The sequence below is a fragment of the Monomorium pharaonis genome, chromosome 1, assembly GCF_013373865.1.
Source record: "Monomorium pharaonis isolate MP-MQ-018 chromosome 1, ASM1337386v2, whole genome shotgun sequence".
Classification (NCBI taxonomy): Eukaryota; Metazoa; Arthropoda; class Insecta; order Hymenoptera; family Formicidae; genus Monomorium; species Monomorium pharaonis.
The window spans coordinates 11,836,519-12,124,876 of NC_050467.1; the positions used below are offsets into that span (position 1 = coordinate 11,836,519).

A 288,358-nucleotide genomic window follows, 5' to 3' on the forward strand; every position below is an offset into this window, starting at 1 on the left:
CTTGATGAAAAACATCTCGGCGATCTCTCTCTTTCTTTTATGCTTTTCTTTGTGTAAAATATTAGGTTTAGACCAGTCAAATTCATGTTGCATGCATAGTCGGTGGTCAGTGACCACAGTATGTTGCGCTGTCAGACTTTTTATGTTATTTGTATGTTCTCTAATTCTCGTCTTTAAGTTTCGTTTTGTTTGTCTTATGTATGCTAAATTACAATCCTGATAATTAATTTTATAAACAAGCTCGGTTGTCGAGGTATCGTTAATTCTATCTTTCCACCTTTTTATTAGAATATCTAACTTTTTGGGTATAGTGTAGCGGACATCCACAGCTTTATATAATATGCATCTCGCTAAGCCGATTTACATAAGGTAGTACAATTATTTTCTTATTGTCTGGTTTATTATCAATTAAATTGTTATCACTCTTATCTATATTTTTGTTTTCTTAAAAGATCTAGTCGTCTTTTGATATGTTTGTTGATAAAAACTACTGAATAACAGTTATTCAGTAACAGTTTTTTTACAATTTCAATATTCTGTTTATGGAAACGTTCGTCAGATAATAAAATCGCTTGATCGACTAGGTTTGTTATGGTGTTAATCTTATAACAATTCGGGTGTGACGAGAAATAATTAATGTACCTTCCCGAAAACGTAGGTTTCTTATACCAGTTGCTTAGTAAATTTAGACCATCTCTAATTACTGATGTTTAAAAAATTTAAAGAATTATTATTTTTGATTTCATATGTAAATTTCAGTCTAGGGTGGTACTTGATGAACGTGTCTAACACATGTTCTATCTAATTCAGTTTCTGGGATTATAGCAAAAATATCATCCACATAACTGTTGTGTATCGGGAGAGGGAGATTGAGTAGGATGAGTAAAAAGCAATCTCTGATCCCTTACGAAAAAGTAGTACTAGCACTCAGTATTCAGTACTGAGTGATTAGTATTGAGAGTATTAGGATTAGTACTTAGAGTATTAGTATATTAACACTCATGAATATTGCAGAATGGTCAGTACTGTGTCTATTAGTACTTACAGTACTGGCAGTACTAGAAGCAATAATATTCATTAGTACTTCAAAGTATTGAAGTGGTATCGGTACTTTAACGGATTAATACTCGGAGTACTATCAGCGCGGGAAACGATATATAACACTCGTCAGTACTCTAAAATTTTTAACATTAATTTCATAAATACTTAAGGCAATCTACATTCTTATGATATATTACTTATGCCATCTGATTCTTTTCAAATATTTGTTTATATAATTTAATCTTATATAATTAAAAAGCAATACCAAAATTTTAATAAACTAAATAATTAACTTTAAGATATATTTAGTATATTTTGTGTAATAAATTAAAAACATTTGTGAAGTCTAAATATAAAAAAATTGTACACGTACGTTGTTTTACAACACTGTATAAAAACTTATAAGCAAAATTATAATGCAAATATAAAATTATAGTACAAATTCGGATTAACTCCCAGACAGCACACAATATTTATCAAATATTTACAAAATATTTATAATAATTGTTTGAATATTTTATAAATATTAACCAAAATATTTCATAAATATTTTTGTAATCTTAGATTAAACAAATAAATCATAAATATTTATTGTAAATATTATAAAAATACTTATGTATGTTTACGATATTTATGTAAATATTTGCGAGTGCTATGTCAGAGTAATTTAATTATATGATTAGTTATTGCTACACGAATACTACGCTACCCAAGTAAAACAAATAATCATATAAAAGATGTCAAAATGACATCATTATGGTATTATCTCCTTTTGTTCTACTTGGGTAGTACTACACTAGTGCTGCGCCTATACTACGTTAATATTCAATGTAAATACTACAAGAGTACTGGATGAGTATTGGAAGGAGTACTAGACGAGTATTAGGATGAGTATTAGAGAGAGTACTTAATGAGTGGTAAATGAGTATTAGATGAGTACTGAGGAGTACTGACAAAGTACGAGCTACGTTAGTACTTCGAAGATCAGTATGGTCGAATTTAGTAGTACTTTGAGTATTTATGTCTCCAGTATATATACTTCACCAATACTTTTTCCAGTATTAAAACCAGTATTACTTTTTCATAAGGAATACTTGTAGAAATCAGTCTAATATTTCTCTGTTGAACCGTACAATGCCGGACACGTGCGTATACCCACGCTCCTCTTTATTTTCTCACTCACCCATGCCCTCCTTTTTATGCCCGCGCCCCCTAGCCTTAAGCTCTCCACACATATCCTTCTGATCCCTTTTTATGCTGCACTTTTCTCCCTAAAATTATTTTGGGAAACACGTTTTCCTAATGTCGTATATTTAATGGCTGGCTATATGCTATGCTACTTATTTATTCTCACAAATCTAAACGCTTTGGTTTTTTATTATTCTTTGGGATTTACGAATCACAGCACTAGTCTGTCCGTTGGTGTTCGTTGGTACCAAAGGTGCTGATTGGTCAGTTTCTTTATTTCCCTGCTCCAGGTTGACGTTATCGGAATATGGGCTTCTTCTTCATTGGACTTGGTCGAGAACCGCCTCGTATTCTTGACTACTAGGGTTACTTAACAATGCTTCTGTAAATGATGGCTTACTTTCCGACCGCTTAGATTTATTCGGTGCTCTGTTTTATTTACTTTGATGTTGCTCGCATGATACAATTTTGTCTTATTATTTGTATGTACTAAACATGTTGCATATTTTCAAAACTTTTTTGTTCTATAATTTTAACTGGCCATTTAACTTTCTTGTCGCCAATTGCTTTAACGAAAACTAATTGTCCCGCGAAAAAACAAGGCATGACACTTTCCATGCTATGTTTTTGCGTGCGATTGAAATCCGGTTTTAACATTGTTAATTTTGTTCGTGGCAATTGTCTTAAAACTACTTCCGCTGGAGCGACTCCAGTTTTTGTACAAAGAGTATTTTGAGAATACAATAAATACTAGGATATTTTACGATCAATACTTGAATTTTTTGTACATTCTAGCAATTTTTTAAAATTAAGTTTAATAAGTTAAATTTGTAGATTGCACTGCTTTTTCCGCCATACTATTACTCTACGGGTGATATGGGGGGCTATGAGTTAATTTTATTGCATTCTCGAGACAAAATTGCTCAAATTCTCTTGCGTTAAAAGCAGGCCCGTTATCGGAAGCTAACTCTTGTGGGACTCCTAATGTGCTAAACGTGCGTAATAGCTTATCGATAGTCTTTTGGGTATCGGAACATAATATGGGCGTCCACCCATTTGGAATATCCGTCCACACATATCAAAATCTTTTGACCTTGAAAATCTAAAAAATCGATGTGTGCGCGCTGACCTATGGGTTGTGTAAATTCCCAGCTTACTAAATGTTTTGTGTTTGTTACATTTTGCGTGATTTGACACCCCGCAACACGTTACTTTTTTCTCAATTTCGTCGTTAATTTTCGGCCAATAAACATAAGAACGCGCCAATAACTTCATTTTTACCATAATCGGGTGGTCTTCATGCAATAACTCCAACACCTGTTCTCTCAAACGTTGGGGTATCACAACCCTATTTCCTAAGCATAAAATCCCGTCAGATACCGAAAGTTCCGTTCTCACATTGAAATACGGTTTTATATTTTCGTTCCCCATGTAATCTGGCCATCCTCTCTTTGATAGGTCCACAGCTTTACTTAAAACAGGATCTTTTGCAGTCTCTCTTTCGATATCCGCGTTACACAACGGTTTCTCTACTATGACTTGCAAGACTTCGTCTTCCGTGCCTTCCTTTACTGGTAGGCGTGACAGCATATCCGCACATTTTAAGTCACGTTTAAAAACTAACTCATAATCATAATTACTCAGAATGACTGCCCAGCAGCCTACACGCGGCCAATGGAGATATTCCTGTTTTTGGTCCTAAAATTCGATTTAATGGTTGATTATCCGTGATTTAAAAAAATTTTCGGCCATAAATATATTTATGAAAGCGTTTCACGGCAAACACTAAGCCCAATGCTTCTCGGTCTAGTTGACTGTAACCTTGTTCTGCTTTAAATAATGTAGCTGATGCGAACATTAGAGTGAGTCCCAGATGCGCACAGTAATAAACGGACACAGCAAACTGAGTGAAACGGACACAGTAACAAACGGACACAGACCAAACGGACACAGTAATAAACGGACACAGTGCGAAACGGACACAGTGCGAAACGGACACAGTGCGAAACGGACACAGTAACAAACGGACACAGACCAAATGCGCACAGAGCGAAACGGACACAGACCAAATGCGCACAGAGCGAAACGGACACAGACCAAATGCGCACAGAGCGAAACGGACACAGTGCGAAACGGACACAGACCAAATGCGCACACTGCACATGCGCACGGACCAAATGCATACACGAAAAGTCGCAAACGTGATGCAATGAATGCTTTGCACGCACACACACACACGGGGGGTGCAAGGGGGATCTTCGGCCCCCCTCCCGCACCCACCCCGTCCAAGTCGCTAACCTATGTGAATTTTACTCTGCTTGCAATGTACATGGATTGCATTTGGTCCGTGCGCACGTGCAGTGTGGGCATGTGCAGTATGCGCATTTGGTCCGTGTGCATTTGGTCCGTGCGCATTTGGTCTGTGTCCGTTTCGCACTGTGTCCGTTTCGCTCTGTGCGCATTTGGTCTGTGTCCGTTTGTTACTGTGTCCGTTTCGCACTGTGTCCGTTTTGCACTGTGTCCGTTTCGCTCTGTGCGCATTTGGTCTGTGTCCGTTTGTTACTGTGTCCGTTTGTTACTGTGTCCGTTTATTACTGTGTCCGTTTGGTCTGTGTCCGTTTGTTACTGTGTCCGTTTCACTCAGCCTGCTGTGTCCGTTTGTTACTGTGCGCATCTGGGACGCTCCCGAACATTATAGGTTTTTTCACCCCATTAATAATGTGACATAGTACTGCGCCAACTCCATCTGGACTAGCGTCTGACATTACATAGATAGGCTTTACCACATCATAATGAGTTAGAATATTGTTTTGTTGTAACAATCTTTTACCGAGTTCGAACGCTTTTCGACAACACGAACCCCAAATAAACTTTGTATCTGCTTGAAGCAACCGATGTAAAGGATATAGATGCGAACTTAGATTTGGGATAAATTTCCCATAAAAGTTTATTATTCCTAAGTATAATTTTAGTTGGGTTACATTTTTTGGTTCTGGGCAATTTAATATAGCTGACATTTTTTATGTTAGTTTAACGCCTCCATGATCTATAATATGTCCTATCTATAATATATCCTAAGTCAACAGATTTCTCAAAGAACCGACATTTTTCGAGGTTTACCCGAACATTAAAATCTTCCAACCTTTGTAAAACTTTCATTAAATTTTGCTTGCATTGATTTTCGTCTACTCCCGTAATAACTACATCATCCAAATAACAGCAAACTTTTAGAATGCTCTTAAGTATACTATCCATCACAGACTGGAAAATTCCCGGTGCACTACTGATACCAAAAGGTAAACGATTTACAGCGTATAACCCGCGGTGCGTATTTATTGTTAAGATTTTTTTACTTGTTTCAGATACTTTTAGCTGCGTGTAAGCTGCTGACAGGTCTAGTGTACAGAAAACCTTACCACCTGATAATGAATTTAAATCGTCCAACCGTGGTAGAGAATATCTATTTCGTATTATACTCTTATTGACTGTGCATTTGTAGTCCACGCATAATCTGATGGAATCCTCTCCCGAACCCTTTTTTGGTACTATCACCAGAGAAGATGCCCAGTCACTAGATCTTAGTTCCGTCCATAGACCATTTTTCACAAATTCGTCAATTTTTTTGTTGATTCTCTCGACTATGCCGTAGGGTATACTATATGGTTTTTTAAAAACGGATATTGTTCCTTCCTGTAAAATAATATGAGCTGTGAATTTCCTAATATAAGAGCTCGAATCGTTCGAAAAGACTGCCGGAAACCTTTCTTTTAACAAGTTAACTATAGAATGCTCCTGCTTAATTTGGTTAATTAAAAGTAGATTGTTCTTCCATTTTGGGTATAACGCATTCAACCAGTTTCGATCCAATAATGGAACGCTTATCTGGTTTTCAACTATTACGATAAGTAATAACAATGTGCTACTAAATTTATCTACCGCTACGTTAACCACCGCTTCTCTCACAATTAAAAAAAAATGGCTTGTTCGGGATTTGATTTTTCCCTTCAAATTTTCCGTCCCTCGAATTCGTCGCGCTTGCTGACGGCGTGTTCACAGCATGTCAACCAGATTTAGCAGCGAACGATCGGGGGCACAATAATATCACGCCGGCCGTCTCGAACCGCAGTTTCTGAGCGTCATGCTCCTCGGTGGAGGACCGCGTGATTCTCTCGATGGAGGATCGCATGGTCCTCCGCAGATCAGCTGCGTGGTGAGTGATCGCCACGCACTGTAAGCGTTTGATCGGATGGTGTGGAGGCGCCCGACTTCCCGGAGCATTCCTCCGCAGCCAGTCTTGTGCCTGCTACCGCCCGCCAAGATCATTCTTCGCGCTTCGCGCAATTCAATAAAAGTTCAAGTATTCACGATCCCGCGCTATTTCTCTCTATCTCGGGATCGCGAGTGCGTCAAAGTACGTCGAAGTTCGCTTTGTTTCTTAATTAACTGTTCATTGAGTGTTATATTTTGCGCGCAATCGCGGATTGAGAGATAACGCAGAGATATCGACAGTACGACCATCTCATTAACCGGTTGACGACGTCGCGTTCGTGATTGCACGGCTGCTGCGCGACAAGATCTCCATCGATCGCGATCACAAGATTTCCGTCGCGAAAGCGTGCATCCCACGCTTTACAAGATTTCCGACGCGCTTTTCTCTTCGGCAGCCTATCATCGTGCTAGGAAGATTTCCGATCGCTCAAATCTCGTCGTCATCGCGTACGTCCGAATCTCGTTCTCAATTCCGCGCGAGCGTGCACTCTGTGTATTGGTTCAGTGAGAGGTGATACATTTAATAAAATTTGTTAAGTTGACCTATCAGTTTCATTTACGATCCACCTCATCCAGTTTCATCCTCGAGTGACTTTCCGAAATCACACGACACGCACTCCGCGCTCAGCGCTGGGCGGTTCCGGCATAAACGGCGCTTTCGCATTCATGGCTCGACGCTGCTTTCAATAAAATTCGACATTTTTTGACTTGTACCGAATTTTTCAAGTATTTTATAAAATCTTGTTTACTAAAAATTGAAACCGCCGCACCTGTGTCTATTTCAAAATCGATATTCTGATTCTCCACGATAAGACTTCGTTAATCTTGGCGTTGCTAGATTTACAGCTTCTATGATGTTGATCTCGTTTACACACAAGCTGCATTCACAGTCCTTTTTTGCCTCTTCTTTTGTAGATGGTACCTCATGTAGTTGGTGCACCTTCTGTTCTTTTTTTTGCACATTTTGCCAAAATGTCCTTTAGCCCCCACAGAAATGACAGCTGGCGTTTCTTGCTTTGCATATAGTGAAATGTTCTTTGTCCCAAGAACTTCCGCAATAGCATACATTTTTAGGCTTCCCATCTTCACTATTTGACTTCTTCCGGTTCTTGTACGTACTGTTTTGCGATATTTTTGATATGTTGAGTGTCCCTTCACTCGTGAGTGATTTCGTCTGAGCTGCTGCCAATTCCATTGCGACCGCAGTTTTAACAGCTGTTGTAAATCAAGTCCGTTTTTATTAATAACTTGCACCGTATGTCTTCACTAGCGATCCCACAAACCAACTGGTCCCTAATTGCGTCATCCAAGAAATTTCCAAAATTGCAGTGTTGTGCTAGCCTTTTCAATTCCACACAGAACTACGTAATTGATTCATCCGCTTTCTGAATACGTTTGTGAAATCGATATCTCTCTGCAATTATGCATTTTTCGGGCGTATAATAATCCAATAGTACCTTTTTTAGTTGGCTATAAGTCTTTGTACTTGGTTTGTCTGGTGCTACGTTATTGTGTAGTAACTCGTAACACTTAGCTCCTATGACGGTCAAAAATAGTGGTACCCTCTTAGAGTCGGGATTGTCATTTTAACTTCCACAAATTGTTCGAATCTTTCTACATATGATTCGAACATTTCCTCACTAAAATATTCGGACAAGAATCCGATATAACCTGTTATGTTTCCACCGACGGCCATGTTCACTTTTGTTCACTGTTAATCACGTTATTCACGTGTTATTCACGTTACCTCGTCGCCAGATGTTGTGTATCGGGAGAGAGAGACTGATAGAATAAGTAAAAAGCAGTCTCTGATACTTGTAGAAATCAGTCTAATATTTCTCTGTTGAATCGTACAATGCCAGAAACGCGCGCATAACCACGCTCCTCTTTATTTTCTCGCTCACGCAAGCCCTCCTTTTTACGCCCGCGCCCCCTAGCCTTAAACTCTCTACATATGTCCTTCTGATCCCTTCTTACGTTGCAATAACGATAGTAGACGTGTGGTTTAAAATTCAGCTTTTCTATACAACTTATTTCTAGATCTTCTATCACTATATCCGCTAAAATAGGGGAAAGGGGGGAGCCCATCGGACTGCCAAAGATTTGTTCATAAAATTTCCCACTGAAAGAAAAGCTGGTAGAATTTAAAATGACATCGATCGCAGATAAAAATTGTGCTAGGCTTAATTTAGTGACCTTAGATATTTTGTTCCATCTTTTTTCAATGCCAGATGGAACAAGTTCACGTGGAATGTTAGTGAATAAGGCACTAACATCCAAAGAAACCAATCTTTCGTGTGGTTCGATAGTTTTACCATTAATTACTTTTGCGAACGACCAACCATCCTTAATATGGGATACAGGCTTATCCAAACTTTCGTTAAGAATATCGTGTAAGTATCTAGCTATGCTATACATAGGACTGCCTACCGATGAAACAATAACGCGTAAAGGGAAACCCGCTTTGTGGATCTTTGGCAGTCCATAGCATCTTGGTAGATTATAGTGTGCAATTCAACAACTTGTATGTGTATTTATCTATGACACCATTAGTGCGCCAAGATTTAATTAAATTATTAGCCTTGGTGGAAATGTTGTTAATCGGATCTTTTTTTAATTGTTTGTGAGTGTCTTTATCATTAAGTACTTCCAGCATTTGGTTCTTGTAAGTATTAGTGTCCATAACAACCGTTGCATGTCCTTTGTCTGCCTTAGTAATAAACAAATCATCATTATTTTTTTAAAAACTTTTGCATTTTTCAAACTCTTTTAGAATGTGCTTGTCTAAGTAATTATAATGTGGGCTGGTATCTAAAAATCTGTTAAGAGAATTAACTATTAATTCCTCGGGCGTAAACTGTTAGCGTTTTTTTCGGTTAATTTGTAACAAGTAGATTCAAAGTTTTTAATTACACCAAGAGTAAGCTCCAATCTGTCTTATCGTTCTGGTTAATCGGTAAACCGAACTTGTCACTCAAACTCAATATCTTGCTTACAAAATCAGGTATTGGTTTTTTACTAATATTGACAATCTATTTTGTGGTGTCGTTATTGAAAAACATATCATATGTCTTATTCTGCTGTGTACACAAATTATTAAATTTGTAACGAGCCGTTCCTCCGCTGCCGCTAGAACGGAGGTAAGGCCGTTACCCCTACCTCGCTCGCTCCCTCCGCTTTTCTCTATTTCCCTCACCACCGAGTGGAAAGTATATAAGCCCTCCACTCGCGACAGAAGGCAGAGCTTCCCCGGCCTGCGAAGAGAGCAGATCGAACCTCCTGGTGAAGTGAGCCAGGCTTCCTAGCGCGCACATTGAGTGCCGTAACCTGAAACTCGATCCTTCCCGGCACGCAGTGAGTGCCTTCCTGACCGCGTATCGAGCGGTAAATCACCGACACGATCCATACCCGAGCTCTCGGCCGCGCATTGAGCGGTCGCCGTCGTTCCGACCCGGGGACTCCGCAGTGAGGAGGAACCGGCTCCGCGACTTGTCACCATACGTGGTGACAACAACGCCGACGATCGATCAGCTGATGCGCCGAGCAGCTGACACCGGGCACCGTGCCGACGACCGCGCCGTTTCACAGCGCCGCTAGCGTTAGGCCTTAAGGCCACAGCGTACCACCGCACCGCTGTCACCGATACCGCTCCCGCCGCCAATCGCCGCGCCGACCGACCGGCGCGCACGCCGCCATAGCCAACCGAGGCATTACGCCGACATCGATCACACGCACCGCCGCCGTAGCCAATCAGGGCACCGCACCGATTGCGCGCGCAGACACACCGCGACATAGTCGCCAGCATATCACACACGCCTCGCATTTCGAGGACCACACTGTATATATTAGCGTAGGGAATTGTACATATTAGTATAGGCTTATTATTACTGAATAAACCATAGTATTACCGAACACACCGTCTTCTCACACCGTCTTATTCGAGCCCGCCGCCCGGACCCTGAATCCCGCGGCTATCCGCAGCCAATAGGCACACAGGATTCACGGTTACAAATTTAACTAAAAGGAAAACATTAAGCACTTTACTCTATTAGACTAAAAGTAACGAGCTACGATTAAGGTGGTTCTCCGCTTATAATAACATTCGAAAGTATAGCGGACTTTAGCATGCATTTTCGTGCAGGCGTTTCTCTCTCTGAAGAAATTTTTTATAGCGATTATCAACATAAACATAACATTAGCGTGTATATACATATATACAAATACTACAGGCCTGTTGCCAAATCTTTGCAATGCACATGTTTCTCGCGCTCGCGAGCATGAGGATTTCATTATATCGCAAACTCTTATCTGTTATAAGCTAAAAACGGCATCGTTAAGAGTCCTTTTTTGTGTATAAGGTTTCTATTATAGTTTTCAATTATAATTGTTTTTAAAAAAAATTTTTAGAAGCGTTACAACTAACAAATAAGATCACGTTGCGAAAGGCACCGCTTTTTAAAAGACGTTGCAAAAAGCACTGTAAGATTCTTTCCTTTCAAACCGATCCCTGCGTACTCCGATATTCTGAATTTATGATTTCAGTGATTCGCGCACCACGCGGCCTGGCCACTGCCACGGATACTCTACACTTGATTACCCGACGAGGGATACGGAAGCAAGTGCGTAAGTAAAACGATTATATACAGACACTTGAACGATATTTTATTATCTCATGGTCCACAATTACACGGTCTCTCTCTGACCGTATTCTAACTTAGCTAACCGAGTGATTCCCACAGCTAGTCGTCCGTCATCTAGCTGTTCCGAGAAGAGAATGCCCGCCGGTTTCCCTCGCACGGATACCCGGACCGGAGCGCGTGCTCCAAAAGTTCTACGGCGCATCGTTTCCGCTGGCGGCTGCGCTTGACAGTTTAACGTGCGACGCTTCGCTGAGCGATCTAGTGGGGCCATCTATTGGCTCCGACGGTAATTAGTTTACAGCTCGGCCATTCTAGCGCTAACTTTGTCCCGAAGTTACTGACTCATTGAATATGTAGTCCAACGCAACGTACATACATTATTATTGCATATAAATGTAACAACAACACAGAGAGAGATCGAGTAAGTACATTGTTGTAATTTGCAATGAGAAACAACGTTTGGAATCAATAATATTTAATTAAAAGCTTCTCAATTGATATAAAAGATACATTAAAGAACAGTAGAAGTAAGTCACTATGGTGATAAACATTATGAAGTATGCCCGAGTCGCATATACTTTGCAAATATAAATGACAAACTTCTATTAATATTTAAATGTTTAAACTGTAGTATTAAATGCAATTCTCAATACTTCCACTCATTTAATATATTATTATAATTATGCATTCCCATACACTCACATAGTTTTACAAACTGTATCTTTGGAATCGCTTTTGTAAACACATCTGCTATCTGTTCTTCAGATGCGACATATTTAACATCAATTTCTTTATTAATATATTTTTCTCGAATAAAATGATATCATATATCAATGTGTTTACTCTTTTATGAAATTTTTAATTAGTCGAATTGCACTTTGATTATCAATGTTTAAGACTATCCTATTTTCACTTTAATAACCGATATCATTTAACAAAGAATTCAACCAAATTATTTCTTTCATTGCATTACTCGCTGCTACATATTCAGCCTCTGTCGTACTCAAAGTCACCATAAGTTGTCTCTGTGATCCCCATGTAATCGCACCGTTAGCAAACATTACAAATCCAGACGTCGACCTACGAGTTTTTAAGTCGCCTACAAAATCGGAGTCCGAATAGGCTAAAGGCACAGCTAGATAATTATCGTTTGTGTATTTTATCCCTTTATTCATCGTACCCTTCAGATAACGAAAAATTCGCTTTACTGCAATCCAATGATTATCATTAAAATTATTCAAATATCTGCTCACGACATTTACAGCAAAAACAATATCTGGCCTACTGACTACTGCCAGAAAATTTAAACATCCGACCGCTTCTCTGTAGGGTAGATTTTGCTTCAAATCGCATTTTTCATCTATTGCTTTAAAGTTTACATGAGGATCAACTGGTGTACTAACAGGCTTTGCATCACTCATACCAAAACGTTTTAAAATTCTCTCTATATATGAACGTTGATGAATTATCATTGTTTTATTTTCTCGATTTTGTTCCATTTGCATTCCAACAAAAAGATTTGATTGACAAAGAACAATTTCAAAAGTTTTTCTTAATGCTTCAATTACTGAATTAATTGCGTTAATTGATTTCGAGAAAATATGTAAGTTTATTGGGGTTTTTTGTTAAACCCCATCATCCACATATAAAGCAAGAAACACTTCACAATTACAAAAAAAAACCTTTGTATAAACTTTTATCCGCGTTGCAAACAGAGAAATTAAAATATTTCAGAAAAGAAACAAATTTCTGATTCCAACAACGCGACGACTGTTTGAGACCGTATAATACCTTAACTAACTTGCATACCATATTATTACCAACATTCTTATCAACGTTGACGCCATCTGGAATCTTCAGATACACTTCCTCGTCTAGATGTCCATAGAGAAAGGCAGTTTTGACATCAAATTGTCGTATCTCTATGTCCAATTGTGTGGCCATTGCAAGTAGGACTCTTAATGTGTCGTATCTTACTACTGGAGAGAAAGTTTCACTGTAGTCGATTCCGGGTTGTTGAGTAAAACCTCTAGCACACAGCCGAGCTTTGTAACGATCCACTTCTCCAGAAAGTGTCCTTTTGATTTTGAAAACCCATTTAGAATCCACTGTTCTTCTTCCTTCAGGTAACGTTGTTAATTCCCATGTTCCATTCTTCTCATGTGCCTGGAGTTCTTCTTGTATCGCACGCTTCCACTGTTCCGCATTCGGACTATTGATTGCTTCAGAGTAGAAGACTGGCTCGTCACATTCAACAAAGAAAACGTCATAACTTGCCGGATATCTTGTCGATCGTTTGAGAGTATGACGATCTCGTAAATTATAAGTTGTATCCACTGGAGGAGCATTTACTGAAGAAGAATCTCTTATATTGTCGCCCATCTCCTCATTTTCAAAAGATTGATTAAAATCTTCCACTGCATCTCGAAAATCATCTTCTTCCTCCATTTGAACTTCTTCTTATGGAATTAAATTGTCTTTGGTTGTTGTTCTGCTTGGTACTTCGATGTCAACAGTGTTTTGAACTGGAATTATGACACTCGATGTCTCATTCGATGTCTCGTTGAAAACAACGTTCCTGCTTACCACCTTTTTTGTTGCTGGATTATACAACCTGTAGTTGCTCGATTCACCTTGATATCCAACCAATATCATTTTAGTTGCTTTAGAATCGAATTTTGTTCGTTGGATTTTTGGAACATGCACATATGCATTACTGCTGAAAATCTTCGTGTAAGACAAGTCAGGCTTCTTGTCAAACCAAACTTCATATAGTGTTTTGTTGTCAACTTGCGTGGTTGCTGTGCGATTTAAAATATACACAGCTGTGTTGACCGCTTCAGCCCAAAATGATCGTGGAAGATTTCTTGCCTGTAACATAATTAATGCTGATTCTACAATTGTTCTGTTATCACGTTCTGAACGCCCGTTTTGTTCAGGGGTATACGGAGCAGTCGTTTGCAATTGAATACCCATCTTTGTGAGATATTGCTTCATATGTGCATTTATGTATTCCTTACCGTTATCGATGCGTAAATACTTCATCGGACGATTAAACTTGTTTCGCACTAGTTTTTCAAATTCCATGAACCGTTCTATAACATCCGATTTGTGCTTCATGAAGTAAACATGCCTGAATGTCGAAGCGTCGTCCTTGAATGTCACATAAAATCTTGCACCACCGATAGACTCTGTTGACATTGGTCCTCCTACGTCACTGTAAAAGAACTCACCTGAACCTGATTTTTCATGCGACTCCTTCTTTTTGAAAGGAAGCCGATGAGATTTCCCATATTGACAGGATTCACAAAAGAAATCATCTACGTCCGAAAGTGTAGCTCCATGTACCATTCCCTTTTTATATTGTATCTTTGAGCGCTTGTTTATTAATGTGCCCAAGACGCTCGTGCCAGATACGTAGACTGCTGCTGCCATTATTGAATGTCGTTGCGTGTGCTTCATCAGCAATTGCAGATTTAAGAAAAAGTCGATATATTTGGTTTAATTGTTTTCGTCCTTTAATTATTACCTTTTCATTCCTTTTAAACTCTATCATGTCCTTTGTCAGCTGTACATTTAAATTCTTCTCCGTAGCCGAGCCAATAGAGAATAAATTCTTTCGAAAGGTAGGGATATACAAAACATTCTCAATATCAAAATTTAACCATTTACCATTTACTAGACTTTTAACAGGTACAGTTCCAACACCCTTTATAGCGCACACACCGAGAATGATGGAGTCCGTGCTCGCTGACAATTTCGAAAATCATTCACGTTTGTAAGTTATGTAGCGCGAACATCCAGAATCACCGATCCAGATTTCACTCGTGTCCTTGTTCATAAACTCTTTTTCTTCATCCGCGACAGCTGTTACAACAGGAATATTCACATCAGGTGCATTTACAACAAAAGAATTTACAACAAGAGCATCTATTTTATTATCTTCTTTCTTGTCACCACTCTTCTCGTCTTTCGCTTTCTTCCGACACACTCTTATCGAATGTCCCTTTTTATGACAATAGAAACATTTAAAATTGCTTTTCTTTGTTTCGTTAACACTTTCACTTTTCTTTTCTTTCCCTGAGGTCTTCTTGCTCAGCGTCGTGGTTGCTAATGCAGTAGCTATGTCGTCGGCACACGTCATTCGATTTTCTTCTTTCAAGAGACGTTCACGTAACTTTTCAATCGTTTGCTCCTGAACTGACACTGTCCCACGCTGTAATTAATCCATTAAACTTTGAAGGAAGGCTGCCAAGAATTTTCGCCATAATTGCTGTATCCGATATCTGTTCACCAAGATCTTTTAGCTGCCTTGCCATATTTTCGACTTTTGACATATGTTGAGATACTGAATCACTTGAATTCATTCGATATTCATGAAATCTTTGATTCAAATGTAATAGATTTGAAGCAGATTGCTGTTCATGAATCGTACCTAGTTTGGTCCACATCTCTGCTGCTGTTGTGCAAGTTATAAGACATTCCAGTTGAGGATACTCCATTGTTGAAGATATAGTGCACATGGCTAATGCGTTATTCTTCTCCCATTCTGCACGTGAAGCAGCTTCCTGAGGTTTAACCTTCGTTCCATCGACATATCCCATGATGCCTTGAGCAATTAATAATGCTCTTACTTGAAATTTCCACAGCATAAAGTTCGTTCCATCGAACTTCATAATAAGCTTCGAATTGAAATCCGCCATGATTTGCGTCTATACGACACACGTACGTTTAATATCGTCTGGGCCACTCGATACTTTGCAAACCGAACTTCCGCGTTTCCACGTTTATCTTTTGAGAAGTATTAATCTTCAAACAAATTGTTTCTCACAATTAGTATGCGCAGTACAAAGGTTTCTGGGCCCATAACCTGTTGTAATTTGCAATGAGAAACAACGTTTGGAATCAATAATATTTAATTAAAAGCTTCTCAAGATATCATAAAAGATACATTAAAGAACAGTAGAAGTAAGTCACTATGGTGATAAACATTATGAAGTATGCCCGAGTCGCATATACTTTGCAAATATAAATGACAAACTTCTATTAATATTTAAATATTTAAACTTTAGTATTTAATGCAATTCTCAATATACATCATTATACAGTAATTGTTTCAGTCTTTCCTAAGTAATCATCACAGTCATGATTATCGAAGACAGAATATAATATAATTCGAGTTCGTTATCTTAATATAATGCTATCGCGTTATCGGGTTGAAGTCGAGCCAATTGACATTAATACGTGATTTCTTTTGACTTAATACATTATTCTTTTTCAGGTACACCAAATTGCACCCATGGCTTGAGTTTATTTGAGGACAACACGGTATCCAGAGGCTTTGGCGTATGATTGAAAGCAGGTATGTCTTTTATTACATATCTATTATGGCCCAAACATTTGTGCACTATATAAGGGTCCTTGTATTTTCCCTTCAACTTTGAGCTTTCACAAACCTTATGTCGTAAGTCTCGTATCATAACGTACTGTCCTTCCTTATAAACTGAGGGTTTCTTGTGATGCTTATCACGGTATTCTTTATTATATTTTCTGACTGCTTTAGTCGCTTCTTCCGCTACAGTTCGCTTATTCTCTCTTTCTAATTCCAGGTCGACGCCCGCGAGAATCTTGGTAAACTACGCGAAGGGATAGTCTACGTGATTCCTCTGAGCATAGCCCAACATAAGCTGCGAAGGCATAGAGCGCACAACAGAGTGGTAAATGTTATTCAATATATATTGCACGTGACTTAATTGGTTTTTCCATTCGCTGGGAGCATCGAGGAGTTTTGTTAAGGTACTTTTCAAAAATCTGTTTACCCTTTCTACAAGGCCATTGGCTCACGGGGCCGCTACTGCCACCATCCTATGTTTAATATTCAATTTTTGCATATATATACTAAAGTCTTTTGAAGAAAACGCGGTGCCTCTATCTGACACAAATTCTTTAGGCCTTCCAAACGTATTAAAAACTAAATCTAGACTTTGAATCACCTCAATACTTCCAGTGCTCTTAGCTAGGAATAACCACGTGAACCGAGTATACGCTTCAACTAAAACTAATACATATTTACATTTATCTACAAATTCGGAAAGCGGCCCGAAATGATCCGCGTACAGGATCTCCATCACGGACTTTGCCGCCGGAAACTCGCTTGTTTCCTCTTCAAATCGATTAGCTGCATTATTCGCCATCACGTAAGACAATTTTCAATGTATGCATGCACCTTCTTACGCATTGACGTAAACCAATAATTTTCTTGCAAACCTTGCAGGGTTTTTTTCAAAACCGCAATAGCCCATCTCATCGTAGTGAGCCCGAAGCACGCTGACTACCATGAAATCAGGTACTAAAAATTTCAATCCGTTACCAACCTTGCGGTAAACCAATCCATCCACTAATTCAAATTTATCATCTGTTTCTAATTCGAGTTTTCTATTAATTTCTGCGATTTGCGGGTCACTAAGCTGACGGAATTCAAATTCTCTTTCCAAGGGAAGCGCGTTCACGAATACCACGCTGCAACTGAGCGCATCGACGTGCTGTATCTTCCCATCCGGACGATGTCGAACTTGGAAGCGGTATTCCTGAATGATAAGAATCCACCGTGCAATTCGCGGATTCAAGCTTGCCTTATTAACCGCGTAAACGAGCGCGTTGCAATCAGTAATTACCGTGAACTCTATTCCGTACAGGTAAGTGCCATCGTTCGATAGCTCTAACTATCGCGAGCATCTTCAGCTCGAGGTTGTGATAGTTTTTCTCCGCTCCGTTAGTTGCCTGCGAGAAATATGCAACCGGCTGCCACGAGGTATTTTTAGTTCGCTGCAATAGCATTGCTCCAAGTCCTTGCTGACTTGCGTCCGTATGGATTTCCGTCTCCGCTGTCGGGTTATATAAAGCGAGAACGGGCGCGGACGTAAGCTCCGCTTTGAGTGATTCAAACGCGTTTTTCTGATTATTTTCGAATTTAAATTCGATCCCTTTTCTTAGCAAGATGTGTAATAGAGTGGCTTTACGCGCAAAGTCTTTAATAAACTTTCTAAAGTAATTTACTAACCCGAGAAATCTCTGTACCTCATGTACATTTTTAGGCTCTTTAAAGCCTTGTATCGCTTGAATGTGTCTTTCACTGATCTGAAGACCCTTATCTGATATCACGTACTCGAGAATTTCTATTTGTTTTCTAAAAAATTGACACTTCGTGTAATTTAATTCGAAATTATATTGTTTCAATTTCGTCAATACTTCTTCCAAAATATTTAAATTTTTAGCCACCGTTCCGGTTGCCACAAGGATATCGTCCATGTAGACAATGACCCTGTCCTCGCGCACCAGTGGACCGAGAATCTGGAGTAAGCGCTTCTGGAACTCTGCGGGAGAATCAGCGTATCCGAACGATAAGCATGTATATTCGAATTGCCCATCGGGCGTCGCGAATGCAAAATATTTCATCGAGTCCGGATGTACCCTGATCTGATGAAAACTGTCTTTCAGATCCAGAAGCAAGAACACCGTTTTTCCACTGAGGCGCGAGAGGCTGTCTTCGATCACAAGAAACGGGTATTTTTGTTTTTCTACACAACTGTTTAATAGTCTCAGATCAATGCATATTCTTAATTTCCCATTTTTCTTCCTAACAGGAACGATTCGTGCGCAATACGGCGAAACGCTGGGCCGTATTATCCCGCGCTTAAGGAGATCGTCGGTGATCTCCCGTAATTGCATGTGCTCCGCGTGCGCGAATCTACGCGGGGCGTACGCGTACACTGCGGGGTCCCTCAGCCAGACCTGCACACAGTGCTCATCTCTTTCTAATGGTAGGTTACTATTTTCTATATCTAAAATAATTTTACATAGCTTAGTTTTCTCTTCGCCAGAGAAATCGATCTCAATCTCCGCAACTTTGTTTTTCAGGACATCACGTTCGTCCTCTACCACACCGACAGGCAGGTTGTGTAGCAGTTCAACGACATCACGACCTTTTTCCTTTGTTCTGAGCCTCGGTACACAAGGGTAAGCTTATTTACTTCCATGAATTCCTGACCGAGTATAAGATGTACTTGACTAGAATCTGTTTCCAAAATATACAAGTCCGCTGAGCACTCGAGCTCTCCTAACGGCTTTATTTTCAATTTGGTTTTTGCTAACCTTGAAACCTGAAGTTTGTTATCACCGAGCCCACGCATATTTTTGCTTGTCGGAATTACTTCTATCTTACTTTTTAACAAATCTTAGCTATCATAAAATCTACTATTTACGAACAAGACCGGGCTTCCCGTATCGAGTAACGCCAAACACTTAACATCCCCGATGCATGTTACCTCTACGACCGGTTCACTAATCTCTAGCCATCTCTCTTGCTCCTCTAGGACGGCTGCTACCACTGTCGAGTCCGCGCTGTCCTCCGTCTCGCTTGCCACCGCCGCCGCCGTCGGAGGATTGCCGGTTGAAAAATCCTTCCCGTCCTTCTTCTTCTTGGGGCAGTCGAACTGCCTGTGCCCCTTGCTCTTGCAGAAGAAGCACGTAAGCTCGCCTCTGCATTCTTTGTGGCCGTGCCCCTTTTTTCCGCAGTTGCGGTATGCGTTATCTCTCCGTTTATATATTTCTGTCCACGTTCACCCCCGACTTCTTTTCCGTTTCAAAAATTTCCGGGGTGAGACGTCTCATCTTCCGCAGGAAGCTGTCCAGGGAGTCGTCATCTGTCGCCAGAAATTGTGCCGTGGTCCTCAGCGACGACAGCTGAATGCTCCCAATCAACAGATCGATTACATCTCCCATCGGTATGTTTAGCTGACTGATTAACGGCATCTTTGCTATAGCATAGTCGTCAAATGACTCCTTGCTCGGTACCCATTTGTACGCCTGAATTTTGAACATTACTTCCGATATCGAGACTTTTTTCTTGAAAATCTGCTGTAATTCGTGACGTAAATTCCTCCACGATTCTACGTTTGCTCCTGTTTGGTAATCATACCATTTCTTTGCAGATTTCGTGAGACGTAAAGAAGCTGCCAGTAGCGTGACTCCGTCCGACGCTCCGTGAACTTGGGCCACTTTCTCCACGCGTTGAATCCAGGTGAGCACGTTCTCCTGCTCCGTGCCCCCGAACTCCTGTGACGACAAGCTTTGAACGGCATTACTTCCGAAAAAGCCGTTCATCCTTATCTCTCTTTCGCCTCCAATTTGCGACGAGTTCGTCAAGACTCTGATTCCTCCTAGCGTCCACGGTGAATCATCTCCCGCCGCCTCCGATCCCGCCGGGGCGACGTTCGCCGAGACAGACGCTCCTTGCAGGAGAATTCTTTGCAGTTCCGCCAGCATCTGCTGCTGTTGCTGCATCATCAATTGCTGCTGCCGCAGCAAACTATTCGTGAGCAAGGTCAAACCTTGTTGGAAGGCGCCCGCCGTCAACGGGGCTTCCGTCGACGGAAGTGCCGCTCTTCCCGTTCCTCTGCACGACTTGGTGCTACCGCCGGCTGTGGCCTCGGGAGAGGATTTCTTATTTCCTCCAGCGGGTCCGTCGGTCCAAATCGCGCCAGATGGTCCAGGATACTCTCAATCATCCCTTGTCTGTCTTCCGAGACGCGCAAGTGCAAGCGCTCTGCTTCGTTCCGCACTTGCTCGATTGAAGCACCTTCGAGCCACGTTCGGTCCATTTTCCGGAGCAAGTCACTTCCGGTCGAGCACGTTTTGAGATTGTCCGAGTCCGTCCGCGTGAATCTGCCGAGACTCTAATCACTTTACTAACGCGATCCGCGATCAATTCGCCTTTAAACCGAGCCGAACTGAGTCCAATCCCACTTCTGAAGCTGTAAAATTCTTTCCTTTCAAACCGATCCCTGCGTACTCCGATATTCTAAATTTATGATTTCAGTGATTCGCGCACCACGCGGCCTGGTCACTGCCACGGATACTCTATACTTGATTACCCGATGAGGGATACGGAAGCAGGTGCGTAAGTAAAACGATTATATACAGACACTTGAACGATATTTTATTATCTCTTGGTCCACAATTACACGGTCTCTTTCTGACCGTATTCTAACTTAGCTAACCGAGTGATTCCCACAGCTAGTCGTCCGTCGTCTAGCTGTTTCGAGAAGAGAATGCCCGCCGGTTTCCCTCGCACGGACACCCGGACCGGAGCGCGTGCTCCAAAAGTTCTACGGCGCATCGTTTCCGCTGGCGGCTGCGCTTGACAATTTGACGTGCACGCGACGCTTCGCTGAGCGACCTAGTGGAGCCATCTATTGGCTCCGACGGTAACTAGTTTACAGCACTGTCTTTTGAGAACACATAGGAATTTGCCACGCTCACGGAAGTCTGAAATAATTTCCGTGAGCTTACAAAATTCCGATGCGGAACAGCCTGGAAGCAGTATCGCCCTAGAAATAAGACCGTACGATGTACAATCAACCCGCGAAACTACCGCGTTTCGAAGTCGAAACGCTTAGCCTTGCGGAATCGGCCAATATAAGCACGGATATGCCGTGACCGAGCGGAGAGTGACAATACACGCACGACTACGCTATCGTATAGAAATTATCGCGAGTGTTATCCGACATATTTATGCGCCAATAGCTGATTGTAAGCCCCGAGCAGAAGAATAAAGAAGAATTGACCAAGTAAAGAGAGACTTTCTTTCATATCCACGAGCCGAATCTTCATCCTTCGGGTTTCAATCCCTAAGGTAAACGAACCACCAAAGAACTCCGGGGAAAATTCCCCGTCCAGATCATACAGACACAACAGTTTAAAGGATATTGACAAAAATATGTCTCGCAATGGTTCGGCATAAAGATTACATGTTACAATTCACAATTTTAACTAATTATTTCAAAAACAAGACGGTAGAAGACCCTAAAAATTTATATGTACATGCATTGTAGCTTCATTAAGATGTACACTACTTGTTCGGACCCTCGGGAGGGTTCGCACGATCCCCTTATTATTAATACCTTAAGCGCTCTATCGCTCGGCCCGCGCGCGTCCCTTCCCCCGCGCTCAGGTGGATCGAGCAGCTTGGTGACGGGGTTTGGCGAGGAGGTTGGGAGCCGAGAGAGCGTTTGGACAGGCGACAAGCATTATCACGCCGAATGCTTGTTAGGTGTGAACGACCACGCTGACACACACGCGCTCTCGCTTCTTGCCAGGAGACATCGAGTCCCTTCGCGATAGCTACTCTTCGCGCGCTTGGGTGCCTCCGCGTGTGATTAAAGTCTTTTGAGTGATAATTTGTGTCATTTATGTAAGTGGACGCGTGCAATAAAAACAATGCAATAGAAGAACAGAGATCCTCATTCGAGAACCCCTCCGATCCTAGCTTCGCCTCATTGCAGTGCGCGCTTCGCGGACTCAACTTTCCGCTGCACCTCTGATCTCCCCTCCTAGCCCGGCGACCGGTCACTCCTTAATGGATCCCGTCGGCCGAACATCTTTTGATCGACACGGGTGATACACTATTCAAAAAAGAATAGAAAACACTTTTTGTATACAGAAAAATCAGGCTATTTTTAAACTGCTGAAACTCAGCAAAAAATTATCGCAGAAACAAAATCAAAAAACCATTTTAAAGCTTGAAACTTTTTCTTTTAAATGCTTTTTGACAATTTTAGTTATCTTTTTTTTACCAACATGGAACAATGATAAAACTTGATCCGTTGAAATAAAATTTTTTAATACGACTTTACTGCGCTGCATCTGGCGTGAAAAAATCATAGAAAATTTTTATTATTTGTATAGGTCTATTATTTCTATTATTTAGACCTTGTAACGAGATTTTTCTTTTTGTTATGCGTGGTCGTTCATTACTGTGCGATTTTTTTAAATCCAGTTATTGAGATTTTAAGAAAAAATGGTTATTTTGAATTTCATCGCATATTATTAGTGAACAACACGTACAGCGCTCTGCAAAAAAGCAATGGAAAGTTGAAGGTTTGCACTTTCAAATGGTATTATTGCTTTTTTCGTAGATTCAATTTTTCTAATAACAAATTGCATTCAAATAGTATGTAAAAAAATCGCATTTTATGGTTTTCATTTAATTCAACATATTATCGTGAGGAAAAATCCAATCACATCGCTAAGGCAAAGTTTTATAGTACTATTACTCCTCAATATTAAACACTAACGTTCTTTGTTCAATTATAACTGCTTGTAAACGTTCTCATATATTTATGCACCTCTTAATAATGTCCTGTGAAATTTTGTGCAAAAATTTGCCTAACAGCTTCTCCCAACTTATCAATCAGCATTGGAAAATGCAAACTTTCAGCTTTCCATTGTTTTTTTGCGGAGTTCTGTACATTGATTTATTCACCAATAATAAGCGATGAAAGTCAAAATAACCATTTTTTTCTTAAAATTTCAATAACTCGGTCAAAAAAATCGCACAGCAATGAACGACCACTCGAAATAAGGGAAAAAAATCCCGCTATAAGATCCAAATAATAGAAATTCTTTATGATTTTTTTCACGTCAGATGCAGCGCAGCAAAGTCGTATTAAAAAATTTTATTTCAATGGATCAAAATCTTTATCATTGTGCCATGTTAAAAAAAATTAGAATCGCCAAAAAGTATTTAAAGAAGTTTCAAGCTCTAAATGCTTTTTGGATTTTGTTTCTACTGATTTTTTGATGAATTTTAGCGGTTCGAAGCTAGCTTAAATTTTCAGTATACGAAAAATGTTCCCTATTCTTTTTTGAGTAATATAATTCAATTTTCAGGTAATTTTTAAAAAAATTGTTTTTTCGAAGAAACGCTTTAAACGAGAAAGAGAAAAAGAGGAGGGAAAAGAAGGAGAATAGGGGGAGAGTAAAAAATTAATTTTAATCGAATTAATTTTTAACTTCAACTAGTAATTATTGACATTACAGGAACTTTAATTTAAGTGTTTTCTCACATTAAAAATTTACTTATGTATAAAAAAAATACATTCTCATATAAAAACAGCATTTTTTTGTTATTCTACACAAACTTAATTTAAAAATAAAATATTTTTATTTAATAATTTATTACTGTAATTATTTTATTTTCCAAATAATCTAATTAAAAAAAATACATTTTAATTCAAGTAAATAATTTTCAAACTTAACGTTTAATTTAAATTAATTTAATCTTAATGTAACTTTTAACGTAATTAAATTAATTCAACATTAATTTTAAGAAATATTAAGTTATCAAATCCTGATTTTACATATATAATAATGCTTTCGTATTTTATATAAAATAAAAGTTAAGTTATTTTATACAAAAAAATATAACATGGTATATTACAACTACTTCTTACAATACTTAAAATATAATTCTTGTTCAAAAGTTTTTCGCTTTTGTTAACACATATCCACAACACCTGATAAATACCATTCTATCTTGCATATGCTAAGTATCTTACAAAGATACTTAATAGATTATAATGACAACAAAAAAAGAGAATATATGTTGCTTCGAGATATATTGGTAAAAGAAGAAAAAATAAATAAATAAGATTAAAGTATGTGGCAGATGACAATATATTAAGATAAATTTTCAATTATTTAATCACTGTTAACTACTAAAGTTTCTTTCTGTATTTTTACAAAATTTAGCTTGGTCTGCAATTCAAAGCTTGCGTTATTGGTTGATCGTGCTGATCCTCGTTGTCCTCATCGCTGAATTCATGCTGCGGAACAGGAAATCTGTATCCCATGTTCATCAGCATTAATTCAAATGGATCGCTGTTCATGCGTATTTGATTAGCCGATGCGGCATCATCTAAATTCTGAATTTCTCTTTCATTCACACTACCGTCCTGTAAAAATGTTTTAAAATTAAGATTAAAAAATGGAATTGTAACGTTTTACATATTATATCTTTTGAGTCTTTTGCCTTAATCGTCTCCACGATTAACGCAAAAGACCCCAAAGATAAACGTTTATAAATTGGACAGTTTTTATGCAATTGACGTCAAAATTTGCATACAAAGTTTTTAAAGATTGCTGATTTCAAATCTGATGAATCGAAAATGCAAAATTCAAAATGGCAGACTTAAATATCTATACAAAACGTAGAATCAAAATATACAAGTTTATACAAAAACGTTCTTCTAACGGTTTTTGAGGTTGCTGATTACGAATTTAATGTCAAAAATGAAAAATTCAGAATGACGGACCTAAAATATCCATATACACTCCTCAAAAGAATTAAGGAGACAACAGTTTTCACAAAAAAATTGTCAAAAACTTTGAAATACTGCAACTTTACAAAAAATTATCCTACTAAAACAAACAAAAAACAAATTAAAGTTTGAAATGTTTGAAATTATCTTGAAATGTTTACTTTAAAATGCTTTTATGGTCATAATAATACATTCGTTAGTTTTGAAGTTATGCGACTTTGAAGCGGAATAAGGCAAATAAAAAAATAAAAATCTCAATTTTAACTCATCGCATCGAGTAAGATAATTTTTTTTGACTTATTAAACCAAATTTAAGTGAAAGATTGTTCTTTTAACTGTAAATTCGTGTTTTACTTTTGTTTGTACAATTTTTTCTTGCTAAGTTATTTTACTTTAAACAAAAAAAGAATTCTTAAACTTTAATAGGCCATATTGGGTGAACAGATCATTGTACAGAAATGAAAAAAAAAAGCATTTTTAAGCTTCAGATATCAGCTTTTAAGTCATGAGACAAAATTTCAGATTTGATTTCTTTTTGTATGCCGTTTTGCATTTCAAGGTAAACTCTAAAATTTCAGTATGTCGACAATACACATGACTGCGCATTATGAAAAAGTCATTCTTTCGGTTGCTCTAGTTTAAGAATAAAAGTTAAAAATGTGTTCTTCAAAATTCACTTTGATTTTTTAAGATTCGACCATTTTTAACAGAGATATTTAACTTTAGACTGACTTTTCCAAAAGAATGACTTTTCCATAATGCGCAGTCATGTGTATTGTCGACCGAAATTTTAGAATTGACTTCGAAATGCAAAACGGCATACAAAAAGAAATCAAATCTGAAATTTTGTTTCACGACTTAAAAGCTGATACCTTAAGCTTCAAAATACTTTTTTTTTCATTTCTGTACAATGATCTGTTCACCCAATATGAGCTATTAAAGTTTAAGAATTTTTTTGTTTAAAGTAAAATAACTTGGCAAAAAAAATTGTACACACAAAAGTAAAACACGAATTTACAGTTAAAAAAACAATCTTTCATTTAAATTTGATTTAATAAGTCAAAAAGAATTACCTCACTCGGTGCGATGCGTTAAAATTGAAATTTTTTTTTTATTTGCCTCATTCCGCTTCAAAGTCACATAACTTCAAAACTAACAAATGTATTGTTATTACCTTAAAAGGATTTTTAAGTAAACATTTCAAACTTTAATTTGCTTTTTTGTTCGTTTCAGTAGGATAATTTTTTGTGAAGTTGCAGTGTTTCAAAGTTTTTGACAATTTTTTTGTAAAAAACTGTTGCTCCTTAATTCTTTTGAGGAGTGTATATGGATATTTTAGGTCCGCCATTTTGGATCCATCATTCTGAATTTTGCATTTTTGACATCAAATTCGTAATCAGCAACTCCAAAAACCATTAGAAGAACGTTTTTGCATAAACTTGTATATTTTAGTTCTACGTTTTATATGGATATTTTAGGTCTGCCATTTTGAAGTTCGCATTTTCGACATCAGACTTGAAATCAGCAATCTTTAAAACTCTTGTATACAAATTTTGACGTCAATTGCATAAAAACTGTCCAATTTATAGGCGTTTATCGTCGGGGTCCTCTAAGGATCCCATTCCGTCAAGTGAAGGTTAAGTATGTATCAGTGTATAGTTTTTGCAAAAAGTAAAAAATAAAAAATTGTGTTAATATTTACTTTTGTTCATTTTGTGTCAATTTTTATAAAAATACATTTTGAAAGTATTATATATTAATGTTAACTTTTATTTTGTACTCGTGGGTCATTTTCGTAAAATTTTTGTAACTTCTAAGAGTAATTCTTCAAAAACGAGTAATCAAAGAATCGCTGCGGTAAAAAATTATTGAATTGGTGGAAGTCAATTGTGAACGGCTCATCTTTTATGGCAGTCGCACACGAGACAGCGGGTAGTCAAAAATCTTTATAACAATAATAATAATAGGTTTGTAATGATACGGCACCGAAGATAATCCGTGTCATTCCTTTACGAAAGCCGCCGATTGGCAAAAAACAAAGGCGAAACGGCGCAAGCTACTGGTTTCACTATTAAACAAATCCAAACGGCCACGGTGAAGACCAAAACAAAGGCGAAACGGCGCAAGATACTGGTTTCACTATTAAACAAATCCAAACGGCCACGGTGAAGACCAAACAAACGCACTAGCGTATATGGCCGACGCACATGCACACCACTCCGCAGATAACGGAAAGAAATGATTTTGAAGCGAACATGCCGAAGACAATAATTTGTCGGCATAAAAAGGTTTGAAAAATTATTAACAGATCACTCTGTTGTCCGCCAGTATCAACTCATTTGTCTTGCGACAGATATGATGATTTGCTCCTCGATCCCGACGAGATCCGATTTGCCATGGGGTGAAGTGCAAGATGCTTCGCATTCGCTGAGCATTCGTGACCGAGCATTCGAAGCAACTTCGTAATTGCCTCACATCAAGCGCAAGTCAAGCATCTTGTCTCCGCCGAGCGTCTTTTTAGTAATCTACCTGTCTCCTTAATTTATTAATACTGTCCGCATTTTCCAATCTGTCCGTTATTCATTTTAAATTACTCTCGTTGTGATAATAAACACCTACTTAATTCAGCGCGATATTTGCATGCATAAATTATGCCATCTTCCCGCCGACAGTCTAGCCAGTCTTACATATTATTGTATTCGCGCGCCGTAACGCGCTCCACTTACCGCAATTAGGCATATTCTCGAAAATAACAGTTACTTCTACCACGACAATTTCTGCAAAATACCATGCAGCCGGTTATTGACGCCCACATATCAAATCTATATATATGCCAATCGTTTTCACATATAGCGTTCCTGCGCTTACTTCACGCGAAACAAAACTATGACAAAATATCATTGTAATAAAAGAACCTGCCATAGCAAGCGTGTTCTAATTTCTTTAGCTACGTGGGTAGTCTAAAATGTTTTGAGCCCCAACATGAAAATGTTGTTACTTGTTAAAACTATACTGATACAATTGTGCATACTTTGAAAGATACCTCTTAAAATTTCATACTACTAAAAAAAAAATATGGAACACTTTTAGTATACTGAAAATTTATATTATTTTCAAACAACTTGGAATTTAACAAAAAATCATCGCAGAAACAAAATCCAAAAAACCTTTTAAAGCTTGAAATTTTTTTTTTTTCAAATGTTTTTTGGCAATTTTAGTTATTTTTATATCAATGTAGCTTAATGATAAAACTTGATGCGTTAAAATGCAAATTTTTAATGCGACTTTGCTGCGCTGCATATTGACATGAAAAAAATAATGGAAAATTTTTGTTATTTGCATCTTTTTGCGGGATTTTTTTCCTTTTATTTTAAGTAGTCGTTCATTACTGTGTGATTTTTTTTGACCGAGTTATTGAGATTTTAAGAAGAAATGGTCATTTTGCTTTTCATCGCTTTTTATTCGTGAACAGATCAATGTAAGGCCAAAAAAGCGATGAAAACTTAAACGTTTGCACTTTCCAATGTTGATTGATAAGTTGGGAGAAACGCTTAGGCAAACGACTCCGCACCCAACCAATGGATTTTGGTTCTCGACCAAATTTGCTGTGAGTACAATATATCATTCGTTATGGCCTCTTGATCAAAAGTCTCAATGGACACAAGGTCCAAAAATTAATGGTTTTCGAGATGCTGAGCTTCGAAAGTCCAATTTTTGGAAATATAGATATGGAAATTATGAACTTTAGCATACCTTTCTAAATTAACTTTTAAAAATACTTATGCAGAGTAAACATAACAATATTGAGGATAAGTTTGTGTGCTTGTATGTGCTTTGTGCGTATGTGTGTGTACACGTGTGTGTGCGCGTGCAAAAATATACACTTTTTTAGATTATATTTTATTTTAATGTCAAAACTCGCATATGTACACCCCCCCCCCCAGCCCTCACACACACACACGCACGCACGCACGCACGCATCATAATTCAAAGATTTCACTATTCAAACTATCATTTGGAGAGTTTAGACTCAGCCCATATGGAAAGGAACTATTGAGAACTATTAAGAACTATTCAAATTTTTATGGTTACTATTCAATTTCTGTAGTAACTTGAATAGTAACTATTGGTGACTACGTGCATAAATAGTAATTGAATAGTAACTACAATTGTTGGTGAATAGTTCTGAATAGTAACTATTCGTGACTATATAACCAAAGAGTAATTGAAAAGTAACTACGATTATTGGTGAATAGTTTCAAATAGTAACTAATCGTAACTACGTAACTGAACAACAATTAAATAGTAACTACGACTACTGGCGCATAGTTCCGAATAATAACTATTTACAACTACCTAACTAAACAGTAATTGAAGAGTAACTACATGAATAGTAACTATTTATGAGTAATATTACTAATGATTTGATAATAATTGTAAATCCAAACACATAATATTTTTCTACATTTGGCTTCAAAATATTTCAAACACGACACACACGACACACGCCACACACACACGCGCGCACATATATACTCTGTAAATTATAAGATTTATTTATTCATGGTAGAATTAATAAATATTGGATAACGATTTATGTATTTTTACAATATAAAAATTTTAATTATAAAACTTGTACATTTTGCAAAACGTATATATACACATATTACATATATCTATTATAATAAATTTGTTTGGTGTGTCTGTCTGTTTGTTCGCTGTGTAACTCGAAAGCGGCACAATGACATTTACAAATTATTTTTACATCACCATCTTCACTATGAGCTAACCTCGAACTGTATTAAATTTGAACCCACTAAGACTGTGCCATCCCTTGAGATGGCTTCGCTTTTTTGTTTATAATATTTACATATTCTAATATAATATATTAATATATAATATATTATATATTATATTATTATTATTATTTAATATACAGGCTGTAACAAAAATACCTAACACAAAATACACGAGATTTTTTGTATAAAAGTGAGAAAAAAATGTTTTGTGAGTAAAAAATGAGCTATTAAGAGAACTACAAAATTTTAAGTAGTAAATTCGAACATTACTATTCATTACTATTGACATACGCCTATAGTTACTATTCACTTTAATAGTAATCTATTGACGATTTCAATAGTAATGAATAGTAAACACCTACAGTTACTATTCACACCAGTAGTAAACTATTAACGATTCCATTAGTAATAAATAGTAAATGCCTATAGTTACTATTCATTTCAATAGTAAACTATTGACGATTCCAATAGTAATGTCCGAATTTACTACTTGAAATTTCAAATAGTTCTCTCAATAGTTTTAAATAGTTATTTTTCAATAGTTTTTAATAGTTTCTTTCCGTACGGGAGGCCTGTCCATACTTAGCTTGTGAGCCAACGCGCGCGCGCACGCGTGTGTGTGTTGTGTGTATGAGGATATATATACGAGTTTTAACATTTAAAATAAAATATAATCTAAAAAAAGGAAACATTTTCGCGCGCGTACACACACATGTATACATACACAACGCACAAATCATATACAAGCACATAAACTCACTCTTAATATTGTGCTATAAATATTCTTAAGAGTTGATTTAGAAAGGTATACTAAAGTTCGCAATTCTTATATCTACATTTAAAAAAACCGGACTTTTGACACTCAACATCTCGAAAACTATTGATTTTTGGATCTTGTGCCCATTGAGACTTTTGATCAGGAAGCCATAACGAATAACATGTTGCACTCGCAGCAAAGAAGGTCTGCAAAAACTGCCCGTTTCTCGGCCCTCGATTTTAAAATTGATTTCTATGTCAAATGATAGCATATAAGACATTATTTTAAAAAAAAAGTTTTACGTTGAGCATACGTCTCGTTTTTTAGATATAAAGCGTCAAAATTGGAACCTTTCATAAAGAAAATGTGGCATTATTATCACATTGTAATGCTAAACTCTAGCTGTACAAGAAGCAATCCACCCAGGATTTCTTGAGTTACCAAAATACATACAGATTTTTTTCATGAAAGCAATATGAGTTAACCAATTATCCTCATATTTGACTTTCAAACCCAAAACCCATCCCTCATCAAAATCGGCACAAGCTTCCTAGTATTCAAGTGTCAACCCTCATAAGACTTTTTCAGAAACAAAAATGCATCTGGGGATTGTACAGAAACATTACCTAAGTTTGCTGATCACCCTCATATAGGGGATTTCCAACCCCAAAAAACCACTCCTAATCGATAAAGGCCAAGTTCCAGTTATACGAGTAGTGAGATTCTTTTGAAGATTTCTTTAAACGCAGATTTCTTTAAACGCAGATTTCTTTAAAAGATTTCTTAATTTCTGAGATTTTTTTAAACGCAAAAATGCACTCAGACATTCTTCAGGAAGGTTATTTGAATTTGTTGATTACCCTCAGTCTAGACTTCCACCCTCTAAAAACCATCCGTAATTGATAAAAGAACCTGATTTCAGTTACATATACAGGTTATAAGTAAACCAGACGTATGCTCAACGTGAAACTTTTTTTAAATAATGTCTTATCATAAGCTATCATTTGACATAAAAATCGATTCCAAAAGCAAGGGCAAAAACGGGCAAAAAATCCACTTATTTTGCAGATTCTCTTTAGCCAAAAATAAAAATCCATTGGGTGCAGGGTATTAAGAAGTGCATAAACATATAAAAACATTTACAAGCAATTTATCAAAGAACGTTAGTTTTTATTACTAAAGAGTAATCGTACTATAAAACTTTGCTTTAGCGATGTGATTAGATCTTTCTTCACGACAATATATTCAATTAAATAAAAAACCGTAAAATATGCGATTTTTTACGTAATATTTGAACGCGATTTGTTGTTTAAAAAAGTAAATCTATAAAAAAATTAATAAAAACAGTCGAAAATTCAAACTTTCGGTTTTTCAATACTTTTTACTGAGCGCTGTATATTGATCTGTTCACGAGTAATAAGCGATGAAAGTCAAAATAATCATTTTTTCTTAAAATATTAATAACTCGGTCCAAAAAAAATCGCACAGCAATGAACAACCACTCAAAATAAAGGAAAAAGATCCCTACAAGATACAAATAACAGAAATTTTCTATGATTTTTGTTTGACAGCCATTTGTATCAATCAATGTCAATACTTTTGTAAAAATGGAAAAAAAATATCAACAGTCACCATGACCAAAATTCATCCGTGGCCTGATCTGGTAAATACGGTAGATGATCAATGGTGGTCAATTAATTCAAATCACAATTCATGAACGTAATGACATAAGAAAAAAAATCGTAAATCACTTAAATTGACACGAAATAAATAAAGAAGCAGTAGGACGGACAAAGTGACAAGGATTAAATGTCATTTGGGAAAAAATGTAATATTTAGCGGTCATAAATAAGAAGGCAACCCGAATTTCGTAGAATAATGTAAAGGAATAGAAAGTGGAGTCTGAAAACGGATGACAGGCGTGGCATCATTGTAAAATGTAGAGTTAAAGTGCAGAAGGTTTTGAAGATAGAGAGGTTTCAAAATGCAAAACTTTGAAAACAAGGCAGCATAGATGAAGGATAAAACGTTGATGCATATTAAACTAGCTCGATGTGGTCGAATTTTCATGCATCACAAAAAAATTGAAAATATGAGTTTTGTACAGGGTGTTGCAAGATGATACAGAACAGTACGACGGATTGCGCGGCAAACTGTTCAGGGGCACGCGTGATCGCCCAGTGAATACATTTTATAACGGCAATATAACATGGAAGTTACATGTAATGTAACATTGTTATTCTTGTGATAAGTATGAGGTATATAACATGGAAATAATCTGTTATGCAACATTTGTTATACGCAAGTAATATAACTGTTATACATCGTTTTGGCGTTACAGTTATGTAACAAAAAATTGTATAATCGTAACATAACACGCTCGTATCAATGTTACTTACGGAACGATGCGTACGTCGTAGTTGACTCAGAAATCAGACAACACTATAACATCCTGAATGAAAGATCCTTTTGATATTTAAAAAAATTATCATAAAGATAATGTTTTTAAAAATAACGGTTTGTCTACAATTACTGCGCACAAAAAAGTGCACAAAATCTAAATTCATTATGTACTGAACAAAAACAGGATAATAAATGTACTATTTAATTTTTCTTAAAATATGATCTATATAGTTAACAATCTAATTAACCATTTAAACGCTTCAAAGTATTAGTGCTAAATAGATCGCAATTTCCATCAAATTATTAAGGTTATGGAAAAAAATTAATTTAACAATGAAATTAATAAGTAAATAAATTAATGCTATTTACTTTTAATGTTTTGCAAAATTTAATTGCTTTTATAAAAAATAATATAATTGCATCAGTTTATAACATATAGGTATATGTAGAGTTGTAGACAATAACAAGTACCCATATCGATGAGTCAAATTGGCGTAGCGGATAGAGTACTAGGTTCGTCATAGGGACCTCACTAAGGTCCCGGGTTCAAAACCTACCAGCGGCAAGTAAGAATAAAATAAAATAATAAAATTTAAATTTAATTAATTAAGAAAAATTTGTCGTAAATTTAGTACGTACTGTTGATAAAAATAATTGGTTAAAAAATGAAATTTATTTTATTTTATTTTCTCTAGTTGCAGTTTAAAGATATCCGATTTACGAAATCTTTTAGATATCAGTTCATGATATCTTTCTGTTCACAAAAAACAGCGCATTGGTTAACATTCTGACATCATTATGTTATCTTTTAGAAGTCTCTTTATGTTATCATTTTCAGAAACAGGATATGCGCATCATACGTGAAACGGAACGCAACGGTAACTGTTGTTTGACGGTTAGATAACATGTTATATAACATGTTATATTACTGAGTCGGAAATTGTAACTTAAATGTAAGTTACGTGTAACATTAGAGTAATGTAACCTGTTATATTCGGTTACATTGCTACTATATTTACTGTGTTCACTGGGCGATACAGCATACGATACTGACATTACCGACTTTTCGAGTAAATCACGCGCCTTTCCCAGTAAGCAAGAAACATTGTGTGTGTGCGCGTGTGTGTGTGTGTGTGTGCGCGTGTGTGATTAACGTTTTTAAAATGTTGATTTTAGATAAATTTTTTAAACCCCAGATAGCCACAAATGTATGTATGAGCACAAATTGTTCTCATGTTGCTAAGATATTAGCATCTTGCTACGCATTTACGTCGTCCCTTGTGCTGTTATTTGCTAGCATTCGACACTGATCTTAAGTAATGCTAGCATAATGTTTGAAACGTGCAAAGAATTTTATTTCCGACATCGAATGCTAGCAAACAAGCACAAGGGACGACATAAATGCGTAACAAGATGCTAATATCTTTATTATATTAACTGGCTATCTGGGACGTTGTGACTTAATGTTTCATAAATATTTTAAAAATATTACTTAATAATATTGCTGTCCTAATATTATTATAACATTTTTAAAACATTTATTAAATGTTTTAAAATTTTTTAAATATTATTAAATGTTATGTCATAATGATGTTGTATACAACGTTAAAAACTACATATTTAGAAACGTTACAATGTTAGTGAATAATATCAAGAGACACGGTAGTGGCTCGCGTCAAGTGAATGCGCAGCGCGAGCCCGACCGTGCTCTTTACGCGAGTACGCGACTTGCGAGCACCCGAGATTATTGGATCTCAAAAACGGCTAAACCGATCGAGTTCTAACTAGGCTCAATCGAAAGCTTGGGGTCGATTTATATTAGAAAACTACTTTTATTTTTTCTTTACATGTCTTATAAGTGGCGATATCGCGACGCAAAGTCCAAAATGCCAAAATTTCATTTAAGATACGCCATCGTCGTCATTATTATCATTATCGTCAACCTTGTAGGTATCTCTGCGGGTAATGCAGGTGCCGAAAATGAGGGACGAAATTCCATCTCACGCATCCGCTACCATGTGGCGTTCGCATCTCACTATGTGGGGATTGGCCACAAGAGAGAACCACTAGAGTAGGAAAAAAGGAACTAGTGGATGTACGTGTGGCTGCCCTGCGCGGGAAGATTCGGCGCCACAGTTCAGTTGTTGGTTAGACGCGCTAAGCGAGAGCATCTCCCTATGTTGTACTCGAGAGAGAATAAAAGTTTATTACGTTGTAATCCTTTGGTCTCATTCTCTACTTCCTCGACGAACCAGCAAGTGGGAACCGCCGGAATCACCACCTGTGAGAAGGCGGCGCCGATATCCCACAACTATAGCATCGTGTATTAAGTCACGTAGGTCGCCAGTCGCTCGCTCGCGCCACGCGTCAGCTTGCGCGTGATAGTTGAGGTTATGTTATGAATGACAGTTTCGTTAAGTAGTGTATTATTGAACCGTTTGAGTTTAAAGTGCCTTTCATTGTGTCTTTAATATTGATAATGTGTCGATGTAAAACCTCGAGGGAGAAGGAGGGGAAGAGAGAGAGAGAGAGAGAGAGAGAGAGAGAGAGAGAGAGATTGATTGATTGATCTTTTATTAGCTTTCTCAGCTATTTTCAATACATATATATACAATTTTATGCTACATCATTAAAAACAAACTCTTTTAGCATTCGTTTAAACATTTCTAAATGATTACAATGTTTAACTTCGGGTGGTAATGCGTTATACATTAACACACCCTCATAAAATAAACTTTTTTGCGCGCTTCTTGTTTTTCGAAATTCTATAACAATATCCCCTGTCTGCCTAGTTTCGCGTTCTCCCTCTACTATTCTAAGTCTATTACTAAATTGCTCCGGCATCATATTATTTAAAATCTTAAAAATAAATATGCACGTGTTGTAATACAGCCTTTGTCTTATGGTCATAAATTGCAACGCTTGGTGCATACATTTAACTTTGGTACGTCTGTCACATTGCAATATGACTCTCATAGCTCTATTTTGCACTTTTTGGAGCCTACTTAACTATGTATCTCCCATATCTAATAGTAGCATCGCACAATACTCAAAGTGAGGTGCTATTATTGTCTTGTATATCGTACATCTAGTGTAAGCCGAGATAAAGTTTCCTATTCTATTTAAAAAACTTATCTTCTTCCCTATTTTCTTTAGCATGTAATCACAGTGACCGCTAAATCTAAGTCTATCATCAATAATTATACCCAAGTACTTTATTACTTCTACACGCTCAATCTCATTTCCATCCAAACATCTCACAGTAGTATTGCCTCTCAATTCTTTTCTTATCCCTCTAACTAACATATATTTTGTTTTCCCCGAATTCATCTTCAGTTTATTAATATTCATCCATTCCTCCACTACGTTAAATGCAATATTCAATTTCCTCTCTACTTCCGCACTACTCTCACCTGTTACATATATTAAGGTATCGTCCGCAAACATTTTTATATTACACATATCCGAGCAAACGTTAACAATATCATTCATATATATTATAAACAACAATTAGCCCAATACCGAACCCTGTGGCACTCCGTATTCCGTAGTCATTATCTTAGACCATCTATCATTAAATTGAACTTGTTGCATTCTATCTTTTAAGTACGACCTAAACCATTCTAGAACTGTTCCTGTAATACCATACTGGTATAATTTCTCTAATAATCTTTCTCTATCAATTGTCTCGAAAGCTCGTTTAAGATCTACAAAAATAACTCCTACTATTTGTCTCTCACTAATAATCAATTTCCATTCATCTATAACTGTTTGAATTGCTGTTTCACACGAATAATTTTTTCTGAAGCCCGACTGATGTTCCGTTATGATATTATTACTTTCTAGGTAGACCTCAATTTGCTTTTTAACTATTATCTCTAGTACTTTTTCATATATTGGTAATATATTAATAGGCCTATAATCACTTGCCCTCTTAGGTTTCTCTATTTTTGGTATTGGAATTATCGTGGGGATGTTTTCCACTCTTTCAAAAAACAACCCTCACTCAATGACTTATTTATTATATCACAATATTCCTCTCCAATGACACAAGACACCGTTTTTAATATATCGCTAGTTATTCCTTCTTCTGTGCCTTTCTTTTTTGGTAATTCCCTAGTAATTATTTTTACTTGTTCTGTCGTAATTGACTAAACTTTTTCTAGCTCTCCCTTCTTTTCAATACAATAAATAGTTCTCTTATTTGTGCTTGTTGTATAATTCTTATCTATAGATTTTATTATGTCTTTAATACTTTGTATATAATATAAGTTAAATTTATCAGCTAAATCACACTCTATATTATTGTCTAATATTTCAAAATCTATTTTTCCTACAACTTTTGCGCCTATTGGTCCTCCTCTAATAATTTCTTTTAATGATTTCCACATAGTTGTAGGATTGTTACTATTATGATCAATCATATTTTCATAATATTCTTTTTTCTTTATTCTAATTAAATTAACTACTGCATTTCTTTCTATTTTAAATTGTTGCCAGTTTTGTTCCGTGCTATCGTACAGTGCTTTTCTATAAGCCTCATCTCTTCTAGTCGCTAACTCTTCTATTTCCTTTGAATACCATTTTTTCCCTTTCCATATTTTCGGTATTCTAAAAATTTTCTTAGGTGCTAAGATGTCTAGCGCATCTACAATACTATTAATTAAATTCTTTGTCTTTACATTAATATCTAACTCATTAATATCTCATATCCTTTTTCTAAATTACTCTCCACTAGCTTAATAAGCTCATCCGCATTATATCTACTATAATCCCTGCCACTGAATTCTTTATATTTATTTACAGTCTTATTTGTATTTATCACGACTTTTATCCATGCATGATCCGTTATCTTAGGTTCGTACTTGACTTCTACATTTACATCTTTATTCGCAAAAACTAGATCTATAATTGTTTTACTATTTTCGGTAACTCTCGTTGGTTTATCCACATATTGCTTCATACCTAGACTTTGCATAGTCGTTAGTAGTTTATTTGTATAATAAGAGTCTGTCATACAATCTATATTAAAGTCTCCTAATATTATACACTCTTCTTTTATCGTTAATTCTTCTACTATCTCCTCTAAGAATCCTATAAACTCTCCATGTGACGCACTCGGTGAATGATATATTACCATTAACACTCCTTTAAATAATTTCTCTTTCACTTCTATTGCAACGCACCACACAATTCTTTCTAATTTTTTCAATACTACTATATCATACTTGATATCATCTCTTACATACAGAGCAACCCCCCCTGTATTTCTATTTTCCGCGTCGCATCTAACCACACTGTATCCCGGTACACTTATTTCACTGTCTTCAATTTCCGCAATTAGTCTTGACTCCGACAATGCAATAACTGCCGGATTTAATTTCTTCATAATCTGATGGTGTATCTCGTCCTTATGTGCCATTAAACTTTGCGCATTTGTATACAGTATATGTTCCTCTTCCTTCTGTGATTGCTATTTTGCATCCTCCCAGCCGGCCCTTCTCTTTTCCTCTTGTAGAACTCTTTTGAACGTCGGACATTCCGGGCTCAATGCATCATAGTCATCTTTTATCTTCAAGTTATACGTTTGGTTTTTATACATACAATTTACACATTTCTTCTCATTTGTTGTACACTCATTTGATTTGTGATTACCTGCACATTTATGGCATGCTTCATTTCGCGTACAGTATTTCACAAAATGGTGATAGCCCCAGCATTTAAAGCATCTCTTAACACTAATATGATTAAATACAGGACATCTTTTCCATCCTATATTTACTTTTCCTTGGCTCAACATTAATTCATATGTTTTTTCATCTAGTTCAATTATTATGGCGCCTTCTGTTTTACCTCTTCTGTTAGGTTGAGTTTTTAATCTTTTCACTATTCTCATATTATTTTCTTCTTGTGTTCCAAGTTTATTTTGCTTTTTAATTGAATCAATTAATTCTTTATCACTCAAGTTCTATTCTTCTTCGTCAATATAAACAATTTTTACTTTCGGCTTTATCTGTAGTGACTCAGTAACTTTAAATTCATCACCCAGCTTGTTTTGCACTGTAGTTTTCAATTTTGCCATTTCTTCTCCATTCTCACCCAAGATGACTGTACCATTGTTTCCTCTCCTTATTTTCGTTACTCCCATTTCCATATTCTTTATATCTACTTTCTTTTTTATTAACATAGCCGTATCAACATTTTCTTGCTGAACCTTAGGTTTAACAATTATAACATTTTCTTTCTTCTTTTCTTTAACTATCTTACTATAACTCTTCTGTGCTCCTCTTGATGAATTACTAGGTCCAGTGGACAGCATCCTTTTTACTTCTTCTAGCTCTTCTTTGATATTCTTTAACTCATGCTGGATAATTTCCTTTATCATCACTTTAATTTCCTTCTTACATATAGTCTCGTCTTTTATTTCTTTTATTGTTCTTATGAGCCAATCAATTTTTAGGTCCATATTTGCCGATCTACTCGTGCTTGTGCTTGGTCTTCCAGATGCTCCTGCCGATCCGAGCCTATTTCTGTTGCTACTTGCCGTTTTCTTAACTTCTCCAATTTCATTCTCTATCCCAAATTTTGCAAAGGGGCCCTGGCACGGTACTAGTTCATTATTTCTATCATAAATTTTGTGTTTACATCAATATTCGGTGTCCTCTTCTATCGTCGACATTTGTGTTCCGCCGCTGTCGATTCGCTACACGTCAGCAGATTCCATCCACGTCAGTGCTTGCTTGTCACAACGTCGTTGATACACATGATTATAGAAATATAATTCAGCTATTCACAGATCTGCCTTTCCCGGCTAGATAACGATTCCTGTTGTCACTGGTCCATAGAACTATCACCATACTAATTTTATACTTTTCTACTGCTCTCTTTTCTTCTCAAAACACACTATAAAGACGGAGCGATGTTCGACACGTCTACTCCATTCCAGACCCGCAGAAGAGAGAGAGAGAGAGAGAGAGAGAGAGAGAGAGAGAGAGAGAGAGAGAGAGAGAGGGAGAGGGAGAGGGAGAGGGAGAGGAGAGGGAGAGGGAGAGGGAGAGGAATAGGGAGAGGGAGAGGGAGAGGGAGAGGGAGAGAGAGAGGGGGGGGAGAGAGAGAGAGAGAGAGAGAGAGAGAGAGAGAGAGAGAATAAAGAAAGCGGACAGCGGAAAGGACCGGGACGAGAGAGAGTGGAACGTGAACAGTCATATGAAATACGCTTTTACACAATTTTATATGCTTTGCGTAATGTAAAAAACATGTACGATAGCTCCGACACTGATTATTTGCTTTCTAAGGGTGCGTTCGGGGAGACACTATTAACGCTACAAACGCTAACGCTATCTGAACTGTTCGTGGAGCCAATAGCGTGGTAGTGATAGCGAGTTCCGTGAACAGCTATAGCGTAGCAAACGCTGTTGGGCAGTTGATTAGCCACTGCCAGCAATATTAACAAAATGTTTATATATATATTAATAATTATTTATGTTAACTATGTTACTTAGTATATTTATTATTATTTTTCTTTATATATATATATGATACTTATTTGTTTATATTTATTTTATATTCAATATTTTAATAATTATAAAATGATTATTAAACAATTAAATTTTTCAATGAAAATTGAAATTATTGAAGTTCACAAAATAAAAATTATTAAAATTATTTACGATCTTATTAAATAAATTTTTTAATTTTTAAATAAATTAAATAATTAATAAGTCCTATATATTACTCTTTAATCAAAATTATTTTATATGTAATAAAATAAAATAATTTAAACAATTTCCTATAAATTTTTATTTTGTTCCATTTTTCTATCTCAATTCAAAATCAAATTAATTATTAATTTATATTTATTTTACATAATAATATTATATGTTTGAAGCTTATGCCTAATATAATTTTTTTATGTAAATTTATGTTCTTTTGCATTATGTCATATACTGTCGCTCTTGAATTGCATTATTTAAACTAAAATTTTAAAATAATATATGATTACGTTATCAATTTAATTGATAATAATGATACTTAAGTCGTTTACATATTTGCAATTGGTACAGAAAAGGATTGCATTTCAAGACAAACAGTACATGCAGTCTAATGAATCAAAATAGTATATATTATTATATACATATTTTGATGAAAAATAATATTAAACTCAAAGATCCAGTCTTGATCACCTTGATAGAAATATATTAATGAAATATTTCACAAAAACTTTTTTATTTGATCCCTTTTTATTATTTATTAAGATTTATTAAAATGCATTAAAATTCATTAAAATTTATTAAAAATTAATATTTAACATTTATTGAAATTTATAAAATTTATTTATATAATAAATAACAATGTAATAAAATAAATTTTATGAATTTTAAGAAATTTTAACAAATTTAAATGAGTATATATTAAGGAATTTTAATATATTTTAATAAATTTAATAAATTTTAATGAAACAGATCTCTCTCTCTCTCTCTCTCTCTCTCTCTCTCTCTCTCAATGAAGAGAGATTTTTAATTAAATATTTTCATTAGGACATATAAACAATTTCTTATTTTCTTCTTTCAAGATTACGCATAAATTTTCTCTAACCTTAAAAGAGAGATAGCACGTGATGTTTAAACAGACAATGGTGGGGATTGAGCCAAACGCTATCCATGCACTACCTCTGAAGCAGTAGCACGGATAGCGCACGTTTATGACGTCAAACGCTACGGACAGTGACGTCATCATAATTTTGATAGCGCTATCCAGCGTCTCCGCGAACAGCGGTAGTGCTACGTAGCGCTAATAGTGAGCTCCCCGAACGCACCCTAAGGCTTAAGCCTTACCCCGCATAACCTATTCGCGTCGCAGGCGCAGCGGTCAAGGCATCTAGGCATGCGCAATGACGTCACAGCGACGCAAACACCGTATTGGTCAGGAAAACCAAAAAGCGCGCGTATCTCAGGGAAGAAGCTTGCGAACACGAGTGAACACACACACACACACACATACACACACACACACACACACTCGCGTGAGTAGCCATTACGTGCGGTCGTGCTCGCATGCTCTCCCGGTCCCTTTGTGTTTCGGGTGCCAGAATACGCGTCAAACTGTACCTAGTCGAGTAGTGGTGCCCGTAAATAAAGTGTCGATATTGTTATTAACTTGGCCAGTGATTTCCTGCCCTGTCGCTCTTATCCTGACCACAGCCTTCGTCTCCATAACCTGCCGAGACTTCGGCCTACAGGTTATTAATATAAATGTAATGTAGAAAAGAAAAAGAAGTCCTACATAATCATGAGATCAAGAGACACAGTAGTGACTCATGCCAAGTTATGACTATTTATACAAATTTTTTATTGATTGTTCTCAAATTGTCATATTATAGATGTATTAAATAATTAACTGAGCTACGTTACTCTGTAATTTAACTTTACACTGGTGTCGATGACATAGATGAGATGCTGTGTGATATAGAATTGTGTATCAGTTAAATATTGCTGTAACCGTCAAGTAATTTTATTATATAAATTTATTATAGATGTTTTAAACATTTGATTAAGCTATGTTACTCTCTAATTCAACTTTACACTGGTGTCGATGATATATGAGATGTGATATTTGTGCATCGGTTAAATGTTGCTGTAATTGTCAATCAATATTAACAACTATTAATTAGCTTTAATAAAACTTTCAATAAATATTTTTAATAATACTACTTTTTATTCTTTGCTTTATTAGTAACGTATATAATTGTTGGTACTTGATGATAAAAGAGAATCCTTATCTTTACAATATTGTGACGATGCACACCAAAAGGCATCGTCCCTCGGTGCGAGAGCCGCCTAACTAAGAGGCGAAAAGGAGCAAAGCGCCAGCTCTCACCTAAATTCTTTGTTAACGGCCGCGACCAAGGACCGAGCGAACGGTAGCGTCGACGACATCTCCCCGCGCACGCGCCCGTCTCCTCCGCAGGAGTAGGGAGAGCGGAGGACGGAAACGACCGAAAGCGCGACGACCGTACCCGAACTCACGCCTCCACGGGTATAAAAACCGGGAGAAACCGCGACAAAAGTCACTTCTGTCATCCGCCATGATACCGTCCGTACCCAGCACCCGACGAGAACGCATTTTCAGCGAGAAACCGATTCCCCGGGGTGAAGCGTCTTCGCCTCGACCAAGCATTCTTGGTGATCGGCCATCGCTAGCTTGAAACCTACCACTACATCTCCTACCACCAGGCGCTACCGTAGATTGAAGCACGTGGGGTAAAGCGTCTTTGCCCCCGCCAAGAGTACTTGACAGCTTGTAATTTCACGTACGTCTGCTTCCCCCCACCGGCCAGCACGGGAACGAGGGTCTCGCCCTCAATCGAGCGTACTCAATCGGCCATCCCGTAATTCTTAAAAAGAAACCAAACTACCGAGGCGGACCCGCAGTCCGACTCGCCAATATCCCCCCACCGGCCTAGCTTCCACGCTCCGCCTCAGGATCCGCGCCCACATTCACGAAGCCGCGCTTCTTCCGAAAAACGCGTAAATCACGTACCCAATAACTAGCGCCGCGAAACAATTGTAAGCCGCACCACCGCGATACCGATCCGTTTACGTAGGCTCTGCGCTGCTACCGAACTCTTGTACATATTCCATACGCATTATATTGTTCCGTGTGTTACTAATATCGTCCGCGTCCAATTTAAATGTAATTATTCATCCACTTCATCTCTAATCAAAATAAAGGCTTGCTACGTCAATTATTAAGAAACCACGTAAAAGACTGTTCTTTCTTTCCCCACCGCTCGAACCGCTCGTGAGCTACTCCGCAGCCACAGGCAGGTATTTACAACATTATTAGTATTTAACTGATTCACAACTTTATACTCAGCTCAACATTATACCTTATCTTTTTTAATCATCAATTGGTTACATTTCAATTCAATCTCGATATCAATCTCTGATACGGATTTCTAGTTGGCGCATGTTCTATATATATATCATTACTTTTGTACAGAAAAAAAAACGTAATACTCTCATTTTATAGTGTCAAATTATAAAAATTGTTTTGTATTAAAATTGTATAAAAACTGGATAAAGAATAGTAATAATGTTTTAGTTTCTATAAAAATATTTGTTCTTATAATTGGCGCAAAATATTTAGATATCACTATTTTTGTAGAAAAGTTAATTTGTGTGTGTAAGTATAAACTTAAAAAATTTCAGGAATATATATTACTTAGGTTAAATTTGACATATTTAGTATACATTACTTAGGTTAATATATATTACTTAGGTTGAATTTGACACACTTAGTATATAATACTTGGGTTGAACCATCCATAAGTATTGTTACGATCGCGCTGGACGCACGATGCATTTCGACTCTCGGCTGCGTGGCGTCCTCCTTAGCAACCACGCTGTTTACGCGCTCGTCAGATTTGATCCGGAGCTGTCAACCCGAACGGACGTGCTCCGTTTCTTTGTCCGAAAACATTCTGTATTTCAAGCTTTACATTAAAGAGCTTTGAAAGAGAGAAAACGTCTTTCTTATTTCGTGCGGGAGTGCGTGAGTGAGAGAGCGAAAGGCAGTTTTGCCGGACAAACGCAACATTTTTGAGGGCTCGTCCGAGCCACGAACAATAGACAACGAGCTTTGATCGAAAGGAATGTTATCGAGGACGCCGACTCGAACCAGTCCTAGTGTCACGCCTGCGGAAGAGGAAGCCGGGATGCCTGTCACTAGGAGTAAGGCTCGTGAGCAGGCTTCGGAGCTTGTGTCGGCGGAAGCCGCTACGCTACAAGCCGTTCTCGAGATCCGGCAGTTATCGCCAAGAGCGCGACGAGCAAGCTCAGAGGGAGGCGGAGCTCAAGGCAAAGCTACAGCAACACGAGGATGAGCTCATACGTCTCCAAAGAAACCAAATAAGTCAATCTGTTGTTAGAGCGTGCGAGGATTCGGGCTTGTGTCTCGCGGAAGAGGAGAGCGTGCGCACGGAATGCGGTTTTAAGTTAAAGCCTGATACGTACGATGGGTCGGTCCCATTACGAGAATTCTTTGCGCAATTTAATTTGATCGCGTCTGCAAATCGGTGGAGCGACTCAGTTAAAACTATCGCGCTTGCATCTTGCCTGCGGAGAAAGGCACGTTCTGTGCTCGAGACAGTGCAGAATTTAGATAATCTCGAATTCGCAGAATTAAAATCGAAGCTTGAGTTACGTTTCGGAGAGGGCCATCTGTCTCAGAATTTTTATACGCAATTTACGAACCAAAAACAGAAATTTGGGGAGGATTTGGCCGCGTTTGGTTTGGATCTTGAAAAACTCTCGCGCCTCGCTTACCCCAAATGCCCGTACGCAGTTCTTGATAAAATCGCCTGTGTGCAATTTATTTCTGCGATTTCCGATAGATTTATTAAACGGACTCTCCAACTTGAAAATATAACATCATTAAATTTGGCTGTAGAAAGAGCGAAAACTTCAAAAATTATTCAAGGGGAAAGTTTCAAACGAAGGAAAGGGAATTTTAATAAGAATTTTTGGGAGGGAGGTAAGGAAGGTATGCACGGGGAGGAAGAGACGAATGTGGAGAAAGGAAAAGAAAATGGAAAGGATGAAAAAGTTCGAAAAGAGAATTCGCGTGGCAGCAGGTTTAGCGCCAACCGCGGGGAATGTTGGACTTGCGGGAAGATTGGGCATTTCCGCTCTGATTGTCCTAGCGAAAAGGGAAACACGGCTTAGTCGAACTTTTCGGGGAGAGTTCGGCTAGAAGAAATTATTTCCCGAATGTTAAGCAACCTTTTAATATAAAAGTTAATAGAATTAAGAGGAATTTTGATTATTTCTTGTTTAAAGATAAAGTAGATGGAAAAGAGTGTTCTTTCAAGGTCGATACGGGTTCTGATGTTACAATTATAAATAGTAAATTTGTTATAAAGGAAAACAGAAAAATTTTATCGGAACATTTAAATCTTGGATATCCCATTGGGGAGAAGGTCCCTGTTAAATCTCAAGTCGAAATAAAAGTAGAAATAGGGAAATATGTTGTTCAAGTTCCGATGTTTGTTGCTGAAATAAATGATGATTGTCTTCTCGGGGTAGGTTTCTTAAAAATTGTTAATTTGGAACGAACTTCTGAAAATGTTTTTGGTACTCCTGAATTAACTGAAGTAGCTCGAATTGAAGTTTCTTGTGAAAAAGTCCCAATTTCCTTGAAAGAACTCTTTGAGGAAAATTCTCAGAATTTGAATTATTTAGAGAAAAAAATCTTTGCTAATTTTCTGACAGAATTTGAAGATATATTTTTTGAAAATATTGTTGCGGGAAATTGTAATGTTGTCAAACATGTCATAAATGTGCAAGACTCTTCTCCCATTAAACAGGTACCTCGCCGAATTCCAATTCAAATGAGAGAAGAAGTAGATAAAATTATTGAGGAAATGCGATCTCAAGGAGTAATAGAGGAATCGCAAAGTCCATAGGTTTCTCCAGCAGTTTTAGTAAAAAAGAAGGATGGCTCAATTAGATTTTGTGTGGATTTTCGGAAGCTCAATGCGGTAACTATTAAAGATTCATATCCCCTCCCCAGAATTGATGATATTTTGGATCAACTCTCAGGTAATTCTTGGTTTTCTACCTTAGATCTTAAGAGCGGTTATTGGCAACTTAAAATTCATTCGGAAGACAAAATAAAAACGGCTTTCTCTATCAGCAAGGGGCTTTGGCAATTTACGGTGATGCCCTTTGGTTTATGTAATGCTCCTGCTACGTTTGAGCGCCTCATAAAGGAGGTTTTGCGAGATTTAATTTCAAAAATTTGTTTGGTTTATTTAGACGACGTAATAATTTATGGAAAAAGTTTTGCTGAGATGATGGAAAATCCTAAAAAAATATTTTTACGATTACAAAAAGTAAATTAAAAATTAAATCCAAAAAAATGTGTTCTTTTTTCAAAAAATGTAAAGTATCTGGGGCATGTAATTTCCGCGGAGGAAATTTCTACGGATTCTGAAAAAGTTGCTGTCGTTAGAGAATGGCCCGTTCCTCACACAAAGAAACAATTACGTAGTTTTCTCGGATTTGCTTCGTATTATCGTAAATTTGTGAAAGATTTTTCTTCTATAGCTAAACCTCTTTTTGGGTTAACGGAGAGTCAAACTAAATTTGTTTGGGAAGGGAAATGCCAGGAAGCTTTTGAGAAATTAAAATGTATGTTGACTTCTTCCCCGATACTTTCTTTCCCGAAAGGAGAGAGTAAATTTATTTTAGATACCGATGCCTCCAATATTGGAATTGGCGCGGTTTTATCTCAAAATCAGGAGGGGAAGAAGAAGGTCATTGCGTATTTTAGTCGTGTTTTAAGTAAGGCCGAGCATAATTATTGTGTAACTCGCCATGAACTTTTAGCGATAGTGGATTTAATTAAATGTTTCCGTCATTATCTTTTGGGACGGAAATTTTTGATCCGAACGGATCATGTTTCGTTACGTTGGCTTTTGTTTTTTAGAGATTTGGAAGGACAATTGGCTCGCTGGCTGGAAAGACTCCAGTAGTACGAATTTGTTATTGTTCATCGGAAAGGACGGTGTCACGGTAACGCTGACGGATTGTCCAGACGGTTATGTGAAACGCATGGTTGTGAGTATTGTGCTAAAGTTGAGCGAAGAGATGCTGAAATAAATGGCAAGGCAGTCGCTCGCATCGTTTTCGAAGGGGAAAATTTGGAGGACTGACGTAGAGATCAGACACAAGATTCAAGCATTTCGATTTTTCTTCGAGGCAAGGAGAAAGGAGTTCGCCCACCTCGCACAGAATTTACTTCGAGGGATGTTTCTTCTCGGATTTACTGGTCGTACTGGGATGCCTTAATTTTGAAAGACGGAATTCTCTATAGGAAATGGGAAGCTCCAAACCTTAAATCCAACTTTCTTCAGCTTATTGTTCCTCGTAAACGGATTAAGGAAGTCTTGCAGGAAGCACACGACTCTCCTTCCGGAGGACATTTTGGAATAAATAAGACTTTGGAAAAGATCCGTAAGCGTTTCTTCTGGGCTACCTGCAAACAGGACGTTGAAGAATAGTGCAGAACTTGCAAGATCTGTATTTCTAAGAAGGGTCCCTTAGGTAAAGGAAAATCTCCTCTTCAGATTTATAATGTTGGAGTTCCCTTGGAGAGGGTTCAGATAGATATTCTTGGTCCTCTTCCGGCGACTATGATTGGGAATAGATTTTTGCTCGTCATCGTTGATTGCTTCACAAAATGGGTAGAAGCTTTCCCTCTGAAAAATTTTAAAGCAAAGACAGTAGCTGACGTTTTTGTTAACCAGTTTGTTTCCAGACACGGGGTGCCTGTGGAAGTCCATATGGGTCAAGGGAAAAATTTTGAATTTTGAAGCTTTTCTCGGAATTGATGAGACTTCTCGGAATTAGAAAAACAAGAACTACTCCACTTCATCCTCAATCTGATGGGCAGGTCGAACGTCAACATCAAACAATACCAAATTATTTGGCAAAATTTGTTTCTGAAAACCAGGAAGATTGGGATCGTTGGGTTCCCATGTTTCTTTTAGCTTATAGATCATCGAAGCACGAGTCTACCGGTATGACTCCTGCGGAGTTTTATTTTGCACATGATCTTAGATTACTCTTGGATCTTTTGCGAGGAGGTCCTTCGAAACTTCAGGAAGAGAGGTCGTCTTCGGAAGAAAATTTTGTGGAAAATCTTCAAGCGAAGTTGGAAGAAATTCATTCTTGTGTTAGAAAAAGGATGAATTTAAAATCTTCTCAAATGAAAGCACATTATGATCGACAAACTAGGGAAGTTCTTTTTCAGGAAGGAGAAAGAGTCTGGTTCTACAATCCTCATAGGATTAAAGGTAAAGCTCCAAAGTTGCAAGGCAACTGGGAAGGCCCCTTTTTGGTGGTCAAGAAGTTAAGTGACGTTGTTTATTGCATTCAGAAAACTTCCAGGCATAAAAATAAGGTGGTTCATGCGAATAGGCTGGCTCCGTTTTTGAGGAGAAATTTTTAGAAATGTTGGGACAAATCGGAGTTCGGAAATCCGTCTTGAGAAAGAATTACTTTTTTGGGGGGAGAAAAGGGGAACTTGAATTTTTAACAATTTTAACAATTTATTGCGGGAAATTTTTGTTTTTCTTTTTCAGAAGCAAGGTCTTCCGTCTTGGAGAAGGTATTCCTAAGAGGATTTTTCGAGAATTGTCTGGAAGACGTCGATAGTGTAATCTTTCATAAGAAAAGAATTTAAGAAGACCGTCTCGCTCACGGTTTTCGACCGTGGTTTCCCGTGAGACTTTGGGCAAATGCCGAGACGGGGACAAGGGTGCTCTTATAGGGCGAGAGGGATCGACGGGAAATTACCTCCCCCTTGTTAGAAGAGGAGCGGCGTCGGCAGTGGTTACGAGCAGGAGCGGCGTTGGCAGCGGTTACGAGGAGCAACGCAGAGTGGTTCACGCAGTCTTGGAAACGGAATTCCTGAGGAGTTTTCCCGAAGCTGGGGGGAGAGCCTGATTGGCTGCCTCCGAGAAGGGGACTCGAGGAAAAAGGAATTAAGATCCCGTAGATGCAGAAGAACGGGAATGGAAGTGTGGCCCGGTAACCTGAAGCAGCAGCTCAGGGTAGGGCAGGAAATCACTCTGAAGTCCTGATGTCTGCAGGGAAACGTTTTACCGCTTGAAAACTGCCCTCTTCGATTGTCGGGACAATCTTGGTGGGAGGGGGGGGGGGGGGCAGTGTTACGATCGCGCTGGATGCACGATGCATTTCGACTCTCGGCTGCGCGGCGTCCTCCTTAGCAACCACGCTGTTTACGCGGACGCGCTCGTCAGATTTGATCCGGAGCTGTCAACCCGAACGGACGTGTTCCGTTTCTTTGTCCGAAAACGTTCTGTATATCAAGCTTTACATTAAAGAGCTTTGAAAGAGAGAAAACGTCTTTCTTATTTCGTGCGGGAGTGCGTGAGTGAGAGAGCGAAAGGCCGGACGAACGCAAGAGTATATACCACTTAGGTTGAATTTGATTAAAATTTTTATCTTGAATTTGTAATTTTTTCCTTATATTACTTAGGTTGAACCATCCAATAATTTTTTTGTTTAAAGAAAAAACCAAACACTAGGCGCCTTTTTTTACATTTATAATAACGTTGCAGCAATTATTTTTTGCGTACTGGGTTCTCTCTTATAAGAAAAGATTGATAGAAATGTGAGTGCATAGGAAGACATTTAACCCTCCGTCTGTACACTGATCCCAAAAGGGAACAAGCGAAATTTTTCACTTGTGTAGCCACAAGATTGTTGATAAGCGGAGCTTGACTCCCCTTCCTAAAAAAACTTAGTAACAGTAGGTACTCATACCCGGAAGGACGCTTCGACCCGGCGCTTGTTGTTAACACAGCAGCGTGTAAAGTTTACAAGTGTTCCCAAAAAGACCCAGTATACAGACCGTGTATGTATTTCGTGACGGTAAGAAATATTTGATTTTTGTATTTTTCTTAATTGTTTTATTATTTTTATGATGTTTTTACTTGAGTTACAAGCATAATTTGCTTTTTTAAGTTTATAAAGTTTACAAATCACAATGGCTACTAGGACTTTAGAGCAGATTCGTTATTTTTTTTCGAGAGCGGCAGACTCAGATATATGACATTATAATTTCTTCAATTTTGATTATTTTCCATTATATCTGAATTTTTTTATAATATGTACTATAATTTTTTATAATAAAAAAAGATTTGTGTGAAAAATTGTTATTTTATTATGTTCCCATTACCAGAAAAATACCTTATTTTCAGTCATGCAAATAATTATACTTTTCACAACCGACACATATAAAACAATTTTTTTCTGAAAAGTCGTACCTTAATCTAAAAAACCTCAAAATATTTTTTCTTAATAATAATTTGTTAAGTTATGAATTTTTTTTACAAAATTCCAATTTTTGTCAATCTCGAGATATTTAAAATGTTATTATAAAAAAACTTTTTAATAAATGACCAAAATAACTATTGAAATTTAAAATGTAATTACTCAAAAGTAATTAAGAATTTTTTCAGATTTTTTGCATGTATTTAACATTAAAAAAAAGAGGATAGGACAAAAAGGGGTCAGAGTACAGACCGTGTTAGTGAAAATAAGTGTACAGATGGAGGGTTAATTTAAAAAATTGTTTCACATTATATATAAATAATTATTTAGTGCATAGAATTTCACAAAATATGTTCTACGAAACCACCATTATTTTCTAAACATAATGCGACTTTTTTATCGCGTTTCACGTAACGTATCAGATGTAATATCGCGATATGTTTTTCGTATTTTTTATCTATTAAATCATTGCGACTCGTAGATGTAATGTGTTATATACTTTATCTTGTATAAAACCTCATGCAAAAAATCTAAAGGTGTTAGATTAGGTGATCGTGATGGCTACCTCGTGCAGATCACTATGAATGCCTATCCATTTATTTTGAAATTTACAATTTAAAACTGTATAAGCAAGAGCAAAAGTATGGGTTTGATGGCTGTCTTGTTGGAAAATGATATTTTAATGGATGTTTAATGGAACACCTTTTAATAAATTTAGCAGTGTTTCTTCCAGAAACTCAGAATATGTTTCTGCCATGATGTTATTTTTGAAGATTTATATGATTTGATAATTAATCATCTACAATTCTTTTTTCAGGAAAACGCTCAGCGTACAATATTACAGCCTATTTTCTATTTTTATAGCATTTGCTCGTAGAGCAACATATTTGCCAACTCTTCATTAGTGTAATAAGAACGCTCCACCATTTATTGCGTTTTCGATCTGTTGTCTGTATCGTTTTACTTAAAGAAAAAAACATCAAGCATAGAGACAGACAAAAGACAACCAGATTATCATCATCGGTATACTGATTCTTTTTTGTCGATCTCTGTGTTTGACGGTCATTTCCTTAAGTGAAACGATACAGACAACAGATAGAAAACGCGGTGAACGATGGAACATTATTACGCAAACAAAGAATTGGCAAATAAGTTGCTCATCTATGGCGAATGCCATAAAAATGAAAGGCCGCAATATTGTACGCTGAGCGTTTTTCTGAAAAGCGGCACCCAGCACACGGATTTTTCCATACGCTATTTACTCGCCTTGTCCAGCATGGAATATTACACGCGTCAAGAAGCCCACAAAATGTGCATCATCGCGCTGCAGAAACAATCAATCGAATGAGAGAAGCCATATAAGCAAATCCGCACGCTAGCAGTAGGAGTATTGCATATGATCTTACTATGGACCATACTAAAGTCCATAGAATAATAAAAAATGATTTAAAGTTACATCCTTTCAAAAGGCGTACAACGTAAAAATTGCTCTTTCAAGATTTGCTCCGTCAAGAAAGATTGTGAATGGGTCTTAGATCAGGTAAATTGTATACTTTGTATAATTGTATTTATCATTCTGCTTTCAAAAGCTTGACAAATGTACATACGAAGTCATGGCAAATAATTCTCGTTTGTCGAATGATTTCTGTTGACACGTTTTTATATCGTGTTAGTCATATATCACCGTGTCTTCCTTCACACTATCTTCTAAATAAAATCTGCTTCTAAAACTTAAATAAAATATAAAATTAATAATTCTGAGCAAGTTGCAAAATAAATAAAAAGTCGTGAAAAAATATATACATCCCATAAGCTTCATTTAAGCTTCCAAAAAATTCGCACGGAGCTCGCTGGGAGCTGCTATGTCCGCTTTTGAGAGCTCCTTGAGAGCTTCATTTGAACTCGCAGAGAGTTTATAAGTCATGTTTTAAGAGCTCCCTGCGAGCTTAGAAGTAATTCCCGGGAAGCTTTTATACAAGCTTCCTGAGAGCTTCATCTAAGCTCGCAAGGAGTTAAGAAATTATGTTTTAAGAGCTCCCTGCGAGCTTCAAAATAATTTTCGGGAAATTTCTATATAAGCTTCCCGGGAGCTCTTATGTCCGCTTTTGGGAGCTCCCTGAGAGCTTAGATGAAGCTATCAGAGAGCTTATATCAGAAGTTTCACGGGAATTATTTTGAAGCTCCCAGGGAGTTCGTTTTGCTGAGTTTCCGAGAACCTTACAAAATTCGACAAAACAAGCTCCCAGGGAATTCATTTTACTGAGCTCCCGAGAATTTTACAAAATTCGACAAAACAAGCTCCCAGGGAGTTCGTTTTGCTGAGTTTTCAAGAAGTTTACAAAATTCGACAAAACAAACTCCCAAAGATTGAACATATCGGGTAAATTAATGTACTGCATGTATAGTCATATAGCCGCGAGTAGTTCGCAAAATCGCCACTAGGCGAAGGCACGGCGCTCCTTCTCGTGAGAAAATTTACTCCAAAAGGCTTATAAAAGAAAACCATCACTCACGGCTTACCTAGCAGTTAATACTTCACTAGCAGCAAAATATAGTATATATTGTTTTTGTTACACGAAGAGAGTTCGTGGGCCTTCGCAACTCAGAGAGAGCTTCCGAAAATTGAGAAAATATAAAAATAAAATTTTTTCCGGCAGCTTTTATGTCTGCTTTAGAGAGCTCTCTGAGAGCTTTATTTAAGCTCGCAGGAAGTTCAGAAATAATATTTTAAGAACTCCCTGGGAGCTTAATCGGAGCTTTGTGCTGTATGGGATTGATGTAATCTTACAGGCTGACGATATTGATTACTTTGTGCGGAATATATTGTGAACAGACGAGTGCATTTTCCGAAGTTACGAGTGCATTGATCGTCAAAACGAGCATCATTACGCGGAAGAAAATCTTCATTGCAGAAAAGAAACGCACGTACAAGGCAGATTTCAGGTCAACGTTTGGCTGGGATTGTGGGTTTGATTATCGGACCGTATATATTTCCAGAAAATATTAATATCACGGCAGAAATATATTGTGAATTTTTGGAAGAAACACTACCAATTTTATTGAAAGATGTTCCATTAAATATTCGAAAAAATATTATCTTCCAACAAGACGGTCATCCAGCCTACTTCTGCTCTGGCTCGTGCAGTTTTAAATCGTAAATTTCCAAATAAATGGATAGGAATTCATAGTGATCTGCACGAGTGACCACCGCGATCACCTGCTCTAACATCGTTAGATTTTTTTGCATAGAGTTATATACGAAATAAAGTATATAACACCTACAAACCACAATAATTTAATTTAAAAAATATAGGAAGCATGTTGCGAGCAGTGGTCCGCGGATCACCAGAGGTTCGCGAAAACTAAATTAAGGCCCGCAAAATAAAGTCACATTGATTTTCAATTAAAAGTTCTCTATTATAAAAATATATTCAAATATTATTCTAAGTTTAATGTTAACTAAAAGTTATAATTAAAATTTATTTTCAAATTCTCGGAATGTTTATTTCAAACCTTGGGATTCCTGCACTGGACAAAAAAGTCCTAGTAGTCCCTGGTCAAAGAAAGGTTGGGAACCACTGTTATAAACTGAAGATCGCAATTCAACAATTTTTCACTGGAGACTGAGTCTCACATAGTAAGAAATCTAATAAGTAATACATCGTCTGGCATATACACTGGCGCAAAAAAAAACCGGGACAGAAATTGACCGAATTTTTATGCAATCTTCAAAGTGATGTAACTTTGCAAAAAATTATCTAAACTACTTAAATTTTTTTTTTAATTAAAAGGCAAAGACTCTACTTTAAGAATCCCTAGGCGAAAGTTTAACTTGTTAAGTGAGATCTTTTTATATCGTATAAAAAACAATTTTTTTTTTAAATTAAAAGAAGTAAAAGTTTGTTATCATTTTTCACAAATTTCTCGTTAAAATCTTGCTAATATTAATCCAAATTCTTAAAGCTCATTCTTCTCTAAGCAATTAAAAAAAGACATCAATACGATACGATGTTTTTTGTTGATTATACAAGAGTTTGAAATTTGCACTGCATTTTAGGATATTTTGGCAAATAATTACAGTATTTTTTGGACACCATGAAATGGTATCAATATAATATTGCACATTGATTTTATTCGTGTTTAACTCAATTATACCGCCGTCATTAGAGATCCAATGTGCACCACGTGGAAGTTGACAGTCGGATTTTGCACTTCAGAAATTCATCGGTGGAAATTTGTACTTACTGATTTCAATATAACGGGTAATTATAATCAATTTCACTGAAGTCAACAGAAGGTTACATTCATCTACACCTATAAACATTTCTCAATTCTCAGCATTCTAATATTCAATTCACAATGGAAGTAGAACGAAATAACCAAATTCCTTTTCTAGATATGTTGATTAGAAGGAACGGAGATGGTACTTCAAGTCTATCGAAAACTAACACACACCGATCGGTATCTTCGCGCTACATCTCACCATCACCTTTCGCAAAAGAATTCAGTCATTAGTTCACTGCTATATAGAACCCTCACAATTTCCGAATCAACTTCTTTGAATAGGGAATTAAAACACTTTAATTAAATTCTAACAAAAAATGATTGTTATTGTTTTACAGCGTAGTATTATTGATTGTACACTATAGGTGATGAGCAATGAAAGATATCTAATGAGAGTTGCTTTTTCTGAAAAATAGAGCTTGGATATCGTTTATCGCTCGTGGCCCATCACGTACAGTCACATCAACTCCATTTCACTTATTAACAGAAAATATACATTAAAAAAATTATTAATATTTGCCTTCAAATCGTTTTAATTTGAAATTTTCGAATAATTCACATTCGAACTATAGGAATCGAATCAAATTTCATCAGATTCAATTCGATTCGATTCGATTCGAATCCGAATAGTTCGCACATCTCTACGTTACTGCGCATTCGTCAAATAAACACAAGAAATGAGAACCAATACTTAAAGTATGAAAATAAAGTATAATTTGCAATATTTTAGTACACGAATATATTTCATGTTTTATATTTCTTATTTTCATAAAAATTATATCTTATAATTTTACTTACAGAAAGCCGTAATTTGTGTGAGCTTATTTTTGGCGTATTAACCTGTAGGACTTGGTAAATAGATTAATGCGTCAAAAAAGCGCCCACAATTATTTACATAAAAGTTGAATACATCTTACAGACAGGAGTTAGTGGATGAATAGCAATCTAGTGGATAAAACGGACTAAACCAAGTAGGGAAATTTTCTACCATTTTGTGATTCTCGCAATAGCTATAACAAGTTATTAAGGGTGTATCGGACATACAATCTTAGACAAAAGTGCATGAAATTTGAAATACTTAAATATCTACGCCTAACGCATAGTAAATCTAGATGTAAGAAACTTGAACGATAGTTGGAGTCTTATTTTTACTCTTACAAAGGTATTTTTCACGTATTTGCGATTTTTTTCACTTATGAGTTTAAACTTTTGACAGTAAAAATGCACAATTATCTCAAGTTATATTTTATTTCTTTAAAACGGTGTAGTGAAGACAATTGAAACTTGATAGATATTTTCATCTATCCATATATTAGATGTACAGAAAAATTCAAAACACTGGTACCATTTTCTTCTATATTTTTTTAGCTGTTTTATCCGTCAAAATCTTTTTCCATAAGATAGAAAAGGATACCATGTAAAATCAGTGAAAATTAAAATAGTTATAACTCAGCAAACGTTTAGTGGATGCGTTTTCATTTTTTTGCAGTACATTAGGGGAACTAAAAGAACAATTTCACAAATTTTTAGCAACTTTGTACCATTTGGAACTTCAGTCCGATACATCCTTAATTTATAAGGATCTTTATCAAGCCTATATATACCGCCAAATGCAAACTCGCGGCGGGAACTGTCTAGTAAGATGCGTTTGTTAAGCATCATTTACAAAAATCGCAAAATAATAGAGAACTTTTCTACTCAGTTTTGTCTGTTCTATCTCTATGCAAGCGTTGTCAATAGTTGTTAGACATTGTGTATATGTGAAATATGTAGTTGCAGGTATAACATTATTAAAAAATTACGTTATATTTTTATTTAATAATACATTTTAACAGCTTACTGTATTTATTATTATATTTGACTGTTATTTTTTTACTGTCTAATATAGAAATAAAAATATTTTTAGAAAAAAATATTTAATAAAAATTTTTCAAATAAAAATTATTTCAAATTATTAAGAAGATACAATAATTATGTTCAACAGAAAAAGAGGCTTTACAAGTACCTAAAATTCTTCAATATATACGATTGGTCTTGCTCTTGACCTAAAGACATGAATTTTTAAAAAATCTAAATTTCTATTGTATAAAAGTATTTTACAACAGTTACAAAACTACTTTTTTTGTTGAATATAGTCAATGACTACAACAGGTTTAAAATAAAAAAATAAAAATCATTAAAAATTTTTAATAAATGTCTGTTTAACATTTAGTCTCTAAGAAATAAAGAAATAGCGCTATGAATTTTTCTCTAGTTTATTTAAAAATAAAACTATTATAAAAATTAGAACTTTAAATAATTTTTGTTAAAAATTTTTAACAATTTATTTAAAAACATATCTGAAAAAAATATATTACCTCTGGCCATGGACTCCATAATCTGATCACTGGATCAATACCACTAGTAGCTAACAAGCACATAGATGGATGCGGTTGTAAGCAATTGACGATTCTCTCGTCCCCTCGCAACACACGTACGATATTGGTAGTATTACGATCCCAAATAAAAAAGGAACCATCATCTGATCCAGCCACTATATATTGACCATTGCTTAAAGAGAAAATCAATGTTACAAAATAATTAAGATAAACTTTATATAGATTACAGATTTTAGTAAATACTAGGGATGTTCCAAAAATAATGCTCCACATTTTTTAATAGAAAACTGTTTATTCAACATAAATAAAATTTATACTGAACAAAGATACATGTTTCAGTTATATATGTATGTCAACCTTGTAACAAATCTATCTTGTTTTCAAAGTTCCATCTTTATCTTCATCTTCAAACTTTCAGTTTTCATTTTAAAACATTTATTATTCTGCGAAAACAAGATTTAAAGACAACAAAAGTGTTATTGGATCTGTCTAGAGATGACTATGAAAATAAAATAGGGTTTATAGATTTATTCTGTAATTGTTAATGACAGTCTGATATCATTACATTATTATTATCGCACATAGCTTTTTTGTCATCTATATGTACGCAATGACACAATAATAAAGAAATGTTATTAAGAATTACAGAATAGGGTTACTGGTACAGGAATGACATACTTCGTTCCGCGCAAAGTCATAAAACTAAACGGAAAATTTGTAGAAAAACAACATGTGTAACTGAAACATATATGTACCTTTGCTGAATGCAAATTTTATTTATATTAAATAAACAATTTTCAATAAAAAATGTAGAGCATTATTTTTTGAACAATCTTAGTAATATAAATTTCAAAAGTTAAATTTAAAGTAAAAAAATTTTATTAAAATTTTGTTAAAATTTTGTTGAATATGCCACAAAATTGTAATTACACTTTGCTGAAAAAATTGTCTGCATTTAATAAAAACAATAACATTTTAGCACATAACATTTTAATAAAAATTTAATAAATATATAATAAAATTTTAACAAACAATTATTACTTAATAAATATTACTTAATAAAAAAGTAAAAAAATGTTTATTGAAATTGTAATAAATTTTTTATTAAAATTTTTCTACAAGGAAAAGAACTCTGCACAAAACGTATAACACAAAAGTCTCAATCAAATTGCATAAAAATTGGCTACGTAAAAATTTTTGATACCTTGATTACAAATTTCACGGTTAAAATCTTTGTAGAGATTTTTTTTTGCTAAAAGTGTTGGCCATATTGGTTTTATATACGCTGAAGATATATTAATTTATTCGACATTCATTGTAGAAATTACATGTAGAAATATACCCTATGTTGGTGTGTGCATGCGTATGTTTGTAATAGGGAGGCATGTATGTGTAAAAATTCAAGCTCACTAGTCGGATTTTAAACAGACTTAACATACAGTAATAATAAATAATAGAAACTTTAGTATTAAAAGAACATATTTTGATTTGAGGACTTTCAAAGATCTTAAAAAGAGTTTGGAGAAAGATGGTGCATGCATGCACACACATAGCCACATGTCGATTAATTAATACTCTCTTTAGCGTATGTAAATCTAATGTTACTAGAGTCCGACCGAAACCACTTTTTTTTGTTTTGGCCGAAACCGAATACGAATATTCGGTCTTCTCTGAATTTCGACCAAAACCGAAACCGAAAACAAAAACTTTTGAAAAAATTTATAAAATATATATATAATTTAAGAGATTGTTGGAAAAATGTATATTTAATATTTAAGTATTCTGTTATCGAATAAGCTTTTTATCAGTTATTAAATAAGCTTTTATTTAAGAATGTATTAATACTTTATTATTTATTATATTTTATTACAATATAAATGTATTTTTTACAAAAAACAAAAATATCTTTTAAAAAATCAACTTTTTAATAGAAATTATATTAGATACATTGCATAGTATAACAGTAAAGTTATACAGTACAGTTTTATTATTTAACATTATATTAAAACTTAATAATCAGAGTTAAATAATTTTATGTTGTAACATAAAAATAGAAGTTTCTCGTTTTTCCCAATAAATTACTGCGACTATCTGCATAAATCTGCCCAGCAGAGCTAAATACTTGTTCGCTTGCTACAGAAGTCGGCTGAACTGATAAATATTTATTTATTTGTAGCCTTTTGTAGTTGTTTGAATGAAAACGGATAAAAGATAAGAGATGACGCAGCCGCTGACGGCGCTGGCGTCGATGTCAACAGTTCGGCTGACACCGAAATTTACTCTTAATTTCGGCCGAAACCGAAATCAAGCCGAAATCTTGATTTTTGGCCGAAACTAGCCGTAACCAAAACCAAAACCGAAATTTCGGTCGGACTCTAAATATTACCACCTTCGAACACCCTTAGAAAAAAAGTAGTCCATTTGCAAAAATTTTAACCAGACGTCAAAAATTATACATATCCAATTTTTATGCAATTTGATTAAGATTTTCTTTCTTTTCATATAATTTGTACATTAAGGAAAGAATAATAGAAGAGAATGTTAAGGCGAGAAGGATACCAACTATGAAAGACAAGGTAAGGAATTTAATTGGCTACGCTATTTTGAAACCTACGACGTAAGCACAATATACACAATATTGTCGCTTCCAAATTAAAATGCGTTAACTCAGAAGCTGTTTGAAAACAGCGTTAACTCGGAAGCTGATTGAAAAGGGCGTTAACTCGGAAACCGGTTAGAAAAGCCGTTAACTGGGAAGCCGGATGGAAAAAACGTTAACTGAGAAGCTGGTTGAAAAGGCTCGTATTTTTCGCTTCAAGTTTTCGCTTTAAGTTTTAATAGCACTGCTAAAATAATTTTGGTGCTCTACCTATATGTGCATATTCATTTTTGTTTCAATATGTTTATGTTTTAAATCAAGTACCAAAATTATTTCGGCAAAATTATGGCTGCCAACTTAAAATAAAACAAAAAATTTTAGCAGATGAATTAATGCCTTTTTCAACTGGCTTCCGAGTTAACGCCCTTTTCAATCGGTTTCCGAGTTAACGCCTCCTTCAATTAGCTTCCAAGTTAACGTCCTTTTCAAATGGCTTCTGAGTTAACGCCCTTTTATTCGAAAGTGACAATATACTCTTACACTCCCTCCTGTTATTCTTTCCTCCATGGTTTTATTCAATGTCTTTTAATTATAATATAGTTCACTGTTTACAAATTTATTTACTTTCCAAAGAAATTTGCCTCCTTTATGTCGGTTGTAGTATTACAATGACCACAAAATCTCATTGCGTAGTCGATTGTATTACGTCTCCATTCTTGTTCGTACTCTGACAATGGAAGAAACGTCTGTCTTGTTTGTGTGATGTCTTTTCCTATACAGAAAAAAGAACATTTTTGTTTTGAGAACATATTTATTTTTAAATGTTAAATATTCAAATAAAATTATGTAATGTTAAACAGACATAACTTGTTTACACTAAGAACGTTGTATAATTTTATAAAGAAAAATACATTTTCCTTATTCAATAATCATTTTTACGAGTTAAAAGAAAGAGAAAAAATAATCATATTTTTAGATCAATAAGAATTATCAAAAGGCACAGTCATTGTCGCATCAAGTGTACGTGTAGCAAAATGAGAGAATCTTTTAAGCGAAATATCTTTTGAGACATCTTTAAATTATCGGATCTCAATAATGATTAAACCGATCAAGTGAATAGATGCAATCGATGGAAGGATGAATTTGCAGGACCGGCAAGTTCAACGCATTCGCCGGAACCCGGTTTCGCGTTTTGAAAGGCCTCGCGGTCTACGAAAATTCATCAGACATTTTGCAGGACTCCCTGTATAGTAGATTGAATATTCGGGTGTGTGTGGAAAATGCAATCGCATAATCCACTAATCGATGACAACTTGCTGTACACTGACATGAGCGCAAGATTTTCTCTCTTGTCTTTGCATTGAAATATTTCGTTGCAGCGTGTTGCAGACGTTGACATTAAATGTTAACATCAAATGTTGGCACGTCTGCAACACGGGTGCGAAGGACATTAGGTGTTAAAGTAATTATCCAATTAGAAAACACCGATTTTGATTAACTTTTTACAGAATGATGATACCATAAACAGATGCAAGACATTTTTTTAGTAGCGATGATTCAGTTTGAAGGCGTGACAAAAATCATCAAAGTTCATTGTAACTCCATAAAGTTCTTATATCCTGGAAACTATTTCAAATAAAAAATCCAAACGCTTTCAGAAAAATGCACTTTTTACGAGAAATTAAACTATATCAATAGTTTTTTGCAAAAGTCATAAACATATATGCAGATTTTGTACTTTCATTGTCGACGATCAGCGACGAAGAATATTTCCGTATACATTACTTTCTAAAAATAATAGATACTGCGTTACTATCATTTAAAAGTAGATTTGAATTATATGCAAATCACCAGAATATTTTTGGTTTTCTATATATAAATGAGATTGCGAATTTAAATGACGAATATTTATTAAAATGTTGTCAAGATCTTCATTTACATTTGGTAGGAGATTTCGACGGAACTAAAATCTTTGAAGAGATTATATAAGATGTTCCGATCAATAACGCAAGCCAATTCGGCTCTAGATGCGATAAAATACATTATAAAAAACAATCTTTCGGAAGCATAACCAAATTTATTAATTGCGTTACAAATAATGTTAACGCCAGTAACCGTGGCTTCAGCTGAACATAGTTTCTTGCGGTTGAAACTAATAAAAAATTATCTTCGATCATCAATAAGCCAATTTACATCTCTGGCTATTCTTTCAATAGAAAGCGAAGTAGCAAACTTAATCAATTTTGATGACGTAATCATCAGATATTTTGCAGCAAAAAAAAGCGAGAAAAATTATGTAATATTCATTTTACAAAAAATATATGTAACATCCTTTGTACTTATAATAAATAATTCCTTACTGTAAAATTTAAGTATAGAATTTGAATGTGTGAATTCTGGCCCCGCAAAATTTTTGAACCAGGCCTCGCAAAAGGTCACGCCGGCCCTGTGAATTTGTATAAGAAAAATGTTTCTATTTTTTGTATGTGTCCTACAAGATATTGCAAGAAAAAGTTTGATTTGGCAAACTGTCATTTAAGAAATATTATCGTTAACCTTGTAGACTTGTAAAAAGATTGAGTCAAATATATAGTTTGTTTTTTCGATAACATACCCAGTAAACACATTTTATAACGGCAATATAACATGGAAGTTACAAGTAATTTAACATTGTTATTCTTGTGATATGTAGGTGCTATATGACATGGAAATAACCTGTTACGTAATATTTGTTATACGCAAGTGATATAGCTGTTATACATCGTTTTAGCGTTACAGTTATTCAACAAAAATTGTATAATCGTAACATAACACGTTCGTATCGATGTTATTACGGAACGATGCATCGTAGTTGACTCAGAAATCAGACATTATAACATCCTGAATGATAGATCTATTTGATAATAAAAAAAATTATTATAAAAATAATGTTTTCCAAAATAACTGTTTGTCTACAATTACTGCGCACAAAAAATGCACAAAATCGAAATTCATCATGTGGTGAACAAAAACAGAATAATAAACCCAGCAAACACAAAGTTACATGTAACGTGCCTGTTAGTTATAATTTCTCACTCAACAATGTAATTGTAATATAACACACGTGTTATATTACAATTACATTATTGAGTGGGAAATTATAACTAACAGGCACGTTACATGTAACTTTGTGTTTGCTGGGAAATGTATACTATTCAATTTTTCTTAAAATTACGATCTATATAGTTAACCATTTAATTAATCATTTGAACGCTTCAAAGATTAGTGCTAAATAAATCGCAATTTCCATCAAATTATTAAGGTTATGGAAAAAGATAAATTTAACAATGAAATTAATAAGTAAATAAATTAGTGCTATTTATTTTTATAAAAAATAATATAGTTGCGTCAGTTTATAACATATAAGTATATGTAGACAATAACAAGTACTCATATCGATGAGTCAAATTGGCGTAGCAGGTAGAGTACAAGATTCGTCATCCTAAGGTCCCGGGTTCAAACCTAGCAGCGGCAAGTAAGATTAAAATAAAAAATTACATAATTTAAATTTAATTAATTAATAAAAATTTATTCTAAATGTAGTATGTGCTGTTGATAAAAATAATTTAAAAAAAATGAAATTTTTATTTTATTTTATTTTTCTTTGTAACTGTTGTGTAACGGTTAGATAACATGTAATTATAACATGTTATATTGCTGAGTCGGAAAATGTAACTTACATGTAATTTCAGAGTAACGTAACCTGTTATATTCGGTTACATTGCTATTACACTGCTGCTATATTACTGTGTTCACTGGGTATCGTGCAGGTGCTCATATCACTAATCATTTAAGAAACAACCAAAGTAAAGTAATTTGCAGCAATATGAACGCCAAAGCAAACACAGCTTTGTCTCGATAAATGGCGATCGTATTGTTAATGGAGAGACAGACTGTTCAAAAAAATAATAATAAAAATACCAAATAAAGGAGGCTTCATCAATGATCTATCTTAACCTTGACATTTATAATTAAGGCCCTCCTAAATAACTCTCAAAATGTTCCCACATAGAAATGAAACCTCCAATAGACGTCCATTAGATGTCTGCCATGGAAGTTTAAACTTCCAGTGGACGTCCATTAGACGTCCAATATAGAGCCATTAAAAATCCACAGTTCCGCATTGCGTACGTCTATTAGACCTCCATTAGACGTCGTCAAAAAGGTTTATTAGACGTTGTGTGGATTATTAATAGAGGCTTCACGGAACCTCGATGGATGACTGACGGATGTTTTGTGGATCATTAATAGAGGCTTCATGGAGCATCGATGATTGACGAAATAAAAATTTAAAATAAAAATTTCATTCTTTTTAAATTATTTTTATCAACAGTACATATTAAATTTAGGACAAATTTTTATTAATTAATTAAATTTAAATTATATTATTTTATTTTATTCTTACTTGCCGCTGGTAAGTTTTGAACCCGGGACCTTAGGATTACGAACCTTGTACTCTATCTGCTATGCCAATTTGATTCATCTATATGGGTACTTATTATTGTCTACATATACCTATATGTTATATATAAACTGACGCAATTATATTATTTTTTATAAAAGCAATTAAATTTTGCAAAACATATTAAAAATAAATAGCATTAATTTATTTACTTATTAATTTCATTGTTAAATTTATCTTTTTCCATAACCTTAATAATTTGATGGAAATTGCGATCTATTTAGCATTAATACTTTAAATCGTTCAAATGGTTAATTAGATGGTTAACTATAGTATATAGATCATATATTCTAAGAAAAGTTGAATAGTACATTTATTATCCTGTTTTTGTTCAGTACATGATGAATTTAGATTTTGTGCATTTTTTGTGCGTAGTAATTGTAGACAAACCGTTATTTTTAAAAACATTATCTTTATGATAATTTTTTTAAATATCAAATGGATCTCTCATTCAGAATGTTATAATGTTGTCTGATTTCTGAGTCAACTACGACGCGCATAAACGGCTCAAAAATCGGACAGCATTGTGATATCTTTTATGAGACATTAAGCTGATATCATTTAGATGTCATAAGGAGAACATTTTCAAGAAACTTAAATGAAACACTTCAATGAGATATCTCAAAGACCTCTCTTAGTAGTCTCTGATAAATGTTACCATTTTGACATCATTTTCAAGATATCTAAATGTTTTTTTTTTTAATTTCTCTTAAAGTTTCATTCTGACAAGCGTGTTGTTTGGGTAACTTCCACCATGGAAGTAAATGTTCCATAGAACTATGGAAGTTTAGTGAATCCCTAATGGGCGTCTATCTGACTTCTACCATGGAAGTAAATGTTCCATACAGCTATGGAAGTTTAATGGATCCCTAATGGACGTCTATCTAACTTCCACCATGGAAGAAAACATCCAATGGAGCTATGGATGTTTAATGGATCCCTAATGGATGTCTATCTAACTTCCACCATGGAGGTAAACCTCCAATGGAGCCATGGAAGTTTACTGGATCTTTAATGGACGTCTATTTAACTTCCGCCATGGAGGTAAACCTCCAATGGAGCCATGGAAGTTTACTGGATCCCTAATGGACGTCTATCTAACTTTCGCAATGGAGGTAAACCTCCAATGAAGCTAAGGAAGTTTACTAGACCTCTAATAGACGTCCATCTGACTTCCAATATGGACATAGACGTCTCATGGATCTTTGGAGGTTTAATGGACGTCCATTGGACATCCACTAGATGCCAATTTCTATGTGGGTTTTAATCGTCGCTCGTAATTTGTTAAAGAGTTATAATTCTAAAAAGTTTCATAAATAAGATATATATTTATAAAAAAAATTTATGTAAATAATAATAATAATAATAAAATGATCATAATTTATGTAAACTAGTATAAATATAAGCGAGGGCGATGATCCGCCCCTTCCCCTGGATCTCAACCCTAAACTTTCCTATCCTAACTCAATACAATTTTAGTCGCAATTTGGCTACAATTTCAAATGTAAAAGCATAACGTAATTTCACGTAAAGCGTGGTTTACCCCACACTCTTCAGTACTTACGTTCCGCAACAAGGTTAATATGTTTTGTTTCACATGTGTTTTTGACTGTCTACATAAAATGAAGTCCACTCCATACCCTCCAATCTCCAATGCTTACAGCCCATGACGAGGTTCATAATTGTTCTGTTCCATAAGAATTTCCAACTTTCCACGTAAAGCAAGATCCGTCTCACACCTTTCTTTTGTTTACGATGCAAAATGAGATGTGCGATAAGAATTCAAATAGTAAAAATTTGATTATGTTTATGAAACACTTATTGTTAATAACATTGTAACAGATAATAAGCAACGGCTAAAGCCTTTTAAAGATTACTCAGGAGGGTAATTTTGATAATATATAACTTTGAATATATATATCAAAGAAAAGGTTATCAATAAAGTCTCCCTTATTCGGCATTTTAACCAAAAAACTTTGCGACTGTTATAAAATTCTTTCATACGTTTATATATTTAGATCCAACAAAAATTAAAAACCAATCGTATAAAGAATCAATAATTGCAAAGTTACTCTTTCTTTGCTGAATATAGCCGTAGAAAAATATCTTTATTATTAAATTATACTGAGCAACAAAATTAGCGCAACAAAAATTTATACCAAAATTTTACTTAATTTCGAATAATTGTAACATCGCAAAAACTTATCGTACTGGAAAGTTTTTTTTCATTTTAAAGCTTAAAGCCTCTACTTTAAAGAGCATTTGTCGTATTTTGATCTTCTCTTTTTCCCTTTTTGGCATCTCTTCAAAAGTAAGAACGTGTTTGGTCTTCAAAAATTTTCATACTTTGACTTGATCCACGGAATACAATAAATTTTTCTTGTAAACTTTATAAGAATTATTGTGAAATATGAACTTTTTTCTCCAAATTAAAAAAATTGAAGTCTGTACGTTTTTTTGGCAGAGTTATGAAATATCAAAGTTACCTATGCATTTTAGTCCGTTTAAGTTGTCGCTAGCATTAGCATTTCTCGATGCGCACTACGAAGAGGTTGCAGATTTTGCTTTGTGTGTATGTGTGTATGTGTTGGACAAACAAAATGAGAAAATATTGCACGGAAGAAATACATGTATTTTATCTCTTCGTCTCTAAATGACTTTTTGAAGATGCAGGATGCAGAATCTAACTGCATCTTGAGGAATTTCGTGCTATATGCGCTGTAATGCTATCTCCGTGCAATATTTTCTTCCGTCCAACACACACACGCACGCACTCATGCACGCACGCATGCACACACACAATGCGCAAAATCTGGCCAACTTTTTCGTGGTACGCATCGGATAATGCTAATGTTGGTGGTAACAGGCATAAACAGAATAAATGCATAGATAACTTTGATATATCATAACTCCGCCAAAAAAAATCGTACAGACTTCAATTCTTTTCAATTTCTAGGAAAAAGTTCACGTTTTACGATAATTCTTATAAAGTTTACTAGAAAAATTTATTGCCCTCCGTGAAGCGCGTCGAAGTATGAAAATTTCTAAACACCAAACACATTCTTACTTTTGAAGAAATGCTTAAAAAAAAAGAGAGAATCAAAATAAAAATAAAAAAACTTTCCAATACAATCAGTTTTTGCCAAGTTACGATTATTTGAAGTTGAGCAAGATTTTGGTATAAATTCTTGTTACGCCAATTTTGTTACTAACAAGGGAACCTCGCGAACCCGAAAATTCTGATTTTAATGAAACTTGGCATAAATGTAGAAGGGGTAAATACATAAATTTAGAAATTAAAAGTTGGTGCTTATAAACGGTTTAAAGGGTTGAAACCACCCTTCAAAAATGTTGAATTTTTGTCTTTTCTCGATATATCTCGTAAACTAAACAAAGTATTAAAAAATGTTTCATACAAAAGTTTTACAGTATAAATACCTCTATTTAACTATGCTATTTATTTTTTCAAAAAAATTTTTTTTTAAAAACAAATTTTTTTTCTTTGAAAAAAAATTTTTTTTGATTAAAATAAATAGCATAGTTAAATAGAGGTATTTATGCTGTAAAACTTTTGTATGAAACATTTTTTTATATTTTGTTTAGTTTACGAGATATATCGAGAAAATGCAAAAATGTCTTAACTTTCAAGTGTGGTTTCACCCCTTCAAACCGTTTTTGAACCAAAATAAAACATTTCTAAATTAATATATTTACTTCCTCTACATTTATGCCAAGTTTCATTAAAATTAGAAAATTTTTTGTTTGGGCTTATAAACGGTTTGAAAGAGTGAAATTACCCTTTAAAGGTTGAGATATTTTTACCTTTTCTCGCTATATCTCGTAAACTAAACAAAATATTAAAAAATGTTTTATACAAAAGTTTTACAGCCTAAATACCTTCATTTAACTACACTGTTCATTTTTCAAAAAAAATTTTTTTTTTATTAAAATAAATTTTCAATAAAATTGATTTTTATGTATATAGCATTTATAAAATAATTATACTATCTTATACTACGTTCTATTTATATCATGTATGTGTATATTATGTATGTTATATGTTATCTATGTTATAATACTATACATTTATATTATCTGCATCCCTATATGTATTAGTTTTCATCTAACAGTTGCGCAATATTAGAGTAGTCACGTTGCTTTCACACAGTTCATTCTGTCTACGTCACATATTTCACATTCAAGTTTTATATTTGTCATATCACGGTATATATCAAATATGAAATGGAAATCACGTATTAAAGTTTGATATCTTTATTAATGATGTTACGCGTCATTTTCACATCTGTATTAAGTCTAACGTGTGCTTGATCAGTACATCAGTATCACATCTAACGTGTGCTTGATTTTTCTGTTAGATTATTTAATTAAGCGAAGCATAATGTTACACGTAAATGTTGCGAATGTTCTTAATATGTTAATTATTTTATTTCGAATTATACATATTCCACCTATAAATGAAAGAGAAATACAATTACGTGATGTGATAGAGGATATTATAACAAATGATATTATAACAGTGAATGTGACTTATCATTTGATGTACACACTGATACTGCTTTAGAATTTTAAAATTATTGGGAAGTGGATTTACCTGACATAGAATATGTAACAAATGTTGAAGAAGAATTTTTTTAAAATGATAATTGTGGTAGGGACTTCACCTTTCTGAAGCGACGTTGCACTCCTAAAAGAGAGTGTCGGCCTTTTATCACTTCTCCAATATTCGACGGCTTTCCTTTTATAGCTACTATTTAAAATTTCGTCTTCTGGTTCACAATTATATTTATTATCAGGTTCATAATCAACATTATCATTTTCTAAAAATTCTTCCACTTTATCTGTTACATATTCTATGTCAGGTAAATCCACTTCCAAATAATTTTGAAATTCTAAAGCAAAATGAGTGTGTACATCAAATGATAAGTCATTCACTGCATTTGTTATAATATCCTTTATCACATCACGTAATTGTATTTCTCTTTCATTTATAGGCGTATGTGTAATTTGAAATAAAATAATTAACATATTAAGAACATTTGCAACATTTATGTGTAACATTATGCTTCGCTTAATTAAAAACAATCTAACAAGAAAAATCAAGCACATGTTAGATGTGATACTGATGTACTGATCAAACACACGTTAGACTTGACACTGATGTGAAAATGACGCGTAACACCATTAATAAAGATACCAAACTTTTATTAATACGTGATTTCATATATGATACATACCGTGACATAACGAATATAAAACTTGAATGTGAAATATGTGACGTAGAGAGAATGAACACTGTGTGAAAGTAACGTGACTACTAATATTGCGCAACTGTTAGATAAAAACTAATACATACAAGGATGCAGATAATATAAATGTATAGTATTATAACGTAGATAATATATAACATATATAATATACACATATATGATATAAATAAAACGTAGTATAAGATAGTATAATTACTTTATAAATGCTATATACATAAAAGTCAATTTTATTGAAAATTTATCTTAATTTAAAAAAAAATTTTTTTTTTCGAAAAATAAACAGCGTAGTTAAATAGAGGTATTTATGCTGTAAAACTTTTGTATAAAACATTTTTTTATATTTTGTTTAGTTTACGAGATATATGGAGAAAAGGTAAAAATATCTCAACCTTTGAAGGGTAGTTTCACTCCTTCAAACCGTTTATAAGACCAAACAGAAAATTTTCTGATTTTAATGAAACTTGGATAAATGTAGAGGGGGGTAAATAAATTAATTTAGAAATGTTTTATTTTGGTTCAAAAACGGCTTGAAGGGGTGAAAGCACGCTTCAAAGTTGAGACATTTTTGCATTTTCTCGATATATCTCGCAAACTAAACAAAATATTAAAAAATGTTTCATACAAAAGTTTTACGGCATAAATACCTCTATTCAACTATCATATTTATTTTTTCCAAAAAAATTTTTTTTCCAAAAAAAAAAATTTGTCTTTGAAAAAAAATTTTTTTTTTAAATAAATAACATAGTTAAATAGAGGTATTTATACTGTAAAACTTTTGTATGAAACATTTTTTAATATTTTGTTTAGTTTACAAGATATATCCAGAAAAGGCAAAAACTCAAAATTTTTGAAGGGTGGTTTCAACCCTTTAAACCGTTTATAAGCACCAACTTTTAATTTCTAAATTCATGTATTCACCCCCTCTACATTTATGCCAAGTTTCATTAAAATCAGAATTTTTGGGTTCGCAAGGTTCCCTTGTAAGTATATATAATTTTAAAAATATTTAAAATTTTTGTTCTTTTATTTTAAAATTGTAAAAATACATTTTTCAATTTTTCAACTTCGTCTTTGTAGCTTTCTAGGATTTAAATCTAATTTACGTTAAAATAATTTAATTATCAATAACAAAAAACGATTCTGTTAGTATATATTGCGTATAGCACATATATTGAGATTAATCAAATATTACATCAATAATTAAACAATTATTAAACAATAAAATAATTACAATAAAATGTAATATTATAAAAAAATTGTTACAAAACAATATATAATAAAAAAACATGCTAAGTTCAAAAAATCTCAAAGAATAACTCTTGTATAGCTATATTTTAAATTGTATTTTAAAATATAGTATTACAAATTACATCACATTACAACAAAATTACTTTTTTAAATAAAATAAAAAATTTATTACAATAATTATTTAGATTAGGAGACACTATGCCAATAACCTTGACTTGGACATATACAAATAAAAGTTCTGACTCAACTTTTCCTTATAAGGTAGGACTCGTATAGTTTTTGAGATATACTCATATAAAAAAGTACTGATCCACATGTGGAACAAAACAATTGACATAGTTTTGGGTCGTAAGCATCGGAAAGGAGGATAGAAATGGATTTCGCTTCGTGTAAAAAGTCGAAAACTCATGTGAAACAAATATAGATCAAACTATAATTTCTTTTTGTTAATAACTTTTTTAACTCATTAATGCTTAAAGACACGCAATTTTTTGTTTATTTTTGAGTTTTATTCTCAATAGAAAAAATTGGAGGTTTTGACCGAAACATGTATTTTACTATTTAGATATATTCTTTTGATTTTTTTCTTAAAAAACTATATTTTTATGCCTCAAAAAATCAATATAGCGGATTTTAAGTATAAAAATTATCGAAAAATTGAAAAATTTTTTGGGATATTTTTTTTGTTGAAAAAATATTAAGATCCATTTCTAACCGCGTCCAAAGGTGGATAAAATAGTTAAAATTTAACAAAAATTTTTTTTTTAATTCTAATTTGTTGTAACCTTTCTAAAATGGCAAAAATTGCAAGAAATTAGTAAAATATGGATTTTTTCTTAATAACTTTAAGAAAATCAAGCATCGTCAAGCTTTTTTCCTTCATAGTATGAATTTTGGATGAATCCAACATCACTGTTCATGTTTTATCAAAATTTACAGTCTTAATAATGGCGAATCCATTATGACGGTTAGAGAACTAAAAAATTAATTTTTTGTAATTATTAGTAGTAAAAGTTTTAAAATCATGAGTATTGTACGTTTTTTAAATGTTTTTGATACCGCAAAATAGCGAATCTAATATGGTAAATAAAATATCAAAAATGTCAGAATTTCCAAATAATATTTTATAATGATTATAACTTCAAAACCTTATTTTATTTTCTCAAAAATAATGCATCCAATGAAGAAAGTAAAAAGAATACTTTCTTCAAGAAATTTTTTGTATAATACGATATCTTTTTCATTTGGAAATTCTGACATTTTTTATATTTCATTCGCCATATTCAATCCGTCACTTTAAGGTAATCAAAACATAAAAAATGTACAAAACTTACGGTTTCAAAACTTTTGTTGCTAATAATCACGAAAAAATTAAATATTTTTTCAGTTCTATAAACGCTATATTGGATCTGCCATTATTATAATCGTAAATAATAATAAAACATAATCAGTGATGTTAGATTCATCCAAAATTCATACTATGAAAAAAAAGCTCGAGAATGCTTGATTTTCATAAAATTATTAAGAAAAAATCCACATTTCACTAAATTTCTTGCAATTTTCGCCATTTTGGAAAAGTTACAATAAATTGAGGTTTAAAAAATTTCTCGTTGAACTTCAACTATTTTATCCACCCTTAAACGCGGTTAGAAATAGATCCTAATACTTTTTCTGTTCAAAAAAAATATCAAAAAAATTCCAATTTTTCGGTACTTTTCCATTTAAAACCCACCATATTGATTTTCTGAAGCATAAAAATACAATTTTGACTTCGGAAATTAAAAGAGCACACCCAAAAATAATAAGATATATGGTTTTGATCAAAACATTTCCCATTTTTCCTACTGAGAAAGAAAATAAAAAATGAACAAAAAATTGCGTGTCTTTCGGCGTTAATGGGTTTAAGAAACAATGCTAAACTAATTAAAATTTTTTTATAAAATTACTGATGTGACTAGATCAATGCGATTATTATCTTTTAACTTTTATCTCCTGTAGTCTTAGACACGATATAAGACTTGTAACGAGTCGTTCCTCCAACGCCGCTAAGACAGTGACAAGGACAGGGCCGTTACCCCCTACCTCGTGCGGTCCCCTCTGCTCTTCTCTGCTCCCCTCACCACCAGGTGGAGGGTATATAAGCCCTCTACTAGCGATAAGAAATCAGAGCTTCCCCGGCCTGCGTAGTGAGCAGACCGTACCAGGGCATATAATCTCTTATGTATTTTTTGTGATCAGCGTTTGTGGCGCCGCCGCTGCAAGCGAACCAGCCGAATCGAACTAAAATGCAATATGGCCGTCTAAAATCAACATGGCCGTAGTAATGAGTTCCATAAGTTCGGGACAAGCAAAGCTAAGCAAAGCTTATGAGCAAGCACGAGCAAACGAGCGGTTATTTCCTATGTAGACCAATTTGATTATTTCATTGTGATGCGCAAACTTGTGGTCAAGCGAAGGAGGTTATTTCCTATATTTCCCTCCAGAACAATTTGAAACTGATGGTATATAATCGCAATTCCGCTTACAGAAACAGCTTTTTTCTCGCTGCGATTTAATTTGTAGTGTATAAAGACTGTTTTTTTTTAGACACCAGTAGCTGTTCCAATTTGTACACCAGCCTTCGACACCATATAAAATAAAGATGCTGTCAGAGGAGTTAGATGAGGGAGCTACAATTATAACCAAGAAAAAGCAATCTGTGATCATATTACTTAGCTTCGACAAACGATGACCTAAGTTCAACTAATTGTAGGCTCTTTCTTACGTCCACGTGGAATCAGCTGCTTCTTCGCAACTTGCAACAGGCTAAGGCTGCGTTCCGATATTAATTGTCAGTATTGAAAATCTACAGTATATGTGACGTAAACTATAGATTTTCAGTACTGGCACTGAATATCGGAACGCAGCCTATGTTGCGAAGCAGCTGATTCCACATGAACGTAAGAAAGAGGCTACAATCAGTTGAACTTTGGTCATCGTTTGTCGAAGCTAATGGGTGTCAAGAATCACTTGAATGCAAACTACTTTCCAGTATGTTGTAGCGTAAGAAAGCAAGAAAATTGTATTGGAGGAGAAACGTAATTTAGAGAATAAGGTGCTCTGTCACATAGAATGTAATTTTATTAAAAACATGTAATGGTTCCATAAAATAAATAAGTTAAAAAAATTTATTAAATATTAATTTAAATGTGTATGTATGGCGTGTGTGTACGTGCGGGTCAATGGGTGGGAAGGGGAGTGAGGTGAAAGGGGAAAGAACGGCCATATTGCATTTTAGTTCGGTTCGGCTGGTTCGCTTGCAGCGGCGGCGCCACAAACCCTGTTCACGAAAAAAGCATGGGAGATTACAGCCCCTAGACCGTACCTCCTGGTGAAGTGAACTAGGGTTCCTAGTGCGCATATTGAGCGCCATAACCTAGAAACCCGATCCTATCTCGGCACGTGAGTACCTGCCTGGCCGCGCATTGAGTGGCAACATACTGACCGCACCCGAGTTCTCGGCCGCGCGTCGTCCCGTCCCACCCCGCAGCCCCGCACTGAGGGGAAACCGACACCACGATCTGTCACCCACGCGGGATGATAAGCGATAGCGTCGACCGATGAGCTGATGCGCCAATCAGCTGAGACCGGATAAGCGTACCCATAGAACTTATACTAATGGAAGAAGAAAAGAACCCGTAAAAGTTTGTCCAAAAAGTGAGACAGAAAACTATAGTTCTGTCTCATTTTAAAAAAGGTAAAAAAAACGTGCCAAGTGTATAGTTTTCCTTTAAGGAAAAAATTACAAAATCCAAGAATATTTTTGATAAATTTAACCTAAGTGATATTTTTTTATAACGAAAAAAATTACAAATCCAAAATAAAACTTTTGATCACATTCAACCTAAGTAATATACATTCCTAAAATAGTATAACTTTGATTATTAAAGTAACAATTATTTTAAATAAAAATTATTTACGCAGAAATTAATTTTTCTACAAAAACAATGATATGTAAATATTTTGCGCCAATTAAGAGTAAACACAAAATGAGTGTTAAGTTTCTTCTCTACAAAAATAATGATATGAAGAAATATGCGCCAATCTATAAAAATAGATGTTTATTTTTTGGCTTATGGTTGGCATTCATAGTTTAATTTTTCATTAGGCCTGTATCAGAGTAAAGATTGATATTTTTTGTAGAAAAATTAATTTGTGTATGTGAATACAATAATTTTTATTTAAAATAATTGTTACTTTAATAATCAAAGTTAAAAAATTTTAGAAATGTATATTACTTAGGTTGAATGTGATCAAAAGTTTTATCTTGGATTTGTGATTTTTTTCGTTATAAAAAAAATCACTTAAGTTGAATTTATTAAAAGTATTCTTGGATTTTGTGATTTTTTCCTTAAAGAAAAACCACATACTTGGCGCGCTTTTTTTACTTTTTTTAAAAAGGTAATTTTTGGGGATATCATGCATTTTGTAGTATTTATAAATTATATATCACTTAGATTGAATTTAATATGATCGAAAATATTATCTTGGATTTTGTAATTTTTTTTATATATTACTAATAAAGAATAAAAATTAGTATTATTAAAAACATTTATTTAAAGTTTTATTCAAGCTAATTAATAATTTTAAATATTGATTAACAATTACAGCAATATTTACCGATCCACAATTCTATATCACACAATATCTCTTCTATCTCATGGACACCAGTGTAAAATCTGAGTTATGTCACTCTCTGATTAATTAATTTTACATTGATGTTGATGATTAAATAGGTATGACATAGAGTTAGGCAGTGGTTAATTATTAAGACTGTTGTAAGGATAAGGACCATTTTTTGTCATCAAGATACCGGCAATTATATAATTACTAGTAAACCAAAGAATAAAAATTAGTATTATTAAAAACGTTTATTTAAAGTTTTATTTAAGCTAATTAATAGTTGTGAATATTGATTGACAATTACAGCAACATTTAACTAATCCACAATTCTAAATTACACAACATCTCATCTATCTTATCGACACCAGTGTAAAATCTGAGTTATGTTACTCTCTGATTAATTAATTTTACATTGATGTTGATGATTTAATAGATAAGGTGATGCAAAGTTGTGCATTGGTTAAATATTGGAAATGTAAGGAATCTATCTCATCGACACCAATGTAAAATCTAAGTTATATTGCTCTCTAATTAATTAAGAGGTTAGTGGCAGTCAGTAACTTTGAAAAAATCGATTTTTCAATTTTGTTATTTCCTAAAAGTAGGACATTTCAAGAATATTCCCTGAAAGTTTCAAGCTAATCTGATGAAAAGGAACGGAGTTATAGAGCTGTAACGATTGCTCTGTTCGGAGCAGGTAGCCCAGCGCACCGCCGGCAGCTGCTCTCTGCTTTTGTTAAGAATACTGGTATGTGTGTATATCTGCGGAGGGGTCATATACTATACATACAAGTACTATATAAGTTTATACTTGTGTTAGAATATCTTTGAATCAGCTGTGATACAAAATCCTAGTCGAGATTTACAAAGACCTTCAGTATAGCTTCGAGCAGAGCAGATCAGTTATTTTTTACAAGTACACGATGCCACGTAATACCATAGGAATTAGTTGTGACTAACACGCATAATTATGCGGAAAAAGAAGACGCCGATTGCATACAGCTCAGCAACAAGCGCGCGCGTGAGAACACTCGAGAGGGAAAAATGCTTCGTCGCCAACAACAAATTGATATTTTAGAAGCGACTCTATCAGAAGAAGGTGCTCTGTGTGACCCTGGAATAGACGACTCAGTGTAAGTTAAGAAAAAAAATTTTTAACTCAATCAAATTAGAACTTGAAACTTTAAATGCGTTTTTTTCGAAACAACATTTTTCAAATCGGTGAGCAAGATTGCTGAAAAACAGCTCAACGTATAGCTCTGAAATTTTAAAGACTTCTTTTGTACATAATTACGAGGTCCCTGATCGAAGGATTTTTTATTTCTTTTTATACTTTTTTTTATTGTCAAAACAAATGTTTCTTTTTTAGGTAAAAATTTAGTTTTTACTTTCAATGTCCGCCATTTTATTTCCAATTAATTTTTTCCAAAATGCTTCGATCAGGGACCCGCCAAACTAATATATTTTCTACATTTATTCGTATTTTTGTTTACAGATGATCCAGTCCTGAGAAATCTTGCTCACCGCAAACCATCTTTTTTAAAAGGCCGTCTACACCATCGGCTGTTATGCCCAAACAATTTTGCGTAAAAATTTTTGTACACATTCTTTAAAATTTACTCTATAATATATTAAAATTTTTTTCATTAAAAATATAAATAAGTCTCCAAAAAAATCGCAAAGAAGTGCATTTTTTTGGCCTGCTGACTGCCACTAACCCCTTAATTTTATAAAAAATTTTATCAGAGTACACGAAGATAGTCTTCCGGGGTCTTTTCATAAAAATGTCGTATATCAGATAAAATGCAATAACTGTGATGCATCTTATGTGGGTCAGACGGGTAGACAACTTCACACAAGAATATTTGAGCATAAAAATAACATTAAAAAAAGGACAAAATTCTGTTTTAGTTGATCATAAAGTGGAATTCGGACATGAATTCGATTGGGAGAACGTAAAAATATTAGATAAAAAAAGGTTCTTATTTAAAAGATTAGTTTCAGAAATGCTATTTATTAAGAGACAAAAAAATAGCTTTTTGCAGCCAGACACTGAGGGCCTCTCGAATATTTATTGTAATATTATTGATAGATTAAAAAAAATCTGAGAAGTCTCACCGTCTTGAGTATATTGATCTTTGTTTTGGTCCGTCTGAAAACGGCGGATATACGATCTGACCTCTCAGTGCTATCTTGTCTATCGGTGGGAACGGTGGCATAATTTTGTAATTGTGAATATGAGTTCTTGGATCTGATTAAATCATATTACCTCAGCATGAATATGTAAGTGTTAATAATAAATGTTCACAGTTTTAAATTTAATGTTAAAGACTTTCAATTTATTTGCATTTCACGTAGATACGGAATATCATGACACATTAGCCTTGTGTATTGGACTCCCATGCACTACAACAACGAATAACCATATTATTCGGTTATAAAAAAATTTTGTCCAATGTGCGGATTACTTTAAGAAACTCAAGAATTTCATATTCTCAACTCCACTACGTTTAAACAGTAGATAATTATAATATGATCAAAATATGTAGAAAGAATTAATTGACATTTTTGTGTATTTATTCTATGTATATAGTTTAATTTATTTAACTCATATTATTGTAGTGTTATAGTTTGCCCATATGGTATATTACGATTGATTCATCATTGATAATGATCTTAAAAAAAGACCGAAACGTCTGAAAATTGATCCAATAAAGGATATGACCATTGTAAGTTGTTTAGTCATCTTTTGTTTGTTTGTTGCGCGCTGACTCCCGCAGCAGATTCTCTATAGCCAATTTAATTTGATGTAATTAAATAAAAAGCCTTTAAGGTAATTATTAATTCATTAATTAATTTTACATTAATGTTGATGATTAAATAGATGAGGTATGACGTAGAGTTGTGCGTTAGTTAAATATTGATAACGTTGTAAAGATAAGAATCATCTTTTGTCACCAAGATACCGGCATTATATATTTTACTAGTATACCAAAGAATAAAAATTAGTATTATTAAAAACGTTTATTCAAAGTTTTATTCAAGTTAATTAATAGTTGTAAATATTAATTGACAATTGCAGCAATATTTAACCGATTCACAATTCTATATCACACAACATCTCATCTATCTCATCGACACCAGTGTAATGCAAGATCTACAATGTCAGCAGGAGTAATGGAGTAGGAGTAAGAAAGATTATCGTCGCAACCCTAATCCTATACAGTACAAACAATTCGGTATTCTACACAAGAGGTGTAATACACCCCAGCCTTTTAAAATAACACAGGCACACAAAAAAAAAGTGGTTGGTCCGGCGGACTAGACTAGTCAATCCTTATGTATTTCGACCCGAAGGTCAGAATTGCAAAATTAGCTCGCATTTCCTAATCTAAAAAAAAATTTTTTTGAGGTTAGGAAAAAATGAGCTAATTCAGCAATTTTCACCTTGAATTTGGATTCAGCGGGTCAAAATACATAAGGATAGACTAGTCTGGTCCGCCGGATCAACATTAAAAGAAAATTTTTTTTTGAGGTTAGGAAAAAATAAGCCAATTCAGCAATTCTGACCTTGTATTTGGATTCAGCGGATCAAAATACATAAGAATTGACTAGTCTGACCCACCGGACCAATATTTAAAAAAAAATTTTTTTTGAGGTTAGAAAATGCGAGCTAACTTTGCAATTCTGACTTCAGATTCGGATTCAGCGGGTCGAAATACATAAGGATTGACTAGTCTAGTCCGCCGGACCAACCACTTTTTTTTTTGTGTGCCTGTGTAATTATTACTCGTATATTATCAAACATTTTGTAAAAAAAGATTTAGAACATTCATTAAATTTGTAAAAATAATGTCTAAAAGTTATTTTCAAGCAATTTAAAATTTAAAACAGTAAAAAAATTCATGAATATAACCAAAAAACTAATCTAAAACTAAAGCCAAAAATCAGTGGGGTTTATTCTACCCCACAGTGTAGGATTACGGTTAAGGTACAATTTATAGACGTTACAGTGTAAAAATATACTCTCGCTGGTGAACTGCTGTGTTAGATTTATTTTTAATCTTCGGCGTGATGAGCATATCACACCGTTCAGGCGTCGTCTGGGATGGGTCTCGGTGGAGAACAGAAGGTTGTTTTTTCTTGGATGTCAAATTTATCGTATTCTTTACATGACTTCTCCTTCTTATCTACATGAACTTTTTATCCCCTCTGACCCAACATTAAGAAGATCCGAGCGTTCTTTGCACCCTTCATCACAGACCTTCCACATTCCTTCCCATAGAACTGCTACCTACAAAAACTCCTTCAGGCTATCTTCTATTTATTTCTGGCATTCCCTTCCCGATCATATTACTTCTGCACCCTCCTTGGCTACTTTCAAGAATCTTCTTCGGTCGTTCTTGATCGCTTCTGAGTTTGCTTGAGCTGCTATTTGTGCTTACTCTTATACCTGCAATCTGCTTACTGATTACTTTGTGGCCAAGTTAGACTTGACCTTACTTCATCAATTAGTTACTGAATTGTCTATACTTGCTTTACTTGTGCTTCACTGCTTGAAGGCTTCCTGCTTGTCTTACTACATTATACTGCGTGCATTTGTGCCTTGCCCTACTTTTTATGTTTCTTGCAGTCCAAGTCTCATATCTACTTTGTAAACGAAGCTATACTATAAACTATTGTTTTTGTGTTTTTACTTGCTAAGTCTGCTCTCTTTGCCACTTTGTACTCCTAGTTTATACTTATTTTAATTATACTTTTATTTTTACTCTACCTGTATGCCATTAGACCAGTACTATTGTTATGTTAAATTGTTACGAACATTAACTATATCGGCGTTCAGATTGCTGGATTCTGCTAACTGTACAACGTAGATTCTCATTATATTACTTGTAATTGTTTCATCTATCAGTTTGGAGCTTGCGTTTGCTTACTTTATTTTATTTTATACTATTAGCTTAGATTAGTTCATAAGTTTACTATAACATTCAGTGTTGATTATTGTCAAAATTATATTTCTATTTATACTCCTTTGCCCTACAGCCATGCTCGGGCATAATAAATACAATCAATCAATCAATCAATCAATCAATCAATCAATCAATCAATCAATCAATCAATCAATCAATCAATCAATCAATCAATCACTCTCTCTCTCTCTCTCTCTCTCTCTCTCTCTCTCTCTCTCTCTCTCTCTCTCTCTCTCTCTCTCTCTCTCTCTCTCAGTATATTTTCCATGCGGGTCATACATGTCGCGACAGGTAGACATTTATAGTGACGTGTATATTAATTAAAGTTACGTACGTGAGTGGGCGCCCGTATCGATAGGATCGGCATCAGCCGATACCTACTAATATGGTCGATGAATATGCGGAATATAGATGTGCCGCATGTAAGAAGGAAATAAAAAGTCAGGTCGTGACATGTAAGTCATGTGTCAAACTTTTCTTCCATCCTGGATGTGCAAGTAAACATAAGGTGTATGACAGAAATCGAGAATATGTGTCTTGTCCTGGCCCATATGAGAAGTTCACAGTAGACAGTGAAAAAGATATAGATGTGAAAAAAACACCAATACAGACGGGAAGCGGAAGAGAAAGACTAAGTTCTACGGGATCGACGGGAAGTGGCGGAAGCAGAGCGATAGGAGTCAACGTGGGCATGGATACGAAAATTGATTGGCTAGTAAGAACTATGAGAGAGATGAAAGATGAAATGGCATGCAAACGAGAAATAAAAATGCTGATTAAAGAAACAGTGCAAGAGGAAATAAAAGCTATTAAACAAGAAATGGAAGACCTACGAAAAATAATACGAGGAGGAATGCAGGCGTCAGCGGAAAATGTGCGCGGCAGTTACAGTGAGGCAATAAAGAAAAAGAAGGAAAACATCATAATCATCAAACCGAAGACTCAGCAAGAAAGTGAGACCACTAAAAAAATAATAAAAGAAAAAGTTGATATTAAGAATATGCCAATGGGGATTACAAAGGTACGAAAAGGAAGAGAAGGAACAGTAATTCTAGGATGTGAGACCGGAGAAGAAATAGATAAATTAAAAGATGTAGTGCAGTCTAAACTAGGTGACAATTATAATGTTACAGAATCAGTACAAAAGAAGCCGAAAATAAAAATTGTTAATATTAGCGAGGAAGAAATAGAGTTGGATGACGATGAGCTAATAGATACAATAAAGAAACAGAATAGTATTGGTGAATCTCGTATAAGCATAGTTAAGAAAATCCCGAAAAGAAAAAATATGGATGATAGTCAATCTAGAAGGAAAGGAAAAGAAGGTAGATCTTTAATAATTGAAGTAGATGAAGTAACACATGAATTGATGTTAAAAAAAGAAAAGTTGAATATAGGCTGGAGAAAATGTCCTGTGTTCAATCACTTTAGCATAAAGAGATGTTTCAAGTGCTGGGGATTCTACCACATTGCAAAAAACTGTACGAGAGATGAAACGTGTCATAAATGTACAGGAAAGCATAAAGCAAGTGAATGTAGAGAGAAGCAGAACAAATGTGTAAATTGTATGTTTAAAATAAAAACATATAATTTAAAAATAAAAGACGATCATGATGCTCTGGATCCGGAATGCCCGACATACAAGAGGGCTATCGAAGAGGAAAAGAGGAGAGGTGGATGGGAAGCCAAAAAATAGCAATTACAGAAAGAAGAGAATCAGATAATATATACAAACGCGCAAAGTTTAATGGCACATAAGGACGAGATACAGCATCAGATTATGAAGAAATTAAATCCGGCAATTATTGCATTGTCGGAGTCGAGACTGATTGCGGAAATTGAAGACAGTGAAATAAGTGTACCGGGATACAGTGTGGTTAGATGCGACGCGGAAAATAGAAATACAGGGGGGGTTGCTCTGTATGTAAGAGACGATATCAAGTATGAGATAGTAGTATTGAAAAAATTAGAAAGGATTGTGTGGTGCGTTGCAATAGAAGTAAAAGAGAAATTGTTTAAAGGAGTGTTAATGGTAGTATATCATTCACCGAGTGCGTCACATGGAGAGTTTATAGGATTCTTAGAGGAGATAGTAGAAGAATTAACGATAAAAGAAGAGTGTATAATATTAGGAGACTTCAATATAGATTGTATGACAGACTCTTATTATACAAATAAACTACTAACGACTATGCAAAGTCTAGGTATGAAGCAGTATGTGGATAAACCAACGAGAGTTACCGAAAATAGTAAAACAATTATAGATCTAGTTTTTGCGAATAAAGATATAAATGTAGAAGTCAAGTACGAACCTAAGATAACGGATCATGCGTGGATAAAAGTTGTGATAAATACGAACAAGATTGTAAATAAATATAAAGAATTCAGTGGCAGGGATTATAGTAGATATAATGCGGATGAGTTTATTAAGCTAGTGGAGAGTAATTTAGAAAAAGGATATGATTTAGATATTAATGAGTTAGATATTAATGTAAAGGCAAAGAATTTAATTAATAGTATTGTAGATGCGCTAGACATCTCAGCACCTAAGAAAATTTTTAGAATACCAAAAATATGGGAAGGGAAAAAATGGTATTCAAAGGAAATAGAAGAGCTAGCGACTAGAAGAGATGAGGCTTATAGAAAAGCACTGTACGATAGCACGGAACAAAACTGGCAACAATTTAAAATAGAAAGAAATGCAGTAGTTAGTTTAATTAGAACAAAGAAAAAAGAATATTATGAAAACATGATTGATCATAATAGTAACAATCCCACAACTATGTGGAAATCATTAAAAGAAATTATTAGAGGAGGACCAATAGGCGCGAAATTTGTAGGAAACATAGATTTTGAAATATTAGACAATAATATAGAGTGTGATATAGCTGATAAATTTAACTTATATTATATACAAAGTATTAAAGACATAATAAAATCTATAGATAAAAATTATACAACAAGCACAAATAAGAGAACTATTTATTGTATTGAAAAGATGGGAGAGCTAGAAAAATTTGAATCAATTACGACAGAACAAGTAAGAAAAATCATTAGGGAATTACCAAAAAAGAAAGGTACAGAAGAAGGAATAACTAGCGATATATTAAAAACGGTATTTTGTGTCATAGAAGAGAAACATTGTGATATAATAAATAAGTCATTGAGTGAGGGTTGTTTCTTGAAAGAGTGGAAAACATCCACGATAATTCCAATACCAAAAGTAGAGAAACCTAAGAGGGCAAGTGATTATAGGCCTATTAATATATTACCAATATATGAAAAAGTATTAGAGATAATAGTTAAAAAGCAAATTGAGGTCTACCTAGAAAGTAATAATATTATAACGGAACATCAGTCGGGCTTTAGGAAAAATTACTCGTGTGAAACAGCAATTCAAACAGTTATAGATGAATGGAAATTGATTATTAGTGAGAGACAAATAGTAGGAGTTATTTTTGTAGATCTTAAACGGGCTTTCGAGACAATTGATAGAGGAAGATTATTAGAGAAATTATACCAGTATGGTATTACAGGAACAGTTCTAGAATGGTTTAGGTCGTACTTAAAAGATAGAATGCAACAAGTTCAATTTAATGATAAATGGTCTAAGATACTGACTACGGAATACGGAGTGCCACAGGGTTCGGTATTGGGCCCATTGTTGTTTATAATATATATGAATGATATTGTTAACGTTTGCTCGGATGTGTGTAATATAAAAATGTTTGCGGACGATACGTTAATATATGTAACAGGTGAGAGTAGTGCGGAGATAGAGAGGAAATTGAATATTGCATTTAACGTAGTGGAGGAATGGATGAATATTAATAAACTGAAGATGAATGCGGGGAAAACAAAATATATGTTAGTTAGAGGTATAAGGAAAGAATTGAGAGGCAATACTATTGTGAGATGTTTGGATGGAAATGAGATTGAGCGCGTAGAAATAATAAAGTACTTGGGCATAATTATTGATGATAGACTTAGATTCAGCGGTCACTGTGATTACATGCTAAAGAAAATAGGGAAGAAAATAAGTTTTTTAAATAGAATAGGGAACTTTATCTCGGCTTACACTAGATGTACGATATACAAGACAATTATAGCACCTCACTTTGAGTATTGTGCAACGCTACTAATAGATATGGGGGATACACAGTTAAGTAGGCTCCAAATAGCGCAAAATAGAGCTATGAGAGTCATATTGCAATGTGACAAACGTACCAAAGTTAAATGTATGCACCAAGCGTTGCAATTTATGACCATAAGACAAAGGCTGTATTACAATATGTGCATATTTATTTTTAAGATCTTAAATAATATGATGCCGGAGCAATTTAGTAATAGACTTAGAATAGTAGAGGGAGAACGCGAAACTAGGCAGACAGGGGATATTGTTATTGAATTCCGAAAAACAAGAAGCGCGCAAAAAAGTTTATTTTATGAGGGTGTGTTAATGTACAACGCATTACCACACGAAGTTAAACATTGTAATCGTTTAGAAATGTTTAAACGAATGCTAAAAGAATTTGTTTTTAATGATGTAGCATAAAATTGTATATATATGTATTGAAAATAGCTGAGAAAGCTAATAAAAGATCAATCAATCAATCAATCAATCTCTCTCTCTCTCTCTCTCTCTCTCTCTCTCTCTCTCTCTTCTCCCTTGAGGTTTTACCATCGACACGACTATTGATAATAATAAAGCACAATTCACGAATCTGTCTCGTTATCTCACTGCTGTGCGTCACTTACAGCAAATAATCTCATGCTGTACGTCACTTACAGCAAACCACTATCATGCCTCCCAAAATTTATCACAACATAGACTTCTCGTATTAAAAAATTACAACTAAAATTATTGTTTGTAAAAGACATATATCAGACGGTATAACAATAAACTACTTCACGAAACTATCGCGAGCTGGCGCGTGGCGCGAGCGAGCCATTGGCGACCCACGTGACTTAAAAAGCTTCCCAGATGCGCACAATGTAAAACGGATAATCAGATTACTGTTTTAGTTAAAGTTAGGATAAATTTATAGAATTTGATTGATGGTATTCGTTTTACGCTGTGCGCATTTGGGACTCATACACGATGCTACAGTGATTATGCAAACGCTACATGATAGCAGATACGCGAGATGGATTTTCGTCCTTCATGTCGGCCTCCGCAGAGAAACTTAAGGTTGACGATAACGACGACATATCTTACTCGTAAAATAAAATTTTGACGTTGCAGACTTTGAATCGCAATACCTCCACTCATAAAGCATGTAAAATAAAAACAGTTTTCTCATATAAATCAACTCTAAGCTCTTGATTGAGCTTAGTTAGAACTCGATCGGTTTAGCCGTTTTTGAGATCCGATAATCTCGAGTGCTTGCAAGTCGCATACACGCATAAAGAACACGGTCGGTCTCACGCTGCGCGTTCACTTGGCGCGAGCCACTACCATGTCTCTTGATGTAATAATTACATTATAACCCTGAGGGAATCAATAAATTCTATTCTATTAAACAAACACAAATAATTCTTTAAATTTACAATCACCAGCATATACTGCACGCCAACTACTGAAATATATTATAACCGGAACAAGTGCGGCGATAGAATTATTTTGTTAAAGATGATCCGAAAGAGAACGTTCTAAGAAATATTGTCCTTGTCCTTTTCAAGTTGAAATGCGCATGTGTAGTAAAGAGTAGTGGAAACGGTACAGCCCCGTAAAAAGTTTATAAACGCGTAATAGTATGTTTCAATAATAGTGGCATGCATATTAACATTATACGCGATTGTTCGATAACAAAAAAACAAAAGATAAACAAGAAATGCAAGAACTCGTAAGAAGTTCAGCCAAAATAGGGTTATATATATGTAAGAATTTAACTTTTTGCCTGATTGTACTAAAAAGGGACAAAAATAACTCTTAGAACCCTCTTTGTCGGATTGCGATACTAGCGCACTCGTTCCAGTTGTATTATGTTTCAGTAGCGCCAACAAATTTAGTCTTACGCAGTTTTTTCGCCGAAATGTGTATATATTATATGTACATATATTAACCAATTTAATATCTTTTGATGCTAATATTTATAAGATGTTCAATCGAGCTGGTAATAATAAATTTTCTATTAGATGTTTAAATTAACGCGCGGTCTTAAAAATGCATTATCCCATTTGTTTACACATTGTGACATGATGTTTGCGGGCTACGTCCGTCATAAAGGCCACGAGGACCTGACCGCGCGGATCCTACATCCTTCCGTCTCGGGAGTAGACGCGTTAGTCTGTGTGTCGTCCGATGTGCCGTTTTGACATCTAATTAAATTCTTTCAAGCGCCGCGTTGCACATGCGGCAAAGATCAACGACTCAGAGATTTAGAATTTTTGTGTGACACTGACGCTTCGTCCCGTCAGAAGACGCAGGAAGAAGGACCGAAACACCAAGGAAGAACAAACTGCTGCCGGGAAATCGCCAAGACCCCTTGAGAGCGGAAGCATGCAGGTCATGCCCCTTTTCCTTTGTCGTATGATTATATTACACAGGCACACAAAAAAAAGTGGTTGGTCCGGCGGACTAGTCAATCCTTATGTATTTCGACCCGCTGAATTCGAATCCAAGGTCAGAATTGCAAAGTTAGCTCGCATTTCCTAACCTTAAAAAAAATTTTCTTTTAAATCTTGGTCCGGCGAACCAGACTAGTCTATTTTTATGTATTTTGACCCGCTAAATTTAATTCAAGGTCAGAATTGCTGAATTAGCTCATTTTTTCCTAACCTCAAAAAACACCTTGTAAAAGCAGTTTGGATCACAAATGTATAATCCGGAATGTGCAGGCTTGCGTAACCACATTACCCGGGAAAAATTCAATGCGTATGACAAATTTGAGTTTCTGTAAATAGCGTAGAAAATTCACTCCCTTTTTTTATTATATCTCTTTTATTCTCGAAGATTCTGTGCAATGGCTTTCTCTTACGTTTATTTCCCTTCACAGAAACATCACGTTTGAGCGTCCAGCAAAAATCAGCCATCATATTCACATTCCACTTGCCTTGATATCGATACTACATCTCCTTGATGTCCTGATGAAATCTTTCTCCATATTCTTCACTATAATCACCTAGATTTTCTGGGAAGTAGTCAATATGAGAATCTAAAAAATGCAACTTAAGATTCATTAGGCAACCTAGTTTTCTAGTTTTCCATCATTTCCGCTATCCTTTCTCTGTAATCTTCACTTTTGCAATTTTCTAGAAAATTTTCTCCGGGTAATGTGGTTACGCAAGCCTGCACGTTTCGGATTATACATTTGTGATCCAAACTGCTTTTACAAGGTGTTTTGTGAGGTTAGAAAAAAATAAGCCAATTCAGCAATTCTGACCTTGAATTTGGATTTAGCGGGTCAAAATATATAAAAATAGACTAGTCTGGTTCGCCGGACCAAGATTTTAAAGAAATATTTTTTTGAGGTTCGGAAAAAATGAGCCAATGCAGCAATTCTGACATTGAATTTGGATTCAGTGGGTCAAAATACATAAAGGTAGATTATTCTGGTCCGCCGGACCAACATTAAAAAAAAATTTTTTTTAAGGTTAGGAAATGCGAGCTAACTTTGCAATTCTGATTTTGGATTCGGATTCAGCGGGTCGAAATACATAAGGATTGACTAGTTTAGTCCGCCGGACCAACCACTTTTTTTGTGTGCCTGTGTTATTATTGATTGTAAGAATATCAATATTGCCGAATAAATTGCAGAGTCTGAGGAGACAACTTCTGCTGGCGCATAAATGGTATGACATCCAAATTCCATGCAAATCCCGACAAGAAAAGCAGAAACGAGAAGAGACATTTCCCGCCGATCCACGAGATGAGAGTCGAGAAACAACTTCTCGGAGAACGGGGATGCGACCGCTTGAGAAGAAAGGAGTCGTCGCCGGCGAAATTGAGAAGAATCTCGTCACGAAGAACAAGCAAATGCAAGTCTCGCGCCTAAAATCTACAAATGCGTAGCGACTGCATGCGTAACACGTCGCACGCAAATCAGGCTGCAAAATTGCAACCAATAGGGGTGCGATGCACCTAGGCAAAATGAGGTGCGTCGCAGCGTAACTCCCGCAAGATCAATCCTCACTTTGGCTGCGAGCAGCGAGCGATGCCGGAACAATTTTGTAAGATGACGCAGGAGCCGAGAGCACGACCGGAGGCAAGTATAAAGCCGAGTTAGTGAGACAAGCGTCACATCTATTATAAAATCGCCAATTTCGCGATCGAGCGAAGCCGCAAGTCTAACATCATTATTCTTTCGCAAACTCTTAAGGGGGATTACACGTACCTAGCGGATAAAAAATCGATTTTTTTTACATTTTCTTGAAGCTTCAAGTTTCGAGAACATATCCTGAAAATTTCATGTCAATATCTGCAAAAATGTCGGAATTACAGAGTTGAGTAAAACGGGATCGAGCGTTCGAGTGCTCAAATTCTACTACCTGACGCAGCCAGACGCCCGAAGGTTACAGCTCGCATGAACACGGCATTCTTTTGTGTGTCCTTGTTTTGTTATGTGAAAGGAACCTCATATGGCCCCGGAATTGCCGATTAGAGGTAAAGTGCAAAATTCGGCTGTTATCAATAATAAAGAACTAAACTTGAAACTTTAACCCTCTGCCTACACACCTTATTTTTCTCTCGATTCCTACACACAGGGATTACGCTAACCCCAAAATTTCGTTGACTTATATTTCCAAATGTATTTAATCAATTTTAATTTCTTTTTTTTTAATCAAAAAAAAATCTCAGAATTATGATGGTTTTGGCTGAAAAGTCAAAGATATTAAAAGAAAACAGATTTTTTTGAAAAGAATGAGAAAGAAACAACAAATTTTTGTAAAAATTTGCTTTTTCTTCAAACGCCCATATTTATTGGAAAAAAATAGATAAAGTAATTAAAATGGTGATCAATGGAAAAAGGAAGTTTTACTTTAAGAATCTATCGTCAGTTTTTTGATTCTGTTAAAAAAATATATTTATTTTGCAATGTGAATTTAGTAAAAAATGAATGCAGTTCAAACACAATAGTAAAAGAAAATAGTAATATTTATTTAAAAAACAATTATTAATACACAAAAACATAATTATTAATACAAAAAATATTTATTACAAAAGATTTGTTATAAAAAAAATTTTTTATTTGTAATGCTACAATTGCAGCATACTTTCGCAAAGTTATCGCGACGTTGGTAATATATATAAGTACTGTATGCGTAAATATGTAATGAACAAAAACATTTTTACTTACCCTTCAAATTTGGAACTTTTCCATTTTTTGTTACGTTCCCTACACACGGTGACTGTAACCCCAACAAGTGGACATAATTTGCCCACGTTCAAAATGGCCACGTTCGGAATGGCCACATAAAATACTGCACGGAGTTCAATTTGCCCACGTTCGAAACGACCACGTCCGAAATGGCCATGTCCGAAATGACCACGTTCGGAATAGCCACGTTCGAAATGGTCACGTTTAGAATTACCATGTTCGTAATGGCCACGTTCGGAATGGCCACGTCCGAAACGGCCACGTCCGAAATAGCCACGTTCGGAATGGTCACGTTTAAAATTACCATGTTCGTAATGACCACGTTCAGAATGGCCACGTTTAAAATTACCACGTTCGTAATGGCCACGTTCAAATTGACCACGTTCAAAACGGCCATGTTTGGAATAATTTTTTTCTTGTTTGCGTGGAAAGTTGCAAACCCATGTGGTGCAGAGAATGCTTTGCGCGCGCGCTCGCACGCACGCACGTACGCACGCACGCCCGCCTATTTTTAAATTTCAATTTTAACTCGCCATTTTATAACAAACGACAAAATCGACAATCGACGATCGTCACCAACAAACCACTACTATTAGCTTAAAAACACCATTTTGTTTTTTTTTGTTTCGGATGGCTTGTTCAGGCGACAGAGTGGTCACTGCAAAATGCGTTTTTTCAAACCTTGATGTATGCTAGCGGCCATATTTTTTCTTTCCGTCACTATTTTTTTTATAAAAAAATTTTTTTTTATTGTTAAAACATTAGTCAATAATCACATAAAATTTTATTTAATTTCCACTACTCTTTTAGCAGAAATAAAATGTCAAAATTAAGCCTGTTTTTCGGTCGTCTAGGTAGGTGTAACCCCTTAAGGCTTAATTTCGAGTCTTTTACAACACCGTCGCCTGATCTTGCCTGCCGCGTGTTAATGGTTGCGTTCAGCGGAGAATGTAGCGATGGAACTGATGTAAGATTTTCTGCTGAATGCCACGGCTTATGTTCTTACAACTTACATGTTTGCTGAGCGGTTGCCATTGTTTCCATCATATTAAAAGTACGCTCTATTTGAAACGTGTTGCAAGAGCATTGTTTACAGGTTATAAATATGCATTATGGTTGGCGCCATCTGAATAATAGCATCATCTTATGATAAAAGTGCGTTCAACAAAAATCACAAACTGGTGGGAGCGCAGCATAAAGTGCTCACTGAACAATTTTTTCCGCTGAACGCAGCCAATACATTTCTTCGTTCGCGTTCTCATTGCTCGTGTGCCTATACCGCAACCAGGTCATCGTCATTAACTAGTGTCATTTTCGTGGAATTTCGTAGTAGGCTATGTCCGATTACACGGGTGATTACGAACTTAAACCCGCGCGAACTGTGTATCCTGGCCGTCCTTGACAACCGTTCTCGCGCTCGGAACTTTGACGACGATCCAATCACGTCTGTGAAATAGCAGAGGTTGCGTGCGAATATTCATCGACATCGTATTACGACTATTATAATTAATTTTTTCCCGGCTTCGTTGTAATTCAAATGACGATCGGCTCGCTATACGCAACTCGAGATATTACCGTTCAACCGTACGTTCGAGGTCACATTTAATAATTGTAAGCGTTCGAAACTGGAAATATAATTGTTAATTTATTGCTGTCAAATTGTGTAGTAGATAGTTCTCTTGTCTTTCATACTCCAATCGCCACCCACACCAAACCTCTCCTTCTACCATTTTCGGGGTTGAGCAGTCGGCTATCGAGACCGTCTAAGTTCGTGCCGAGTTAGAATATAATATTCCTCGAATTTGAAAAACAATTACAAGATCATTCCAAAAGAGAATGCCTGGCGCTTATTAGAGAATTCGGCAAATCGCTTTCCGTTTCGTTTAAACGATACTTAGGGTGAAATAACAGCACGAACAAGAGACGAAGTTGCCCGTTGCTGGTGAGCACAGTCGCAACATATATCAGTTATTGCAAGAAGTATTTTCATGTCTCGATGGTCGAATTGGTTAGAACGTCTTCACAGAAAAATAGGAAATCCAGGTTCAAACCCCGTCCAAAAGTGTTATTTTTCGCAATAATTTCTTTACCGTTTACCTGGGATTTGATTAAGGTAACGTCTTATAGATGGTTGTTAGCATCAAAAGATATTAAATTGTAAGTGTAATTTATTTTGTAATATAATGTATTCCGGCAAAAAAATTATGTTATAAGACTAACAAATTTGTCGGCGCGCAATCCCGGTAAATGTAAATTTAAAGAACTATACACGTAAACATAGTGTTAACTCGTACAAGCAATAATAAATATACATATTTCTGATTGTAAAAATCAATCAAACCAGTAATAATAAATTTTCTATTAGATGTTTGAAGAACAAATAATGTGTACAAACATCAAAATAAATGCTGTTAAAAGATTTCAGAATACTTAAATGCAAACTTGGAATTTTTTAAATAAATTATACTATTTTTATAAAAAAAAAAATAATATTACCAACATCGATAGCCTCTTTTATGTCCATCTTCAATGCTCTACATGCTGAATTAGATGCATATTCTGGAAATTTTTGTTGAAAACTCGTGAGCATTTTATCAGCTTCAATTGATCGATTTAAATCAAACAGGCAACGTACCAATCTGTAAATAATAGATTATATTAATAAATTTCAGTACACATTTATCTAACCCAATAAAATAAAAAAATTATAAAAAATTAAATTTTGAAAAAATTAGTGTTAAGTTAGTTGAAATCAATACAAAGAAGCAAATTTTCGTATAATTAGAATCGTAAAAATGTAAAAAATTTAATATATGACTTAAATAATAGGTTACATTCATAAATTTTAATAAAAGCCATTTGATAGTAAATACAAAAAATAAATTTTTATATAATTGGAATTAGAAATTTGCATAACGTAAAAAAAACCATTTTATAATAAACATATATATGGGGCGTTTTTTGTGAAAACGCCCTCCCGCACATTTTATTTTTTGAAATAAATAAATGTTTAAGTGCTGAAAATTTTCGTTGATCCTTCTACTTTTGAATGTCGCGTGGCAAATTTGGAAACCCAAAATGGCGGCCAAAACAAAGAAGCCATTATTTATAATATAACATTTATTTGACTCTAAAAAGGGCCGATTCAGATGTGTCTTGATTTTAGGCAATGTTGTTAACCCTTAAAATACACTCTAGGTTAAAATAACTTGAAAAGAAATTTATAAAATAAAATTAAAATTTATTGATATTTATTTTGAAACAATTGGATTAACCATAATCTTGAATGTTTAAAAAATACACTTAATTTTAAGTTCAAAATAATTTATTTTTTCGTCGCAGTAACCATTGAAAGTGGTTTTGAGTCATTTTGACCCAGTGTCATTTGAAAGTGGTTTGAGTCATTTTGTGTATTATATCTATGTCTCATACAGGAAGTGTGTATTTTAAGAGTTAAAAGTAGCATAATTTTTCTAATCTGTAACTTACAAGATGTAGTATTTGATATTCCATAAAATGAAAAAATATTTTGTTTTTAACAACTCTGCTTTGAGGTTACGTAACGTATATACTTATTACTTGTATCAATATGACTATTATTTTACTTTATTTTTATCATTAGAGTACCTTTTGATAAGTAGTTTAGTGACAGAATCAATCACAAATCCGTGATTTTATAGAATATGTGATAACCTCAAAGTAAAGTTTAAAAAAAAAATACTTTTTCATTTTATGGAATATAAAATCTTATAGGCTATATCTTATAGACTACAGATATAAACTATATCTTATAGACTACAGATTAGAAAAATTATGCTACTTTTAACTCTTAAAATACACACTTCCTGTATAAAACATAGATATAATACATACTGGGTTAAAACACTCCAAAGCCATTTTCAATGGTTATTGCGACAAAAAAATTATTTTTAACTAAAAATTAAGTATATTTTTAAAATTTTCAAAATTAAGGTTAATTCAATGGTTTCTAAATGGATATCAATAAATTTTAATTTTAATTTTATATATTTCTTTTCAGGTTATTTTAACTCGGAGTGTATTTTAAGGGTTAACAAAAAAGTCCGGCCGAAATTTCGGTTTCGGTTTCGGTTACGGCTAGTTTCGGCCAAAAATCAAGATTTCGGCTTGATTTCGGTTTCGGCCAAAATTAAGAGTAAATTTCGGTGTCAGCCAAAATTCGGTGTCGCCAGCACCGCTAGCGGTTGCACCATCTCTTATCTCTTATCCGTTTTCATTCAAACAATTACAAAAGACAGCAAATAAATATTTATCAGCTCCGCCGACTTCTGTAGCAAGCGAACAACTATTTAGCTCTGCTGGGTTTATGCAGATTTATGCAGATAGACGCAATAATTTATTGGGAAAAAATGCCGAGAAACTTTTATTTTTATGTTACAACATAAAATTATTTAACTTTGATTATTAAGTTTTAATATAATGTTAAATAATAAAACCGTGATGTATAACTTTACTGTTATATTATGCAATGTATCTAATATAATAATTTCTATTAAAAAGTTGACTTTTTAAAAGATGTTTTTGTTTTTTCTAAAAAATACATTTATATTGTAATAAAATATAATAAATAATAAAGTATTAATACATTCTTAAATAAAAGCTTATTTAATAACTGATAAAAAGCTTATTCGATAACAGAATACTTAAATATTAAATATACATTTTTCCAACAATCTCTTAAGTTATATATATAATATTTTATAAATTTTTTCAAAAGTTTTGGTTTTCGGTTTCGGTTTCGGTCGAAATTCAGAGAAGACTAAATATTCGTTTTCGGTTTCGACCGAAACAAAAAAAAGTGGTTTCGGTCGGACTCTAGTTAACAACACTGCCTAAAATCAGGACACATCTGAATCGGCCCTTTTTAGGGTCAAATAATGTGCAAATGTTATTTTATATTATAAATAATGGCTTCTTTCTTTGTTTCGGCCGCCATTTTGGGTTCGTCATTTTGCATTTCCAAATTTGCCACAAGACATTTAAAAGTAGAAGAATCAACAAAAATTTTCAGCACTTAAACATTTATTTGTAATTATTAAGTAATTACATCTCAAAAAATAAAATGTGCAGGGAGGGGGTGTTTTTACAAAGAACACCCCATATACTTTTAATTGTAATTTTTTCATAATTTTTTAACACAAATTAAACAAGAAAATAAATAATATAAAGTAAGATCGTCTTGATATTTCAAAATAATAAAATATTGCATTATTTGAAATAGCCGAAAACGGTCTGAAAATGAGTCTTCTTGAACGCTCTGTGACATCACACTGCTATACTTGAACTATTTTTATGCAGTAAAACATTTATTTATCTTTAAAATAAACAAAAAACACAAAAACATGTTTTGTACCTTTATATAAAAGTATAACAATTAAAACATTACATAAGTTGTTCTTTTATGTGCCACAAGCTGAAAACGTAAGAAAAAAAGTATTATAAAAACATATTTTTTGTTTTAATTATAATATTTATAAAAGATATCAAATAACAAATATATTCTTTAAAATTATCTGAAATTATAGTAATGTCACCGTTAGAGTGCTAAAACGTTCCTCTGAATGATAAAATTACTATTAAAAATATGTAAAATAAATAATTTTTTTAAATAAATCATCGACATAAAGAATGGACTGAGCATCACGATAGACGCAGTGCACGTTATAGAAAGAGAGATTATAGAAGAAACCTATATTTGTCTCTTTTCTAGTATTTTATTGGTTATCCTGTTCCCTCTCCAGAATTCTTGTAGTAACGTAGCATTGAATTCGGCACTTAATCAATTCGTGATAACCGTATTTTAGAATAGCTATCAAAACTTGCTCTGCCACGTTACAAAAATTCGTTTATTTATTCTGCAAAGACAAGTGAATTTTGAAATGTGTCTTGTGTAAAACAACTCATAAAAGTGAAAAAAAATGAATAATTGCATAAATACGCACAGTTTGCAATTTTATTTCAATGTTCCTGCAAAAAAGAGATAAACATAAGCTTCTTCTGTGTAGTACCTCTCTTTCTACAGCGCGCACCGGTCTGTCTATCGCAATGCTCAGTCCATTCTTTATGTCAATAAAATAAATATACTATTTCTAGTAAAGAAATCCGTCTGTAAAAAATTTTAATTACAAACTTATAATTAAACATTTATATTTCGAGATTTTAAGAATCGTTGATCATGATTTTCAAATAAAAAATACAAATTGCAAAATAACATATCCAATATGGCGGACAAAAAATTCTAAATTCTAATTCTAAATTTAATGACTATTTTAGGAGTTTATTTGGAAGTTTATCGGGCTGTTGGTTAGGAATTCATAGTAAAAAATAACACATATAACTTAAATAATAATAGAGTAAGTTCTGATAACAATAAAATCTGATAAATTCAGCGTCCTTAAAAAATTCTAGATGACTAGTCTCATAGAAATTGGCTAAATTCTAAAAATTACTTCCGCCATATTGAATTCGCTATTTTTAATTTCGAAAATCTGATACCGGATTCGTAATCAGCAATCCCAAAAATCCCAATACATCAACTTCTACAAAAAACCAATTAATGGAAAAATTTGTGACACAAAGGATTAAAACATATATTGAAAAAAATTGAAGAAAAATCGCACGAAACACTAAGATTGCGTTTCACTTAAAGTTGGTAACACGCTCATGATACTATTTCATATTTCTTGTTCAGCAAATGTTCAATAAGAATAAAGATGCTTGCAAACTTTAAGTGAAATGCAGCGTAAGATAGTTTAAAACTATTGCAATGTGACGTCATGCACTTGTAACCCAATCAAAATTGTTTTCTGGAAACAGAAAATTTTACGTACAATTAAATTTCATTTTAATTTTTTAATACTTATTAATAAAAATTAAAAATTTTGTTATAAACAAATTTATAATAATACATATTTAAATTATTAAAAAGAAAAAATATAATTTTTTTTCACTCGTAAACTCCAATTGTAAAGATATAAAGGATATATAATTTATTCCATCACTCTTAGAAATTTTCTCAGAATTATTTATGTAATTTTTCAAAATTTCTATACAAAAAATTCAAAATTTGTTACTTTCTATATAATTTTATATAACATTTTAAAAATTTTCTTAGATTTCTTATATTAATTAGAATACCTTTAAAAAATAATTTTAAGAATCTTTTTTAAAATTCTTTATATATGCATAAATTTTAAGATATTCTAAAATTGTTTTATAATTACTAAACCCTCCGCACGGATTCCCACCTTGACACGGTCGAGGGGCAATGGCTGCCGAGGACACCCGGGTGTACCTGGGGACAGCCAGCTAAAAAAAAACGCCAAGTCAAGGTGTAAGCAACCGTGCCGAAAGCTGCATGACGCGGGGGAAACCGCGTCGTTAACGGTATCTCCTGAATACCGAGTGATCTCCAGAAGTATAAAGCTATACTCCGGGCAATTACCACGTAAAAGTGGTTGCACTTTGAGTTCTACTCACGCTCTTCCCAATTGATCAACCATACTTTGGACGTGAAAAATTGCTTCTATATTTGAAAATACATTGAACTGCGATTTATTTTTAAATTTAAGCATTTAAGAGCAAAAAAGCAGAGTTGCTCTAATAAAGCTGTCCCTTATTTCTGATTCCCACAACAGAATTCCAAGATTTAACCATCTAGAATACCTATTTCAAACGTGATCTATCGACTGGTAACGTTAGTTTCTTTTATACCACTTTTGCAATACAAAACGGTCTCTTGTCAGGTGAATGCACTGTAAAATTAGTCACAGAGGCGGCATCCAAGGTGTGGAGACCAGAAAAAAGGGACGACTTAGAGCGACTTTGCTTTCTCGTTTTTAAATGCCCAAATTTGAAAATAAGTCGCAGTTTAGTGTATTTTCAAGCACACCACAGAAGTAATTTTTGACGTTCGAAGTATGGTTTGTTGGTTGGGAAGGGTGTGGGTAAAATTCAAAATGCAGCCATCTTCACGGGTGAATGCTCAATCTTTTTCATTAAACTAAATTATGTACGAACGCAAAAAGTTGCACTAATAAATGAAAGGATAAGATATAAGAAATGAGTAAAAAAAGTGTGAAAGAGTGGAAGGCTAATTCATTCTGATTCGTTTGCTTCTTTTATTTTGTATTGCACCTCTACTATGTAGTGTTCGCACAATTTTCACCATTTGTACAGAAAATCGACCTCCCGTCCCCAGCACTTTGGAGAAAGCTATTTGGATAATAAATACTTTCTTTGATAGGCTCATTACAATGTCACAAATCAAATTTAATTGCAATCTGACCATTTTTTGCTATTTTTCATAATTTTCATAAATATATAATAATATATAAATTCATAAATATAAAATTTAGTCAAATTTTTCGAACTTGAACCTCATGCGCAGCCTGAAGATATTGTCCGATTACAAAAATTTTTTTATTGTAATTGTCTTAAAACGTAGCAACTTTTTCGCATTATTACGTTTCAATTTAAGCACTTTTTGAAAATTCGATCCATCCTAATGGGCTATCAAGACTCTCAAATCCTACAAGCCACAGGGATCAGATGGCATCTATCCGATACTGCTTCAGCAAAGAGTAAACGAGCTGTTAGGTCCGCTGACAAAAACTTTCAAGGCTCAATTGCACTAAAGCATCCCAAAAATCTAAACAGGCACAAGGATGTTTTTCATCTCAAAGACAGGACGTAATGACCACATCCTTGCTAAGGCCTATTAGTCTCACATCTAATTTCTCACATTTCTTCTAAAGACCTTAAAAAACTGGTTAACATATATCTAAAGACTATCCCCCTCTTGACGAAGCCTTTGGCGGCAGTAAACCTACAAAAAAGAGAGATCCACAGAAATCGCCATACACCACTTGGCTAGTTGCATAGAAAGTCAACTGGCGGCCGGGGGATGCGGTTTATTTTTATTGCAAAATCACAACAATCTGCACTGACAACAGAGTAGTCCTACCAGCGCTGGCTAAGCTCTACATTAAAACCTCAGTGTTCTGGGACTGTATAACGGCGCTCAAGAGACTAAGTATATTAAACAAGGTAACCCTGGCATGTGTGCCAAAACATCAAAGTACAAGAGGCAATGAGGTGGCAAATTGCCTGGCTAAGAAGGGCTCAAAGAAAGGCACCTTGGAATGAGCAATCGGACTTTCCTTTGCTACTGGTAAAGCTACCATCAGAAAGCTGATGAACAAAGAATATCTATCTAGATGGAACAAATGATCGGTCAAAACTCTTGATGGAAGGGCCAACGGACAATAGAGCAATAGAACTAACAGCAATAAACACACAGCGGCTTGGGACCACAATAGGACTTCTCACGGGGCACGGTGACTCTGAAGGCTTACCCAAAGATAGCAGACGACGATGTATATCGCCTATGCAGACAAAGCGGGGAAAACAGTGCACATCCTATGCCACTGCCCTGCTCTGATTTGTAAAAGATACTCGATCTGGAGATGGGCCTTTGTGGAATCCTTAGAAAAGTCAGACTAGGGGACCTAGTATACCTGGTCTCTGACGGTTGGTCAAGAGGTTGGGATTAAAAACCTAAGTGTAAAATACACAGAAATGTGATAATGGATCTTAGATCTAAAGAATCCTAGGAGCCAAACTGGCCCCACCCTCTAAACATATACTACTACTATAATTTCTAAAAAAAAACTTATAAAATCTAGAACTGTGCGATATTTTTATAAATTTTAAAAAATTTTAAAATATAAAATTTTTAAAAATAAAAATTAACAATAGTAAATTAGAAAATTAAGAAACAATAAAATTGTTAAACATAAAATAAAATTCGTTTATATCAATTAATAGTGGTAATAATTTATGTAAATAATTTGTGTTAATTAATAACTTTTACTGTCTCCAGTTTCATTTTTTGTCAGTTTTGAAACAGAGTGCTTACGTGAAATACGTAATTTTACAAATTAAATAGACCAGTAATTTAACTACTTCGTCGGCAGGCGAAATTTCACTGTTCGTGCCCTTGTGAGCAAGAAAAAAAAATAATCGCAATTCAACGATATTTTGTATCTAAAAGCTTTCGGGGTTGCTGATTACGAATCAAACATCAAAATTTTAAAATTCAAAATGGCGGATCTAATATGGCGGACCGAAAATATTTTAATTTAATTTATTTGGATAAAATTTATAATACAGGGGTTTTTGAATTGCTAAATTTGGCTTCATTTTGGGTCCGCCATTTTGAATATTAAAGTTTTGACTTTGGATTCGTACTCAGCAACCCAAAAAAACCTCTAGATACCAGCTTTCATAACAATGGGAACATTTTGATTATTTTGGGTCCGCCATTTTAAATTTTAGAGTTTTGACTTTAGATTCGTACTCAGCGACTCAAAAAACCCATAGATACCAGCTTTCATAATAATTGGAAAATTTTGATTATTTTGGGTCCGCCATTTTGAATTTTTGAGTTTGGACCTTGGATTCATATTCAGCGACACAAAAAATCTTTGGATATTAATTTTCATGCAAATCGATCCAGTCAATTAAAAAATAAACGATGTACGCCTATGGCGTCAATGCCCCCTGGGGCACACATATTTTCCGCGCCATATGGTGTCAATGCCGATGAAGTGGTTAATAATACTGATGCTTTAAAGTATAAGATTTTCTTTCTCCAAAAAAATATAAAAAATTTATTGCAAAAAATAATGATTTTGCCGGGATTGCAACGTGCAATTTACGTGAGCTAGAGGTACAAAAAATTTATACAAATTATTATTTTTAGGTTATAATTTATTATTATTAGGTTACACTAAAATCTATTGTTGACTAATATAAGCAAATTTCATTTTTATGTTTGATTATAAGCATTTTTTCAACAAAATAATTTTTTTGTTAATTTATTTTTTGTTACATGTGTGTCAAAAACGGTCCTTTTGATGGCCCTTTATCGGCCTCTGTTACTAATTGTACAATTTTCTTTCACAAGTAACTGATTCCCCCACCGATCAACCGTGTGAAAAAGTCGTTCGAAAATCATTCCCGCACAAATATTTCATTAAAATCCCGTACGACTAATTACTTCCCCTTCATTTTGACATTTAAGTCGTACCATAGACACGTCATCTCTCGACACGCATATGGTTTATAACACTTAAAAACTTTTGCATAAATTACCGATATTCTATTGCCATCTATGGCAACTTTGACGCTTTCGAACATACCTTACCCTAGATAAATAACCTGTCAATTCGTGTTGCACAGACATCACGCGTCATTGTATCAAGGCCGCGTTAAAGTCAAGCAGTGCAACTTTGCAGTAATGAACATTAATGAATACAACAACTCGATGCATTTGTCAAAAAACAAGCATAATTTTAATGTAAAAAATCAAAAGTTTTGACGATAACCTCTTGATCATACACATTTATTATAGCTACAAAGGTAAATTTTCATGTATTAGTAAAATAATTTATTTACATAAAATTACATAAAAATAAATTTTTTTATTGCGGAGGGGGGGCTTCGCCGCAGATCTCCCGTCCTCCGCCCTAAACCACTTCTCGCCTCCGTCATTTTTTATGCAATTGTACAAAAAAATAGAATGTGTTACTTGTGCGGATCGGCTATTTCTATTCGTGCGGGTAAACATACTCGTTGGAAATAGATACGTTCCGCATACAAATATCTCAAAATTTCTAAAAAAATTTTTTTAATTTTCACAATTTCTGTATAATTTCATAACTTTTCAACAAATTTTTTAAATTTTTAAAAATTAGAATACCTTTCAGAAATATTAACAAATAACACTACCCAACTAACACTCACCGATTTGAATAAAACTTAAAATACTGATTAAACATTGTTGTGAGTGTAATGCACTCACACAAGAAATGTCGCAAGCGATATAAGGTGTCAAATGACACCTCGCGCGCGGACATCGCTCAGCCTATATACCGGGCGTCGCACCGGGCAATGCATCCGGTTGCTTAAGAGACAACACCCAAAATCTCCTGATTTTGGGGTAGAATCCGCATAGCCAGCAATTGCTGGCTAAGCAAGAGCATTGACCAAAGGTCAGTGACCGGGAAGTACCCTCCCCGGTTATACCAAAAATCGGTGTATATTATCACCGAGGTACAGACAACGAGCGGGCTTGCTACACATTATACAGCGACGAACGTATGTCGCTCGACACGATACTTGTACGGGTATTTCAATACGAATCAGTAACTCAGTAGATTCAGTGTAACTTAGTAAAAGAATATATACCGTATTCAAAACCACTACTGGCTCATCTCTTACGAGACCTGACCCGAGAAGTAACGACAGCGATCCCAATTACCTGTGTCCCTCTTTCTAATAAGGGGCACAACACCAAAAAATATTAAACGTGTTTTTTTTTTGTTTCAGCTATATACGCATTTTAAGGGTAAAACTCACCCCTCAATCCCTAAGGGTGGAAACAGCTATGGCTAATTATTTCAGAAACGATACATTTTCTGAAAAAGGTGCTCAGGACCAAAGTTGTAGGGTTAAAAGTGATGCATTTGATGGTGACGTTGACCTTAAGATCGACTTGCAAGGTCAGTTCAAGATCACCTCATGTTTTTTAAAGGAAATAGCCTACTTTTAACCCCAAAAATTGATAGAGCGTAAAATTTTACGTTTAAAACGTGGGTGGTCCGATTGATTCAAAAGGATCATTTAATAATTTTTGGGAGAATCTTGTATTTATCGAAAACGATGCATATTATGAAAAAAATGATACAACCAAAGTTGTACAGTTCAAAGTAATATATTTGATAATGACCTTAAAGTCGACCTTGGGATTGATTTTCAAGATAAAAATGTGCAAAATAAACGTTTTTTGACGTTTTCAGATAAAACAATCAGGAGTTTGAAAGTGTTGATTGATCTAATCAATTAAGGCAAGATCAGTCAGTGATTTGACCAATAAAGGAAATAAAAGTTAATTATCTGTTCAAATAAGGCGAGATGTGATCAAAATCCAGCCAGTGAAGGCAAAATGTAATCGAGATCCAGCCAGTGAAAGCAAGATATGATCAAGAACCAACCAATAAAAACAACATATAACCGAAATCTGGCCAGTAAAGGCAAAATGCAATCGAGATCCAACCAGTAAAAGCAAGATTTCATAATCTATAGCTGCGTTCCGAAATTCATTGTTAGTACTAAAAGTCTAGTTCATGTTACGTATACTATACATTTTCAATACTGGCAGTAAAATTTCGGAACGCAGCCTATAAGTATAAATTCCACAATAATTGGCATTATTCTTTATATTCACAGCAATATGAGTAAAAGCTTCATTTTCTATCGCAAAAAAATGTTCCATACACAGAAAGTTAGTACACCACGCACATTTTATTACTGTAATGTCATTGCAGATTTTGCAGACTGTACCGCAATTCTTTAAACAAAAATCAACAAGTGTTTCACATCTATCTGGTTTTTCTTCGATATACCCATTTTTTTCACTAGGCGTATTTAATCATGTTTTTGAATCGGGATAATAAGAATTGATTATGGATTAATAATTAAATTTTAAGAATGTTATTCCTCAAATGTAGATTAATATCATAGTTATATAAGAAAATTAAGACTAAAAATTGTTTCAGAAAATTTTTTCATGGTTTAAATACGTAGACATCCAATGGTTTAAGAAAAGCGGGGAGAATTAATAAAATCCCGAATGAAGTATGGAAGTTGCGGGGGAGAGAGGCTGGAAGAGTGGGTGTAAGAATTTTTTTAAGTAGGGTGCGGAAAGAAGAAAAGTGGTTAGAGAAGGAGTGTAGTAGTGCCTATAATAAAGAAAAGGGATGAACTGAAGGTAGAGGACTATAGAAGGATAACTTTGATGCCCTCACTTTATACGGTGTACGCAATGATCTTAGCTGAGAGGTTGAAGGAGGACATAGAAAAGAGGATAATTGCAGATAATCAAGCAGGTTTTAGAAATAATAGAGGTACAATGGATAACATTTTTGTACTTAATTATCTGATAAATAGATGTATAGATAGAAAAGGAGGGAAAATGATGGCGTTATTTGTAAACCTGAAGGCGGCATTTGATTCGGTAGATAGGGGGATATTGATTAAAGCGATGAGAGAGAGAGAGTAAGAGTGGGTTTGATAAAAAGAATGAAAACCTTAAGAGAGACAAAAAGCAAAGTTAGAATAGAAAAAATAAGAGAAGAGTTTTGGACAGGGAGGGGAGTGAGACAAGGGTGTCCGTTAAGTCCGCTATTTTTCAACATTTTGATAACAGACTTGGAGGCAATGAGAAGATTTAAGTGAGTAGATGTGAGGTTAGAAAGAGAGGTGCTCGCTAGCATACACGGACAATCTGGTTGTAACAGAGGAGAAAGATCAGATAAGGAGTATGTTAGAAAGGCTGGAAACATACTTAGATGAAAAGAACTTAGTGTTAAACGCAGGGAAATCAAGAGTAATAAAATTTAAAAAAAGGAGGTAAGGAAAATAGAAAAAGTTAGTAATGGAAAGAGAGAAGAATAGAAGAAGTAAAGGAGTACAGCTATCATGTTGCAAAAAAACGGGGGACAAAATTCTCAGATAAGGGATAAAGTGAGGAGAGCGTCGGCAGTGATGGGTTAAGTTTGGAAGATTAGAAAGAGAAGGTATGGAAAGGATTGGGGGAAAGGCTATGGCTGTTCAACAGACTAGTATAGACGGTTATGGGTTATTGAGTTGATATAGGGCTGGAAAGAAAGAAATAGTATAGAGAGGTTAGAGGAAAGGTATTTAAGGTGGATGTTAGGATTGGATTAAAGTACGTCGGAGTATATGATAAGATACAGAAGAATAAATTAAGAGGTAGAGCAGGAAAAAAAGCGTAGGCATACAAAGAGGTTGAATGAGGGAAAGGATAATAGGTTGGCAAGAAAATGCTTAGAAGAGATAAGAATGAAAGATAGGATAAGAAAGGTGGGCATAGGATCGGAAAAAAAAGAAGGGATAACTTTGAGCATAGAGGGTAGAAACTGCAGAAGATAGATGGGGAAAAAAGTGTAGAGGATTTTGAGGTTATTTTTAGTAAGAATACACAGTTGCAGAAAAAAAAAAGAAAAAGAATTAAAGAGTAGGAATATAACAAATGGTATAAATGTGTGAAGAAAAAAGAGGTGCCAGAGAATTTTAAAAAAAGATGAAAAGAGAGTAAGTGAAATAAACTCATAAGGTTAGGTTAAGTAACGGAATGAGAGAGAATAGATATTGAAAAAACGAAGACAAGAAAATGTGCAGATTATGTGGAAGGAATGTAGAGATTGGAAGAAAGGCAATGAAAGTTGGCAGAAGATAGTGAAGAGGATTTTAGGGGCGAAAGGAGAGTTGACTGAGAGAATTGAAAAGAGAAAGAAAAGAGGATAAAAAAGGAATAAAGAGAACGTGGGAGGGGTAAAAGAAAAGATTGAATGAGTAAGGCAGAAGAAACGGAAGTCCCCAAAATAAGGGTAGGTTGTGCGTGCGTGCGTGTGTGTGCGTGCGTGCGTGCGTGCGTGCGTGCGTGTGTGTGTGTGTGTGTGTGCACGCGCGCGCGCGTGCGTGTTTTAATTAATTTATTGTTAGTCATTTTTTAGTCATTTTGCGATTTTTGTTTTAACTTATGTTATTTAAAAAATCTTAAATATTTGTATGATACAATTGACATAGCTTGTTTATTAGGGAGCCGTCTACATTAAAGGGTAAAAAAATCGATTTTTTTTTCTTGCTTAAATCGATAGTATTTCATCCGTAGAACATGCTCCTGAAGTCCCAAGTATAGATTCAAATTGTATCAGGCCAAAATGAGCACGTGCAGTGCGCACGTCCTGAGCGCTCCGAACGGGACGGCAAGTAAAAATCCCTAACGGTTTTTGAAAATGTACATTGCCTGCTCGGAAAGAATTACTTGAGAGGTGTTTAGGTGGGTATACACAAAATGCCAATGAAAGTTTTAATGCGACGATTTGACAACTGGCCCCAAAACACTTCCATTGCGGCCGCAAAATCATTGAAATTGCTGCCTACATAGCTGCTAGAATTTTTAATAAAGGCTATTTGTCGGTTCTAAGAATCACGTCATGCATGGAAATAATTATTGGACCAGTATGTAGAAATGTTGCGGATAGAATGAACGAAAATCGCACGATTAGCCAAAATCGTCATAGCAAATCTGTTGCGCAGGAAACGCGTACTTACGACAAACAATGGCTGTTGGAGAAGAATAAATTGTATGAGGACACTGAGGACATTTATATGGAGCAGGGATAGTAGATTAATCGAAAAGTACGGATAAACAATCATTAGCAAGCTTTTATCAACCTTTTTCTTTGATTGGAAATTTTAAACGCGTTTTTCTCGAAACCACTTTTTTCAAAACTGCGTACACGATTTAAAAAAAACTAATCAACGGATCCACTTCTATTTTTCTTAAATTAAAGGTTATTAAATTATTATCTGTGTGAACCTAAAATATAAATTAAGTCATGTAAAAAAAAGTTATTTAAAAAGTCAAAAATTTTTCACAAAAAATCAATTTTTTTTTCAAAATGCCATTTTTATAAATTTTTTATAATAAATGTATGGCTTTCTTAGGTTCACTTAAAAGCTATACTCTGTGACGTGACAGCCGCAGGCTGCTGTCCGTCACAAGGCCCTGAAGGCCCTTATGCAATAACATCCCGCGGGCCCTGCGTCCTCCCGCTCGGGAGCGGACGCAAAAGCGTATTCTCTTGTACTTGGTGTATGTGGCGTCCCACGTGCTGTCCATCTAATTACTTGTTAAGATTTTTGGCGAGCGTTATACCGCGGGTGCGGCGGAGATCGGTGGCTATGAAGATCTCGTTGTAGTTGTCGGACGTCTCGTCTCAACGGAAAATCTTCCCGGAGATTACAGAGGAACGGGCAACGAGGGAGTCAAAGAAGACCCTTTTAAGCGGGGGTCCGTAGGTAATGCCGCCCTTATCTTGCCTACCGTTTGTGCCATGTAAGAATTCCGATACTGCCGCTGAATCACGCTTTCAGGACCCAGCGACGGCGCGCGATGCCGACATCCCGACGGGACGATTGCAGACCCGATGCCGCGGGAAGTCCGGCGAAAGAATCACGACAACTCAAGATACGCCGACGCCCCGTCGAGGAGGAAATGACGCCCCGATGGCGGAGGATACGCCGGGCGAGGAGAAAAGAGTCGGGCGCGCAAGGAAGCGCCAGGATTCCCGTGCCCGGGGCCCATAATCATCGACCGCCGTGCGTGGATCGATCAGCCGGCGACAGCGTGGGCACCGCGCTCTGCGCGAAAATCGATTTTCGCGAAATCAACCAATAAGGGCCGGGAACGCCGGAGGCAAGGTGGGGCGCGCCGCCGAGCGGCCCCCGCGAGATCCAGGATCCCTCACTCGTGCTGCGGAAGTAGAGTTAAAAACTGTGCGTGCGTCCCACAATCCCGAGCCGAGCTGTGAGGAAGGACGCAGGGACGAGAGCCATCCCGACCCGGAGGAGGCCAGCAGGAGAGAGGCGAAGTGGTGAGACGAGCGTCACACTAACTGTAAAGCCACCGATTTCGCGGGTTGGGCGAGCCGCGAGGAAATCGCGTACTTATCGCAAAATCTTTCGGCGTATTTATGAGAATCCCGAACTCGCGGATTCAACGGAGCATCGTCGTCTCGCCCGATCGCGCCCGTCCGCGTGATTTCGCTACGCGCTGTGTATTTCATGATAGTTTCGCGTTGCGTGTGCGTCCCGATCCGCAGCCGAGTCACTTGTCGTTTCGTCCGGTCGTCGTGTCGCGGGTTACTCCCGCGCGGTATCTTGTCGCGTCGTGGAAAATTTTAGTTGTTACTGTTGTATAATTTGGTCGATCGCACTGCTACTGCGAGCCCTTCGGTGAATGTACTCTGATTATTATCGACGCAATCGTCTCATACCGCCGGACTGGCGAATAACTAATAATTGTCGCGCTTATCTTTCGCGAGAATCGTTGGAGCACGGGAGAACACGAGTCCGTCGCGTGTCGCGCGGGCTCGGAGTTGCGATCCGTCCCGTTCGCCCTTGGCGAGGTCATCCTGGCGGGAGTCGGCGTCCTCCAGCGACGCCGGGTTAAGCGTAAGACAAGTCGGAGAGTTCCCGCGTACGCATCATAACCCGCTCGTTCAATATACCGTTCTCGCACCATTTGATACCCAGCGGACGCCAGCTGGTAACGCGCGCGAGCCACCACCGCTCCGCAGAGTCGTCATCTACTGTAATTCTTACGGTCAAATACAACTGTTACTTTTTCTGTTACATTTGTGTCGTGTACGTAATTCTCTCGCCTTCCCGATTCCATCCGCCCGCACCGAACCTCCCCCTCTGCCATTTGAGGGCTGAGCAGCTGGATCTCGGAGCCGCTAACGCCCCGGTCGCCTAGCGTGCGCCCGTCTTTCCCGAGATTCAAGTATTGTAACATTTGTTTGCGAGTTGGTTCACACAGAGTGGTACGCTTAACGTACCTGGCGCCCAACTTAGTGTGACGTCGGGAAACCTCGCGAAGATAGTCGCCCCGACACCCGGGCGGCTCAGGGCCGCGACCAGGGACGGAGGCGAAGTTGGCCGTCGCTCGCGAGCGGCGGTTACAACTCATAAACTTTACAAAAAACTTTGGTTTTTTTCTTTCAGTCGATTCTACTGTATGTTATCGTGTACGCAGTGTGGAAGGAATTTTTTAAGGCAGTTGTGCATTTTTGCTTACAACTTATAATTAAATAAATAAAATTTTATAATAAAAATTGTTTTGAGTACCTAAAGACGTGCACAATAAGTGAAAAAAAATCGCAAAAAGATGCATTGCTTAGTTTCATTAGAAAAAAATCATAAATTAGTGCTTAATTTTAGCCTCCTAATGTAGACGGCCTCCTTAAGTTTTTCGCAAACTTTATTGTTTTGCAAAACTGATACTTATATATTGATTTTTTTTTAATTGACTTTACCTAAAATGAGCTTTTACATGTTCTGGGTCCAAAAGTAACGTTGTCTTACAGTCTCGTAAAGCAGCATAAATATCGCCATCCCTAGAAATATCACAATTACGTGTATTTATATATATGTGTAAAACAATCTTATAATTATTTATCTTATACATACTATTATCAAAAAAGAGAAATAGTTACCAAGCGCGTTTCATATAAGCAGCTGCTCGATTCGCAAACAATACAGCTGCCGTTGGACAATATGAAATTGCTTTATTATACAAATTAATTGCTAGTGAATATTTCTGGTGCTCGAACCCCTCGTTTGCCTATTAATCGAAAAAAAAGATTATATTAAATATATGCACGCACTAGAGTTGCAAAATAAATTAATTATTAATTAATAATTGAATAATTAAATTTAAATTCTTTAATTAAATTTCATTTAATTGAGAATTAAGATTTAATTTTTATTTACAACAAAATATAATTGAAAACTAAAATTTCAATTTCAATTGCAACAAAATTTAATTAAGAATTAAAATTTAAATTTTAATTACAATAAAATTTAAATTTTAATTACAATAAAATTTAATTGAAAATTAAAATTTACTTTTCAACTACAACAAAATTTAATTGAGAAATACAATTCAATTCTCAATTAAATTTTATTCAATTAAAAATGAAAATGTAATTTTCAATTACAACAAAATTTAATAGGGAATTTTAGTTTAATTCTGAATTAAATTTTATTTAATTAAAAATTAAGAATTAAAATTTAATTTTTAATTTAAATAAATATAATTAAGAATTAAAACTTAATTCTCAATTACAATAAACTTATTTAAGAATTAAAATTTAATTATCAATTAAAATAAATAAATTGATTATTAAAATGTAATTCTTAATTAAATAAAATTCAGTTGATTAAATTCTAATTCTCAATAAAATTATATCTCTCAGAAAATTAAATTTTAATTTTTAATGTAATTAGATTAAATAAAGAATTAGATTATAATTTTCTTTTCCGGGTAGCCAATGACAGTGTCTAAATGGTACGCTCAGGGGTTTTTCGTGTCTAAATGTAAAAAAAAGTCAACTGCCGGATCTACATGTTTCGGCTAGCTGATGATGTACGTATAACACGCTTAAGGCGATGCTGGACTGCCTCTCAAACTTGATCGAGGTCGATAATGTAGAGTCATTCATGCACATCATTAATGAGGTTTCGTATATATCTCTTTTATAAATTTGGAAATTCTTTTCCAGAATTAAAGTACACATATTGTTGTGTTTCTTCGATCACCTTTGACCTAACTTGTGTGCTCGTATGAAATATATTCGACTCGTTAAATAACTCAATAAATGAAATAACTATTTCAATAAATTAATGAATAGAAGATCAAGCGTGTGAGTGAAAGAAATGAATGAATAAGAATGAATGTATTTGAATGTTTGAAAAGATTGATAGATCAACGTTGCTAGGAAACAGAGAACAAGGAATAGAGAAAGGTTTTGCTGCTAGATTAATCATGATCAATCTTCAGATCTTTCATTGCCCCTACAGCATGAAATATTGCTGCAACGTTGCAGAAATATTGCAATAGTGCATAATATAACCAATATTGCAGAAATATTGTAGCAATATTACAAATATAATATTCCCTAGCAAATGTTGCACAATATTGCAGCAATATTACAAATGTAATATTTCTTAGCAGATGTTGTGCAATATTGTAGCAATATTACAAATGTAATATTTCCTAACAGATATTGCACAATATTATGGCAATATTATATTGCAACCTTGCAAAATTTATTTCCGTATAATCCGTATTTCTTAATCTAGAACTAACAATAAGTAATATTTTACATAGTTTTAAGGGACAAATAAAAAAATAGAGCAGGTTATTTTTATTTTAAATTTTTATGTAAGATTAGAGCTAAAAGATACATAGATGTGCAACAAATTCTGTAATCACGACAGCGTTGCGTCCCATACTAGATTGAGTGAAGCAAGTCCAGAAGATGTTCACTCTGACTTATATATATAATACATCAATTAAACATGTGTGAACCATACATGCATGTGTAATTCTAGCGTATAAATTGATCAGGATGGGCATTTTCTGGACTTGCTTCATTTTAATGCTTACTTAAATCTAGAATGGAACGATATTCGATATCCGTTGGTGTATGTTAATTTAATTAATTACTTTTTTAATTAATAATTTTTTTAATTATTGTACCGTAACGGTATGACAATAAATTCATTTTCCGTTTTTCGTATAATACACATCTTACATATTATTTGATTAATAGTATAATACTGCAGTAATTGATTATCTTCTATAACTGTAAAAATAGACAGTATTGCTGAAGAACATGGCGTTTCATACATACTACCGATAATGTTACACTTTTTTCCTATAATATAAATATTATTTGTTCGTGTCATTACTATTATGTTTAAAACTCTTACAATAAGTTTATTATCTAGCATTACAATATTATTACTTGTATCGTTACAGTTAATGTAATATTTGTCACTGTGAATTATTTTATATTGTATTACGGTATTGTGTAGAAAGTCTGGTAAAAGGGGTCCGTCATGATGTTCATCTTTTAATTGGCATGTATTAGGAACTATTATTGATTCTTGAAACATTCTCAATTGCCGTTCCTTATATCGTCATGCTACTTGCTGCAACGGTTTTTCGGGTTTTCTAATCAATTTCTTTAAACTGCCTAAAAAATTTTCAAATCGAAAAGCACTAAAATTATCTAATGCTCCATTTCGTCTTACTTCATTACCTAAATGAAGTAAATTGTGCACATTGTGGGAAATAAATTGTTTGCCATATAGAACTTGAAAACTTTCCACGAAGTAGGCCAGTAATTGTTCAGCGTATTTTATATTGTCGTCATTTGTGATTAATGTTGGAGTTATTAGTATTGAAATAGCAACATGTAATGTAAGAAAATGTTCATATATTTCTCGTTGCAAGACTGATTTCAACACAACAGGTCCAGTGTATAATATGAATTGTCGGAATTCAGTGGCCTTCCAATATTTAATATCTGATAAACTTCTCGGTTTTCGTGGGAATTCTTTTGGCATTGAACTTCTTAATGCAATCAAATGTTCGGATATACAGTTTGTATTTGTACTACCAATTCTTATTGTCAATGGTCCCTTCATCCATAACAGCAATAACTTTTTTACGATACCTAAGCAAACTAGATGCATATAATCTAATGCAACAGATGATACTAGGCCAATATTTGGAATTTGCACTAGCGATGTTTCTCCTTGATGATATTCTTCATCAGTCTGTTGTAAAAATTCTTCATCAGTTCTGAGATTATAAGCAGTCTTAGAATAAGGAAAGCACATAATTTTCTGTATATATTCTCCTACAATAGTGCATTTCGAACAGCTTGAAAATCCATTATGACCTTTTGTGTATAAGATAAATGATTTCGCAGGAGCATCACAAATAATAGTGGAAAGAATAACATTAATACGACGTTCGCCAAATATGAACCCATCTTGTATGAGTATTTTTAATTCATTAATGAATGGCGCAAGAAAATAATTGGCTGATGTCGGTTTACCTGCGCCATAATATATGCCTATTATGCAGACAGATTAAAAAATTTCATCAGATACGAGAATTGGCCAAAGACAATGAGGTGACGACTTAGATATTGGTAAACCGTCGACATTCAAAGACGAAATTACATTATTAACAGTCAGTCCTGCATCAGCATATTTATTCATAAGTAAATTTATGATATCTGGTAATCCAAAATGTACATATTCTCCACCTGCAATACTCTCATAGTTCATTATGTAGGGTGTATGTAATAAAGTCCGTGCGTCTTTAGGTAATGACAAATTTGGAATATATTTTAAATGCAATTGTAATAGTTCATTTATAGCTGTGTGTGATATATTATTACGTAGAGCCCAATCACGCAAATCAGGTCTAAAATTTTCCAATTGTTCATCGTCGGATTGTACATCTGAACAAGGTAGTTCATTTACATTTGAGTCATCCAAAATACAATGATAATATTCATTGTTATCGTTCATTAATTCTTCGTAATATTCTTCTTTATATTCTGCTATGTTGTTATTTGATACTTCAAGTAATTGCATATTGCTTTCGTGTTCATTTTCCAATAGTTCTAAATGGCTGGATGATGGATTTCCATCCTTCGTTTCTATATTCCTGTTTTGTAAGTTGTTTGTTATATGAAGTCGTTCTGCTTCATCAACATACACAGGACTGCTGATATTTGTTGTGATATTTGCTGATATATCTTGTAGATTTTGATGATAAACTCTTTTCATGTCTTCTTGTATAATTCGTCTTTGGTGTCTACGTGAACACTGCTCGAAAGGCTTCCTTCTATGTTCCTCATCAACCATGATTTCTTAGATCTAATATATTAATGAAAAACAATATTAAAGACGTTATATTCTAAAACGTATATTCTAAAAACATTGTTTTATTCTATTCAAAACAATAAGCAAATATTAACTTACTTGAATGCGTGTAAAGAAAAAATAAAAATTAATGTAAACGTCAAAGTAAAATGTTTCGTTCCGTTCTCGTTTATGCTTAAAAAAATCACTCCATATGTCAGTTTCGGACATAAAAGTAATGTCACGCGTTTGCGACACAACAAAACGCTACAGCGTTTAAAAGGGATGCGGAAACAAGCGGGCGCCTGTATGTATGTACAGTCGACCCACAGAGGTTGACACAGGTTGCAGCACCTCTTGAACTCGCTCATTGTCTCTGCGCTACTAATGCGCATTCGCGGATGACGGACGTTCTATTTCATATAGTCTTACGGTGCAATCAGTGGCAAGTGGTGAAAACGCAATATATTTACATATATAAGAAGTTATATATTACTAATGCACACAGTGTGCAGTTTTTATCGTATTAACAGAAATTATGTCTAAATCACAGAAAAAGTTTAGTATTGTCGAATTTCCTGACGGATTACAAATAGTTCCGTCTTGCTGGATTAATAGAGAGCAAAATGACTGTATTTGGCCATGTCAAATCTCAATATACCTTGGACAAATTAATAACAAAAGCAATGATTGCACCAGAGACTGCTACATGGGACATTTGCAAAATAAAGAGAATTTTCGGCTCGGCAGGTACATTCATATTTTGCAGCAAATAACTATTTTCATAGGTTATCTCATAGTATGTTTTTGGAAAAACGTTTGCACATTCTCATAATTAATACACTAAGTTATTGGGTATTTTACCAAGCTGTGCAAAATATAAGAGAACATTTAAACTTTCCCTAAGATACTTGGGAACGAGCCCAGGAGAAGTTAGTGGATGCAGCCGAAACATCAACTATCACTGATTCTGAAGATTTCTCTGAAAACGAATGGAGATTGCGCAGGAAGAAACATAGGAGAGATAACGCACGCAAAACTTATAATATATCTTCAGATGAAGATAAGGAAAATATATCTGGCCAAAAAGAATTAAAAGATGACAGCCACCATGCGAAGAAGAGAAAAAGCAATAACATTAATAATCTGTCTCAAATACCATTACTACCCAAGCCACCTTCATATTTATTGCAACCACCTATTTCAAATTGTTCACCCAAAGCATCAACATCAAAAATAAACGAAGCGCAAACCATAAGTGAGCTTTTATTATTACTAAGGCCGGTATTCATAGTCGAGTCTTATATTTAAGATCATCTTAAGTACTATCTTGTACTTGAGATGCCATCAACCAATCACGGAGCCGTATTAGCATCTTAAGACATTGCTTGAGACGATCTTGAAATAAGATTTGACTATGAATGCCTAAAACCCATAATAGTGCAATTATTAAACTTTTTAATGAATTACAGGTGACACAATTCTGTCTCATACATTAGACGAGACTATTCATACATCTCCCAAAGAAGGAATACTTTCTGAGAATATCACTCATGATCCATCTGTCAGTGGTAAGATTTATTTTAGTCATATTGATTATAGTTTTAATCAAAACATATATTAAGAATTGTTTGTGAAGAGTTCAAGAACTTTATGGTTAAAAGCATGGCAATACTATTAAGGAGAACACAAACTATAGAAAATAGATTACAAATATTTGAAAGTCGACAAAAACAAGCAGACAAAAATAATAACGAAGAGGAAGTTGCCATTCCCATTTGTACTGAAGAACAATTATTGGAGTTTGAAACACAATTACAAAATGCCGTATTCTTTAAGAAAATGGTAAGTTATCTGATACCAATTATTTCTTAAATTAATTAATGATTAATGTAACAGTTGCCTATCAGCACACTTGGAAGGTAATTTGTTCACTGCATATTACATGTTAAAAAATGTTGTACTAATTGGTAGATATTTTGTAAATTATAATGCTTATCAATCATGCTTATCCATTAATTGCATTAAATTTATTGCTTTCATATATAGAATTTATATTATATGTATATTATTAATATTATTATACTTGTACAATGTTTTCTACAATTTTGATATAAGTTAAAAATTTAATAGCAAATACATTCCAAATCATATGAATATTTTTGGCTACGTGTAGTAAGCGAATTGAACAATGTGTTTACTATATTTGCAGGACAATTAAGTGTTAAACGTTTCTGCTTCTCTTGCTACATCTTTGTTTTATCGCATACACGAAATTGAGCAATAATGTTCCTTTTTCCAGTCTTTATCATATAATTGTTACATATATTTAATCTTTTTATTGTACAGAGTTTCTCTTTAAAATATGTTGGTGGAGACAAAGTAAGCTCAGCAACAAATGGAGTTTTTAGCAAGTTAATTGCTGACGCACTTGCTACAAAATACAGTTGGCAAGGAAAAAAAGGAAAAAAGCCTTTACTGCACTACGGACATCTAAATTAATTATAAGTAAGCATTTATCAGTCCATACAGATCTCCATGGGACATCTTGGAGACGTTCTTAAAATGGACCCAGATAGCACAAAATATTTATAAAATATTTATAAGAATGATAAATATTTTGTACATATTTTTATGTCCGAGTTTGTCAGGTATAAAAAAAATTATGCTAAATATTTATAAAAATATTTAAAATTAATATTTATACCATTATTATTAAAGAACATAAAAAATATTTCAAGTTCATATACCATAAATATTTTTCAGTACATTTTAAAAATATATTCTATGTATTGTTGATAATAATTTTTGTATTATTTCTACATGGTTTATGAAAAATAATTATATAATCTTTAAAAAATGTTTTTTGAAAATAAATTTGTAAAATATTTATAAATATTTATGATAATATTCTGTGCTATCTGGGGATGTCTTTAGGTCTCTTGGAGATTTATTCTGTCCAAAAATAAGAAGTAATAAGAATGAATATTTATTTATATTTATATCCTAAAAGATTACAAAAACGCTATATAGTACTAAATGTTTTTTTTTCCTTTTTATTATAGAAACTGTACATATGATATGTCCGACACAATACAGTGACGCGCAAATAATAGAAGCTGCTTCAACATGGCTTGCTCAAGCAACAACGCGGTTGAAACGTGCTGAGGCGAAACATTCACGACAACCAATTGAAAATGATTTCGAACATTCGCGAGATGGAAGCGATGGTGATAGGGAGATTCATAACTAAATTTTACTATTTGTTTAAAATCTAGCATAATGTGATACCGTTATGTAATACGCTTCCATATTTTTTTAAACATTATATAATATTTGTTTTGTTTCTAACGTCATATAATTATATGATTGTTTTTATTTTACACGTTATATAATATAATTGTTTTTATTTTACACATTATACAGAGTGTCCCAAAGTTTGCGACTTAAAATACTATAGTGAGGAAGTGCTTAAAAAATTAAATAAAAAGTTTATTTGTAAATTTTTATTTTAAACAATAAATTTTAAGATATAAAAATTGTAAGCTGGCCAATCATATACTACTTTTAGATGGACGTTTATTTATAAGTTGCGCGTGCAATAGTATATATTAGTAAGCGCGCACTTTAGACTATGTACGCGTTCTTGATATATTATCGAAATGACGTATAATGTTGATCGCAAATTAACGATATCAATAAATAAATAACTTATGAATATAAAATCTTTAAATTTTTAAAACATCAACATTGTATAGTTTACAAAGAAACGTTTAAATTATTACAATAACTCATATTCATGCAATAATATTAATAAATATTAAGGAACATAAATAAGATTTAGATATGATAATAAGATAATAAGAATTAATTAAAAGCCGTAGTGTTGACGATTTAAAGATTTCGTATTTATAAAGTTTATTTATTGACATTATTAATTTGCGATTAATATATTATGACATCTTGGACGGTAATGTATCAAGAACGCGCACGTAATCTGCGTGCTCACTATATAATGTTACTGCAAGTGTGACTCATGGATAAATAACCACCTGCAACATTTCCTTCATATTGCGCATTAACGTTTCAGAAATATTACAGCAATCTTACAAGAAATATTGCAGCAATATTGCTGAAATATTACAGAAATCTTACGGGGAATATTGCAGAAATATTGCAGAAATATTGCACAATATTGTTTTGGAGCGGACATAGGAATATTGCTGCAATATTGCAGCAATATTTTCCGCAATATTCCAATCTTGCAAAATAATATTTCTGCAACGTTGCAGCAATATTTCATGCTGTAGGGGTGGCGCGGCAACACCTCTCTCTTTTAAGATCTGGACGGTAATAATCCTTAAGATTAGGAGTCCGCTTGAGGCGCTGTGATCGCCTAACAGGCTCTGATTGAGGTTCCAATTCTTGTATCTCCATATGCAATGGTAAAGGTTCTTCTTAAACACGTGTTTCCTCAGATTCTTGAAGTTGTTCTTGAGCAGAAGACTCTTGAGGTTGAATATCGAGATTCAAATTGTCTTGAAAAGATAGTTCCATTTCTTGTTCTGTTTCGGAATCGTTTTGACCAATTTCCGAATTTGAGAAGTTTTGTTGTGGAAAATCAAGATCGAAGGCGTTGACTAGAATATCAACAAGTAATTGTTCAGTTGAATCTTTTTCAACATTCTCAAAATCTTCAATTCTTAATTTAATTTGATTTGCATGTGCCCTTACTAAACGGCTTCGAGTTTTGACAAGAACGTTATATAAAACTTTGCCAACTCGTTCTATAATTTCTCCAGGAATCCAAGTCCACTTGTTATAAGCATGAATTTGAACAAAGACTTTGGTTCCAGTAGAGAATTCTTTGGGTTTAACGCCGTGTCTACGATTATATTGTGTTTCTTGTTTAAGGGGTTACACCAACCTAGACGGTCAAAAAACAGGCCTAACTTTGATATTTTATTCCTCCTAAACGGGTAGTGGGAATTAAATGAAATTTTGGGTGATTATTGACTTATGTTTCGACAATATAAAAAAAATTTTTTTATTAAACAATGGCGACGGAAAGCAGAAATATGGCCGCCGACACACATTGAGGTTTGGAAAAACGCATTTTGCGGTGACCACTGTCCCGTCTAAACGATCCATCTGAAACAAAAAAACAAAATGGTGTTTTTAAGTTAACAGTAGTGGTTTGTCGGTGACAATCGCCGATTGTCGATTTTATCGTTTGTTACAAAATGGCGATGAGTTGAAGTTAAAATTTAAAAAAAAAACGGAAAATTTTTGTCCTTTTCATTTTTTTATTTTTTAATGAAGACCGATTAAAAAAAAATAGATCGTCACCGACAAAAGAATGTTTCTAAGAGTATTGTGTAAAAATTTGAAAACGATCCATCCATTAGTTTTTGAGATCTGGTGGTCACCGACTTTGAAAACCATGTTTTGAGAAAAACGCGTTTAAAGTTTCAAGTTTAGTTCTACTATTGTTAATAGCCGAATTTTGCACTTTACCTCTAGTCGACAATTCTGGGGCCATATGAAATTCCTTCCACATCAATAACAGCAGTGCTTTGTGAAGACTTTTGTTGACAACGAGCAATCTTTTCTTCGCGCGTCGCCTTCTGCGCTCGTACTTCGGCCACATTGATGCGCGCTCGGTCTTGATTTTCGCAATATGCAGCACAATTCTTTTATTATCATTAATAAATATGCGGCAGCATCTTCATTAAATGTGTATGCAGCAATATTGGCAGCAATTTGCACAACGTGTGCACCGCTGTGCTGCACTTTTGGCGCTATGCGCCAAATCAGATTGTTCAAACTTTCGTTAACGTTTTGCGTAAATCCACCGACGCATTTCTCCAGTAAATTATCACTAGAAAGTTGTTTTCAAATATTGGACGAATGGCTTTAATCACATCATCGTCCAGTGGCGATTTATGTTGATATTGCTCCAATTCGAGCACTTGAACGCTCGATCCCGTTTTACTCAACTCTCTGTAATTCCGGAATTTTTTCAGATATCAACATAAAACTTTCAGGATATATTCTCAAAACTTGAAGCTTCAAGAAAATGTAATAAAAAAAAATCGAATTTTTTTTTCCGCTAGGTTGGTGTAACCCCTTAAGCTTCTTATTATCAAGCTCTTTGATTGGTTTTGTAGAAGGCCTTAAAAGATCCAAGGTAGTTCTTATCGGTCTTCCAAATAAAGCTTCTGCCGGAGAAACTTTTAAAGAAACATTTGGATTCGGAGTTGACCTGTAATATTGAAGAAAGGTAGAAAGATGGTCCGATATCTTTCTCTCTGTTTGAATTTTTGATAGTCCACGCTTAAAAGTGTCTACAAATTGCTCTGCTTGTCCATTACAGCTTGGATAGAATGGTGGACTACGTAAGTGAGTAATCCCTTGAGAAAGACAAAAATCTTGAAACTTTTCTGAAATGAATTAAGTTCCATTGTCAGAAACAATTGTTTCAGGTACTCCAAAACGAGCAAATATTTCTTGTAAAATTGAAATTGTTCGCTGCGCTGAAATTGACTGCGTAGGAATAATCTCTGGCCATTTAGAAAAAGCATCTACCAACACAAAGAAATATTCTCCATCAATTGGTCCTGCAAAATCTACATGTACTTTTTGCCATGGTTTTGACGGCTGTGGCCAACTGGAAAGAGGAACCTTGATTGGAGGTTTGGCATTAATAGCGCAATTTCTACATTTCTTGACAAATTCTTCAATTTGTTGATCTATTCTTGGCCAATACACATACGAGCGAGCAATAATTTTCATTCGCTCTATACCAGGATGACCTTTATGAAGTTGTTTCAAAATGATTTAACGAAATTGTTCCGGAATAACAACTCTGTCATTGAAAAGCAAACAATCTTGTACTACAGTTAAAGATTGTCGACGTCGAAAATAAGCTTGAAATTCTTCTTCAACAGATGAAGGCCAAGAATTTAAGGTAAAATTAATGACCTTTTTAATGATAACATTTTCTTTAGATGCATCTTGGATTTGTTTGAAGTAATTGGAGTTTTTTGAATTGTTTCATTTAAAACAGAAATTAAATCCGTTTCCATTTGTATTGAAGCGATCACAAAATCCTCATCTGGACGTTGATGTTGACAAATTAATCTAGACAGAACATCTGCATGTCCAAATTCAGTAGTTCTAACGTATTCAATTTTAAAGTCATATGACAATAATTGAAGAGCCCATCGTTGAAGACGATTAGCTGAATACGCAGGAATTCCCTTTTTACTACCAAAAATTTGTAATAAAGGTTTGTGATCTGTTTGTAAAATGAATTTCCTTCCGAAAATCATTTTATGAAATTTCGTTACTACAAAAAAAATTGCCAAAGCTTCTTTTTCAATTTGGCTATATTTGCGCTCTGTTTCTGTTAAGGTACGAGATGCATGACTGATTGCTTTGATTGTTAAATCTGGAAACCTATGCAAAATACAGGCGCCAAGTCCTTCATTTGAAGCATCTGCAGCAACGATAATTTCATATTTTGGATTATAATGCGTAAGCAACAAATTTGAACTTAGAATCTTTTTGAATTTGTCAAAAGATTCTTGACATTTAACAGACCAATTCCATTTAACTTCTTTTTTTAATAATTGATCAAGAGGTCGACGAAGAATATGCATATTTGCAATAAATCGACCATAATAATTGATTGCACCAAGAAATGATCTTAAAGTGCTTAAATTATGAGGAAATGGCATATTTATGATTGCTTCAACTTTCTTTGGATCTGGATGTAATCCATTACCATCAATAATGTAACCAAGGTAATTGATTTTGTTTGTAAAGAAGTTACATTTTTCCATCCTTAAATGGAACCCGTATTCTTGAATTCTTTCAAGTAATTTCGTTAAATTAAAATTATGTTCTTGAATTGTAGCTCCTCCAACTACAATATCATCTATGTATGCAAATACATTTTTTAAGCCTGAAATCATGGAATCAACTATTGCTTGAAATTCTCCTGGGGCAATTGTTACTCCAAACGGCATGCGATTATAAACAAATAAACCTCGATGAGTATTTATTGTTAAAAGATGCTTTGATTTTTCTTCAATTTCAATTTGTAGAAAAGCATCCGACAAATCGATCTGACTGAAATATTTACAATTTGCCAGTTGAGAAAATATTTCATCAGGTAATGGTAAAGGATGGCGATTTTGTTCTAAGGATGCATTGAGTCCCGTAGAATAATCTGCACAAATCCTGATTTTGCCATTTTTCTTTCTAACAACAACGATTGGAGCAGCCCAATTTGAATATTTTATTGGAGAAATGATTCCATTTTGTTCAAGACGTAAAAGTTCTTGTTCAACTTGAGGAAGTATAGCATAAGCTACCGGTCTTTTGGGTCTAAAAACTGGTTGAGCATCCGGTTTCAAAAATAACTTGACTTTAGTTTTTGTACAACGACCCAAATCATTTGAGAAAACATTCGGAAACTTTTCTTTAAAAATTGTTAAATCGAAAAGCGAAGAAGCTTTTTGAGAACTAATTTGATTGCAAAGATTATTGAATGGTTGATTCCATAAATCGAAGGCTGTTATTCAATCTAGACCTATTATATTCAGGTCTGCATTTGATGTGACAAAACATTTGAGTTCTTTGGATACGCCTTGCAAGGTTGCAATACAATTAAATTCTCGATTGAAATTGATTTGATTGCCTGAAGCATCTCGTGCAATATGACAAGTAAGTTTTCCTTTTGGTTTTCCCAAATTAAGCCAATTTTTTTTAGAAATAATTGTAATATCAGACCCGGTATCAAGTTTAAAGTACGCACAAAAATGAAGGAAGCGATGTATGATTTGTTCTAATAAATAAATAAAAATTGTTATTTATTAATCACCTAACAACAATATTTGCTTTATACAAAAATCTACAGTTTATATGTATAAAATAATCACGTCGCTCCCTAGAAAAAACTCTCAGGAATAATATCGTGCAATTAGAAATGAGATTAAAAGCCTAGAAAAAAAGATTCGCATTCCGCAAAAACGGAATTGGAAAATGAAAAAACGAAAATTTAGGTTAAGTATACGTAAAAAGTCGACAAGTAGAGCAATATGAGAAAAGTTTTTTTTTGTTCTCAATATAAAATTCAATTCATAGATTGATATTAATATGTGTACTTTAATTCTGAAAAAGAATTTCTAAATCTATACAAGAAATACATATGAAATATCATTAATGATGTGCATGAATGACTCTACATTATCGACCTCGATTAAAGTTTTTTTATTGATGTTATCGTCAATATTTGGTTGAATAGTAAGAATACTAACACAACCGCCGCGCGTTGCGCCATTGTAGTTACTTCTGACGGGGAAAAAATTTCTTTCCTTTTAATAATTCATTTAGTTTTGTTAGTAAAAAATTATTAAGTTGGGTGAGAATAAATGTCGAAAAAAAAATTGAGTTAATTTTTCATAAATAACACATGCAAAAATATTGAAATGTTACGTGCGGCTTTCGGAAAATGTTTCGGAAAAATTTAATTAATGTTCCTCATATCAGAGAATCTACGCAGTCACTTATGCGGTAGAACACTGATGTATTTCTAAGAAAACGTTTTCCGAGGAAGAGACAAGAGGGATGATGCGGGAGGAAAGCGTGAGAGTGAGTAAAGAAAAGAGATAGAAGAGAATCTAGGAACGGAAGGAGATGTTTGGAGGAGTGAAAAAAAAGAAGGGCGAGAAAGAGCCGAGGATGAGAGATATAAAAATGTAGAAAAGAGCGAAGAGGTGCCAGTGGAGGAAAAAAATGAGAGAGAAAGAGAGGCGAAGGTAGTGTGGCAGGGCAAGGAGGGTCAACCGAGCAAGAGGATGGCGAGAAAGGAGAAACAGGAGGAGCAGATGAAAGAGGACGAGAAGAAAAAACAGACGAAGAAGACGTTGAAGAAAAAGGAGGACAAAGAGGGTTGAGGAGTGATGGTGTCTGGCAGAGAGAGAGAGGATGTGTAGAAGGAGAAGAGGGGAGGACCATGCGGAGAAGGACCGAGGAGGAGAGGTCCGGAAAAAGTCAAGAGGAGAAGGGGGAGGAAATTAAAAAAGAGGCGGAGGGAAAGGGAAAGAATCGGGAGAGAAAGGATAGAGAAACAATGGGGGAAGAATAGAGTGGGAAAAGGGTGAAAGATTGTGGAAAGGGCGAGGAGGGGAGGGTGGTGAGTATGTATGTAAGGCTGCCCAATGGCCAGGTCGTGTAGGGGGTACTTTGAAGATATTGTATAACATGATGTATATAATGTATGTTGTTTATTTTGTATGTACAAAGAGGAGTGCTGTTGTTGTAAGGGGTTTGGTGCACCCCTAAAAAACACCCCATCAACCCCGAAAGGGAATACGGAATAAACCATATCTATCTAATTAAAAATTCAATTTTAATTCTCAACTAAATTTTGTTGTAATTAAAAATTAAATTTTGATTCTTAATTCTTGTAACCGTGAATTATGAGTACTATTGGCTACCGATAGCCGCGGGCAATTCAGGGTTCGGACGGCGGGCTGGTTAAGTGAATGAACGGAGGCAAGTGATATAAGCTTAACAACTACGATTAATTGTAATATTCCTGGCTAATATATACAGTTGTCCCTATCTAATAATATATACAGTGTTTATGAACTAAATAGTCTAGTAGAATTAGACTTTTTTGGGGAAAAAATTGGTAACTCAGATTTGACTGTGCGTAAAGCACAATTAATACGCGTAGATTAAGATAAGTATGTTTGCCACTCGCAAAAAGCTGGGGGTTATTACAAAATTTCGGGTTGAAGTGAGGAAAAAGTGGTTTTTTGCTTGCGCCTCGTAAACTAAAAGCGGAATCGAAAAAAGTTTCAAATAAAAGTTGTAGGTATTAAGTAAAGCTACAATAATAAATTTGGTACATTAAGATCGGTCGATTAGTTTGGTTGTAAAATAGAAAAAACCATAAAAAATGGCCATTTCTTAAATTGTTTATAACTTTCTTAAAAATTAACTCAAGCATTTGAAATTTTAGAAAAATATAAAAAAGAAAAAAATTAATTAGAACGTTTATTTTAGGAGATATAAGAAAATGGTTTAGCTCATTAGTCTTGTCTCGTCGAGATAGCCCAGTTTAAAAAAAAATCGTCTTTCTAGGACGCTTAGTTCCCGAGATATTGCCGATTGAAGTAATTTGAACGCGCCAGATCAATTTTGTACGCGCTCGCCTGGCCACACGCTAGCAGCCGACGAGCGCGCGCGCGCATGCCACCGGCCGCCGCTCTCGAATGATACTGCTTTTGTTAACACGTTTACAGTAGTTAATCTTCATGAATCGCTTCGAACTTTTTGGAAAGGCTACTTTAACTATTTAATAAGACACTGTTAAAATTTCAGCTCTTAATATTTATAACTGTAGCAACAGTGATTTTTCAAAGAAAAAAAATTATCTCGGCTTCTGAGCAACCTAAGACAAAGTTCTTTTTTTTTTAATTTAAAGAAAAATCGCACCTTTTAAATGCATTTTACCTCATTTTGATAGCGTTAATATTTTAAAAATTATTTTATTGTTAATTAGGCTTATTTTTTACACGTTTATTTGAGGCACTTAATTGCATTGCACACATTTTGCGATACCGGTATATGATACTGCAACTTTTTGAAAGGAGAAAAAACTTTGGTTCGGGTTTGTGCATGGTCTCAAAAATGTAGAAATTAAATTTTAGTGGAGCGCGTTTTGGATAAACAATTGACAGTACTCGAAAAGTTGTTAATATTTTTTAATGAAATTTGGTACACTTTTTTATCGTCATAAAAGCTATATTTTTCTAAAATTTCAAATGCTTGAGTTAATTTTTAAGAAAGTTATAAACAATTTAAGAAATAGCCATTTTTTATGGTTTTTTCTATTTTACAACCAAACTAATCGACCGATCTTAATGTACTAAATTTATTATTGTAGCTTTACTTAATACCTACAACTTTTATTTAAAACTTTTTTTGATTCCGCTTTTAGTTTACGAGGCGCAAGCAAAAAACAACTTTTTCCTCACTTCAATCCGTAATTTTGTAATAACCCCAGCTTTTTGCGAGTGGCAAACATACCTATCTTAATCTACGCGTATTAATTGTGCTTTACGCACAGTCAAACTTGAGTTACCAATTTTTTCCCAAAACGGCCCTTTTTGAAGCTAATTCTACTAGACTAAAAGTCTCGCTATGCGAGGCGTGTAAGCGCGCTGTTGGCGATGTTTATCGCGGTACGCAGGTGCGCGTGGTATTTTAATGCCGGTTGGCTGCGGCGGGCGTACAGTCCGTGCGTCGGTACGCCGATTGCCGGTAGCGGCCGGTCTCGGTGATTGCGGCACTCGTGACGGTGCAGCTACGGCTGTGCGGTGCGAGACGGCGCTCGTATCGGTTACGGCGGTAACCGGATTGGCTGCGGCGTTACGGTCGCGGTTGCATAATGCGGCGCGGTGCTACCATTCGTGGAGTCGATCGGCGCGGCGCTCCTATTGGTCGCGGCGGTGCGCGGTGCGGCGCGGAGCTCGGCTCGGTAGCCAGCGATCAGCTGTTGCTGCGATCAGCTGTTGTGTACGGTGTCATCCCGCGTGGATGATCTTCGCGGCGGCGGTTTCCCCTCACTGCGGGGTCCCCGTGTGCGGTGTCAGGATCGGTCGCTCAGTGCACGTACCGGGGTCCGGGTGACGAGCGGGGCGGTGTTCTGCCACTCAATATGTGGCGCGAGAAAGCGCTCAGTGCGCGCTGACAAGGAAGCCGGGTGCGAGGTTAAGTCGACACTCAGTGCGTGCACTAGGAGTCTCAGTTCAGTACGCTAGACCAGGGAGATCTGCTCTCTTATCACCAGCGGAGGGCTTTTATAGCCCCCGTTTGGTGACAAGAGGAGCGGAGGCGTGCGGGGGGAAAGATAAGCGAAGGGACTACGCGAGATAAGAGGGTAACGGCCTCGTATCTTTGTGCCTTAACGGTGGCGGAGGAACGGCTCGTTACATTCTTAATTAAATAAAATTTAATTAAAAATTAAATTTTAATTCTCAATTAAATTGTTGTAATTAAAATTTGAATTCTAATTCTCAATTAAATTTTGTTATAATTGAAATTTTAATTTTAATTTTCAATTGAATTTTGTTGTAAATAAAAATTAAATTTTAATTCTCAATTAAATTTTGTTGTAATTGAAATTTTAATTTTAATTCTCAATTAAATGTTTAAATTAAAATTAACTTTTAATTCTTTAATTTTAATGTAATTAATTAAAAAATTTAATTAATTATTTGCAACTCTGGCACGCAAGCATTCTTAAATTAAAACTTTCCTAAAAATTTATTTAATTCTTTATAAAATTTATATATTTTAAACTTTTTTTATTTTTGGAGTATTTAAAAAAGTTCTCCAACCTTTTCACGAATAAATATTTGAAATCTTGAAAATAAATTTATAATTAATTTATAGACATTTCTAAACCTTTTCGTATTTTTTGTTACATGTGCGTCAAAAGTTCTTTTTTCGATTTCTGCACGAGACAGTTTTATCATACAAGTTATTATTACACAGTTTTAGTCTTCTCATAAATAGCGCAAATTATTACAGAAAAACTTTTCTGCATGACATTCTTCACGTTTAATCATTTTTCATATCGTTGGCTTAGTTATCACACTCATATGCATGTCATTTTGCGATATGTATAGGATAACTCTCGCAAAATTACTAACGTTTCTTTACAATCTCGCGACATGCATACAATAACTAAAAATTACCGCTTTCGCGAACCTGTCGATTTGTGTTACTCAAAAACATCAGATCAGACATCGCGTCATATCAAGACCGCGTAAAAAAAATTGAACGTAGTGAGTGTCAATAATAACGTGACGAAAAGTCAATACATGATGATGAGTCAGTAAAATTAAATAAGAACAATGCTTTTTTCATTTGTAAATCTTCCGCCTTCCGCCCTGAATTTTCGCCTAAATCCTTTTTCGCATTTTCTACGCACTTGTAACAAAAAATAGTATATGCAACTCATCTTCGGCTCATGCGTCCACTCCTCGCACTCGTGCCGAAAAAGCCGACTTTTCACATTTATTACACAATGTACTATTTTTATACAATAGTATTCATTTTTGGTGCGCGCGCGCGCGCGCGCGCGCGCGTGTGTGTGTGTGTGTGTGTGTGTGTGTGTGTGTGTGTGTGTGTGTGTGCGCGCGCGCGCGCAGGCGCATATAAAGAATAATTGTAGAAAAAACTTACTAGACGCTTTATTTCTTCAACATGTGGTGGCAATATCTTGACATTTTTATCTACAAAATCACCTGCGTCGTCTGTGTCATTCTGTTTCATGTAATACATAAGTTTTTGAACTTGTTCAATTGAACCTATTAAAAAATAGATTAATTATAATTATTATACGTACAATAGTAATTTTTAGTCGCATGCATATAATATGCACGTATACAGGGTGTCCTGCATAAGGTATAAAAGTCTTCATGGAAAGATAGACAAGATGAAGATGAACATAAAAGTCTACCATAGTTTGAGATATTTCCAATGATAGCCGAGATATTAATTTTTCAAATTGTATGAATGAGAGCGCGCCGAGGGAAGTGCCGAGCCGCTTGAGCTATAGCACGGCTCACTGTGTCAAGCATTGTCTGCCGGCGGCGGGAAGAGAAACGCGCCGTTACTCGTACTTCGCCGCGCTTCTCTCTTTCAGCGCCGACAGCCAATGTTTGACACAGTGGGCGGTCCTATATAGCTCGAGCGGCTTGACATTTCCCTCGGCGTGCTCTTATTCATACAATTTGAAAAATTAATATCTCGGCCATCATTGGAAATATCCCAAAACTATAGTAGACTTTTATGTTCACCTTGATCCCGTCTATCTTTCCATGAAAACTTTCATACCTTATGCAGGACACCCTGTATATATGTTAAAATCTTGGTAGAAACATTTTAATAAACTCTGATAGAATTTCGACAATATTGTTTTTTAAAACATTTCGATTTCAGCAAAATTTCATGAAAAATTCATTACAACTTTAAAATTTACTTTATCACCAAATATTAATAATTTATGGTTAATTTAATATTACACTGTAAATACTTATTGAAACTTAATCTATTTTCAAACGCAAAAAATCTTTTTTTTTTCAGCAAAATATAATTAAAATTTTTATTAAATATAGCATTTTATTAAAATTTCAGCAAATTTAATAAATATAAAGTTTATTAAAATTTTACGAAAACGCGTTTTCAACCAGGAAAACGATGACAATTACCTGGATGTTTCCATGATGAATCAAGAAATGTTTTTGAACTCTTCGAATCGTTGATATCAAACAAGTAAATCTGTTCTCCACCCATATTCACAAGTAACTCATTTCCATCATCACTGAACGTTAAGTAGGTAGTTGTAATGCTCCTAGCTCCGTCACGAGAGCGGAGATGACCTGTTTAAAATTAGAACAAATAAAAATAATTGTATAATATATAGCAAAAAATAAAAATGCATAAAGAAAACTTTTATGTAAAATTTAAAATCATTGTAAAATCATTGTATGGGATAACATAAATAACGAAAAATTTTACTAAAATTTTAATAAAATTTAATAAAAAATAGGGAAGATTAATCTTCCTAATCAAAAAAAACAAAAAACAAAAAATATTAATATTTTATAATTTAAAAATATTTTGTTTTATTAAGGTTTATCAATTGCAACCATCTTAAATTGATTACATTACAAGCAAAAAAATACACCATAAAAATTCTTCCATTATTTTAACCCTTAATCCCTCCCTATGGGTCGTTTTCGTCCTGCTTAAAACTACTATTGTTAATTTCTCGTACAACCGCGATACTAGCGCCATCAAAGTTATACTAAAAAAAACTTTAGGGGGGAAGGGTCTTCAGTGCAAAAGGCCAGCCCGGTCTGTTTGTTCTACTCCAAACGCCAGTCAGATAAAATTCAAATAGGACGTTTTTGACCCATAGGCGGGATTACGTAAGTAAAAATGACTTTTACAAAAAAAAATTTTTTGGGAAATTAAGTATTTTGGAACACGTACATGCATTTTAGAACATAATTATGTATATATTTTAAGTTGAACATCTACAATGGAAATTAGAAATCCAGAATACTTTGATCAAACCAATAAAATTCAGCATTCGGCAAATATTAGGAAGATTGGACATTAACTAATAAATTAAAAAAAAAAGATGTTTTTATTGTTTATACAAAAATGATAAAAAGACCAATCAAAGTTGTGCTCGATGCAACAAACCCGTTTGAGATGATCAAGGGGTTGTCGTTTAAATTGCCGTCGCGACTGTTTTTAAACTGTTCTTTTTCTATTTTTATAACAAAATTTTGTATTTTTACTATGTATTAAATAATAATTTGTTAAAACTTTAAGCAGGAAAAATAATTGTAAATTTATTGATGTTTCTCTATTTTACAACACTATTCATCATCCTCAAAAAATACCAATTTTTATACGCTGAAATTGGATATCTGCTTTCATTTTACGTTAATCAGACATTTTTTTCGTAAACAGGAACTTTTTTTCTTTCAGAAACTGATTAAAAAAATTTTTTTTCAAAATTTTTACCATTGCTATATATTTTTTTAAAAATTAGCTTTTTTATTAATTTTTCTCATTGTTTAATAAAAAATACATATCAAATTTGGAAGAGGGGGATAATATAATGGTAGTTTCTTAAAGAGAAATGTTTAAAGAGTATACATAATTTTTTTTCAGATTTTTTAAACCATTATTTATATGGTTATAAGGGCGAGGACGAAAACGACCTATAGGGAGAAATAGAAGGTGCCGAAAAACACGGGGGGGATTGAGGATTAAATATAAAAACACTATTAAAATAAAAAGTAACATATGTTACAAGAAGAGGTTCTTTTAATGACGACCAATGATAAACAGGTGGGACCTTAGGTCCCGGAATTTTTTGGCGAGAGAGAGGTAAAATAGTGACCGAGGAGAGGTGAGAGGTGGACAGATAGGATGCGAAAAAAAGGTCGGACATTGAAGGGAAGTAAATACAGAAAGGACGAGAAGCAGGAGAATGAGAAGAAAATTGGAGTAAGGTATAAAAGAAAGATGGTGATAAAGATTGGCGTGGAGAAAGTGTAAAAGAAGCGGTGTACAAAGAGGGCGCCTGAAGACACAAGCGGAAGAGGAAAAAAAGAATCGGGGAAGGTAAAGTGGTGACAGATGGCGCAAAGGTAGAAGAAGACGGAAAGCTCGATTGGTTGGCTGGAGGTAGGAGCGAAGAAAGGATAGCGCCAAATGGTGGTGAGCGTGCTCGATAAGAAGAGGTCAGTATATTATGTCGATATATCGATCAAAAAGATTGAGTCGGAAGGTTCGAGGAGAGAAGCCAAATGTAGAAAAGAGGTTAAGAGACTAGAAAAAGAAGGCTAAAGAGAGAATAGATGTACGAGTTTTTGGCTTAAGAAGAGAGAAAGTAAAAAAAGATATGGAGGCAAAGATGAAGAGATTGGAGAATTTGAGGAGAGATGTGAGTGATACGGAGGTGTATGAAAGAGGTGGTGACATTGTTGAGAGAGTTGTGCACAAAAATAAGAGGAGGGAGAGGAGAAAGGAGGACGAGAACGGAGGCTCAAAAAAATGGAGGAAGAAAAGGAAAGTAAAGAGATAGAAGAGAAAAATACAGTAGAGAAGGAGATTGGAGGATGGCGAAGACCGGAGAAAAGAGGGAGATAGTTGTAAGAGGAAGCAAGGTGAAAAGAAGAGACGAGATGAGAAAGTAAGACTGGAAGACAATGCGGTGGAGAAGAGTAAAAGGGGAAAAGGATTGGAGATTAAAGCGAAGGCGGCAGAAAGAAGTCGAGAAGAAGAAAGGATCAAATGTCGAAAAAAGAGAGCAGAAAGAAAATATAAGAGAGATTAAGAGGAAAAAAGAGGACCAGCACGGCCAGGGAGGGAAAAGAGGCAGAAGAATAAAATGGAAAGCGAGAAGGGAGTCAGAAAGAAGAAAGCAGTTGGAAAGAGAAACGTATGCCAGAGAAGGAGAACAGAAAGAGAAGGAGAAAAAGAGGGAGGAAGGGACGGTAAGAGAGAAAGAGGGGAGAGAGAGGGAGGGAGAGAAGAAAGGAGAGAAAGGGAAAAAAGAGAGAGAACGAGAAAGGAAGAGAGAAAGAGTATGAAAGGAAAGGAGGACGGACACGGCCAGAGATGGAGCGGGGACGAAAAAAAGGAAGATGGGAGATAGGTCTTATTAATGGAGATGATATCTAAAAACTTTTGGCATAACGCTTGCATAGAGATGGAACAAAACAAACTGAGTAGAAAAGTCCTATACCATCTTGAAATTTTCGCAATAGTTAAAAAGTTATTAATTTAAAAAACTAGCCAATTCAGCCGGCCTACCAGCACGCGCGCTTTTCTATTCAGTTCGGGCTGTTCTATCTCTATGCAAGTGAAAGGTCAAAAATTTTCAGACATCCTATATATATAATTTTAGTAAAATTTTTCGATACACATGTATAAGTCAATAAATGTCATTTTTTCTATTACTTTAAATTGAATCATTGTCAAGACGGACTTACTAAAGATAGAAAGTAAATTAAACTAAAAGTAAAGCTAAGCTACATCAATGTAAATAGGCCTAAAGTTATAATAAATTTAATAATATAAACTTTAAAATTATATTACAATTATATTAAAATTACAATAAAATTCTTCAATATTTATGTTGTTCTACAATTAGTGTAATTTTGAGAATTAATTAAAAAAAAATTTTTTTCTGTGTAAGGATAAAGGAAGCGTATACGCAGTAGAAACATACCTGCAATAAAATACTGCACGCTACCCAGTGGAATATTGTTATTTGGATCGCCTTTACCAGCTCGATATGTACTAATATTTGCTCCATTCGAATTGTCGTGTATAGAGGGAGATGGAGGAACCTACAATTTTGCGATCAGAACATTATAATATATATTGTAAAATTTTATAATAATCAGAACTACATACGAGGATGGTTTAAGGAGTAACTTGGTTCAGAGAAGGTATAGAAGTTCATAGAAGCAACAATATGTGATTTGTGACCGTATACGTAATCATACAATTCCCTTCCTTTCTATGTAAAATTTGAATTCCATTATTAATTCTTTATTTATGTTAATTATTTTAACATAAGTGTTTCGAATAATAGTGCAAAATGGATAAAATTTGAGCTATGATTCTTTTTTCCCTTTTTTGGTAGGAAAAGTAGTAACAAAAATCCGTGAAAAAATTTTTTGTTATATACGCCTCAAAAATGATCTTTTTCGTAGCCATCTACCAGCCGCAAAGTCGCTGTTTACCTACAACCCAATTATCCTACGCAAGTAAACCATTATTTCACTGTTTTTGTGTTCCAAATAGACGGCATGATAAAAGTATTCCTTCCCCCATTTTACAGCACTATTATTTAATCCACAACCTTGCGACACGCATGATAACTCTCGCAAAATCACCGACGAATTTCTCGCTTTTGCAAATCTAACCTTAGTACCTATCAATTTGTAAGGACTCAAGAGCACTTAAAGACGACACTTCGATGCACAGGTAATAAAAAATATTGTGTGCAACATGTGCAGATGAACGAGGGTGAACTCGCCTGTAGCTCATGCGTCCACTCCCCGCATTCGCAGGGAATAACCAATTTAGCGCACTTGTAACACAATACACTATTTTCTATATTGGGTGACTCCGCATAGGATATCCTTCCTATAAAATCGTTTTTGTGTAAATAAATTCAAGAGTGGTAGAACATGCATCAAAGATGTACTACGTATTGAAGATCAAAGAACAATCCGAGATTATTGATAAAATCAATTGATTTTGGTCAACAAGTAAGTAAAAATGCACGAGATAGCAAAGGCACCATGAACATCTCAAATAAACAAATTTATTTCAATTAAAAGAAGGAAAGTAAGCCGATAAAATCCAGCACAAAATATGTGTGTGTAAATTATATTATGTTTATTGTAAAATATGTTTGAACGCGTTGCAACGCGAACGCAATTTAGTCAATCTCTATATATTTGAACGTGATAAACACGAATCCGGTGTCAGAATTGTTCTATCACCTACCTTTTTTTTTTTTCAAAAATAAAAAAATGGTGTCAGAATTGCCCCACTATTTTTCGTGTACAGCAAAATTATTACAATTTTTAAATAAAAAATTTAAAAATTGTAATAATTTCGCGGCACACAAAAAAGAGTGGGTGATGGGGCAATTCTGACACCGCATTTGTGTTGGCTATGCTGCACTGCCGCACCAAAAAAAATTGACCTGTATAACGGACCAGACCATGATTATCTTCATGTATTTTGAGCTGCTGAACACAAATCCGGTGTCAGAATTGCCCCATAGCCGACTATTTTCTGCGTGCAGCGAAATTATTACGATTTTCTAATTTTTAGGCCATTTTTTTATTTAAAAAAAGGGTAGGTGATGGAGCAATTCTGATACCGGATTCGTGTTCAGCACATCAAAATACATAGATATTGACCTAATAGGGTCCCAGAGACAGACCACTTTTCTTTTTTCCCTATGCCCGTGTAACGTTGCAGAATGCACAACATTGACCTCTCATATTTTAAAGATAAAAAGTGGGTTCAATCTGAAACTTCTAGAGGATTAATGTCTTAACCCTCTGCCTACATATGGGGTTACGGTAACCATAGTCGATTTTGAAATGCCCGCTACTTGAAAGTATTTAGCAAGGGGACGCTGGGACTGGGGGAGAAAGTTTGAACTGTGTCTACTTATTCCTCTTGGGACGTTGTCAATGTTCTGAAAACAACAAAAGTAAAAGCATCGAAAGTATATGTTGGGGTTACAGCTACCCTGTGTGTAGGGAATGTAACAAAAAATGGAAAAGTTCCAAAAATTTGAAGGGTACGTAAAAGTTATTTTTTTGTTCATTACGTATCATTTACGCATACAGTACTTATACATATTACCAATGTTGCGATTACTTTGCGAAAATATGCTGCAATTGTAGCATTACAAATTAAAAATTTTTTCTATAACAAATAAAATCTTTTGTAATAAATATTTTTTGTATTAATAATTGTTTTTGTTTATTATTGTTTTTTAAATAAATATTACTATTTTCTTTTACTATTGTGTTTGAACTGCATTCATTTTTTATTAAATTCACATTATAAAATAAATATATTTTTTGAACAGAAAAAAAAAACTGACGATAGATTCTTAAAGTACAACTCTTCCCCTTTCTATTGATCACCATTTTAATTACTTTATCTATTTTTTGTAAATAAATACAAGCGTTTAAAAAAAAAAACAAATTTTTACAAAAATTTTTCGTTCCTTTCTCATTCTTTTCAAAAAATCTCTTTTCTTTAATATCTTCGACTTTTCAGCCAAGACCATCACAATTCTGAGATTTTTTCCTTTTGATTAAAAAAAAAAAATTAAAATTGATTAAATAAATTTAAAGATATAAGTCAACGAAATTTTAGGTCTAGCGTAACCCCTGTGTGTAGGAATCGGGAAAAAAATAAGGTGTAAGCAGAGGGTTAATATAAAACTATTGTTTAGCACCAAATTCAAGTCAAAATTCATGGGTGGCAAAAAAGGCGATTTTTGATTTCACTCTTTCAAATTGCTTCAAAACTAACTTTTGGACATTATTTTTAGAAATTTGAAGAATGTTAAAAAAATCTTTTTAACTCTTTGCGTAAGGAAGGGTCACTGAATGACCCACTAAGGTCTCTATAGTTTTTAATTATTTTAACAATTTTTTTACATTTTAAATTCGGTTTTTTCTTCTTCCTGATAGTTCAAAATACTTTAAGGCATGTTTGAAAAATATATATGACACACAAAGAGCATAGCAGGATAAGTATGTGTGTGCTGGCCCCGCAAAGATTTTTGATAGAGATTTTTACACAAAAATGGCATTGATGTGAGATTAAATTTCCTTAAGTATTATATCTAAAAAATAATTTTTATGGGTGTTATTGGGAAAAAATATATTAAAAAAATTTTTTTTTTGAAAAAAAATCGGCTGAACTGATTTTGATTTAAAAAAATATGTTATGGTTTTCAATCCCACAATATTATTAAAAAATGACGGAATTTTTTTTTTAATACAAATTTAAAAAATTGTCAAAATCTTTTTGAATTTTTTCTATGGGATCCAGATAGAGTTCTATCACCATTTTTTGCAAAAAAAATGTATGACATTCTTTAGTATGACATATTTAAATATCAAAATAATCGGAAAGGTAATACATATATAATTAAATAATATGAGGCATTCTTTGTCAACCGGGCAACCCCAACTCTCCATTTCAGATTTTGTCAAAAAATATTCTGTAAGTGTTTAAATTGTAAATACAAATGTAAAGTTTTAAACGTTGTTGGACAATTTTTGACATTTAAAATGGCGGATCCAATATGGCGGCAAAACTCATAATTAATTTAATAACGTCGTTGATTGCAATACGCAAAACTCCTCGTAGCAGCTTGCAAACGATTACTTAAAGGTTTTTGTGTCGTTGATTACAAATCCAATGTTAGATTTGAAAAATTCTTAATGGCGGATTTAAGATGGCAGCCACATGCTCCACTTTTACACTCTAAATCACTCAAAATTTATCGAAACAGTTTAAAAATGGTAACTCAAAAGTTATTGGGATTGCTGATTGCGAATCTAATTTCGGAACTGCGAAATTCCAAATGGCGAATTTTATATTACTGCTATATGTCCGAAAATTAAATTGTAGAGTACAAAAAACCTATCGTAACAGCACAACAGAAAACAATACATGCAACATTTTTACGGTTGTTGATTATGTATTTAATCAAACTCTAAAAAATAATTAAATTAAACTAAAATATATATTAAGATACCTTGAAATGATTTAAAACTACACTGAGAAAAAAATGTATGATAATTCCAACTATAATTGCATAATAAAATTATAATCAGAAATATCCCTTTGATAGTAATCATCACTATAATATTAGCAATAATAACCATATGTGTATAGTTATTAGGTGTACAACTTTGATTTCCACCGCTTTTTTTTTCGAAATTTGAGACTATTGTAAAAAACTGGTTATACATTTACGATTCAAAGTATTGTCCATCGCTGGCCACTACTTCCTCCCATCTTTCTAACAGAATACGAATCCGCGTAAAAAAACTGGTCATCTTTTAAGACAATCCACGAATCAATCCAATTTTTCACTTCTTCATAAAAACGGAAGTGCTGGTCAGCCAGACCGTGTGTCATTGATTGAAACAAGTGATAGTCAAAGAGAGCAATGTCCGAAGAAGACAACGGGTAGGGTAAGACTTCCCATTTCAACGTTTCCAAGTATGTTTTGACGAGCTTTGCGACATGGGGTCAAGCATTGTCATGCTGCAAAATTATTTTATCGTGTCTATCGTTGTATTGCGGCCGTTTGTCTTTCAGTGCTCGGCTCAAACGCATCAATTGCTTACGATACCGATCGCCTGTGATTGTTTCAGTCGGTTTTAATAGCTCATAATACACTACGCCTCACCATACGTATTTGAGCTACTAATAGCGGCCTCACCATACGTATTTGAGAGCATTCGATGAGCCTCAGCTGCAGATTTCTTCATATTAAAGCAAAAAATTAAAACCTTCTGCAAATGACGAGAATTTGGCTCGTAAGCTGACATTTTCAATCAAAAATAACTTTATGATCCAGACACAAATCGACTAATATTTCGATGGCGTTATGTTTACAAATATCTAAGCTTATTGTATGATGTCTACGATCTATTTATTTCGACCACCACTTATCGCTACAGCCATCTATTAGAAAACGGCGGAAGCAAAGTTGTACATCTAATATTCCAACTATCAAAAAATTTTACTATAAATTATATGGCTTTTAAATGTAAATATGGTAAAATATAAAATAATAAATAGTAGATAAATCAATTATTTTTATATGATTAATATAACCAAAATAATAGATAAGTTAACTATATTTTTATTATATTTATTTATATAATAATAATAACTTAAGAAAAGTTATCATTTCCATGCAAAGTAATCACGTTCTTGTAATCACTGTGCCTTTTATTACACTGAGAAATAGCTACCGGAACTAATCAATATGGTCGCAGCAACTGCGATGTAGTTCGCGGTACCGCCACTAGGCGATGACATGGCCCTGCCTTTCTCGTAATTAGTCTAGTAGAATTAGATTTTTTGGGGGAAAAAATTGGTAACTTAGGTTTGATTGTGCATAAAGCACAATTAATATTCGTAGCTTAAGATAGGTACGTTTGCCACTCGTAAAAAACTGGAAGTTATTGCAAAACTACGTTAAAGTAACGAAAACGCAGTTTTTTGCTTGCGCCTCGTAAACTAAAAATGAAATCCAAAAAAGTTTCAAATAAAAGTTGTAGGTATTAAGTAGACCTACAACAATAAATTTAATTCAATAAGATCGGTCAATTAGATGGAAATAAAAAAAATTTTTTAAATGCCCGTTTCTTAAATTGTTTATAACTTTCTTAAAAATTAACTCAAACATTTGAAATTATAGAAAAATATAGCTTTTATTACAATAAAAAAGTGTACCAAATTCCATAAAAAAATATTAATAACTTTTTGGGTTATATTAATTGTTTATCCAAAAAGCGCCCCACTAAAATTTAATTTCTAAATTTTTGTGACCATGCACAAACCCAAACCAAAGTTTTTCCTTTTCTTAAAAAATTGCAGTATCATATATCGTTGTTACAAAATGTGTGCAATGTAATTAAGTGTCTCAAATAAACGTGTACTAAAAAAAAACAAGCTAAATTAACAATAAAATAACTTTTAAAATATTAACGCTATCAAATGGGATAAAATACATTTGAAAAGTGAACTTTTTCTTTAAATTTAAAAAAGAAGAATATTGTTCTAGGTTGCTTAAAAGCCGAAATAATTTTTTTCTTTGAAAAATCACTGTTGCTACAGTTATAAATATTAAGAACTAAAATTTTGACAGCGTCTTATTAAAGAGTTAAAGTAGTACTTTACTACACATACACAGTGTCACGAACATTTATACATGCAGATACATGTGTATATATGCATATGCGAGCAAGTTGACAAGTGCAAACGCACGCAGTAAACTTTAAAATAGCAATTTTCAAAAATTTTTATCTCCAAAACTAGACATAGAAAGGCCGCAGAAATTGTAATTTTTTATTAGGGATATAAGTACTACAATATATAAAAAAATTCAAGGAAATTGACCGAGCTTTTTTTTCATATAAATTGTGTGGGGTCCTTTTTGCCAAAGCTTGTCCTTAAATTGAATATAAATTCTCTAAAAGGATTTTCGCCGACAAAGCTTTGTTTGGCCTTTATCACTTCCTAAAGTTGCAAACATTTTTACTGTATATCTCTAAAAGTATTGATTTTTGAAAAAAATTTTAGACAAAAAATAAAGATCTTAAAAAATCCTATAAAAAAGGTTATATGCACTTTTTTTTAATTTATTATTTTGGCAGTTATGTAAAAAAATTTTAATTTTGGATTAACTCTTTGCGGCACACATTTTTCTATTAATCGGATTTTTATGAAAATTGGTGTAGAAAGGTTTTTAGGGTCGCTGATTACGAATCTGCCATCAGATTTCAACGATTCTTTTTCAAAATGGCGGATTCAATATGGCAAGTCATGATTTTTAATAAAATAAAATTATGTATATAATATTTAATAAAATATAGTATTTGGTGTCCGAAAAATTAAAGAAATGACTTCAAGATAGGTGGTCGATATATCGACTACCGTGCCGCAAAGGGTTAACAGGATTTTACTCGTATATGTACACACATACACGCGCGCGTGGGCGGGCTTACTGTAGGCACCCTCCTGGCGGGGTGGGTGCGGGAGGGGGAGAGCCGTAGGTGGAGGTATTCACAAAGAGAGCATTGCAGAACATTTGTCTGAATTTTTGTGGCGTCGTCGTGTTCGAAAATTGGGTGAAGATCCTTTCAAACAATTGATTATTGATATTAAAAAATGTTATTCAGGGAGAATGTAATTCATTAATAAAGAAATATATATATGTGTATATATATATATATATATATATATATATATATGTATATTATGTATGTATATTATAGTATGGTCCTAATTTCAAATCTGACATTATAATGTGATCAATTGGATATCCATAGCTAAATAATGACTTAAAATTAGTTGGGTTAGAGTTAGGAAAAAATACGAAGAGGAGTGCAAAACGTCCACGTTTGTACTATACCACACGGGTTTGCAACTTTCCACGCATAGCGAGGTGCACTCACACTGCCCCCCTGCTTATAGACCGAAACGACGTCCACGCTTGGACTGTATTACATGGATTTGCGACTTTAAATTTGAAATTGTGGCCAAATAGTGATTTTTAAATGTTTGGGTTAGGTTAGGTTAGAAAAAAAACGGGGAGAGAGTGCAGGGAGACAGGCGGAGCCCCTTTACCGCCCACGCGTTCTCTGCACCATTTTAAGTCATAACAGCCAAAAGAATAGATTTACGTAAAAAATGTATATATAACCTTTTTTGTAAAGCTTTTTATGAGTTTTATTTTTTGTTTAAAATTTTTTTTCTTTAAAACCAATATTTTCGGAGATATTTAGTAAGAACTGTCAAAACTTTGAAGGAGGCTAAAGGGTAAACGAGCTATGTCGCCAAAAATCCTTTTAGTGACTTTCTTCTCTAATCAAAGATGAGCTTTGATTATAATTTCAGCGCGATCGGAGGTTTCACCTTTTCGGAACTTTATCCTTAGATTTTTCTGAAAATTATAAATATGTCGTTCAAGATACATTGCAAACGTACTATTTCAATAACGACTAATGTACCGTATTCATTGTTGTCTATTACTTCATAGACGAGTCCGAATTGAAACACAAAAATTTAATATTCTTATCCGACAGTACTATTCATGACACAGTCGTTGTTTATACTATCCAGCAACTACTATTACCTCACGTTACAAAAAATGAAAATAAAGAAAATTATTTACTTTAGCGATGGAGCTAAATAACATTTTAAAACCCGTTTTCAAATTAGTGATTCAGTAAATCGTGAACACGACTTCATATGATATGACTATTAGAGCTGAGTGGCGACAGCGTATAAAAAAAACGCTTGTAATTGTGTGAAAGCAATTTTTAAAAGAAAAGCAGCGCGGGAGAGTCTTAGCTAAGTCGACTATCAAATCTGGATTTTAGTTTTTTTCTACTATTTTTATGCATAGATTTGCTTTATAATAAAACTGTAATATTTGGAAATTTTTTGTCCTTATTTAAAGAGTGTATTTGCATCTAGAATAGCCTATTCTAGATGCAAATACACTCTTTAAATAAGGACAAAAAATTTCCAAATATTACAGTTTTATTATAAAGCAAATCTATGCATAAAAATAGTAGAAAAAAACTAAAATCCAGATTTGATAAAGCTCAACCAATTCCTCAAATACAGAAAAATCATTCTTTTACACTACTCCCAACGAAAAAGTTATTGATAAAACTAGGGACGGATAGTGAAATTGCCAGATACCAGATACCGGATATCCGGCAGCCTAATTATCCAACCGGATGCCGGATAGTTGCCGGATATCCAGCACATTTCTAATAAAAATTAGAAAAAAAATTACATCTTATGAGTTTATTTTCTTAATTTATTATTATATCATAATTTTATTATTAAATATATATATATATATATATATATATATATATATATAGTTATTAAAGTACATTAATAATAAAGTTATTAAAATATTAATATTAAAAATTAAAATACAATTTTTGAATAATGTTGAAACGGTAGTATAAATAAAATTTTATTTATACGACGATTTCAACATTATTCAAAAATTGTAGTTTAATACTAATAAATTTTTCATAATGAACAATAACATTTCAACATTCTGCGGTAACAATCTATTTCGATTCTCAGAATACACTAATTTTCCTGCACTGAAAAGTCTTTCTGAATGAACAGAAGGAGTTTTGTAGAAAATAATTTAGGCGTTTTTCCTCTCATAATTTTTTTGCGACGTACATTTGCAAAGTGAACATTCCGCTTTCTTTTCGTCATCGCTACATATTTCAAAAAATTTCCACACGTTAGATTTTCCTTGTGCCATTGTATTTTAATTCAAGAATAAAGTTAACGATATATTCTTCAAGTCATCTGCACTACGTGGTGGTTGAAATTTACCGATAATTTTCTCTAATTACTTAATTTGATATTATTATCTTCTCGGTAGAATAACAATTACGGCACTAATTCACTTTACCATTATTGTAGATTAACCTTAAAAAAGATCGTATAAAAGAGAGCCGACCTAATAAAAGATGATTACCCTATTTGTTCCTAGAGGACTCTGGGTCTCAAATCCTGCATTAGTTAATGGGGTCAATTTTAAATATCAAATTTGGATCCAATATCCGGCTATCCGGCTATCCGGCCGGATAAGGCCGGATACCGGATAGTGCCGAATATCCGGCACATCCTTACTCAAAATATGAGAAAAACTTAGGTCATATTCAAATCTTTGTATTTTCGTAAAAAATGGCCTTCGAAATACAAACCAGAAAGCATTTGAAAGCTTAAATTCTCTAGTTTTGAATTTTTTGATTAAAAACTTTGAGTTTTGCAACATGATCATTTTATCTTAAGGACAAAATTTTTTTTTAATTTGCATCAGCGTATTCGTGGGCTGAAATAATTTTTTTAAATTTAATCTCATAAAAGATTTTTGTAAATCAAACTTTTTTTGAATCTGCTTTTTAAAAAAAAATTTACGACCATTTTTGACCAAGTCAAACGATTAAAGAAAAAACATTTTTAATTCACGCTCGTAACTTGGTAAAAATGGTTACACAGAAATTATGATAATAAATTAAAAAAGCTAAAAGCTTCTACTTTGAGATCCTTTACTTGCTTATTTGATTAAAAAATGTGTCGTTTGAAAACTTCTTTAAAACTGTGAAAATTGCATTACTTTCCTTTATTTTCAAGATTTCACAAAAAGTATCCTTAAATTATGTGCAGTGTTTTGCAGGTTCAACACTTTTTCCATATGCCTTAAAACTTGAAATATGCTATTTTTATTTTCTGCGGCGATCGTCGATCGAGGTGTGAGTGATTAAAGTAAAAATCACTTTTAAAGTAAAAATTGTAGATTTTTTTATTCCTAAAACATGGTACTACTTTATGATTAGTCATGGAATCTATATTTTACCGCCAACATTAGCATTACCCAAAGCGTATCACGAAATTTCAAATGCTGTTTTTTTTTAATAGTTCATAACTCTGTCAAAAATGGTTTAGAAAAATAAAAAAAAACTGATTAAAAAGAAGAGTCTAATTTACAAAAATCTTATCAAATTAAATAAACAAAATTTATTTCAGCCCATAGACACGCTCAATTGAATGCAAATTAAAAAAAATTTTTCTTTTGTGCTCTGTCTTAAGGAAAAGTGATCATATTGCAAAACTCAAAGTTTTTAATACATAACAATATTAGTACATTAATTCTTCTGATCGGTATATGTTTAATTATATCAATGGATTAAGTAGATCACCTAACGGTCTGCATCGGATTTTAGTGATGAATATAATTTTTCTATTAAATTAAATTTTTTAGCTTATTTGAACTGCGCGTCCACAGATTTCATTAGAATTAGATTTGCAACACAGTTACTAGGCTAAATATTGATGCTTAAGAGCATTTGAAAATTTCCTTTTCTCCGAAAAACTGTAAATAAATTTATTGGAAATAATTCTTGCAAAATTTTTTTGCACAAGATCAGATTACCATGTTTATGTGATTTTTGGGTCACTAAATATAGACCATATAAACATATAGACATAGTAATCTGGTCCCGAGCAAAATAATTTTGTTTGGCTTATAGTGATATTTGTGAGCAATTTAGAGGACTTCCGCCTTTTTATCCGCTATATTGGTACTGCCATGTTGGATTTGGTTAAGACGCCAATTAGCATCCGAAACATATATAATAAGGTATTGCTAGCGTCGAGCTTATCCCATAGAAAGAGTGGGTAAAATCAAAGAGAGATAGACGTAGTGAAAATAGTATATAAGCGTGATAATACGGGCGCGCTGTAGTGGAAACGGCTTTTGCGGGTGCGCAAAACTGTCAAGGTATGCTAGGGGGCCAACTTTATGGTAAACCAATTGTATTTTGTTACGTTAGCAAGTATTTAATTAACGATTAAAGTTAATTGGAATTGATCGAACTAGTCTTAAATAACACCGTAATGTTTTTACCCTTTTTTCAATCCAATTAGCAATACAGTCTTATTACATATATAGGTCATGCTCTTACGAAAATTTTTAGTCTTCAAACGCTTAAAGCTTACTTTTCGAATTATTAAATAAAATAGTTACCGAATTATAGGAAACGTAGAGAAGGTAGATAGGGGCGGCGCAACTTACTATTTAACATGAGTAATTACAAATTTAATGTCTTTATACTGCTTGACGGACGAATAATTTTATCGTCGGGAATGAACAACACTTTGTTACATATAACACCTCACATGTAACAAATCCATAAATACTGATAAGTTATAAGTTTTTTTTTCTTGTCACACAATACGCATCGAATTTACTCACGCACTTGATTTACAAATCTATCGATTTATTACATATTAATCACTACCAAGTAAATCATTCCGCCGCTTATTTTTATTGAGAAAAAATTTAGAGTAATTACAGATTACGCAATTACACGATTACTGTAATCAATCAGAAAATTGTTATCTTTTATCAAATGTATCACGTATTGATACTTTTACAAATTTACACACAGGAATAAATCTATCTGTTTGTTGTTATTAATTACTACTGGTTAATTATTCAGCGACCAAAAATTATTTGAAGAAAACGCGTTTACACAACGCATGTAATCTAACGCGGATACTCAATGTCAACAGAACGAGTTAATGTTTCTTGAAGAGCATTAAATGTAAATTTGTCTATAACTGTAATCGATAAATCATTTACTCCAATACCATGGTAATGCAGAATATTAATTAATCGGCAGTAAAACGCTTCAAAACATTATACGTATCGCTAACGTCCAATTGCATCAACTTTATTTTAGCTTTAAGCGAAATTTAAATATGCATCAATCTTTATTTATATTAAAAAAGAAAGACAAATTTCGCTTAAATCCAAAATAATATAGGTGGTTTAAGTTAATAAGTAGATATTGTTAAAATATCAAGCGTCTGCCTGTACATCGAAATTGTCGATTTAAAAAAAATAATTTATTGCTGATTAAAAAAAAAGTTCCTCGTAGATAAAATATTTGATTGCCCTAAAAAGGGCAGATTAATTTTGTTTTTTTAATAGATGTTTGAAGGGTTCGCCGTTCATTGTGATGCAAGCTCTCGTGCGTCTCAACAAATTTTCTTGAACTTTCTCTATAACTTCGTCCTCGATTGAAAAAATGGGATGATCAAGTTTGTCATTTAATTCGACGTTCTCAGGAGGCCGTTTAAAAATTATTTCCTTGCAGTAGCTCAACAAGAAAAATTCTAATCAATTGAGGTTTGAAGATTTTGCAGGTCAACATATTGGACCATATCGGCCTACCCAATGTTTGGGAAATCGCAGATTTAAAAAATTTGTGACTGAAACATAATTGAATTGAAACATAATTTTATCTTTATTTAGTAATGGTTTTTTTTTTTTCAAAAATCAGGCAAGTTTTCTGCAAGAAATTCCATGTACAATGCGCCAGTATTTTTCTGGAAAATAACTGGGCCCAATATTTTCGTATTTATAATCCCAGCCCAGACGTTCAGTTCCTAACAAACTTGCTAATTTCTGATTCCTATTTTTGAGTGTATCGCTTTTTGGGGGACTATGTGTATGTATGTGTGGGGAGGATGGGTAATAGTATCCTATACCATTAGATGTCTTTTCTAGAACGAATTATTTGGTATATTTTAAAACAAAAATTTTAATGCAAAAATGTCGAGGCTATGATAATTTCTAAATTATTAGATCAAACTTTACAAAGTTATAAATTCATTTTGATACACGTCATAATACTTTGCTACTCAATTGATATTTTGTGATACGAACTAATCTTAATTATGCGCATGTAATGTACAAATAGTAGTTTCGGCTGAACTTCTGTATCTGACCCCTCTCTGATTTTGATAAAATTTTATAGGCATGTACTATTTAAATGTAGTCGAATACCACAAAAGCGGATGTACTAAAACTATATTTTAAAATATTTAATTATAATTAGATAATTATTCACTTTAGGTAGGTTCGATGACCCCAACCGTGATGTATGTTGTCAAGGTCACTTTCCTAAGTATCAAAAAGTTTTAATTGGCGTTCGTTTGTTTAAAAATTATTAACAAAAGAGTCAATATAAACGCGTGTTAAAATTATACAATTTGTATATCAACTAATGTAAAGACCTTATTTTCACGTTTGCATACTTTCGAAGCAAGGTCTACCTACTCGAGGTCCTCCCTCCTGCTTACAGAGCAAAACGACATTCACGCCTGTACTGTACCGTATGGGTTTTTTGACTTTCTACGTGAAACGAGATCCACCCACATCTCCTCCTTCCTTACCTGCTTACCCTCTGCTTACGAAGTTTCTCCCTTTGCACCCTTCCTGTACGTTCTGTGTATACTCATATAAGTTTGCAACTTTCCACGCCAAATAAAATCCACACTACTTGATTCCATATTGTTCTGCGCCATAGAGATGTTATAAATATTAATGTGGAGACGTAAGAGAAGGGGCGAAGCCCGCCCACGCATTTTCTGAACCACATAGATTTGCAATTTTCTACGCAAAACGAGGTCCACCCACACCTTCCCCCTGCTTATAAAGCAAAACGACGTTCACGCTTGCACTATATCACATGGGTTTTCAACTTAATATTTGGTGCTTTAGTAAATAAAACGAAAAATATTTTCACTTTTTTGTTAATAACTTTTTAACAAATCACAAGCAATGGTTAAAATCTTTTGAAGGTCTCAGGAAAGTGACCTTGACAACATATGTCACATTGTGGTAATCGGAGTCTTTTACACAAAAATTTCAAAAATTGTTCACATAATCTACATAATTAAAAGTTAAATATTTTAAAGATATTATCGTTTTCGTACATTCGCTTTTGTAGCATTCGTCTACATTTAGTAAACACATGCCATAAAATTTCATCAAAATCGGAGAGGGATTGGATACGGAAGTCTTACTGTAATTTCATATATAAAAGCAAAAATTTTTTAACCTTTAGAGGGCCAGGATTTAAGATCTTAGAACTTTCTTTAACAATGACCCAAACTTGTGTCTTAGATCGTGGATTTATTATATACAAAATTTTGATTATGGATTGATCCGATATATCGGCTTTTCGGCCTCAAGGGTAAGGGAAGAATTTTAAATTTTCAATTTTGCAAAAAGGCTTATTATAAGAGTTTTCGGGGCAAAAAGGCTTATATAAGAGTTTAAATACAACGGTAACGTTAAATTTTGAAAGTTTTTACTCCTAACTTCACTGTCACAAAAAATGTAAAAAATTCAAACATCATAACTCTCTTTTAGCATTATCCGACACTAATGACGTGGACGTAAAGAGTTTATGTACCTCCTTTCTTTTTTGTTGTGTAACCATGCACCCACTCTAAGGGCACTGTTCCTCGGCGAAGGGAGCCGCCGATCGCCATAAAATCCCAGAGCGAAAAGGCGCGAGTCGCCGGCTCCCACTTTTAAACACTTCCAACGGCCGCGCTGACCGCCACAGCAAGCGCGCGCTCGACAAACTTGTCGCGCCGCCACAAACGCGCTCCAGCATCCCCAAGGAGCAAGGGAACCACGGAGAACTCCGGACAAACAGCTCCGAAGTCGCGCCTCCACAGTATAAAAGCCGGTGGAGGCGACGACAGTTTTCACTTCTATCACCCGCTCGACCAAGCAAATCTCTCGTCCTGAGCCTCCGATAGAAGCCACTAGGTGAATCAGCGAGAAAACGGAGTGAAGTGTCTTTCGCCTCGGCCAAGCTTTCTTGGCAGCCATCATCGCCATCCCGACCCGTCAATCATTCCTCGCTTTCCGTTGCCCGGCAACCGTGAGGTGAAGCGTCTTCGCCCCCACCGAGTGTTCTCGGCAACCCGCATACGGACCAAGCAAAAACCTTTCCTCACGCCCCGTTGACTGTCCAGGGGGCAAGCGACTTGTCCCCCGCCGAGCGTCTCGGCCTGTCAAAACACTACTCCGCCTCCCGCTAGGATTTCCCAAAATCCACGACTCTCGGCTCAACGTGCCCCCCTCCACCAACGCAGCTAGTACCAAAAATCCGGCCACGCACCCGCCCTCGTCATCTCGCGGTACGAATGACTCCCGATAACTAGCGCCACGCGAAATCACGCACCTCTCGCTCCGTACCAGAAACTCGTGTGACGCGCCGAAATCACGAACCAGCGACGTTGTATATAATTCACCGTTTCTTTAATATATGTATAAATGTAACGTGCGCGCCGCGGAAATGAAAGACACTTGAGAACTTTAAAACCAAGTTTTATTCCAGCGATTACAAACACGTCCGACAAGGCTCGAGACCGAGATTCAACTCGCTTGTTGACAAGCGTTGCCAAGAGCGTGACAATTGACAACGCTCTCCGGAAAAATCAATACATCGATCGGCTTCGGAACAGCTAAGTCGCAATCGCGGAGTATACCCGGCGACGCACGTAACAATATGTATAAATCTAGTAAAACTCGTCCGCGTGTTATATTGAACGTCTTCTCGTAATTTTTCACTATACAAGTATATATCGTGATAAAGAATAAATGTGTCATCTGTTACGTTAAAAGCAAATCGTTACCCGCAATTATTTCTTTTCCCTTCACCTCCCCGATCGAACCACTTGAGCTTATCCGTAGCAAGAGTCAGGTCATTACAGTTGCATGTAATTTTTTGTTTGCGTTTTTTTGAATTTTCAAAATTTTTTTTTAATTTTGTTAATATAAATTTTTTTACGTTATTATTAAATTTAAAATTATTTCTAATTTATATTTTTTTTAACTGTAAAAAATGTCGATTTAGTTTGAAGCATAATCGATCTGTACAAACTTTTTCTATAATTTCTGCCTATAAATGTGCATATGTGTGTATATTTTCATGTATGTATGTATGTATAAGCGTGTGGTGTCGTGTATAAATGTGTGTTTATGTGTTAGAATGCTTGTATATATCTTACATCATGAAAAAATGATTTTTAGTTTGAGCCGAAATATCGGCTTTTTCGGTTCTCTAAAGGTTAATAAAAATATCATTACATATTTGTATAAAAATATTGACGTTATTCAAAGGATATGTACCATTTTTATCATTTGTCTGCTTTTAAAACCAAGCACGCAAAATGTCTGTTCTATAAACTTTGATTGCTAATAATCTTAAAACTATTATCATCTTATTTTCGTATTAAAATATTTTTAAAAAATTGCTAACGCACGCAAGCACACCAAGTAATATAAAGTAATATATATTTTAAATAAATATTACATATATGTATACAAAATATATATACTTAAAATATATACTACTAAAAAAAAATAGAAAACATTTTTCGTATACCAAAATTTAAGCTATTTTCAAATCGCTGGAACTCAGCGAAAAAATTATAGTATAGAATCAAAACCCAAAAAGTGTTTTAAAGCTCAAAACTTCTTCTTTCAAACGCTTTTTGGCGATTTCAGTTATCTGTCTTTTCACCAACGTGGCACAATAATGAACCTAGACACGTTAAAATAAAAATTTTTAATGCAAATTTGCTGCGCTGCATCTCGCGTGAAAAAAATCATAGAAAATTTCTGTTACTTGCATCTTATATCGGGATCTTTTCCTTTTATTTTGATTGTTCATTACTGTACCTTTTTTTTACCGAGTTATTGAGATTTAAAAAAAAAAGGTCATTTTGACTTTCATCGCTTGTTACTTGTGAACAGATCAACGTACAACGCTCAGCAAAAAAGCGTTGGAAAGCTGAAAATTTGCACTTTTGAATACTGTTATTAATTTTTTCATAAATTTACTTTTTCTAACAACAAATCGCGTTTAAAGATTACGTAAAAAATTACATATTTTACGGTTTTCATTTATTTAATGTACTATTGTGAAGAAAGATTTAATCAGATCGCTAAAGCAAAGATTTATAGTACGATTACTCCCCAGTAATAAACACTAACGTTTATGGAATAAAACATTTTTATTCCACAAGTGTTTATCACCCTTGGAATTGCTTGGAATCAGTTACGTTTTTTCAACAATTTTTCTACATACTTTTGACCAAGTTACAAAGTCAACCTTACATTTTTTTTTAAATGACGCTTACCGCCGGCATTAGCGTTATCCAATATGGAGGTTGCCGGTCGAATTGTGCACATTGCGCACGCGAGCGCATGTGTATGTGTGCGTGTGTGCGTGCGTGCGTGCGTGCGTGCGTGCGTGCGTGCGTGCGTGCGTGCGTGCGTGCGTGCGTGCGTGCGTGCGTGCGTGCGTGCGTACGTGCGTGCGTGCGTGCGTGCGTGTGTGTGTGTGTGTGTAAGTAGGGGGTGTATTATGTGCGTGCGTGTTCAATATTGCCTGTTATCTCCTCTATGATCAATTACTACTTGTAAACGTTTTCGCATGTTTAATACCTCTTAAAGTTTTGCGGAATTTCGTGCCAAATTTGTCTAAGCACTTTTCCAAACTCACTTACATTTTGTGGCTATTTCTCGCGACTTCTTAAACGTCGTTTCATCTCGTCCTAAACGTGTTTAATTGGATTTAAGTCTGGACTATTGCCAAGATGATCCAGCAATGTAATATTGTGTCGCTCAAGAAAGCGTCTAGTTACATTTGCCGTATAAGAACGAACGTTGTCCTGCATAAACACAAAATCCGGATGCGATAAACGTAAAGGCAATATGTAAGGTCAAAAAATGTCATTTACGTATCAAACATATTTTTCCATTTTTTCGTGGTTCAATTTATGTGATTGCGTGCAAATTGAAGACGAATCTGACGATGCTGAATAAAACTCGTCACTCGCGTACGAGAAAGAGAACGAAGGTCGGCTCTTAAACAATTACGAATCGTTTGTTCAGATACGTTATGTAAACGAAATTCATTGCGAATATTCCTTGCAGTTATTGTTCGTCTTTGCAAAACGTAGCAAACAATTTCTCGATCTTGTCTGACAGTAGTTATTCGACTACGACCACTGCTTTCATGTCTCGTGTAACGTCCTGTTTGTTGATATCGTGACTCTACTCACTACAGAGATAGACACACCAACACGGTGCGCTACATGACGCACGCGAAAACCTTCTTCAACAAGTGCGATTATTTATGCAACTTCTATTGCAGGCAAATGTCTACGCGGCATTTTGAAAATTTCGTATACGAACTCAATACACTACGAGAGTCGTCTGTGTACTAAATATTTATTTCTAAGTCTCTTTGTACGTAAACATTACTTGTAAATATAAACATTATGGCATGTATGCGAGTGGATGCGTACTCGTAATGTTTACATGTAATGTTTACATATAGAGGCTTTAAAACAAATACACAGACGATTCTCGTGGAGTATTGAACTTGTATGCAAAATTTTCAAAATGCCGCGTAGACATTTGAACGTATTTGAAACGACATAAAACGACATTTAAGAAGTCGCAAAGAACAGCCGCCAGCGTGCGCGTGACGAACCACGGGGTCCTTACCTTTGCTGTAAAACACACAAACCCACACACACGCGCGCGCGTACGCGCGATGTTCAAATTCCGACCGGAAACCTCCATGTGGTGCACATTGGATAACGCTAATGCCGGCGGTAAGCGTCATTTTAAACAAAAATGTAAGGTTGACTTTGTAACTTGATCAAAAGAGTGTAGAAAAATTGTTGAAAAAACGTTGTAAGCAATTTCAGCAATTCAAAGAATGATAAACACGAGGAATAAAAATGTTTTATTCCATGAACGTTAGTGTTTATTACTAGGGAGTAATTGTACTATAAAACTTTGCTTTAGCAATGTAATTGAATCTTTCTTCACAACAGTACCTTGAACTAAATGAAAATCTAAATAAAATATGCGATTTTTTTACATAATCTTTGAACACGATTTGTTAGAAAAAGTAAATCTGTAAAAAAATTAATAATAGCATTCAACAATGCAAACTTTCAGCTTTCCAACGCTTTTTGCTGAACGCTGTACGTTGATCTGTTCACGAGTAACAAGCGATGAAAGTCAAAATGACCTTTTTTTTAAATCTCAAAAACTCGATCAAAAAATCGTACAAAAATGAACAACCACTCAAAATAAAGGGAAAAGATCCCGCTATAAGATGCAAGTAACAGAAATTCTTTATGATTTGTTTCACGCGAAATGCAGCGCAGCAAATTTGCATTAAAAATTTTCATTTTAACGGGTCAAGCTTCATTGTGCCACGTTGGTGAAAAGAAAGATAACTAAAATCGCCAAAATGCGTTTAAAAGAAGTTTCAAGCTTTAAAACCCTTTTTAGGTTTTAATTCTACGATAATTTTTCGCCGAGTTCCAGTAGTTTAAAATAGCCTAAATTTTCGGTATACAAAGTGTTCCCCCCCCCCCTTTTTTTTAAGTAGTGTATATTACTTTATATTAGATTATTTTATATTAGATATAATTATTTTATATTACATATAATTAAATTTATTATTTTATTATTATATAAATGTTCTAGAATTATACCTGTGAGAGCTTTATCATTCGTCGATCGTACATTCGTACGTAAGCGTCATTAGCGCCGATGGCTATCAATTCAGGTCTCCTCGGGTTCACAGCGATGCACTTGCCCTCAGCATAACAACCCGTGTGATACACCAGATTTACGAGTACGCTGTGGTCGTTGCTCTTGCAAACGTGCGGCGTGCGAATGTCGTATTGTAAGAAAAGACCGTCCTCGCCCGCACTCCAAAATAAAAACGGTATACTGGCAACGGTGGCGATACGTTTAATGCGCTGCTTATGGCATTTACATGTGAATATTGGTTCGGACAACGTGAGATCATGCACCCGAATCCTGCAATCTGCCGCCCCTGATACCAGTATACTGTCATTTGATTTTGGCATAAACTGAAAGCAAATACAAATAATATAAAAATAAATAAATATTGCACACAGAATATTAATCGAGAAAATAATATATATTATTTTAAAAGGTTTTTCAGCTCAAAATGTAGGAAAGTCTGTTTCCATGTACAATCTGAAGATGGCTTTAACCAAAGCTAAATTTGTAATTTATTAATTTAATTATATAATTTATATTAATATTTATTATTACTAAAGACAAAGTGTATGTCATAAAAAAATACTGAATTATGGAAAAAATTTGATTAAACTATGTAAAATTATGCGTTTTTAAATAAGTTGTATTTTGGTGTATGTTCTTATTTTTTAGTATATATTACAGTTCAAATATTAATATAATATATAAATATATAAATAAATTTTGAACCACTGTCTAAAATTGGAGTTTATAGTAAGTATACGTTGAAAAAAAATAAAAAAATAAAATTAAAAATATAACAATTCATTCATAGAGACAGTTTCAATAAATGTTTTAAAGTATTAAGTGGGGATCAAATTTTGTGACGGCACTGATAGCCGGATAGTAGGAAAGTTTGGCTGTATGTAAGAGATGCAAAACAAACGAGGGAGAATACATCGCGCCGTCGAAAAACACGTTTTGTTTTGTGTCCTTCGCTCGCGCTAACATCCTTTTTAAATCTCGCAATGGTTCTGCCGAGACCAAACTTTTGTATCCTATTATCGTTAAATAAAATCAATTAATATCGTAAACTACTACACATTGGGGGCTCAGCCGGGATCGGTGGAAGTTGGCGAAAATAAAGTAAGAAATCTACGAAGGACCAGCGAGGAGTTGGAACGACCGGAGTTTCGGAGCGGAGCGGTCACGCGGCGAGGGAGACGCGCGGCTGAGGGCCTTGCGAGGTGTACGAGGACGACGGCTGATTCACGGGGTGCACGGTGAGTTGCAAGACGGGCAGCGCATACGTGCGGACGACGGTGAGTTAAGCGATGACGAGGAGAGCGGTTGCGAGCGGCGCAACTATGCACGCGACGTGTGCGTGACGACGAAACGAGAGACGTGCGGCGCGGTGATCGATTGAGACGAACGATAGCAATATAATTTGAAATGTCTGATCCTAACGCTTTTACGGTAGCCGAGCTGAAGGAGAAATTAAAAAAACGCGGATTGGCCATGATGGGAGCCAAAAGTGATCTCGTTGCTCGCTTGATGGAGGCTGATCCTGCGGGTTCGTGGATGACCGAACGGAGCGGTTGCGACGTGGATTCCGATGGCGAGGATGTCGAATATAAGAACGCGTCGCAACGTCGATAGATAGATCTTTATAGAAAAGAGAAGGAGCTCGCTGAACGAGAGCTTGAGTTAACTTGAGTTAAATTACTAGATATCGCAATGTTACGTGCGATGCAGCGGAGAGATCCTGCCCGTCGCGCTGAGACGGGAGTGACCGGTGATGACGTCGAAGTGTCGGACGTGTCGCGTACATCTATGCGAATAAACATTACAATAATAGCGGATTTGTTCAGCGAGTTTGACGGTATTGGCAATAATTTCGATACTTGGAAAAAGCAGCTAAGATTTTTGCGTGCTACTTATCGTTTAGAAGATGATCATGTTAAAGTATTAATTGGAATACGGCTCAAAAAGAAAGCATTAGAATGGTTTCATTCGAGACCAGAATATTTAAGCTTGCCGCTTGAAGAGATCATAGACAAATTACGAGCGATGTTTCAACACCGCGAAAGTAGAGTTGTGTTGCGCCAAAAATTTGAGAACCGTATGAAAAAAAGATGAAAGTTTCCACGAATATGTTCACAAAAAAATAATTATAGGCAATCGCGTTTCAATAGACCAAGATGACTTGATCGAACACATCGTAGACGGTATTCCGGCATTACGTGACCAGGCGCGGATACAGCAATTCACAACGACCGATGCGCTGCTAAGCGCGTTCGAGAAAGTGACTCTGCAGGATCGCGGCGCGCCAAATCACGGCCAGCAGGAGGAGCGGAATGGAGCGGTGAGAGGCGAGCGGCCGCGACGAGCCGACGAAAATGTGAGAGGCGAAGACGGCGGGAAGAACACTCGTGATCGACGATGTTTTAATTGTGGTGCGCGAAAACATTTGAGTGCGAATTGTCCCATGAAGGAGATGGACACTAAATGCTTTAAGTGTGGTGGCTATAAGCATATCGCGTCAAAATGCCCGAAAAAAATCGTTAAGCCAAAGGAGATTGCGATCGCGTCTGTGCATGCCTCGTAAAAAATATACAAAGGTGATAGTGAACGGTCGAATTTTTGTAGCACTAATAGACACCGGTAGCGACATTTCGATTATGCGTGGGAGTGAATACGCGTTAATTGGATCGCTTAAATCAGAAGCATCTAAAATAGAATTTTGCGGCGTCGGGAATTACAATGCAACAACGTTAGGATGGTTTAAAACAGAAATTTCAATAGACGGACATTCTTTCCCTATATTTATTTATGTTGTTTTGGACACGGTATTACAGCACGGTTTGTTAATTGGTACCGATTTTTTTGATTCCGTAGAAATTAATGTAAAGCGCAGCGTAATCTCAATAAAACCGATATGCAAACCGGTAATTAATGACGAGGGACGATTGGAGATTCTTGCGATTGACGCGGTGCAGCGTGCAAGCGAGATAGATATCTCATATATACGAAACGTAGATCATAAGCGAGCGGTGACAGAGTTGATTGTAAATTACAAACTAAATAAATTACGGGAGATTGATATTAAAATGGCGATAGTTTTAAAAGATGACGAGCCGATATACCAAAAGGCGAAGCATTTATCGCAAACGGAAAAAAATATTGTAAATGCGCAAATCGGGAGAATGGGAGAGACAGAGCATTGTTCGACCCTCTACGTCCGATTTTGCTAGTCCCGTTGTGTTGGTAAAAAAAAAGATAGCTCCTACAGACTCTGCGTAGATTATAGATTATTAAATAAAAAAATAGTTAAAGATAGATACCCTCTCTCTCTGATCGAAGATCAGTCAAATCGGTTGCAGGACGCTGAGGTGTTTAGTACACTCGATTTGAAGAACGGTTTTTTTCACGTTTGAATGGATGAAGCAAATATAAAGTATACATCTTTCGTTGTACCTGATAGCCAGTTCGAGTTTTTAAGAGTACCATTCGGTTTATACAACTCGCCTTCCGTCTTTCAAAAATTTATTAACACGGTCTTCCGAGATTTAACAAAAAGAAAAATTGTGTTGACGTATTTAGACGATTTAATTGTACTCTCGAATAATGAAGATGATGGGCTGAATAATCTTAAAACCGTTTTGAATGTTGCGAGTCGAGCCGGATTAGCAATAAATTGGAAAAAGTGTAGTTTCTTACAAAGAAAAGTCGAGTTTCTGAGCCATGTTGTCGAGAATGGTACAATCCGTCCGTCTGAGCTGAAGACCAGAGCCGTCATGTGCTTCCCTAAGCCGTGTGCTTCAAATGCAGGCTTTTCTCAGATTGAATGGATATTTTTGCAAATTCATTCCGGGTTATAGCAACATGGCTCATCCATTATCGAACTTGTTGAAAGCGGGTGAACAGTTTCAATTTGATGTAGCCGAAAGGAGGACGTTTAAATGGTTAAAGGCTATGTTGAGTAGGCGACTTAAATTTATATCGAGCTAATGCGGAAACTGAATTACATACCGATGCGTCGAAGTATGGTTACGGAGTGATATAATTACAAAGAAATAGCAAAGATCAATTATTACACCCTGTATATTACGCGAGTGGTAAAACTACTCCGGCGAAAGAAAAGTACACGAGTTATAAATTAAAAGTCCTTGCGCTAGTGCGAGCGCTTAGACGTTTTCGTGTATATTTGTTAAGCATACCGTTTAAAATTGTAATTGATTGTCAATCGTTTGCTTTGACAATGGCAAAGAGGGACTTATGCGTACAAGTGGCCCGATGGGCACTACTGTTGGAGGAATTCCAAAATGTCGTGGAGCATCGACCTGGTAAGAGCATGACGCATGTCGACGCCCTGAGTCAAAATCCACTATCATCTTGTCTAATAGTAAGCGAATGCAGAGATAAATTGGCGACATGTTTAAGAAAGGCGTAACGAGAGGATGCCTGCTTGGCTAAAATTTTCGAGGCGACTGAACGAGAAGAGATAAGCAACCATATAATTCGCGGAGGAATCCTGTACAAGGAAACAGGGGACGATATACGGATGATCATTTCTAAGGCCATGCAAACACAAATAATAAGGAAAGTACACGAACAAGACCATTTTGGCATCAACAAGACGGAGACGTTGGTTAGGGCTGATTATTGGATCCCGAATTTACGCTCTAAAATCGAAAGCGTTGTGGCGAATTGTGTTGCTTGTATTCTGGCGGAGAAAAAGCAAGGAAAACAAGAATGCTTCTTAAATCCTATTGAGAAATGAACTGTGCCACTAGATACATTTCATGTCGATCATCTGGGACATTTACCATCTATTAAGAAGAGTTACAAATACATTTTTGTAATTGTTGACGCATTTTCCAGATTTACATGACTATATGCAACCAAATCAACAAGCGCAGCTGAGGTAGTTAATCGTCTGAAAAAGCAATCATCTATTTTTGGCAATCCCAGACGGATAATTTCGGATAGAGACTCAGCTTTTACATCGCGAGAATTTGAAGAATATTGCCGGACGGAGAACGTGTAGCATATTTTAACAACTATGAGAATACCACGATCTAACGGTCAAGTTGAGCGCGTTAACCGTACCTTGATACCATTACTTACTAAACTATCAGCTTCGAAGCATAATGAATGGTATAAGTATCTTGACGTTGCGGAATTATGTCTAAACACAATGCCACACCGAAGTATTAAAACGACGCCTTTTCGTGTATTATTTGGAGTTGATCCGCGAATTCGTGACGATCCTAATATGAGGGAATTATTAGAAAACGAATTTATTACTTTATTTGACGATGACCGAAGGAAACTTCAACGACAAGCTCAAGAGAATATTATAAAAATTCAGAAAGAAAATAGAGTTAATTTCGACAAAAGAAGGAAAGCGTCTTTTCGTTATCAAGAAGGAGACCTTGTGGCTATCAAACACACGCAATAGATGCCTGGTCTCAAGTTAGCATCTAAATATCTTGAATCGTACGAAATTGTGAGTTCTGCGCAATGATCGTTACAATGTGCGCAAGGTCGGTGAACATGAGGGACCTCTCCAGACTATTATATAGTCCGCTGTCGATGATGTCTGGAGTCCAGACATCATCGGCAGTGGACTATAGAAAGCCGTGGATCAGCGGTGAGGACGACAATAAAGTTTCGAAAATCGATAACAGCGGCAAAGATGACTAGTATTCGGGTCGAATACTCGATCAGGACGGCCGAGTGTGGGGACCAAATTTTGTGACGGCACTGATAGTCTGATAGTGGGAAAGTTTGGCTGTATGTAAGAGATGCGAAACGAATGAGGGAGAATACATCGCGCCGTCGAAGAAATAACACGTTTTGTTTTGCGTCCTTTGCCCGCGCTAACATCCTTTTTGAATCTCGCAACGGTTCCGCCGAGACCGAACTTTTGTATCCTATTACCGTTAAATAAAATCGATTAATATCGTAAACTACTACAATTATGATCGTGCTCAAAGACGGTCCGCAGAAAAGAGAGAGAACGCAAATAACATTAAAGGACGCGAAAGATGATACACCTTCAAACACCACTGGGTTACACACGCGTGGCGCTTCATATCCGTATGCACACACACATAACATACACAATCTCACAACAGAGTGAACAAGGAGTTGCAACGTCGCATTGTACAAGAGCAGCGAAAGACGTAAAGTGAAAATGAGACGTAAAAACTTATACGCAAATACTCACTTCATCTTCTCTCTCTCACACTCTCGTTCATGTAACGCAACGTTGTCGCTACGCCGTGAGTGAGTCACTAGTAATCGTGATCAAAATAATGAACATTCGATTTAATTTACATAGAAATGGCACTAGAAATCATTGTAAACTTTGTTTCAATTTAATATAAATAATATGTTGTAACAAATGTTAGTTTTTTAAGAAAATCAATTGTTAGGATTTTTATCTATTAGCCATAACGTTCAATTTTTTTACGTTCAGCCTATCTTTCCTATGTTAAAGACTCAACTTTAAGACTTCATAGCTCAAGTTCGGCACACTAAATCGTTTTAAAATTTCAACCAGTTATGCAAAATAATTTGATCTACCTAACAAATTTTTTTCAAAATCTATTAAAAATTAATTTTAGTATATATCTTAAATAAAAAATGGAATTCAAATACAGCCTGTTTGATAAGAGCGACACTCGAAAACAATTTAAAATAATAAACTGAAAAAAAATACACACATTATACATGATGTCAACTGTAATGCTTTATTATTAATAAGTTGTCCAGTCGCCTTCATTATCAATAATTGCCTGACACCTCCAAAGCATACTTTCTACTAATTTTATAGCATAATCTTTAGACAAAGATCCAAATAAATTAAATCTGTCAAACCAACTGCTTGACGGTCCATATCTTCTTTCCTCGGAGCTTAATTTCATAAGCGCCCCAACATTTTCTATGGGATTACGATAATATTTTTCGCTCGTTTTTCTCAGTAATAAAATAATGATAACAAGAGAGATCGATTAAAACGAGCAACTACCAAATTAAATATAATGCTAAAGTACAAAGTTCCTTTATTAATGTTTAATATTATTAATATTTAATAAAGGTTTCTACCTAATTTACCATTTCAATATTACTTACAAGGGAAGTATCACAAGTGTCCGACGCCAATTTGATTTTCCTTGAAATATGTTGTCAAACACACAAATCTAAGAGACACGTATTTTTTTTTATGAGCGGAGTTTCATGTTTAGAGGGTGAAACACCTCTTTGAAAAAAAAACAATTTTATTCTTTCGGAGCAAATATCATCGAAAGTATAAAAGATAGAAAAAAATTTTTTAAATAAAAGTTGTACGGTTTCAAGAGTACTTTAAATTTGTAAAGAAAAAAAAATTTTTTTTAAATTTTTTTGTTTAACAAAACACCCCCCACCATTATTTTTTTTAAATTAAAAAAAAATTTTTTTACTTTATTAAAAGATTTCTTTTTTCTAAATTTAACCATGTATATTAAAGTTATGTTACGAAATATCATTTTTGAGAATTAATTATAAAGATTTCCGTATATAAGCTATCCGTGTTCATGTACGCAAATAATTATCGTCTAAACAAGATTATACACAATTTTGATAAGATATATAATAGAAATCTATATAATTGATTCTAGCATCACAAATTATAAATTATAAATAATATTAAGAATTATAATGGTTTTTATTACTTTTCTTTAAAATTAGTAAATTTTTTTATTTTACTAATTTCTGTACATTATTTCTATATATCTTGTGATTATTTTCTTAAAGCTATTTTTGGTCTTATGCTTTTATATTTTGTTTATTTACATAATAAGATTGTGATTTACATCATCACAATCATTTCTAAATATGTATTAATAAAATAGTTTTTAAATATTTATACAATAAATTTATACATTTTGTATTGTATCATTTACTCATTATACTCATTGCAATAATGATACTCAACGAAGAAATGTTTTAAACATAATGATTTTTTGCACCATGAACATTTTACTATAGCTACATTATTGCAACCTTCGATATCACATGTTGTTGAAGTATCATCCAAACTAAATTCTACTGGATTTTTAAATTCCTGTAGTCTTTCGTTCGTATAACCACTTTTAAACCACGAATATTTAAATAAGTTACGATATCGCGGGGATGACAATTGATTATGTATCAAAGATTGCAATTTTATTATATTATTTCGTTCATGCAAATTTATATCACATTCCAATAATAAAACTATATCTGAAAATCTTTTAGCAAAATTTTTCCAAATTCTAAATCCGTAAACATCTAATGGTTGTATTTTTCCTGTAGTACCTTTCGGTATAATCATAGTAGTAATATGTTTATCTAGAGGTGTTAAATCCGAAATGATATTGGGACAATGTCCGGTCCATGAATCGATAAGAAGAACGCTATTAGAACCAACGTTTGAAAAATAAGCTTCTAACCACATTTTAAAATGATCTGTAACAAATATAAATTAATTTAATAACTTTCTTATGATTGTTATTAGATTGTTAAATTAAATATAAAATTTTATAAAGATGATAATTGATTATGTATCAAAGATTAATTTTATTATATAATTTTATGTAATTGTTTATCCAAATTTATATATTTTTTTAATTATCAATATTTAAAAATCTAAAACCTTATAAAAGGAAATTTATATTACCTGATGTCATTTTACCAGATTTCGATGCTTTTACAATAACATTTGTTAGTTTAAATAAAGTTTCTTGTACTCTCGGTCCAAATTCGCCGTTAGCTTCTTTCAAAACAATAAATAAAAGTGACAGCAAATTACCATTACATGATATTATTGATTGTATCGTGTATGAATGGGTTGTTGATGACACAGATTGTACGATACGCCCTACTTTTTTTATTCCTTTAGGAGACAATTATCTTCCAGAATGTATTTCTAATTAAAAACTACTTTGATCAGAATTATAAACATTTTCTGCTCCAAACTGTTCAATAAGTGGTTTCACTGTTTTTAAAAAATTATTTGCTGAGTTTTGTAAATCAATAGAATCTTTCACTGTTCTTTTAGTTACAAACTTCGTAACTTTTCTTGAAACAATTCGATGGGATTTTTTTAATCTTGATATCCAGCTGTGAGATGCTTTAAATATAGGAATTACATTTCCTATTTCTTCTTGAGCTTGTAAAGCCCATTTTTTTAAATCGATATGAATCATGAACCATAAATCCTGATTCAATAGCTGCAGTAAATTTATCATGTGTAAATTTGGAGATATAAGATAATTTTTCCAAACGATTTCCAGTTGATTGTAGTTGTTCTTCCCATCGTCTTAACTGACGTTCATATGAAACTCTTTTAAATTTACTTTGTACTAATTTTAGAGAACGATGCCTTTTTCTGTGGTTAATTTCTTTATTATCGTCTAAATTCCGCCAATATTCAACAGCTCGTCTTTTATAAGTACTGTCAAAATTTACTTCACTGTTTGAACACTGTAGATGAGAATTTAAATTATCTTCACTCCATGCTTCTTCGTCATCTTCAATTATTTTGAAACTGTGTAATTTATAAGGTTCTTGATAATCGAGATAGGTTTCTTCCATCACTTCCAATCCATTATAGTGAAAAATGCTATCTAGCAATAATTTTTGTATGTCTTCTTTTAATTGTATTTCTGCTTCAGTTACTGGCGTTTTTGTTAGATGTATTGAACTTATAGATGCCAATAAAAGTCTAACAACATTAAGCAGATTGAGAATCATTTGTAAAGATGTTAAACTTTGCTTTGTATTATAATTTAAAATCAATTTAACAAATTGCACACATATGATTATTACAAAACGATTGCACTGATTGAACGTAAGACTACTACATGACTATATTTATACTGTCAATTTATACTTATCTTGAGTGTACACGTTAGCCTAATAAGAGATAAAGATTAATTATATTTGATGAAAACATTTTAATTGAAACATGTAATTCATCATGTTCTTGATATGAGGGATACGTGACTTTTAGTTTATTATATATATATATATATATATATATATATATATATATATATATAGCAATAATTTTTGTACGTTTTCTTTTATATATATAATGAACTAAAAGTCACGTATCCCTCATATCAAGAACGTGATGAATTAAATGTTTTCAATTAATATGTTTTCAATTTAATTAATCTTTATCCCTTATTAGACTTACATGTATATTCAAGATAAGTATAAATCACGTGTTTTCAATTAAAATGTGTGTGCAATTTGTTAAATTGTTTTTAAATTATAATACAAAGCGCATATGAGCACGGATAGCTTATATACGGAAATCTTTATAATTAATTCTCAAAAAAGATATTTCGTAACATAACTGTAATATACATGGTTGAATTTAGAAAAAAGAAATCCTTTAATATAGCAAAAAAATTTTTTTTAATTTAAAAAAAATAATGGTGGAGGGTGTTTTGTTAAACAAAAAAATTAAAAAAATTTTTTTTTTCTTTACAAATTTAAAATACTCTTGAAACCGTACAACTTTTATTTAAAAAATTTTTTTCTATCTTTTATACTTCCGATGATATTCGCTCCGAAAGAAAAAAATTATTTTTTTTCAAAGGAGTGTTTCACCCTCTAAACATGAAACTCCGCTCATAAAAAAAAATACGTGTCTCTTAGATTTGTGTGTTTGACAACATATTTCAAGGAAAATCAAACTGGCGTCGGACACTTGTGATACTTCCCTTGTTAGATTCAAAAATCTTAAATGGTTGTGTTCTGTTGCTATGGTCATTTAAAACACAGTTATAGAACACATAAAACCTTGACTGGGAGAATTTTTGACACATATTGACTCTACATTTTCACGCTCTCCAACGAAAAATGGGGTACTTATAATTTTTTAACCACAAAAATATTCAATATTGGACCAATTCATTGTGAGACAAGAAATCATTTTTAACGAATATTTCAACATTCACCAACATGCCCTATTTTCACGATTCATACTATTGGTTAGCACCATTCCTTTATACTAATTAATATTGTAAGGTAATACTTAAGGGGCTACATACACCCAAAGAAGTAAAAAATAGGCCTTTTTCTCGATTTTTTTTTTTTCAAAACGTAATGTATGCAATTAATCCTAGTTTTCTTTACTTTAAAATACATTCTTAGAACATGTTTCAGAATAAACTTGAACTAAAAATATTTAAAAATGGCGGAGATATTGTCCTCGTCGCAAGATCTTGTTGAAAAAAAGTGCTCCGCGGTGCCAATTGCAGCTCGTACAGGACTTATCTGAAATAGACCAACCTAAAATTTTCTTAAACTGAATAATATTATCTAGTCTTTATCGTAACCGATTTTTAAAATATCGATTTTTGGCAAAATGGCGGCCGTTTAAAAAAAAAAGCTATTTTTTAGGGTAAAAATCGATCGTTTCTTTAACTTTAAAAAAAAGTAAAAACTCTAAAAAAAACCACCACGATAAAGACTGCCTTTTTTGTGTAGATTAAGCCCTCCAAATTTCAAGTAAATCGGTCCAGCCGTTTCCGAGATATTTTTGGCACGCGTTTTGAAAACATGCTTTCGAGAAAAACGCGTTTAAAGTTTGACATTCGGTTAAAACGTAATTTTTTTTCAAACTTACATGGAGTCATCCACTCCAGGGCCATATAGTGAACCCTCCCCAGATGTAGCGGCATCAAAGGCTTCGATTCTAACTTGCCGGCGTAATATTCTTGCGTAAGCTATCTGCTGCAAAAGATTAGAAGGCGCTCATCGCGCCCCAGCATCGTCGAACGCGCTTGGACCTTTCTCGCTATATCTCTGACAATTTTCAAGGAATCACATTGAAACTTGCAAGAAATATTCTCAAGACCTTATACTTTACGAATATGCAAAAAACAAAAAATCCATTTTTTCAAAATTTCTGAGTGTATGTAGCCCCTTAACCCATTACTTCCCAAGCGGACATTTTATAGTCGATTGGTTTTTGGCTCAGAAAAGTGATGAGATCACATGAAAACTTAAAACAAAATATGCTTTTCTACGTAAAAAGAGTTGCTCTTTCAGATTCCGGGGTCAAAATTTCAAAATTTTCTATTGGAAATTTAATATGGCGGCTCAAAGTTGATATAAATTTTTTCATCGACTATTGACTTTTTATAGTAGAAAACTTCGAAAAATTTTGTCCATGACTGTTGTAAACGATTGAAGTGACGGAGTTTGCCTCTTTAAAGTAATAAACTATGATTATTAATTGATTTTTTAAGTAGTTCAAGTAGTTCAAGATAGTGGATGCAGTATGGCGTTTAAATACATGGAAATTATATTTTATTATGATATATGTGAATGAGCAGTCATTTCTCGCGTTTTCGAGATCGCTAAGTACGAATCTTTGGTCAATTAGTCATTTTTCAAAATGGCGGATACAATATGACGTCAGAAAATTAGATTTTGTTGCGAACTATGTGTATCATATTACATCCGCCTTTTGAAAAATATAAATCAAACTCAAGATTCGTATTCAGCGACCTCAAAAACATATACAATCAGTACCCACGCACATAGTTCACAGGAAAACATAATTTTCGTGTATTCTGATGCCATATTGTATCCGTTATTTAAAAAAATAAAAACCATCCAAAATTTGTTCTCAGCGGTCTCACAAATACATAAAATAAGTACTTGGAGGCATAGTTTTTAATAAAGTATGATTTTTATGGCATATTGTATCCGCCATTTTGAAAAATGAATAATTGACCAAAAATTTGTACTCAGCGACCTCGAAAATGTGAGAAATGACTATTCACACACATATATCGCAATAAAATATGATTTCCATGTATTTGGACGCCATACTGCATCCACCATCTTGAACTACTTGAACTACTTAAAAAAATCAATTAATAATCATAGTTTATACTTTAAAAAGGCAAACTCCGTCACTTCAATCGTTTACAACAGTCATGGACAAAATTTTTCAAAGTTTTCTACTATAAAAAGTCAATAGTCGATGAAAAAATTTATATCAACTTTGAGCCGCCATATTTAATTTCCAATAGAAAATTTTGAAATTTTGACCCCGGAATTTGAAAGAGCAACTCTTTTTACGTAAAAGAGCATATTTTGTTTTAAATTTTCATGTAATCTCATCACTTTTCTAAGTCGAAAACCAATCGACTATAAAATGTCCGCTTGGGAAGTAATGGGTTAAAGAGAGCTCACTGTTCTTCGAATTTGTTAAAACTTAACAATATTGTAGGTTTTTGTGCGTAGAACACGAATCTGACAGAAAAAAGTGTCGCTCTGCTCCGCAAGACGAGATATTAATCGTTAAAGTTCACTATTTGACAGGTTATAAAACCGATGAAATGTTGCGACTGAACATGGGCCCGTGGCCATATATGCGCATACTTTTGATTGAAAAAGAATTAATATATTCTTAAAAAATGCGTGGGCGGGGGAGGGGCAAAGCCCCTCCCTCTGCACCCTTTCTCGTAATTTTTTCTAACCTAACCCACACGTTTTAAAGTCAATATTTGGTTAATGTAAAAACATTGGAAACAAACAGCGTGGAAAGTCGCAAACCTATGTGGTACTGTACAAGCATGGATGTCGTTTATTTTACGTTTTATAAATAAGATACATGATATCAGTGCTTTACGTAAAGTAAACGATGTTTACGCTTGTATAGTACCATTTAATTAAATTAGAAAAAATTACGAAAAGGGGGTGCAGCCCCTCCCCTGCCCACGCGTTTTCTGAGAATATATTAAGGTAATACTGAAGGAGACGGTCTTGTTTCACGCGAAACAAAGTATTCTCTGCTTTAACAAAAAAAAAAAAAAACATTTGTTAAAGCAGAAAATACCTTGTTTTGAGTGCATGTAATTGAACACATTGAAGTGTTTGCACATGTAATCACGGAGCATGCGCATATATTGCCACGGGATCATGTTCAGTCGCAACATGTCGTCGGTATGATAGATTTCATAATTTATCAAATAGTGAACTTTAACGATTAATATCTCGTCTCGCGGGGCAGAGCGACACTTTTTTCTGCCAGATTCGTGTTCTACGCACAAAAACACACAATATTGTTAAGTTTTAACAAATTTGAAGAACAGTGAGTTCTCCTTAAGTATTACCTATTGTAAAATAGGGTATTTAAGTTGAGACTAATGAAGACAAAGTAAGTCGAAACGTATCTTTTTAATTTTTGAATATTAATAAAGAAACTTTGTATTTTAGCATTATATTCAATCTGGTAGTTGCTCGTCTTAATCGACCTCTTTTGTTACCATTTTCTATGCAATTTGCATCTGGTGATTGTGAAGGCCAATTCAGTACGTCAACGTCATTTTCTTGTTTCCACAGTATAAAGTCTAGTCCGATATTTCGGATCATTGTCCTCTTGTAGTAGCTAATTTTCATTTTCCTTCATAAACCACCTTTGGGCAGATGGTAATAAACCCTTTGATATATTTTGACCATTTTAGTAGCGTTCAAATTTCGTGTAAAGATGTGCAAAGTGCCAAACACCGGTAAAATCATTTTGTCCTTTTTTTTCATCGTTTTTTCCACAGAGTCATGATTCAACAGGTCATCAACGTTTCTCATATCGGAATAGCGTTTTACCCATTTACTTACAAATGTCTTGGACTTTTTCATGTATTTAGTAGCCGTTCCGTACGACATTTTTGGTACTTACGGATGCAAATACAGAAACATGGCTTCGTAACGTGATACGTACACAGCACTCATGGTAAAATGTTTATTTATGACACAGGTCAAACAAATTAAGGCTTTTTATACAAAGCATCTTGGAAAAAAGATCCCGCTATCTGTTCGCATTCAAATGTGTTTTCTAACAGTTTCTAGGAAAAAGTTTCGCCGTATACGTTCTTATCAAACGGACTGTATGTAATTATAAAACTTTATCAATAAGGAATATAAACATAAATTAAAAATATTTCTTGTAAGCAACTTGGGCAATATAGTACCTTAATCGAAAAAATAAGAATATCGATAATGTTAACTAAAATTCTTTTCATAAAATTTAAAATTTTATTTATGTCAAATCATTACACAAAAAATGTTATGTTCACATAAGCTGTTAAGAAAATAACGATAACTTATGCTTTGTTAAAGGGACTAGCGCATATCACAATTGTACAAAATATTCTTTGGACTTTTAAGTAATATTTCGTTAGTTTTCTCCTATAATATTAAGTGTACAACTTTGCTTCCGTCGTTTTTTTTTTCGAAATTCGAAGCTTTATTGTGAAAAATTGGTTATACATTTACGATTCAAAGTATTGTCCATCGCTGACCACTACTTTCTCCTATCTTTCTGGCAGCATACGAATCCCGCGTCAAAAAAACTGGTCATTTTTTGAGACGATTCACAAATCGATCCAATTTTTCACTTCTTTATAAGAACGGAAGTGCTGGTCAGCCAGGCCGTGTATCATTGATCGAAACAAGTGATAGTCAGAGGAAACAATATCCGGAGAATACAACGGGTGGGGTAGAATTTCCCATTTCAACATTTCCAAGTATGTTTTGACGGACTTTGCGACATGGGGTCGGGCATTGTCATGCTGCAAAATCGTGTCTATCGTTGTATTGCAGCCGTTTGTCTTTCAGTGCTCGGCTCGAACGCATCATTTGCTTTCAATACCGATCGCCTGTGATTGTTTCAGTCGGTTTTAGTAGCTCATAACAGACTACGCCGAGCTGGACTCACCAAATACAGAGCATAACCTTGGAGCTGTGAATATTCGGTTTGGCTGTCGACGTGGAAGCATGATCGAGAAGTCCTCATGATTTTCTGCGCTTGGGACTATCGTAATGAACCCATTTTCATCCCCAGTCACAATACGATGCAAAAATCCCTTCCCTCTTTGCTTTGAAAGCTGTTCACAAGCAAACAAACGCCGTTCAACATCTCTCGGCTTCAACTCGTACGGCACCCAATTTCTTTGCTTCTGAATCATTTCCATGACTTTCAGGCGTTTTGAAATGGCTTGTTGAGTCACTCCCAATGATCCTGCCAATTCTTCTTGCATTTGACACAAGTCTTGATCAAGTAATGCCTCCAATTCTGCACCTTCTCTCTTCCACTGCCATGCCGGTCTTCAAAATCACCGTTCTTAAAACGTTGAAACCACTCTCAACACGTTCTTTCACTCTATCTAATACGGCCTCACCATACGTATTTGAGAGCATTCGATGAGCCTCAGCCACAGATTTTTTCATATTAAAGCAAAAAATTAAAACCTTCCGCAAATAATGAAAATTTGGCGCGTAAGTTGACATTTTCAATCGAGAATAACTTTATGATGCAGACACAAATCGACTAATATTTCAAGGGAGCGTCCGAAATGGCCATGTTCGAAATGGCCATGTTCGAAACGGCCACGTTCGAAATGACCACGTTCAGAATGGCCACGGGAAATATTGCACGTGGTTCAATTTGCCCACGTTCGAAACGGCCACGTCCGAAACGGCCACATCCGAAACGGCCATGTTCAGAATGGCCACGAGAAATATTGCACGGAGTTCAATTTGCCCACGTTCAAAACGACCACGTCCAAAATGGCTACGTTCGGAACGGCCAAAGGCCCCCTTGCACCCCCCTCCCCCGCGTGCGTGCGTGCGTGCGTGCGTGCGTGCGTGCGTGTGTATTATAGCAGAGATAAGCAAAATCCAAACGATCTAATACTCATTAATAAATAATAATGTTGTAATATTAATTAACACCCCCTTCACACACCCCCTTCACACACACACACACACACACGCACGCACGCACGCACACCAAGTGTCACCAACATTTATACATGCAGATATATGTATATACATATACACTGTGACGTGACAGCCGCAGGCTGCTGTCCGTCACAAGGCCCTGAGGGCCCTTACGCATTAACATCACGCGGGCCCTGTGTCCTCCCGCTCGGGAGCGGACGCAAAAGCGTGTTATCTTATACTTTTGTGTGTGACGTCCCACGTGCTGTCCGTTCAATTAATTGTTAAGATTTTTGCGAGCGCTGTACCGCGGGTGCGGCGGGTATCGGTGGCTCTGAAGATCTCGTTGTAATTTTTGGGCGTCTCGTCTCAACGGCGAACCTTCCCGGAGATCGCAGAGTGAATGGACATCGAGGGAGTAAAAGAAGACCCTTTCTAAGCGGGGGTCCGCAGGTAATGCCGCCTTTATCTTGCCTACCATTTGTGCCATTTGAGAATTTCGATACTGCCGCCGAATCACGCTTTCAGGATCCAGCGACGACGCAAAGCCGGCATCCCGACGGGGCGACTGCAGACCCGATATCGCAGGAAGTCCGGCGAAAGGATCGCGACAGCTTATGATCAGCCAACGCCCCGTCGAGAAGGAAGTAACGCCCTGGTGGCGGAGGATGCGCCCGGCAAGGAGAGAAGAGACGGCCGCGGAAGGAGGCGCGGAGAGGATTCTCGTGCCCGGGGCCCATAATTATCGACCGCCGCGCTTGGATCGATCAGCCGGCGACAGCGTGGGCACCGCGCTTTGCGCGAAAATCGATTTTCGCGAAATCAGCCAATAAGGGCCCGGAATGCCGGGGGCAAGGGGGGGCGCGCCGCCGAGCGGCTCCCGCGAGATCCAGGATTCCTCACTCGTGCTGCGGACGTAGTCGAAAATACTGTGCGTGTGTTCCGAAGTCCCGAGCCAAGGCCTGTAAGAAAGGACGCAGGAACCGAGACCATCCCGACCCGGAGGAGGCGAACGAGAGAGAGGCGACATGGTGAGGCGAGCGTCACACTATTGTAAAGCCACCGAGCCGCGGGGAAGTCGCGTAATTATCGTAGTATTTTCCGGCGTACTGAGTGAAGCCACGAGCTCGCGAATTTATCGGAGCACCGTTGTCTCGCCCGATCGCGCCCGCCCGCGTGATTTCGCTCCGCGCTGTACATTTCGTATTATCATCGCGTTGCGTGTGCGTCCCGATCCGCAGCCGAGTCAATCGTCATTTCGTCCGGTCGTCGTGTCACGGGTCATTCTCGTGTTGTAAATTGTCGCGCCTTGGTAAATTATCATTAATACTGTGTAATTGGTCAATCGCATTTATGTCGCAAGCCCTTCGGTAATTGCGCTCTGACAATACTCGATGTAATCGTCTTGAACCGCCTGGTTGGCGAGTGAATAATAATTACCGCGCTTATTGCTCGCGAGATTCGTTAGCGCACGGGAGAACACGAGTCCGTCGCGTGCCGCGCGGGCTCGGAGTTACAGTTCGTCCCGTTCGCCCTTGACGAGGTCGTCATTCTATCAAGAGTTTGGCGTCCTCCAACGACGCCAGGTCAAGCGTAGACAAGCCGGAAAATTCCCGCGTACGCACAATAACCCGCTCGTCAAGCATCCCGTTTCCGCGAGATACGATACCCAGCGGTCGTCAGCTGGTAGCGCGCGCAAACCATCGCCACTCTACAGAGCCGTCTGACCTTGTAAAATATCCGATCAAATACAATTGTTAACTCTTTCTGTTATATTAATGCTGTGTCACTGATTCTCTCGCCTTCCCGATTTCATCCGCCCGCACCGAACCTCCCCTTCTGCCATTTGAGGGCTGAGCAGCTGGATACCGGAGTCGCTAACGCCCCGGTCGCCTAGCGTGCGCCCGTCTTTCCCGCGATTCTGTTACCGTAACGTTCATTCGCGATTTGGTGCACACAGAGTGGTACGCTTAACGTACCTGGCGCCCAACTTAGTATTGCGCCGGAAAATCTCTCGGAGATAGTCTCCCCGACACCCGGGCGGCTCAGGGCCGCGACCAGGGACGAAGGCGAAGTTGGCCGCCGCTCGCAAGCGACGGTTACAACACATATGCGAGCAAGTTGACTAGTGCAAACGCACGCAGTTAACCTTAAAATATCAATTTTCAAAAATTTTTATCTCCGAAACTAGACATAAAAAGGTCGCACAAATGATAATTTTTCATTAAGGCTATAAGTACTACAATATGTAAAAAATTCAATGAAATTAACCGAGCTTTTTTTTTTCATATAAATTGTGCGGGGTCCTTTATAGAATTTGATTGGTGGTGTCCGTTTTATACTGTGCGCATCTGATACTCACTCATTGTCAGTAAAAACACTCCTAAAGTCAAAGTTGGATGTTGCTACTTTTTAATTCGACGTTGAAACAACCTAACTCCTGTGCGCGGAATATGCTCAGGGGAGGTGCGAACGAGAAAAGAACGGGAGTCGTTGTGTGATTAAACAACTATACGTAAATTTATTAGAGCTGTATAAAACAAGTTACAATGTAATGAGACAGACGAAGCGCGAATATAATACAGAGTACATGTAGACGGTACTTTGAATTATAAATACATGGAGTGAAATGCGGTATAATTTTGATTTTGCGGTATGTAACAAGAATAGTGCGAAATATGATAAGTGTACGGAAGGTTTAAATTAGTGCGAATGTAGGTGCGAGATCTGTCGACGCAGTCCGCGAGAGCGCTAGTTGCCGGGAGCGGCTGATTCGGTAAGCCTGGACACAACCGCAAAGTGCGGCTAGTCCCGGTAGACGTAGCACGGGTTTTGCAAAAACAGATCCCGCCTTGTAAGTGCAGGAAACCTTGCCAGGAGATGGAGGTAGTTGGCCCGGCCGATGCGCTCGACGGGAAACAAGACACTTTCCCCCTATTCGGGAGTGGATGATCACGGTGTGGGGAGAGCCTTCCTGCGTTACGGCTGGTGACGGCCAAGAACACTTCACCCCAGTCGTCGGATAGTGCTTTTGCGAGAAAAGGCGTGCCCAAAAAGGGATAATGACTGGATAGCAATAGCCGGCCACCAAGAACGCTTGGTTGGGGCAAAGACGCTTCACCCCCGGTTTATGGTTCGGTTTCTATCTCTGAACAGGCTTCCTAGGATAAGGAAACATGCGGTAATGAGCTCGGCGGAAGACAAAGTGTCTCTGGAGTTCTCTCGCCCAGCTTTTATACCGGTGGAGGCGCGCCTTCGGGAACTTTCGCCTCGAGTTCAGATTTCTCCGTCCTCCGCGGTTCCCCTTCTCGTGGAGGCGTTGGTGCGCGTGCGCGTCGGTGAGGCGATGTGCTGCGCTCGCTCGCTCAATTTTCGCAACGGCCGTTTGAAATGTTCAAAGGTGGGAGCCGGCGTCCCGCACCTTCTCGCCACGGGATCTTTAGAGCGATCGGCGACCTCCTTTCGTTACGGAATGATATTTTAGGGGTGCATCGTTACAACGTTAATTTTACAAACTTATACAGACGTTCCAGCACATTGTTTTCGGCAATCTTCAGTGTAAATATTACATCGATAAAACGTCTTTTTACATTGAGATCTTTACTTACAATTTGGGCATAGTCTATTCTTGTCAGTTTCTTAGGTTGTAGTAATGCAGTGAGTCTCTTTAGATAGTGTATGAAATTCCATAGTAGGTTATGGGTATCAATATAATATATATTCTGAAGATGACCAAGAACAATGTGCCGAAAAACGTCTGTATAAGTTTGTAAAACTAACATCGAATTAGAAAGTAAACAACATCCAACATTGACTCCAGCAACGTTTCTACTAACAAATTATTAACCCTAGGTGAACACCTATGGGTCTGTGGGACCCCGACAAAGAATCCCGCACAAAACAAATGGAAATGGAGGTACAGTCAAATTGGCTGAAACTGATATATATTGTAATTTATGACATCCTAATCAAAAATCCTCACAGGCGCTAGGTCTGAAAATGGCCAGTTTTCGAGATATGTAAGGTTAAAAGTTGAAAATATCAATTTCTGATAATCAAGCGATTAAAAGTACAAAGCAAAGCGTGATGTTATTTAACGTTGTTATCTCAGTATGTTTACACGCACACACGCACGCACGCACGCACGCACGCACGCACGCATTACCGTCCGCATTAGTGTTATCCAATGTTTATAATTACAGTTAATTATTCAAAATAGATCAATCAATTCTACTCCTCCTATTTCTTCAGCTTGTTGATTGTTCCTATTACCAGCATTTCTTATATGATTAAGTAATTATAAAACGGTCCTTTTCAGGACTAAAATAATCTGCAAATCCGATCCCGCAACCTCCCCGCGGTGCACATTGGGTAATACCGACGGTAATGCGTGGATGCGTGCTCGCATGCGCGCGTTTCTCTCTCTCTCTCTCTCTCTCTCTATCTCTCTCTCTCTCTCTCTCTCTCTCTCCCTCTCTTTCTCTCTCTCCCTCCCCCTCCCTTCCGCCCTCCTAAATAAATTAATTTTTAAAGTATACAAGTTTTACAGATAATCTTCTATATATCCAATATTTCTGTTGCCAAAAAATTCTGTTATTCCGTTGCAAAAAAATTGTTAACTAAATAGTTCACTAACCCATTAAGTCCCATGGCAAAACGAGTCGTGATTAGAGTTGCCAACCGTCCAGTTTTGACCGGACAGTAAGGTTTTCAAAACTCTTGTCCGATGTCCGGTTAATAAGTCAAACCAGACGTCATATGTCCGGTTTTTAAGTATGGCCACCCTAGGTGGAAATGATTGGTCGACGTCAATTCGACCAATCATTTCCGGCTGGGACGGAGCATGCTCATATTGTCACACTTCGTCAGTATGACCTTTGACTATAGAAGCATGGACTGCTAATTGCCTATCCCAGCAAAGGTTTTTTGTGTAATGGAAATAAAACGCACCCCCAATGTTAAACTGGCAGAAAATGGAAACATTAGTAAGATCCCGATGGTAAAAGATGAGGAAAGAGAGAAACAAAATGAGTCATTTGTCGCTGTTTTATCAACTTTTTGCAAATTACCGAATACGCATTAAAAAAATTAACGCAAATAAAGGAGGGGTTGAATTAGTTTCATAAACATACATATTTATGCAGGTAATCTTGCTAATATATTTCCACAATAAAATTAGAAGTAATTAATTAAAAAAAACAAAATTTTTTAATTGCATTACTTCTAATTTCAGAAATAATTTCTGAACGGTCGGAAATCTTGAGTTATTCAGTTAAACCTTTCCTGTCTGTGGTGTATGATCCGCGAGGATTATTTGGTTAATCCTGATTAATCTGTGGCGTAGAATCGTGAGTCATTTGCTGAAGACTCGCCCCTTTATAGTGTAAATTCGAGTGGATGAATGGCATATAAGTAGGTAGTGTTGGATACTAAAAAAACTCGAGTCATTATTTTAGAGCCTATTCGGGTAATCAGGTCACATGTAGATAGGACATTATTCGATACTTGGATCTGGTATCTTGAATCCGCCATTTTAAATTTTCAAGATCCGACTTCAAATTCGAAAGTGTCAATTGGCAACTTTGCGGCAGATAGAAGGCTACAAAAAGGACTATTTTCAACGTACACCTAACAAAAAAGATTAACTCTAGAATGTCACTCCAAGGTAGTTTTGTACCCCAAAATTTGAATTTGCTTTCTAATTTAGCAGATAAAAAAAAGATTCGGTCACCAACTATAATTCAATTTAAAGTCTAGGAAAGGGAAAGAATTAGCATTTACGGACATCATAGCACCATTAGCTTTGCAGTAGTAGAAACAAAGTTAATATGGAGTACATTTATACTCCAGTCTGCTATTCATGTTTACATTTCGTTCGAATACCATTATACAAAACACAGTTTTTTCGCATCAAAGCGATTTTTCCATGCTGTTTGTCTGTATCTTGAAATAGTAAATGTCTTTATATATATTAATTTGTATTAGTAGCATTTTTTGCATTAAAAGTCGCTTAACTAAAATCATAAAGACACTTTAATAATTTCTTTTACTTTAATAACGTAATTTCCTTTGTACTAAATTAAAAAATAAATCTTGATTGCAGCTTACTTGAAACTGAGACTTGAATGCAGCTTACAATAATAGAAAAAGAGAAAATTCTGGATGTACACGAGAAGAATGTAAGATATAAGAAGTGAAAATGAAAAAAAGATTCGAGGACACAAGGGTGACAGGAAAGATAGAAGAAGGAGTAACAAGTACAACGAATTTAATATGGACAAAGAGAGCAAGACTGGGAAGGGGCTGTGCGATGGGTTCATTGTCTTTCAGAGAGTAGATAGTAGATAGTGGAATCAGTTAGGTGCACGTGGAGTAGAGGGATAGGAATTATAAGTAAGATAGGAGAGAATAAGATTATCAATGTATGTAAGAAAATGGAAGGGGTAGAGCGGTTTAATTATCTTATCGTTATGTCATTGGTATATTAGAATATTGAAAGTGAGTAGCGAGAAAAATGATTAAATAAGATTATATTGTAGGATTCTCTTCTTGGCAATGGATGCTGAAGAGAAAAAAGATTTGTTGTACAAGAAGGATTCTTACGATTATAGAGTAAGATAAGATAAGATACATTACAGTAAGTTTATAGATATATAGATTTATTTGATAGTGAGAAGCCATGCGATTAGATATTTGGATAGAAGGATAGTTAAACGGTTAGAGGAATGTAAGTAAAAATGTAGAAGGTATAATATATAGGATATAGTATAAGATATAGAAAAGGTGTCTGGAAAATAGAGTAATTAAATGTAAATACACAAGTAAATGTCAAAAGAAATAATAATTAAAAAATTAGGAGTTTAGGTTAAACCAGTATAAGGTAAGGTGTGGATGAATTCAAGGTTAAGATTTCTAATGTAAACCAAGTCCCTTCTTGGCATTGTATATGCTTGAAGTAATAAAGATTCTTCTTTTATTCCATATATTTCGGTCTCTTACATTCCGTCAATTACAAAAGATATAAATTAATACTGTCGTTGCTTAAATAAATTGTCATTTTACAAAAAATCTATATTACTACTCTGATCGTTAGTTTATAAAATTATACAAGATAAGAAGACCGCAACTTATGACTTCACACATTTGAAAAGTCATATTATCTGTGTCGTATAATAAGAAAAAGTTTTTAATAAACTTCTATTTGTAATATTGGGTCTTAGAAAAGAGGTAATGTGTTCCGATTAGATTATACGCAGGTGGAGTTTTTTACAATTTCAGATACATTACTGTAAATGTTACTGTAATTCGAAACAAGAATATTTATTATTTCTTTCTGCAAAAAGATTTCCGTTTTCGGAACGATAATCTGTACACAAAAATTTCTTTGTAAAGATAATCCACAATGTGCAGAGTCGTAAGTTACGATCTTCTCATCTTGTATAATTTTATAATTTAACGACTAGAGTAGTAATATAGATTTTTTGTATAATGACAGAATTTATTTAAGAGGTTACACCTACCTAGCGGATGAAAAAAAATCGATTTTTTTTACATTTACTTGAAACTTCAAGTTTCGAGAACATTTCCTGAAAATTTCATGTCAATATCTGCACAAATACCGGAATTACAGAGAGTTGAGTAAGACGGAATCGAGCGTTCGAGTGCTCGAATTCTACTACCTGACGCAGCCAGACGCCCGAAGGTTACAGCTCGCATGAACACAGTATTCTTCTGTGTGTGCTTGTTTTGTTATTGATGTGGGAGGAATCTCATATGACCCCGGAATTGCCGACTATTGCCCGGAATTGTCCGAAATAGAGGTAAAGTGCAAAATTCGGCTGTTAACAATAATAAAACTAAACTTGAAACTTTAAACGAGTTTTTCTCGAAACACGGTTTTTAAAAACGGTAACCACGAGATCTCAAAAACTAATCGATGGATCATTTTCAAATTTTTACACAATACTCAGAAACATTCTTTTGTCGGTGACAATCTATTTTTTTTAATCAATCTTCGTTAAAAATAAAAAAAAATAAAAAAAACAAAAATATTCGCTATTTTTAAATTTCGATTTCAACTCGCCATTTTGTAACAAACGACAAAATCGACAATCGACGATCGTCACCAACAAACCACTACTGTCAGCTTAAAAACACCATTTTGTTTTTTGTTTCGGATGAATTGTTTAGGTGGAAAAGTGGTCACTGCAAAATGCGTTTTTCCAAACCTTGACATATGGCGGCCATATTTTTTCTTTCCGTCACTATTTTTTAATAAAAAAATTTTTTTATATTATCAAAACATAAGTCAATAATCACATAAAATTTTATTTAATTCTCACTACCCGTTTAGCAGAAATAAAATGTCAAAATTAGGCCAGTTTTTCAGCCGTCCAGATAGATGTAACCCCTTAGACAATGACAATATTAATATGTATGTTTTGTAATTGACGGAATAGTTATTGAAAATGGTCTGATGACAGATCAAAACGTATACGGAATATTGTAAGGTTCATAAAGTTTAGTTGTACACGTAGAACTTGAACTGCTTTCGCCTCTTTTTTTTATTATATTTAAAAAATAAATATTTTTTACTATTTTGAAGCTAAATAAAAAAAATTATTTCTTTATTTTTTTCTTCTTCTTAAGCTATCGCTTTTTTAACTTTATTCGTCAAAATAATCATACTTTTCGGACAATACCCAAAATTCATTTCATCCCGATTCTAGATCTATCTTTTACTTTGCCAAACTTTTTTTTAATTAAAAATTAACCGAAATATCATATATTATTTTTTTAAATTAATTTTGAATGTATTTAATTCTTATCATTGTGAATTATACAATTGTCTTCGTCATAAAAAAAAAACAGAGTTTCAAATAACTCAATATTGATTTCAGTTCATTTGTCCAATACAAAAAAAATTGGGTATATTTATATCTCAATATGCCCTTTAAAGTAAAAAAATTACCGTTCTGGAATTAATTATGCATTGTTATGCTGTTGTGAGTAAGATACACTAACACCGAGAATGTCGCGAGCGAAAAAGATGTCGAGTGACATCTCACGCGTTTAATAACGCCCAGGGGCTCGATTCTTGAATTTATTGCGCAAGAGAATGCGCAAATACCCTCTCTAACAGAAAAGTTGCAAGTTTATTGGTTAAAAGTCATACGATAGCCAATAAATTTCCAACTTTTCTGTAAGAACAGAATTTGCGAATTACGTTTCTCTTGCGAATGAATTCAAGAATAGACCTCCAGGCCTCACACTAGACATCGCACCGAGCAATGTACCCGGTTGCCACTCAAAATCGCCTGATTTCCGGTGGAATGTATATAGCCAGCAATGGGAATAGTTCAATGACACACAGTACAATTGGACACGTTGCAATTTCACACCGTGCTATTGAACACATAAAGTTGCACACCGATTGGACACGTTGCATTTGCGCACAGTTGCTTTTGGACAACACATATTTTTGTAAAATTTGTAATTGCACACACGCACACACGCATAAGAAATTTGTTATTAACTTTATTAACATTTTTTACGTTAAACACAGTGCATTTGCGCACAGTTCTGTTGCGCACAGTCACGTGGATCGCATTTACATATTCGTAAATTATGACTGTTAATACATCTAAGAAGCGCCAATGGTGTGTAAGGCAAAGATGTAGAGTAATATTATATAATTATTAATTATTAACGGTAAACAACCAAGTATATTTTTAATTTTTTGGCACGATGTATGCAATCCGTAAATAATTCATAATTTACATTGTATTAGAAATCTTCAAACACATGTAAAGTCTACACTAAGAAAAAAATTTCTTTAAATACATTTAAGAAACTCGGTTTTCTTATTACAAAGAAATGATTTATTTAATAATGATACTATTGATATCATTAAATCATTACTTAGAGGAACAAAATCAAAAATGTACGAAATGATTTACTTAAAAGAATAAAATATTTATTTGCTAGCATACATTGTTTTGTTGCTGTAAAAAAATATTTGTTTGTAATAAGAAACCGAGTTTCTTAAATGTATTTAAAGAAATTTTTTTCTCAGTGTACTTTGCAATGTATATGGGTTAGCGATTTGGACGGGATAGGTGCAAGAGAGGGGCCAAAGGCCCCACTTGCACCCCCCTTGTGTACGTGTGCGTGTGCGCGCGCGCGCGCAAAGCATTCTCTGCACTATATGGGTTTGCAACTTTCCACGCAAAACGAGATGCTCGTAAAAATACATATATAGACGTTTGAAATTCACTTTTTTTTATGGCAGAGCGACGCTTTTTTCTGCCAAATGTTTCTAAGGTTAGATAATATTGTTACACGCACTCCCGATTGAAATAAATTGTAACACCACTGAAAACTCACACGGCTCTTTAATGTAACACAAATACAAGAACACAGTGATAGAATTGCAAGAAATACGTCCGAACAGTTTGACAGCTCGGAATCTAGTCGCAAAGGCACTTGTTTGTAAATAGCAGCCCGTCGTCAAGGAACGCCACGCGGCCTTCTCAGTAATCGTACAGCAGCGCGGGCGTAACACTACCCTCTCTCTTCAAGATTGTCGTCCCGACAATCCGAAAGGGTAGTACCAAGGCAGTCTTCCGTTTCCCCGATTAGGACACAAAAGTTCCAGGACGGCCTCCTGCTCTCCCTGAGCTTTGTCCCAGGTTACCGAGCGCCGCTCCTAAATAAGTCCTAATTGTCTTCAGGGAAATCCAGGACCTCCATCCTTTCCAAAAGTCCTTTTAGAACCACTATTCGGCATTCTCTGAGGAAGAAACGATCTCCCTCTCCCTGGGCCGATTCCTGAGTGAACTCCACTCCTCTAGGTTCTCGTCTACTGGATTTGATCCAAACGCTGCCCTCCACGCTTTAACCGACGTCGCCGTTCCTCTTCGGACAAGAGGGGGGTAGCCACCGTGGACCCGTCGTCCTGAAAGGACTCCTCTAGTCCCTGCCTCGGCATTTGCCCTTCGCCCCACGGGAAAACCACGGCTCAAAAACCGTGGGTGAGGCAGTCTTCATTTAATCACAAAGAAAAGAAATTGATCCCCCGTCGAAAGGATTTCGCTCACTTTCCAGGAAAGCTTGTAAAGCATCTCTCGTTTCGTAATTTTTTTCTTTTCCTGAAAAGAAAATAAAACAACAAGCAACAAACTTCTCCAATTTCCAAAAAAAAACAATTCCTTTTTTGTCAACGTCTCGTTTCCTTTTTTTATTTTCTATTCCGGGCTCCGACTCACCTATCGCACCAATTTCCTCCCATAAAAAGGAGCTAACCTATCTGAATGAACTATCTTTCTTCTATGTTTCGGAGTTTTCTGAATACAATAAACTACTTCGCTCAATTTCCTAACAATAAAATAAGGTCCCTCCCAATCACTTTGTAATTTAGGAGCCTTCCCCTTAACTCTTCGGGGATTGAAGAACCAGACCTTCTGCCCCTCCTGAAATAAAATATGTCTAGCTCTGCGATCATAGCGAGACTTAACACGTGAAGATCGAATATCTAATCTTTCCTTAACACTCGCATGAAATCCCTCCATTTTTCGTTGAAAATCCTTAACGAAACCTTCCGCAGTATGAGGGTCTTCCTTACAAGATTCAGGCGGTTTCCCTCGTAACAAATCCAAAGGCAATCTAAGATCTCGCGCAAAATACAACTCTGCCGGAGTCACTCCAGTAGCCTCATGCTTTGAGGTTCTATAGGCCAAAAGAAACATAGGAATCCAACGATCCCAATCCTTCTAATTTGAAGAAATATACTTCGCCAAATAATTAGTAATGGTTTGATGCTGTCTTTCAACCTGACCATCCGATTGAGGATGCAAGGCAGTAGTTCTTGTCTTTCTAATTCCGAGAAGTTCCATGAGTTCAGTAAAAAGCTTGGACTCGAAATTCCTTCCCTGATCCGTATGAACTTCGAAAGGTGTCCCATGCCTGGAAACAATTTGATTAACAAAAACCTCCGCCACTGTTTTTGCTCTAATATTTCTCAAGGGAAAAGCTTCTACCCATTTGGTAAAACAGTCGACTACAACAAGCAAATACTTATTTCCAGAAGAAGTAATGGGAAAAGGACCAAGAATATCCATTTGAACTCTTTCGAACGGAGTTCCAACATTGAAGATTTGCAAAGGAGACTTTCCCTTTCCCAAGGGGCCCTTTCTTGCCACACACACTTCACAGGATTTACACCAGTCCTCTACATCTTGTTTACATGAAGCCCAGTAAAACCGCTTCCTAATTTTCTCCAAGGTCTTATTCACCCCGAAATGTCCTCCCGACAAAAAATCATGGGCTTTCTCTAAAATTTCCTTGACTCGTTTACGTGGAACTAATAATTGAAGGAAGCTAGATTTCAAATTTGGAGCATACCAACTCTTATAAAGGACACCGTTCTTAAGATTTATAACGTCCCAATACAACAAGTAAATACGGATAGAAACATCCGAAACTTCCGTGCGTAAAGGACGTACTCCTGTTTCCTTACCGCGAAAAATTACCGACAAACTAGGATCCTCTTTCTGTTCCCTTTGCCATTCTTCTAAAATTTCTTCAGCCAAGGTAATACGAGCCAAGGTAATAGTTTTCCTCGACTCTCGAGCACAATTTTCTTCGATCTTAGCACAATATCTACAACCTTGAGATTCACAGTGACGTCTAGACAGTCCATCGGCATTTCCGTGAAACTGTCCTTTCCGAAAAACAATTTCAAATTCAAATTGTTGGAGTCTCTCCAACCAACGCGCGAGCTGTCCTTCAAGATCTCTGAAAGACAAAAGCCATCTAAGGGAAACGTGATCTGTACGAATCAAAAATTTTTGTCCCAAGAGGTAATGACGGAAAGCTTTGATTGCTTCAACTATCGCCAAAAGTTCTCGACGCGTAACGCAATAATTCCTCTCGGCTTTATTCAAAACGCGACTAAAATAGGCTATAACTCGTTCCTTTCCATCCTGTTTCTGGGAAAGAACTGCACCAATACCGATATTAGAAGCATCGGTATCTAAAATGAATTTCTCCTCCTCCCGCGGAAAAGAAAGCATAGGAGAAAAAGATAACACACGTTTCAATTCGTCAAAAGCATTTTGACATTCTTCTCCCCAAGAAAATTTAACTTTATCTTCCGTTAATGCATAAAAAGGTTTTGAAATAAAAGAAAAACCTTTAACGAATTTGCGATAATACGAACAAAAACCTAAGAAGCTACGCAATTGCTTCTTAGTATGCGGAACTGGCCAGTCTTTTACTGCGGAAATCTTTTCCGGATCTGTAACTACCCCCTCGGCAGAAATTATATGGCCCAGATATTTAACATTTTTTCTGAAAAAAACACATTTCTCCGGATTAATTCTTAAATTTGCTTCCCGAATTCGCCGAAAGACTTTACTAAGATTCTCTAACATTTCTTCAAAACTTTTTCCAAAAATAATCACGTCATCAAGATAAACTAAACAAATTTTCGTTAACATGTCTTTTAAAATTTTTTCCATTAGGCGCTGAAAAGTTGCGGGGGCATTACATAATCCAAAGGGCATTACAGTAAATTGCCAAAGCCCTTTACCAACAGAGAAAGCAGTTTTTTCCCTATCCTCCGGACGAATTTTAACCTGCCAGTAACCACTTTTCAAATCAAGCGTAGTAAACCAAACATTACCTGAGAGTTGATCAAAAATGTCATCGATCCGAGGAAGAGGAAAGGAGTCTTTAATCGTAACCGCATTCAATTTTCGGAAGTCCACACAAAATCTCAATGCTCCATTTTTTTTCCTAACTAACACCGCAGGGGAAACCCAAGGACTTTGAGATTCCTCTATTACGTCATGTTTTTTCATCTCCTCTATTATTCCATAAACTTCGTCTCTCATATGATAAGGAATACGTCGGGGAACCTGTTTTATGGAGGGAGAATCTTCAACATTTATAGAATGACAAATAATATCACAATTTCCTGCAATTATCTCTTCAGAAAATATATCCTGAAATTCATTCAATAAACCAGCAAAAACTTCCTTCTGAGAATCAACAAGATTTTCAGAATTTTTTTCAATGAGCTCCCTTAAGACAGAAGGGACAGAAACAACACGAGAACAATTAAAATTCTTTTCTTTTTTTGATTTAAAATTTCCGAAGGCGGATTCAAAAACATTTTCTAAACTAACCTTTTTAAGAAAGTCAACCCCTAGTAAACAATCGTCATGAATTTCCGCCACAAACATAGGAATCTTCAAAGAATATTTACCAATAAGAATATCAACTAAAATTTTATTTTTGCAAAGAATCTTTTCTCCGGTAGGATATCTCAAAAAACAATTTACCGTTTCCAACTTTTCTCCATAATCTTTCACTAATTTTCTATTTACAATAGAGATGTCAGAGCCCGTATCAATCTTAAAGGAGCAACGTTTTTCATTAAGCATTCCTTCATAACAAAAATAAGAATCATTATCATTATTAAAACTAAGAGAACGATAAACACAATAATCTTTATCCAAATTATAATTAGAACGAAAAATAATCGGGGCATTACCCTTCGGAGTTGAACTCGCCCCAAAAAGCTCAACTAAGCCGCGTTTCCCTTTGCGTCGGGACATTCAAAACGGAAATGTCCTGTTTTTCCACACGCCCAACATTCTTTATCTTTGGCTGCAGATTTGAGACCGCGCCAATTTTTTCGGGGCCCCCCTTCCTCCGATTTCTCACCCCCAACACTCCGCGCGTCCTTCCTCTCCTCCCTCTCAAAATTCCTCCCAAAACGATCAAAATTTCTCCCGAATTTTTCTTTTCTTTCAAAATTCGCCCCCTGAATGATTTCGATAGCTTTGGCTCTCTCCACGGCCGCTTTCAAAGAAGAAATCCCTTCCAGCTGGAGAGTTCTTCTAAGAAAATTATTGGAAACGGCGGAAATAAATTGCGAACATGCGATCTTGTCCCGCACCGAAAAAGGACACTCCGGATATGCTAAACGCGAAAGCCTTTCCAACTCAGCTCCAAAAGCAGCCAGGCTTTCCCCAGATTTTTGTTTTCTATTGGTAAAAAGAGAATAAGAATTTTGAGTAAGAATTCCCTCCCCAAAACGCAACTCGAGCTTTGATTTTAATTCTTCAAAACTAAAAACCTCTACGTCCTCTAACGATTCTAAAACTGTTCGCGCTTCCCCCCTTAAACTCGCGGCCAAAGCTACAGATTTCGACGCGTCGTCCCAAAGGTTCGCGCGCGCGATTAGGAGAAATTGAGAGAGGAACTCCCGCAGCGGAACCGTCCCGTCAAAAGTGTCAGGCTTCAATTTGAAACCCAATTCCGTTCGCGCACGATTCCCGCACGTGTCCCCCGCGGACGCGGCCCCCAATACATTATCGCCCGAGGCTCTATTATTAGAAGGACTTAGCTGGAAATTTCGTAAACGAGAAAGCTCTTCTTCTCTCTGCCGCAACAACATTGCAAATTCCGATTCCCTTCGTGCTTGCTCCTCACGTATCGCACGCATCTCCTGGAGAACGGCTTGCAGTACCGCCGTCTCCGACATCGTAGATTCAGAAGTCTGCTCTCGAGCCCTTTTCCTTGTAGTGGGCATTTCGGTTCCCTCCTCAACGGAAATATCTCGCGGGCTCGGACGTGTCGGGGTCCTCGAAACCATCCGGACTCTCTCCCTCTCTCTCCTTAAAGCTCGTTCCGATATCCGCTCGTCCGATCCCGGACGAGCCCCCAAAATGTTACACGCACTCCCGATTGAAATAAATTGTAACACCACTGAAAACTCACACGGCTCTTTAATGTAACACAAATACAAGAACACAGTGATAGAATTGCAAGAAATACGTCCGAACAGTTTGACAGCTCGGAATCTAGTCGCAAAGGCACTTGTTTGTAAATAGCAGCCCGTCGTCAAGGAACGCCACGCGGCCTTCTCAGTAATCGTACAGCAGCGCGGGCGTAACAATATGATATATTAATGCTTTTCACTAGAAGACTGTGCGGTGTCTAATAATGCGGTGTTCAATCGTGCGGTACCCAATAATGCGGTGTCCAATCGTGCGGTGTCCAATCGTGCGGTGTCCAATCGTGCGGTATCCAAACGTGCGATGTCCAATCGTGCTGTGTCCAATCAAGCCGTGTCCAAAAGAAGGTCACCTCAGGTTTCATAACCTGATAGTCGTCAAATTTAACTGTTAATATCTCCCTTCGTGGAGCAGAGTAACGTTTTTTTCTGCCAGATTCGTTCGTTTTGTGCAAAAACGCACTAATTAAGCCTAAATTTAACGAAATCGGTGAGAAGTGAGCTCTCCTTTAGTATTACCAAATTATGAATTATTTACGGACCGCATACATCACGCAAAAAGTAAAAATATACTCGGTTGCTTCCCGTTAATAATTAATAATCACATAATATTACTCTACATCTTTGTCTTACACACCGTTGCCGCTTCTTAGATGTATCAACAGTCACAATTTATAAATACCTAAATGCGATCTGCTTAACTGTGCGCAAACAAACTGTGCGCAAAAAACTATGCGCAAAAGAATTGTGTGCAAACAAACTGTACGCAAAAGAATTGTGCGCAAATGCACTGTGTTCAACGTAATAAATGTTTAGTTAACAAAGTTAATAACAAATTTCACATGCATGTGTGTATGTGTTAAAAAATTTACAAAAATGTGTTGTGTCCAAAAATAAGTGTGCGCAAATGCAACATGTCCAATCGAGTGGCGTGCAACTTTATGTGTCCAATAGTACGGTGTGCAATTGCAACATGTCCAATTGTACTGTGCGCAAATGAATGCTTCTCACCAGCAATTGGTGGCTAAGCAAGTGCACGGGCCAAAAGCAAGAGAATTCCCCTAACAACAAGTCAAAAAGCAGTGTATATAAACACCGTGGACAGAGAACGAGCGGGTTTACTGCATATCAATCAAGCGATAAATCTATGTCACTCATCGTAATAGTTTATTATACTTAATCATTAGTCGGAGACGGGAAGATGGCGGAGGTTGATGGTTGGCTGGGAGGTTGCTCGCGGTTTTATAGAAGTGAAAAAGTGGAAAGAAGGTAAAAAAATAGGTGAGAATGTATGGAGGTGGAAGAGGAGGGAGAAGAGCAGCCGGGACATTAAAGGGAAGTACGGGATGGACGATAGAGAGACAGGAGAAACGGAGAAAAATCGGAGCAAATGATGGTGATGAGACAGCAAGTGTGCGGAGAAGAGCCAATGCGCAGGAGCGGAAGAAAGCAGAGAGGCTGCGGATATGTGAGAAGAAAGTTGGAGAGTGAAGGCTGAGAAGAGAGCGTATGGAGGAGATGACAAATGGCGCGGCGAGTAACGGGGGAGAACGTGATGATCGACAGGTTCGACCCATCGATTTACGAAGAGAGAGGTCGTGATTGGCGGAAGAATCGAGATATGAAGAGGATTGCCAAAATGGAAGTAAGAAGCACAGCGGAGGAACAGGATTGGGTAGAAGTGTAGGCTGGAGGATGAAGATTGGGCGACGGAAGCAGGCAGATGGCAGCAGGAAAAAGGAAAGTGGTAGCGAGTTTTGGGAACGCCTAGATTCACGAGACGCGTGGTCCACATCAGACGAGAAAACTGAGTAGAAGAAGAAAGGAAAAGCGAAGTTAAGAGTGTTTTGATCATATGAGGAAGGAATTAGAAGGCATGGATGAGATAGTGAAGGAGCTGAGGGAGATTAAAAGAAGGGTGGAGGAGATGCTGAGAATATGGAGAAGATGAGAAGAGGAAAGAGATAAGGATAAAGAGGAGGAGAGGTTAAGTCAAAGAGCAAGTGAAAAGAAAGAGAGAATGAAGAGAGCAGGAGAGTGAGGAGGAAGAGGAGTACAAGGAGAAGAGATGGAGCGAGGAGACGAGGAAAAGAAGAAAAGATGACAAAGAGACGGAGGTCGGAAGGAGGACAAGAAGGATGGAGAACGAGGAGAGAAGGAGGAAGCAAGAGAAGAGACAAGAGACGGGGAAAAAGAGAAAGGAAGAAGGAAATGGACGAAGAGGACAAAGAATGAGTGGAAGAAGAGTGAAGAGAGAGAAGAGAAGGAGAGAGAGCGAACAGGGTGAAAGAGTAGCGGGAGGGGAATATTGGGGTTTTAGAGGACCGAGAAGGGGAGGGAGAGTAAAAATGTAGAGGTCGCAAAATGGCCAGGACGTGTAGGTGGGGCTGTGACATATGAGATGTAATATAACTTTTATATGATAATTGAGAAAATATGACATGTATTATTGGATGAGACTGCAAACCCTGAGAGGACGCAGTATAATAAATATCTATCTATCTATCTAATTAATGATTAATCGTAACGAATAACAATACTCATCAAGACCATTTCAATAATTAATAATTAGAAATTGTACTAAGTAAGAACCAAATACAGCTTTTTACTATAATTCTCGGCGTTATCTTTACGAAACATGATTCCAAGTCAACGGCAGCATTCCCGTACCGTGTCCAAAGACAGGGGCACGACGATGCGCTCAAAAATCAGATTTAATTGATGCCACAATATCTTAAGATAGCGAAGTTTGTTTTAAATTTTTACAAATTATATGATTATGCACAAAATATAAATTGTATGTCCCTGGTTACTGTGCACCAATAATCACGCTGATACACGCTTTATATTTTCATATATAGAATAACTACGATATTTACACCGCAGAAATTAAAAATATAGAAAAAGTAAAAATAATTTTTTCACAACCACTTTGTTATGCCTTCATGTCACATTAGTATTGTATTATAATATTGTATAATAATTTCAGTTTTCTACTGTTAATATTAACAAAACCGCTGCATATTAAATCAATTTCTTAGCAAGTAGCGTGATAATATATTAAGGTTAAAAAACCGGTGTTTATAAGGATTTTGTTTTGCGTGGACACACACACAGGCGGATGCAAGGAGGGTCTTCGGCCCTGCCTCCCGCACCCGCCCCATCGTAGGGGTACCCTGGGCCGAAATATGTGTCCGGGTGCCACTATCATAATCTATGTAAAATGATGACTGTAGAAATATGAAAAATAATTATTTCGTAATACATATGTTTAGAGGAATAATAAAGGACAAAATATACTAAAATACAAATGCTTAGCTTTTGTGTTTCTTGTTTAGCTTAATATCTTGTATATCTCGTTTGAACAGCATTTTAATGTATGGGATTTACATCATTGTAAGAAGTTTTGTAGTCGGAAGGCAACACGTGCACCTGTATAAATGCTTGCTATCTAACCTGTATCTATACTGTTACCCATGTTGCTACTGCTTGTTTTCTGTATGCAATAGTATATTTTACTATTTTATTTTATTTAATATTGCTTTCAAGACAACAGGAAAAAAGATACTAAAGTATAAGTAAAGTAATATATATGCAATAACGTACTTAATGTACAAATATCACAAAGGGGGAAAAGAAAAAAGAAGAGGGGATAGAATATGAAAAAGGAAGATGTGGTGATGATAGAAGAGATGGAGGTAGTGGAAGAGGTAGAGATAGAGGAAGTAGAAAAGGAGATGGAAAAGGAAGTGGAAGTGGAAGAGGTGGAAAAAAATAGAGAAAGAAAAGATAAAGATAAGAGATAGAAGAGGAGGGGTAGCTCCATTATTTGTATGTTATTTATACTAGATTAGCAATAATGTATCATTCTAATTTCATTGATAAAAAATGAATTAATTAAAATTATAAAATATTATAGGTATTGTGTGTAATTTGTATATTCCTTTACCTTAATAAACTTTTTAATTCTTATCTGGTACTGTGGGATCTGTCAACCCCAAATAAATTCAATAATCAAAAATTTTTTAAAATGATACTTGGTACGCCATTTAGTATTATCTTCTTCCACTCTTAGCCCAAAATTCCAGACGCCAAGCAACAGTATGGTACTAGCAGAGAGAAGCAGTTTCGAGCCTTGGGCTACGAAAGGGATACCAGTCTATTGTTTGTAATTATTTGGAGTATTTTTCTTGAATTTTGTGTGATTTTTCTCGTCTATTATCTTCAATTAAAAATAAGTGTATTATAAAAAGTAATCTAAATTTTTTTATAATGTATTTAGCCAATTTTCAAACTATCATAATCTCCCAAGTCGAGTTCAACAAAATTACTTCAAAGAAGATAATGCAGAGACTTTTTGTGAGAAAAATATGAAAAAATTAAATTACTATAAAAATTATATTTCATAAAAATCGTTTGTTACTTTTTCTTTAAAATTCATTACTCCGATCAGCAGAATATTTATTTCTTTTAAACTTAAACGTATTATCACCCAAATGTATTGTGCCCCTGGTCCCGAGACACGGTACGGGATCGCTGCCGTTGACTCCTCGGGATCAGGTGTTAAAGGAATAATGCCGAGAGTAATTATAAAAAGATATATTTAGTTCCAACGTAGTTACAGTTAATTATAAACCCGTAATATTAGATATAACAAAGTGTTATACTGAGCGACATTCGTCGCTTGATTGATTTGTAATGAGCCCGCTCGTTCTCTTTTCGCGGCATTTACGTACGCCGCTTTTTGGCCTGTTACTAGGGGGTTTCTCCCGCGGTCATGGATTTTTGGCCATGCACTTACTTAACCAGCAATTGCTTGCTACGTGTATTTCATCGGAAATCAAAAGATTTCGGGTAGCAATCGGGTGGCAATCAAGTACATTGCCCGGTGCGACGTCTGGTGTAAAGGTTGGACAGTGTCATCGCGCGAAGTGTCACTCGACACCCTTATCGCTCGCGCTACCCTCGGTGTAAGTATTGCACAACAGTATGTACACCTGAGTATTTTCTTGTAATTTAACTCTTTATTTGTCTGTATATATTTTGAGTTATATAAAATTGGACATTATACAAAACAGATTTTGCTACTAGTTGCTCCAGTAAAATCTCATTCGTTCTTATGTAAATATAATTTTTCCAACAAATTTTTTTAAAATTAAATTATTTAAAACTTTTGATAAGACTCATATTATTTTGACAAATTTATTTTAAAAAAACTACAATATAGACAAATTTCTTTACTAGAAGTGACAGTTTTACGATGTATGTTAATTTTAAAAAATTATTTATTTCACATATTTCTGACAGTAATTTTATTATTTAGAAGAACATTGTAGCACTCCAACAATTCCAGATATACCAAATATACTGTAATATATACAAGATTTAGAATCGTATGCATTAAACAGCCTAAAGTTAGATTTCTGCCTTTTTATGCATGATATGTCGATGATATTGTTCTAGTACGTCATACTGACCAGATTAATAATAATATATTAAACACTGTTTAAGTTTGCAATAAATTCAGATTGTATTATTGAGTCAATTGCTTGTATTATTCTATTCGCTCCTCGTCGATTACTTCGTGTACCTCGCGTGCCGTGTGATCGACTCCATGTTATCGGAATAAACTCCGTCCGCATCAATGAGAGCTTCTCGTTGGCACCCCACACTGAACTTCGGATACGGAGTCAAAGGTAATCCTGGCAAAATCCACTAGATACATCCCATAAGTCGGTGAGGTCAATTCATTGCGAAAACTCGTGTAGTGCGTGAAGAGTCGTGAGAGCATTAAGAGGAGGAAATTCGACGATTCGCGGAAGCAAAGAACTAAATAAACGTTTGATTCTAAATTCCGAGCCAGAGAAAATTTCTTTCGACAACTTTTTCAATCCACTTCCATTACTTCGCCTGCCAACTCAAATTTCTATGCACTTCACCTTCACGCTCCAGTGCGGATTTCTCTCGCTCTGTCGGAACGCATTCAAATATCGAAGTTCGGCCCTGTCACTCGGCAGTGCGCGAACAGACATTCAATAATTACCATGAAAGATTGCAATTCACTTCAGAATAACCGTTGTCTCAACTTTTTAAATCTATCACTACATATTTTGAATAACACTTTGTTGCTAGACTAGTACCACAAAAACACATTCTCGGGCAGATATCTTTCGTATTTCTCCAATCACCCGACCGGCCATAAGATCGGCATAATTTACGAGCTTGTTGACAAAGCAGTTTTGCTGTCACATCCTAAATTCCAACAAAAAAACAAAACAAAATTGTTATAAACCTCTTATTGAACAACGGTTATCCTCCCAAAATAATTTTTAACAAAATCAATGCAAGACTCAAGAAAGTATTCAACACCAAATTGAATTCCAATATAAACCTCTCGCTTAATATAAATGAAAAAACTGAGGACAAAGGGCAAAAAATTCATAATTCCTTACATCAAGAATAAGTTTGAAACAATAGCAGCGGCAATAAATAGAGATAAATTTATCGTAGGATTTTTAATAATCTCAATAGATTCATTATAGTGCACAAAGATCAAGTCGAACAAAATCAAAGTAACGTTGTATACAAAATATTTTGTAAAAATTGTGATGCCTCGTACGTTGAGTAAACAGAACTTAAAACTAGATTAAAAGAACAAAAAATAATATAAAAATAATATAAAAATAAATGTTTCAAAACTTTCGATTATCTCCAATCATATGTTAAAATTTAATCACACCTTTGACTGAGATAACTCAAAGATTTTAGAATTTGAACCGAATTATTATAAAAGATTGATCGCAGAAATGTTGCACATAAAAAAGCAGTCGTACGGTCTCAATTTAAACAAAGATACTGAACTGCTAAATAAATTTTATTTTGCTATCTTAGACTTCATGTTCACAATAACAATTAAAAGAGAAAAACACACAATTAGGAGAAAGTATAAGTAACACTTAAAAACAATGTTAGGTAGTCAGATCGAATTTTACAGTCAGATTCAATTTAACTCTGGAGCATTGTGGATCAATCGATACACACATAAAACATAAACTAAAATTAAATATTTCATCTCTTGCATCCGTAGTGAGTAAATAACTCAATAATCTTTATTCTCGTCTGCATTCACTTTTTACTTAGTTTTTTACTTTTTTCTCGAATAACAAATTTGACATCACTTTGTAACTTATATTTTACTAAATTAACAACGAAGTTACCACAATTTTAACTATGGACTTAGACTATTTACATGTAGAAACAAGAAAGTTATGTACTCTACAACCATTTTTATTGATAAATTTTTATACTTTCTGATTATAATAATCTTTTCGTAATCTGTTGATATGTTAATCTGTGATATAATTGTTTTATGACTCAACTTCTTCGTTTCTTTAATTTTGCACTTCCGAAAAGCCCATACCTCCGATTTTTTTTAACCTGTGTATACTTACGTATTTTACGTATCAAAATACACATTTTATGTCTTATTAACTTTTGCGAAAAAGACAATAGTTTTTGAGAAAAACGACGTTAAATGTTCATATAACTCATCTAACACAGCGATAGAGATTTTAGAAGTCGACTCAACAGACATTTATTCGATTCGTTACATTTATCACAACAAAAAATTTCGACTCTGGCTTTGGGCCCTTATCATGTGGCAATTATAAAGACTTATAAATCAGTAACGCATACTTAAAACTAAAAAAACAAATAAAGTTAATCTTCCCAAAACAAAAACAAAACTTCTTTCTATGCCGTAATCTTGTAATTTATTAACGTCATTATCCGAGTAAACTTACATATCCGACCTCGTTACAATTGAAAGGGAATTAGTCACCAATTTTGATAAAAAGGACAGCAAAACTTGGAATACATTGTGACTGACTAACAGTAATTGTGAGACTGGAGTGAGATACACGTTCAAAGTATATGGAGATATAAAATAGATAAACAAAAACATATTATGTCTTCTTGATGACTCTATTGTATATATGGTTTAGGTTGTCAGTATCTTTTTTTAAATTAATAATTTTATCGTTCTTTTTTATAAAGAACATTTCTGCCATTTCCCTTTTGCGGATGCGTTGTTTTTTATGTAGAATGCGTGGATTAGTCCAACAAAAATCATGATTATGCGATAACCGGTGTATGCTAACCACTGTGTAAAAACTCATGTTTCCTAACCCTCTAACCGCACACTGGGTTAGCCACCCAGGCCGATTTTCAAACGTATGCTATTTTATAACGAGCAGTAGTGAGGAGATGAAACATCGGGGAAAAAAAGTTAAGTGTCCCTTTTATCTTATGCGTGCTTCATCCGGTCATTATCGCTTAGTGCCTGCAGCAGCGTGAACAAAAGTTCGATTCTGGGTGTGATACATCCAGTGTGCGGCGAACGTTACAAAATTTTGCAGAGCAGAAATTTGAAATGTAAGTAACAGTGATTGCATTCAACTATAAATTACCTTTTTTTAATAAACCAAGTAAAAAAACATTAATAAAATGTATTTTCGTATTACAAATTAATTTTTGTACACGAAAAAAAAATTACTCTCAAATTGAAACTTATGTATTCAAATTAACGCAATTCTTGTTTCATATATAAGCAACAATATATAATTTTCTTAGAAAAATTTGAAAATCTTAAATTTCAAAATATTATAGTTTTATTTCAAAACTATGAGTATTATTTTATAAATATGATATAATTGTTTTGATAATTTTATTCTAAGAAAATTATAATCTTCGATTTAAACGTGTATTTTCTATCCAATATTTTTTCTTTTCCATTCAAGAAAATTATTTTTAAATAACAAGAATATTATTTTCTTAGTTAAACTATATAAAATTTTGAAATAAATCTTTATTTAAGTAAATTTTTTGATTTAACAAGAATATTCTTTTTTTCTGTGTATGTTTCCAGAGAAGTAAATACACGAAAAAGTGGATAGTTGAACTTTTATTTCTTTATATTTGAGTTATATAAACAATAAATAATCATGAAAACAATAATTGTTGTCGTTTACTTCACAAATATTTTGATGATTTTGATTTCACGGTATTAACCATTAGATCGAAAAATAATGAATATTCATATCTTAAAAAAAAAAAAATACTTTTTGATACAAATAAAAACATTGATAATTGATTCTTAAAATATAACTCTTCAGCTTTCCAATTATCATATTTTAAAGTATTTTTTCTTTTTTTTTCTACAAAATGCAGCCGTTTGAAAAAAAAACAAATTTTTATGCAAAATTTTTTGATTTATTGCCTGTCTATCGAATATATCTCTTTCCACTTTATACATACGACTTTCTAACCTATTTTATCACAATTCTGAGAAATTTTCCTTAGGAATAAAAAAAATGGATTAAAATTCGTCGATTTTTGCCCGAAATACAAATTGTCAAAGTTTCCCGTCGTACATCCATTTCGTACACCCATATGTGCGGTGAACGTAACTTTTTGATAATGTGCGGTCAGAGAGCTAATATTATTCGTATGCTCCTTGATACGTGTTTGTAACTGTCATTTGTCCAATATATGTCGCAGGACAATCATTACAGCTGACTTGGTAGACTACATTTACATTGTTCAAAGGATTAATTTTGTCTTTGCCCCTTTTGATAACAGAATTTAATTTTGGGGGGACACGGAAAATCGTACTCAAACCAAATTTTCTCTCCAAATAATGGCTGACACTTTCACTACTGCCTTTAACATGCGGTAGAATTAGACATTTATTAAGATTTATCTTTTTATTCACTTCCGAATTGTCAGAATTAGTGTTTCGATATTTTAGCGTTTTTCGCCGCTTGTTAATGACTCGATTAATTAAGTCAAGGACTCAAAAAAAGGAGTATATCAACAAAATGAATACTTTTCTCAATGATGAAACAACGTATCTAAAACTAAAAAAGGATCCCATAAACCAGATCACTTCGAAAGTTAACACCTTTATCAGATCGTAGCGCGACAATGATGTCATCGACGTTCAAATCTCTCAATGTTATTAATGGCAATCTTCCCCGCTGCTACGGTTTGCCGTAAAAATTCATAAAGCTGGTTTTCCACTCAAAATTATCGTGTCCTCGGTCGGCAGTCATGCATACAATTTGGCCAGATTCTTACATGAAATACAAAAAAAAAAAAATACTACAACAATCTATAAAAAGATCAGAATCAAACATACAAGATAGTTGGTTACTTGTTGAAACTATTAGTAACCCAGATAGCCAAGCCTGCAGGAACAGATTTTGAGCAGAGCATGCTATCAATTTTTGACGACAGAATGGCAACAAATTTTATACAGAGTCTGTAATATCCAACGATGTCGGCAAATTGCTGTCAGAAATCAAGCAGAGCTTGCTAACATAATTTGACAACAGATTGGCAGCAGAAATCGAGCAAAACCTGCTGATATAACTGACAGCAGATTGGCAGCAGAAATCGAGCAGAGCCTGTTGACATAACCTGTAGGCAGATCGGCAGCAAAAATCGAACACTATGTCCGTTACTTTATAATCTTAATTGCCATTTAAATGCCAATTTAAAACTTGCATTAATATGTTTCTATAGAAAAAAACGTAAGAAAAAAAGTTGTGGCAGTAGAAATTATTGAGAAATTAAATTATATCATTGTCTAATATTTTTGGCCAATCCTATATACATACATATATTTCTAATATATTAGGGATCGTAAGGAAATAAAATTATTATTAATTGTCAATACATTTTTAATAAGAGTTTAATTGTTCTCTCGCCGATATACATTGTATTGAAAGATTAAGTACTTTATTGTATTGGGCTACCGCGCGATAACGGTAAATTTGAAATAACAGAAATGATGCCTAAACTCTTATTAAAAATGTATTGACAATTATAATAATTTTATTTCCTTACAATCCCTAATTATATAAAAATATATGTATGTATACAGGCTTGGCCAAAAGTATTAGGCAGCTATATTTTTTTAATTTATCTGAAGTTCTTTTATCTATATTATTTCCTATTAGTTACTTGTATTATACATAAGTTTAAAGTTATGTATAATACCGGCAACCAATAGAAAATAATACAGATAAAAAAATTTCAGATAAATTAAAAAAGCCCAGACAATACGCTTGTCCGAAAACTTTAAGAGAACTTTTTAAAGAAAACATTTAGATATCTTGGAAATGATGTCAAAATGGTAACATTTATCAGAGATATCTAAGAGAGGTCTTTGAGATATCTTATTGAAGAGTTTCATTTAAGTTTCTTAAAAATGTTATCCTTATGACATCAGCTTAATGTCTCATAAAAGATATCACACAATGCTGTCCGATTTTTGAGCCGTCCATGCGCGTCGTAGCAGAAATCAGACAACATTATAACATCCTGAATAAGAAATCCATTTGATATTTAAAAAAATTATAAAGATAATGTTTTCAAAAATTACAGTTTGTTTACAATTACTGCGCACAAAAAAATGCACAAAATCTAAATTCATCATGTACTGAACAAAAACAGGATAATAGATGTACTATTCAATTTTTCTTAGAATATATGATCTATATAGTTAACCATCTAATTAACCATTTGAACGCTTCAAAGTATTAATGCTAAATAGATCGCAATTTCCATAAAATTATTATGGAAAAAGATAAATTTAACAATGAAATTAATAAGTAAATAAATTAATGCTATTTATTTTTAATATGTTTTGCAAAATTTAATTGCTTTTATAAAAAATAATATAATTGTGTCAGTTTATAACATTGGTATATGTAGACAATAACAAATACTCATACCGATGAGTCAAATTGGCGTAGCAGATAGAGTACAAGGTTCGTCATCCTAAGGTCCCGGGTTCAAAACCTACCAGCGGCAAGTAAGAATAAAATAAAACTATAATTTAAATTTAATTAATTAATAAAAATTTGTCCTAAATTTAGTATGTACTGTTAATAAAAATAATTTAAAAAAATAAAATTATTTTATTTTTTTATCTTTAGTTGCATTTTAAAGATATCCGATTTAAGAAATCTTTTAGATCTGCTTGATTTCTGCTGTTAATCTACTGTCAGGTTATGTCAGCAGACCCTGCTCGGTTTCTGCTACCAATTTGCTGGCATAGCATGTTAGCAGGCTTTGTTTGATTTCTGCTGCCAATCTGTCGTCAGGGTTATGTCAGCAAATCCTGCTCGGTTTCTGCAATCAATCTGCTGGCATGCCATGCCAGCAGACTTTGTCGACAAATCCTGAGCTTAATGCGGACACAGAATGCTATGGATCTGCAATGGGTATCTGATTGAATTTGCTGCCAAGCTGCTAGCAATCTGCTAGCATTTTGCTATTAGGGAATGTGACAATTAATTATAATGAGCTAGTTTCGCTGGACGTCGAATCACTCTTCACCAATATTCCCAAAGAACTCGTTTTCAATGCTATTAGGAAAAGGTGGACGGAAATCTCCAAAAACATTAAGCTTAATCTGGCCATATATACAATAGAGTTATCAAGGAGACATAATATGTTTTTATTTATCTATTTCATATCTCCATATACTTTAAACGTGTATCTCACTCCAGTCTCACAATTACTGTTAGTCAGTCACAATGTATTCCTAGTTTTGCTATCTTTTTTATCAAAATTGATGACTAATTCCCATTCAATTGTAACGAGGTCGGATATGTAAGTCTACTCGGATAATAAATTATAAAATTACGGCATAAAAAATTTTGTTTTTGTCTTGGGAAGATTAACTATATTCGTTCTTTTCTTTTAGTTTTAAGTGTGCGTTACTGATTTATAAGTCTTCATAATTATCATTTGTTAAGAGCCCAGGGGTACAGTTCCGAAAAGCGCAAACCTCCGATCGCGCTGAAATTTTAACCAAAGGTTACCATTGATTAGAGAAGAAAGTCCCTGAAAGGATTTTTGGCGACAAAGCCTCATTTGCCCCCCAGCCCCCTTCAAAGTTTTTACAGTTCTTACTAAATAACTCCGAAAATATTGATTTTAGAGAAAAAAAGTTTGAAACAAAAAATAAAGCTCATAAAAAGCTCTACAAAAAAGATTATATACATTTTTTACGTCAACTTATTATTTTGGCTGTTATGACCCAAAATAACGGGGGTCAAATTGACCTCGTCAAACATTTTTATAAATATTATAATTTCTATTTTACTAAATAAGCAAAAATTTTTTAATTTAAAGATTATATATATTTATTTAACGTAAACAAAAGTTTAATTGCAAATTTGAAAAAAATGTAATTTAACATAAAACAAATATTTCTATAATTTAAAATAAAACATAAATATTACTATAGTTTAACATATAACACAAAATCTAATATTTTACAATTATTTAATTTTTTAATAGTTTTTTATTTATTAATTTATTAACTACATGAATAACACTTTTTTTTTATCTATCACAATTGATTAAAAAGATCTTGCTTTAAAAGTTGTACTCGACGTCGCCACATAAATTCGCACAGCGTGGAAAGTCGCAAACCTATGTGGTACTATACAAGGGTGGACGTCGTTTACTTTACGTTTCATAAATACGATACATGATGTCAGTGTTTTATGTAAATAAACGACATCCACGCTTATACAGTACCACATAGATTTGCGACTTTCCACGCTGTTCGTTTCCAATGTTTTCACATTAACCAAATAACGACATAAAATTGGTGGGTTAGAGTTAGAAAAAAATACGGAGTGGGGGTGCAGGGGGAGGGGCTCCATGGGCGGAGCCCCCCCCCCCGCCCACGCATTCTCTGCACAATCCTTTGCGAATTTCCACGCAAAACGAGATTATAGAAATATTTCTGTTTTATGTTAAACTGTAAAAAAAATTACTTTTTTTCAAATTTGCAATTAAACTTTTGTTTACGTTAAATAAATATATATATAACCTTTAAATTAAAAAATTTTCGCATATTTAATGAAACAAAAATTTAAAAAAATGTTTGACGGAGTCAATTCGACCCCCGCCGAATTATTTTGGGTCATAACGGCCAAAATAATAAGTTTACGTAAAAAATGTATATAACTTTTTTTATAGAGCTATTTATGAGCTTCATTTTTTGTTTCAAACTTTTTTCTCTAAAATCAATATTTTCAAAGATATTTAGTAAAAACTGTAAAAACTTTGAAGAAAACTGGGGGGCAAACGAGGTTTTGTCGCCAAAAATTCTTTCAGGAACTTTCTTTTCTAATCAAAAATGAGCTTTGGTTAAAATTTCAGCGCGATCGAAGGTTTGCGCTTTTCGAAACTTTATCCGGGCCCAGAATCAAGATCGAAACGTTGTTATAAATTGTAACGAATCAAATAAATGCCAGTTGAGTCGACTTCTAAAATCTCTACCGCTGTGTTAATCACTACTGGCGAAAACTAGAATTCTAACCAGAATTCGAACTCCAACAATCTGTCATCTAACACAATTCGAGTTTTATTAGTTAATTTTATTAGTTAATACTGGAAAGTTAATACGTGTTTTCTGTACCAATGGGTTTTTGACTTTCTATGTGAAGCGAGGTCCATCCACTCCCTCCCTGCTTACAGAACAAAACGACATCCACGCTTTTACTGTACTACATGGGTTTGCAATTTCAGATTTGAAATTGTGGCTAAATAGTGACTTAAAATTGGTTGGGTTAGAGTTAAAAAAAAATGCGGGGAGGGAGAGTGTAAGGAGAGAAGCGGAGCCCCTCCCTCGCCCACGCATTCTCTGCACCACATGAATTTGTAAACATGCAAATCACACATTTCATTGTATTATTAAGTAATGTAAAATATATATATTCTTCCACTAACCACAGAAACATTGCTGCAACGTTACATACTAACATAGTAACATTTCCCAGTACGTAGTTTTTAACGTTGTATACAATGTCATTATAAATAAACTTTGGCTTCAATTTGGAAATTTCGATAATGTTAAAATAACATTTTTGCAATGTCATTATAAATAATATTGCATTTTTTTTTTTAACATTGCGAAAATAACATTGTAAAAATGTTGAAATAACATAAATGTTAAAATAACATTGTAAAAATGTTGAAATAACATTTATAACGTAAGAAAAAAATTAAATTTACGTTTCTCAACAAGCACAGTTGTCGCACTATAGTCGCATTTGGCATTGCTCAACTTCTGCGATTAAAAAAACGGTTACCCATCCAACTGTGAACCATCGTCAAAGTTGCTTTACTTCAAAAACCATACGCTACCTAATACTTCGTGATGATCCATGAACACCTAATGCTCATGAATACATATTTGTTATAAATCTGTTTAATAGATGTCAAAAAGATAAAACGTGCAATTAAATAATATTTTTATAAATAAATATAAATTTAGTTTTTTTACTAATTTTTAAATATGTGAAATAACACACAAAATAACTTAAAAATATCTGTTTTTACTTTGTTCTTCTATAAAGCTGAAATCATGTAATTATAAAATATTAATAGAAAATAATAACGTGATTATTTTTTTCTATAAAAAAATATTTATATCAAACAATAAATAAATTAATGTAATTTCGGTACATTAAATACAATTATTTATAAATAATTTTAGTATTATATATGAATAAGTATTTAACTAATAAAATTTTAAACCTTAAAAATTTTTAAACTTTTAATTTTTTGTACCATTTTTTTATAAAATTGTATATTTAAAAAAATGCTATTTGCAATAAATTTTTTATTTAATAAAATTATTTTGTAGTTATTTTTTAATTATTTAAAAAATTTATATTTACATAAAACGTTAAAACTTCTACAAATTTTTACTTTTAGTAAATATTTTTACATGTTTATAGAAATTGTTTCCGCCAAAATGTTATTATAACATTAAATTAATAATAAAATTAATGTAACATTATTATGTTACGTTCTGGCAAAATTTTGCACCAGACGTCACGAATAGTCGCTCTGTGCACGAGTTGTCATAGCAACTGCACGTCGGCAAACTCGCTGTCAGGGATCGCTACGTCACGCGCTGCAAACGCACAGCTCTCTCCGGCGGCGCGTCAGCAATTAATTCAAGTCGTTAATAAACCATGCGAGTTATCACGAAACAAACACGATTCGAATAACCCTCAGACACCCGCGAGTTCGGCGACAACTCTGCACTCTCCCACGGCTATAGGTATCGGCGAACAACGTCTTACTAATTACAATAAGCAATTAGCCGAAAGGGAGCAAAGGGCCGTCGCCGCTAAAGTACTCAGCTCTTCAAGGGCCGTAACCGCAATGCCCTAAAATAGAGCCACCCCCTAGGTGCTTGAAACAATAAAAAATTGAGTTAAACAAATAGCAATCACACGTCCAAACGTGATTTTATGCGGGCCGCGAAACCCAGCATGAAAAACTGTGATTAGAAATGCGCAATTAAAAGACGCGGGCGATAGTTGCGCGCCACGGAAAATGTGAACACGCTTGCAAAAACTCAGTTAACGATTGTAAAACCAAGTGCAATAGTTAACTAATTAACAAATTAGGTGACAGGCGATCGATGATTTATCGCCTCGTCTTCCTAGCCCTTCACCTCCAAATGCCCTCACTTTCCGGTATATAAGCCGGGATTTTCGGAAAAAAAATCGGAATTTTGCCTTCTTGTCTCGCGCTGTAAAGCTGTGAGCCTCGCTCGTGTAATAATTCGAACTTAGAATATTTTCAATTTTTGATGTTCAAACTTAGAATACTTTCAACTTTTGAAATTCAAACTTAGAATATTTTCGTGTTTCGTTCACGGACTTAAAATATTTTCATTTACTAAGAGAGATTCAAAGTGGCAACTCCCCGCTTACTTTATTAATACAATTTCTTTCATAACCGAAATAGCGACCACTACGTGCGCTATGCATGCAAACCCGATTGCGACTCAATGCTCCGAGCGATAAGATCTAGTGTTGTAAAGTGCGAGTTCTCATTAATTAAATATTCTTTTGTTTTTTTTAATTAAAGTGAAGTAGTGCTATTATCATATTCAAGCCGAGTTATTCTTTTTTTTTCTCTTTGTAAACTTCAGTGTGTTAAAGTGATCGGCGGTGCTTCGATATCTCTCTCTCCTTTCGTGGACAGTGTGGGAAGGGAAGGAAAACGTTGCTCTGCGTTCTTGCAAGAAGCGCAATAAAATCCCGTCTCTCCTGAGCAATCGCTTGTCAACGTTCTCTCGGAGCGCGCAGGTAGATAGCGTTCTCTTTCTATCTCTCTCGTTCTGTCAAGACCTATCCCGGAGGAGGCAAATAGCTAACGGTGCGGAAGGGGTGCGCGCTACCTGGCGTACACTCTTTCCCGTCAACTACCCCTGCAAAGACCTCGCGCCTTTAGCGCAGATGCGAAGTCCGGCGCGTTTCTAAGCGTTCCGCCATTCTAGACAGCACCGGAGCGGACACTTCGGTGCCGCTACAACCAAGCGCCTCCACGTCCGTGTATGGTGGCAGGTATACGTCTCCCGCTCCCCTCCAGTCTACGCTCTTTCGGCGTTCCAGCATCCCCCAAAAAAGTGTTAAGCGCTGCGTGAAGCACCGTCAACATCGCCCGTCGATTAATCCGCGATCTCCTATTTTACTTACACACGTTTATTTTAAATCACAAATTCATCTTATTTTTAATGAAATGGCATTCTCGCGTGACACTGCGAATAAATAAAAAAACAAAATAAAATATAACATTAATAAAATATAACGCAATCCTAACCTCGCCAGACGTAACAATTACATAAACATTGCAACACAAAACATGTGACAAACACAGGATTAGTAGACGGTAATATATGCATATAACAGATGAATATAATTATATATACAAACAAAATAAAAAAATTTAATAATTTATATAACATATAATTCGTATTATAAACACATAAAAAATATTTTAATTTATGTCTGTCAAATTATTAAATATTTAAATTTTATGTATTAAATAATTAATATTTCAAGAATATTTATAAAATTATGTTTAATAACATTTAAAACACGTATGTAACTCATGTTTTTAAAATATTAGGGCAGTAATATTATTTAGTAATGTTCGCACGAGAGCGCTCGATCACAGTGTTTTCGGGTGCCGCGCGCGAGCAAGGATACAAACAGCTCGCTCGCTCGTGGCATCCGCGTGATCTCGTCTTATTCGTATACCCTGAGATGCTCGTGTACGCGGAATGTCCTGGACCGAGCAGGAGCATTAGTCAGTCGGCGCTCAAAACTTATAGAAGCAAGACCGTCGTCTCCGCGAGTATCGCAAGTCTAGTGAGATCTCGCGTGTATGTTGAGTGCGCTTTCGCCTATTAAACTCGAAAGACACTAATTGCTCATTTGTGGTCGCGAACCGGTTAGCCGGCGAGTGATACACTGTAAAAGGCGGATTAAAAGCTGTTGCATCGCCGCTCCACGACGTACGTCGCGGCATGACAAAGAGACCAATCTCTTCATTGCGAGTGAACCCGCGTAAACTGTTTAAATATCGCGAACAAGCGACTAACTTTATACGTTGTTAAATCTAATGGTAATAAACGGCCGTCGTCGAACGGGCGCGGAAGGATTGAGAGAAACGAGGCGCCGCAACGTTCGCGACGAGTCGGAAACAATAAAGGAAGTTTGTAACGTCATCCAAATATTGTGAGTTTATTCGAACATCCCCTAGCGATTCCCCATAATCGTAACACGCACATTTGCGGACTCAACGCTAAGCCGCTCCGGCGCATCTGAAAAACGATTAGCGAACCAACGGAATACGCGTATGCACACAAGTAATATTTTAAAAACATTTATCAAACATTATGTCATAAGGTTTAATGACATTTAAAAAACTTATTAATAAATAATAAAATAAACAGGTCAATATGTCAAACTAATACTAATTTTCACAATATAATATAATATATTAAATCAAAAATACATCATTATAAACGCTATTAAAAACAACTGTGTTAAAATTGTTAAACAAATTTCGAAATGTTTCGGCTATACATAGTCCTCTTCAGTCGTGCCAAATTACCAATATTTATGAAATTAAACATGAGTAAAATAACGCAAACGAAACGTTTTTCTCGCATCATCCTCGTTGCCACAAAATAGGAACAATTTATAGCTTAATAAATAGAGCAGTTTTGTTGTCAAATCTATCTTTTTGGCAAAAAAACCTTGAAATTTGCATCAATATATTACTAGACAACAATTATTCATTGGATCTTATTTTTCATGAAATTAATAACAGACTTAAGAAACATTTCAATAATCAAGTAAAACTTACAGATTCCCAAATTAATCAAGGTACAACTGAAAGTCAACACATAAAGAAAAAATATTTCGTTCTACCTTATTAAGCAAATATTTGAAACCGCCTTTTCCTTTGTTAATAAAGATTTGTTCATGGTTGACTTTCGTTGTCTCAACAAATTAAACATGTTTATTAAGATGCAGAAGGATATAACCGACATAAATCTAAGGAATAATATTGTCTACAAAATATATGCTGTAAAAATTGTAACGCGTTATATGTAGGACAGACGAAAAGACATTTAAGTACTAGAATTAAGGAACACGCAAATTTTAAATTAGAATCGTCGAGACACTCCGTTGTAACAGAACACATGCTAAAAAATAACCACTTGTTTAATTGGGATAATGTTAAGATATTGGATTCTGAATCAAGATACCAAAAAAGGTTAATTTCAGAAATGATTCATATTAACGAACAAGTTAATGGCATCAATTTACAGAAGGACACGGAGTGTCTCGACAATTCATATTATTATTTGCTTGACATTTTGTCGAAAATGACTAACGGACAATAAGTTCGCTCATTCTGCCTCTGACTACCAAACATTACAGTCGTTTTAAACGCTTTGTAGAAACTGTTAGCTTTTTTTGCTTGTGTTAATATTGTCTGAAATCAACATATGTAGTTTATAGTTTTTTTACAATACGCATATCAATTTATAGTGTTCATAAATTACACGTTTTCTATCGGTTTTGATCTTTTACATTTCGGTAAATATACCGATCACGGGAGCCCGCCCAGATGATTTTGGCCTTGACATATGTTGTCAAGGTCACCTTTCTAAGTGACATTTAAAAGATTTTAGCTGTCGCACATGATTCGTTAGAAAGTTATTAACAAAAAAAGTTTCATAAATACGACACATAATTATTCAGTATAAGAGTATATCAGACAAGTTTGCAACTTTCTACGTGTAGCGAGGTCCACTCCTTCCTGCTTACAGAGCAAAACAACGTCCACGCTTGTACTTTACCAAAAGGGTTTACGACATTAGATTTAAAATTGTGGTCAAATAGCACATTTAAAATGTTTGGGTTAGGTTAAAAAAAATACGGAAGGGAGTGCAGGGGGAGGGACGGAGCCCACGCGTTTTCTAAGAATAACCCAACCAATTTTATGTCGCTAAAATTTATCCCATTAATAATAATGTTATTCAATAAAGTATTTATGTACTGTATCATATGGATTTTTGACTTTCTACGCGAAGCGAGATCTACCAACATCTCCTGCTATTTACAACGCATGAAAGTCGCTGCTTTACCAAAATACAATTAACATATACATCTCTACAAAAGATCCACGCTGTTCGTTTTCAATATTTTCGCATTATCCAAATAGCAACATAAAAATGGTTGGGTTATTCTTAGAAAACGCGTGGGCGGAAGAGGGGCTCCGCCCCTCTCCCTGCACCCCCAACCCGTATTTTTTCTAACCTAACTCAAACATTTGTAACAGACCACGCCCCGACCCGCCAACACCGACCGCGCGGCCCGACGAACCAGTCGCCGGACCGACATAAAAGCAGCGTGCTCGCACCACCAAGATAGCGTTCGTTTCGGCGACCTGCGTACTCCTTTTCCAAGCCAGCATTCCGTCCGACGAGATGCTGGGTATGGAGAAGATCGAGGACCACCGGAGGTCCAGGAAGCGCTGTCGAGAGCGGTATATAAGGCCGCCTCGACAGCGACGACTTCACTTCTCGTTATTCCGTCCAACTCGTTCCGACGAGAAGCCTAGACCCTGCGAGCCAGAAGCAACGGTGGAGTGTTCTCCGTCCTTGCCAAAAGTTCTCGGCCATGCTCGATCCCGCATCCTTCCGTCGAGTAGCAAGTCGAGGATGGAGAGTTCTCCGCCTTCACCGAGAGCTCTCGGTCGCTACACCGACGCAATCCCATATCCACGGGGGCCAATAAAACGGCACGGAGTGTTCTCCGTCTCCATCCGAGCGTTCTCGGAGCCGACACCTCTCCTGGAAAACCGCCTAAAATACGCGGAATCTTCGCCGGAATTCCGAGAAATGCATTGCACCCGTCAAACCGTCGGGTAAACACCCCGGCCCGCGCCGCGCGCCCACCGGCCACGAAGCTCCGAGCTCTGCGCTCGGGACGATTACCGCCCGCCTTACCGCGCGCCGTCACCATCCCGCCGGAACAGCTGATCCGGCCGGGCAACCGACGCGAAAACACACCGGCACGCATATGTATATACCGATCTTGTAAATATCGCGAATTCATGTAAACGTAAGATTCTCAAATATATCTCTTTATCACCAAACCGCATTTGGTGTCTCTAAACCCTTTTTCGCCCTAGATCCTTCCCGACGAGCTAGGCCGTGCAAAGAACGATTGTTACACATTTTAAATTCGCTATTTGGCCACAATTTCAAATCGAATGTCGCAAACCCTTGTGGTAAAGTACAGGCGTGGACGTCGTTTCGCTCTGTAAGCAGGGAACCTCGCTATACGTGGAAAGTTGCAAACTCATCTGATATACTCCTATACTGAATAATTGTGTCGTATTTATAAAACTTTTTTTGTTAATAACTTTTTTAACAAATCACGAACGACGGCTAAAATATTTTCAAGGTCACTCAGGAGGGTGACCTTGACAACATATGTCAAGGCCGAGGTCATCGGGGCGGGCTCTCCTGATCGGTATATTTACCATATTTTGGTTTGCGTTATTTTACTCATGTTTAATTTCATAAATATTGGTAATTTGGCACGACTGAAGAGGACTATGTATAGTCGAAACATTTCGAAATTTGTTTAACAATTTTAACACAGATGTTTTTAATAGCGTTTATAATGATATATTTTTGATTTAATAAATTATATTATATTGTAAAAATTGGTATTAGCTCGACATATTGACCTGTTTATTTTATTTTTGCTTAGCATTAACGAGCTCGTTTATTTTTTTGTTATTAATAAATGTTTTAAAAATATTTTAAAAATATTAGGACAGCAATATTATTAAGTAATATTTTTAAAATATTTATCAAACGTTATGTCATAACGTTTAAAAGCATTTAAATAACATCTAATAAATATTTTTTAAATATTTTAATAATATTAAGACAGCAACATTATTAAATAACATTTTAAAAATATTTATAAAACATTAAGTCATAATGTTAAGAAATTTCTCTAAAATTAACATTTAAAAAACGTTGATCAATGTTTCTTGCTTATTGGGCTGAAAATTAAGATAGAAAATAGTGATTGTGCAATTTAATTTCTATATCAATAATAAAAATATAAAAACTATAAATTTCCTATTTGTACTGTACTACATGGGTTTGCGACTTTCCACACGTAGTGAGGTCCATCCACACGCCTCCCTTCTTACAAAGCAAAACGACGTCCACGCTTGTACGGTACTACATGGGTTTACGCTTTGATTATATAAGCATAGACTGCCAATAGCTAACTTCAAACAGATAACTAAGATGTGTCGCGCCACCATCGACCAATTAAGAAATTCAAGAACTAAAATAATGTCAACTGTTATGAAGCCTGTGCTCAGAGCATTTAAAGTTTGTCAACAGTATTCAGAATTATATATTAATATTAATAATATAGATGTTTATTAAAGTAACATTTTTACTGTTTTTTTTTTTCAGATTTTCCAGTGATAAAAATAATACGAAAAAGTCATAGATTTCTAAGGTATCCATAATTAGATACGTATAAAATAATAATAAAAATACGTTGCAGCACAAATTTTCAATTTCTTTAAAATAAATAAAAATGCTCCAAATGTGTTTAATAAAATGATACATTGATAAATGTTAATGCAAAACATGTTATTTTAAAAATATATAATACAATATATTTAAAAAATATAATACATTTCTTCGACATAACCTAACAAAAACTATTATTTTTCAAGGTCAGTAATTTTATTTGTCTATATTAATATAATCGTTAAACATTTTCTTTATATTATATATTTTATATTGTATTAAAAATTTTATGTTAAAATTTTGTCTTATTAAAATGTTTTTTTATTCAATGTAATTTAATTTTAAATATCTAAATACATGTGCTACATTTTCATTATTTACGTTTAACAATAAAAGTTTTATATATATATTTGTATAACACTTATTTAGATTCTAAATTTTTCTTCTTAGACATTACATTATCTTTATTTTATTACTTTATTTTCATTAAAGCTTACAATTAGTATTTATGTTATATACTACTTATAAACTGATGTTCATAGCTACAGTCTATATTTAAAATCAATTTTTAGTTTATTTTCACATACTACAAGAATTATTTCATTGGTTATGATTATATATATTTTAAACATAAAATCCGATTATAAACTCTGGTTATAGAATATAATGTGTATTTTATTTTAGTTAATGCTTGTTATGATGTGTTTATATTTCCCGCTCTTTGGTCAATAAAGCGGAGGTCTAAATCTCGGAGATGTTAGTTACAGATCTCAGTACAGAAGTGAATGGGAAAACTAGAGCACTAACAGTCCATACTTATATAGTCAAAGGTTTCCGACGTTCCACGCATAGCGAGGTCCACTCACATTCCCTCCCTGCTTATAAAGCGAAAGAACATTCACGCTTGTACTGTACTACATGGGTTTGCAACTTTCCAAGCTTAGCGAGGTCCACTGGCTTTATTACACTTTTCAATATTTTAATTTTTTTTAATAAGTTGAGTAAGCATTAACTAATAAAACTTGATGTGTGTTAGATAAATTATATAAAGTTTTGAACATTTAACGTCGTTTTTCTTAAAAATTATTGTCTTTACAAAAATCAATAGGACATAAAATGTGTATTTCGATGAGATCTATAACCTTTATTTTAAGTATTTTTAGAAATTCTCATTATTTTCGGAAATAAATAAAAAAAAATCATGATTTTTATGGTCTTTCCACGGTTTCGCCATAAAAATTAAATTTGCGCCAATTTTCACTTTCATTTTTGTAACCAGCGCGTCAAAATACTTAAGTATATACACTGGCGCAAAAAAAACAAAACAAAATTTCTGACCGATTTTTAGGCAATTTTCAAAGTGATGCAACTTTGCGAAAAATCATCCAAATTACATGTACTTTTTTTTTAATTAAAGGGCAAAGACTCTACTTTAAAAATTTCTACGCGAAAGTTTGATTTGTTAAGTGCGAACCTTTTGTATCGCATGAAAACGAAACATGTGTTTTTTAATTGAAAAAAGTAAAAGTTTGTTATCATTTTGCACAAGTTTCTCATTAAAATCTTGCTAATATTAATTCAGATTCTTAAAGTTCATTCTTTTCTAAGCAATTAAAAAAAACATGTTAATATGATGTTTTTGTTGATTGCACGCGAGTTTGAAATTTGCACTGCATTTTAAGGTATTTTAGCAAATAAATACGGTATTTTTTGAATATCATAAATTTTGAGTATTAATATAATATTGCACATTGATTTTATTTATGTTGAACTCAATCATACCGCTGTCATCAAAGTGACCCGATCTGCACCACGTGGAGAATGACGATCGGATTTTGTACATCATGTGGCCCTGAAAAGGCTGATTTTTTAAAATAAAATTTGAACTTTTATTTTTTATGTATGAATATGTGTATACGTTTACGTGTATGTGTGGGTTTATGAGTATAGATGAATGTGATCTTCTGTTGACTTCAGTGAAATTGGTGCGTCAGCTATCCATTATATTCAGATCAGTAAGTACAAATTTCCACCAATGAATTTCAGAGCCACATGATGTACAAAATCCGATCGTCATTCTCCACGTGGTGCAGATCGGGTCACTTTAATGACAGCGGTATGATCGAATTCAACACGAATAAAATCAATGTGCAATATCATATTGATACTCAAAATTCATGATATTCAAAAAATACCGTATTTATTCGCTAAAATACCTTAAAATGCAGTGTAAATTTCAAACTCGCGTGCAATCCACAAAAAACATCGTATCGACATGTTTTTTTTTAATTGCTTAGAAAAAAATGAACTTTAAGAATCTGAATTAATATTAGCAAGATTTTAACGACAAACTTGTACAAAATGATAACAAACTTTTACTTTTTTCAATTAAAAAACACATGTTTGGTTTTCATGCGATACAAAAGGTTCGCATTTAACAAATCAAACTTTCGCGTAAGGATTCTCAAAGTACAGTCTTTGCCTTTTAATTAAAAAAAAAATACATGTAATTTGGATGATTTTTCGCAAAGTTGCATCACTTTGAAGATTGCCTAAAAATCGGTCAAAAATTTTGTCTTTTTTTGTGCCAGTGTAATTTAAAAAAAACCGGAGGTATGGGCTTTTCAAAAGTTTATCCCTTTAATTTATTCATTTGTAACAAAAAGACACTACTGCTGAAAATTGTAAGTAAGTCGAAACGATTTATTATTAATTTGCATTATAATAAGAAATTCCACTAATTTTTTACATCTTTATTCGCTCGTTTTTGGCCTGTACTCCTTTATTGTTTTTAAAAACATTTATTAATGTTTTTTAAATGTTATCAAACATTATGACAGAACGTTTAATAAGTATTAAAAAAATATTACTTAATAATATTACTACACGGAGAGAATTTTCTCTTACAATTTAAGCTGATAATTGTGGGATAACGTGTAACCTCGAAAAATTTTACTATACTGTTTAATAAAATTTACTAAACGTATAGTAAAATTTACTATGCTTTTAATACAATTTACTAAAAGTATAATAAATTTTATTAAAAAATATAGTAAAATTCCTCGAAGTTATACATTATCCCACAATTACTAGATTTTGAGGGTAAATTTTAAGAAAAAATTCTCTCCGTGTAATATGTTAAAAATATTTTAATAGCATAAGTTACACGTGTTTTAAATGTTATTAAACGTTATAACAGTTTTATAATTACATTTAAAATATTATTTAATAACATCTAAGTAGTTCTATTCTAAATAATTTTACAGACATAAATTAAAATATTTTTCATCTGTTTATAATACGAATTACATTATATAAATTATTAAATTTTTATATTTTTCTTGTACATATTCATATTTATGTGTTATATACGCATATATCAAACAAAATACTTTATTTACGACATTGCGCGTTTTTAAATATAATTAGTTCTTGTCTTCGGTCTAGGAATTCGTTTTGTCTGTTGAATACCGTCTACTAATCATGTGTTCGTCATGTGTTTTATGTTGCAAGGTTTATATAATTAATAATGTTACACTATTTTTGTTATTAATTTAATGTTATAAATAACATCCTGGCAAAAAAATGTCTACAAATATCTAAAAATATTTGCTAAAAGTAAAAAGATTTTTTATTGTTTTATATAAATATTATTTGTAGAAATTTAAAAAAAACCCACATATTACTATTTTCTATTTTATAATTAAATAGTTTCAGTTTCATCAGAAAAACAGATAATCAAAGCAAAAACAGATATTTTTATAAATTGTTCCACATGTTACTTCACATATGTAAAAATCAGTAAAAAAACTGTAAATTTATAATTATTTATAAATATATTTTTTTTAGTAAAAAAATATAGTCATTGAAAACTAGCCCATTAAAAAAAAATTTATTTAACTACAAGTTTTATTTTTCTGACATCTATTAAACTGATCTATAAGAAATATGTATTCATGAGCATCAAGTGTTCATGAATCATTATGAAGTGTCAGGTTGCGTAGGGTCTTCGAAGTCAAGCAACGTCGACGGCGATTCATGGTTGGATGGGTGACCGTGATAAAAGACTGCCCAAATATACATATATAAGAAAAGGTATACATTTCTTTTCGTAAGTATTAAAACTAAAGAACAAATAATATAACCTCATTTCAAGAGCACTTTCGTATAAAATAACTTAATATTAAAGATATTTATTAGTATTATTAAGTATCATCCTTTAAACATATATATATATATATATATATATATATATATATATATATCGCATGGTATATATATATATATGTATACACCCTGTGTATATATATATATGTATATATATATATATATATATATATATACACAGGGTGTTACAAAAGCATCGGATTTGCTTAGCACCATGCGATAGAGAATAAAAATCTAAAAAGAAATGTCTAATACTATTTTTCGATACGGTAAATAGTTTCGCCTTAATTCATCATTGTTATAAGTCAATAAGCGCAGAAGTACAAGAGAAAGTCAGTGACGGAGAATGCGTGAAGTTGACTCCTTGATATTAAAAATTGAAAAATGCTTCTAATGCTAATAATTATCAATAAAATTATTTGAAAAGCTACCAAAATTTTCAATAGAACTGTCGGTTACCGTGACATATTTCCATTTTGACGGAAAGTGTCATAAATAGAGCAAATAAATGTTTGAAAGCTAATAGTGGACACTTTGAGCATTTGTTATAAGAAGCACTTGTTATAATGTTTTATCGTTTTATAATAAATAAATTCAATTACCATTGAATTTTTTCTTACTTTGTCTAATAGACAAATCTTTGTAAGACCTATAGCGGTAAAATTTTTTCGATAATCGACAGTTCTGGTAGCCGCCTGAAGAATTCTATCGATGAGTATTAGCATTCAAAGCTGTAAACTGCGAAATAAAAAATTTCTTTAGTTGTAGATACAAATTCGAAAATTTTCTAAGTTCCGCCAAAATGGAAATATTTCTCGATAAGCGACAGTTCCATTGAAAATTTTGGGAGCCTTCCAAAGAATTTTATCGATAATTATTAGCATTAGAAGCATTTTTCAATTTTTAATAACAAGGAGTCAACTTAACGCATTCTCCGTCACTGACTTTCTCTTGTACCTCCGCGCTTATTGACTTATTACAATGATGAATTAAGGCGAAACTATTTACCGTATCGAAAAATAGTATTAGACATTTCTTCTTAGATTTTCATTCTCTATCGCATGGTGCTAGGCAAATCCGATGCTTTTGTAACACTCTGTATAATATATATATATATATATATATATATATATATATATATATATATTTGCTATGATATATATAAACATTTAAAAAATGTCAACAAATTACTCGTAGCAACTATATGTGACATTTATTGGTGTATATATATGTATATATACATTCCACTTGACGAGTAATGATGTACATAGCAGACGACACATTCCGATCGGTTATTCAGTCATGTACGACATGTACATTATATACTGGTACGTTTAGGGAATCAAGGTTAGCAGTCTAGTTAAGAGTCTAGTATATTATAGAAATCTGTGGTCGCTATTATCAACGTAGAGTTCTCGCCTGAGGGATTAAGAATGTATCGGACTGACGTTCAAAATAGCACAAAGTTTCTAAAAATTTGTGAAATTGTTCTTTTAGTTTCCCTAATATACCGCAAAAAATTAGAAACGCATCCACTAAACGGTTGCTGAGTTATAACTATTTTAATCTTCACTGATTTTACATGGTATCCTTTTCTATCTTATGGAAAAAGACGATCTTGACGGATAAAACAGCTAAAAAAATATAGAAGAAATAGTACCAGTGTTTTTTTGTACATCTAGTATATAAATAGATGAAAATATCTACCAAGTTTCAATTGTCTTCACTACACCGTTTTAAAGAGATAAAATATAACTTGAGATAATTGTGCATTTTCACTGTCAAAAGTTTAAACTCATAAGTGAAAAAAATCGCAAATACGTGAAAAATACCTTTGTAAGAGTAAAAATAAAACTCCAACTATCGTTCAAGTTTCTTACATCTAGATTTACTATGCGTTAGGCGTAGATATTTAAGTATTTCAAATTTCATGCACTTTTGTCTAAGATTGTATGTCCGATACACCCTTAAAACGCCACGCAAACCTTATCGCATTTTTTAACTGTTAATTTGTTAGTTTTTTGTTAATAAAACGTAATATGTAATTAAATTTGTAACAAACCACACCCGTCGGGCGACCAACGACCGCGACCGGCCCGGCAGACTAACCGCCAGACCGCATACGGGCATCGGGCCGTAATAAAATTCTATAAACCGACGAGACAACGACGGTCTCGACGACCGCCTCTCTCCCGCCAGCATCCCGATCGACGAGATACGGAAACCGGAGGGACCCAAAGACTCATGGAGATCCCCGAGTCTCCACCCGAGTGGGTATAAAAGAACGCTCCGGTGGAGGTGCAGATCACTTCTCGATCCATCGGCACCGATTCGTCTGATATCGAGAGAAGATCTTCCGAACAAACAGCAGGGTAGAGAGTTTTCCGCGTTCGCCGAGGGTTCTCGGCATCGTTCGATTCAAACCCTATCCCGAGCCAGCAAGCCGAGAGTGAAGTGTTCTTCGCCTTCGCCGAGGGTTCTCGGCCGCTGCTCACTCTATTCCTTAAAAGAATAGGGCGGACTAGTGGGGTGGAGAGTTCTCCGTCTCTCTCAAAGATTTTCGAGAGTCCGTATACCGTCTCCCTTACTCATCATCGCCGGTAGACAGAATTCGCCGAATCATCCGCGTACACCGCACCCGCCGCGCACCGTCTACCAAAACACGGGTTACCACGCCCCACCGCGCCGCGCATTTCACCAACCTCCAGGCTCGAGCGTCCCGTCATGCGGCCTACCACCGTAGCGTCTCGCGTCCCTCGAACACCACGGAACACATCGCACGATACAAACAGCTAATCCAAAACAACCGGCCAAAAGAACGCGTAGACACACAAATCCTGTATATAGCCTGTATATAAAATGTAAAAGTTTAGTATTAAAATATATATATTATTAAGATCAAAACTCAAACTTTTGCTGTCTCAAAACCTCTTACTGCCGTCGCGCCGAAAAATAAACCGACAAACTAGTCCGTGCGGGAAACAAGGTTGTTACAAATTTTATAAATTGTAAATTATTTTAATTTAAAAAAATTAACTTGACCAATTCTGTAAATCAATAACAATAAAGATGAAATAAAACAACTTACTTTTACAGAGAAAATATTTCCGCGATGGCCCGAATGAAGTACAAGTTTTTTTTCATAACGAAAAGGATCCCATAAGATAATGTCTTTATCATCTGACGCTGACGCAAGAACTCTGTATAAATAAAATATATTTCAATTATCAATAAAATCATTGTTAAACAACAAACAAAAAAGTATTATCACAATATAAATACGTACTGTCCAGTTTCATTCCATTCTAAACAATTAACACATCCTGAATGACCATTTAATTCTTTTTCTAAACCTAGACGTAATATTAAATTTTCAGTAACCTGTAGTTTTTGTAGAATCGTATGCGTCACTGAGTCCTGTATTAAAATATGTAATTTAATGTACAATTTAATATAGAATTACAGACATTAGTAAACGTGCAATACCGCTCAAAAGTTTCAATAAATACTTTTTTACAAAAAAATAAATACAATAAATAATTTGCCGAATGTATGTATTAATTTGGTCTTTTTTAAATATTCAAATTAAAGAAATTTTGACATACAATTTAGGTTAATATCAATTTTAATATTTAATTTAGTTTCCATACAAAGAACAAAAAAAAGGAAATTCAAAACAAACATTAGTGAGCAAATATTCAGTCAAGGTTAAAAACGGTAAGCAACGAATTTATTTTTTATTTATTGTGTAAAGAAGAAAGAAACAATCATAGTTTACAGAAACAAGTAATAAAAGTGTTAGTAGTATAATAAATATTTTAACACGCTAATATTATTTTATTGATGTAATCTAAAAGAACATTTTTTCAAGCACATGTTTTATTCTTTGGAAATGTATAGAAAATTAATGCACAAAATTTGTATTAATTTGAGTTAATAAATATTTAAAATAATACTTGCATTTAGATCAAATATAGATAGCCCAGAAAGACATTAAATGAAAGGTTAACGATTCTAGAATGTGTCTGCAAAATTTCAGGCTTCTTTATCGTTCGGTTCCGAAGATATATGTCCGAAAACTTTGCCAATTTTACATGGTAATAATAGGGAAAGAATCAAATTGCACATTCATAGAATGTTCATATTTCTTGACTAGATAAACAAATAAAAAACTGTTTAATTGATACAATAAAAATGTCTAAAGATACTGACGCGACACTAAACTGATTAACCGTACCGTATATAAATAAAACACTAATTTTTGACAAACTTTCGGCAACTTTTGATTATGAGAGTCATGGACGTTTTGAATGGCTGCTTGGCAACGTCGCACGCGTAAACCTGACGCACAAGGCACATGTCCTACCATTCTTCGTTTCGTTTCGGAATGACCTTTGCGTCGAGGCTATTCGCTCATGTTTACACGCACACACAGTTTGGTTATAACGATACACCAGACGTTCCGACGAATCGCAACGTTGCCAAATATATAGTTTAAACTCTAGTCAAATTTATGATGCCGCTTTGATATTTTTGGTTTATAGCGACGGTTCAATGAGAAAAAACCTTACAAAATAACTAATTTAAATGTATGCTGATTTTTACATACTAAATTATTCATATTTTTCACTAATAACAATAGTTGCCTTTGTGACTTCAAAGTACTGCAAGAACCACCTTAACATACGTTAAATATTATATAATATATACTCAGATGTAAATTACATCATAATTACATCACATTAATTTGTTGATAAAAAATTTGTTAATTCCCTATGTACAAATTTTTTATCGTTATCTTTGTAAGAATACGAAGAAGAAATTATTGCCGTGAGTAGCGCCATAAGGGGAATACAGTTAGAAGCAGTATGTAACAATATAGAGGTATTTCTAGCTCTAAAAAAATGCGTTTTTGGAATATATTTTATCATATATTAAATTTGTTGTTAAATATGCTTTAAGTTTTGCTATAAAACAGAGGACTCCCCCCCCCCCAACCATATGGATTTTAGTTCTCGGCCAGATTGTCTAAAATTTTAGTATATTATACTGTTTAACCTGCCGATCAAGTCTCAATGGGAGATCTAAAAATCAATAGTTTTGGAGTTATAGAGCTCGGAAGTTTCGTATTAGCCATTGCTGCATGGTCTCAGTGTGAGTCGAGATACAATTATTCTTAAACTTTCCTAGGGGAAAAATGGTTTCGAGAGTGGGTTATTTGGGTTATACATACCCAGATAGCCAATTACTTCTACGATACAGTAACCGTACGTCGTACTCTTTGTATCAGTACTGTATCTACTACGTGAAGTGAAACAAAGTAGAAATGGCAAGAAAAAAAAAAGCCGCGTTAGATTTAAAAAGGTGTCCGACCTGACAAAAATGAGGTGGCTCTCTTGACATGGAATGCTCCACGCACGCACGCACGCACGCACGCACATTTCGCAGAAACAAAGAAAAATGTTTTTAACAAAACATTTAGTACAAAAGAGAGAAATATTTTTAGACACATTAGCAATTCCAGCAATTTCGTTTTCTGATTTATTATTCCGTCATCATCGCCTGCGTTGAATCACTGTAGCATGGACACTGAGATACAGTGTCCAGGACCTACGACGAGAATGTTGCAAGATTAAATAGTAGTGACGGGGTCAAAAAAATGATTCATTATCTGATCCCTACATTCAAAACCTACTGCAAAAATAATGTATGTGCTCATGTGTGTCTATGTATGTAGGTATATTGTCTATACGACAATTTAAGCAAAAAAATTATTAAATGGTTCAACCTAAGTAATATAAGGAAAAAATCACAAATTCAAGATAAAACTTTTAATCAAATTCTAACTAAGTAGTATATACTTTTGGATGGTTCAACCTAAGTATTATATACTAGGTGTGTCAAATTCAACCTAAGTAATATATACTAAGTGTGTCAAATTTAACTTAAGTAATATACATTCCTGAAATGGTATAACTTTGATTATTAAAGTGACAATTATTTTAAATAAAAAATTATTGTATTTACACACACAAATTAACTTCTCTACAAAAATAATGATATGTAAATATTTTGCTCCAATTAAGAATAAACATTACAAAATAAGAGCATTAAGTTTTTTCTCTACAAAAATAATGATATAAAGAAATATATGCGCCAATCTATAAAAATAGATGTTTATTCATTGGCTGGCATTCATAGTTCGATTTTTCTTTAAGCTTGTATCAGACTAAAGATTAATATTAAGATTAAATTGAAATGTAACCAATTAGGAACAAAACCAATATTTTTTAACTTTGCTTTGAATGATCAAATTCCAATTTAATCTCAATTTCAATTTTTAGTCTGATATGGCTTTAAGATTGTCTTAAGTTTATCGTTAGATACAATTTTGTTAACTATAAAGGTAATTTAATTATAAATTTAAAAAATCTTAAATACAAGATTAACCCTCTGCCTACACATGGGGTTACGGTAACCCTAGTCGATTTTGAAATGCCCGCTACTTGAAAGTATTTAGCAAGGGGTGATGGAACTGGGGAGGAAGGTTGAACTGTGCTTTACTTATTCCTCTTTGGCCGTTGTCAATGTTCTGAAAACAACAGAAGTAGGAGCATCAAAAGTGTGTGTTGGGGTTACAGTTACCCCATGTGTAAGAAATGTAACAAAAAATGAAAAATTTCCAAATTTAAAGAATAAATAAAAGTTATTTTTTTGTTCATTACGTCTCATTTACGCATACAATACTTATATATATTACCAATGTCGCGATCACTTTGCAAAAATATGCTGCAATTGTAGCATTACAAATTAAAATTTTTTTCTATAACAAATAAAAACTTTTGTAATAAATATTTTTTGTATTAATAATTATGTTTTTGTGTATTAATAATGATTAGGGAGGAATAATGGCGTCGGTGAGAACGGGTGTGAATTTGGAAGCTCCGAAGTAAGGAGTAGTGAAGTGATAATGGAGGTGAGAGGGAGAGTAGGAAAGTGAAAATTCGGGTAGAAGAGGATGAGTGGTGGTCGGGTGATTGGAGGGAAGCAGGAGGACGACGGAAAAGGAAAGATATGAAAAGATATCGTGATGGAGTTTTGGAGATGAGAAGAACGAATGTGGAGTGAAGTAGCCGTGAGAAGAAGAGGACAGTGAGAGGGCGCTGAGAAGAAAGGAAAAGTCGGTTGGCAGGAGATGAAGACGGGAACGAGGAAGATGACGAGGAGAGGAGAGATGGCGCGGATGGAGAGGATGGTGGAAAACGGGTTGGCAGGAGTGAGGCGGCAGACGGTAGCGAGCTTTGGGAACGCAGATTCTCACAGCACGTGGTCCGTCGGAAGGAGAAGATAGCCGACGCAGAAACAGTAATAGCAGAGTGAGAGAAAGCAGATGAGGTGAAAATAGAGACAGAGATTTAATAATGAGGAGAAGAGAATGGGATAATGAAGGAGACGGAAAAGGACAGAGTGAGGGAAGAAAGTGCGGTCGAGAGGAGAATAGAAGAGACTGGAAGAGAATTAAGAAAACAGAGTGAAAATGCCAAAAGGGCTGAAAGAGGTTAGGAAAAGATTTAGAAGTCTGGAGGCGAGACTGGAGAGGTGGCAGACGGGAGAAGAGGACTTGGATCCAGACGAGGAAGAAAGATATGGAGAAGCGGCCAGGGAGAAAGAAGAGGAAGCAGAGGGGAAGAAAAAGACGGTCGGATGGAGACAAGCGGAGAAGAGGCTGAAAGGGAACAAGGAGCAAAAAAGTCGGGGTAGAGAGGGAGCGGAGTGGAGGAACGATGGAGACTGGTGGGGGGGAGGAAGCAGAGACAAGGAGGAGAAGAAAAGGATGGAAGAGAGAGCGGAGAGGGTAGAAAAGGTAGAAGTTATGGGGCAGGTGGACTTCCGCTTCGTTTACAATTGTGATTGTCTTGTTATTGTATATTTCGTTCCTGTTTTGTATTATATATTTTATATATGTTATATCTTTATATGTATGGCTGATATGTAGAGGAGTATGAATGTACAGATAAACGGCTTGCTAGTGAAAGAGAAGAACGGTCAAGCAGATGGAAGAGAGAGGAGCCGAGGAGATCAGAGAAGGAGAAAGAGAGACAAGAAGAGGAGTTTAAGAAGAGCAGGAGAGTGAAAAGAGCAGAGAAGAGCGTAAAGAGTCGGGGGGGCTCAACAGCACGGAAAGTGGAGAGATGACGGAAAGACGGCAAGTTGGGAAGAATAAGAGGTGGAAGGAGAATAATGATTTAATTGATTGTCTTAGGAGGAGAAGCAGGAAAGAAGGAGAGACGGCGAAAAAGCATGAGGGGAAAGAGACGAAAAGGCGGAGAGAGCAGAGGAAGACAGGAGAAAGAGGAGAGGAGGAGAGGCCCCTTGATGAAAAACGGAAAGAGAAAATCAAGGAGGAGAGTGGAAGGAGGAGAGCAGAGATGAAGAGAGAGGAATGGAAGAAGGACAATGAAGAAGGGGCAAAAGAGAGGAGAGAGTGAGATTAGGGGGTGGGGAAAAGGGGATAAGGGCGTGCGAGGGGAGTGGGGGTGTTAGAATGTAAGGGTCGCAAATAGCCAGGTCGGTTTGGGAGTAGAGAGGATACAACTGTGAACGGTTCGGGAACGCTCCGTGGAAAAAGCGCCTTGTAACCCCATATTGGGACACAATAAAGTCTATCTATCTATCTATCTATTAATAATTATGTTTTTTAAATAAATATTACTATTTTCTTTTACTATTGTGTTTAAACTGCATTCATTTTTTACTAAATTCACATTACAAAATAAATATATTTTTTGAACAGAATAAAAAACGGACGATAGATTCTTAAAGTTCAACTTTTCCCCTTTTCATTAATCACCATTTTAATTACTTCATCTATTTGTTTCTAATAAATACAAGCGTTTGAAAAAAAGGCAAATTTTTACAAAAATGTTTTGTTCCTTTCTCATTCTTTTCAAAAAATCTCTTTTCTTTTAATATCTTCGACTTTTCAGCCAAGACCATCACAATTCTGAGATTTTTTCCTTTTTATTAAAAAAAAGAAGTTAAAATTCATTAAATACATTTGGAGATATAAGTCAACGAAATTTTGAGGTTAGCGTAACCCCTGTGTGTAGGAATCGGGAGAAAAATAAGGTGTGTAGACAGAGGTTAAACTGTAAATATCAGCCTTTCGTATTAAATTATTAGCTGCTGCGCGCCTGTAAAAAACAATTGTTAGGAAGCATATTAGCAAAAAATAAAGGACATTGTATTGAGCTGGCAAATAAGTATTATAATATGACTAAATTACAAATATTACAAATAAATATTTTAATGCGAATAAATATTTTACTACAAAAACTTGGCGCCGCTAAACCGAATAATTTGTTTTAATACAAAATCGCTTTCTTACAAACTAATTTATATATTAAATTAATACATATAACATTATACACCCACGCATAAAAGAAAGAGAGAGAAAGAGAAACATTGAAACGTGCGCACGCATAAAAGACTAAAATATAAAAAATCACTTCCTTATAACTTTGTAAATTATATACTAAAAACACACACACACACACACACACACATTCAGTTGCACCTACAAAAAAAAAGAAAGAGAGCTGGCAAATTATTCAGTTTAGCGGTGCCAAGTTTTCGTAGTAAAATATTTATTCGTATTAAAATATTTATTTGTAATATTTGTAATTTAGTCGTATTATAATACTTATTTGCTAGCTCAATATTATGTCCTTTATTTCTTGCTAATATGCTTCTTGACAATTGCTTCAGCTTTTCCATCGTGACGCCTCGTCGAGGTTTCTGCTGTGCCGCTCTTTCCGCGGCATAGATCGGGGCCTCAAGCCACCGCGGTACTTTCCTCGTACCCCGGCCCTGTCCTCTATTTTCCTTCGCTCCGCCAAGGCCGTATTCTTGGGCGACATCCCTCGGTGTTTTTCGACATGTGAGGCGCCCGAAACGTAAAATACAAGAAAGAAAATATAATTAATAATCGCAAATAATATCGCTAATGTGGCCCGCTGAGAATCGCGATATGCTCCCTGCACCTCCCGGCCGCTCTCTCGAGTGCGAGCTCGGGCCTTGTGACGGCGGAGAAGTGCTGCGACGCCGCAGCAGAACTGCAACGTCACAGTATATATGTATACATATATATGTAAATCGGCTATTTTAACGACATCAAGAAAGTACCATACATACATTAGAGTACATTAACATTCTACTGTGTACATTATCAATATTTTTAATATTTAATACACTAGTAAGTATTGTGTCGTAACAGCCACAGGCTACTGTCCATCACAAGCGCTTTAGCGGCACTTACGCGTTAACATCACGCGAGTCCTACGTCCTCCCGCTCGAGAGCGGACGCGAAAGCGTCATATGTCATATTTTCTGTATGTGTCGTCCCGTGTGTTGTCCGTTCACTGATTTTTGCGAGCGCTACTTCGCGTGTGTGGCGGAAGTCGGTGGCCAAAGCGGATCTATTTTATAAATTCTGGCGTCTCGTCTTAACGGAAGACACCCTCGGAGTACTTGGAGAAAAAACTAACAACGAGGGATTTGCAGAAGACCCTTTTCGAGCGGGGATCCGCAGGTAATACCGCAGGTAATTGCCTACAAATTTTATCGTATAAGAATTCCGATACTGCTGCCGAATCGCGCTTTCCAGCGAAGGCGCACAGGGCCGGTGTCCCGACGGGGCAACGCCAGATTCGATTCCGCACGAATTCCGACGGAGACCGTGACAGCTGGCAATCTTTTTACGCCCACATCAAGGCGACGACGACGTCCCGAAGGCGGAGAATGCGCCCGGCAAGGACAGAAAATTGCCGCAGAGGAGAGCGCAAAAATTCTCGTGCACAGGGTCCAGAACTATCGATCATCTCGCTTGGATCAGTCAGCAAGTGGCGGCATGCACGTTACGCGTTGCGCGCAAATCGAATTTGGAAAATCACGGCCAATAAGGGCCCGGCTTATCAGAGGCAAAGTGAGGCGCGTCGCCGAGCGGCCCCCGCAGGATCCAAAATCAATCATTCGAGCTGTGGACATTGTCGTGTATTGTGTGATCCAAATCCCGAGCTGAGACTGTGTGTAAGAGGACGCAGGAGCCGGAAGTCATCCCGATCCGGACGGCGCCGACAAGAGAGAAGCGACTTGGTGAGACAAGCGTCACGATAAAATTGTAAAGCCACCGATTTAGCAATCGGGCGACTCGCGAGAGTCGCGAACTTGCTACTATCTTTTCGTCTTTAGAGCAGAGTCACGGATTTATTGCGATATTGTTGTCTTGCCCGATCGCGTCCGCCTGCGTGAATTCACTCCGGTGCTGTTCTTTCCGTATTATAATTGCGTTGCGTGTATCCCGATCTACAACCGAGTCACTTATATTTTCGTCCTGTAGTCGCATCGCGAGTCATTATCGTTAGCTGTATTGTGAATCGTCGCGCATTTATAATTCCGTAAAATCTAATTTACTTTGTCGCATTCGCGAATCTTCTTGTAATTGCGCTCTCGTCAGATTAAATGTAATTGTCTTTTACCGCCTCGCTGGCGAGCTAATAATAATTATCGCGCATATCGTTCGCGGGATCTTATAACGTGCGGAAGAGCACGAGTCCGTCGCGTGTTGCGCGGGCTTCGAGTTACTATTCGTCCCGATCGCCCTTGGCGAAACCGTTAGCCTACCGGGAGTTCGGCGTCCACCAACGATGCAGGATAAAGCATGGACAAGTCGGAGATTTTCCGCGTATGTAAAATAACTCGTTCGATAATTGTCTCGTGTTTGCAAGATTTAATTACAAACGATCATCAGCTCGTTACACGCGAGTCATCATCGCCGCTCAACAGAGCCTTATAATTCTGTCCTATTCGATTGTTAAATATACTAGTTAATTTTATTGTTTAATTTACATGATTTTGATAGTTCTCTCGCCTTCCCGATTCCATCCACCCACCTCGAACCCCCCTCTCTACCATTTTTAGGGCTGAGTAGCTAGCTATCGGAGTCGCTATCGCCTGTTCGAGCGCCCGTTCTTTTCTGCGACATTAATAACGTAGCGTTAATTCGCTGTTTGGCGTAGACATAATGGTACGCTCAACGTACCTGGCGCCCAATTGTACATTGTATCGAAAAGTTACGAGAAGAGGTCGTCCCGACACCCGGGTGGCTCAGGGTCGCGGCCAGGAATCGGAGGCGAAGCTGGCCGTCGCTCGCGAGCGCGGTTACAGTATGTATACAATCAATTAACTATTACAGATGGGCGAGATGGGCTATTTTGACAACCGTACAAAGTTATGTACAATAACATAAATATGTAATGGTTAGTACAACGACATTTCTATTTTATATGAAACGACTATTATAACGACACTTTTCTGTACACATACATTTACAATCGACAAATAGCGTCCAATCGTGTCTTAATATATGTACAATAAGAAATATAAAAAAAGGCAATAAAAAATACCCATATACACTGTAGCGGAATATTTATTATAATAAAAAAAAATGCGTCTTTCATATTCTTACGAAAAAAGGGAGATAGGAGAAAGAATAAATAAGATAATTCTAAAAAAATATTCCTAACAATTACATTTTTTAAATGCACAAATATCGTAAGCTTATGTTCAAAATTTTATTTTCTTCTCTCTCTTGTAAGTCATAATATAAAAGATTTTTTACGTGCATTTTTTAATTAAGTGCATCAACCTATAAGTTGTTACAGAATATCACTTCAACATCAATTCTTCAAATTTAATGTTGAGCTATATTGCACAAGGTAGTTAAAAGTGCAGCGCGCGCACACGTTTGTATGTAAAAGAATAGTTTTGTAACGAACCGCGTTCCTAAGCAGCTAACAGCGACCGCGCGGCCCGGCCAACCACCCGCCGGGCCGAAAATCGGGCAAAGCGTGCCCGCCATAAGAACTCCACGCCACCGAGATGACGCGCATCTCGGAGGCACTTCGCCTCCCTCCTCTCGAGCCAGCATCCCGGCCCAAGGGGAGATGTTACCGAAAGGAGGTCGAGGAACCCCGAAGATTCCCAAGCTGCTGCCGGGGACCATATATAAGGCCGCCCGGCAGCAATAATCTTCACTTCTCGCATCCCGTCCAAATCGTTCCGACGAGAAGCCAGACCTAGAGTTACGATCCACGGTAGAGTGTTCTCCGTCATCGCCGAGAGTTCTTGGCCGAGTTCAATCTCCTTTTCTTCCTTCGCTGGCAAAACCACGGGGTAGAGCGTGCTCTGTCTCCGCCGAGCGCTTTCGACCGCTAGCTATCATCCTTACCGAACATCCTCACGGCCCGGTAACCGGCACGGAGTGTTCTCCGTCTCCCCCGAGCATACTCGGAGCCGACGCCGTTCCTTGAAACCAGCCCGTGATCCGCAGAATTGCCGAAGCAATTCAAAGAAAGTACGGGAACGCGAGACACCCGCTTCCGCACCGCGCGCCCGCCGATCACCGAACACCCGGAGCCGAAAAGCACCCGCCGGTCACCGAACTCCGAGCATCGGGCTCGAGACACGTACCACCCGCCGCACCGCGCACCGCGGACATCCCACCAGGCCAAACAGCTGATCGGCTGGCTGTCACGCGCACCGTCGCTGATCACTGTAACATACCGCTGTACATAACGCGCAACCAGACTTTTATATATACATCATACCGCTGTAAATATTCGCAAACTTAATGAAATGTAAAATAGCAATAAATTGTGCCGTTAACCGACAACCACGTCTTTGCTATCTCTGAGCCTTTTTCGCCCTAAGCCTGTTTTCCCGACGAGCTAAAGTTCCGCGCAAAAAACGGTTGTTCCAAGTTTTTATTAGGCGTCAATATTTTCTACTGGTTGCCGAGACATAAATGATTAATGTTCTGATAAAAAAAATTTTGGCGTTCACGTTACAATGTTTGCACGCCGTCACCATCCCTAATTAAAAATTTATTCTTTTTAACAATTTATTGCGTTAATTTCTAACATCGTTTGGAGGGAATAGAATAGTTTTAATTAGGCGACATTTTTTTATTGGTTTTTGAAATATAATCTGTTAGAGTTTTGGTGGAAAAAATTTCGGCGTTTATGTTGCAATGTGTACGCGTCGTTACGCCTTCCTAACTAAAGTTTTATTATCTTTAACGATTTAATGCGTTAATCTTTAACACCGATTGCAAGGAATAGAAAAGTTTTTATTAGACGATAATATTTTTTATTGGTTGTCGAGATATAAGAGATTAATGTTTTGGCAAGCAAAATTTTAGTATTCACCTGGCAATGTTTACGAGCTGTCACGCCTTTCTAATTCGGGTTTTACAATCTACTTTAACGATTTAATGCGTTAATCTCTACATAACACCAATTGCAAGGAATAGAAGAGTTTCATTAGACGACATTTTCTATTGATTGTAGAGATATAAACAATTAAAGTTTTGGCCGGAAAAATTTTGACGTTTACGTTGCAATGTGTACGCGCCGTCACGCTTTTCTAATTGGAGATTTATTATCTTTAACAATTTAGTGCGTTAATTTTTAACATTAATTGCAGGGAGTAGAATTGTTTTCCTTACGCAACAATATTTCTTATTGATTTTCAAGTTATAATCTGTTAAAGTTTTAGCGGGAATAATTTCGGCATTTACGTTGCAATTTGTACGCGTCGTTACGCCTTCCTAATTGAGAATTGATTTTAAATATTTAATGCGTTTATCTCCTTATAACACCGATTAGTAGAAATAAAATATTTTTATTAAGCATGAACCCTAGTAACAGAAAACATTGGCGCAATATTGAAAAGTAATGTAAAGATAATATTCCCAATATTGATCCAATATTGTAAAGTCGATGCTTTATCTTATTTAGCCAATTTGTCTAAACAGCAATATTAGTTTAATATTGGTTCAGCATTGGGCCAATATTGAACCAATCGATTTTTCATATTAGATATTAATTGCGTTTCAATTTGGAGCCATTTTATGACCAATATTGGCGTCACATTGGGAAAACATTGGCTAATGCATTCCCAATATAACCAATATTTAGCTAATATTAGCCAATAAATTTTGTTACTAGGGAACATTTTCTATTGATTGTCAAAATATAAGCGATTAAATTTTTGGCGCAAAAAATATTAACGTTCACGCTGCAATGTGTACGCGCTGTCAGGAGCGTCCTAGATACGTACAGTGTAAAACGGACACCACCAATCAGATTACTGATAGGTTAGATAGATAGATATTTATTATACTGCGTCCCCTCGGGGTTTGCAGTCTCATCAAATAATATATTTTTTCTATACATAGAATATCTCCTTAGCCCTACACGCCCTGGCCGTTCTGCAACCTCACATCTAACACCTCCCTCCCCTTCTCGACTTTCTTCTTATACCCCGTCCCACTACACGTCCGCTTCCGTATATCCATGTCACCCTCTTATCAAACTCTTCGCGACTTGGCCATGTGCGACATTACAGCTAATATCCCTCCCTCCCTTCCACACATATTTATTCGCCCCCTTACTCTACCCCCTTCTTCATAATTGTCATCACGCAGCCTTCATAATGCCCCTTTCCCCTCTTTTTCCTTCTTGCCTGATTCACTTCCTCAAACCATCTCTCTTCCCGCTTCTAACCTCTCCCTATCCGTCCTCTTCTCTTCCAGCCGCCTCTCCTCCATCTTCTCACCCGTCCTCCTGTACTGGAACTGCGCATCCTCTTCCTCTTTCATCCCTCTTGCTCCCTTCTCGCTTTCCGTTTCTTCTTCCAGTCCGTTTTCGTATTCACTACGTTCCCACCTTTCTTTTCTCTCGTTCTTCCTGTCTCCCATTCTCCTTCTTTCCTCCTGTCTTCCTCCACCTGTCCTCTCCCTATTTTCCTCTTTTCCCTCTTTTCCAACGTATCTCCGCTTTCTCCAAGGCTTTCTCCCCTCTCCTCTTCCTCGCCATTTTTTTCTCCGCATTGCCTTCTCGATACTCCTTCTCACTTCCACTTCGCTCTCTCCTGCCTCGGCTGCCGTCATTTTTCTCTCTCTCCCTCCGTCTCTCCTCTTCCTCCTCTCTTTCCCCCTCCTGCCTCTTCGCGTCCACCTTCTGTTTTCTCTTCATCTCTCTCCTTCCTACCATCCTCTTCTTCCGCTTTCACTTGGTTCTTTGTGGTCAATCTTCCTCCTTCTCTCCCATCCCCATTTCCTCCACACCTTCTCCATACTCCTCAGTTCTCTCTTCTCCTCTCTCAACTCCACGCAGATCTCCTTTCTTTCAACCATTCTCCTCCTTAACCTTTCTGCCATGCTGACGGCTCTAATCTCTCACTCTCTCGCTTTCACTCCTCACCTTTACCTCACTGACTCCTCCAGTGGCCGTCATCTCTCTCTCCTCCTCTTCTCCTACGCCTCTTCTATCACTCATCAGCCTTGTTTCTCTCTTCGTCTTTCCTCTTTCTCTACCCTCTCCCTCACCATTCTCCTCTTCGCGGCCACCTCTTCCTCTTTTCCTCTCTTTCACTACTGCCATCCTTTTCTGACGCTCTCCTTTGGCTCCTTGACATGACAGTGATGACTCCTCCTTCTTCCTCTTTCTCTCTGCTCACCTCTCTATATAACCCTCTTATTAATTCTATCATCACCTCCATACATCTTTGCTTCTCCTTCTCTCTCCTTGGCGGACCACGTACTTGAAAACGCAAGCGTTCCCAAACCCGCTACTACCGTTTCCTCTCAGTCTTACCAACCCGAATCTCCGCTGCTTTCATTCCACTGCGTGCATCACTCTCTAGCCGTCCAGCGCCATTTACCATCGTCTCCTCCATCTTTCTACCACTTCGCCTATGCCTCCGTGCTTTCGTTCCATCCTTCCTCTTTACCACTTTGCCACCTATCTTCTCTCCGGCTTTCTTCCCCCTCCACTTCTCACGGCCATCGCTCAATTTTTGTTCGCTCATCCTCGTTCCTTTTCCGTATCTTTTCACCTCCACTACTTCTCCTCCTCCACCTTTCATCTTCTCCCTTCAATTACACTTATTCACCACCACACTCTTTCTGTGATTGACCACTTCCTAGCTCTTCTCCACACCTCCATCCTCCCATTTCCTCATCTCACTTCAGGAGCATTCCGACACACCTCACTCTGCGGCGCCATTTTCCTCCCTACTGCTTTAGTTAGAGTTAAGATAAATTTATGGAATTTGATTGGTGATGTATTTTATATTGTTCGCATCTGGAATTTATTCACGCCATCACGCCTTCCTAATTGGAGTTTTATTAACTTTAACAATTTAATGCGTTAATCTCTAACACCAATTGCAAAGAATAAAAAATTTTTCATTAGACGTTAAAATTTTTTATTAGTTTTCAAAATATAAGCGATTAAAAGTTCGGTAAAAAAAATTTGGGCGTTTACGCTGCAATCCGAACGCGCCGTCACGTCTTTCTAATCCAAGTTTTATTATCTTTAACTATTTAATGCGTTAATCGCTACAAAACATCAATTGCAAGGAACAAAAGAGTTTTAATTAAGCGCAACATGTTCTATTGGTTCTATTGATCAAGACATAAGCGATTAAAGTTTTAAGAGAAAAAATTTCGGCGTTTACGTTGCAACGTATACACGCAGTCATCTGTTTCTAATTGGAGAATTATTATCTTTAAAGATTTAATGCGTTTATCTCTTCATAACACCGACTACAAAGAATAGTTTTTATTAAGCGTCAATATTTTTTATTAGTTGTCAAGATATAAGCGAATAAAGTTTTAACGGAAAAAAATTTTAATGTTTACGTTGCGATGTCTACGCGCCGTCACGCCTTTCTAATTAAAGATTTATTATCTTTAACAATTTAGTATATTAATTTCTAACACCGATGGCAAGGAATAAAATAGATTTTGTTAGACGTCAATATTTTCTATTAATTGTCGGGATATAAGGGACATAATTTTAGTGGAAAGTATATATCGGGAAAAATAGATCGTGTAAAACTTTGACGACGGTCGTCAAAATAGCCAGAAATCATGAAAGTAGCCAATGCTTATGTAAAATTGTCGTCAAAGTATCCGATTCACATATACACACACGCACGCACGCACGCACGCACGCACGCACGCACGCACGCACACACGTATATATGTATAAATATACATATATTTATGTTTATGTATACATGTATGTATATATATGTATATGCATACAAATATAATATACCGGATGAAATGTAACAGGAAGCCATCCCGTAATAGAAAGATAGACAGAATCGAGATGAACATAAAAGATCAATATTGTCTTGGGTTAGGTCCACCAATAATCGAGATATTAACGTATAAAATCGGCAAATCATTTAATTAATTTCTATCGTAATTGTGAACAGTAATTTAATAAAAGCTTATCATACATTCACGATAAATTTTTTCCTCCGTGTTATGGCTCGAGCGGATTGAGCTCTTCTCTCGGTGCACTTTCATTCGCATAATTTGAAAAATTAATACCTCGATTATTGATGGAGTCGAGACCTAACTCAAGACAATATTGGACTTTTATGTTCATCTTGATCCCTTCTATCTTTCTATTACAGGATGGCTTCCGGTTACATTTCACCCTGTATATTATATACATGTATACATACATAAATGTACATACACATATGTACATACACATATGTACACATATGTGTATATGTATATACACATATGTATATGTATATAATCCAAACACTCCCCAAACCCATTTTTCCCCAGAAAAGTTAGAAAATGGCTCTTGACTCACAATGAGACCATGCAGCAATAACTAATACAAGACTTCAAAGCTCTATAACTCAAAAACTCTTGATTTTTAGACCCAGGTCCTATTGAGACTTTTGATCGGGAGGTCACACAGTACAACATATTAAAATTTCAGATAATTTGACTAAAATCCATGATTGATGAGGGAATCCTTTTAAAATTCGGAAAAATTGAGGTTGGAGAAGAAATTTCGACTGTAGTTCCGAAAACGTCCAAACTCCGATTTAGTTCCAATTTTAAAAACAAGTTTCTTTTAGAGAAAAAAACATGCAAAAAGGATTTTTGGCGACCAAAAATTTTTTTTGATGTCGGTAAGTAGAAAATGTATAATTTGTAGACAAAAGTTTAAATTCACTTTTGTGTCCTTCTGCTGAGGGCATCCCTACCGTGGGGTGACTGCGGGAGAAGAGCCAAAGGCCCCCCTTGCACCCCCCTGTCACAGCAAAGAAGTGTCGGTTAAGTGTATCTCTTCTCAATCATATGTGAATATTTGTGATGGTATAGTAAAAATTTACAAAATAAAAAAGATTTACAAATTATAGATTTCCTACTTACCGACATAAAAAAATTTTTTGAAGCACCAAAAATCCTTCTCGTATGTTTTTTCTCTAAAAAAAACCTATTTTCAAAATTTGAACTAAATTGGAGATTGAACGTTTTCGGAACTATCACCAAAATTTGCAAAAATATATAATATTTTCTGAAAAATCTAATTGTATTATTATAAAATACATTAAAAACTATAAAAATTCTATTCAAATTTCTAAAAAATATCTTTTCTTGTGTCAACGGCAGTCGCTCTAAAATATAAAAATCGAAAAGTTCACTGAAATGTACATCAAACAGATTTTTCAATTATCAAAATTTAATTATAAGATAAACAAGATAAGTAATCACATATTTAAATTGATAATCTATTTAATAATAATGTTTACAAACATTTGTTTTCTTTTTTTTGCAAATACTGTAAATAATTTTAATATATTAAAATTACAAAACTTCGTTTTCTTTTAAATTAAACATTAAAAGATCGCACAAACAAACAATCCAAATTAACAAAAAACATAGATAAGCTGTAGTCGATGTAATCCTTTCAACTCACAAGTATGGTGATAATAAAATATATTAAGCATTATTAAAATACATTAAATATTAATTATTCAGCTTAACAATTGATGAATTCTAATTCTACAACAAAAGAAAATAATTTCTGTGAGAACTATGTTTATTTGACGCAAATCAGTATCATGACTTGTAATATGGCACAAAAATGTTGCTTGACCAATTCATCCAAACTAAAAAGCATTTGACACATTAACAAGTACCACCATGTGCCTGGATGTCTAACAATTTAATTGTATAACTAAATATTGTAAACCACAAGATTATTTGTAATTTCAATTGCAATCTAACATAGAATATATAATGCATTAAGGATGACCTAACACAAAGTCAAAACATATGTATTTAACATTATTATTTACTAATATAATTTAATTGTATTTACATCTAGCATTGGCTTAAAGGTTCCTTTTTATAATGTTTAACTTATAATTAATTTTGTTATAAAAATATATATCATCTATTACATGCTTAAAATAAGTTTGTCATGTATTTTTGTTTAAAACATGTTTGTAAAAAAAAGTGATTTTTGTCACTACTAATTTTAGAATAATAAAAATTGAAAAAACCAAAATAGCCTTGTTGATTCTTCTTTATTGTTATTTATTAAAACTTTTGAGATGCTCTGTGTTTTTAAGAATCACTTAATGATCTCTCAACTTACCTGTATTTCTCTTTGACGCACTAATTCTAGGACTCTATAGTCCTTCTTCTGGATACTAGGAAACATCTTAATAGAAAATATGTTGCTTATTTATTGTGGCACAATATAAATTAACACTTCCTGAAATACATTTAAAAATATATAGTTAAAACTAAAAAAAAGTTTTAAATATATAAATTAAATACACAGAAAAATAATTCATTAATAATGGAATGTATTAATCAAAATATTAACATTTTATTTTAATTTACAAAATATTTCATTCTAAACGTCCTTTATCTCTGTTACACAAAAACATTTGCTGGAATGGGCAATTAACAGTCCAGACTTTTATAGTCAAAGTTTTCAAGTATATTAATATTTTATATCTCTGATCATTTCTTATGATTGTATATTTTTATATTTAAGGTTTTCAAGGTTTTCTTTCATTTAGTGTATTTCTTATCACAGATTATTATTTTATATTTGTATGTATTTATATTTTTGTTTTGCACAGCTGTTTTCAAAATTTTTAATTACAACATTATTAAGATAATAAAATAAAACAAAAATTTCTTTTCAAAAGAAAATTTTGACAAAATCTAGTAAAATCCTATTATCTTCTTTTCTATATGTAAAAACAAACTTTCTAATTATAAATTAAAATGAAAACAAAAGACAATTATAAATCAAAATAAAAACAAAAAACGTCCTTTTCTTTACATAATCACTTTAAAAATATCTGTTAGTGCTAATGTGTTGATCCGATTGTTATCGTTAGCAAATGTATCAAGCCTGATTACTTGTTACATGGAACAACTTTCCCTTTAAAAATTGTCTTTTGTTTTCATTTCAATTTATAATTAGAAAGCTTGTTTTAACACACACAGAAAAGAAGATAATAGAATTCTACTAGATATAACTTGATTTTGTCAAAATTTTTTTTTGAAAAGAAATTTCTTTTATTTTATTATCTTAATAACGATGTAATTAAGAATCTTGAAAAACAGTTATGCAAAACAAAAATATAAATACATACAAATATAAAATAATACTCTGTGATAAGAAATACACTAAATGAAAGAAAACCTTGAATAAATATAAAAAATATATGTTAGTGCTACATATAATCATATAAGAAATGATCAGAAATATAAAATATAAATATACTTGAAAGCTTTGACTATAAAAATCTGTAGTGCCAATTGCCTATCCCAGCAAAGGTTTTTGGGTAATGAAGATAAAACATGCACCCAATGTTAAAATGGTAGGAAATGGAAACATTAAGCAAGATCCCAATGATAAAAGATGAGAAAAAAGACAGAATGAATCATTCATTGCTGTTTTACCACCTTCTAGCAAATTACCGAATAAGCATTTAAAAAATTAACCCAAATAAAGACTAAATTAGTTTTATAAACATACATATTTATGCAGGTAATTCTGCTAATACATTCCCATAATAAAATTAGAAGTAATTAATTGTTTAACATTCTGTATTAATTTTGTTTTTTAATTAGTTGTAATTTTATTATGGAAATATATTAGCAGAATTACCTGCATAAATATATATATTAATAAAACTAATTCAGCCTTTATTTGAGTTAATTTTTTAAATGCCTATTTGGTAATTTGCTAGAAAGTGAAAAACAACAACAAATAACTCATTGTCTCTCTCTTTCCTCATCTTTTACCATCGGGGTCTTACTTAATGTTTCCATTTTTTGCCACTTTAACATTGAGGGCGCGTTTCATCTCCATTACAAAAAACCTTTGCTAGGATAGGCAGTCCAGACTTTTATAGTCAAAGCCTGAAAGTATAAAGATATATAATTTAATCTAAAAATCTCTTTTCATTGTCAAAACTAATTTAGAAAGAAATACAAATGGCTACAATTCATTAATAGTTTTTTTGTCCTAATTATAAAATGTGTTAAAATAAGCTTTAAAATTATATGAGAACAAAGATTATAAACAATATTAGTATATAAATTCTAATCGATCGTAATATGTTAAACTTATCAATGAGTTGTAAATCGCCTAACGGTCTGCATCTTAGTAGTGATGGATATTTTCTGTTAAATTTTCTTAGCTTTATTTTAAACTGCGCGCCGACAGGATTCGTCAGACTTAAAACACAGTTACTAAGCTAAATTTCGATGCTCGAGAGCATCTTAAAATCCCTCCTTCCCACCTTCCCCAAAAAACTGTAAATTAATTTATTGCAAAAAATATTACAAAAATTTTGTACTGGTTATTGCGAAAAGTAATACCATGTGCCTCGGTAATCGAATTGACTACGACGCTCGTACAGATTAACGAGAGATCCAGGTTCAAACCTCAGCTGAGGTAATATTTTTTGCAATAAATTAATTTACAGTTTTTCGAAGAAGGTGGAAAGGAGGGATTTTAAGATATTCTCGAGCATCGAAATTTAGCTTAATAACTGTGTTTTAAGTCTGACGAATCCTGTCGGCGCGCAGTTTAAAATAAAGCTAAGAAAATTTAATAGAAAAATATCCATCACTAAGATCTGATGCAAACCATTAGGCGATTTACAACTCAAAGATTATAAAGTTCTAACAAGTAATCAAGCAATTTGATAAGTTTTAAATAAGCAAGTGAGTGAGTGAGCGAGCGAGCGAGCGAGAGAGAGAGAGAGAGAGAGAGAGAGAGAGAGAGAGAGAGAGAGAGAGAGAGAGAGAGAGAGAGAGAGAGAGAGAGAGAGAGAGAGAGAGAGAGAGAGAGAGAGTGTGTGTGTGTGGTGTGTGTGTGTGTGTGTGTGTGTGTGTGTGTGTGTGTGTGTGTGTGTGTGTGTGTGTGTGTGTGTGTGTGTGTGTGTGTGTGTGTGTGTGTGTCTATTTATATTTTTATACTTTCAAATGTATTTATATTTTTTGAAAGTCTATTTGGATATATTCTCTTTGGATGTAATAATAAAAAATAATTGCATCCAAATGAACTTCCAGATAAAATAAATACAGAGATCTACAAAAATAATAACTCCTACAGCAAATACTGAAATCATGTTCCTGTCCAAATAATATCTGACATCCATCTTTTAAACATTACCATAATATCAACTCAAAAATAAAAGTTAAGTTCTTTAATCTTTTATTTAACATTATAGCACTACATAAAAGTTATAATTGTACCTTTCTTACTTTCATTAATAAAAATTGATTTATAATGTACTTAAAATCTATTTTTATAATTTCTTCTTCATTCTATACTAAACAGAGCGAAATCACAGTCTATCTTGATGAGAAGGCCCGCAAATAAAAAAGTATTTTAACTTACTGAATAAGGTAACCTTTCAAATGGCACCCAGGGCACGTACCATACCTTATACCTGCCATACTTTAAATATGTCTCTACATAACTACACTGAAAATATATAGTGTAACCTAAGTCTCTTTTCTTTGTTAAAACTATTTTAGAAATATCTGTGTTAACTAATGTGATTATTAATCAGACTTTCATTCATTGATAAGTATTATGCCTGGTTGAGAAGTATCATGGCTGTTTGTTACATAGAACAACTTTAATGTATTTTAATAACTTAAACAAAAGAATAACAAGTTTTTTTACTGTTACCAAAATTCTTTTTTGTTGAAAAATCACAATTTTTTTACATTATCTTGATATTGTACTGTATTTTAACCAAGTATACCGAGAAACAAAATTATGGAAAATAAAGATATAAATATACAAATGTAAAATAATTTCCAGTGATAATTTTATATCTAAATAAGCATTCAACAAAATATATAAAATATATCAATATATACTTGAAATATATAAATATATACTTAAAAATATAAAAATACAGATTTACTTATTTAAAACTACATGAGGCTGCATGTTAGAAATTACTTTATAACCTTTGTTTTTTCCATATAATTATAAAAAACTCATTTTTATTTAATTTAGAAATAGACAAAAACAACTTTAATTTGAAATATTAACATTATCAAAATTCTATTTTACAAAAGAACTACAATCCTTCACTTTATTATCTCAATATACTGGATTATAATAAAAAATTATTGCATCCAAATAAACTTCCAAATAACACAAATATACTTGAAAGTATAAAAATGTATCTAATCTGACCTATAAGTTTCTTTTCTTTGTTAATTTAAAAATATATACAAACGTTAGTTAATGTAATCAATAATTCGTTTAACATTACTTATGAATATATCAAGTCTGACTTACATGAAATAACCTTATAATCTTTGTATTTATACAATTACAAAGTTTATTTTGATACATTTACAATTAGACAAGAAAATATCAGGAGAATCCTAATGTTCTAGATATTTAACTGCCAAAATTGTCTTTTAAAATAACCACAATCGTTCACATTATTACCTTGATACACTATAATGTTCTAACCAAGAATACCGAAAAACGAAATTGTGCGAAACAGAAGTAGAAATGTGCAAAAATACAACAATTCTCAGTGAAACTTTACATCCCCGGACTTCTGACAAATGTAAATATATTACAAAAAGTATGACATGTGAATAGACTTACTTGCTTACTTAATCCTTTGCGCATAATTCCGCACCATATATCAATTTATACATTTCAACACATTTCATTCAATTATTTGATCCTCGCATAATTAAATACACAATACACAGTAGAGGGTATAAGAAGTTCTAAAAGAGGCATCTTACTTTTTTGTTCGAAAATGTGTACGAATATATGTAAAGTAGTCCAGAAAATATAATAATAAAAAAAGATCAGTGAGAGAGTGAGAGAGAGAGAGAGAGAGAGAGAGACAGAGAGAGAGAGAGACAGAGAGAGAGAGAGAGAGAGACAGAGAGAGAGAGAGAGAGAGAGAGAGAGAAGGAGAATAGGAGAAAAGCATATGGTCTGTTCTTTTTAACTGCACTATTACACTGGTGCAATAAGTTAAAGTAAGACAAGTATATTTTTTCTCATTCTAACTTATTGCATCAGTGCAATAGTGCAGGTAGAAAGAACAGACCAATAGGCTGCGTTTCGATATTCACTGTCAGTACTGAAATTCTACAGTGTATGTGACGTAAACTATAGATTTTCAGTACTGGCAGTGAATATCAAAACGCAGCCATAGGCCGGTATTCATAGTCAAATCTTATTTCAAGATCGTCTCAAGCAATGTCTTAAGATGCTAATACGGCTCTGTGATTGGTTGATGGCATCTTAAGACAGTACTTAAGATGATCTTAAATATAAGATCCGACTATGAATACCGGCCATAGGCCAGTATTCATAGTTGGATCTCATATTTAAGATCATCTTAAGTACTGTCTTAAGATGCCATCAGCCAATCACAGAGCTGTATTAGCATCTTAAGATATTTGCCGCGTTCAGCAGACACAACTGTTGAGTGAGCGCTCAGTGATTCTTTAATATGATTGGTTAATACCTTTAGATCTAACCAATCATATTAAAGAATCACTAAGCGCTCAACAGTTGTGTCTGCTGAACGCGGCCATTGTTTGAGACGATTTTGAAATAAGATTCGACTATGAATACCAGCCATAGACTTAAGCCGAAGGCAGAAAACGAGATGTAGGTGTCGTAGTCGTAATCATAGGGAGGGTAATGCCTCGTCTACAATGAGTCGATAGTCGTTGGTCGTAAGAAATCTAGCCAATCACAGTTAAACTTAGAAAAGAATAAGCGAACATGATTGGTTAAACTTCTTATGACCAATGACTAACGACTCATTGTAGACGAGGCTTAAAGCCTCGTCTACAGAAGTTGCAAGCAGCCAGTTGCGACTTGCGACAGCCAATGATTGTCGAGCTTTAACTAGAAACTAGACACTCATTAGCTGTCGCAAGTCGCAAGCAGCCAGTTGCGACTAGCGACAGCCAATGAATGTCGAGCTTTAACTAGAAATTAGGCGCTCATTGGCTGTCACAAGTCGCAATTGACTGCTTGCGACTTCTGTAGACAAAGCTTAAGGTTTAGTCTACAATGGACGTCGTAAGTCGTATCGTAAGAAATTTAACCAATCATGTTTGCTTTTCTTCTCTCTTTCTTCTCTAAGATCAACTATGATTGGCTAGATTTCTTACGACACGACTTACAACATCCATTATAGACCAGGCCTAAGGCCGAAAGCAGACAACGAGACGTAGGTGTCATAGTCGTAGTCGTAGAGTAAGGCAGAGAAAAACGTAAGTCGTAATATACTACTATTCTAGGCTACATTCCAAAACGTCCTTTCCGAGGAAAATTTTACTCGAAATATATAGTACACGTATCCTATATTACATCGAGTAAAATTTTTCTCGGAAAGGACGTTTTGGAATGTAACTCAAGAGTCTAGAATAGTATACTACGACATGTACAACTTACGTTTTTCTCTGCCTTACCCTACGACTACGACTACGACACCTACGTCTCGTTCTCTGTCTTAGGCTTAAAGCCTCGTTTACATAAGTCGCAAGCAGCCAGTTGCGACTTGCGACAGCCAATGATTGTCGAGCTTTATCTAGAAACTAGACGCTCATTGGCTGTCGCAAGTCGCAACTGGCTGCTTGCGACTTCTGTAGACGAGGCTTAAAAACTATTCTACAAATGCGTAAGCGTAAGGTTGTAGGAGTAGGAGTAGTAGTAGTCGTAAATGTTTTACAACGGATCAATCTACAATAAAGGTACGTTGTAAACTTGATTACAGCAACCAATCAGAGTGCAGTAAATTATGGCGGTGTGAGGCATGTGGCCTGTTCTTTTTAGCTGCACTGCTGTGCACTGCTGCACTGATCCAATAAGTTAATATGAGAAAAAATATATTTGCCTCACTTTAACTTGTTGCACCAGTGCACCAGTGCAGCTAAAAAGAACAGGCCAATGATCAATGGCAAACACAATTTTGATTGGTCACTTGAGTCACATGGTTTATCCGCCATTGCGTACCCACGCTGGGCGAGGAAGAGGGGAGAGTGCTCTGTGTTGAGCAGTATAGGTTAAAGGAATATGTGTCAGAAATTATAAGGTAATTCAATCTCTGCACTCTCGAAGATCACTATATTTTGACGATACACTCGGGAAGAACAAGAAAAATTAAATTTGCATCTGTTATATGGCTGCGTACAACTTGGAGCAGGCTCGCATTGTTTACTATCTCCACTACTCTAGACCCCAGCCCCATGTCTCCGTATGGGTACAAGATGGTGGATAGCAGTCATGGTGGGGGACCTTTGGCGCATCTTTGATTATAGGTCTTTAGTAACATGTAAGGCACTATAAAAGTGAGTATTCTCACGTCCGTCATTTTTCTTCTAACTAGCAGGAAAAATTAGGTATGTTTTGTATATATATACATCAATAATCTTTGGAAGCACCAAACTTTATGCGACAATGACCTATGGTTTGTTTGCGTCGCCATGCCCCGACATGATCCTACTCACTCCAACGCATTCTAATAGGTTGGCGTCATCGGAATCAACGTATTGGAGTGCGTTGGGGTGAATAGGAGCATGTCGGAGCATGTGACGCGAACAGACCCCTAGTTTACACCGAGCACTTGGTACGCGTATCAAATAGTAAATAACTAGTGAATGTGTTTAATCATTGGCTGATCAGCTTAAATTCACTACTTGATACGCGTACCAAGTGCTCCCCAGATAGCCAGTTTAATATAATAAAGATATTAGCTTAGTTTACATCGTGCATTTGATACGCGTATCAGGTACCATATTCGTATCAAATTCGTACTAAATATTTAGTACGCACGATGTAAACGCTGCCGGATCAATTTGGTACGAGCGTATCAAGTAGGAGTATCGTACTAAACTGATACGCGTACCAAGTGATACAAATGTCGATGTAAACGCATAAAACGCATTTTAGAGAGAATTTAGCAATTGAGCATAACCTTAGTGCTAAAATCTAAAAACCGGTGTGAAAATGTCTTAGTAGGAGACATCAACATGAATTAAATTTGTATTATATTTTTCACAGTACATGCTTAGTACATTCGATGTAAACGCGCCCGTACTAAGGCTTTGGTGCGCACCAAACTTAATACGCGTACCAAGGTTTTAACGATGTAAACTAAGCCATTAGCATCTTCCTATGCATTTATGTCGTCCGTTGTGCTGTTGTTTGCTAGCATTTGATGTCGGAAATAAAATTCTTTGCACGTTTTAAACATTATGCTAGCATTATTTAAGATCAGTGTCGAATGCTAGCAAATAACAGCACAAGGGACGACGTAAATGCATAGCAAGATGCTAACATCTTTATTAGCAACATGAGAACAATTTGTGCTCATACATACATTTGTGGCTATCTGGGTCGGTGTAAACTAGTAGAATGAAACGAAGACACGATATTTATGATCTTGAGACTAAGGGTGTTTACGATAATGGCTATCCGAGTAATTTTCTCTAGGACCGAAATATATGATAAGCACAACCATCTACTATCATCATGATTCGTGACAACTCAATACTGTCCGGTATAGCCAAATCATCACGAGCAAGTTGCGAGTTGCGAGTTCCGTGAGTTTGTAGCAGGTCACCTAAAAAGTACGACATAAATAATTTGATTATTACAATTAAAAATAATCTGTTTTTAATGTATGGTAAGATTATTAACTTCATTAAAATAGTAATTATATAACACAATCATGTATTTTTGTGTTATATAATTGTAAAGTATTGTCTAAAGTAATATTAAAGAGATTATTTTCCCAGCAAACGAAAAAAGATTGAAAAGAATTGGAATGGGATTGCCAGAAATTCAATTAAGAACTTTCCGAATTCCATTTTGTCAAAAAAAGGGATTGAAATGGTTTTTAATACCATGGAATTCTTTATTTCGGAAAGAATTTGTCTTTCTTGAATCCCATCCAATTACGACACAAAAAACATAACGGAATGAATACCACTGAATGCCAAGTTAGGGATTGGAAAGTTTCATCATGAATTCCATTGAATACCATTGATTCCGTGAACGAAATGAATACCATTGAATGCCAAATTAAGAATTAAAAATTTTCGTATTGAATTCCATCTATTCTGACAATGAAATGAATACCATTGAATGCCAAATTAAGAATTAAAAATTTCCGTATTGAATTCCGTCTATTCTGACAATGAAATGAATACCATTGAATGTCAAGTTAGGAATTAAAAATTTCCGTATTGAATTCCATTGATTTCCGTCTATTCTGACAATAAAATGAATACCATTGAATGCCAAATTTGGAAATCAAAATGTATATATCGAATTCCATTGAATTCCGGCGATGTTTACAACAGAACAAATTCCATTTTATTCTAATTAAGAATAAAAAACAAGTATACGTTAAATTCCTAGTTCTATCCCATCATTATTTAAATCTATATTATATATTGTCATCCCCTATCACTTATAAAATTGAAAGTCATTCTTATAAATTAATTATAATTTCAAAGTTCCATATTAGTTAAATTTTTGATATTTTTGGGATAAACAGACTAATGTAAAACACTTTTTTTTAAATACTAAATAATGGATATTGTTACATTAAAATAAAACGTTTTATTTACAAAAATTATATTAAAATATTTTTATTGCAATTATATATACAATTATATGTACAATTAAGTTGACAATAAAATAAATTATATTATCTTTCGTTTTTTAGCGTACAGCGTGACCTCGATGAGAATTGTATTTTTACCTACTCCGAGTAACCAAAGCATGTAAAGTCATATAAGACATAGTGTTTTTTAAAATAATATTAAGTATTATAATACACATTCTTACAATAAATAACATTATCAATTTTACATAAAATTATTGATTTAAGATAATTTAAAAAAATAAAAAGTTTTAATTAATCAGCCTCGAATACATTAGGCATTGAACAAACATACATTTGTTCTCCAATGTCTACTAGAACCATCTTTGAAGCAACCTCGACTATTGACACTAAAAATTGATTACTTGTTAGCGATCTTATCTTCCACATATGTGGTATTTCAATTTCTCCAAGAATTACCTTCTCTAAAAGCAATTCACTGACATTGAAATAACATCCAGTATCGGGAAAACTGATTATTTCTAAAATTTGTGCAATTTTCTTTGATTTTAGCTGAATAATACTATTATTCCATCTTTTGGACCGCGTGTAATTTTTAGTTTGGTATAATTGGTTATTATACACACATTTCTCATATTTTACGCCTCCAGCTGTGTATACATCTGCAAAATATTTGCCCGATCCAAAAAAAGTTACACCCTCTGTAACTTCTACGTTTACAGTTGACCGATTGCCACAAAATAGTTTATCACAATAAATTTTTACATTATTCGGTAAAGAATTAGTAGCTACGCCTACTCGATATGACATAACTTGCAATGATTTTTTGGCCATTTGTTGCTCTACTCCCTTTGGCCCGTTGACTAGTTGCTTCAAAACAAAAATGTTACTTTCATACGGGAAAACCGATGTCGCCCAAAGAGGTCCTGATTTTCTAACAGATTGAACGCAATGAAGAATAGAATGAACATTATATCGCATTGCAATCGTTCCATACAAATTTTCAAAATCTGCTACAAACTTCAAGAGATCTACTTCGCACTGATCCAGTTCAGAATGCGAGATTGAGGTCTTTTGTAAAATATACACGCTTTTGACAAATAGTACGTAATGTTCGAGATTTTTCTTTGGCACTAAATCCATACAAACAGGTATAGAGTAATATAACAACCATGACTTCCAATCTTTTGCTTTAAAATTACTATAATTAGTCATTGATTGCGGCAACTTCCGCAAATCGCGAGGAGGTTGAATTCTACATAATCTTTCGTTAATGATTTTCCTTGCATCGCGACTTAGAATTTTTGTAAATAAGTCCCATATGTGTTTTGTTACGCCTAAAATGACTGTATGCATGCAATCAAGCGGAAAACCCCACACCATATCAAAATTTGATAATGATGCAAGTACCGAAGCTCCCTTCACTCCTCGACTTTGTAATCCAGTTTTAGCCGATACTTGCACATCATATAAATGAGTTTTATGAGTTCTTAACTCGGATTCTTGGTACTTGAAAGGATAACGCATAGCAGAAATATATAGCCCAGGATGATAACAGTAGCTACACCCAAAATATCCATTATATTGTATTCTATTTTGGACTACTGGTCGAGCTACAGAATCCATTGAACAACATAAAACAGTCGGCGCATATGAGATACAAACATTATCAACCGTTATGCCAAGATCGACACCGTCTTTACGTAAACGATTAATTTGTTTAATGAACTCCGTAATGTATGTATTCATAAGTCGAGGAGTCGGCTCATGTTCAACAATCATGATACCTACCATCAATACATATTTAAAGCGCATTGTTGGTGGTAAATCATTGAAAATGAGTTGAAGAGGCCAAAAACTTCGTTTTGACTTATGAAATAATGGCGCTCCATCAGTATTAATATTACATGTTAAAGAAGTGGGATAGTCCATAATCATTTTACGATATAATTCCCCGTCGCTTATATCACTAATATCTCTACTTTCTTGTGTAACGCGCCGAGCATTAATTTTTTCAATCAAAGCATTCCGAACATTTTTATCCTGCATAAGTAAATCTAATTGGTACCGTAAATCTATAGATAAAAACATATTTGTGCTTGACAAACTTATATTGTGTTTATGATTGCAAAACTCGCACAATATTTGATTCGCCTCAAAATGTTTCTTTGTTGTAGAATATAATTTGCTGTAACAATTAGTGCAATAATAATGATAAGTTATTATATTATCCGGTGGGTCGATTTGCTTCGCGAATCTATGATTTGATATATTAATATTACGAAAAGCTGGTCCAGCACATATATGAAGAAGTTCCATTATAGATTTGCGCGCTTCATTTGACGCACGATATCGCAAACAGTGCCCAGCTACCATCGAGACAACATCATCTACACTTAAACCCGCCGCCGGAAACATTATTGCACTACCTGTGCGTGTATGAAATTCTTCATTTCGCACGTCTAAATCATCTTCATTTTCTTCTTCAATGTCATCAACACTCCCAGTGACACTTCCTGCATCCGACGTATTTTCATCAAATGCCATTTCTTCGTAAGATGCATGTACCCATTTTTGATCTTCAAATGAGATATTCTCTTGCACACATTGTGCAGATTGTGGTATTGTATTTTCGTGACTAACACCAGCACTGCCAATGACTTCTTGTTCAAATATTCCAGCGTTACAAAGCTGATTCGAACACGATGGTTCACAATCAGTAATCCCTACGAGGAACACAAGATATGTATTATTATACTCTTGAAAAGCCATTAATATGACACACAAAAGATATTGAAAAATTACTAAAATAAAGATATATATTTCATTGCAATTCATCAAATTAAACAAGAAATATTTTTGTTTCAAAATTAATGATATAATGATATTAATTTATAATAATAACTAATTGCGTAATTAATTCGGAGTAAACAGCTATGGTTTAACAAATCAAAACGTATATATTTCATTAAATTTTAAATAAATTTGTAGATCTCCAAAATTCACAAAAACATGATTACGATAAACATCGTTCTAAATTGATTGAAATTTATTTCATGTAAAATCCAAAATAAAGTATTTTTGATTTGTCTGAAATCTTTCTTCTAATCTTTTTTTCGCAATAATTATAAAAAAATCTATTTTTTGTTACAATTGATTTTTGCAATATTAACCGTTACTATAGCTGACTAATTAATCTCTTCAATATTTTCTCTGCAGTATCTTAAAGAGTTATCTTTTATTTTTATATAGCGTTCTTCTTTATTTACGTTTATTTTTTTCGCCGAACTGTAAGAGTTTTAAGAAGGAAACTTTTTAAGGTAAATCCTGTAGTGTACACAAAGAACTGGGCTAGTGCTCACATAAACTGTATATATTTTAAGGAGTTTTTGAAGTGACTGATTTTGAATCAGATTTGCAAAATTAATTTGTTTAAGCAAATTGTTATAAATTATTTGTTTAAACAATTTCTTTAAACAAGTTATTGCAAAATTCTTTTTTTGAACTTGTACTTATATATGTAATTTTTTTATAATTTTTTCCTAGAACATAATTTTGATTTTTTTTAAATTAAATTTTGCAATAAAACTTTTACAACCCGGTAAAAAAATTGTACGCAAATAAAAATGCTTTATAAAAATGAAAAATAGCTCTTTAAGGTACCGCATAAAAAATATTACAAAAATTAATTAGTCGGCTACAATAACAATTTAAATATGATAAAAATAACTGCTCATAAACCTCCTTTTTTTATTTTATGATAATACAAGACAGTATCACATTTTGCACCTGGAAAATATTTATTATTACAAAAATATTTATAATTACAGCCCAAAGTATTACAATTTTTTAATTTATGTACTTTATATGATACACGTGAAAATATACTGTAGTAAAGTAAAATTAATAAATTCTTGTCATAGTATTTAGAGTTTGTGAACAAAACTATGATACTAACTTCATATATTAATATGAAAAAATAAATTTTATTGTCAAGGCACAGCATAGAATTGAATACTAAAATCCTGGCTAAAGTATTATTTTTCTCAATAAACTTTCTTTACAGTTTTTCGAGGAGAGGAGGAATATAGATGCTAGTTAGCATCAAAAATATTAAATTGCTTGTCAATTTATTTTGTGACATTACGTTCCAGCTTTATGTAAGGACAGTGTTTTAAGACCAACAAATATGCGGCGCTCAGTTCGCGTGAGCTATGTTTCGTATATAAATTCACACAAATAATTAATAGGCACTAAGAACCACCATAGATTTTCTGCAGACCAACATAGGTATTTCTATATATCCTTGTTTGAATACTAGATATTGTCACTAAGTTTGATTCTTATCCAGCATTGGCTCTAATAATAAATATTTCCTTGTTCCCAAATTGAGAATGTCATACTGTCCTATATATATTTTCATATATAATATTATACAAATTTTCTTTTTACTTAAAAAAATAATAACTTGATCAACAAACACAAAAAACATTGTAATGTCTTGGAATAAAAAGTCATCATACAGCAGATAAAAGGTATTTATGAAGAACGCGATAAAGAAAAGGTGATAATAAACAAGTGCCCAAAAGTTAGAAGTTCATTACTTATTATAATAAAATTGAAATAAGTTGAAATAATATTAAACCTGTGCGTTCATCTACACGACGTAACATTGCGTCGTATTTCTGTTTCCATTTCTTATATGTAGCTTTCGATACCATGTCCTTGTTGAAGTTTCTTTGTAACCATAGTTTGTATCTTTTTCTTTCCATGTTGTATTCAGTGTTTCAATATTCACTGCAATTCAATGCAACAAACAAAATTAGCAATATACAACAGTATTTTACTACATCAATTTTACAACAAAAACACAGATAAAAATATTAATTAATTTTATGACAAAACTATAAAAGACTACAAATGTTTTGAATTAATTTGCATACATTTCAACACATTGTTACGTTCAAGTAAAGTGAAAAAATAATGCATGTTTATGGCATATGAAAGAGATTGATTAGGTTTATTTATTCGCTTGAAATAAAACATAAAGAAATAAAGCCTCTATAAAAAGTGCAAAAGCATATATTTGTTACATATGTGCAAAGGCCTCACTATGCAAAACAAGTTGATTTTTATTGTAAAGCAGGATTGATAAAGTGTGTTGCTCACGAGCTTTCCTCTTTTTCTCTTTCTTCTACCTTATTCGAATGAAAGAGAGAAAGAATTACTCGCGAGCAACATTTCGTCAGACCTATTGTAAAGTTATGTACATATATACAATAACGTTGATACTTATTAAAATGATAAAAAATCTTACCTTGAATACCGTAAAATGATCTCTGCTATCTGCTTCCAATGACTGCGTATAATTTTAATGGAAGGGGGGTATTTTCAAGGTAAGATGTACATACAGGTTAGCAATGCAGTCTTTCAAAATCTGAATGTCACATACTTCAAACGCAAATATTCGAAAGTCACAGAAATATGTGACTTCTTTCCGCGAATGCACTGCACAAGACGTAAATCACGTAGTTACGTATTATAAATTACGTATTACACAATATAACCTGAGTCAGGTATAAATATCAACGGCCGCCTCGTGGCGTCATGATATTAGACCTGTTCTTTTTAGCTGCACTGATGCACTGGTGCAACAAGTTAAAGTGAGACAAATATATTTTTTCTCATTCTAACTTGTTACACCAGTGCAGCAGTGCAGCGAAAAAGAACAGACCAATTGTACCTTATGGCTTTCGTTTTCGGTACGAACTACGAACACGTGCGTCCCGGCTGCACGTGACGTGCAGTCAATGATTGGGCGCACGGTATTGGTAGCCGGCAGGCAATATCGTTCTCGATTCTCGGTGCCTGGCGAATGTGATTTTCTCTGCTTTCGCGTGCTCGGTAATTTCGACGTCCTTAGTCCTGATATCATTTCTTGAGCTGTGTATTCGCGTTCGGTTCTCTTGCCTGCATAGCATTAATCGATTCTCGCGTCGTTTAAATCTGAGCGATTTCTCGTGTTCGATTTCTGCCCAAACCGGCATTTTCGTGTTCACGCGACGTGTGTGTGTTGACCGTCCACATTGCGTGGGCCGAAACATGTATGCGTACGTGCGGATTCCGCCAACAAAAAATGTCCACGAGTTTCGGAAAGTTGTGCCGGTGAAAGATATTAAAAGGTTCAATTCACAAAATCCACTTAATCCGCGACAATTGTATAAAATTAAGCACAATGGAGATATCATCGTAGGTCACGTTCTACGTACTGCAAGTAAGTAAAAAAATTATATTGTCTTATATATTTAAATTTTTTATTGTACCAGATTATCAAAAATTTCCTGAAAAAATTCCTTTAAAAAAACATTTAATGCAACAGATTTTTTATATAAATTTATTGTTAAATATTTTTATTATTAATTTATTATCATTATTTGTAGATACCAAGAGCGAATTGGAAGCAATGGTGGCAGGAAAAAGGATGAATGTCCCACCGTCACAACATCTACTGTCACCATCTGACAGCTTTAGCACTGATATTGAAAACTCACCAAAGTCTGCTAAGGTACGTTAATATACTAAGAAACAATAGCCTTGTTCGTTTTGTCTATTCTGGGTCTACTCGGAGCAAACCCAAGCAGACCAATGCATACTTTAATAGGTTGGCGTCATCGGAATCAATTAGAGTGCGTTGATCTGCTTGGGTTTGCTCCGAGTAGACCCAGGACAGACAAAACGAACAAGGCTAATGACTCTACAGTAAATTTATTATGTTTTTTTTATAGAGGAAAGGTGAAAATTTAGAACATATAAAACAACATAGGCTAAAGCAATTAAAAGAACGTCAGGCTTTGTGTGCAATTAATGCACAGTCTGTTGAAGAATACCAGGTATGAAAATTTGACACAAATTTTTATAAACTTGATATAAAGTGATTTATGGAATTATGACAAACACATTATTAAATAGGAACATAGCACTTGCCGCAACAGCAGCTCGCCGACTTCCAATATTGAAATAGAAGATTTAAAACATACTATAAACGCATATAAAGCCCAATGTGATTTTTTAAAAGACAGTCTCCAGAGAAAAGAAAAAATAATTGCGGAAAAGGAGGAATGGATTGTTAAACAAAAAGATATGGAAGTAACTATTGCGGCATTACAGAAAGAAGTACAAACATTACGCCGATTGAATATTGAATTGCAGGAAGCTGCAATCTTAAAAGGAAAAGAAATCCAAAGTTCGTATATATAGATATATATATGTTTAATATACACAACATAGCAGCTATATTGTATAATATGAAATAATAATACAATTATTATTATGTAATTGATCACTTTTTTACAGATTTCAATGAAGGCAACAATTTAAATGTGGTTACAGGAAACAACCTAACAGTGTTAAATAAACATCCGGCAGTTGGTTATATAACGCCTGATAATAAAAGCGTAAGTGATTTCAATGTTTGCAAGATTAATTTACAGATATTTCTCTACTTACAACAGGATTACGTTCGTAATACTTTGTTTGTAAATCGAATTTATTTGTAAGTTGAATGAATAGCATTTATATTTTATGTAGTTTATATGATAAATGAAACTTTATTTAAGCAAAATAATTATAACTAAAAACGATTACAGATCTATTTAGAAAATAACGAAACAAAATGTTTTTCTAAATTATTTTTAATACATTTAATTATTATTATAAAATTAATATTTAGCTTAAACACAGATTAATTTCACCAAGTGATTAAAAAATAAGATTTTTTTCTTAAAAATAAAACTTAATATAACATTTAATATTATAAAAATAATATTTAATTTAAATCATTGATTAACGAGTGTTTTGTTAGATTAATTATAATTAATCTACTTGTTTATTTTTAGTCAATAGCATACCGGTTGTACATAAATCCGAAAATTTATAAATTGAGATAGTCACAAGTAGAGGGATATCTGTACTTATCTTCAAGTTTTCCAAATTTCCTGAATATTTTCTAAAATTTATAACATTCGCGTGGGAAAACACTTTTTAAAATTTATTTCATATATTTATTATTGTACATTTAGTCATTCGTAACTTCCATGTAAAAAATTATTTTTTAATTTTCTTTTTAATAAATATTTATATATTTAACAACATCAAATAGTAATTAAACAGATATGAAAAAATGTCTTTAAGTTTGCGTTATTATAAATTGAATTTTTATTTATAACTATAATATTTATTTGTTTTGACCATTTTTATGTAATATACAATAATAAATTACAATAGTCTTTTTCAGATATATGTTACGCAAATTATTGAAAAAATTTTAATAAGTTAAATTTAAATTTTCAATGTAAAAATAAATTATTAATTAAAAATATAGATTAAAAAAAACATCAACTGATTGGATAGTTTTGCAAACAGTACCACAGAATTTTACATAATGAAGCAAACTAATATTTATAAAAGATTGTTATCTAAACAATTTTAACTTTTGTTATTGCTCCCCGCAATAATAACCTTTGGAAATCTGCCCAAGTTTTTTATTACAATATTTTCTTTATATGTCATATCTACGAATGTAATATAACAATTAAATCTTGCAGATTCATCTTGGATATGGCGAATACTTGCCCAAAACTGCATATGTTGCAGCTGCTTGCGATTGCAGAAGGCCTGCAATTTTTGTTCGGCAAATCGCGATTTGTCTGTTTTCTTTGGAGACGCTTTTAAACAGCACTGTAACAGGCAAAGGAAGTAACCGAAATAGAAATTCTAAAAAGCCGGAAAATGCCTTAGATTGCAACAAAATTTTAGCGATTAAAGGTAATCATGTGTAATATGTAATTTCGTATTATCTCATCAATGATTTCTTTCTCTTTTATTATTGTTTTTCTTTGTATAATCGCTTTTCTTATTATTAGACGACGAATAAAATATATCATAAAACAGTCAACCCTTAACATTTTTTACAACCACAACGATATTGAGATTTTAATTTTTTGCTGAAATTGCAACCGGTGGTGTACAAAGTAATCATATTTATATCTACGAAGATAAATTTAATTCTCTTTAACATTAGAAACTATATTAATGCTTTTAAATATATGTATCTAATTATATTTGCGATAATAGAAGAAAACACTGGTCTAAACATTTTTGCTGGAAACATTTGTTTTAGAGCAAAGGCTGCAACTCAAATAAATGAAAACAAAGTTTTCTAATTTTATTGTTGCATATTTTGCATTATTTTACAATTTATTTAGAAATTTTGTTTGTTAAAGTCGCTATTAGTCTTCAAAATAACATGTCATTGTTTAAGGGTAACATAAGACATGTTATTTGAAGACCAATAACAATTTTAACAAACAATTAAAATTTCTCATGTAATTTACAAAATATTGCAAAATACACAATAAAATTAGTAAACATTTGTAATATGTACCTACGTTTTATTTTTTGCAAAAGTTAGAGTTGAATTGAGTTGAGTTGCAGCTTTAGTTGTGTTGACGAGGCCCTTTGTTCTAAAACGAATGTCTTCAACAAAATTAAAAAACATTCAGTGTATCTTTTATTTTTGACAAATTGTAATGGAGCAAACATTTGAAAGCACCAATTTCTAATTAATATTCAAGAGAATTAAAATTATTTCCACAGATAAATATGGATACTTTGTATAATACCGATTGTAACTTTAATAAAACATTGAAATTTCAATATTATTGTAAAAAAAGTAAAGGGCTGATTGTTTAAGAGTAAATTTTATTCTTTGCCTAACAATACAATAACATTTTATTTTCTAATTCTCTTTGATAATATACTATTAAGTACTCTTCTTTTCTTTAGCTATATACTATCATTATTTAACGGTTGAAAAACAAATTCCACCAGCAGAGGCGGACAAATTGGTGGAAAAAACTAGAAATATTTTAGCTAAATTTATATCTTCCTTAAAAGATTGTAAGCAATTTTGTTTCAAAATGCGACTATTACAGTTACAACTTCTTTATTGAGATGTTTTTGTACCGACATATTTATAATATAAACATTTTTCAGCGCATACATGTACTACAGAAAAAGAAACTCATGCAATGGATGAGGTTCTCAATTCAGAAGAAGAATTGGACATCGAACAAAACATTGAGCAAAATGTTGAATCGAATATTCAACGGGACACTGATGAATCGAACATCGACTCGTTAAGAATGGAAGAAGCTGCACAAGTGCCTAATGAGGAGACATCTACATCGAATGAAAATGACAACGATCCGGACTTTGCTGTCCTTATCCCAGCCGAGTCATCAGACAGTGGTGGGTACAAATAAATATAATACTTATTTTTCGAAACCACTTATACTTATCACAATTTCTTTTTTCCAGATTCTGATTAAACCGTGAAGGTTTTGGGACATTTTAGTGTCAAGAGTCAAGATTATATTTATATCTATTATAAATATTAAGTGTTTTTATTTAACATTTTATTTTTACATTTTTTATTTTTACAAGTATCTTTTGTTTAACTTTATCTGATTTTTTATGTTTTGTTTGATTATAATTTTTAATCGAAAGTTTTTTATTAATACTTTATGTTAGATACTTGATTATTAATATTAATGTTATTTTTTGTTTTTTTATAAATTTTAATTGGTATTTTTATTTGTAATATTAATAAAAGTTATAGTAACAATTATATGTATGGTAAATAAAAAGTATAGTAATTATATAGTAAATAAAAAAACGTTTATCTATAACCATTGAAATTTATTATCCTTTCCTATTTTCATAAAATTGTGTGTGTGTGTGTGAGTGAGTTTGGTCATTACGGGATTCATTGGAATTTAAAACAATAATTTTCTAAACCATCTAATGCCATACAATTCCATAACCTCTACGGATTCCATAGGATTGAATGGGATTGAAAATTTCTTTTTTGGATTCCATGGGATTAGATCATCTCATTTCGAATCCCATCTAATTCCATCTAATTCCGTCAAAAAAGGAATTCAAAGGTATTAAAAATTTTTAATACCTTTGAATCCTTTTTCGTTTGCTGGGTTATTTACAAATATTTTATTTATTAATTTGTCTATCAAGTTTCTATTATAACGTATATCTAACGCATATCTAACGTATATCTATTTACAGTATATCTTAATTTACTATGCACTTGTATTACAAATTCAAAAAATTTATTGTAAACATTATTATTAGTTTCACATTAGTGAAATATTCATGCATAATATTTATACATAAAGGTATATGATTTTTTTAAATAATGATAACACCATGCAACTTATCATTAACAGTTGTTACAAGAAAGAAAAATATTTATACTTAAATTTTTATTTTACTTGTAATCTAAAAAATATTATTAATAATGATTTATTTAGTAATTTTACATAATTTATCTCATTTGTTTCAAAGTGTTAACACCATCCGTTTAATAAAAGATGACTTTTCTAATATATATGTTAGTTAATAAATAATAACATTTATTGAGAATCAATGTTTAATTAAAATATTATATTATGTTTTGAAATAATACCGTTATGATAGAAACTTGATAGACAAAATAAATATTTGTAAATAAAATAAACTCTGATATTACTTTAGACAATACTTTAAAAATGATTGAGTTACATATAATTACTATTTTAAAGTTAATAATCTTATCATACATTAAAAACAGATTATTTTTAATTGTAATAATCAAATTATTTATGTCGTACTTTTTAGGTTACCTGCTACAAACTCACGGAACTCGCAACTTGCTCGTGATGATTTGGCTATACCGGACAGCATTGAGTTGTCACGAATCATGATGATAGTAGATGGTTGTGCTTATCATATATTTCGGTCCTAGAGAAAATTACTCGGATAGCCATTATCGTAATAAACACCCTATAAAGGTTATTGCGATGTATTATATATATAAAACATTATGCTAGTTACTTGCTAGTTTGAAGAAAAATGGCGGACGTGAGAATACCTACTTTTCTAGTGCTCTAGTATCTGGGGTCTTAGGTCTGCTCAGATTGTCATGCTGAGTCAGTTCAATACTACTCTAGTAGTCTGTACCTTGTCTCATTCAAATGGACCTTAATTCTTATTCTGCGGGTATGCATAAGTATCAGGGAAAGCCATGGGATTAATAGAGGATAAATATAAGTAAAAATATAGAAATAGGAAAAATAAAAAGGGGAGGGGTTGGGACGACGGGACGTCACACTTAGTACATTCGATGTAAACGCGCCCGTACTAAGGCTTTGGTGCGCACCAAACTTAATACGCGTACTAAGGTTTTGACGATGTAAACTAAGCCATTATGTTAAAAATTTTTTCGTACGTCAATCGATTCGTAATCATTTGGGAAACACGCCCGTAAAATTTCAAGTTTGGGAAATAATAATTTCATCGTAATTAACAAAATAAGGTTAGCATCTAAAAATTCCCTATGAAATTCCGCGAATGTTCAGTTAGCAGACATAGCTCTAATTTACACCGAGCACTTGGTACGCGTATTAAGTAGTGAATTTAAGCTGATCAGCCAATGATTAAACACATTCACTAGTTATTTACTATTTGATACGCGTACCATCAAGTGCTCGGTTTAAACTAGGGTATAATGTCAAAAATCATTTTTTCTTACATCAATTGATTCAAAATCATTTGAGAAACATGCCCGTAAAATTTCAAAGTTTGGGAAATAATAATTTCGGCTGCGGTCCACTTGACTCTACAAATGCTTCGAAGCGTTTCATTGACCAATCAAAACAAAGATTTTTACGAATTGACCAAAGAATGCTTCAAAACGTTTGTAGCGTCAAGTGGTCCGTAACCTTCGTCGTAATTAATAAATAAAGTTAGTATCTGAAAATTCCCTATGAAGTTTCGCGAATGTAATTAGCAGACATAATGCAGACATAATACAAAAATCATTTTTTCTTACATCAATCAATTCGAAATCATTTGGGAAACATGTCCGTAAAATTTCAGAGTTTAGGAAATAATAATTTCATTGTAATAACGAAATAAAGTTAATATCTGAAAATTTCCTATAAAATTTTGCGGATGTTGTTAGCAGACGTAATGTTAAAAATTATTTTTTCTTGCGTAAGGAAAACATGTTTAGGAAACATGTTTGTAAAATTTCAGAGTTCGGCAAACAATAATTTTGTTGTAATAAAAGTGTATGAAATAGTTTAGTGTATGAAAATCCACCATAAAGTTCTCCATCATGTACGAACCAATTTTCTATCTGCAAATTTCAATTTGCTGTAAAATAATTTTCTTTCGCCGCAGTGTACAGAAGGCGTCAATAATGCCTTCCTACACGAAATAAGCCGCATTCGATGTCAGTAACAACTAGTGTAAGAGAATTCAGGGGAAACTTAAGTTACTAGGCGAGTTAGGAGCGGAACTTTGTTTTCCTTGGATTGGCAGCAATGAAAGCGAGGTTTAAAACAAATACGCAGGGAGCGAGTGGCGTTTTTGCCCGCAAAAGTTGCGTTTGGTTGGAGCAGGTGCTCCGGTATTTTCGGAGTGCGTTGTCCAGGAGTTTGTGCGCGTGAAAGTCGCGGTGCGTCAGGTTTGCGCCCGGACTGGTAGTACGACGGCGAGCGGACTGGAGCGGTGCGGTAGTGTCGGTTAATCGGAGCAGCGCCGGGTTTGTTCGGTCACGGGCTGCTTGCGTGATCGCAGAGACCATTTTGAAATTGTCCAACGGCCGCGTGGTCGGCGGCCGAGGCGAAAACCTTTGTGGAATAAAGTGAAATAAAATTTATTTAGTGCTGAAGCGCTCTCGACGTTTATTTGGTAGAATCCCTGCCTCTTCCTCTGGAATATCCGCCAAATTCAAAAGAATTAAAGTCATCGATTACACTAGGCGCATTTCATCTAGCTATTCGAGCGTGCATTATGACTTAGTTTACACCGAGCACTTGGTACGCGTATCAAATAGTAAATAACTAGTGAATGTGTTTAATCATTGGCTGATCAGCTTAAATTCACTACTTGATACGCGTACCAAGTGCTCAATGTAAACTAGAGCATAGTATATCTAGACCGAGATTTGTCCCAAATTTCAGAAGTGGGGGTAAGGCTTACGTACGATTAGAGCACTAAAAAAGTAGGTATTCTCACGTCCGCCATTTTCCTTCAAACTAGCAAGTAACTAGCATAATGTTTTACATATATAATACATCGCAATAACCTTTACAGTCTCAAAATCATAAATATCGTGTCTTCGTTTCATTGTCACATAAAGTTTGGTGTTTCCAAAGATTATTGATGTATATATATACAAAACATACCTAATTTTTCATGCTAGTTAGAAGAAAAATGGCGGACGTGAGAATACTCACTTTTATAGTGCCTTACAGATACTTATTCTTGAATCATACTCAGGGAGCCATCTAGCGTACTAGAAGTAAACTAACACGCGATTCAGTCCTATATTATTGATACCCTTTCAATTTTACTACTCACGCTTATCTTAAAATTCTGAATGACTGCTTTTCGCAATTATGATGGTTATATCAAGATTAATATTGTTTATGGGAAAATTAAAATTATTCACGAGATATCATCATTTAAGGGTCTTACTCGAGACTACATAAGCGAAATATTAATTAACGAATGAAAATCGTTATTAAATAAATTAATTTTACTAATCTTACCAAACTAAAATAACTACTCTGAGGTTTATTATACCAACCCTTCGTGAACCTAACTATTAATTATCTAATTGGTTATTGCTAATAAACAATTAGATCTTATAAAACTAAGGGTACAACTAGTAAAATTAATGACAAATTACTGCGCCGACCCTGTGCAAATAAGAATTATGTTTTATTAAATAAGAATTGCATTTTATTAATTAACTCATTATTCTATTAAGCTTTAAAAGGTATTGCACCAGCCTTAAACAATAAAAGTCATTGTTATAATCAATCTAACTATGAAACATTGAAATCTTATAAAACTTTATCTCTTTTTGACGTAAAAGGTCTCACTCAAAATAAATCTTGATTAGCTCTATGGTCTATGAATGCAATTATCACAGATATAATTAATTAAATAACAATCACTTTTATTATACTATCCTGCGAATCTTATATTAATACCGAAACTCTACTATAAGTTAAGAACAAATTTTGAGGCTTCTGCAAAATATTCGACAAGGCGTATAAAATTGTTAAGGCGCATACAATTGTAAGGCGGGGGTACTGATTTTAAAAGAACCGCGGAAAGCCAAAGGAAAGATCTGGAACGTTCGAGAGGGAGATTGAATAGAAAAACTCTCGTAACGGGATTTTAATGTCAGGATAGATAGCTTGGGGAATAGGGAATTGGACACAACCACGACGTAGCAGAAGAAAGCACTAATTCACAGTTAATGAAAATACTGGTTTTATTTGGTAGCACGAACACTCGCGTACATCTCGTCTTTTTTTTGCGTGCAGCCGTACACCGCGAGAGAGTTCTCCTCCGCGCGCTCTTCTTCTTCTTCCTTGTCGTCTGCACAGCTAGGTGTCGCATCAATCGACCAATAGTGTGCACGAAACTGCTGTTACGCCAATAAGGCGTAGTACAATATATCACGTGGGCGGAAGGCCCAATCGCTGTCGCGGATTAGGTGACTCGAGCGCCTCGGCAAACGCAATGCCATTTCTTCACAAGTGGCGCGAAAAACAAAATTTGGTGTCGCGTACTAGAGCTATCTTACAGCTCGGCCAGCCTGCATTGGCTGTTCGACCCGAACACTGCAGATAATCACTGAGAGAAACTACAAATAAGACTTTTAAAAATAAATTGAACCTTAAAGAATAAACACTACAAATTATTACCAAGTGGACGGTTCGCAACTAAATACTAAGATTACACAAGTACGAGCTGTCAAAATACAAGAAAAGAGTATTATACACATATGCTTAAAAACTAATAAAAATATACTTAAAAGAAAACCAATAGAATTATTTTATAAATGATTTGAGTGATGATTATAACGTAGATTTGGAATTATCATTTTACGTATTTAATTAACAATAGGTTTTACCCAGGGTTTTATCCTATCTGGGGACAAAATTGAATTATACGGCTTCTGCGCATTATTGAAACCTGGTATGTCCGTAACGACGTATCTGTTTTTATTTAAAACCTTACGAATTAAATAAGGACCTTTATATGGTGCCTTGAATTTCTTCTCTTCTCCTGGTTTTACAGAGGAGTCCCGAATAAATACATAATCTCCTTCTCGATAAACTGACGGAGATTTGTGACGTTTATCATAATACAACTTGTTATAATTTTTAAGCTTGTCGGAAGCTTGGCACGCTATATCCCGATTCTTATCACGGAGATCATACAAATCCTGGTTAGACAAGGTCGATTTTGAAATGTCATTTAAAACTTGAATTAATGGAGAATCAATCTGATTTCTCATCTCATATCCGAGAAGTAACATGGACGGCGAGTTTCTGATAGATGAATGAAAGGTATTATTAATGATATTCTGAATCTGTTCGACTTTATCTGACCATGTTTTTTGATCGTTAATCAACTTACGCAGCGAAGATTTCAAAAATCTGTTAACGCGTTCACAAATGCCGTTTGACCATGGCGCAGCAACAGCAATCAACCTATGTTTAATACTACGCTTTTCTAGGAATTCTTTAAATTCGAATGAGGTGTAAGCAGTTCCTCGATCAGAAACAAGTTCAATCGGATTTCCAAAAGTATTGAAAACTAACGTTAAATTTTTAATTGTTTCTTTGGAAGTTGTGGACCTTACCGGGAACAACCATGTGAATCTGGTAAAGGCATCAATCAAAAGTAAAATGTGTTTATGACCGGATGTTGACACTTGTAACGGTCCAAAATGATCAGCATGTAAAGTATGCATCGGAACTTTAGGCGTATCATAGACTTGAATTTCGCCTTCCTTTGTATGAGAGGAAGTATTTGAAATCAAACAAGTTAAACAATTCTCAATGTATTGCTGAACCTTTTTCCGCATCGACGGAAACCAATAATTGACCATTAAACCTTGAAGTGTTTTTTCTACACCGCAATGAGCATTATCTTCGTGATAAACGCGCAATAGTGTTTGAACCATTGAGTCGGGAACGTAAAAACGAGGCCGGTCTGAAAATTTTCTATATACTAGACCATCTAGCAATTCAAATTTTTCATGTTCGCTATTTTCTAAACGTTTAGCAAGAACTTCGATGTTAGCATCAGCCAATTGGCGATACTCTAATTCCTTTTCTAATGGCATCGAATCAATGGGAGCAGCGACTCTACTCAAAGCATCGACATGCGCCATCTTTTCACCTTGTCGATGAACAATTTTGAATGTGTAATTCTGCAGGCGGATCGACCACCGAACAATACGTGGATTTAGATTAGCTTTATTCAAAGCGTAAACAATTGCATAACAGTCGGTAATGACTGTGAAATCTATACCGTATAGATAGATGTGAAACCTTTCAATTGACTTTACTACTGCTAGCATTTCAAGATCGAATGAATGGTACCGACTTTCGGCATCATTGGTGGCCTGACTAAAGTATGCAATTGGGGCCAGAAAACCTGTATCCTGTTTTTGCAATAGGATTGCAGCAATAGCAATTGAACTCGCATCCGTATGGAGTTCCGTGTGAGCTTTTGGATTATATAACCTTAAAACAGGAAAAGAAAGCAAAGACTTTTTCAAAGCATCAAAGGCATTTAAACAATTTTGAACAAAGTTAAAGGGAACAGACTTTTTGAGTAATGAATACAAGGGTTTTGCAATTGTGGCAAAATTAGGTATGAAACGTCTGAAGAAACTAACTAGCCCTAAGAAACGTTGAAGTTTATGTACATCTGTAGGAATCGGAAACCGTTTTACGGCTTCTACATGCCTATTGCTTAAAGTAATTCCTTGCTCTGAAATCATATAACCTAGATATTCAATACTTTGTTTTAAAAAAATACATTTTCGAAAATTCAATTCAAAAGAATATTGTTTCAATAGAAGCATGGTCTGATACAAAATTTCCAGATTTTCATCCACATTATTCGTGGCTATCAAAATGTCATCGATGTAAACTAGAAGCTTGTCTTGGCGAATTAGAGGATGGAGGATCTGAATTAGCCTTTTTTGAAATTCGGCTGGAGCTTCTGAATAACCAAAAGGGAGTTTAAGGTATTCATACTGACCATCTGGGGTCGCAAAAGCAAAGTATTTAGTAGAATTTGGATGAATGTCAATGTGATGGAAACCATCCTTTAAATCCAGCAAAGTGAAAATCCTTTTGCCTCCTAATCGTGCAAGACAATCCTCTATTAGGGGAAACGGGTACTTTTGTTTGATAACTCGAGCGTTCAACGGTCTTAAGTCAACACAGAGTCGGAGTTGACCATTCCTCTTGCGCACGGGCACCACTCGAGCACAGTAGGGGGAAGTACTTATTTTAATAATATTTCTTGACAATAAATCGTCAATAACTTCGCGCAGATCGTTCCTTTCTTTGTACGCAAAGCGACGGGGTGCAAAAGCATACGTCGAAGTGTCCTTAAGAGAGATCGAAACATTATAATTGTCACAAACCTTTTCTACCGGAGCAGAATTAATTTCGTTAATTAAATTACAGACTTTTAAATCTACTTCTGGACCGCAATCAGTTTTGACACTGTTGGGCGTTACTATTGACTGATCTTCCTCATCTTCCTCATAAATTTCGGCGGAAGCTACTTCATTAATCAGTTTTAAACACTCACGCGATTTTAAGTCGGAAGGACTAAAAACAAGCGTTAATTTGTTGGAGCTCAAAAAATCACGTCCTAAAACAACATGTGTAGGCCAATTATCATTTTGAATTATTTGAAAATCAACATGAAACAATGACCCCGGTGAGGAAGATAAGCCAACTAGAGTCTTTTTACTATCAACTACTTCAATTTTGGAATCGTTCAAAGTACGAAATTTCTTAGCGTTAGCGCTATTGTAACAAACGTTTTGTCCAAAGAAAATCTTATAAATTGACTCACGAATAAATGAAACGGGACTTCCGGTGTCCAACAATGCATGTAAACTACACGGTACACCGTTCAAAGAATTAATTTCAACGATCTGATCACTTAACCGGAGTTGACGTTTGGAATCTGCATCAACACAGCCAACCAATGGTGAATCCTCCTGGGAAGAAGCAGACGGACTGGACGCCTTGAGCTCTGCAGCGGCAGCTACCGGAGAGGGTGAACCAGCGGGCACTAACGTAGATGTAGACTGCTCTTTGCGCTTCAACTTGTAACAGTCTGATTTAACATGTCCCTTTGCCTTGCAATAGGCACACACCACATCCTTCGAGAGCACTGGTGAAGATGGTTTCTTTTGAGAAGAGTCCATGGTATTATGCAAGTCCTTGGAGTCTCGTGACTTGTCCTTTTTTGGCAAAACAGGTGATGAACGTTTTGGCGTTGCGCCTGCGGCTTTTATGGTAAAATGCATCCTGTCTAGGAATTCATCCACTGTGTTTACATTCAGAGAAGCAGCGGTGCTCCGAATGACAAAATTAGTAATGCCACTGATGAGAAACTGAATTATCTCCCTAGGTGGCAGTCTAAGAGGGAGTAACAGCTTCATCTTATGTGTAACGTAGTCCTGGAAGCTCTCCTTTGAGTAGTTCCATTTTCTAGACTCAACTTTCTGCATTGTCTCTTGATACGAAAGTCTTCGTCTAAATCGTTGGGCGATAGCAGCTTTAAAGATATCCCACGATTCATTCACAAGTTCGACATCTAGCTCGAACCATTCTTTTGCAGTTTTTTGCAGCTTGGTTGTAGCGGCTAACAATTTGATGTTACTGCTAGCGCCATGTACTGTAGCAATCCTTTCAATTTTATTGAGCCAGAGCTCAACATCATCATCTTCTGAGCCGTGAAAATGAGGAATCTGCGAAGCCAGAAGAGAGACAGCTTGCGCAGGGGGCACGGTTGCAAACTCAGGTCGATAAGCATTTGAATGTCCAGACAAGAATTGTGATTGATGATCCTCGACACTGATATTCCTCGTCGTAGCCAGTGGATTACGCAAATCTGACGATGTATTCTGAGTCGGGTTTACGTTCAACGTTGACAGCTGAGAAACACGTTCCGTGAGGAATGCAATTTGTTGCATCATATGACGCATCACTACTTGAGGTATTTGAGAATCGGCGGGTACAGTACCTTCTTGTAACAGACGATCTTCCTCGTCTCCTTGGATACTTTTCCACTCGGATGTATTATCCGTCGGGCCTTGATAGCCTGCAAAATGCGACATGATCGCATCAACACACTCTTCCTTAGAATTTTTCTCGGGAAGGTCATATTTCTTGAGCTCTTCTTTAAGTTCAGAAAGCGAGAACTTATTTAATTTAACACGCAATGACTCCATTATTACGTGGTATCACCGACGAGTTCACATCGACGGCAAACAGTAAAACAAAAGTACGGCAGTAGAAAGAAAAACCGTTGACTATGGAAAATTCCAGCACACACTCAAAATGGCGGAAGAACTAAACGCGGGAGCACGAAGACAACACGCGCGAACGAGCCAATATGGCGGAGAGACTATAACTTGAGCGAAGTTACGAATTCGCGAAACGAATATGATTAGTACGACGGCACAAACTGCTACGTGGTTTGTAAACTATATTTCTTCATCCCACTTCTGAATTTTGTGGCTGTAAGGCGGGGGTACTGATTTTAAAAGAACCGCGGAAAGCCAAAGGAAAGATCTGGAACGTTCGAGAGGGAGATTGAATAGAAAAACTCTCGTAACGGGATTTTAATGTCAGGATAGATAGCTTGGGGAATAGGGAATTGGACACAACCACGACGTAGCAGAAGAAAGCACTAATTCACAGTTAATGAAAATACTGGTTTTATTTGGTAGCACGAACACTCGCGTACATCTCGTCTTTTTTTTGCGTGCAGCCGTACACCGCGAGAGAGTTCTCCTCCGCGCGCTCTTCTTCTTCTTCCTTGTCGTCTGCACAGCTAGGTGTCGCATCAATCGACCAATAGTGTGCACGAAACTGCTGTTACGCCAATAAGGCGTAGTACAATATATCACGTGGACGGAAGGCCCAATCGCTGTCGCGGATTAGGTGACTCGAGCGCCTCGGCAAACGCAATGCCATTTCTTCACAAGTGGCGCGAAAAACAAAATTTGGTGTCGCGTACTAGAGCTACCTTACACAATTGTGAATATTAATTAAGGATAATTTTAATCGGCCGAAACATAATTAATAATATGTATCGGCACATATTGCTTATAAATCGGCATTACTCTTGAAGCCTGAGAAATAGTAACTATTTGAGAAATCATCCGCGCCAATTTGAAACATGGTCAATCCCAAAATCATATTGAAACAAATTCCATTAATAAGACTCGGGAGAATTAGATAATATTTTCTATTAAAAGGCTTCCAAGAACAAGATGCTGCACCGCGACAGGTGATGCAATTGATGATACATACTTTAACATTGAAAAAGTCTGACATTGAGACTGTTTAGACTATCTGATAACTTTGATATCGATATGCCGCCGATTTCACCCTACTCATCTATGCATCGGAACTAGGGCAACCGAGGCGCGGGGGCGGGTAACTAAGATGCATTATAATATAAAAGACGGTATCTTGTCCCGGCGCGCGGTACTCCAGTATCGTTACAATAATATCTCCGTAACAGTCTTAAGTGATCGCAATATTCCGAAAAGGAATCTTGGTGATAGTTTGAAATTACACCAAGAACGAAGTCTTAGCGATCTGTCGGAACCCGGAAGGAAGGAAACAGGGGAAATAAGATCTTAAATTGTGGCCCTTGCGGACCCGGAGTCATCCGTAAGTACCAGCAATCTCATTTAAATTAAAAGGCATTATTATCGTGACTTTATATTGTCTTGCGAATTTATTGCTTGAGCCTTATATGTGAATATATATATATGTGTGTGTGTGTGTGTAGAACTTGTATCTCAGTGACCGATCAAGTTATCCGCGCGAATCAGGAAATAATCTTAAATTTTGTAAAGCTTAGAATCTTTCAATTAAAAGATAGTAATTAATCATGCCTAATTTGAATTTAATAACGGAACTATTAAGATATGATTAATTACACATCGTCTAGAATATTCAAATTTTGATGAAATAACCATTAATAGGTTTTTTATTAAATGAAATAATCAGGAATTAGCAAAATTGACAGCTATTAAATGATATAGTATTATTTCGATATGAACAAAGGAAATAATGAATTCTATACGATCTTGATCGATCATACACATTATTGTATTGTGAATTATTATTTCGCCGCATGTACTTGCGAACTATTTTATCGTACGTTCTTGTGAATCTCTCGTTTTGCCCATTATTTGTGAATCTCTATTTCGTTTGTAGATGCTGAGCATTATTACATATTATTCTGTTATGCATTGAATATAAATTGTGAATTATTGTTGGTTGTCTTATTATACTAACTTTATTGAGAAGACGAACAATGATGATGATTTAATTATTACTCGTGCCTGATATTTTGTAAAATTATTAATTATCTTGTTGATACCAAATGTCTTGGCAAATTATTAAATTGGAAAACTAATCATTTCAGTAATGTTAAATATTGTTACAATTTATGATGTTGAACAATTTCTGTTCCAGAAATTATTGTAAAAAATTATGTTAAACGTTTTTATGAAATTATTACTCGTCTCGTTACTATATTATATTGAATATTTTCAGAATCTAATTGTTCTAATAATATTGAATATTTTCCCTAAATTATTACATTAAATATTTCGCTGAGTCATTACTCGTCTTATTAATATGGAATATTAAATATTTTCGTGCTTTGGTAGTTTGACCCTATCTTGAACTTATTGTACTAAATTATTTTATTAATTACTCTTGCGAACCTATTGTTTCCTTAGCATCGAATTTATCCAAAATTATTATACCAAAATATTGCTAAAATTATTGTTGCTTAACAATATTTCCCTGCAAATTACTAGTATGATAATTATCTTAAATTCATTATAATTTTATTGTATAATTATTATAAAACCTTATTGAATACCATCACAAATAATCATTTTGAATAATTTTGTGAAACTCTTAATCTCCGTTAAATTAAACGTTGCTCTGATTCTATTTCGTTGAATTATTACTACCGAATATCCCTGTATATCAGTGCTTGAGCCTAGTTGCCCTTTTCGAGCCGATTCCCGAACGCGCCGCCTCATATGCCCCCACTACCGCGCGCGGCCTTGACGGCCGAGCCGCCGATCTCGCCCGTACGCTTTGTCTCAGGAGCAGCTCTGTATAAGAAATGGTGCCCTGCACCACAAAATTCATTAAAATTACTCTAAGTAAATAATTTTTGTTTTTATAAACAAAAAAGTACTAACTTTTTTATTACTAATTTATTTTATGTAGTATAACAATATGTAAAAACGTAATATGTAAATTAGAATTTTGACAATAGTTTTCCACATCACCCGTGAGGTGGAAAACTATTATTCATGCGTTTTTTTTAAAGTGGTTTCCTCAGTGGGCCTAATCCACTAAAAGATAAAATATAATATACAGCTTGGCAGGAAAACAAAATTTTATATATTATAAGATATATAAAAACGACAGGAAAAGATTAGAAGAATGCCAAGCTATATATTATATTTCATCTTTTAGTGGATTAGGCCTACTGAGAAAACCACTTAAAAAAAAGCATCAATAATAATACCTCACGAGTGATGTGGAAATTAAACTATTGTCAAAATTCTAATTTATATATTATGTTTTTACATATTGTTATACTACATATGAAATAAATTAGTAATAAAAAAGTTAGTAATTTTTTGTTTATAAAAACAAAAATTATTTACTTAAAGTAATTTTAATGAATTTTGTGGTGCAGGGCACCATTTCTTATACAGAGCTGCTCCTGAGACAAAGCGTACGGGCGAGATCGGCGGCTCGGCCATCAAGGCCGCGCGCGGTAGTGGGGGCATAGGAGGCGGCGCGTTCGGGAATCGGCTCGAAAAGGGCAACTAAGCTCAAGCACTGCTGTATATCATCATTTAGAATATCATTCCGAATTCAACACATTAATGGTATCACCTTTAATCATTACTTTACCCAGAGACAGAACATATTTGGAATTATTCAACATCTTTTCCGCATCCCTGCCATTATTCAACCTGAGTCCCTCTTAGTTCCTAATAAATTTGTATTACTTGAGTTTCCCTGCAACTTGTTGAACGCTCTTTATCATCCGATGTAGCTAAACATACCCAATAGCCATACTATTTGTCCTAAAGATTCCGCAACTGTGGTAGTAACGGAAAACAGGCCAACATCCGAATGAGACAAAAGCGAGCGAGACAAAAAGCCTTGTGTCCGAGGTCTATGCAGGTTCTCAGGTTTGCATGTGCTGAGAGACCCCGGTAGAAACGTATCCGCCTATAACTGAATGGTTGCTTGCGGCGAGCGTAGATCGGCATAGACAAAGTTGTGAATTCTTACTTCTGCTAATAGTATGGGCTTACGCGAATAATAACAACTATTAAGAGCAAGACATAAAAGTCCTTCCGTCTCCTTTCCCTACAAAACACTAAATCATTCAATTTTATCTCTCCTTAGGACAACAAGCTCATCTATCATCCTAACTTTAGACGAGACAGGGTAAGGTTTCGACTATCCTCATTCAAATCCAAGTCCACTCACGAAATTCCTCATTTCTTCATTCATGTAGATGACGCCACCAGCAGACTACACGCGGAGGAGGCGCTTTTTCCGCCGCTACGAGCAGTACGTGGGGGCGCGCTCGCGCATTCTACGTCTAATCCGTTCCATCGATTTAGATGTTCCTCACTTATTTAATTTAACTCACCAAGCCGCTCAGATTCAAATAGCGCTAAATTCAAGTACAAGAGCCTGCTTTGGGTTAACCCCCGTGGAGGTGAATGAGCGCCAGGCCACCAACCCTCAGCCCACCCCCCAAACCTCAGACGCCAGCACCTCAACAGACGACCTTCCCTTCATCGATTACACCCCCTTTGAAGCCCTTTCACCCCTAACGCCAAATGACTTCGACGATCTAATAGGCTCCCTTGCAAACCCCGACCCTATCACGGAATAATCATATGAGCATCGCACATGTACCCCTACCCCCCCCCCCTTTGGTAGTAAACAATAAAGAGAAGTAGCAGTATAAAACAAGAGTAATTGCCATAAAAGTCATTCTATTCACCTACGCACTAATTCTCCTATACCGATCCTAGCTCTCGACATCCCGAGGTATTGCCGGCCCAGCAGGTAGCCTCAAAAGCATAGAGAGCGTCACTATTTTCAGCGACTTAGGTACGCCGGAAGTAGGAAGGTCTGTCCTCCGGGACGTGACATAAGCATGTAAAAATATAATACAAATTTAATTCATGTTGATGTCTCCTACTAAGACATTTTCACACCGGTTTTTAGATTTTAGCACTGAGGTTATGCTCAATTGCTAAATTCTCTCTAAAATGCGTTTTATGCGTTTACATCGACATTTGTATCACTTGGTACGCGTATCAGTTTAGTACGATACTCCTACTTGATACGCTTGTACCAATTGATCCGGCAGCGTTTACATCGTGCGTACTAAATATTTAGTAGGAATTTGATACGAATATGGTACCTGATACGCGTATCAAATGCACGATGTAAACTAAGCCTATGTCTGCTAGCTCAACGCCCAATTTTTATTTATTAATTCTGACTAAACTATTATTTCCCAAATTATAAGAGCGATTTCTTAAACTTGCCCAAACGATTCCCAAACGATTGGAAAAGTCAAAAATAAAAAATATTAAAGTCGTCTGCTAAATGAACTGAACTACAGTATAATGGCGTTTTCGACTCGTGCTGGGTTAACCCATTTCAGTTTCTTTTCCTCTGAAACTGACCAATCACAGTTATTCCCTTCTTCAGAAGAATGGCTGTGATTGGTATTATGACGTCATTAATCGCTCCCGGAGCGATTAACCCATCCCGGTCGAAAACGCTATAATGCCCGATTTCCTCACGTCCAGTTATCTTGCGGTTAAACTTATCCAGATGATAAACTACCAGATCCATGCACGTGATTGGTTAAAAGATGGATATATAAGATGGATTTAAAATAATAATTATTAATGATAACATGAAAATTAAGTTTCTTTATTGTAACGAGCTGGTACCATGGATAATTTTAGAAAAAATTTGAGATACAAACAAAAACAATTATTTTATTCTCAAAAATATTTCAATGAACTAAATATCATATTATTAAATTATGTATATACTTGATGATATAACTGTGGAATTGCTGTCGATGACAAACAAGCTGTATGTCTGTTTGATAAAAAAGTTGACCCATCTTTGAGAAGTATTTTATCTTGATATAAAATATCATCAAGAGTAAAATGTTTCTCATAAATAACCGCTTTATCAGGAAAAGGTTCTGATCGCTGAAGGGCTCTCTGCCATTGTTGGTGGCGGTGTGGATTCTGAACAAATAGATTTATTAGATATTAAGATATATATACACATATTGTGTTATTTGTCTTCTTTATCTCTAATACATACCTTTGGAACGAAAAAAAGTCTGCATTTTTTAATAATACCTTCCTTAGTTAAATAATTCTCAGTTGCCGATCCTGAAATGCATCCTGGATATGTGCATACCGAGACAGCACATGTAGATTATGAGAACGATAGTAGGATATTGCGAAAGTATATTGCAATATTCGTATAATATTGGAGATACGTCTGTGATATGCCGAGTATATACTCATAATGTACTATGTCCGCGTTGCCTTATCCCATAGAATTTCGCTGGCAGTTTGTGAAAATATACCGAATATATCTCAAGAATGTTATACGTATGTCTAAAGTATATCTTCAGTATATTCACAATATGTCTACAGTATGTTCGCATTATATGAGCTCATGCATAATGAGAGGAATAAGGAACAAGGAATTAAACATACAGAATTAGCAAGAAGAAAGAAGAGGAATTAATCATTTCGCACATCAAGAAGCTATCGCGAGAAATGAAGTGTAATATCTGTTAAATACGCTGGGGTGCTTTGGGAAATTATGCTCAAATAATTGTAGGTTATAACCTAAATAATATATATATATATTATTATAGTTTACGTTACTATATTATATCTTATGTGCATACTAGAGTTATCTGGGCGTAATTCCTGAGAAAACCACGTTGTCCGTGAGTTCGTGTTCGCACGTCCACACCCTACACTTCCCACACAACACATGGACACGATTACGACATAAATCGGATATCCGAAACGGGTCCTAAGGACATCCGATAGACATCCCGTGTACATCCCATGGACGTAAAAACGGTTGTCCTATGTCTCGCCAAAAGACATCCAAAGGACGTCCTTAGAATGTCCTCACCGGACATAAAATGGTCATCATTTGGACATATATAATTTTGCTAAAAAATGCACTGAAACAACTAAAAATTAGCTTGATTCATAAATAAAATGTCGAGATATGTTAAGTTAATATATAAGTTAACTTAACATATCTCGACATTTTATTTATGAATCAAGCCAATTTTTAGTGCTTCAGTGCATTTTTTAGCAAAATTATATATGTTAACATTAGACAATTTTGTATACGTCGATAGTCGAAGCTTTCTACGATGAAGTTTTCATCGGATAAATGTGAGAAATTTGGACTATAACTTTGAAACTCTGGTAAAAATATAGTAACGTCTTAATTGTTTTTTTTCATATTCTATTTCTGAGATTATAAAACAATTAATATAAGAAAAAATTATTTAAGTTGTTTTTAATTTTTTTCAAATTATAATTTATGTCTGGAGTAAAATAAAAAAAAAACATTACTGTTTTTACCATAGTTCCGGAATTATGTAGTAATTCAAATTTCACATCTATCTGGTAAAAATTTTATCGTAGAAAGCATTAGCTAGCTATTGATCAGTAAAAAATAATAAAGTATTAATATATTTCGACATTTCATTTATAAATCAACCCAAATTTTTCGTGAATTACTTTTGATGAGAGGACAGTTGTTGGAGCACAAATAAAATATACATATTCACTTTGACATATTTTATATATATATATATATATATATATAAAGGAGAAGAAAAACAAACAATTAAGTTTTATTTTATCAGGTAGGTATATAATATACATTCAGATATTGTCTTCTGGGTTTTTTATCCTCTCAGACGAACGGCGGAACCAGTTAATTATGGTTAACTCCACATTCCTATCGTCAATATTGAAATGCTGCTTTGCAGAAACTGCGAACAAGAATTCAAGTATTATATCGTCAATTTTTGTCATCGACTATTAAATATACATACTAAATAATGCACGTGAAACGAAAGTTCCGTTGAACTTTTCATTCTTTTTGAGTCCTTGCCAGGATATTTTTGTTGCTACACAAGGCGAAAACACGGCTCGTAATATTCGTCGAATATGCTCAGCACCATTTTTTCCCCCACGAGTGGAAAACATTTTCTCCTGAAAGAATAAAAAAAATTTAATTTAATCTTTATCGTCGATTACTTGTACCATTTTTAGAATCGTTACTGTGTTATAAATACTTACAAGCTGTTCACGCGCAGCAGCGTTGTTTGACAATAATGTCTCAAATTCATGCCAATCATTTAGCGTTTTCAATGGAAAAACTGGTAAAAAGTTTTCCAATTCTTCCTGTCTCGCGTTCAAGAGTGTTACGTATAGAAAAAAATACATGTAAAATTAAATTTTTATCTGCTAATTTAAATGAGTTTAGATGGCCAAAGAAGGATGACATTCAAGAAGTAGATAAAGAATTTATAATGTATGGGCCGATATATCTTTAAATGGGATAAATCCTTTTACAATTAGTAAAGAAATACGTTCAAATATCGAAAAAAGATTCAAAACATTCAAAAATAATTATTTCATATAATTTTAGTAATAACTTATATTTTATGTTATATTTTTATAAGAATTTTATATTTCCATAAAAGTACTCTAACAAAGAGTTTCTTGAAGCAAAGTTAAATACTTTGTATAAAACTGTTAATTTGCCACAATATTTAATTCGTTTTAAGCCGGCGAGCAAAGAAATACACGTTAATTAAACAAAATGATTAATACAAGTAACCGTATCAGTAACATTCAATTCTACGGACTTCAATGTATAAACAGCTATGTACTTACGGAGCTTTAGGTCCTCTATTTCCAATATCAAGGTTAATTTCTCTATTTCCAATATCAAGGTGCGTTCACCTTTTTCGTACCTCGTACCTTTTTCGCACCTTGTACCTTTTTCAACTTCGGATCTTTCCGCAACTTGTATTCGACATTCAATTACCTTCCCGTCGATTAATCTTTGCTGCGACATAACATCGTCTACGTCGCTTCGTTTTATAAATTTCCCGCTGCAGCTCGGATATCTCCTCAGCGTTGAGACCCTCTTTCTGCAGTCTACAAAAACAAAAAATTCTTAAAAAAAAAAACAATTTCTCGTATTTTCTTGCTACGTCTATCGACAAGTGTTTGACTATAAACTATTCTGTAAACACTAACGATATCGTTACGTGTTCTACGCAGTTTTTCTATATCGTAGAACTGCGCAGAACACTTAACGATATCGTTAGCGTTTACAGAATAGGCCCCTTAATTCTTGTAAAATATACGACGAGTACCCTTTTATCGCATGGCAATAATACGGGATCAATACAAAATGAGATATTATATTGTTTAATCTTTTAAATGCCTAATATTTTCTATGCAACTTTTACAACCAAAAATAACCTCAAATTTATAAGTAGACTATATTTCAATAAATTATCAATATATTTCATATAATTATTTTATAAAAGTAAAGATTTATGTCAGGTAATATTTAGAACAATATTTTATTAAAGAAAGAAAGATTACGTACCTTTCAAAAATGCAGATGAACTGCTGGCTACTGCCGGCTAACTTTACACACACACACCACGTAAGAATGTCTCTCCACTCACACACGTCGCTCGCTTAGCTACCGAGAGTCGCCAATCGCGCACGCGCATGGCGAGCTTTGCAACGCGATAGCCAATCACAGACACACTCAACTTTTACTTAATATAATATATTTTAAATAATTTCCTTATTTTAAACAACTTTATACAACTATAATTAACAAAAAGGTTTAGTTTTTCATATTTAACTAGTAACATTATTAGTTGAAAATATTTAAACAATTAATAAAAAATGTATAAACAATATTTTTTCTTATTTTGAAATAATTAAAAATATACGTTGTATAAATTTTATAAAATTTAAATTTTATTAATTATTAAGATATAGAATACAAATTATATTATAGCATTGTTATCTTCACGATAATTATTTATATTACATTATACTACGATATTTTAGGACATCCGGAACACGTCTTTCGGACATCCTGTTGTAGTTGCGATTTAACGGGACGTCCGGATAACGTACTTCGGATATCCCGCGGACATCCGAAATACGAGGACATAAACAGGACTTTTCAGGACACATATAGGATATCCGAAGGACGTCCGTGTGTTGTGTGGGTTTGCCATGTGTCTGCGTCAAGTGAGGCCCGATTGCGCACATAAGCGATTGGATACAGTAGTATTTCCCGATTGGACACGGACTTAATTAAACACAGACCCGATTGGACACAAACCCAATTGCCCACGGACCCGATTGCACACGGACCCGATAGGGCACCGACCCGTTTGCACACCGACCCGATTGCACACGGACCCGATTGCGCACCGACCCGATTGCACACGACCCGATTGCACACGACCCATTTGCACACGGACCCGATTGGACACGGACTCGATTGGACACAGACCCGATTGAACACGGACTCGATTGGACACAGTCTCGAATGCACGCCGTACCGATCGGACACAGTCCCAATTGGACACGGACCCGATTGGACACGGACCCGATTGCACACGGAACTGATTGCACACCGACCCGATTGCACACGGACCCGATTGCGCACCGACCCGTTTGCACACGGATCTGATTGCGCACCGACCTGATTGCACATGACCTGTTTGCACACGGACCCGATTGCACACGATACGCTTCCGCATCGCAGAATAAGCAAAAATAACCTGTGGATAGCACAGAAAATTTAGAATAAAATTTTATAAATATTTTACAAATTTATTTTTAAAAAACATTTTTTAAATTATATAATCGTTTTCATAAATTATTTAGAAGTTATTATTAACAATATATAAAATATATTTTTAAAATGTACTAAAAAATATTCATGGTATATAAACTCGAAATATTTTTGTATTTTTGTATAATAGCATAAATATTTATTTTTAATATTTTCATAAATATTTATCATAATTATTTTATACTTGACAAACTCAGACATAAAAATACATACAAAATATTTATTATAATTTTATTTTTTCTTATACATATTTTATAGTCGCAAACCTATGTGGTGCAGAAAATGTTTTGTGCACACACACACACACACACACACACACACACACACACACACACACACACGGGGGGGGGGCTGCAAGGGGGGCTTCGCCCTCCTCCCGCACCCACCCCGTCCAAGTCGCTAACCCATGTACTATCTAATATGCGGAATCGTATCGTGTGCAATCGGGTCCGTGTGCAAACGGGTCGGTGCGCAATCGGGTCCGTGCGCAATTGCTTCCGTGTGCAAACGGGTCGGTGCGCAATCGAGTCCGTGTGCAATCGGGTCAGTGTGCAATCGGGTCTGTGTCCAATCGGGTCTGTGTCCAATTAAGTCCGTGTCCAATCGGGTCCGTGTTCAATCGGGTGTGTCCAATCGGGAAATACTACTGTATCCAATCGCTTATGTGCGCAATCGAGACAATCCCGTCTGCGTCACACAGCAGACGAAAATGCGTAACGTTACAGATAGCGTTGACATGATTCACTTTCAATATTACGCGGATATTTTGGAAATATGTGATAGATATACATGAGATATATCATAGGATATTTTACGGACGTTTTGAGTATATTAGATATAATCTCAGTACATTCAGTAAGAGTTGCGAAGTTCAGTCGCTATATTCTAAGTTTATCTTGAGGATATACCAAAATGACCTACTGAGACGTTATATGAATGTTTTATGTATATTCGGTACGATCACAGTACATTCCGTATGAGAGTAGAATATTCGCACGATATCTGATGCTGTCTAAGTACCCTTCCCATTTTAAAATTCTTCGTTATCCGTCAATACCCGTCCCTTCCTCAGGAAGTAAAATCGACCGATTACGTCGACCGGGTTGAGAAATTTCAGTTGAATATATAAGAAATCAGTGAACACATCCGCACACGTTCACGTTTGTTCAAACTAGATTTGCTAAGTTGGTTCATATTAACTCATAGAGCTTGTATTAATGGAGGAGCCATTGCTATATGCCGGAGTCCGCGCGAGGAGAATCGACAGAGCCATTAATATATTCTCATATATTTTGTCTCTTTTCGTGTTGGACATCCCCACCACTCCGTTTTCTAGAAGGAAAGAGCGCCACACATACGAGCAGTACGACACCCAGATAGCACAAGGACATCCATTGTATGTCCAATGGATATCTGCTTCTGGACATTCGGACGTCCATTAAGAGTCCAAATAAGATCCGTTGGACATTCGATGGACGTCCATAGGATATACCTTTGACACAACTTTGTACGTTCATAGAAAGTTCTTTAATGGACGTCTATAAGATATACGTTTGTCACAATTTCGGACATTTATAGAAAGTCCGAAATAAATCAAATTTTAGACCTATTATGGTTTGATTATTTCTTTTGAACCTTTTTCAATTAAAGGGTTTGCTGCAATAGTGGGTTAATCCACATTTTGTGAAAATTATCGACATAAAGCATGGACTGCGCATTTCCTGCAAAAAACTCTTGAAAAGTGTCCGGCAGAAAGACAAAAAGGAGACATGGTCCGGGTCAATTTCTTTCTCTGTCTAGCGCCCATTATGCTACTGGTTATGCAGAGACAACGCTTGACTCAGATCGATTGCTGTATTCCTCTTTTGGTCGGAAAAAGAAACAAAAAAAAGAAAAAGAAAAAAACAAAAATAAAAAAACAAAACGATAAAAAACGAAAAAGAAACAATAATATATTATAACAAACATTTAAAAAAATACCAATAATTAATAATGTTAATAATAAATAAAAAAATAATACGTATTATTTCGTATTATTTCATATTATATCTAAAAGTAGAACAATTAAAATAAACCTTTTGAAAATTAAAAATAATATAATTTATTATTATTTATAAATTAATGTTAATTAAAAATATTGTAAATAATATATATATATATATATAATTTACAATATTTCTTTTAGATTATATAATAAAAATAAAGATAAATTATATAAAAGTAAGATCCAAGTGCGGACATAAATCAGATATCCAGCATAGGACGTTATGAATAAAACGTCCGTTTTAATTCCAATAATGGGCATCCTATGAATGTCCATTTTATGACCATGGACATGCGGATCTGAATTAGACTTAAAATGGACGTCCTTGGAACATCCAGTGTTATTTGGGCAGGTACGAGCCTACTTACTTGAGGTCTGTTTGCGTCACATGCTCCGACATGCTCCTATTCACCCCAACGCACTCCAATACGTTGATTCCGATGACGCCAACCTATTAGAATGCGTTGGAGTGAGTAGGAGCATGTCGGGGCCTGGCGACGCGAACAAACCATTGATGTCTACTTGGGCCTTGGGCTGTTACAATTAGTACAAAAAATTTTTACATACGAAAGTAATACTGTGCATTCATTGATTGGCATGCATCTTTTAGATTCTAAATTATGTACCACTTAATGAATGCACAATGATATCTTTGTAAGCAATTTTTTTCATACGAGTTCGAGAATTGGGCCTCAGATTGTATAGTTAAGAATCTGTTTCCACACGAAAAAAGACAGAATATATTCACCTCTCTATCGATTCTCCTCGCGCGCGTCGCGATCATCGATATATAGTACTGGATGGAACATGCGGCAAAATTTCTTTGACGTTCCGTCTGGAGAGATCTAGAAAGAGAGAAGTAGATGTGTGGGCTCGGATCTCTCTTTCTACTCTCCCTTCATTGGTTGAATTTTGTGTTAGGAGAAAGGAAACAATATCGTATCCTACAACGCTTTTAATGTGTATTGCTATACATCCCAGTGAACACAGTAATATAGCAGCAGTGTAACAGCAATGTAACCGAATATAACAGGTTACGTTACTCTGAAATTACACGTAACTTACATGTAAGTTACAACTTCCGACTCAGCAATATAACATGTTATAATTACATGTTATCTAATCGTTACACAACAGTTACAAAAAAAAATAAAATAAAATAAAAATTTTATTTTTTAAAAATTATTTTTATCAACAGCACATACTACATTTAGAATAAATTTTTATTAATTAATTAAATTTAAATTATGTAATTCTTTATTTTATTCTTACTTGCCGCTGCTTGGTTTGAACCCGGGACCTTAGGATGACGAACCTTGTACTCTACTCCAGATAGCACAAAGACATCCATTGTATGTCCAATGGATATCCGCTTTTGGACATTCGGACGTCCATTAAGAGTCCAAATAAGGTCCGTCGGACATTCGATGGACGTCCATAGGATATACGTTTGGCACAACTTTGTACATTCATAGAAAGTCCTATAATGGACGTCCATGGGATATACGTTTGTTACAATTTCGGACATTCATAGAAAGTTCGAAATAAACCAAATTTTGGACCTATTATGGTTTGATTATTTCTTTTGGGCCTTTTTCAATAAAAGGGCTTGCTGCAATAGTGGATTAATCTACATTTTGTAAAAATCATCAACATAAAGCATGGACTGCGCATTTCCTGCAAAAAGCTCTTGAAAAGTGTCCGGCGTAAAGACAAAGAGGAGATGTGGTCCGGGTCAATTTCTTTCTCTGTCTAGCGACCATTATGCTACTGGTTAGACAGAGACAGCTCTTGACCCGGACCAATTGCTGTGTCCCTTTTTTGGTCAGAAAAAGAAACAAAAAAACAAAAAAAAACAAAAAAGAAAAAGAAAAAGAAACAAAAAAACAAAAACGATAAAAAACGAAAAAGAAACAATAATATATTACAACAAACATTTAAAAAAATACCAATAATTAATAATGTTAATAATAAATAAAAAAATAATACGTATTATTTCATATTATTTCATATTATATCTAAAAATAGAACAATTAAAATAAACCTTTTAAAAATTAAAAATAATATAATTTATTATTATTTATAAATTAATGTTAATTATAAATATTGTAAATATATATATGTATATATATAATAAAAATAATAAAGATAAATTATATAAAAGTAAGATACAAGTGCGGACATAAATCAAATATCCAGCACAGGACGTTCTGAATAGAACATCCGTTTAAATTCCAATAATGGACATCCAATGAATGTCCATTTTATGTCCCTAGACATGCGGACCTGAATCGGACTTAAAATGAACGTCCTTAAAACATCCAGTGCTATTTGGGACCTGCTACGCCAATTTGACTCATCGATATGGGTACTTGTTATTGTCTACATATACTTATATGTTATAAACTGACGCAACTATATTATTTTTTATAAAAGCAATTAAATTTTGCAAAACATTAAAAATAAATAGCATTAATTTATTTACTTATTAATTTCATTGTTAAATTTATCTTTTTCCATAACCTTAATAATTTGATGGAAATTGCGCTATTTATTTAGCACTAATCTTTGAAGCGTTCAAATGATTAATTAGATGGTTAACTATATATAGATCGTAATTCTAAGAAAAATTGAATAGTATACATTTATTATTTTGTTTTTGTTTAGCACATGCCATGATGAATTTCGATTTTGTGCATTTTTTGTGCGCAGTAATTGTAGACAAACCGTTATTTTTGAAAACATTATCTTTATTAAAATTTTTTTTATTATCAATAGATCTATCATTCAGGATGTTATAATGTTGTCTGATTTCTGAGTCAACTACGACGCATCGTTCCGTAATAACATTGATACGAACGTGTTATGTTACGATTATACAATTTTTGTTGAATAACTGTAACGCCAAAACGATGTATAACAGCTATATCACTTGCGTATAACAAATATTACGTAACAGGTTATTTCCATGTCATATAGCACCTACATAGCACAAGAAAAACAATGTTAAATTACTTGTAACTTCCATGTTATATTGCCGCTATAAAATGTGTTCACTGGGATGTGCAACGGGCAACGTGTTCTGGGGGTCTATTACGGTTCTTAGGTGAGTTCACTCACTTTTCACATTTCCAGCACTCTCTCCACTGATTGGTGTATACTTTTAGAACTAACAATATACACCAATCACTGTAGCTCACTTTTCACATTTTCACAATGAGTGATCTCACCTAGAACTGTAATAGACCCCCTGACGTGTGCATGAACTATCAATATGTTCGTTATAAATAATTAATAAATAGCGTGCGTAAGTAAATTAATATTATAGTTATATATTTGCGGCATGTTAAATAAGGTTATGTAATGTTTTATGTTTTATTATAATGTAATATTATAGAAAAAATATACCCAGCTAACCATTTGCTACCAAATTGTCAGCAGACTGCTAAAAATTTCTTGCGGAATCAGGCTGCCAAAACCATGGCCTACTGTGTCCTCGAGTGCGCCCCAATTGCAAGCAAAAATTGTTATCAAATCCTGATATCAAATTGGGTGCAACACCAGAGCAGACCTGTCACTAGCAATACAATGACAAATTCACACAGCAAATTGAGAACAGATGTTGCAAAGTAAACTCACAGCAGATTTGCGCCAAATATGCAACAGATCTGTATTCATAAATGATGACAGATTGGCGACAGATTTGTCGAATCTTTTCATTTCTTCTTTCATCACAGTTATAATTTTATTTGAGAATTAATGTAAGCAATCTCCTGGGAAGATTTATTAATTCAGGAGTAGGAACAAATTAAATAATTTACCCAACCCTCTCCTTAGCATCTAATATTTCCTATAGGGGGGATCAATTGACCTATCTATTTTCTCCATTTATATCGCAGGTATATCATCTATTCTAGGTGCAATTAATTTCATTAAATTTCTTTGTAGTTAAATCTCATTCCAAAAAAATGAAAATACTACCAGTTCTGTATTATAAAAGTATAATGTGGCGGTCCTCCGCCACATCGGACTCTTCCGCAGGCGCAGCGAAGGAAGATAATTTTTGCTTACCTTCGCGCTGCGAGTGGTCTTTATGTAGCGAGTTGACTGCATTTTACTCCCGAGAAAGTAAGCCGCCTATCGACGGTGCCGCACTTTTTATTGCCAATTTGACATTTCGACAGATCTGCTGCATTTCTGGAATCAATCTGTCGCGTACTTTGACACACAAATGTTGTTGCATTTCTACAGGCAATTTGCTGACATTGTTTGCACTTTGGTGTTTGTCGTCAATCTGTTATCAATACTTTCAATAAATCTGCTCGCAGTTCACTATTATTTTGTCATGTTTTCTGATGACAGACGTTGCTAAATATTTGCTAAATATCTGCTAATAGTGTTTGCAATGACAAGATATGTTTCTCATTTGTCGCCTTTTTGGCAACAGAATTTGTTGCCAACATTTGTCACAGCAGAAATGGTTATAGGGGTATTTATGCATTTGTATCTAAAATATATCTATTTGGACCTCAGGGCTCCATAGCTCCATGAGCCGCTCCTACCCACACATCGTTTTGTCTCTTTCTACATCCGTCAAGACAATTTTCGTCATATGCTCCATCTAAAGACCTATAATCAAAGATGCGCCAATGGCCCCCCACCATGACTGCTATCCACCATCTTGTACCCATACGGTGACTGGATGGGAGCTGGGACCGGGGGCTGGGATCTGGGGCTGGGGTCTGGAGTAGTGGAGATAGTAAACAATGCAAGCCTACTCCAAGTTGTACGCAGCCATATAACAGATGCAAATTTAATTTTTCTTGTTCTTCCTGAGTGTATCGTCAAAATATAGTGACCCTAGAGGGCAGAGATTGAATTACCTTATAATTTCTGACACATATTCCTTTAACCTATACTGCTCAACACAGAGCACTCTCCCCTCTTCCTCGCCCAGCGTGGGTGCGCAATGGCGGATAAACCATGTGATTCAAGTGACCAATCAAAATTGTGTTCGCCATTGGCGAATCTTTGATTATAGGTTTTTAGCTCCATCCAGTACTATATATCGATGACTGAAAGCAGCGGAATATCTATGATTGGTTGTAGAGTACGATACGCCCGATATGCGCGTAACTTCCGCATAATCCGCATATTTCGCTGCTTTCAGTAGACCGAAATATGTCTCTTATGGGTGCCGTCACATGCGGCGTAACTTGCGTCGACCAATCACATCGTCGTGGGGCACGCTAAAGACGGTTTTAACGTGCTCTACAATGATGTGATTGGTCGACGCAAGTTACGCCGCATGTGACGGCACCCTTAGGGTGCAGTCCCATGAAGCGGATTATGCGGAAGCGGAACAAGCGGATCACCAATCGCGGGATCATTCTGATAGAACTCTTTTAAAGATTTCGTCGAAACGGTCCTGTGATTGGTGATCCGCTCGTTCCGCTTCCGCATAATCCGCTCCATGGGACCGCACCTTTATATCCCATAAAGCGAATTACGCGGAAGCAGAACAAGCGGATCACCAATCATGGGACTGTTTCAACGGAATTTTTGAAAAGGTTTTATTAGAACGATCCCGTGATTAGTGATCCGCTGATTCTGCTTCCGCGTAATTCGCTCCATGGGACATAAGAGCCACATTTCGGCGTATCGAACACACACACACACACAAGCATTCGTGGCCATTTCTAACCTTTTCCATGGTAAGGATACCAGGTGAACCATTGCGCATAATGCCGTGACGTCAGTATACGTCACGTATTAGTGAGCCAATAAAAAGATGACCCAAAATACAAGCGCGAAATTGAAACGCTGAATTAATTGCGTAACATGGGCTACGTTCCGAAACTTACTGCAATAACACAGTCATATATTTTATAAAAATGTATATTTACGGATCTTATAATGTTTTTTATGTGGTTTGTAGCTTTGCTTACAAGGTTATCGCGCACAAAAACACTCTGAAATGTATAGACACTTAACCTTTTTTGCTACATACATCTTATACAATAACACAGCCTTATTTTTTATAAAATCACTTACAGATCTTACAATATGTTTTTAACGTTGTTCGTAGTTTTGCTCAATAACGCAGGCTATTACACAGGACACTCTGATTATCGCACAGAAATACTCAGGCTATCGCATAGGAACGCTCAGGGACACGATGCATTGAGTGCGTCCATTTTGGATTCATGCATTCGGTCAATTGCTAATTGGTTGTTACTTTGGCTACTGCGCATCCACGGGAATGGTTTACCTGGGGTCTGTTCGCGTCACATGCTCCAACATGCTCTTATTCACCCCAACGCACTCCAATACGTTGATTCTGAAGACGCCAACCTATTATAATGTGTTGGAGTGAGTAGGAGCATGTCGGGACATGGCGACGCGAACAAACCACTGGTATCCTTACACCATGACCTTTTCGTGCCCATAAGAAGTACACAAGAAGTGACAAAGAGTAGCACGCGCCCAGCTAACCATTTGCTGCCAAATTGTCAGCAGACTGCTAAAAATTTCTTGCGGAATCAGGTTGCCAAAACCATGGCCTACTGTGTCCTCGAGTGCGTCCCAATTGCAAGCAAAAATTGTTATCAAATTCTGATATCAAATTGGGTGCAACACCAGAGCAGACCTGTCACTAGCAATACAATGACAGATTTACGCAGCAAATTAAGAACAGATGTTGCAACGTAAACTCACAGCAGATTTACGCCAAATATGCAACAGATCTGTATTCATAAATGATGACAGATTGGCGACAGATTTGTCGAATCTTTTCATTTCTTCTTTCATCACAGTTATAATTTTATTTGAGAATCGATGTAAGCAATCTCCTGGGAAGATTTATTAATTCAGGAGTAAAAACAGATTAAATAATTTACCCAACCCTCTCCTTAGCATCTAATATTTCCTATAGGAGGACTTCAATTGACCTATCTATTTTCTCCCTTTATATCGCAGGTATATCATCTATTCTAGATGCAATTAATTTCATTAAATTTCTTTGTAGTTAAATCTCACTCCCCAAAAAATGAAAATACTACCAGTTCTGTATCATAAAAGTATAATGTGGCGGTCTTCCGTCACATCGGACTCCTCCGCAGGTGCAGCGAAGGAAGATAATTTTTGCTTACCTTAGTCGCGTTGCAAGTGGTCTTTATGTAGCGAGTAGACTGCATTTTACTCCCGAGAAAGTAAGCCGTATATCGACGGTGCCGCACTTTTTATTGCCAATTTGACATTATGACAGATCTGCTGCATTTCTGGTATCAATCTGTCGCGTACTTTGACACACAAATGTTGTTGCATTTCTACAGGCAATTTGCTGACATTGTTTTCACTTTGGTGTTTGTCGTCAATCTGTTATCAATACTTTCAATAAATCTGCTCGCAGTTCACTATTATTTTGTCATATATTCTGATGACAGACGTTGCTAAATATCTGCTGAATATCTGCTAATAGTGTTTGCAATGATAAGATATGTTTCTCGTTTGTTGCTTTTTTGGCAACAGAATCTGTTGCCAACATTTGTCACAGCAGAAATGGTTATAGGGGGTAGTACTCATGAATCTGAAGAGGTTATAGTAAAAAAAAGTAAATATATACACCGCCCAGTGCACACGCCATGTAACAATATACGACTATGCACATGTATGTGTGCAATCCACTCGATTATAAATTTCCGCGGATCGTCAACGTATCAAAAACGGCGGATCGTCTGTCATTGGTTGAAATTCAATACGCCCGATACGCGCGTATCGTAATCCGCTCCATGGGACCGCACCTTGAGGGTGACCGCGTCTCTTCTGATTCGATGCGGGCGTTAAACACACGGTCACATGATCAGTTTGTCGCTCTCTCTCTCTCTCTCTCTCAGAGGCTCACTAAACAGACAGAGAGACCGCGTCTCTTCTGATTCGATGGAGGCGTTCACGTGATCAGTTTGCCACTCTCTCCCTCAGAGGCTCTCTAGCGCAGGGTTGTGCAAGGGGGGCCGTAGACCCCCGTGTATGTATGTGTGTGCGTGCGAAGCATTCTCTGCACCATATAGGTTTGCGACTCTCCACGTAAAACGAAATGCTCGTAAAAATACGTATATAACCATTTAAAATTTTGCGCATTTTTTGCATGGCTTAATCCCAGGTAGCAAGGTGACGTTAATACGACGTCAATAATTCGTCATTTAAGGTCGCAGACGTCATGTTACCAAATTAAGACGTAATAGTAACGTTATTTTTTGACCTATTAATTACGTCAGTCATTTATCCATCCTACAACGTATTTCCGACGTCATATTCTTGACTAATTAATAACGTCAGTTAATTGATCATTTTACGACGTATTAATAAGATTTTATTAGTGACTAATTACTGACGTTAACTATAATTCTTTGTAATAATTGACGATTTGACCTCAAATGACAAATTATTGAGGTCTAGTGGACGACACCTTGCTACCTATAACTATCATTATTTAAAGATTGGTTAATAAACAACATTATTAAAATTAATATAATATTTTATATAATTAATACTATCAATATTTTAGAATCATCCCAGGCAGCACATAATATTTATGATAAATATTTATTAATATTTATTAATATTTATTTTTTCAAAATATTATATAAATATTTTACACATATTTTATATATACGAAAAAAAAAATTTTTATTCAACATATTAAAATATAAATTAAATATTTTATATAATATTTATGATAAATAAAAGATAAAGATTTGTATAAGTAATATTTTGTAAATATTTATAAATATTTCATAAATATTTTTATAATATTTATGATAAATCTTTATGATTTGTCAAATCTAAGACCACAAAAATATTTATAAAATATTTAGATAAATATTTATAAAATATTTAAATAAATATTATAAATATTTTATAAATATTTTATAAATATTGCGTTTTGTCTGAGGTATAATTTAGCTTTATCAAAAGAACAGAGCAAAAACATATTTCTATAAGTTATTCCACATGTTATTTTGCATATGTAAAAATCAGGAAAAAAATGTAAATTTATATTTATTTATAAAAATATTAGTTAACTACAAGTTTCATGTTTCTCGCATCTATTGAACTGATAACAAATATGTATTCATGATCATCAAGTGTTCATGGATCATCACAAAGGGCTAAGTAGCGTACGATCTTCGAAGTCAAGCAACGTCGACGGCGGTTCAGAGTTGGATGGGTGACCGCGGAAGTTAGGCAATTCCAAACGTGACTATGGTGTGGTGGGTCGTGATGCTTGTTGAGAAACAACGTAGATTTTTTTTTACATTATAATTATGTTATTTCGATATTTTCATAATGCAAGTACTGCATATATAGGACATGTATCCGAAATATTTTCTAAAACGTCAAAATAACGGCTTTTACTACCTGGAATAGTCATAAAAATGACGTTAAAATGTCGTCTTTATTAAATGTAACCTAAAAACCTATGTTTTTTCATAAAAATAACAATAAAATATCGTCAAATGTACGATACTAGCTTCTTGAAAATGACGTCAATAATATGAAAATAATGACGTATTTTTGACGTCAATATATGACGTCGTTAAGATGAGACAAATGTACGTCAGTTTTACGACATTTAGACGTCATTTTATCTCAACATTATGACGTCTGGTTCGTCATAAAATGACCAAAAAATGCCGTCAATTAGACGTCACCTTGCTACCTAGGATTATGCTAGACCGAGCATGCGCTTATGGTCAAGAAGCATCAGGATGTGACCGCTGCGCATGCTGTTACATATTGTCATTGTCAGTAAATTTCGGTTCTTTCCGTTCGTATAATATATACTATATTTAAAGACCGACAATTAGAAACTTATAGTATAATTTTTTAAATTATATATTGCTCTTCATCATATATAAATTATATATGTATATATATATATATATATATATATATATATATAATTACATATTTATTTAATTGTGTTTAAAAAATAACTTAACTCGCTGAAAAGTATCTCGCGTGTCTTTCTACATTAGACGCGAAACACTGTCCCATTTTCTAATTACGATGTATTTAAAAATACAATACATATTTATCTTCTTTCTTTAAATAAAAATAGCATTATAAATTGAAAAATTAAAAAGTGACTATTTTATAATTCTAATGTTAAGCCGAAGTGAGCGCGTACGCGCATACTAATAACTTATTATATTTGCACGAGTTTTAATCCAACTAAGAATAAAATATTCGTTTAATATATTTGTTTAAAAAATTGGGATGGTCAAAACTTAATTAGTATATACTTTGAAAAATTCACTTTAGACTATTTATTTATTTTTTACGTATGTGTAAGTAATCTAAAAACGATTAAAGTAAAAAATATATAAGAAATAAATTTATCCGAAATTTTTGGGATGTATATCTCAAATATGGAACAAATACATGTTTTTAGATTTCTAATTAACAAAAAAGCTTCACGTGGTCAAAAATTCTGATTTAAATACAACTTTCCGGAAAAAAATGTTTCATATAAACACATATATAAATATATATAAAAAATATGTCCATATATATATTTACACATATATGTTTAGTTTCTTTTTTTTTGTAAAATTTCTATTTGATATAAAAGAACAATAGTCATCTGAAAAAAACAGAAACTAATAAAAAAAAGAAAATTAGTTTAAACATATATGTTAACAACAGCTGTTTGCAATCGTTTGCAATCTCATTGGAATGGAGATCTCCGCGGGTGCCGCGATGGCGTAATTCTCATCGGGCGGAAGCGGTCAAGGCAATGCACCTTTTATTTTAATTCCGGGACTAATTAAAACACCACTGGCTTAGAAAGAAGCAACACTTTATTGTTCTTCACTCGCGCGCTTTTACGCGCTGTTAATGGCACGGAGACTTCTCGAGCTCTGCCCCAGGGGCTGTAATCTCTTATGTATTTTTCGTGACCAGCGTTTGTTGCGCCACCGCTGTAAGCGAACCCGCCGAACCGAACTAAAATGCAATATGGCCGTCTAAAATCAACATGGCCGTAGTAATGAGTTCCGTTCAACAAGCAAAGTAAAGTGAAGCAAAGCTTACGAGCGAAGAAGGAGGTTATTTCTTACGAACGGAATAATTTAAAACTGATGGTATGTAATCGCAATTCCGCTTACAGAAACAGCTTTTTTTCTCGCTGAGATTTAATTTGTGGTATGGTATAAAGACTTTTTTTTTTAGACACCAGTAACTGTTCCAATGTGTACACCAGCCTTCGACACCATATAGAATAAAGATGCTGTCAGAGGAGTTAGATGAGGGAGCTACAACCAAGAAAAAGCAATCTGTGATCATATTACTTAGCTTCGACAAACGATGACCTAAGTTCAACTGATTGTAGGCTCTTACGTCCACGTGGAATCAGCTGCTCCTTTGCAACTTGCAACAGGCTAAGGCTGCGTTCCGATATTAATTGTCAGTATTGAAAATCTACAGTATATGTGACGTAAACTATAGATTTTCAGTACTGGCACTGAATATCGAAACGCAGCCTAAGTTACGAAGAAGCAGCTGATTCCACATGAACGTAAGAAAGAGGCTACAATCAGTTGAACTTTGGTCATCGTTTGTCGAAGCTAATGGGTGTCAAGACAAATCACTTAAATGCAAACTACTTTCCAGTATGTTGTAGCATAAGAAAGCAAGAAAATTGTATTGGAGGAGAAACAACGTGATTTAGAGAATAAGGTGCTCTATCACATAGAATGTAATTCTATTATAAAAACATGTAATGGTTCCATAAAATAAATAAGTTCAAAAAATTTATTAAATATTAATTTGAATGTGTATGTATGTGCATGTGTGTACGTACGGGTCAATGGATGGGAAGGGGAGTGAGGTGAAAGGGGAAAGAGCGGCCATATTGCATTTTAGTTCGGTTCGGCGGGTTCGCTTACAGCGGTGGCGCAACAAACGCTGGTCACGAAAAATACATAAGAGATTACAGCCCCTGCTCTGCCCGGCCCATGCGGTCGCGCTAGGCGGGGAAGATCGATGATCCACGGAAAGGGCCGAATATCGGGAAGCGAGCGCGACAGGAAGAGGGGGGTACCGTATTGCGCCGGGTGTAGGGCTTATTCGCAATAACTCTAGGTACGAGCAATTTTTTAGGGAATACGTAACAATATATGAACATATTTTTTATATATTTTTATATATACAGGGTGAAATGTAACCGGAAGCCATCCCGTAATAGAAAGATAAAAGGGATCGAGATGAACATAAAAGTCCAATATTGTTTTTGGTTAGGTCTTAGGTTAGGTCCACCAATAATCGAGGTATTAATTTTTCAAATTATGCGAATAAAAGCGCACCGAGAGAAGAGCTCAATCCGCTCGAGTCATAACACCCCAGTGAACAATATGTCGTCAAAAAGATCTCTAAAAGATATCCTGTTTCTGAAAATGATAACATATATAAATAGCCTTCTAAAAGATAACATAATAATGTCAGAATGTTAACCAATGCGTCGTTTTTTGAGAACAGAAAGATATCACGAAACTGATATCTAAAAGATTTCTT

At 34.9% G+C, this 288,358-nt stretch overlaps 5 protein-coding genes, 4 long non-coding RNA genes and 1 other non-coding gene across 16 annotated transcripts; 5 read left to right on the top strand and 5 right to left on the bottom strand.

Moving 5' to 3' along the window:
• Window positions 1–24,331: 24,331 nt before the first annotated feature.
• Window positions 24,332–237,708, bottom strand: LOC105833360 (WD and tetratricopeptide repeats protein 1). Of its 4 annotated transcripts, XM_036294549.1 has the most exons (14): window positions 237,478–237,707; window positions 232,957–233,076; window positions 215,694–215,824; window positions 215,496–215,607; window positions 152,654–153,037; window positions 132,642–132,762; window positions 129,094–129,264; window positions 128,066–128,190; window positions 109,561–109,688; window positions 109,381–109,461; window positions 92,867–93,009; window positions 61,006–61,153; window positions 57,762–57,954; window positions 24,332–24,931 (listed from the first exon to the last, which is right to left on the bottom strand). In XM_036294549.1, exons 2-14 carry the CDS (start codon window positions 233,020–233,022, stop codon window positions 24,725–24,727), a joined length of 2,010 nt encoding a protein of 669 aa, XP_036150442.1. In that variant the 5' UTR covers window positions 233,023–233,076; window positions 237,478–237,707; the 3' UTR covers window positions 24,332–24,724. The 4 variants fall into 4 exon arrangements, with proteins under 4 accessions (XP_036150442.1, XP_036150453.1, XP_036150446.1 ...); XM_036294560.1 differs by lacking the exon at window positions 152,654–153,037; XM_036294553.1 differs by lacking the exons at window positions 215,496–215,607; window positions 215,694–215,824 and having other exon boundaries at window positions 237,478–237,708.
• Window positions 97,566–105,806, top strand: LOC114255108. Its single transcript, XR_003626402.2, has 2 exons — window positions 97,566–102,975; window positions 103,273–105,806. It is a non-coding gene; the product is annotated as an uncharacterized LOC114255108 (long non-coding RNA).
• LOC105839615 lies at window positions 114,387–117,339 on the top strand. Its single transcript, XR_004965232.1, has 6 exons — window positions 114,387–114,544; window positions 114,702–115,052; window positions 115,267–115,365; window positions 115,434–115,639; window positions 116,144–116,302; window positions 116,860–117,339. It is a non-coding gene; the product is annotated as an uncharacterized LOC105839615 (transcript).
• On the bottom strand, window positions 160,479–162,460 carry LOC118648322. Its single transcript, XM_036294650.1, has 2 exons — window positions 161,380–162,460; window positions 160,479–161,168 (listed from the first exon to the last, which is right to left on the bottom strand). Exons 1-2 carry the CDS (start codon window positions 161,387–161,389, stop codon window positions 160,621–160,623), a joined length of 558 nt encoding a protein of 185 aa, XP_036150543.1. The 5' UTR covers window positions 161,390–162,460; the 3' UTR covers window positions 160,479–160,620.
• Window positions 197,759–199,845, bottom strand: LOC118648369. The gene is made up of 2 exons (XR_004965262.1): window positions 199,533–199,845; window positions 197,759–198,115 (listed from the first exon to the last, which is right to left on the bottom strand). It is a non-coding gene; the product is annotated as an uncharacterized LOC118648369 (long non-coding RNA).
• A 4,770-nt stretch (window positions 237,709–242,478) lies between the features above and the next one.
• LOC118645097 lies at window positions 242,479–248,101 on the bottom strand. The gene is made up of 3 exons (XM_036285493.1): window positions 247,797–248,101; window positions 247,125–247,276; window positions 242,479–245,205 (listed from the first exon to the last, which is right to left on the bottom strand). The coding sequence occupies exons 2-3, from the start codon at window positions 247,249–247,251 to the stop codon at window positions 242,774–242,776; spliced, it is 2,559 nt and encodes an 852-aa protein (XP_036141386.1). The 5' UTR covers window positions 247,252–247,276; window positions 247,797–248,101; the 3' UTR covers window positions 242,479–242,773.
• A 116-nt stretch (window positions 248,102–248,217) lies between these two features.
• On the top strand, window positions 248,218–253,030 carry LOC118645099. Of its 2 annotated transcripts, XM_036285495.1 has the most exons (9): window positions 248,218–248,753; window positions 248,920–249,044; window positions 249,265–249,369; window positions 249,449–249,722; window positions 249,833–249,933; window positions 251,083–251,302; window positions 252,323–252,436; window positions 252,533–252,787; window positions 252,857–253,030. In XM_036285495.1, exons 1-9 carry the CDS (start codon window positions 248,582–248,584, stop codon window positions 252,865–252,867), a joined length of 1,377 nt encoding a protein of 458 aa, XP_036141388.1. In that variant the 5' UTR covers window positions 248,218–248,581; the 3' UTR covers window positions 252,868–253,030. The 2 variants fall into 2 exon arrangements, with proteins under 2 accessions (XP_036141388.1, XP_036141399.1); XM_036285506.1 differs by lacking the exon at window positions 252,323–252,436 and having other exon boundaries at window positions 248,261–248,753.
• A 16,404-nt stretch (window positions 253,031–269,434) lies between these two features.
• LOC118646313 lies at window positions 269,435–270,598 on the top strand. Its single transcript, XR_004963869.1, has 2 exons — window positions 269,435–269,633; window positions 269,711–270,598. It is a non-coding gene; the product is annotated as an uncharacterized LOC118646313 (long non-coding RNA).
• A 60-nt stretch (window positions 270,599–270,658) lies between these two features.
• Window positions 270,659–272,567, bottom strand: LOC118646307. 3 transcript variants are annotated; one of them, XR_004963868.1, is made up of 5 exons: window positions 272,461–272,567; window positions 271,734–272,000; window positions 271,134–271,238; window positions 270,887–271,046; window positions 270,664–270,823 (listed from the first exon to the last, which is right to left on the bottom strand). XR_004963868.1 is itself a non-coding variant. In XM_036288900.1 (4 exons), exons 2-4 carry the CDS (start codon window positions 271,278–271,280, stop codon window positions 270,714–270,716), a joined length of 417 nt encoding a protein of 138 aa, XP_036144793.1. In that variant the 5' UTR covers window positions 271,281–272,000; window positions 272,461–272,567; the 3' UTR covers window positions 270,659–270,713. The 3 variants fall into 3 exon arrangements, 2 of the variants coding, with proteins under 2 accessions (XP_036144793.1, XP_036144799.1); XM_036288900.1 differs by having other exon boundaries at window positions 270,659–270,823; window positions 271,134–272,000; XM_036288906.1 differs by having other exon boundaries at window positions 270,659–270,823; window positions 271,134–271,993; window positions 272,461–272,557.
• Window positions 272,568–286,696: 14,129 nt separating this feature from the next.
• On the top strand, window positions 286,697–287,110 carry LOC118645763. The gene is made up of 2 exons (XR_004963418.1): window positions 286,697–286,929; window positions 287,018–287,110. It is a non-coding gene; the product is annotated as an uncharacterized LOC118645763 (long non-coding RNA).
• The last annotated feature ends 1,248 nt before the right edge of the window (window positions 287,111–288,358 follow it).

What these genes read in the sequence shown, in the direction of transcription:
- LOC118646307 (XM_036288900.1), bottom strand. Translation starts at nt 271,280, where the DNA reads ATGTATTTTTTTCTATACGTAACACTCTTGAACGCGAGACAGGAAGAA. An exon ending in CTGCTGCGCGTGAACAGCTT is followed by an intron (nt 271,047 to 271,133) that starts GTAAGTATTTAT and finishes TTATTCTTTCAG; the next exon opens with GAGAAAATGTTTTCCACTCG. An exon ending in CGTTTCACGTGCATTATTTA is followed by an intron (nt 270,824 to 270,886) that starts GTATGTATATTT and finishes TCTTGTTCGCAG; the next exon opens with TTTCTGCAAAGCAGCATTTC.
- LOC118645097 (XM_036285493.1), bottom strand. Translation starts at nt 247,251, where the DNA reads ATGGAAAGAAAAAGATACAAACTATGGTTACAAAGAAACTTCAACAAG. An exon ending in TCGTGTAGATGAACGCACAG is followed by an intron (nt 245,206 to 247,124) that starts GTTTAATATTAT and finishes TGTTCCTCGTAG; the next exon opens with GGATTACTGATTGTGAACCA.
- LOC118645099 (XM_036285495.1), top strand. Translation starts at nt 248,582, where the DNA reads ATGTATGCGTACGTGCGGATTCCGCCAACAAAAAATGTCCACGAGTTT. An exon ending in ACTCACCAAAGTCTGCTAAG is followed by an intron (nt 249,045 to 249,264) that starts GTACGTTAATAT and finishes TTTTTTTTATAG; the next exon opens with AGGAAAGGTGAAAATTTAGA. An exon ending in TAACGCCTGATAATAAAAGC is followed by an intron (nt 249,934 to 251,082) that starts GTAAGTGATTTC and finishes TAAATCTTGCAG; the next exon opens with ATTCATCTTGGATATGGCGA.
- LOC105833360 (XM_036294549.1), bottom strand. Translation starts at nt 233,022, where the DNA reads ATGTTTCCTAGTATCCAGAAGAAGGACTATAGAGTCCTAGAATTAGTG. An exon ending in GCTTATATGAAACGCGCTTG is followed by an intron (nt 109,462 to 109,560) that starts GTAACTATTTCT and finishes TGATATTTCTAG; the next exon opens with GGATGGCGATATTTATGCTG. An exon ending in AAAAGAGGCTATCGATGTTG is followed by an intron (nt 61,154 to 92,866) that starts GTAATATTATTT and finishes TTTTCTGTATAG; the next exon opens with GAAAAGACATCACACAAACA.